Raw genomic sequence first — 249,937 nt, forward strand, 5'->3', positions numbered from 1 at the left:
TTCGTCGAACTGCACTTTTCTCTAAAGTCTTGAGAAAAGAATTTTCTCGAATCTTTTGAGAAAATATGTCCAATTTTTAATAATTTTTCTTAAATTATTCGTCGAACTTTTCTCGAGTATAAAAGGATTTTTGAAAGATCGATAGTGAGAAGAGAAAACGATTCGTAAAATTGAGTTTTAAATGGCGATGAAATAAATTTGGCGAACGACATTGGAAAACAGCGGAATTTGCATTTCTTTTTGCATTTATCCGGGCGCGAAAAGGCTCGCGGTTTCGATGTAACGGGAATTACAGCAGTGCCACGGTAATTATTTCCGGGCGATACGCTGCGTCGCATCGGTCTTGTTATCGCTAACGCAACGACAAACCAGCGGCCGCGACGTTAATTTATTTTCGCTTCGTCGATAATTAACGCTGCTCGCGACTCGATTGAACTTCGCGATTTTTGCGCTCGCACGTTTCCCTTTTACGCCATTCGCGATCCCGTTACCGGGAAATTGTGTTCAAACGTTCACCTTTTCGTTTGCGTTTGATTATGCAACGCATCGGCCGTCGAGATTCTTATTTTCGATTAACGGGAAATTTACTCGAAACGACGGGAGCTTCGATTTAACCTCCTCTTTTTCTTTGGGGTTGCAAAAAAAAACCATTCAAATTTACTTTGGAAACCTTATACGACCCCTGAAGTTGTCCAATTTTTACTCAAGTTTCTTTTTTAAGAAAAGAATTAATTCCCATTTTCGTTCTCCTTGTAAAATATTGCTTTCTCTTGCTAATGTGTACATATGTATTTCTTTAACAAACGAAAAACTGAGCAAAAATTTAGATACAGATTTATATTTATATATAAAAAATGGTTCACTTTGCCTCAATAATTCTCATAGAATTTGCTCCCGTTACCAACGATCGAAATGTTTATAAGACAGAATTACTCTCAAATATTCTATAATTAACAATGTTCTTTTTATATTTTATTTGTCTAGTTTCCGGATGGTATCTACGTCTGATCTTTGCTTTAATCCGGAGCCACCGTTTGGTTTTGAATTTCCAAGTATCCATTGCCTTGACAATGGACTTTCCAAGGGCTTGGAGATCGTCGAAGATCTTCGTGACGAACGATCCCTGGTGTTTGCACGGGAGGATCGTTGGCAGCCATCGTTTGAATAAATGTCTCCGCGGAGGGTGAAGTGGCTCCTACGGGTAGATTAGGTCGACGAATAATTCAGTTTGCTAACTTGGGTTCGTTTAACCCGCTGGCTTTTTAATGGACCTCATTTGAATACCTCTCCGCGGTCCTTTTCGCAGGGGGATGGGGGTACGAAGAATCCAACCGATGATTCTACGTTTTCATTTATTTTCCGGAGACGATTGAGACGGGCATTTGACTGTCTAATTCTCGAAAAGTGATAACACTTTGGCGAGATGATAGAAAATAATTCACGAATATTTCATCCCTTGCGTTCCTCTCTCCCTCGAATCTTGATAAATGTATTTCCAATTCGAATACTCTCTTGTTGTGAGATTGCAACAGAGTCGATACGTAAATTTTGAATTTGGAAGACCTCCACGATCGTAAGAGCAAACATTACACGAGAAAAAAAATTTGTTAGCGCGAGAAGAAATTTATTAGTTTTACACGTCGATTTTCCAACAGTCGAGGGGTCGAGTTTTAGTTTGGATTCTGGTCCTTTTTTTCGAGTAATTTATTGGAACGGCGGCGTTATCGATCCATCGCGAAACGGCGGTACGCGTTCGTCGATTTTAAAATTTCGCCGTCGGTTACTGCGGGAAGTACCAGCGAAAAGTTTCAGCGAACTGGTCGGTTCCTCGTCGTTGACCTTCGTCCCCTGGCCGAATTTGTCTGGCCGGAGATCGATCTGACCGCAGAACGGGAGTTTTTCCAAGAATGCGCCGAGATTTCAAGCAAAATGGAAACATTTTATCGCGAGAGGTCGCATTCAATATATTTCCCGATGCAAATGGCTTTCCGTCTGCGACTTTAGAAACTGCAGAATCGAAGAATTTTTTGTCGATTGCCCATAAAATATTCCTGTATCCATAGAAATTATTGGTACATCTTTGGCGGGAAATTTCAAATCGTAAACACGTTTCAAAGTATCGTATATTATTACTAATCGTTTACACGATATTTTACATGGTAAATATTTCAATAACTTTGTTCCGTTTATTACTAATCAAATATCCAAACCTCGACACTATAGAAATTATTGGTACGACTTCTTTGGCGGGAAATTTGAAACCGTAAACACATTTCAAAGTATTATATATTATTATTAAACGTTCATACGATATTTTACATAGTAAATAGTTCAATAACTTCAATCCGTTTATTACTAATCAAACACCCAGAGCTCTAATCTATAGAAACTATTGACAAGACTTCTTTGGCGGGAAATTTCAAACGTAACCACAATTATTAATCGTTCACACGGCATTACATAGTAAATAAATCAACTTTGCACCGTTTGTTATTTATTGAATACCCAGATTTAACATATCGAAGTAACAGCGGGAAAAGGTGAAAGTCGAAAAAATGGCGGATGAAAAATCGGGTATTTTTTAAAATTTCCCGTGAACACGATAGTTTTCGACGAAGGATCAGCGCCGGAATTGATTCGGAAATACAATAAAATGTCGGTGCGCGGCGATTCAGGCCGTTTTCGAAAAAAATCTCCTCGCAAATCCCGTGAGATACGATCGAAAGTATTTGTTGGGAATTAACGACGGCGTTTAACGAACAGCGGAAAAGGCAGCGCGACAACGGCCGATAGATTAATTGAAAAATCGCCGCCGGAGCCGGGCCGCGGTCCTACATTGTCCCTCTCGATTGTAAAATATATATTTTACAGGCAGAGTTGACGCGGCGATTTCGCAACGCGGCCGAGCGGCGCCATTGTTCTCGTTAATTTCTAGCGCGACTCCCATTTTTGCTTTCCAGTCCCGTGGATTCGTTTACGAACTAGATTATTTAGCTATTGGATATATTATTGGTCCATGGGAACCAAGTCACCATTTTGTTTACAACTTTCAACCACCAAATGATTTTTCAAAACATTCGAGATCGATCGAGTAGTAACAACTATTTCTTATTCTCCAATTCTTCGGTTGTATAATTATAATTGTTACTAATCTCGACACTTCAGAGTTTTTTTAACACTATACCTGTCACATCATTTATATATGGGTGACAGAATTTACCTTCACGACACTGGAAATATTAATTTTCAAGTAATTTTAGGTTATGTTAAACTTAAAATTTGAGTCTTGCAGAATATCATACATGTTAAACGAGTCTCTCAAAATAGCGTTTCGCAATGTCAAAGATCCCACGCGTTTAAAACTGAAATTAAATTTTATTCCCTCGTTTCGCGGTAGATTTCCTGTAATCGTATTACCAAGGTTGTGGAACATAATTATGTTCCGTAATTCGTTCTTTTAAACGCGTAGATAGGGTCATTTGGCGGTGTTGATATTACGTTTCCAACACGCGCGTTTTCTTCCATCCCTCTTCGTTATCGGGTTAAAGTTCCAGAAACCTTAAAAATAATTCCGCGTTGCAAACTGGGGAAACAGTTTTATCCTGCTAGTCAGCGAAACCGCCGGATCCAAGATAATGTAACACAACCGAAGAAAAAGGATGAGCTTCCTTGTTGGGGAATTTTCTCCGCCAGTATTCTCGACGAATATTTTAAAATTTATTTTGTGGCTTCATCCCCTCCCCCTCCGTGGAATATTTCTATCTTCTTCCTCTGGGTTCGCGCCCTGAAGACATCATCTTCTTATTCGTCTCGATGCGTTTCTTGCCTTCCATCAACTATTTCTACAGCGCAAAAGAATTACTAGAATCGGGTAAATCCTTCGAAAAAGGTTACGTTTCACTACCAAATCAAAAAATAGTAACTAAAAAATCACCACGATATTTGAAATTAATATTTGAATGCCAAATAGATATGTCAGGGTGAACGAATATTATTATTATCATTTTAAAGTGATCGTATTGAATCTATTTGCAAGGTTCCCGGTCCCCATCGTCGATCGAAGATGGCCTCTTATTTTCGAAGAATATTTTTACGCGTCCCACTTCCGGAAAATACTCGAAACTTTTTTACATTTTTCCGAAATCGTCTCTCTCGCTCTTAAGATACCTATTCAAATTCTGTGTACGTTCCCTCCCATAGAATATTTACGCTATTTCATCAGTCTTCTGGCTGGTCCCCAGATCAGTGGTTCTCCTTCACCTTCGAGCCGTGGCACGTTCTCAATTATGTAAATTTTTCTCTGAGAGGTCAAGTAATTGTTTCGACTTGAATCACACCTGATCCCAACCTAAACGAATTTAACTCCAACAAAATAAATATAAATAGATCGACAGAACAAAAATGTTACGAATCTCAAAAACTCTTTTCGTCTTGTGAAGCAATGGATGACTCGTATCAACGTAGCGTTTGAGAACCACTGTTCTAGATCAAGTCCAACTTCGTCCGCGCCCCCAACGGACTTTTTTCCACTCGTGAAAGATCGCTGCAAAATTGCCAAGCGGGAAAATAAGAAATCGTACCGAGGGTTTTATCGCCGAATTCTGACGATGCGGAATAAAATTCCTGGCGTCCGTTTCCTGGAGGAAACGCGACCGTGCGTGGCACGCTGCGTTCCCAATGGCCGGCGGTGCAGTCCCTGTGGAAACTTAATCCCTTCGAAGTCTCGTCCATCATCACGGGAACTCGACGCCTCGTTCGATTTTCGTTGAAATAGCATTGTCGGTGGCGGAAAAGGTACGCGAAAATTTCGCTGATTCTCGCGATCGCCATTTTGAGATTAAAGGTAATTGAATATTCCGGTGGATCGTCGCGGGATACAGGGGAATACAAAGAAATATTGCCAGGGGCCAACGCGTTTGCTCTTTTATCGAACGCAAATCTACTTTTGTATTTCTCGATCTACGAGAAAAATATTCCTTTATGCAAAAACAGATTTCAAGACTTCCTAATCGTGCGTAGATTATTGAAAAAAGTGTTTATTTTAGACGTGAATAACAGAAATCGTTGAAGTTGTCGACTGAGGCACGCGACACTAGTGCCGCCAGTGGAGAAACGGTCGTAGCTCGAGCGCGTGCGCAAGGTAGATGCGCGGAAGACTATTCGTTATATCGCGTGTGTATCGAACGATTAAGATTTCGAGTAGCAAATTAATCCGTTAAAGAAATCACAATAAATTGTAAATAACTTAGAAGAGCGTGGGCTATGAGCCTAGAAGATTCGAGTTTTTTCATGTACTGTCTCCGCGAATCTGCTGTGGACGATGTAGGAAACGTGGAAACCGTCAGAGGATCGTAAATCATCTTGACTCCAATCACTTTGCACCGAGGACACGTTCTCCTCGCACGAACCGAATCACGACATACAGCGTTTGCGATGCTCGTTAAGTCGAGCCACGGCAGACCGTTTTCACTCCTCGTTGGTCACGCAAAATGGAAAGTCGCGGTCTAACCTTGTTCGCCAGCATCGATTTCCCCCCGGCTCACCGTCGTCCAGGAGACGTTGCACGCTTATCCTTGACTCTGACGAACCACGCCGTCTTCCAGGAGGGTCAAGGACGCCCAGGTGCGGGGGGACTAATCGTCGTGGAAATTCGTGGCCTTCCGCGAAGGGTGTCGAAGGTCCTCTGGGCTATCGCGAAGGCTCAGATCGTGAGGCGAGATTTCGCGAAAGGATTTCTCGCGTCTTACCCGGCCAACGTTAATAGCTAGGTCTGAATCTCGTTATCCCCGGAGGTCCGCAACGGCGTGGGCGAAAGTTCAAGGAGTGCAACACGTGTGAAGAAACTGCTCCTTATTAACTATACGAGGCGTAATGCTCGAAAGGTGAAGATTCAAGATAAAACACGCTCGTTGCGAATACGAGTTTGCCAGTTTTCGTTCAATTTTCACCGAATTTCTTCTCCGAAGAGACAATTAAACGTGTGATATTGGAGTGTGATTCCACATGCACGGATAAATTTAAGGAATACAATTTTCAGGATCGTTGGAGCTGAAAAAAGTTTTGTTGCAAGTATCCCTAACGCTGATCGTTGCAAGAACCGAGGGACTACTGTACATCTTCTTACATATAAATTGAAAGCACACGATACAATTTTGAGGATCGTTGGAGATGAAGGAAGTGTTGTTGCAAGTATCCCTAACGCTGATCGTTGCAAGAACCGAGGGACTACTGTACATCTTCTTACATATAAATTGAAAGCACACAATACAATTTTGAGGATCGTTGGAGATGAAGGAAGTGTTGTTGCAAGTATCCCTAACGCTGATCGTTGCAAGAACCGAGGGACTACTGTACATCTTCTTACATATAAATTGAAAGCACACGATACAATTTTGAGGATCGTTGGAGATGAAGGAAGTGTTGCAAGTATCCCTAACGCTGATCGTTGCAAGAACCGAGGGACTACTGTACATCTTCTTACATATAAATTGAAAGCACACGATACAATTTTGAGGATCGTTGGAGATGAAGGAAGTGTTGTTGCAAGTATCCCTAACGCTGATCGTTGCAAGAACCGAGGGAATACCGTGTATCTCGGTACAAACGATGTAATGGGAGCATGGTTCCGGATGCTGTGAAATGTCGCCAGCTAGAAACTCATGGAAATCGATAAGCAGACACGACTCGAATCTCCATAAATCGTATCTACGGGTGGGGTTAAAGTTCCATTTACGTGACTGCGGTACATCGATTCGAACACCCGGCACCGGAGGGGGCCCAGGGAAAGAATGAAATCCCTATTTTCGTCTATCGTCTATCTTTATTATCATCTGTAATGCGATTGTCAGGAATTTTGCGGTTCAGACCGCGAAATCTTTATCGCATCGACGGTCCGTAGCCTAGCGGCGGAATGTTATTAGCATAACAATGCGCGGCCGTGCAGCAAATCAAGATTTTATGTCGGACGATATCGGAGCTTCTGTAAGGTCGACCATAGCGACTTCATTTTTTCGTCGTTTCCGCCTTTTGCCATATCCGGGGCGATATCGATCGTTTCCTTTGTCCGGTGAATCCGAGGAACGAATCAATCCCTTTCGAGCAAGTCCCTTCGAGGACAAAATTGAGTTTATGATTCGAGGATTTCATGAAAGATTTGTTAAGCCCTTTGTGCAATTAAAGGGGCTCCCTTACAAACGGTGACCCACTTGAGTCGAACACCTAAATTTTTGTCGCCCTCGAAAGTAAAAAACAAAAAATTACCGACTGAGATTATTTCATTTTTATTAACTACACAAACGCGTATAAAAATTTTATTTCAAAGGTTATCGCGTGTGCCATTCAGCGTAAAAGATTAATCTCGTTCGTGACTATGGTATGTTTATAAAAAATTCGTAAACACGCTCGTTTGTTTCGATCTTTACGCTCGGACCTCGTACCCCGGGAAATTTTGAAGCGACGCCATTCGATGGATACTCTGTCCACGAACAATTTTATAAAATACCAACGGAAATTCGTTTCGCGCGTGCACCGGCTGACAAAGGAATAATAAGAGACGGCGAAATCGCTTTTGCACGAATCCGATATATCTGACGCGCGAACGCGCTCTGAATCCGTAAAAACACCCTCGTGTAAATTTATTTTTAGTTATAGTTTTATTTACATCCGCCAGTTTTTGTTATCGAATTTTCCGTTTATTTTGCGGGCAATTTGTTTTTTTTAACAGTCGTATTATGTAAGCTTAACGATCAATTTTACAATAAGTTCGTTGGATTTACGCGGGAAAAACAAACGATTCGAACGTACACGTCGAAATGTATCGAAATATTCTGGTGGACCTATAAATTATACAGGGCTTGTTTTATATATTATTTTCGAGAATGTAAACTGTAATTTGATGTATAAAAATAATTTGACAGTTATTTTCTTCGTTGTATTGTAGAAGATTAAACAGGTTTTCGGAGTTAACGCGGGAAAAATGAACGATTTGAGTGTACAATACCCAATATCGATAATTTTATAGGGAACGTGGAAATATAAATATTTTGTTAGATCTGTATATTATTTGGGGCTCGTTTCGTATTATTTCCAAGGATGTAAACTATAGTTTGACGTATAAAAAATATTTCTCCAGTTTTTCTTTTTTCATCGTAGAGGTGGCATAAGTCCTCAGATGTTTCAAGGTTTTTGCGGTCTACGGCGTGGGTGGTTCGGTGGACCGTGTTTATTCCATCGTTGAGGCTGCCAGAGGGACGAGTTTACAAGGGTTTGCGGCGCCTGTGAAGGGGTGAGGGAGCACCAGGATCGGCAGAGGGTTGAATTTCGTGGCGAAACGTCGGGGAACAGCAGGAATCCCGATGGCGTGGAACTACATATGTGCAACGAGCACGGAAACGGAAAGGGGGCTGGGAAATGTACGAGAAAAAAAAGTGAAACGCGAAGAAAAGAGTCGCGACGGGGATAGAAACGTGTAGCCAAATAGACGGCGCGAAGCGGGAATGGAAATATTGAAGAGAGGATCCGATTAAATGGAGATAAAGGAGCGGAAGGACTAACTAGGCTGCTTCGTATCAGGCCGCCATTTAAAACCTCGTAAAAGGCTCTAAAATAGAAGTCTGTAATATATCCCGACTCTATCGAGTTGATCTAATTTATTTCGTTTAAACAGAGCACGTTTAATAATCGAAAAGAGTATTTTCACTTTGAGGAGTGTTAAAAAAGATCTTTGTATAAAAATTTAATGCGTCGACTTAATCTATGAACAAGAATCCGAGAAGAGAGAAATTTGCGATAACAAGATCGGAAATTAATCGAGAAAATGTGAGGTTGGGGGGGGGGGGGGGTAAAATCAACAGGTAAAAATAGATAAAAAGGCAGAACGGAATAATTGAGAGTTATTATCAGTAGCAGTGGAAAAGTAATTACCTCATTGTGCTCGAGCAATTATTTGCAGAGCTCGCCACACGGCGCCATATTTTTCTTGATATTTGCAATATTCATGCGCGATATAAATTACACATTATGGGTATTTTCGTACAGTAATAACTTAAAGTGACTTTGACAGTGAATTTCGAAAATCGGTTCTCGCAAAAATAATTTCCCGAAGGTCGACTTTCGAATTCTTGATGTTGCATCGATTTTCGACTGCAGAGAAGCAATAAAAAATGTCTTACAGAAGTTTAACGAAACGTTACACGACGGCGGTCTTAAAGAGAAGGTCGAAGCGGAAGATGGAGCGATCGTCGAGAGAATGAAGAAAGAAAGGTCGTGATTCTCCAGAAAATGGGCAACGCGTGTCGGGACGCTGAGAGAGCAGAGTCTTGCCAACGACGGAGGCGGACGTACGCGAATTTCGACGGAGAAAAATACACGGGGCAAAAGGAGAAATGGTCGTGCACGAGGGGGTAGCAAATACCGGAGAAACAAAGACAGAGTTCGGTCGGGAGGGGGCGGCGGCGGGGGGAGGGGAATGCTAAATCGCAGCGGGCGCGAAAGGACAGACGAAGCGGAGCCACGGAGGGAGACGGGAACGTTCGAACGGAAAGGAAGAAAAGGGACACCTGTACCTTACTGCAAGCAAGACGAAAAAGCAGAAACTCCGAAAGAAAACTTGGCGGTCGAGCTTTCGGGGAAACAAGAAAATATTTAAGATACGTCGATGCAGGACGATCCCAGAAACTGGGACAAGCTCGTGGAAATAATTGATACAAAATAAAATTAACTCTCGAACGCGGAGACTATAATTATTTTTCCGTCGGGGTAGAATCACTTGGACAAACTTCGGTTTAAATTGTGTACAAGTTAATTAAGATCAGCTCGACCAACACTGTGGCGGGTCACTGCATTTTTTGATCATTTTTATTATCGATTCGTTTGAAATTAAACAATAATTTAGCCAGACATTATGTGTAGTTCAAGAGATACACAAGTCAAGCTTGAGAAGAAAGGGATTGAATGTATATTTTTCATTCCGTTTCTGATCGATTTATAGTGCATAATCGCCCCCCTACAATCATCCCTTTCGTGGATTCGTCTCTAGTCTGGGGGTTAGACTTCAAGCTCGATTCCTCCTTGAATCTTATTAAACTTGTTGAGCTATACAATGTGTAATACCGTCATCGATGCTCCCACGAGCGAATAAATACAAATGGGCAGTTTTCGGTTGTTAACAAGGCGACGAACAACCTGTTTGACACGAGTTGTTCTCGAGGCGCCAAGGGAAACAAATGTGTTTTCATTAATCGTCCACCCTTCTCTGTGAACCTGGTTCGATCATGTGTAGTCACAATATACTGTTATTTGATGTTTGGTTTCCCAGAAAGATTCATTACTGTCATTCATCAACATTCTGTAATTTAATCAATATTGCACGTTTTAATTACACTGCAGGTATAAACAGGCTAATAATTCGGAAAGAAGAACAGTAGCTCGATTCTTAACAAAATAAAACACGTTGTTGTTGATAGTAATACATAACCTAAAAATAAATATCACATGTGTGCTCGTGTACCCACGTAATAATGATACTTTAATGGCTGTGCAATCGTAATGTACGACAGATTAAATTTATATATAAACACGTACCTCTGCTCGAATAATACAATTATTGCAATGTTAAATGCAACGATCTATAGTTACTATAGTAGAAAATGTTACAAGGAACTTTGTATCGAAACTCAAAGTTAATCGGATGAACAGTTTCGAAGACACGCCAGGTAAAAAGACAAGCTTCCAAGGAGGATGCGTTTGAAGAATTAACATTTCTCCAGAATAAAACGAAATTCTTTTAAATTCGTCTGCGAATTTCGGGGTATACAGGAAAGTTTCTGCCTTGAAAACTTATCGGCTGCTTGCTTTTTATCTGCTCTAAGTAGTTGTCGAGCCTCTTTGAAACTTTCGTGTGCCCGAATCTCCGCGTATCGACGAAAATTGTAGCCATTGCTTCCGAACTGTCGGATCCTGGAGTTGCAACATTAACAAAACGCTGTACCAATAAATCGTCTTCTTATCTGAAACTATCACTGAGGACGTTGCAGACAATTGTCCATCCTCGTTGCACGAATGGTATTTTGCAAAACTTCGAAAAGAGGAACGTGCACGAGTCCCAGGAATTCTAAAAGGATATTGCAGGAAATTTTTATCCATGGAAAATCTTGCACTGAAAAGTATACAGGGTGTTCGACCTGGGAAAAATTTTAATGGGAGATTCTAGAGACCAAAATAAGACGAAAATCAAAAATAGTAATTTGTTGATCGAAGCTTCGTTAAAAAGTTATTAACGTTTAAAGTTCTCAGCGTGAGGAACTGTACTTGCTGACGTATCGATAGCTTTACAGTTTTCTGAGTGAGAACCACTATCACGCGCACGCAGCTGTTCGCAGATCGCCGTTCTACAGGCGTAACTTTAAACGTTAATAACTTTTTAACGAAGCCTCAATTAACAAAATACTATTCTTGATTTTCGTCTTATTTTGGTCTCTAGAATCTCTCACTAAACTGTTTTGCTTGCACCATTGCTTGCTTTATCTTCCCTTTGCACAGTGAATATCCCTTAATTACAAGGCCTACACGTTATATACTGCTGTGTACATTTATAACAGTCAATTTCATCGACAATTTGAACTTGTTACGCTAGCAAACTCTTTTTTTCCAATTTTGATGGCGGACCTTGTTCCCTCGAAACAGGAATCAAGAGAACCCTACAACGGGGACACGGTAAAATGAAAACAAATGGTCGCGACAGAGAAGGAAGAGGCGTCGAGGAGGGAGCAGCGACACCAACGGAGTAGCCCGAAGAAAACAGGAGGGTTGCGTTCGAGGGGGGGGACGCGTGTTCGAAAACACGGACACCTATCCTGATCAAGAAAGAAGCATCGGGGATACAAGAGGGATGCAGCGTCCTGGAGGGACGGAGTCGAGAACTGCGTCGAGAGAGAGCACGAGGATGGAGGGAGAGGGGGGCGAGGATCCATCGAAAAGAGAAAGGAGATCGCGGAACGAGCGGGCGCGAGAGAGAGAGCCGGGCGGCGGGGGTGGCGGTCGGAGCGAGATTCGGACAGGAAGAGGGAGAAAGAGAAAGGCTCCCAGCGAGACGAAGCTGCGGGGCGGGGGAGAGCGAGAAGGAAGAAGGGCTGGAGTGGGGGGAGCAGCAGGAGACCGAGGCTGCGGCGTAGCCTCAGTGCCGGCGCAGTGGCCGGGCCATCGTGTCCTGTGCCTAGCTTTCCGTGTGCTCTCTTTTTCTCCGATCTCGCAGTTCGTCGACGATCCTCCAGAGAGATCGTCCTCCTTCTCGTGTGTTTCGCTCCCTCTCGAGCCTAGCTTCGCTCCCCTCGAGCCTATTTCTCTCTCTCTCTCTCTATCGCGCGGTTTACAAGTGGTGACGGTTCGCGGACGACGAACGACGAACGCCAGGATGCAATCGCGAGTCGTGACGCGTCGCGACGCTCGGTGAGGTCCTCCGACGCGAAGGACCTCCCGCTGGTGATAGCCTACCCGTACCCTGTGGACGTCGTACGCGATCGCGAGAAACGGTTTCTCGACCACGGTTGCGGACCCGCCGGGCAAACGGACAGGACGAACGCCAAGAAGGACACCCTGCCGGGCAGCAGCCGGGAGGATCACAGGGCGAAGAGGTGGGAGCCATGCCGCCCGGGCGAGCTTCCCTCGAGGTAGCCAGGATCGTCCGGCATCCCTGTTCTTCTGGTGCATCGCGATCCGGTCACCTCGTCTGAGGTAAGGGATTATTTTCCATCGTTACAGTGCTCCTGCGACGCGGAAAGCAGCTGGAGCAACCTGTGTTCGGACCGAAGCAAACACGGTTTTCGCTGGCTTTCGGCCCCATCGAGTGCGAGGTTCTTCGAGTGTTTGGAACGCGAAGGGACTCTACGAAAGTGCGTATCTCCTGGTCCTTCGAGATGGATTCTCACGATACTCGTGACACTGGTTGTCCAGCTTGTGCTCCGGGTGATCCAAACAAGTGTCGATATTCTGAACCGCGTTTTGCACATGGCGACTCGGCAACGTTAACCCTTGACTGGATTATTGGCCCTCCGCAAGTTTAAACTAATATTGTATGATATATGTGTTGATTTCCATTTATCAATTTGGCAAAAATCGACATTAACCCCTTAACGTACGATTTAATTTCAAATAATTCGTCAAACGTATACTATTTAATTTTATAGAAATTTGTTCGTACAATGGCCACGAAAAGGAATAGATTTACAAATATCTCGTGAATGTAAAGATGTGTTGATTCTAATATGTAAGACTCATGATTGTGAAACTTGACATCAAGAACTTGTAACGAGTCAGAGTCGTTATTGTACGTCAAGGGGTTAAGTAAAATAATTCAGTTGAGATTGAGAGTCCACTTAAGGGTTGAGCTATGTTCGAATGTTGTATCGATGTCGATCGAAGGATTTCTCGGTTACGAACGATTTTCGTCGACGAAGGGTCGACGTTCGGACGCAGGTGTCATCGGACCAGCGCTTCTGTTGACGTTGGCCAGCCTGTCGAGTCACAATAGCGAACGCCACAGGGCACCTGTTCCGTGAACAGAAAGCAGCCGCGTACGAGCCTCAATGAAGCCGCGTTGAACGCGGCGCGCTAACAAAAAGTCGCGTCTGCCTGTGTTTCTGTCGCATCGAACAGTCTTTCGATCGTGAAATTGTCGCCTGATGGCTCCGTCGCCCGTCCATTTCCTCGTGGCGGAGTCGCGGAAATTAGCATGCTAGAATACACGGGAGTCCTTGCAAAAGTATGTCGAAGGCGAATTTTAGGGGGAGCTTCGCGAGCTAGGTTCATTCCGAGACTCGGGGATCACCATGAATCACTGTTCGAACGGATTCAGAACTTGAATCCGTGGCTCGTGGAGGCTTCGAGTAACTTCGAAATCGGGATATCGTTGGACCATAGTCGTAACTTGAGTCTTAGGCCCGATTTAGATCGTAGACTATTGAACTTCTGCTATATGAAACGTAGCTAGTCTGAATGTCCAGAATAAGTGAAACTGAATTTTTAATTACAAAATCGGGATACGTTCGGTCAGGCAGAAATAAGCAAACGTAATGGAGGCGTTGAGTTCTAACCTCAAAAGTGAAAGATGAAAAGAGGAAAACTGCGAAGATAGAAAGCATATTAAATCGTATCTCAAGTACCTGAATGTCTAGAATAAGTGAAATTTTTAGCTGTAGAATCAGTATACATCTGGTTAGCCAGAAATCCTAACCTCAAAAGTGAATGATGGAAAAACTATGAAGATACAAATGACGTAAAATCATATTTCAAGTTGTTACCTCGAACAATTATAATAGTATAATACTAAAATTTGCGAGATTTAAGTAAAATTATAGTTTTGGATTTGAATATATCGGAACACGTGGTGCTTAAAACAAAAACAAACGATAAGAGAGGAAACGATTGGCGTGAAATATATAAATTCATAATTATATTGATGCATATACTATATATGTGCATTACTAAGCTTCTTAGTTTCTTGTTGAGAGTTCAAGGCGAGGTCACCCTTGTTTCAGACGCCAATCATCCAGGAAATTGATCCTCCATCGAAATTAGCCTCCTTCATCAAAATAGAAACATTCCCTCGATCTATTTTACGTTTATGGCTATTATAATAAAGTGCTATCGTAGGTCGTGCGTCAAGGAGTCCCCTTCAGTGGCCAAACCAGATCAATTATTTGAATTTTAATCTAATAGACAACAGAATCAGAAATTGGGAACGAAGACTATCTAGAAGACTAACGTGACGCATCTAAAACGCGATTCTAACGTTCCTGTACCGTTTATCACGATCAGAAATCGCGATTATTGATTTCTAACCTTATAATGGAGTCCTCGATACATTGGAAATTAGGTCATCAATGAACATTATCGTAGACTGAGGCTCTTAAAGCACCCATGTGCATTGCATTAGACTGTGCTCGACTTAGGACTCGCGATCCCTCGATTCATAAACCGACATCTAAAATTCCAAGACATTCTACAAAATGGCGAACAGTTTATTGCGACACTGAAATAGGTGGACAAACTTTGTTAGTGTACTATGCATTTTCCAAGGGCGAGGAAAGGCTGTAGAATCGTAAATCCTCATATTCTTTCTTACCACGTGCGACACAAATTTGGTCAACGTGTCCCTAGAATTCCTAAAACAAAAGAAAATTATTTTTACTGGTTTCTTTGAGTTTCAAATGTGTAATCCTAAAATACTCCATTTCTTCGTCCTTGGACTGTGTAAAACACAATCGCTATCGTAGTTTAGTAATAATTTTGGATGCATCTATTTTGTCGTTGAGAATTGTTCGTAAGAAGTCCACGTTGACGTCGAGGGTGCATTTGTATTTCCCAAGGGCGGTCGAACGTCAGAAACGAAAGCTATAAATCACACGCTTGTCAAACGGAACGAGTACAAAATATGTTTACAACGCGTCGACGCTGTTTCGATCAGCTATCGACGAGTATCGATCGGGAACCTTAACCTTAATTCTATAGGGACGTGATTTTGCGTTAAATTTGAGTAACTGTCGGGTCTTGGAGTATATTCGTATACTAATTATTCATAAATATTCTGCACGTTTATCGAGTTATAAAATGTCGTTACATCGAATCGAGACTATTGATTTCCGATCTTATAATAGAGTTGGGAAATTAACTCGTTAATGGACGTCATCATTCACATCCTAAATCATTGTGTATCGAATTAGGCTATAACTGACCCAGACCTATCAGTCCATCGACTGATACGAGGAATTCCAAAATAGTTCTGAGTATGTTAAAGACCTTTATGTATAGCACATAGCAGTTGTAATATATGTATGTGTCTTTTATCGAATCGTGATTCGTTTAGTTTCCCTGTCGTAGAAAATTGTTCGTAAGAAATCGAGGGCGCGTTTCTATTTCCTTAGGGTAATCAGAAATCAGAAAGGAAAGCTATAAATCACATATCGAGAGCACGCAACGTGTCCAAAACATGTTTATGACGCGTGTGTTTCGATCAGCCATCGTAAACCTAATTTAGGTTACGTATATAGTTTGTATCGACAATTCGTGTCATTTAACGCGACGATACACAAAGCGTCATTGTTATAGAAAATTCATTTTCACGAGAAGAATGTCTCTGAACAAGTTCTATCGTTTAAATTTCATATAATCGAAGTGGACTCTGAAAAGTCCAAAAATCACGGTTGGAAAATATATTTAATATACATCGAATTTTCTAAGATTCAATTTTTTTAATACCATATAAGTAAGCAATTATAGTAATTGCTGGACGTTGAAAACACGAACCAACCAAATGAGAAGTCATTAGTCGCGAGGACAGCACGCGACCGAATTCGCAACAATTCCTTGTCATGCAACAAATAACGACTGTTCTTTATATTTTCACCGAACTGCAGACAGCGTTGAATTTATTTTAATGATCCATGTTCCGGCTATTAATGTTCTCCAAAGAGTATACGAAAATTGAAGTCACAGAAAAGATCGAAGAAGCAACGAAGGTTTAAAAAATTTTTCATTTTGTTCATTTCGAAGTTTCTGAGGTCAATTTAAATCACTTGTTTGGTATCTGTTACCGGTTACGCGTTTCTACGAAGGTGCACGCGCAGCTTCCAAGTATAGTGAACAGCTTAATTAGCCAGCAAAGTTAGGTATCGTGCACAGAACGCTACTGTAACGTTACATCCGCGTTCTCTCCTGTTAGTTACGCGTCTCTGGAGTTATAACGCGTATTATTTCCAACACATATCCTCTGCTACGTTGCACCAAAGTAGCGATCGCGAAGAGCCAGAACAATTTTGGGGAACGGTAACCAGCTCGACCGGCACGTGCATCGATTTCGCGAGCGATTTAAAGCGAAAAAGGTTTCGAGGAAACGCTTCCTGTCGACCTACTCGAGGAACAATACCTCCGAAAATCGTCGGCCCGCGCAACAACCCTGTCCGCTGCATTTATTTTTAATGATCGTATTTATTTTCATCAGCCATCCTACAAAGACGCGTTCACACTTCACTGTCTTGCACAAATTTTTTAAAATTTATCTTTTAACTCGACCACTGAGCCAAAATTTTGAAAATTCTGTTCTCAGAAAAGTGGAATATAAAGTTTCGTAACAGGGGAATATTGGTAATTATTCTTTATTTAGTTACGATTTTGAGTGATGAGACAAACGAGAGTGAAATTCATCTATCATAGAGTTAGAGGTGATTCTAAATTTCGAATTTCAAAAAAATTTTCCAAATTTGAAAGCTCCAGAGGTGAGGTCAGTGGAGATACAGGCTTTAAAAACTCTTTGTACTGCAAACGATATTGATTGACGTTGAAAATTGAAGCCCTCGTGCAACTGAGGATGACTCGTGTCTGACCATTGCTCGATATTACTACTTGCTCCTGGCGTTTCCAAACGTCGATGGTGTATTTCGTTTCGATTTTAACTGGAAAACAGACAATATTCTATCGCGATCGATGTCTAGAAACGTAGTACAGTAATATTAAGTAGAAATATCGCGCAATGGTCAGGCCAGCCAAACGAATTTCAAATTCAATTATCTCGAAAGGGAAGCGTTCTACGGAAAAAATTTATTCCAGAGTTTCGACTTGGTTTTGCATGTAGAATTGCCCTGCGCAATTGTAGAAATCCCCACTGGGATATTACACGTACATGCGGAATTCAAACATTTAAAATAGGTCAGCCGAATAAGGTGTCTGCACTTTTGGGAATAGATGTTTAGTTTGGTTTGGTTTTAACGGAGAATTGTTGGACAATTTTGTTCTTTAAATAATTCTGTTTATCTACGACTAATTGTTAAAGGTCACTCAAGGTCGTCGAAGGTCAATTACAACGGGACATAATTCTCCGACTATTCTCCCACAGTTAATCGAGCATCTGTGTATATTTATCTTTTCTAGTTTTATATGCAACGATAGTAAGTTGAAAATAGAGACGAGGAGCCGGAAACACGACTAAAACGAAAGTTTAATTACGCTTCTTTGCACGGTCCTCGGATTTCACGAGCGTCGGATCTCGTTTTTCCATAAATTTTTGCTAAACGAGCGTTCAAAATTCGCACGGGGTAAAAATTTTTTTCCAACGAACGGAATGGAATTCGATATTAGGCAAACGAATGGGTACTCCGGGGGTAGAAGTTCCTCGCGTATCCACGGAGTTCTGGCGGCATAAATTTTCCCGGGGCCGGAAATTCCTGAAATTCCCTCGAACGCATGAAATCGAATTGGAAATTTCCCTCCCTACCGCGCCCGCCCCCTCCGTAAATCCGGAATATCGTTGCCCGTTTCTGACTGCGTCCCGTTTCGCGAGACCACTTAAAATTTATCTTTCTTCCCTGCACACGCTCGTAGCACAGTGATTCTTAACAGCAATCTATCGATCTTCTCCATCTTCGCTCTTTTAATTCTTCCAACCCTTTGCGGGACCCGACAATTCCAATCTCGACGATCTTTGTTTCGCAATACATTTTCGATATAGTATTTCATCGGATTTCCCACTTTTCGTTTGGTCAAACTTGCTTTCAGCCAGAGTGTACGTTCCATTTTTGAGGCACAGATATTGCAAAATAACGAGCATCGTTAAATGAGTTGGAAATGGAACATAATTTTTATTAGTCAATTCAATGGATTTAATATATCAATTTTGAAAGGCTTTCCAGTTTAGTGCACGGTGATGGGAATAAAAATTCATCCCGTTGCAACGTTATTTATTTCGAACGAACTAACACGTGACAATCTCAAATAATAATTTTTCTTTGCATCGATCCCATTCGAGTTAAATTGCTAATAAATAATATTTAAACGCCCTACAACTGTAAGCATGGACTCGAATCCGCGAACGTTATTTTCGCGACGGTCGTTGAATCGTTTGTCGGAAGGCGTAAGACATATCCACGGTTTACGGGTCTCGTGGCTGCCAAAATTTGCGTATCCGCGAGGAAGAGATACAAGCACGGGTTCGCTATTGCAAATTCGAGCGTGACTTATTGTCGTACACGCTCGCGAACACGCTCGCCAAGAATGTCGGCATCCCCGAAGAATTCCGTGAGGTCGGTGGTCTCTGTCGAAGAGAGAGACTTCCCCGGGGCTGTTTCAGAATTTATTAGACCGTAGCTTCTTAATGCCTTCGACGGAATTTCCGTGGAACCGGTTCCAGTGCCCTCTTTTCGACGACTTTCCAAAGAAATCGCTGGCTCCTCTAATTCCGGTCCACTTCTTACGGAGCGTCGTAAAATAATAGTTTCGCCAGAGTCTCGGAACTCCTGGTCGATTTGGTAATTCGGGGTCCCCCGTTATATACAGGGTGTTCCGCCACCCCTGGGAAAAATTTTAATGGGGGATTCCAGAGGCCAAAATAAGACGAAAATCAAGAATACCAATTTGTTGATGGAGGCTTCGTTAAAAAATTATTAACATTTAAAGTTCCGACCGTATTGAATTTTTTTCTCGAAAATGCGCAAGATTTCGGGGGTATGTCTATTCACCAAAAATGATTGTATTTGACCCCCCTAGCTAAATATAATTTTTTTAGAACGATTTCGAAAATTCTATTTTCGCCGAAAAAATTAGGCACCTTTTCGAATTTTTTTTACGAAAGTGGGTAGGATTTCGAGGGTACGTATAATGACCAAAGATGATTGTAAGTGACCCCCGGAATCGCGAATAATTTTTCCAGAACGATTTGAAATTTTTTTTTTCCGTCGAAAAATTTAGGCACCAAATTAAGGAATTTTTTTCTTGAAAGTTGAGGGAGAACTTTCCAATCCAATGAAAAATGGTGGTCCCAGTAGAGATTTCATTCGATTTTCGAATTTTACAATCTCTTCCCTTAAAATCAAACTACTCAATGCCATTGTCCCACATCTTCTCAATCGAAATATAACAGTCGACTATTATTCTACTAAAGATTCGTCGACCATCTTCATTTCACCAATATGGCGGGAAGGTTCAGTTTGAATAAATGTTAGACAATTTAAAACCAAGAGCCAATAATTAATTTGTAGATTCGATATATCAAAATGAAACAGTTCGAGTGTATTCAACAAAAGAGTAATAACTTATTGGGATCCCACTCGAACTTCAACCGCTTAAACTTCGTTCGATGAAAATTGTCTTCCCCCCCATTTTGTGTTTCTTTGTAATTACGAAGTAATGCTTCCATCGGTCTTGTTATGTTCTCCGGGACTTAATGGCTTTCGTAACGGAAAACATCGCGAGCAGTTAGAAAGTTTAATAGGATGAAATTTCGCGGACGAGTAATCTTCAACCACCATCGTAGCTCGCTTCTGGCGACTTTCGTGACAAATTCCGATCGTATAGATCCTTCTGTGATACAATTTCTTCTCCTTCCGTCCAAGGGAACGCCTTTATAATAAAAATTGTCCGACGACCTGGTTGTTGGACGAATCCCAGACCTCTGTCTTCCGAAAACACGAACAAAGCGTCAGATTCTCTCGTCAGAGCGAAACGGGTTAATTCGTAAAGCGGACGGGGATCAAAGCGCGCGACGCGTTTCCGGTTCTACGTCGACGCGAAAACTCATTTATGGCAGACTGTGCCCAAAGCCAGCATAACGTCGTCGTTCGGCGAATCAACGTACACCGGGTCAGCGTTCGTTCCGACGCGAGACAACGTAAAAAACGAATGAAAAAAAAGAAACGTTTCGCTTTGTACCGGTCCGGACGGGGACTCTATTTTTTTTCCCTCCAACAACCGACGAACTTTCCAGCGTTTCCGGTTTCTGTTTCGATCGCGGACTCCGGGCTTTCACGAGCAGATTACCGTCTCGCGGCCATTTACAGCATCCAGGGGGATCGATTTAATCGCGAGTGGAAAACTGCGAAGGTGCTTAGGACCGTCAAAGAGCTTTGCCCGGAACGAACCATTTTAAATTGATTTTTATCTAGAAGCGCTCTTTAAGCCCTTCGCCCCAACGCCTTGGGATGTACATTATTTTCTTCTTTTCCGTCGGATGGGTTTCACGAGCATAATCAAATTGCTGAGTGGAGGATTGGAAATCCAGAGTGACAACTAATCGGTTACTTTTTATTTAGAAACGTAGATGCAAAATTATTCTTCCTCGAGGAATGCAAATTACAAATTTGTATCTGTATATAGGGTTACAAATGCTTAATAAAAGAAACAAGTATAGCGCAGATAGCCTTGAATAACAATTTATAAATTCTGGGAAAACAAATTCGACACAGAGGCTTGCAAAATTATTTTATACTTCCTCGAAGAATCCAAATTATAAATTTGAATACGTATGTAGGGTTTCAGATGCTTAATGAAAGATAAGTATAGTGCAGATATAGTGCCTTAAATAACGATTTATGGATTTTAGGGAAGCAAACTCGACGCAAAGGCTTGCAAAATTATTTTATCTTCGAGGAATCCAAATTACAAACTTGAATCCATACGTAGGGTCTTAAGTGGTTAATAAAAAATAAGTGCCGCGCAGATAGCCTCGAATAACGATTTATTAATTCTGGTATAGTCGTGTATCAGTTATTGGATTTCAGTTTGTCTCGTTTAGAATTGCTAGTTGGACTTTCCTAGTGTCTCTGTATTATCTTATATAACGATGTTAGTTTCGTAGATTACGTAGGCGGATTAATCCTCGACGTTCGCGTCTCAAATTTGAAACCTCGTCAGGAGCTCGTAAATATTTATTCGTTTAAATAGGCGCTCCCGAAGAGGTCTGAAATTTTAGACGAAACGTCGAGAGCTTAATCCTTTCGTCTATGCAATACGAGAAACTGACGTTATTTCGTACGAGACTATACAGAGTCTCCAGAAAATCATAATCATTTTTCTCTCAATAATTCTTCCATTTGTTCGTAATAATTGATGGTTTAAAGTGTACGAAATTATACGTGCATCTACATATACGTATGTGTATAGCACTATGGAGAGAACTTTGTCATTATATTGTATATTTGCATTCTTAAGAAATTAATTTATTAGTTTTTATTATTATTATGTAGTTATTATTAATTTATTAGTGTTCCGTCGATGGAAATTGTTGGGGTAACACAGCCATGTATCTTCGCGTAACCTGAAATTTCGGTCGACACTTCCAGAGTGAAAGAATTAATTTTCAAAATCTCGATAAACGTATTTTAATGGAGAAATTGATAATTTCCAAGCAGCGAGATGCACGGTGTCGGGTCTCGTCGCGCTGCAATGCCATTCCAACGACTCAATTTGCACTGTTTAGCCGTACGTAGCTTGTCTAGCTAGCAAACAACGTTAAGTTCCGGACGCGGTTGTTGTTTCGTGTATCATGTTATCAGACATTTACACCGATTTGACGTCCCCCAACGTTTCGCTCGTTGCTCAGCCCAGTGATTCGCGCGATTTCCCCCTAATTTCGTCAATTATCTTCAAGTACGAAGGACGGGGGGACATTATCGGTCGTTAAACGGACGACGCGAGTCGTACCGAGAGGCATTTGCCGCGCCTCGACGCCTGTAACGCGTCGAATCGTAATTTTCAAATTCATGCGAGTTTCCGAGCTCGTCGAAACGTCGCATAGTTGTCGAAAGTTGATGAATGGGTTCGTCGCTTCGAAATATTAATCTGCACGAAGTTTGACCACTCTGTTTGGTTCGAGCTACTTGTATTTAATCGAGCGATCTAACTGTGCACACAATTAACAGATCTGGAAACGAACGTATAACATTTGCAGTGAACATATAATAAAATAATATTTTCACTGGCTTTGAAATTTATTCGAATATCGTGTGATTCTTAAACGTAGTTCTAACGTTTGAATTATATGTATAGAATGTTGTGTCTCGAAGTTTATTCGTTAGCTCTCTCCCTCTCTCCTTTATGTAGCATATCTTTTCTTAAAGCCTTTAATAAATCTGTACAAAAATATTTTATAATAGTAGTCCAAATGTGCATACTTAGTACTTCTATTTCATACGAAAAATTGACAAACTATGTTAAAATTTTTTATTTTTCATCGGATAAGAGATGGAACACTCTTGAGAACGAATTTTGTTTCCTAAGTAATCTAGTCTTATCGCACATCGGCTGTATAATTAATAGGAATTGCTGAAACTTCTTTGGGTGTGTAGCGTCAAAGTAAATGTGAAAATAAACATAGAAGACAGCATAAATTATAGTAGGTGATATGGTCATCGGATAGGGGATGAAATGCCCTTTAAAATGAGCGTTCGTACGAGTCGATAGCGTAACTAGTTCCGGAGATATGAGGATTTTAGTTTGAAATCGATGCGGTGGCTAGTTCCGGAGATATAACGTTTCGAAGCTTTGTTTACATTTCGATGCGCTCGCGCGAGTTCATTCATCTCGCGCGCGTAGATAGCAGACAGTGCGTAGTAAATTCTTAGAAATACTACGCTTCCTGGTCACGTGACTGTCTCGACTCACGCGCGACAAAGAGGTCCGGCGCGACGCGTCAGACGGAGACAGAGATAGTCAAATTAAGAAAAATACCCTTTTACATAAATTGCGATATCTCCGTAACGGAATGTCGGATCGTCAAAAACCAAAAGCCATTTTAAAGGGGAAGGTTCACCGCTTCCAACGATGGCTCATTTATAAAAAAAACATTAGTAGTTTCGGAACTACACGCGTCTAAAGTTTTAGTATTTTTAATACGCGGTAATAGCCGTTTCTAAGGCGGTCAGCGAGTGAAGAGTGGAATTTTAAAAATTACGCTTTTCTTTACACGACGATATCTCGAAAACGGATAGTCGGATCGTCAAAAACCAAAAACCACTTTAAAGGGGAAGGCTCACCGCTTCCAACGATGGCTCATTTATAAAAAAAACATTAGTAGTTTCGGAACTACACGCGTCTAAAGTTTTAGTATTTTTAAAGGCGGTCAGCGAGTGAACAGTGGAATTTTAAAAATTACGCTTTTCTTTACACGACGATATCTCGAAAACGGATAGTCGGATCGTCAGAAACCAAAAACCACTTTAAAGGGGAAGGTTTACCGCTTCCAACGATGGCTCATTTATAAATAAAACCCTAGTAGTTTCGGAACTGTACGCGTCTAAATTTTTATTATTTTTAATACGCGTTAAACTATTCCAAGACAGTAGAAACTGCAGATTCTCTCCTTTCACCTTTACTATACCTACGTTTCCTACTTATATAGTAAGTTAACTAGAATTTTGTACCAAATTTTGTCCGGTCTTCTACAAAAAAATACAAGATATCTTTTTCAGAAAACAAACTACAAGAATGAAAGTGAACATTGAAACAAATCTTTGCACATATATTATAAGAAAAATCGTGAAGTTAAATGGCGCTAAAATAGCATTGCATGTTAGAAATTCTACATGAAACTTTAAAAACGATTACTAGACGTGGTAGATTTGGTGTTAAATACAATTTACAGAAAATAAATATCAATTTTAGAAGACCAGTGGCTAACTGAGAATAGCATTCGAGAAGTTTGTCGCGTAACCGCCCCAACGTTGAGAAATTTTGTACCTGAAAAGCTCATTTCGCCCCAATAATCTAGGAAGATAGATAATCCGGAACTTTTAAACCGCTGTGTACGTAGCAAACATCCCATAAATCTCAATCAGTCTCGGAGGTTTGAAACTTTTCTGGACGGTAACTTCTTATTACTTCACACGCACTATTTATGGATTAACATTTTCGCATATTTGGATGATCCCGCGATTATTACTTCGACTATAAGACAGCCGTGCAACGCAAGATTAAATTTTCCAGAGAATCGCGAAGTTCATTAATCTGCACCCAGGGTGAATCAATTTGGAGGCGTTGTTATCTCAAACTTGGTAAAAAAACGAAGAAAAGCCACACAAAAAAAAATTTGAACGCTCCTCTAACCTCTGCTTCCCTACGAATTCATTTTTCTTAAACGCAATTGCATATTTCCAGCAGTAAGACTCGATCACTTATTTATCTCATTACTGGAGAAACCATATTTTCAACGACAGAATTCGATCGTATATTTATTCGAAAGCTAAATAAGAATTTTTAGCCGTGGACGATTTCGTTTCTGTTTGTGTTGCGAACAGGAAGTGACGTCACATCCTCCCGAATGTTCGTTATCATCGAAACCATACATTCGCCCGCAGGCCGTCAATTACAGCGCAGGGCGGTTATCTGTTCGAGGGAACGACGAAGTAATTATGTCAGATCCAGGCGTTAGACCTTCGCGAATCGTCTCGAAATGTACTGGTCGTTTTCCTAGGCTCGAAAGACGAGTCAGTTCGCTCGTAGGGAGACCAATTAAATTAGCAGCACGCGCATTGCGATAACGCGTTTATCGGACGTCGTCGCGTCTGCCTGCGTTGACGCGCGACCATTTTACGATTCCCTCCACTATGGCGCGTTTCTATCGTGCGAACCAGCGAATTGGAAACCCGTAGATACCAGCTGTTCGATTATTCGACGGTAATTCTTTCTTTCGAGCGGAATCAAGCTATCACGCGAACGGCGCGAATTTTCTTTCGTATTCGAAGTTAGACAGATGGCGCGAGTTGTAAAAACAAAGATGACGCCTTATCGTTCTCGGATCGGCGATAAATTTGCAAAGACGAAAACGTGAAATGTATTTTCTAGATATCGTTCGAACTCTTTTTAGACTGTAAAAAGTTTACCGTTGATACGAATTGTAGGTAGTATAACCATATATCTTCGTGTAACCTAAAATTTCAGGGACACTTTCAGAGTTTCGCTACATAAATTTCATATTCGGTGAAAATAGCGTTGCGCTAAGCAATGAATTATCACCTTCGTCCGCAATTATTTCAGTCTCCTGAATCGCGGTTAAATTGATCCTACAATTGCATCGATATATTTACGCGCATCGAAACTGGAATGGACAGTGGGAAATTTATCATTTCAAGAGACAGTAATAATGAATTATTAAATATTCTGATAAATTTTACACTACGAATACCAAAGACGTTTAGTTTAGAATCGAGGTGTGGAGGAATCCGTGGACAGGTGAACGTAAATTCCCCGTCGGACACGAAATGATCGTTTCCAGTTCTAAATCCCAACAAAACTATCGACCAACGGATGGCAAGTTGTCGCGTGTCGTCGACTTTCATAATGATCTGTCATCCCGAATTATCGACGTGCATAATTTTGTTCGCGAACCAAGCGAATTTCTGACGCGAATTAGGGCATCGACGATGAAGTTTCTCCCCGAAACGACGGACAAATTCGTATATGGATTCTCCAGGAGGCGTTCCAACGGAGTCGGGGCGAATTTTCGCGAATAAAACACGATAATTGTCGGACGTTCTCGAAACGGGGGTAAAACTCGTTCCCGGTTTTCGCGTCTCGAGTATTTTTTATTGCTCTCGTATTGGATCGTAACACCGGGCTGGAAGGAAGGGGGAGTTATCAATCAGGAATCAGGGGACTCGTTACTTCGAATCTCGTTAGAACCTGACGCGCGCGAGAGGATAGGAAATTATCCTGGAGCTGGGGGTAATCGATATACATGTATCTCGCTAATCGAATCAGGCTCCTGTTTGATTCAAACGAGGCGATGAGTGGAGAATTAGAAGGCAACTTCGTTATCTCTGTGCTAGCTTCGACCATTTTTCTCCTCCTCGCGCTATACTGAACGGGTGAAATGTGATTATGAGGTGTTTCTAAGAGAACGCGTATGCGTCGAGGGCTGGGAAATAATACCTTGAAAATTAATAACACGAAGTCGAGAAAATGTGAAAGTGGAGGTACGCGTGGATTCGAACCCGCGATCTTCGAATTGCGAGTCAGCCCTCCTACTGTTTCATGGCTATTTCTTCTAAGTGTGAAATGGTTTTAAACGATTATGATCGCTCACAACGATATTTGAAAGTGTCCAAAGCGTTTCTATTATACAGGGTGTTCGGCCACCCTTGGGAAAAATTTTAATGGGGGATTCTAGAGGTCAAAATAAGACGAAAATCAAGAATACCAATTTGTTGATGAAGGCTTCGTTAAACAGTTATTGACGTTTAAAGTTCCGATCGTACTGAATTTTTTTCTCGAAAATGCGCAAGATTTCGGGGGTATGCCTATTCACCAAAAATGATTGTAATTGACCCCTGCAACCGAAAATAATTTTTCCAAAACGATTTGAAATTTTTTTTTTCGCCGAAAAATTTCACACCTTCTCGAATTTTTTTCTAGAAAGTGGGTAGGATTTCGGGGGTATGTGTATTCACCAAAAATGATTGTAATTAACTCCCGCAACCGGAAATAATTTTTCCAGAACGATTTGAAATTTTTTTTTTTCGCCGAAAAATTTAGGCACCTATCCTTGTCGATTTTTCTTAAAAATTTTATTTGACGCCCTACAGAAAAATTGTCTAATACTTTTCTGTAGGTACCCATGAGCTCTGCTTCAGAAAAAGGTTTCATTGAAATATATTCAGAATTGTAAGAGTTATGGCTGATTGAAAATTGGGCCATTTTTATGGGATTTTTCTCATTTTGCGGGGTCAAGGACCAACTTTTCGAATATTTTTGCGATTTGTGCATATTCTCCACCAAAATACGCGTAGTTTGCTTTTTTAAACATTAAAATCGTCCAATCCGTTCAGAAGTTATGACGTTTTAAAGATTCGCATGAAAATTCGGGCAGACATTCCTGGCCAGAAATTAGATCTTCGGTAAGGATTTTTTTTCTCGAAACTGAGTAGGATTTCGGGGGTATGCCTATTGACAGAAAATGCTTGCAATTGACTCCTGCAACTAAAAATAATTTTTCCAAGACGATTCGAAAGTCTTTTTTTTCACCCAAAACTTTCAGCACTTACTCGAATTTTTTTCTCGAAAGTGGGTAGGATTTCGAGGGTATATCTATTCATCAAAAATGATTATAATCGACCCTTGCAGTTGAAAATAATTTTTCCAGAACGATTTGAAATTTTTGAATTTAATTGTTAATGACTTTTTAACGAAGCCTCGATCAACAAACTGGTATTCTTGATTTTCATCTTATTTTGGCCTCTAGAATCCTCTATTAAAATTTTTCTCAGGGATGGCCGAACACCCTGTATATTTGTGGGCAAGTTTCGCCAGGGAAGAGGATCCCAAATCGATTTGCTCCCGAAACGAACGAGCGGGAATCCTGGAAATTCGTCGCGCCATAGTAGAACGTAAATTTATTAATTTCGGTTGTGTATTTCTGCTCCAGTACGCTGAAACGTTAAATTTACTAGAATCGGCGCGCGAAAAGGAACAAGTAATTTCTGTCGCGCGGGAGGAGGGGTGGCGACTCTTGACAAAATGAAAAAAAAAAAGGAACGTCCACTTCGCCATCCGTTGAATTAAATTTCACGCTTCGTGAATTACGCTCGTTGTCACGGTTTCTCTTCATGAACGGTTCTGACTGTGTCCATTTCGGACCGAAAAAGTCGTCCTGTAAAAGAAATATTACGGCAATAACAGCATCCGTGGATGATTTTGAATGTCCACTGTTCCTGTAATCTCGGGATTTATGTAAAGAATAATACGAAGAAGGAAACCACCGGAGAGTTCGTTTCTGCGCAATTCTGGACGAATCGGATATCTGAAATGGCAATAGTGTCATATCTATTATGCAATTTCATTAAATTTCTTCTTCAAAAACATTTAAATGTATCTTGAAGTCCAACTCTTCATTTTGTAATTTGTGTTTCATTAATGACAGTAGTCCTTGTGAGAGTCATGTATTTATGCAGTTTTTTAATATGGCTAATTTCTCTTTCAACGCCATTTAAATGTATCTTGAAGTCCAACTCTTCATTTTGTAATTCATGTTTCATCAATGACAATAGTCCTTGTGAGAGTCATGCATTTATGCAGTTTTTTAATATAGCTAATTTCTCCTTCAACGCCATTTAAATGTATCTTGAAGTCCAACTCTTCATTTTGTAATTTATGTTTCATAAATGACAATAGTCCTTGTGAGAGTCATGTATTTATACAGTTTTTTAATATGGCTAATTTCTCTTTCAACGCCATTTAAATGTATCTTGAAGTCCAACTCTTCATTTTGTAATTCATGTTTCATCAATGACAATAGTCCTTGTGAGAGTCATGTATTTATGCAGTTTTTTAATATGGCTAATTTCTCTTTCAACGCCATTTAAATGTATCTTGAAGTCCAACTCTTCATTTTGTAATTCATGTTTCATCAATGACAGTAGTCCTTGTGAGAGTCATGTATTTATGCAGTGTTTTAATATAGCTAACTTCTCCTACAACGCCATTTAAATGTATCTTGAAGTCCAACTCTTCATTTTGTAATTCATGTTTCATCAATGACAGTAGTCCTTGTGAGAGTCATGCATTTATGCAGTTTTTTAATATATCTAATTTCTCGCCATTTAAGTGTATCTTGAAGTCCAAGAGTAACCTCCATTTTGTAATTTGTGTTTCGTCGCGCATTATACGCGTTAAAAGTTTACTAAAAAAATTGTCAAGCGAGTTTTTTGGGAGATAGATTTGAAGCTTCCATATTGGTTGTTTTACGAATTGTTAGTGTTAATGGTTTTTTATTAGCGAGCGTGTAAAATGGAAAATTTGCACGGTTCGCGAAACGGGCCAGTAATCTAGCGAGTTTAATTTTCGATTTCGTGAATTTTCCTTTCATTGTTAAACCAGCCCCCGACGATAGCCATCGGGTTGAAAATGGCGCTCGTGTCTGGCAAAAATTGGCGGTAATGATCGGAATCGCTTTTATATTGGCACGAAAACGAGCTCGACGCGTACTGCTGGCTGCCGAACAACGACGATCGCGATGCACTTTTATTGTCAGGCTCGAGAACATGCATTGTTGCGCTCGCGTGAAAAATGTAGAACAATAAGCCGGTCGCGATCCATACACGAAACTCGAAAATTTATCGTAATTTATATAGGGTTTCGCGGTCGTCGAAAATTAAAAGCCAAATACGAACGAAAACGTCGAATTGGGGGGAAAATTGGGCGAATTTAATCTCGTATAAAATTTGACTCGACGAAATGTTTTCTTTTCTAAGTTCTACACTGGAAAACCGCAAAAAATAATAAATTAAATTTGATAGAAAGTTTTTCGTCGAAGTAAATAGTGGCTTAAAAATTCCTATAAAAAATAAATACTACGAGGCATTACTTGTTTTAATAAATAAGTACAGCGCAAATAGTTTTCTATTTGAAGATACAATTTTTTTTTTAAGATTAGGTACATTTCTGAAGAAAATCAAAGCTTGATATTTTATTAAAAATCAGAAAACTTGGCTGAATAAGGAAAATTAAAAGCCAAATACGAACGAAAACGTCGAATTGGGGGAAAATTGGGCGAATTTAATCTCGTATAAAATTTGACTCTACGAAACGTTTTCTTCTCTAAATTCTAAACTGGAGAACCGTCGCAAAAATAACGTAAATCGGTCGAGAATACTGGAAAAGCTGGCTAGAATGCCAGTCCCGTTAATTCCAATTTGTTTCCATGCATTTTAATTAAGAAAAGCAAGACGATATTTGTATCGAATGACAGGAGATAAATTTCGAATACCCCGTTTCGATGAAACTTAATTAGACTATAATTGAACAAGTTTTGTCGCTTAAACAATGTCCGAATCTAGTCGTTTCGATACCAGCGAGCACTCGTGTTTGTGGGTACACGTGTTACTACGATTAATAAATTGACTGTGCGTGACATGTGGCAACCGTGGCGTAACAAATGGCGTGGCAATCGGTGGAATAATGAGTCGATTCGCGGTGTCGAGAACGGGTGAAGTAAAAAATTAATACGGAATAATGCGACGAGTATCTGACTCTGAACGTTAAAAAGATAATGGGGAAATCGACTGTACGATCCCCAACGACGATTTTATCGGATTTCGACGTTCGCAAGAACGTTTTTGGTCAGTTTTTTTTTTGACGCGTTTGGGTAAGCTGCTAATGAAATTTCGGGACTCGCGATTTCGCTTAATTCTTCGTTTCGTTGATAAAATTTCCCCGGGGGCGAAACGGGTTTCTGGACGATAGTTTAATTGCCGGTGCTTCTATAATTGACCGCAGCGTCGACTCGAAAATTTTTCGTTAAACTCCAAGTGGTGAATTACGCTCCCAGAGTGGGGAAATCTTCCAAAATTAAATCGTATCTATCGTTATCGACTATTTAAAATTCGAAACAGATTCAAAGGAAGAGCATTCATCGATCGGTAGTCTTCGTTCCTAAACGAAAATTTACACTACTAGGATTTTAAACAAAACTTAAATCGTATCTATCATTATGAACTGTTTCAAATTCGAAACAGATTCGAACGAAGGAGGAGCATTCCGTAATTGGTAGTCTTCGTTCCTAAACGAAAATTCAAATCCGTGAACCGTGAATGGCCAGATCCGTTGGCTTCATGAATCTATACTTGTGACGTAACCCTACAGAGAGACGTTCGGATGCATAATTTCGAGAAGCAGCACGATGTAAGGAAACCGCACCTCTAGTTACGTCTATACAAGCCTCGGTTGCCCGACTGAGACAAGACGGTGCGCCGAACAATAGGTTGACACTTTCCGCAGAATAAAGGGAAACTTTTAATGGAGACTCTCGTAGCAGAAGCTATCGTTTCTTAAATATAGTTCAGAACTTGTTCCAAAATACTGTATTTACGTCGCGTCGAAGTTCCTATATTATTGCAATAATAACAGTTTGAATTCGAGTGCAAAATGTCATGGCGGCCATTTGTCACGTGACTTGTAAAATGGCCGAACGAAACGTCTCGTTTCAGCCCCCGCCTCGTTCATGGAAATAGTCCTTTCTCTTTAAGTCCAGAGGCGTTTCCAGCGGAAACGACAGACGTTCGAGTTCAATTTCTGGAACAATGTTCGCTGATAATAAGATAACACCGGCCCTCTCGCGGGACGATTCGACGAAATCGAGGGAAAGATGGTTAACCCGCGAAACGAGAGAGGGACCCTACCGAATTCACCCCTCTCTGTGGAATTCGCGACGCGATAACGAACTGGTACGCCTTGGTTTTCCGCCTGCGACGTTCGTGGCTACGTTCTGAGGGGATCTCGTTACTCTTGGTAGCGTTGGTCAACTCTGAAGACGTTTCTTGTCCAGCGACTTTGAAACAGCTTTGTTTCGAGAGTACAGTAGTTGATCCCTGGGGAATCTAGGGATATTTGGATTCTATGGGATGTTGGGGGAGGGGCCACGCGCTAAATTATTTGGCTGGACGATGGGGGGATCATCCTTAACCTCTTGGTGTTTTGACTATTACTGATTACAGGCATGAAAATAATTATAAAATAACATGTTATTTGAAGTAATATTTCAAATAGTGTTATTTCAGAAGTGACTAGGTCTGCTAACAGGTGGACGGTGGAACACTTGCGAGAAAGTCAGTGGCCCTCTGGTGGCCAGCGTGACAAGTGCGCCACGATACGTTCGTTTAGCAACCGAGTGCCCCATTTAAATCCACGTAGTCCAATATCTTCGAATTCTAAACTATATAAGATTATAGACACGAGTCAGAATCAATTCTTAATAGTTGCTTCCAATTTCTTCGTTTGCACAAATTTTACAATTTATCGTTCAATTTCTGCAAATTGCAAGTTCTTTTCCAAGAAAATCTCTCCATCTTTCGATACCGTGATTTTCTTGTCGGTGCAAGGGTTGCAAACATGTCAAATAAATTTTCATAAATAAAAGATATGTATATAAACACGTTTCATCGAGTTGCCAGTATCCGGAGAACGGAAAGAAATTATAAATAATTTCGACGTACGCGTTTGCAGTATCGATCGAAACGGGACACCGCGTAGATTCGCGTAGGGGGGTTGGCTCGACCGTTTGCATAATCGGAAATAAAACGTTTTAAACCAGTTCCGGGGAGCTTGGATCGCCCCGGTTTGCGGCGTTAATTGTAAAACGGCGATGGCGATAGATTTTGTCGAACGTTGCATTGTTGCGTCGACGCGTCGATATTGCGGGGGTGTAATTTTAATTGCAAACGTCCCTGTAATTCATTCCGCGACGACTGTGGCCGCTGGACCGACTTTCAGGACGTATCGCGTCGCTGGAATGGCGTTGGTTCGAACGCAAGGCGGGTTGGAAGACGTTTATGTATCTCACGTCCGATCTTCGAGTACACTTTGTGCAACGATACGTCGTAACGGTACGATTACGAGGCCGATTTTACTCGTGTTCGCTTCCAGTTCCTCCAGTTTGTATACAGAGGCTGGAATTTTCATTATTCGAAACCGTCCCCAAACATCTGTCTTTGCAACTTTGAACGATCGATTTATGTTGCACAATGTTAGCGGTTGTAAAATTTTAACGATCGATGTATTAACCCCTTCGTGTTGTAGGAAAGGATAAAAAATTATAAATTTGTCGAAGAATATTCAAATAATTATGGTAGCAATTAAAAAAATGATACATTTTCATGGTACGGTGGTTGAGAACCACTGATCGAGGACTGGTTCGGTGAAAAAAACTCAGACGTCCCACTTTGACGGCTTTTAAATATCTGTGTCGGGCTTTAGGATGTTTCATGGCACGGAAAGGCAAATATAATAACAGGGGGGAGGGGGGAAAAATAAAATTCATCCTGAAAGTACTTGCTTTGCAATTTTAATGTACAGTGGTTGCCCCACTTTGAGTATTCGTAAATATCTCTGCCGCGTTTCAGGCTGTTTTACGACGCGATAAAACATAATAACCGAGAAGGAAAGTAATATTTTCTAAGTCCACTCTTTAACTACCAATGATTATAGTGTATTTATTTGCAGCAAAGAAATATTAATGGAAATAAGTATTTAATCATTTTGACCACTTTTGGTAGTTCTAATATTAACGTTTCCATGTATAACGAATAGTTTGGATGTTACTACAGAATTAAAAAAAAAATATAGCTACGTACTTCCCAATCTTCAATGTTATTTGACTGTCGGCTTAATATTTAATCACAATGACGTCCATTGCTATTCCCAATTAAAAAAATAACGAAATTTTCTTTCCAACCCCACGCAGAACGCGTTACCGCCCCTGCCAGAAATTATTTACCAAAGAAAATACCGTTCCACGAAGTAATAAATAAATAACTACCAAGCAATTGTCCGATCGAACCAGGTTCCGGAAGTTGGCACCGATCTAGACCACACCCAAAGGAATTGGACCGTCGTGGGTTACCAGATTCTCTGTCAGGGTCCCTGTCGACCTACAGGAAGGGTTGAAAGGCGTAGAACGCGGTATCTATCGCGATCGCGAGGGTGGAAAATCCTGTTCTGGAAAAACTCGAATGGCCATCGCGAACCGCGACCGAGGCAGACGCGTGCAGTTTTGTTGCTCGTGCCGGCTTATGACAGAACTATCGATCCCACCAGTGGTCCAACTCGAACTTTTCCTCTGCGTCTTTCCCACCCAGCATCCCCTACGTCTATCCCAAATTCCTCCCTCTCCGTTGTTCCGCCCTGATCCCGTGCGTGAAGCGCATTTCGAGAGGATTCGTTACGCGTCGGGGGCGAACGTTCGCGTTATTTCGATAATCTATCCCCCTCCCCCTGCGCCTCCCCTCTGAATCTTGCTCCAGGAACTTTGATCGAGTTTACAAATTAATTATGGCCCCGAAGTTCGAGGGTTAACTCGCGATTTTGGAACGTTTTGTCGAGTTTACTGGAACAAAAATGGCGGCTCCAGTGGCCACGCAAGTTCGCGTAGTTTCAAAAAAATTTTATACTCGTAAAAACGTTTAGGGGTTAGGAATATTGTTAAAGAAATGTGTCGTTAAATTGGGGGAGAAGATTTTGCAGAATGTACGAGTGAATTGATTAACTGTTAGTCGTATGTGGGATTTTCCATTATGGAACTAGAAAAATTAATCCACGAGTTGAGATGTTGAGAGATGTTAATTTGAAATAAAATTTGTGAAGTTTGACAAGGTTGCAACAATGAGAAACAAATTTTAGGTTACGACAGTGTACAATGGTCTGCTTGAACGTTTGACCAAATTAATTTTTTGAACGATGACGTGCAAGAATGATGGACGATCCTCCATTATTGGTTCTTAAGTTCCCACAATGGCGGTTTACCCTTGTTCAGAGACAAATGAAATATGGTTTTTTCCACTCCGGATAAAGAAAACTAATTAAATTATAAAGCGGGGAGGGAACAGAAACCGAATAACGAAAGATGTGAAATTGCACGAGACACTGTTTAGTAAAATATAAAATTATTTAATGGTGGCCTCTGTGATGCACTTTACGGGTTACATAAAGTCTAAATGGAATTCCCGTTTCGTGGAAGATGAAGATAAACGTGTACCAGGGAAAACGTCAGTCGTCTCATAAGTGCAAATTGCAATTTTTCTTGCGGTAGAATCGTACGCGTTTCGTTTAAATAAAATGATTCTGCTACTCGTTCTCCTTGCGCCGCGAGAGGAAGATATCCCAAAAATAGATACTTCGGATGGTATTCTCCATTCAAGAAGATATTCAAGCATTCCACGATCGCGTAACAAGCATTCCTCGAAACGTTCCCTTTATGCTTTTCGTTTCAAATGTTTCGTGAAGTACTTACGAACGTTTACTTTGGGTACGTTTATTGATACAATGAAGAGGAAAATCCTCTTCGAGGATATCCATATGGCATATAGAAACATTATAACTAGAGGTATCGACAGTTTAGTGTATTTGTACCAAAGAAATTAAAACGATAGATACGTGAAAGAATATATAATGAAATGGAAATAAGTGTTTATTCATTCTCTTTTAGAAAATTACAGTAAATTTTCAAAACTTTTAAATTTTTTACAAGTTCTATTAGAAATTACGAATGAGTCATTTTGACTGTTTTGGTAGTTCAACATACCCCCGAAATCCTAACCATTTTCGAGAAAAAAATTCCATACCGAAAATATAATTTCAGGCCAGAAATGAATCTTTAAAATATCATAACTTCTGAACGGATTGGACGATTTTAATGTTCAAAAAGCCAAACGCCGCGTATTTTAATGTAGAATATGTAGCAATTATAAAAATATTCGAAAAGTCGGTTCTTGACCCCGTAATGTTAGAAAATCTCCATAAAAATGGTCCAATTTTCAAAACAGCCATAACTCCTATAATAGTGAATATATTTCAATGAAACTTTTTTCTGAAGTAGAGCTCATGGGTACCTACAGAAAAGTATTAGCCAACTTTTCTGTGGGGCGTCAAATAAAATTATCAAAAATGAAAAACGAATTTTTAAGAAAAATCGATAGGGGGTAGGTACCTAAATTTTTCAACAAAATTAAAAAATTTTAAATCGTTCTGAAAAAATTATTTTTGATTGCAGGGACCAATTATAATCATTTTTGGTCAATAGACATACCCTCGAAATCCTAACCATTTTCGAGAAAAAAATTCCTTACCGAAAATATAATTTCTGGCCAGAAATGTCAGCCCTAATTTTCATGTGAATCTTTAAAACGTCATAACTTCTGAACGGATTGGACGATTTTAATGTTCAAAAAGCCAAACGTCGCGTATTTTAGTGTAGAATATGTAGAAATTATAAAAATATTCGAAAAGTCGGTCCTTCACCCCGTAATGTTAAAAAATCTCCATAAAAATGAATGTCGCCATCGAGGAAGCGTTGTTATCAAGTGGTATCCCTTTTTCAATCTTTCTCCAATTCTTTGCTTTTGCCTGAATCGTAATTCGAGACGTTAACGGCGCTAGAAAGCCTCGAAAGGAGGAAAAAAGAAAGAAAGCAGCACTCCCAGTTTAAGATCTTGTTCGCTTCTCATTTTCTTCTACGTTTACAGCAGCTCGTTACTGCGGTCTCCAGTTCGTCATGGTTCGACGTCGAAAGCACGAATCGTTCATTGTTAGGTGGGATATTAATTATATTTCAGTCCTTTCTTGGGACTAAAGATCTCGACTTTCTTGGAAGCGCTTCGTGAACTTAATTCCATTTTAAAGGCGATCCGAGCTGTTTGATCTGCAATTAAAAATCACTCTTCTATCCTTTCTACTTCGTTTGAAGTTTTATTGTCCCCGGGTTCGAGCAAAATATCGATTGGAGAAGTAATCGAGAGAGAAAAAAGGTGTGTTAATTAAGAGAAACGTCACTTTGTGTTTACATTACTTGGAAAAGTCAATATTTAAGTATTCTTTACAGAAATGTTGGGTGCAGGGCAATTCTTTAATACCAGTTTATCCAATTGTATAATGGTACTCTAGTTTTGTTGAATTTTATGAGAATGATTTTCGATAAATGTTTCGTCGAAATAAATAGTGGCTTGAATATTCGTGGAAGAAATAAATATTACGATGCATCACTCGTTTTAACAAACAAGTACAGTGAAAATAAGACTCTTTTTTTAAGATTCGTACATTCTCAAGATAGGTAAAAGCGTAGATATTTTATTAAAAATTAGAAAACTTGCCCGTAATGGCCGAATAAGTTTAATAAATAAAAATAAGAGTGTTTTTGCAAATGGAGAGTACAAGCAATTCTCAATTTCCTTTTTTAAGATTCGTACATTGTCAAGATAGGTCGAAGCGTGGATATTTTATTAAAAATCAGAAATATTGTTTAGTGAAACGTTTGGTGAATGAAACTAAGGGTGTTTTTAGAGGTGGTATCGAGCTCTGTTTCCGACGAGCGATAATTTCGAACAAAATTGCCGTTCGATGGGTTTTATCGGGGTAAAGAAACAAAAGACAAGGCCAGTGTGTAGATTACAGGGGTATGGTTTGCCAAAGTCAGCGGTAACAGGCGTCCACGGGCAGGTTTGTTAATTACCAGCGGCGCGATGCCGTTTAATTAGCGATGATTTACTGCAAATTGACACAGCGACGTCATGCATTCTTGCTGACAACGCTGAGTTCGCAGTTTTTGTCAGTTAATAACCACGCGAAACAACCATCGATTCGCGAACACGGCTTGCAAACAAAACTCGCAATTTTTGCTCGTTACCAAACAAAAGTTAAATCATTCTAAATATCGCTACGCAAACTGTAACTATTATAATCAACTCATAGTTAAATATTGAAGAATTATTGCATATTATTACACAAATTATGACGTCGAAAGTTGACTATAAATAACGTACAATTAAATTTTCCAACGGTATTGAATGTTCGTTTAATCGAATATAAATGATGAGGTGCTCCGAGAAATTTTTAGACGAAACTGTAAACATTCCGGCGAACCGCGGAAATGGTTCTGGTAAAAATGAGCCCAGGAACTGTTTACATAAATTTTCAGAGGATTAATTCGACCTGGGAATCGTTTAACCAACTGTAGGATTATTTTTCGAGGAAGCGGAGAAGAGAAATAAGGAATTCCTTCTTGAGCGTTGACAGGCGCGACGTTTTCGTATAATTAAAATTCACCAGCGAGGAAAACATTTAGCAGTATCCGCAGCCTTAATTTTAAAGCTTTTTTGCTTTAATGTTAAAACGGTTTTCGCCGCGTTTTTCTCTCGAATTTCAATTTTAATTTAGATTTCAGTGTCGATTCGCTGGAAATAAAATCGGTTGCCTGTTCGATTTACTGAAAATTTCATTTCGCTTTGTAGAGCTCGTATTCGAATAAACACGCGACTTCTGAACGTTTCAATTTTTATTAATCGAACGATAGCTCGATAATACTCTGTCTCGTAGATAGGATTTAACAATTGCATTTACAGCAAATTTTGTCTATAAGTCTCGGTAGAAAAAATGTTCTACCTCAGCCTTTCCAAACGTTTGGAAACTGCTGTTTTATGGAAACAAATCGTTCGCGAAAAGTTAGTGGAAAAATTATTAGGACCGTTCCGTTTCCATAAAAGTAAACTTTCTTGAAATACGACGCCAGGAAATTTCAACAGTCGGAATTCGAGCGTCGTCGAATGAAAATACAATCCGTAGCCGCGTGAGTCGAAAGTCAGGATCCTTGTTATGACCGTAATTAAGTTAAAAGATGGGGCAGTTTCGCGATGAAAAAATAAAGGCAGAAAATATCACGTTTCGGACTTTTTACTATTGCACTTTGGGAAGAATAACACGAAAGTTTTACGATCACGGTGGAACGTCCATTATCCCAACATTTACCTTTGAAATCAAAACTTTGGAAGCTTTTATACTTCGAACGTGAAGGGGGTTTTACTTAAATAATCGAAACAATGTACTATTGTACGCGTTTAGAACGCACTGTATCCGCGAAACGCTGTATTTTAACGAGTCTGAGACACCAATATACACAGTGTTCGCGTTATTTTTAACCGGAATATTTTTTGCAAGATTACGTACGAAAGTAAATGCATTTGAACGGTTGTCAGTGTTTCGCGCCAACAGATTTCAACATGGCGGACAAGCAGGGTTGACGTTTCCCACAAAATGTCGCCGTCAGGATCTTTTCGACGTCATTTCAACGTTCCACCGCGTTAGGTATTAATTGTATCGCGGTAACGTCTGACCAAAATTGCGGTCGTACCACTGACGGTCGTTTAATAGCGAGGAAACTTTAAAATTATTACACAATGTTCTACGAGATCGAGAAAATAATTTTTATGGATCGATCTTCGGGCAATTTTAAGTCACATGGAAATAAAAACACGTACGAATAATATTATAAGTCTGATCAATATAAAATACTTGTGAAAAAGCATATTTGTTTCGTTTAAAAGGAAAATCAGAGGGAAAAGAGGAAAATTAATGATGTAATTTTTAAAAAATGATTTCATTGTACTTTGGGAGGAAATTATTATTCACAAAAGCGCGCAGTTATGGCTAGAACTATAAAAGAATGGCGACCCTTGAAGCTTCGAATTTCTATTAAAAAAAAAAAAATAATAAAACTCAATATTTTTAAAAATCTCTAGTTCCAGCGATAAAGACGTGTCTGCTGAATATTCTCTCAAAATTTGAAGTCGATCAGTCTGCTAGATATTGAAATATCATGGAAGCCAGTTTAAATCCTCTTTTTTTCAAACAAGAAGCTATAACTCCCATAATTTTTAATATTTTTTCACGAAAAAAATAGTGGACATGCTTATGGGATGAATAAATATACCTGCAAAATCTCAGTGCAAAATAGTTTATTTACCATTAAAAAAAAAATCACAAAAATGACAGTCTAAACAGCAGTAACCCTTTAAATGGCGTGCATTGATCGATCGACGAGAACAGGGGATCGATATCCAGGACGCGAATCGACGCCAGGTTGATAATAGAATTCCAATTTAATCTTTCGTCCAGCGGACGAGTCACCACGCGTCGTCCAATAAACCCAGAAGCGTTCTAGGCTCGACCTCGTCGACTGCGGGACGATTTTAATCGGAGTCGGGCCAATATATCCCGAGGAACACCTCAAACGCTGAACCGCGGTTATTAAAATTGGCCGTTCGTGCGTGTGCCCGTCCTCGCGAGCCTCTGTCTGAACCATCCTTTAATCGACGCGGCATTAACCGACCCCCGAATGCCCGCTCCTTTATCGAGCCTGAAATTGGACAGGGCGTTTTATTAGCCCCGCGAACGGAGGTCTCGCTGCACGACCATAAAGGATCCACGTGGGTATAATTGACAGGGAACGTTGTGTTTGTTTGTACGGAAACGGATTTGCCTCCTGCATCCATCGAGTCGTCCGTAACGGAAACTATACTTGCGCCGAGAACTCGAAAATCGAGGCAGATGCAGTTTCCAACGATTCGACGCAAAATATACGCATCGAATGGCAAAATTACTGTAGGCAAAAATATGGGGAAACGTGGTTCAACTATGATTTCTTTTCTCATTTTGAATTCCAGTGTGTAGAATTATTCGAATTTTAAGTTTGCAATATAATGCTATAACATTCAAATTTATTAGTCACATTATCGTGTATTTTTCAAAATTACTATGCACTCTAATGTTACGGGTAACTGGTTCATCGAGTATTTTCATTTTATTTTGTTTCTGTGTATTTAAAAATTCCTTTTAGCTAGTACATTAAATAAATTGAGTCCATTTTTGCAGCTCATTAAAATTTTTACTGTTCGCGAACATGTTAATACAATTTGGTTCCAATGAAATTTTCTTCTCAACGTAGGTGGACCAGAATCTAGGATCGAAACGTTTAAAATTAATAAAACTGAACTGTGCCTCCCGAACTCGCCCGTAGAGGGCTACGCGCAACTAAACTCTCTCACAAGCGCTTCAGAGCGATTAACCATTAGGTGTCATGACGTCTCCCCTCTTCTTTCCTTTTTTTTCTTTCTCGCCACAGTAACCCACCATATCGTAAAATCATTAATTTCCTGCATCAAATCACTAAATTTTCTTTACAATGTGTCCTGTTCTCTCTTGCAATAATCTCGAGAGATTTCTGTTTTTATCGAACCGGTTTTCTTCTCTATCCCGAGCCAGTAATCGAAGACAATTCCACGAGAGTCTTTGCACTGGTAAACCATATACGGTGCAGCTGGGGGAAAATGATTAATGACGAGATTGGTAATTTTGCAAACGTCGAGTTCACGCGTAGTAGACGATCCGTCTCTGAACAGGATCGGCGTGTCCGTCGTTTCGTTCGTGGCTTCTATTATTCAACGCTCGAGGAGAAGCCTCGAAATTGAGGATCTCCGAAATTCGCGCGAAACGCATTACCCTATATCTTTCCGCGCAATTTGTAGCTCGTTCTGCGTATCAGAATGAAATACTGCGATACATCCACTCGTTTGTCGAGGGATTAAATTGTATCACGGAACGACCACTAGTTGCCCCGTTACAGCTGCTCTGCGAATAGTAATTTTAATTACCAGGGCAACGAAATTATAAAATTAATTCCCCTAGAACAGCTCGACGCGATGTATTTGTCTATTCGTCGCGGGGGAAAATCCCTATAACCATAGAAAGACACACGAAATCCTTTTAATTAATCATAATTAATCCTCACGATTGAAATTTAAATGTTACGAATCCAAAATCCAAAGAAAATTTTAAACATCTTTCAAAGAACTTCAACTCGGTACTATTAACAAAATTATTAACAATTTCATTACGAAGACGAATTAGTTTTACTTTGTAAAAGAGTGGTCAAAATCAGTATATAAAACTACATAGTTTAGAAACTCTATATTAATTTTCCGGAGCATTCTCAGCGCCATCTCGCGAGGCTCAAAGCAAAGACAACGCGCGCGCGATTCGAAAACTTAGAATCGTGTAAGAAATGTAACTGCGTTAAGCTTTATTTACTAATAATAATAATTTTTCAGAGTAAAACTCTATCAGCGAGCACAGTTTGTAATTTTTAGTTCGGTCTCGAGTCGCGTTTGCTCTTTTATGGATTCCATTTGCGATTTTGCAATTTTTGAGAGGCATCGGAACGATCGGGAAGAATTAATGTCGAACAACCACGAGCTGGTACGATTCGATGAATCGCGGGACGAAAGTGCATCGTTGGATGCTCGTATCTCTCTTCCCTCTCCAACGTTGGAGCGTTGCAATTTCTCTCCTATAAACATCGCGTTTCCTGGAACGAAGGGAAAAACACGCTGGCCACGCCGCCATTCAATAATGGACATGTTTTGCCGATTCGACGTCGATATCGGCGGAATACTCTTACGCTCGATTACACGGCCATTACTCTTTCGTCGAACGCGGCCCGACGAATGCCTCGCGTTCATCCCTAATATCGCTTTTTTGCTTTCTGCTCGATCGAAGTTAAATTTCCCATTCCAAAGTAATTTTAATATCGATGGAATCTTTCATAACGGTTCGATGATCACAATTCAAGCACGATTAATAACATTTTCTTAGTATTAAACTCGAAACGTTTGTGCAAATGCATATTTGTACAGCAAACATTCCCCCTTCTTTATTTTTTTATTATGTATTTTAACTACTTTGCCTCTCGTACCTAAGAATTCCTTAATGTAAATAAAAATCATTCATAACGAAAGTTACATAATGGAAAATGCGAGTAACAAGTAACGATGAATCTAGAATTTTTTGAAGACGTTCAAAACAATGATGAATTAATTGAAAATTTGACGCTTTTGAGTTTTGAAGTCTCACGTTTCAGTCGAATAGAAACGAGAACCCGATTATTTTTCCCGGCAGAGCGCGAAAATCGGATCGCGTTTTGCAAGAAAGACAATGCTCGCGTTCGGCGGGCGATTAAATAATGCCGCGTATTTATTAACTGAAATCATCGAAATCAAAGGGATGTCAGTCAACCGTGATAACAAACGAATTCACGGTCCAATTTGCGACTCTAATGGACCGTTATTAAGAGTTACAATCGTTTCGATGCGCGATCAAAGCGAATCGCCGCGGTGCGGCGGACCGAACGATCTAAACGACAACTGACGGCAAACAAATTTCGAAGAGGAATTAAATCGCGACGGAGATCTATTTATCGTTACTGACGTTTGCTACGCACGAATTATCGAACAGAGAGAAAAAAAGAAGGAAGCAAACTCTTGAAAATCGCGTGAACGTTGCTAAAAAAAATTAGAATTTAAACGAAATAATTCGTAAATGCAAGGGTTAATATCGTAGCAATTATTCAAACTTAAAATCTATAGATTTCATAGCTGAGAATATCAGTTCAAAATTCAAATTTCAGATTATTTTATTATGTTGAATTCTGCAGAAAGTAACCAGAGTTATCAGTGCAAGAGGTTGCTTCTTTTCACTAATAAAAACCAAAATAATTTGTGCATTCAAAGGTTAATATTTAAAATTAAAGTTTATAGATTTCATGGCCGGAATATTAGTTTGAATTTTTGATTATTTTAACTATATTAGATTCGGTACAAAGTAGCCAGAGTTACGGGTGTAAAAATTTGTCCCTTTCTGGTAAGAAAAATCGTCGTGTCGACGAGAATTCAGAGCGAACGCATTCCGAAAGAGTTGCAAGCGCGCCGTAGGGGAATTCCCCAGCGAAATACAGGCAATTTGCGAAACGATTGTCCGTCTGTATCGATTGGACGTAGATTCTATAACCGTTGGAAGCACTCCTGGTGCTGTCAAGACGTTGCTCGAAGCTTAGTCAACAGACGGGGCGAGCACTTGGCCAGTTTTCTCCAACTTCTCTTAAGTGCTACGAGTTCGCTCTCGAGTGGAATACACCGGTGCTGGGTCAGACATCCTTGATACAGGCATAAACAGAGCTCGTTAATGGAAAGCCTTACTGTTAACGCTAATACCCTGCCACTGTTTTCTGCGTACACGTTCGAGAATAACAGTAGTCTCGTAACAACTTGCTAAGACAGTTCCCTACTTGCAAGATTATAATTATTCATTTCTGGTCGTCGAATGTTTACTCGTTCGTTTACAATTAATTCTTATAGTACAGATGGTTCTCAGAATATTTATAACTGGGAAAATAACTTGTTATTTATTTTAAAAAGGGTTAAAATACATCTACATAGTCGTGTTAACTTGTTTTGTGGTTGCATTCAAGTTAGAACTCTTTTAGAATTAATTTTTGTTTTCGCAGTAGAGGAGTAGTACTCCTGGTCAGACAACATATAAGAAAGAAGTGGATCTAATTATACTGATACAAAATTAATTTAAAAAGGGTTGAAATATATGTACATAGTCGTGTTAATTCGTTTTTACATAGAAGTTTGTATCAAAAACAATGTTTAAGTAGTTGAATTCAAGTTAGAACTCTTTTAGAATTAATTTTTGTTTTCGCAGTAGAGAAGTTGTACTTCTGGTCAGACAATATATAAGAAAGAAGTGGATCTAATTATACTGATACAAAATTAATTTAAAAAGGGTTAAAATATAGGTACATAGTCGTGTTAATTCGTTTTTACATAGAAGTTTGTATCAAAAACAATGTTTAAGTAGTTGAATTCTAAGTTAAAACTCTCTTAGAATTAATTTTTGTTTTCGCAGTAGAAGAGCAGTGTTTTTGGTCAGACGTTGATCGCGTAGTACACGAGAAAGAAGTGTATTTAATTATATGGATAGAAAACTAATCTCCAGGCTTCGTGTTCATTACATTTATCATATTAACTAATTGGAATTCTTCTAAAGAAAAGGTACAACAGTGGTATTAACTCGAACTCGTTTAATAGCGACAAATTAGTTATTTTAAATATGTTAAAACAGAGGTGTTAGTAAAATTGCCAATGAATATTCATAATTATATAACTTAATTACACAGCGTGGCAGTATCGTCGCAGGGTTAATTAGTGCCATAATTTCGGTGTGAATTTTTAACACTTTTTTTAAAAATAAAATAGTTCCTCCATAAAGAAACTAAAAGTATAGGGAAGAATTGCTTCTGGCTATCGAATTTTACTATTTTTCAAACCTCGAGTCTAAAAATTAATCTCGTACAAATAATTGGAAACTCTTTGTTCGATGTCTGACCAGTGATGCACCTATTCTACTGCGAGATTTTTATTTCTCTGTAAAAAGCACCAGTTGAATAGTAGATTTAAATAATGTTTAACGTAAATTTTCAAATTACTACAGGTCGTTAAGAATACGGGGGTTGATTACGTCGAAAGAGAGATAGTTACTATCGCCAAAGTAATTAGGCATCTATGGCCTGGAGAAACGAAGGAACGTTGTTGCGGTTAAGACAGGCTCGATCCTGTCTCTGTGTGTTGGTCGATGTGTGGCCACAAGCTGACCAAAGGAACCACAAATCCCATTACGCGTATATGTTCTCCTTGGCTGTCCCGGCATTTTCGTCTTTGTCTCCTTATTCGCGATTTAATGTGTCCGACTCCGCACCACAATTCCACGAATACAAACTCTCTCGTTTCTTCCGAACGTTTCTGTTATTTCGAGACATTAGAAGGAACGAAAGAAATTCGAGAGCTCGGCTTAGATATTTCTTAATGAACGTTTTCGAATTTTAAAACACACTTTCATAAATATTTTTGGTCCCTTTATTACCGAATTTCTGCACTTTGAGCACGGTTTATTTCGTCGATGAGCGATAACAATGCCATTTTATTTCGAATGCAGTTTATTGGGAAATATTGTACGCAGGTTAATATTATTTTCCATTTTAATCGCGCATCGATGCAATTTCAGATGCAAGAACGAATCATTTGAAAACGCACTTTGAATTCTGTTATCGTTTTAACTTCGTTTCTATAAAATTGCGTTTTACGAACGAGATAATTCGTCTGTGATTTGATTACACGGATTTTATATTATTATTGTTTGATCTGTCGATTGCTCGTTGCACGAAACGTTGTTTCGAAAGAGAGGAATAATAATTGTTATTTACGAATTAAAAGATTCGTAAAGATCTAATTTTCTCCAGCAACAATTAATTCGCGTTTACGAAGCAAACCTTACTCTTTATTTTTCAAGAGATTTCCTCTCGAAGCTTGCAAAACTAATTCCCAATAATGATCCTAATTTAAATAATGCCCGAATTATCCGCACGAACGAAGACGATATTAGACATCCGAGGACGCTTGTTTCCCAGGGATTTCAACCCCCGTTTCTTCGAGACGTTGATTAAAAAACTGGAATCTTCAAGATTCGAAATTATCTTTGAAAATTTTCATTTGGAAAGTGTAAATTTCACTTCGAACTTCGATCTGCAGGAATCAGAAGTTTGCTCTGAAAACTGAGAATATTGGCTCTATTTTACAGTCGAATTCCCTCTCCAAATTTCCTAATAATTAAATGCAAAACTATATTAATATTTTGCACCCCCAAAACTTCCACCAAGATCTACAAAAATATCGTCCAGTTCGAATAATTATTTGTCTTGATTTATCCCGAGATAATGTCGATTCGAATCGTTTTGTGACAAAGGATTGAAGCCTCCAGGATTTAATAGGAAAAAATAACGCGCTCCGTCGTTGATAATTCACCGCTGACTCGATTATGCACAAGTGAGGTCAGTTATCGAGCGGCGTATCAGAATAGTTTCGGCAGATATTTAAATCTCGGGGATTTATTAACGTCTGACTCGTCTTGAGGATCACTGGCGGAAGAAAGTCAGGCAATTTTACGCGTTGCTGGTCCGCGAACTCGAAGAAATTAGGGGGTTGACGGTCGGTCGTGTTGAAACGATGGAGGGTTAGAATGGCGGAAGGACTTGAGGGCTTTAAATTAATTTCCCTGGCAGCTGCCTCGTCGATTCTCTCGAGTACCCGGAGTCCGAGCCACGGCAAAGACGGTCACGTTTTAATAACTTCGGGCTCCGGTAACGCGGAACGTATAGGAACGCGTGAACTCGTTCCGACAGTGTTCATAATCGAATTAATCCGTTTGATGTATTCAAGATTTACGGGCGAAACTTTGCTACGAGTAACGTTCTTATTCCGCTTGCAAAGATACAGCTGGTCGAAAACCGTTTAGTCTCTTTCGAGAGACCAACTTCCTTAAAGAATCCACTGGACATACGAACGTTCTTTATTCGCCATTTTCTTTATTCCACATTTGATATTTTGCTATTTGGTTTCAGTGAAATTTTGTACTTAACGTGGATTGGCGAAGCTTCCTGAACTCGCCAGCAGAGGGCTACTGTCGACTAACCTCTCTCACAAGTGAGCGATTACTTTCGAAAACTATTCTAATTAAAATAACATGAAAGGGAAAATAGTTCTACGATTTTTCGTGACTTGTAGAACAGTGTATAGCAATTTTGTACGTTTGCATTATTTTTCGAGAAAATGGGACCTTCAATTTTTTTAAATATTGCTTCCATGCACCTCCCACGGATATAAACAATTTGAGAACTAAAATTATTTATATTCCTTTGGAAAATTCAATGTGCACATAAACATTCTTTATTTACGTTCCACATTTGATATTTCGCGAGCAATAAAAAAGAAAAGAAATGCGTTTTTACTGCGAGATTCGATGACTCTTCTTGGAAATTAATTTTTGAAACTATAACCTACTCAGGAACAGCAGTGTGTTAAATATTAGGTCCTCCTGTAATATACTTTAAACAAAAGCATTTTTAAAACACATCCCTTCACACCTATGCAATATTTTCAATAGTTTAACGTCGAAATTTTAAATAACGAATTTCATCCCTCTTAGATTCGAGAAGGTCGAACGACACGAACCTATGGGAGTACCTAATAATAATAATTACGGTTCGAGGTAAAGAATGCTATATTTTGCAGAGGCAGGTTGCGGTAATGGAACTGAGGATTGTTAGAAACAGCCTCAGGGTTACTCTTTCGACACGTTTGTCGTTCTCATTAGGATTCTAGCATGCCAAGTTCAACGCTGCTTTCGTTCTCGGTCGACGGAGGCACACGCGGATGGCTAAAGATAAGGCACGTAGTCATTAATTTCGGGGCCAACACGTGCCTCGGGGTGTCGACACCGAGAAGACGCCCAGCCCTCGTCACCGTCTGTACTACCCTTGTACAGAATTCTACCGAACACTAATTCCGAGCCTGTAATTTACTTACACTCCAGTCAGCCCGAGGAACGCCCCGAATTTCCACAGGAATTACTGTCTACCGCCACGCTGTGACATCTTTCGGGCATATCCACCCCCTACTGGTTGGGTTGGATGGAAACGTTTAAACATGTCGCTGGAATCGGCCCAACTCCCCGGACAATTTTTCATTGGGGAATATTTATCGTTCTCCGTCGACGGGAAACTGATTTCCAGGGCTAAGAAGCTTCAAGTTCGAGAGATTCGAGCTTCCGACACCCTCGAAATTCAATTTTCTTTTCATGGGTTTCGTTGACTTATTGTGGGGGCAATATTAATTCAGTGAGAAATTACTTTCATTTCTAAATTCGAAATGAACGAATCTAAATCAGGTACTATTTATATTATCAAAATAATATATTTTAAGTGTCTCAAAATAACTGAAAGTTGGCAACGAATGAACCTGACAATATCGACCAGAGAGTCAAAGAAACTTTACCAAACCTGAATCAGGTACTATTTATATCATTAAAATATATATTTTAATTTCTAAGTGACTCAAAATTGGCAACGAATGAACCTGACAATATCGACCAGAGAGTCAAAGAAATTTTACCAAACCTGAATCAGGTACTATTTATATCATTAAAATATATATTTTAATTTCTAAGTGACTCAAAATTGGCAACGAATGAAACTGACAATATTGACTAGAGAGTCAAAGAAATTTTACCAAACCTTAATCAAGTACTATTTATATCATTAAAATATATATTTTAATTTCTAAGTGACTCAAAATTGGCAACGAATAAACCTGACAATATCAACCAGAGAGTCAAAGAAATTTTACCAAACCTGAATCAGGTACTATTTATATCATTAAAATATATATTTTAATTTCTAAGTAACTCAAAATTGGCAATGAATGAACCTGACAATATTGACTAGAGAGTTAAAGAAATTTTACCAAACCTGAATCAGGTACTATTTATATCATTAAAATATATATTTTAATTTCTAAGTGACTCTAACTAAATGAACCTGACAATATTGACTAGAGAGTCAAAGAAACTTTAACGAACCTAAATCAGATACTATTTATATTATTAAAATAATATCCAATGCGAACGATGCTCGAAACGTTGTCCATCACGCTGGGATTCAAGTAGGTAATCCAGTTAATGAGGGGGAGTCACTCGCGCAGAAGTGCTTCTGCAGGCGCATACGAGTATCACTGCAGCAGAGAATATCATAACTGCAGAAACACTCCAACGTGTGTCCCTCTTCTATAATTGCATTGGACAGCGTTTCAAACACTATTCAACGATTAGAAATTATTACAAATTCAGGGTCCCATATATTTCCGGATCGAGAAGCAAAATATCAAGTACTCTCTTAAAGTTAAAACCAATTTTCTCGTCTCGAGAAGATTTATTTGAATTATTTTCTTGTGCATCGAACAGTCATAAAATAATTTACTATAACCAAGTTAAGTGACTACCTCGATACTATTATAATTTTGTAATTACGAGGACGTGTCTACGTTCCTCCATCGTCAAAAATGGTGAAAGGTGTCTTAAGAAAATCGTTTTGCTCGATCAGAAATTTCCCGGGGAAAATTTACAAATCACCTGCAAGTTGGGCGTTAGTGTTTAATGGGTTACGAAATCGGTTATTACAGACTGTTATCGGGTTAGGTCTGGCTATACACGAACAGGCGTGAACGCTTCAATCGGTGTTTGAATTTCGTATGAGTTTAACGACCAGGACCGTCCATTGTGGTCCAAATTATCCTGATCCTATTCTCCGCGATTTAGACGGTAATGTCAAGCCAGTGTTCGCGAGTTATATCCGTTTCTCGTGTATCCCGCTATTCGCGTCCCCCTTCCCCTGCCCCCTCCTCGTATGAATACAGCAATTAATGGTGACAAATATACGCGCTCAGCCCAAGGAATACGGACGCGAGTGCATTAGACAATAGTCTGCGATGGTCCCCGTTATAATTGAGTTTGCTTCGATACCATTTGAAGCTAAATCTCGAGTCTGGATCTATTTTCGTTTCATTTAACTCCGCCAATCAATCCCCGAGTCTCCGGTTCGGATTTATTTTCTTCTTTCGATCCCGTTTCAGCCACTCGTTCTATCGCGTTACCCGATCCCTCTGATTTACCGATGCTCGATCATTTTGCAATTTATTCTGTTTAATCTGCCTCGCGGTTCTCCTTTTGATATATCATGCAGTTAAATTTTTGCGAAAGTGTTTTTTAATTCCTACCTTATCGTGAAATAATAGCAGACACTTTTGGATGTAACAAATGAGCGATTAATTGTACACGGTAACTGTCTTTATATTTCGAATCGTACGTTTTGATATTCGAAACAAACGTGATTCATAAATACCACATCCCATTGTGATTATCGCTAATGAAAACAAATTTTACGATCGGTCGTCGTTCGTTAAATATTTTATTTAGCGCGTCCATAAATTAATTTTTGTATTCGTTCGTGGGTTTCGAAGGTTTTTGCATTTGGTGCGAAGTGTATCGTATAGTGAGATATTTAAGAGCTTAAATTAAAGATAATAATTGTCAGCAGTTGAGGTACGTTGGATAGACTGGTCGTCGTCCGGTCACCGAAGTGCAGCATCATTTGGTCGTGTGCAGTTTGGGATGGGTTACCGCTCCGGAAGAAAAACAACACTCGTATTATTAGGGATTCTCTTTACTGTATAATATTATAATACATCTCCATCGGGTTTGTAATTGACCATTACTAGTTAATTAATATTAAAAAACATAAAAAAAATTACTTAGTAAATAAAAATAATTAATACAGTTGATGCAAAATAAATGGAAAGAATTCTCATATAAGGAAGTTTCTCTACAGTGGAGTAACTAGAGTTAATGAATGAAACTTTGTGTAGGATGCCAGTTAATATTAAAAAACGAAAAGAAATTGTAAAATAAAATAGAGGAATGCGTAATATACATTTGGTATAAGATAAATGGTCAGAATTCTGATATAAGAGGGTTTCTTTACAGTGAATCACCATATTATACTGTACGAATACGGAGTGGTGGGCGGCAACTGGTGTGTGTATGTTAATGAATGAAACTTTGATGCTTGAGATTTCCAGGGAAGATTCGTTGATCCGTAATTCGGGCGTATACTTCAATCAGAAAGTTTCCACCCATCCGGGCCACGTTAAACGTTCGGAACGCCCCTAGAAAATACATTTCTCCCCCCTTACGTGGTCTTCTGTGGCTCCTGAGAGCTTAGACAACGTTCCAGAGAACACACACACACGATAGGAATGCACATATATTTACCGGGGCGTTTCCCACCCGAGCCCCCCCGTTGTCTTTGCTTTCAACATTCGCTCATTAATTAAGCGTCCACCATTTTTCTTAGAGGAAACATACGAATTTATGATAAATCTAAACACTCACACGCAGCGCTGAAATGACGTTTAATACCCTTATACGGTCTTATTCTAATTTAATGCCTCTTCTTCGCGTGTAACGTACAACCTTGATACGCCGTCATTTGCACCGAGCGGTTTCGTACGAATCATGTGCTTGGTTCGCGTATCAAACGTTCAGAGTAAGCTAGCTTCTGCATCTACAGAGCCAAACTCGCGTTGGGGCCACGGTTGCCTGACGTTCGCTCAACTTCGTTGGCATAAATGCATCGGTGGTTTATTCTTACCAGCATCCAACACCCGGGGTTTCCATTAAATTCGATTCACTATTGTTGCAACCGCCGAGTTTTCTCCTTGCGTCTTCCATTATTGTATCGGGTATCAGTAAATGCGTTATCCAACCGCGACACAGGAAGTAACGCCTCGTACTTGGTTCCCTGCGTCTCGGTGTAGCGTTTCGTCTTGCATCTCTCGGTGATTCTTTACTATCGTTTCGCGGGACGACGATCTGTTAATCACGAATTCTGTCAGGTGCTCTCAGGGGTTTTTGATCTGATCGTTATTGGTGAAATTGTTTAAAATAATTTTAAATTAATTTTCGAGACGATGTTTGTGAATATTAATTTTCTACCAAGCAATAATACGTGTCGAGAAAAGTTCAGAAGCTCGATCGCTGGGACCAGGATCTACTAATTACGAATATTTTATGCCAGCGCGACGCTCAAAGCAGCTGTCGCGGATGACGCGAATTTCTTAGGTTACTTACGAGTCGCGAAAATTTTACTGTATAATGTAATTTTGCATAAAAATGGCTAGCGGGATACCAGCGGGGATCGACCTTTCCTTTTTACTGATTGCCCCCCCGTACAATTTGAGCTTTGTCCATTTTACAAACCTTTCACCCGCAGATTTTCATTGTAAACTTGAAAAAATTAAGATCCAGTATTCTGTTTCTACAGTATAATATATAGGGTGTTCCAAAATCCTACCCTCCTTCGAGAAAAAAAGTGGGGTAGGTGCCTAAATTTTTCGGCGAAATTGAAAAGTTTCAAATCGTCCTGGAAAAATTATTTTCGGTTGCAGGGGTCAATTACAATCATTTTCGGTGAATAGACATATCCCCGAAATCCTACCCAGTTTCGAGAAAAAAATTCGAGAATATGTGAAATTTTTCGGCGAGAGAAAAAAATTTCAAATCGTTCTGGAAAAATTATTTTCGATTGCGGGGGTCAATTACAATTATTTTCGGTGAATAGATATACCCTCGAAATCCTACTCACTTTCGAGAAAAAAATTCGAGAAGATGTGAAATTTTTCGGCGAAATTGAAAAGTTTCAAATCGTTCTGGAAAAATTATTTTCGGTTGCAGGGATCAATTACAATCATTTTCGGTGAATAGACATATCCCCGAAATCCCACCCACTTTCGAGAAAAAAATTCGAGGAGATGTGAAATTTTTCGGCGAAATTGAAAAGTTTCAAATCGTTCTGGAAAAATTCTTTTCGGTTGCAGGGGTCAATTACAATCATTTTCGGTGAATAGACATATCCCCGAAATCCTACCCACTTTCGAGAAAAAAATTCGAGAAGATGTGAAATTTTTCGGCGAGAGAAAAAAATTTCAAATCGTTTTGGAAAAATTATTTTCGGTTGCGGGGGTCAATTACAATTATTTTCGGTGAATAGATATACCCTCGAAATCCTACTCACTTTCGAGAAAAAAATTCGAGAAGATGTGAAATTTTTCGGCGAAATTGAAAAGTTTCAAATCGTTCTGGAAAAATTATTTTCGGTTGCAGGGATCAATTACAATCATTTTCGGTGAATAGACATATCCCCGAAATCCCACCCACTTTCGAGAAAAAAATTCGAGAAGATGTGAAATTTTTCGGCGAAATTGAAAAGTTTCAAATCGTCCTGGAAAAATTATTTTCGGTTGCAGGGATCAATTACAATCATTTTCGGTGAATAGACATATCCCCGAAATCCTGCCCAGTTTCGAAAAAAAAATTCGAGAAGATGTGAAATTTTTCGGCGAAATTGAAAAGTTTCAAATCGTTCTGGAAAAATTATTTTTGGTTGCAGGGGTCAATTACAATCATTTTCGGTGAATAGACATATCCCCGAAATCCTACCCAGTTTCGAGAAAAAAATTCGAGAATATGTGAAATTTTTCGGCGAAATTGAAAAGTTTCAAATCGTTTTGAAAAAATTATTTTCGGTTGCGGGGGTCAATTACAATCATTTTCGGTGAATAGACATATCCCCGAAATCCTACCCAGTTTCGAGAAAAAAATTCGAGAATATGTGAAATTTTTCGGCGAAATTGAAAAGTTTCAAATCGTTCTGGAAAAATTATTTTCACTTGCAGGGGTCAATTACAATCATTTTCGGTGAATAGACATATCCCCGAAATCCTACCCAGTTTCGAGAAAAAAATTCGAGAAGATGAGAAATTTTTCGGCGAAATTGAAAAGTTTCAAATCGTTCTGGAAAAATTATTTTCGATTGCAGGGGTCAATTACAATCATTTTGGGTGAATAGACATATCCCCGAAATCCTACCCAGTTTCGAGAAAAAAATTCGAGAATATGTGAAATTTTTCGGCGAGAGAAAAAAATTTCAAATCGTTCTGGAAAAATTATTTTCGATTGCAGGGATCAATTACAATCATTTTCGGTGAATAGACATATCCCCGAAATCCTACCCAGTTTCGAGAAAAAAATTCGAGAAGATGTGAAATTTTTCGGCGAAATTGAAAAGTTTCAAATCGTCCTGGAAAAATTATTTTCGCTTGCAGGGATCAATTACAATCATTTTCGGTGAATAGACATATCCCCGAAATCCTACCCAGTTTCGAGAAAAAAATTCGAGAATATGTGAAATTTTTCGGCGAGAGAAAAAAATTTCAAATCGTTCTGGAAAAATTATTTTCGATTGCAGGGATCAATTACAATCATTTTCGGTGAATAGACATATCACCGAAATCCTGCGCATTTTCGAGAAAAAAATTCAGTACGGGCGAAACTTTTAAACGTTAATTGACCTTATTTTGGCCTCTAGGATCTTCCATTAAAATTTTCCTAGGGGTGGCTGAACACCCTGTATATTATATTTACAATGTAATGGTTTTCCCCGTCGAATTGTCGATTCTTCTCGACGAATTTGAAACACAGCGGGGGCGCGAAAGCCCCGATATAATGGAAACACTTGCGTTTAAGAGCCCCGGTCGTGTGTTCGTCGACCGCGGTAACAAACTTGCTTCAAAACTCGGGCGAGGATTCAAACTAAATAACCAGAATGCTGGCGCGGGAAGTTTCCCCTCGGATTCAATTATTCGTGTCATGCCAATATATTCCAGCGTGATTGTATACCGCGCACAATGCAAATAGACGGCTCCAGGGAGGTCCTCGGGTAAACCGAACGGCGTCTTCAGGTTTGGATTAGCGCACGTGCAGTTCCTTATGAGATTGCATCGAGCTTGGTGTGTTGGGAACCCCTTGGAAGCCGTGAATGATTTTTAAAACGGAGAAAATAGCTGAAGTTTTTTTTTTTAAATATTCACAAATTTTTACGACGAGAAATAGTCAAAATTAGTGGCAGTACAGAGCCTCGAAAAAGTGTTCTAATGGCTTCCATGATTCCAACCGTTCCGTTTGTCTGAGTCAAAAAAATGAAAAAGATTCCTAATTAGGATACATTTTGACACAAAAGACAGAAAAAAACGGCAGCAGTTTGAAGTTGAAATATCGATTTTTGGGTTGTTTTTAACTTTAGAAGGCTAAAAAAAGAATAGAATGAATAATGATTCTGAAGGTACACGTCAGAAACGAAATCAGTCGAGTAAATCTTGAGATATCATGGAAGCAAATTCAGAAAAGATTTGAGGAGTTCAGTGATATGCTTTTGCAGATATTCTTCAAGAAAATGCGAGATAAGGAATCGAATTTTTTGGTGGTTTACAGTAGAAGACTCCTTTGAACTGGTTCGAAACTATTTCAGAGTTTTGGTTTTCACTAATGCTGAGAGTCATAAACGAAGAATTTAGTGCGACATTTTTCATTCAATGGCTCGATCTTCACCTTGGAATTCTATTCATTCACGTTGGATCACGCGATATACTGATGGTTTCGCGTGCCGTGTAAATAACGTGATTTGTAAACATATTTCATTCGGTTCCGTGACAGAATTGCGTGTTGAATTTTATTTACTGCGTCAGATCCCCTGCCCCCTTCCGACAATTTCTTCAGTTTTCTTGAGGGGCACAGTGTGTTTGGTGGCACGAGAGGTTCGTTTCGATCGATGGGAACTTAAAGAATAATTGGGAGAGTATGTCTGTTATGGGACTTAAGAATGTAATGAAAAACGTGAGGAAACGAGTGATAAAATTCCGGAGTGATCAAACTTGGTTCACTTTAATATCTTAACATAAAATATTAAATATCCTGTAAAGTGTCGTGCTTTTAATCGTCCCCTAACACTTTTACGGACGAAGTGATGGGAAACACTGATTTGTGTAAAGGAATTATTAGTGTCTAAAATAGGCAAAGTCAAAGAACAAATATTGACTATCGTCTTCGAAAATAGTCCTCTTTACATCGTCAGAAAAATATCGATACTCGTATTAATTGAAATTGTTAAGTGTTTCTTGATTGTATCAGCCATTAGGACTACTTGAAAGTTCTGGGATGCAATATTGGAAGGCAAGCCGCAAGTTTGCTAAATACAGATTATTGCAAATACCGCAATCGATAGCAACAACACGTAGTTGCAAGTTACGGTAATTTGGCGAGTTAAGCCAAAGTCTGGTTTCGACGATTCGATGGGCGAGCGATTCTTCAAACACGATCGATCGATTAGCCCGAATTCGAAGCAACGAAATAATCGAGTTCTCGTTAAACCCTTTTTCGGGCGAGCATTGTTCGTCCGAGTGCAGAATCGCGTGTCTCAGGGCACTTCGTATCAGCTCGAATACGAGAGAAACTGAAACCCAGAAATCCTTTCGTGTTCGAAACTCGCTGAAAATCTAACGTTTCTGCGTTTAATCGTTTGGATCGTTGCTTGGTGGAAAATTAATCTTCACAGTGGTGATTTCAAGCATATTCTAGTTTTTAAATATTAAATATACAGTTCTGAAACTCAGAAAGTGCTCTTTAATTTGATAGTTAATAATAATTTTAAAGTCATAGTTCAATTTTTTTTTATTATAGATCCATTACTTGGGAGGAATGTAAGTTCTTAATTCGTGTAGGTATTTCTTTAATAATGAGAATAATTTTCCCTCAGTTCTTAGGCAGAAATGTCAAAGAAAATATATTTGCACTAGGATAAATTTTAATTCATGTAGTTTTATTTTAATTTTGTTTATTATAGATGCATTACTTATAAAAAAATTCTTGAATCATACAGCTATTTCTTTAACAACGAAAATAGTTTTCCCTCAATTCCCAAGCAGAAATGTTAAAGAAAATAGATTTCAATATTAGAAAATAACCACTAAGTGAAAATTTAATTGTTATAATTCTGCGATCGTCTAAAATCAAAGTTTAGGTCCCGTAAGATACTTTGCATCGTTAATTTGACAATCAACACGTTAATAGGAAAGGTTGACAGTGCTTTAGGGGTAGAATCTAGACTTTGCAACTATCGAATTATGTCAGTCACGGTCTCGTTAGACCCGACTGTACATAAAGGCAACTGCACACGTGTGTATCGGCCCTTTGGCGAACTTTCCGTGGACGTTTCTTTTTCCCGCGCCAGGCGGAAGAATTAATTACAAGGGGGCAGCTTAATTTCGAGCCCTCTCGTTTGAATGCGAACGCCCGGCGGTCGTTGAATATTTTTTCACCGGAGGAATTCCGGGTTTTCTCGCCCGGGCGAAGTTGGTCCCGTCGTTCGAGGAACGCGCGTCGTCTCGAAGTCGAGTGTCGCGTCGAGTGAAAAAGGTTAATTAGAGAGGAAGAGTGTTTATTCTGACGTTTCTCGTCCAAGCTCGCTAACGACGCCCGCGAATTTCTTCGCTCGCCATCCATGACACGGACATGTTCGCGTAATGACGTCGGGGAGGCTGGATTATTTTTTTATTTTTATATCCCGTTATAATTATTTTCACCGACGGTGGACGAAGCCACTCTAAGGTACATCGTTTTTCGATCCAATCTCGCCATTTTTTACAGCCCCCCCGTTCGCGCGTTTATCGTCGAGGATGCTGTAAACTGCGACGCTGTCGGCCATATATGACAGGACTTTTCACCGGGGAGACGTTAAAAAGAAAAAGCCTAAGAGGCCTAGAACGTCGACTAGGAGAAATTTTTGATGATCGAACATAAAATGTTCACTTCATTGATAAAGAAGTCCATAAGGCTTTTCACCATAGAAATGGAACAATTAATTATCGAGTTGGAATGTTAAATGAATTTTAAATAAGATTCTTAATTTTAAGTTGAGTCTACGATTGCCTGAAATCCAAGCTTTGGTCTCGTAAACATTTTGAACAGCGAACGTGCTAATAGTGCAGATCACATTTAGGGGTAGGGTTTCAGGTGACTAGAGGATCGTAAAGGGGGTTGAATACGGCCAGAAAGGTGAATAGGGTCGTATGTGACCAGCCTAGTCGAGGAGGACTGTCGAGACTAGAAGAAAGAGACTATAATGTGGCAATTCCAGTAGTAAAGGTCTACGTGTGGCCAGACTAACAATGACTGCATGCGATCAGACACGTAAAATGAGATTCTCCTACCACTATTCGAGCGAAATGGGCTCGTGTGTAATCAGATTAATGAGATACATCCTGTTGAACCGGATAAGTAGATGGAGGTTATATGGAAACTAGTGGTACAGGTCCACGTGCGATCAGCCTAGTAGAATGTCGCCGTACACGGTCAGATTCGTCGACTAATAATTTATACGACTCGACGAGTGGATTAGGGTCGTATGTATATGACCAGACTGTTAGGAACGGGTTATGAATAACCGGGTAATTATTTTAGAGGCTTCCGCGACCACGCAAGAGACTGGAAATTGAATTTCCACGTTAACATCGCGAAATTGACGCTCCAGAAAATTTTGAAAAATTGTGTACGAGTAGGGTAACTCATTTATAATAGAAAAGAATTCCTGCTGGATAGAGTGAAACCACCCCCTACAAGAAAACGCTTCCTCTTAAATATCTTCGAAACAAAAGTTGAACCCTCCCTTTATATCCACACGTATACATACAAGTAACAAACAAACAAAATAAAATAAGTAAAAATTCATTGCAGAATTAATTCACGAATCGATTATTACAGATTCAGTTCTTAATTTTCTAGCGTGGTCTTCTCTTCGCCAGGGTTTTCTGTTGTTCGTTATAATTTTAAATACACCAGCCCCAGTTATCTGGTTCGAGCTAGCGTATCAAATAACCGGGAACGACTGCCGTCTTAATTAGAGAGGGCAGCTCATTTCAACGGTGTCCCTCGATTAAAGACCCCTGCCGAACTCGGCGGACTTTAAGTTTCCACCCTTTCAGTCGCTTCCCTCCCCCCTGTTTCTCCCTACTCGTTTCACGTTGGAGTCAACAGCCCTGGTGACACTAACGCGTGGACCACAGCGCGATACAAACGGTGTCGAGGCTCTCTCCGGAAACTTCGGCGGCGAAAACACGCCCCCGGCGATACTCGGGCCCGTGCTAACAGGAAGAGGCGATTACGGTAGCGTCTCGCGTCCAGCAGCCATTAACCTCCTTCATCCGGTGATGAACGACTGTGGCCTGCATCTGGGTAAGAACCTGGAGCAGTTTGTAGACACGTACGATCGTTGCGGTTACCACCCACGTCGAAACGATCTTGCGACCTTTTCGATTCCACGCCATGTTTATTCAGTCACGGATTTATCCATCGCCATTACAAAACCTTCCCTATAATCCGCGTCTTTTTCGTTGGCTGCAGATTCGGTTGCCTGGGGGAATTAATTCACTCGTGGAGTAGGGCTGCTCTTATTTATAGGATGAAATTATTGATCGAGGCCATTTTTCTCTTTGATTTTAAATCTGTAACTTTGGAAGCGTTTTACGAAATTTTTATCTTGAGAATTTGTGGTTTAATAGTTCTCTTGAGTACCAGAAAGAAGGAACTCTAATCTCGCGTGTTTGAATATTGTTATTATTATTCATTTATTTGCGGGGGGGGGGGGGAATTCTTTGATGCAAAAATAAGTAATATCTGAAGAAAAAGAGAATAAAAATGATACAAGAGAAAATATCGTTCATAAAATAATCCTATCCTGCAAGGGTGGTTTTATTCTTCTCGAGGGTTGTTCGATTATATCTATTTTTTATTTGCGTACAGTTGGCACGAATATCTTGAAAATTTTCCGGGAATATTCGACAAAATCTATTGGCCACGGCGCGCAACAGTTACGGTAATGCACTCCAATATTATTAAGCCCCATTTAATTGGTCTGATTAAGTACAGATTAATTCCACTAATCTAACCAGATACGAATCGACTGCGATTGTCCAGTCGGATGCAACGAGCTTCTGCAATGCTTGAAATAGATCTGAATTTTACTAATTTAAAAATGCACAGAGTAGTTTTTAATACGTTAACCTTTCAGAGTTTAAAGAACCCTGAGTCCCTAAATTATGTATCACGCTTCGTGTCAGAACCCCCCATAATCTAATTCTATCGATCCAATCACAGACCGACTAAGTTTCCTTGTCCATTCGCTATTAATCTACCTGTCGAAATAGTAATGACCCCTATTCTAGTAAGCAGGCTTATACTGTCTCTCCAGGTCCGACCATATACGTCACTATTCTACTTGCCTGGTCAAAACGCGATCGAACCACGAACTGTTATACAAACGCTTGACAAATTACAGGGGCTTTCAATTAGAAAACTAGTAATTAGTTTCGCCTAGACGTCCCATTAGTAACGATTTTACACTACAGGAACGATTAATCCTGCCCGACCACGCGTGACACTATTCTACTTGTCCGTTCGTACACAGTCCAATCATAAACTGTCTCATAAACGCGCGATAGATTAAAGAGCTTTTAATTCGAAGTCTATCAATCAAATTGCTCCGCTCTAGCAGACTAATCGTCTCTACACGGCTGACCATACGCGGTCTCGTTCTACTAGTTCGCGGAGTCTAATTCCGAACCGCTAGCAAAACTCGTGCTAAAGCGATGGGATTTAAATTGGAGGCGTAGGAATCAATTTCGGCGGAAAATTCTGGTCGACAACAGCTGTACGTGATTAATCCTTTCTACCCAGCCGGGTCCGCCGTTTGGCCTTATTCTACTTGTCCGTTCGTGCACGGTCCAGTTCCAAAACCGTTACGTAAGCGCGCCCCCGTAAAGCGGGATTTAGCAAAAACGAAAAAATAAAAAATCAGTTTCGGCGATTCCGTTCGCCGCGTGATCGAGCAAAAGCCTCGTTGCCCACGGACCTATCGACCAGGTCAATGATTCAGTACGCGCAATTGACACTCGAGCGGAAATTGAATTTTCCGACCGAACGCTTCGCGCGGCTTTCGATCCCCCGCTCGCGATACGCCGAAAAGACTTGATCGTATCAAAAATCGACGTCCTTGCGACAATGTTTTCTCCTAATATGGTAATGATTCTTTAAACGAACTCCAGACGTGATTCGTAAGTTGAACGTTTCTATCCCTCCCAAACTGGAGGATCTGCTGGCGTCGAAATCCGCCCCCCACTGTATGAGAAACAAACGTGCCAGTCCTGGATGTTCATTTTACGAATCATCACAGTATGAACATTCGCGGCTGTCGAAATTCGCCTCCTCTGTACGAGAAACGAACCTGACAATATCAGAGAGATGTTCAGTTGAAGATACATTTGCTATTATTCTTAAAATGAACTCCAGATTCGTAAGTTGAACATTTCTATTCCTCCCATTTTTCATCTGGGGATCCTCAGGTGTGGAAATCGCATTCTGTACGAGAAATGAACGTTCCGACCTCGAATGATCATTTTACGAATCATTACTGTAGTTTCCAACGACCGTCTCCGATTAACGGGGCGAAACGAGCAATATTCATGGCTTACGAAGAACAATGACCAGATTTGCCGAAGCTTATTACTTTTTTCGTGGTTTAATCCGAATTACTCGGACCGTCCGGGTGTACTTCTGCCACTTCCTCCCGCGAAACGCCAGCTTTGCGCGGCGAAATTTCCCTTTGACGATTCCGCATACCGGCCACGGGGAGTCACGGGTGCTTTGAAACGCCGGGGTAATTCGCTGGCAACCGCGATGCGTCGTAATACGTTTTCGGAGGGGGAGGGGGAACGTTTAATTCTGTAGAGAGAGAAATTTACTTGCCCGGATTAGAACTACCGGGCATCTTTTTTGCGGGACGTACGACTAATTGCTCCGCTGAAAATCTATCCGCGTTCTGGCCGGTCCTCGAAAACGAAAATTGCATGAAACGATTTATTTCTCTAAACACGCAGTTCTGGTCACTGTATCGTTTAGATAGATAATCATTTCCCAGTCGAGACTACGTGAAACTATAACTTTCCAATATAAGTTTAAAAATAACCAATATCAATTCTACTTTGTTCTACGTGTATCTCTATATTATATACTATAGAGGGTGTTCAACCACTCCTGGGAAAAATTTTAATGGAGGATTCTAGAGGCCAAAATAAGACGAAAACCAAGAATACCAATTTGTCGATGGAGGCTTCGTTAAAAAGTTATTAACAATTAAATTAAAAAATTTCAAATCGTCCTGGAAAAATTATTTTCAGTTGCGGGGGTTAATTGCAATCATTTTTGGTCATTAGACATATCCCCGAAATCCTACACACTTTCGAGAAAAAAATTCGAGTAAGTGCCTAAATTTTTCGACGAAAACAAAAAATATCAAATCGTTCTGAAAAAATTATTTTCGGTTGCGGGGGTCAATTACGATCATTTTTGGTCATTAGACATACCCTCGAAATCCTATCCACCTTCGAGAAAAGAATTCAGTAAAGGCGGAACTTTAAACGTTGATAACTTTTTGACGAAGCCTCCATTAACAAATTGGTATTCTTGATTTTCGACTTATTTTAGACTCTAGAATCCTCCATTAAAATTTTTCCCAGGCACACCCTGTATACTGTTTATCTATGAGTACTGATCTCTCAACTGCAAAAATATCATTATATTTCCTCTCGCATACTAATGGACTTTTACTCGAATAACAAATAAATATTTTTTATTACATTTAGAACACGTGTAAATTTTGTTCGTGCACCTCAGACGATATCAAACGATCTTCTACTCGAATGTCGACAATTCCAACGATTTAAATTTTCACCGATGAATTTTCCATTTCGAGAGATCGACTCCGTTTCCTGGAACTTCCAAAAATGCATACGGGATGAGATACACGTAAAATCCACGTCATTATTTCGTCCAGAACATGTTTCGTTTCTCCGTTCCCAATAACGAGACGTCAAAGTTCGTCCTCCCGCGGAGAAATCCGTTCCACGGGTATACATTATGGGTTGAAACATCCAACAACCGACGGAGACAGATGGAAAACGACAGGATGGTACGCCTGGTTCGCGTTTACTCAACGTTACTCCGATTAAACTTAACCTCGCCGAGCAAACAGCGTTGTTCCTCGTAGATTTCGGGCTGCGATAACACAGGTGTTTAGTTCGTAGTGAAAGATGGCGATCCAATGGCGAAGAGTGAAATGGAACGGTTGGGAATATCGGATAATAACGGTGGATCGCGGCGTCCCTGAACAGTAGATCGAAAGGAGAATGTGGCCATATTGGGTCGGACACGCGATCAGCCAATGAGAATGGAACAATACACGGTCCGACTGGGGGATTGGACAAGTAGAACAGGACGATGTTTGGTCAGACCAGCTCTGTGTTTGCGTTGCAACGCGTGTGGTCGGGCGAGTTGATTAAGGGAAGGGTTCTTAAACGTATTTTCCAGCGACTAAAATTTCAGAAATGTACACGGTGATTCTGGAAATTGAGAGAAATTCTGGCCCTCCCTCCAGGACAAAAACAGTGAATTCCGCAATGGATAACCTTCCTTGGGGCTCGCTATTTTAAACGAAACCACACACATTTTAACGTAAACAAATTCTTTTCGTCGTTACGTTAATGTACCATATCCACTCCAGCTCCCGTTGGAATAAAATAACATTTTTAAATGTGAAACACCTCCAGAACTGCTGCATTTTTAAGGATCGTAATAGTTTTGTACGCAGAATGGAGGGAAAGAAACTTCTTTCAAATTCTTCCTCGGTCGTAGGATTCTCGTTTAATTTACCGTCTAAAAAATAACATATCAAGTCGTCGCGCACGCTTCGATCCAGAAAAATAGATTCTCCTCCTCGCAGAATAAATACTCTGGAAATTCGTCGCGATTGGAGGATCGTCGCGAACCGTCCTGGAACCAGCGACGCAACGATCGATCTTCGCTAAAAATTCTATTACATTATCGAATTGGGTAAAGACCATAACGGATAGATCGAGGAACTGGTGGATGACACTAGCTCCGTGGAAGAGATGTAACGATATTCAAACACAATTATTCAAACCTCTGTATGTACCAATAGCAACAGTGTTACTATTTCGCGGAGGTATTTAACCCTCTAAGTGAACTTTCAATCTCAATTATTCTACTTAACGTTGATTCTTACTAAACTGGTAAATGGAAATCAAAAGCATTTAAAAAATAACGAACTAATGGAGGATTACATAAGTTATCAAACAATTACACTTAAGGGTGAAAAGGGACATTTCCCTCGATATGCTAGTAAAAGATGAGAGCAAAATTCGCGTCGAAAGTTCCGCCATCGCGTATCAAATTTGCCCTGAATGTAATTTTTAGCGAAACGAGCGCGAGACGATCGACTAGAATAGGATATTCGCGATCATGGCAGTGGCTGAGAAAAAGGAGAAGCTCGTTCGACACGCGAGCTAGGGTGGAATATGTCTGCCAGGGAATACAGAACGGTGGCTCTCGAGCAAACAGGACGGAAGTAACGCACGCACACGCGTTGTAACGACGAGTAGCGACACGGAAGACGCACGAACCAGGACCCGGAATTGGTACAGTAAATTCCCTTGGGTCGACACGACTCGTCTTGGCTGGTGCTCGTTGCCGCATTAGCCGCGGGGGCGGAGCGAGAACGTACGCTGGAAATGCGGCAACGTTTCTGCATTAACGCACACACACGAGCCCACTCGCAACCTGCTAAGAATACAGACATTACTCTTCTCCCTTTTTCGCGCGACTACGATTGGACTAGCAGCTCTCTAGAATCCATTACGTTTCGTATTCTGTGTTCATTTCTCGTAATCAAACGGTGATCACACACTCTACGATTCCGTGAACATTGTTGCGCTGGAAAATCAATTATATATTGAAGTTGATATTGAAGTTGACGTAGTTGAGGTATTGACGTACCTCCGAATATGAAGAAGTCTGTGGATAATCTATGTAGAATTGTTTTGGTTTTGGATTTTCTAGCTTCACGTTCGAGTTGAATGTAGACATTTTTTGATGTATGAAGCTTTACAATTTTTTAGGATTTTTCAAGTTTATCTTTGTCAGAGTCGTTTATTCTAAATTTTGGGAGAAGTCTGGGAGTCGATATTGGAGTTAAGTTCAATATACCTCCAAATAGGAAGAAGTGTATTGATAATCTATATGGAATTGTTGTGAATTTTATAGTCTCACTGTTGAGTTGAATCTAGAAATTTTGCACAATTTTTTAGGGTTTTTTCATATTTATTTCCGAGTCTTGTGTCTTGAAAATCAATTAGATTTCTTTGAGTTTGCGAGATTTCCATCGATGATAGTTTACCAGCGGGAGGAGGGATGTTGGTTAACTCGAACGATCAAGGATTCCAATCGGCTGTGGATTTAACGCGGACATGAAGCAGGAAATGAGGCCTGTCGGTGAATCGGCCGAGGATTGTTTGCCGAAAGCTCGTGCGAGCCTCAGAGGCTACCGCATCCGCCCTCTAAATATGTTGGGTAATATCGGATGCCATGGATTCATATGATTTGTCGATCCTCGCGCGAAACCGCTTGCACCTCGTTAATAAACGATCGATTTTCGCGGCTTCCGTACCGTCGAGTACCATAATGCTCGTGCCTTTTTACGCTACATTAACCACGTACACGATAACACTAACCGTATAAATCAACAAATGGAAATCCATCGTTCTACAATTACAATTTTTGTTAACCTCTAACACAGACTCAAGTGTAGACTCACGTATATCAAGTTCTATGTCGAGTATTATAGTTAGGATTTATATTTATTTTTTCATGCTATGATTTAACTAATTTTATTTTCCATCAGTGTCTTTTATATAATACAATTGAGGGCTGCTTGTCACAACATCCTCAACGTATGGAAGATTGATTATAATTATTCCACACACTCGTAAGAATATACTTAAACTCGTATTCCGGTACACTATAATTACTTTTTTATTAACAAAGTAGTTCCTTTTCATTTTTTAAATATTAACTGTCTAATAATGGGCAATTACAAACCTTATAGAGAGCTATAAATGATATAAACAGTTGAAAAATCAACAATACACACGAGTTTTTCCCCCAAGCGGTCACCCATCCTTCACTGCACGCGACCAAATGATGCTGCACTTCGTTGACCGGACGATGACCAACATGTCCAACGTAGCACGACCGCTCACAAATATTCTTTCCAATTGAAACCCTTAAGTATCACAACGTATGAACAAATTTTATAAAACACATCTTATAAATCGGATTTTGCAACAAATCGAAATACCTTTAAACTTTTTTTCCGAGGGAACTTTTAATCCCGTCGAAATATCCGATATTTCTGTCGAACCGGGCGCGCTTTTGTAACATTCGATACGCCTGCGAACATTTATACGGTTCCAGAGCGTGGCCTGTTGTTTATCAAGTGACTCACTCGTATTTCCCCGGAATTTTCGCGAATTCATTTCCGCCCGGGCGAAAATATTCCCAAGCTTCTGGAGCACCGTGTACAGGAAACTTTACACACCGAAAGGGATCTCTGTCCTTCGTCTCCGCGTCGCATCTCGTCAATTTGTCCCTTGACTTTGCTACAAAGACGCCCTTGAACGTCGCCTAGGGCCAAGCTGGAGAACCGAGATAGGAAAACGACTTTCGCGCGTTACGATCTTCATCGCCATTACGCGAGGGTTGCGCCACTTCCCCCATCCACGAACGATTATCGTTCGATTGAAATTTCTTAATACAGGTTGCTCCGTCAAACGCTAACCATCAACCATGATTACTTTAAAACGGAGTATCGTGGATGGAAAATATAATTTGCAATTTTTTTTAAACTCCGTAATTATTTTTCTCTATTCTAACATTCCGATTAAACGAAAAAAGAATCGTCACGATAACTTGGATCATATATTTCTTAAAACTAGGTCTACGTCAATTTGACGTATTCAGATTGTAAACGTAGTTCGTCATAGAACTTACAAATATTATTTGTTAGTAATTTATGTTGAATTTAATTTAATGTAACTGTCAACACCAAAGTTTTGAAAGTTTCGTTCGTTGGGTCGGTCCCATCGCTATTTCTGTCTGCCATTTTCGACGAGACTCGTGAATCAACGTTACATCGAATGAATCGACGTTTCCTGCGAGCGACCGTTTGAATTGACCAGCGAAAAACGCAGCAAAATCGAAGCGGTGGACCGTGGTGGGGGAGGTGGACAGAGTGGACTCGTGACGAGAATTGAAAAGCATACAGGATGAATGGCCAGAGAAACCGGGCACCGTCAAAGGGAACACGTTGCTCGTAATTACGAGGAATGCTTGAAACCGGAAGGGGACACGGGGCCAATTTCAGAACGGGTCCTCTCATCTCCCCGAACGATAATGCTTCTTTTTCCGCGCCTGGGTTTGATATTCTTTCGCTTCGAACGGATATGTCCTGATAGAGACGGTGATGAAGTCGATTCGAAACGGTTTCGTGCAACGTCGCCTCTCATCGAACTCGATGGTCCACCGATGGCCCCGTGAGAACGACGGAAATTTTTAATTGGATCCCTCGGTGTAATCTGGGAAACGTAATAAGCGAAACAACGGGGCTTGGGAGATCGTTTCGTTTTTATATCGCCAATTAAATAATTTGGAGTCTCTTTGAAACGTTCAATTATTCTTGTGGCCCTTGGAAAACTGGAAATTGTAATCAAGGACGTTGAAAAATGAATTTTATAATGGGCAGAGTCGAGAAATAAAAATTATTTCGCAACAGCAAAACAGTATCTACTATTCTGAAGTGATAAAAAAATATATATGAACTCTTTTACTATTCTGAAATAATTTTTATTTCTCAATTCTATTAGAAAATTTTTAGGCGAGAAAAAAAATTTTCAAATCGTTCTGGAAAAATTATTTTCAGTTGTGGGGGTCAATTACAATCATTTTTGGTGAGTAGACATACCCCCGAATTCCTATGCGTTTTCGAGGAAAAAATTCGCGTAGGTGGACAAATTTTATTAAGCATTTTTAACAATAATTTTGTTAATAACTTTTCAACGAAGCCTCAACCAACAAATTGGTATTCCTGATTTTCGTCTTGTTTTGGCCTCTAGAATCTCTCATTAAAATTTTTCTCTGGGGTGGTTAAACACCCTGTATACATATATCTTGTGGTTGTTGAGAAATGAATTTTATAATGGGCAAAGTCGAGAAATAAAAATTATTTCAGAATAGTAAGAGAGTATATATATATATATATATATATATATATTGTTTTCTACTTTTTTCAGCCAGTAATATTTTTACATTTTAAGCTCGATTCTGCCTCGCGACAGCCACAATTCTGGCAACTTTTCGCTTTGCGTTTCCTCGCGTCCCCAAATATATTCCACGCACTCTGCATTCGCCCGGCTCAACTAGAATTAGAGTTGGTAACAAATTACTCTTCCCGAACAGTGGTGTAAAGCGGAATTTACGCGTTCGTGCGGCCACGTAATCGATCCACGTTTCCGCCCAGGATTTTCGTTTCCGCGTAATAGTCTTTTCGCGAATCCTTTTGCATTTTACGAACCTTGCACACCATAAGATTACGTCTCTCCATCGTCGAATAAATAATATCAGCTAACGAAAATAATGGATCATTGGAGAGGATTCACAGCGCGGAAATTTCGCCCAGATTTTTCTAATTTCGCATTTGTGTTGCGCGAAGCAAGTAATCGAGGACCCTCGTTGACCCTCGCCGCTTTTGAAATTGGTTTATTGCCTGCTAATTACCTGAAGCAGGCTGATTGCCAAGATTTACTTCAAAACTGAAATTCGACCCAGAGAAACTATGATTTCTCCTCGCCATTGTCCTTTGAGAAGCATTATCAAAGTTTGGATTTCGTAATTACCCGACTTCCCGAAATCCTAAAACCTTAAAAATGGTATATGAAATTCCATTTTGTAAAAGTTGCTCGTTCCAACGCGAGCAGAAATTTTTATTGCAATATTAATCGACCAAAAATTTGCCACTATAGTTCGTTGGGAAATTACCGTCTCCATTTTCTGCATATTATTTTCCGTGCACTAATATCAAAGGGTGTTTACGCGTATGATATTAACAGCGATGATATTATAATGGCGGCCGCGATAAACTAATTATCGAGTTCAAAAGATGCGAACGTAACCGCCGCGCGAAGTAATTAACCCCTTCCGTGCCCCTTCCACGAACGCTTCCGTGGGTTTCTACCCCTGCTGGCGCAAAAACAGCCACCACAGTCGAACCGAATTAGACTTTCAGAACGCTGGCCGCGTTTTACTCGTCGCCTACACGTTTCCTCGCATTATCTTTTCACTCGTTCGCCGGTTCCACGCCCCCGCACGCCTCCCGAATTCGTTGAAGGACTTAGGTATGCGCGCGTAAATCGGCAAACAAAGCCCCGTGGAATGCTTTCTCAGGAAATCCTGGGATAACGCTCGGTCCGGCGACACACCAGCGTTTTTTATTGCTCGCGACGGAGCATGGGTGGCGAGAATTCGCTCCGAGACCGTCGTTCGTGACGCGTGCCACCTCAAGGAATTGTTTCTTTGGTAACAGAAGCCACGCGGGAAATGAAACGACGATCGTATCGATACAAATCTCATACGCGATGTTCGAATAAACTCCACTGTATATGCCAGTTTTAAAGAAGAAATGATTCTAGAGGGATTAATAGCTGGATACAATAGGGATATATATTACGAATAATATAAAATTGATAACAGCTATAAAAGTTACATAATGGAAGAAGAACGAGCACTTGCGAGAGAGGAAGGTCGAGCGTGGCCCTCTAGCGGCGAGTACGTGAACTGTAGCCACGTATCTTTTCCATCGTCTTCCACCCTTGTCTCAGAATTGTGTTTATAATCGTATGCAAATGTCGAAAGATAAATCACCGATTCGAATGACTAAAATTGATACGCTGTGAGAGTTACATAATGGGAGAATATATATTTTGAGTAGTACGAATGTTTATAAAATTGATACGATTTTTATAAATAAGAAACATCCTTGGGCGGTGAATTTCGTTACATTTATACATGGAATTGTCACTATACAAAATTTCATCAAACATTTTCGAATTTTCTATTTTCCAATCGATCGGTTTTCGCGATGGGATCCGCTAACGCGCTGCCACCGAAATGCCAGTAGCTTTAAAACCCCCGTCGTCCATTTCCGGTTGAAAGTTTAAGAGGCGACGGCTCAAATATAAGACTATCGGGGGGAAAATAATGCTCAATATCCGTTCGGGTGCGAAATATGAACGACCGCGGGAAACCATAAATCCGACCGGCGAAACGTGTCGCCAACGGTTGAACCGATGCTTCGCGAAACGACTGTCTGATGGTCGGTCTTTCGAGAATTTTCCCACGTATCCTTCACGCGACGGAAAATCCTTCGACGTTTCCGTCCACCATGATTCCTCCGCGGAAGAATTGCGAGCAATTTTTTTCACCGAAATCGCCAGGTTCCTCGAATTCCCCGCATTGTCGTCGGACAAATGTCGACAGGAAAGCGGACGATTTTTTAGAACCTTACGGAAATATTTTCCTGCAACTATAACCTTGCAATTTATTTACGGTTGTTCCCACACTCGTACACTATAATAGTGATTCATATAAATGAAAAAGAACTTCTTTCTTATCCCACGTTGTGGCACGTTGGATATACTGGTTCGAGTCTGGTCATCGAAGTGCAGCATCATTGGGTCGCGTGCAGCGCAGGATGGGTTGCTGCTCGGAGAAAAAAAATACGTTTGTTTACTGTGTTAATATTAATTAATCCCTCTTTATCTGGTTTGTAATTAAGTGCTATAGTTTGTTTAATATTTAAAAAACACCACTTTGTAAATATAAGTAACACAGTGTAATAAACAATGTTTGGTAAAAATAAATGGAAAAGATCGCCATTGTAGTGTACGAGTAGGAGTGGAGAAGTAATAATAAAACTATACAGGAAAATGAATGTTCTTCGAAATTATCTATAAAATTAATTTCACCATTGCTCCATCGCTAATCCCCAATAGATAATTTCTGTCGTTTATAAACGACCATTTTAACCTATTTCTGATCTTTGACCGGAAACAAGACTCCCAGCGACGGCGTTTTCGGTATACTATTTCGTCGCGTAATAATTTTCGGGTCTTGCGTTTCCTGGCAACGATGCTCGTACGCGTTCGCCAAGGATTCTTCTACATCTTTAAAATCCCGTAGGGTGGAGAAATATAGCCAGCTACGTGCATACATACGTAAAGAACGATCGCTACAAAATTCGTGGAAACGGACGAGTTTCCAATAGGCAGGGGACCGAGACCACGCGAACCATTTTCCACGACGTGACGGGAGTCCATGATTTCTGAGAGCCAAAGGGAGGGGGGAGGGTTGATGAATATCGGGGAACACGGAGTGAATGCGCCTTTTCCGGTGTTGTTGCGAGCTTTCAGGGATTTCAGCCTGTTTCTGAGAGAGAAATCTCCGCCTTTCTTATTTCTTTCTCTATCTGCGGATCGTACAGTGAGCCCTCGTTAACGTTCGCCGAGGTACGCGACGCGAACGCTATCGAGGGAGGTATCTGTCCCAGAAATTGTCGACTCTTACTTCTGTTAGGCTCTGAGGGCAAAATAAAAAGAAATGTTCAACATTTGTTCACTCTACGAATTTCCAAATCGTTCAAGAATTAGCTCAACTTCAAAATAGCGAAGGCTGAAACGATAAATCATACATATTTCATATATTAGATGTTCGAAACGAGTACCATAAATTTACTGGCTATGAAGTCGTAACTGTGACGATCGTGATTTCAATTTTGCGCGAAATGACGCGTGTTGAAGTGGTGGGGATGATCCTTTGGCGGCCTTGAACGGTCAATTTACTCCGACCAGTTCGTATTTCGCTCGTTGTACACGTGGTCCAATATGTTTTCGGGCGCCGAGTGTACCGATATTACATTCCTGTGCAGTTTTCGCGGCGGTGACGGTGTAGCTGGGGCGATTGAACGCCACGGGCGATACTCGAACCGAAGAATTTCTCATCAGTCCATGTTTCACAACGTCTGTTGTAACAACAAATACAGTTACGATTCCGGGGTGGTACGTCGTCAATTCGAATAATATTTTAACGTTCGCGTGGAAACGAAACGGGCGCAAAATAAGAGGACCGTCGTTTCAATGTAAACACAAGATATATTAGAACACGATAAATTCCAATTTTCGACATACAGTTATACTCACTCGTATTTGTACAGTATAATGGTGATTTATATAAATAAAAAGAAGCTTGTTTCTTATCCCACGATCCTGGCACGTTGAATACATTCGTTCGCGTCCGGTCACCGAAGTGCAGCTGCATTGGGCCGTGTATAGAACACGGATGGGTGACCGCTCGGGCGGGAAAAAAACACGTATTGGTATTTCTTTACTGTTTATATTATTAGTCCTTTATTTGGTTTGTAATTAAGTATTACTGTTAATATTAATAAATAAAATACAAAACTCGTAAACAAGAAAGTAACACAATATAATGTAATAAACATTTGGTAAAACTAAATTTACAGTGACCAAATATAGTGTACGAATACGAGTGTTAGTAACTATTGTATAGTAATCCTAGTTTCAGAAAAACTATAGTATAGTGAATTGTAGTGTAGGAATACGAGTTGGAGTAACCGTACATTTTCAGTGGAATATGACTCGTCGAATATTCTTGATCAGACGCCTGGTAGGAAGGGTACAAGAGAAAATCAGAACTATTTACTGCTTTCCTCGATAGTTTTCGCCATTCTTCCTCGTAGATCTTTCCGACTTAGCAAGCAGCGTACACAGGGGGGGATTGGAGAGCGCCATACCGACGGAAATCTCGATATGCTGATTAGGAGGATCGAATACAGAGAGCCAAGAGAACTCCGGGGGTGGAAACCTGAGTGCAGACTCGATTCCTGCATCCTCTCCCATCCATCGCTGTGGAATATTCAATTGCTTGGCCCCTCTTGGCCAAACATGAACGGCCACGTTCCATTTTCAATCCCCCCTTCAGCTTGCACTCTTTCTCTCTCTCTAACCGGGCTAAAAGCCACTCTTTCTTTCGCGGTTCTTCGTGGCTCGTTTCGAATGCCGAGAGGCCTTCCTCCCTCTAATTCCAACCTCTGACGGGCGCACAGAACCAACCGAATCGGAGTCGAAATCCCGTGAGATGGGATTCGGTCCGGTGTCCATGTTAATTTATGGATATTACGTCGCGCGGTTTATTAATAGACTGTCCGTGGGCGGCCAGTGAAATTTCATTTACAGGTACCGAGTCTTCGTAGAGAATTGTAAAATGGCGTTCAAAAATTACGCCCTAGACAATTTCCTGTAAAATTCTATAAATAGTAAAATTATTTTTTGTTTGATGGAATTATATTATACTTGACCAAGCACTTAAATTGTAACGCAAGAAATTTTTAATTAAAAATCAAGGGTACACTCTGAGAGTTACATAATCCCATTCAGAAATTTCTGAATACCCTAAACAATATTTCAGGGGTACTCGAACTTCTGTAAATCATAAAAATTATTTTTTTTTTTAATTTTAACGCAGTGGACTATTCGATGTTAATAAATTGATAATTAAAAAACAAGGGGACACTCTGAGAGTTACATAATCCCATTCAGAAATTTCTGAATACCCTAAACAATATTTCAGGGGTACTCGAACTTCTATAAATCATAAAAATTATTTGTTTTTTTAATTTTAACGCAGTGGACTATTCCATGTTAACAAATTGATAATTAAAAAAGCAAAGATACACTCTATGAGTTATATAATTCCATTTGTTAGTGAACAGAGACCCCTGACATTGCATCGTTCTTGTTAGATGAAATGATCCAGTTTTTGACGATTTTATTCGAGGGTCGCGAAGAATAGGCGCATTAAAACTTAATTTAAAAACACGGTCGGGTAATAATGCACGTAGAACGTCCCCTCTCCGAATATTCAAAAGTTATTCGACCGGTCGGTTTGAAAATTATGCAAACGATGTAACTTGGAATGTTTCAAAGGGCCCTAGCTAGAATTAAAAGCGGGTCTTCTTAGTGGCTCGCTTTTTCGACCTCGTCGCGCCGAGATTCATAACGCCGGCTACCAGAAACTTGGCATTTCTACTCGCGAATTTTTATCGTCGCGCCTGCTGATTTACATACATTCCGCATTCAGGTGCAAGCTTTCTCATTTCGCATTCTCTCTCGCCTTTCAGTCGCAACTACGGCCAATTCATCTTCCGCCATTACCATCTTCGCGGCCACTATTCTTCTTGTCGTTAACGTTGCCCTCCATCCAAACTTTTGGCGTCCACGCTAATTTTTGAACGTTGTATCGCGTGTTCCACGCTCGTTCTTCAAACCGATCGCGTACACAGCTCGTAGGTTTCCGTTCGCCGGGACGTAGCAATTTACGTCGTCCTCCTAACCCTTTGACGTATGATGTAATCGCAAATAATCTTTCAAACGTACGCTGCTTAATTTTGTTTAAGTTTGTACAAGGAATGTCTATGAATATATTCGTTTTACGAGTGCTTCGTGAACGCGAAAATGTGTTGATTTTCATACGCAGGGTGATTTTACGTGAAAAACCAAATCGAAGATGAAGAATAAAATTTTTTCATTCGAGGCTTTGTTTTTGAGAGAATGGACCTTGAGAACTCGATGGCGCGTGGGCGCTTGAGCGCCACTGCAAGCGGAAATTCAATTATCTTGACAACAAAGCCTCGAACGAAGAAATTTTATTCTTCATTTTCGATTTGTTTTTTGATGTAGAATCACCGCCTCCTCGACAGTCTTCTTGAACATTTAAGTTCGAAGCTTCTAGTGTTTAGAATTCTACAAAAATTGTGCTCTTTGGTTTTTTAAATGGTAAAAAAATAAATAAATATAATTTTTGTGATTTTTTCAAATCCGTTCCTTTAATATAGCATTTAATACGCGTTGGAGTTAGGTTTGATGAGGTCGTACGATCAGATTGGCGCAGTGAAAACATTTTCCCAGCGTGCGTGGTTCGCTGTCAGCACATTCACGGTTTCGTTCGTCGTTTCACCGAAACGATCGCCGAGAACCACGCGAAAGTATTGCGGATCCACGGTGATCTTAGCGAGACGAACAGCGAATTCAGCAGGTTTCGCTGCTCGGTGGCGCGATGGAAAGGGACAGGGAAGTCGAAACGAAGGAGGATTTCGCACACAGACGATATTACCAGCTTAATGACCGCGCGGATTACTGGTCGTATTACGGAACGACTTTTCTCTTGCCTTCTTGAACCCTTGACTCACCACGTGGCGAATTACGCAACCGAACGAACCGGTCATTATTGTCCACGGCGTCACTACCGCCATTTCGATACGCCATTCTAAATTTCGAGTGCCACTGCAGACATAAAAATACCGAAAACGATCGAATCGTTTGAATAATCGGGATTGGAACAGTCGAAAATTTGTATTAGGTAATCCCTTAAATAAACATTCTTTAACTATGTCATTGCTCTAGTACGCCACTCATTCAGTTATAACGGGGATTTACTTTCTAAATGCATTAGGATGCACCTAATTTAATAGAAGCGACAGCATTTCATGTTTAATTGAGTTTTATTATGTTTCTCTGTAAAACAGCTGTGTTCTTGCTTGCTTATAAGCATCTAAATGTTATTATTGGTGTATTTCTAAGTACTTTTACCTTGAATAATGGCTATGAATAGAGAGCTCGTTTCCTGTTGTCCTCTATTTAAGCCCAACATATTATACAAAATTGGTTGAATAATTAGGACCAAAAGTAACATTTAAAAATGTGTAATATTCCCCCTTTTCACCAAAATAAATTAAAAATAACAAATTCGACGACAAGGAGAGGGGAGAGGGGGTTGAAAAGGACACGAACGAAACGACATCGAGTCTGATGTTACGAAGCATGAGACGCATTGCGCTAAATGGATGCGCTATAGGTCATAAAAGGAAGGATGTTACCGGCCAAATTAATCCTCCGGCGTTGGATGGCGTAAGCATAGTAAAACTCCATCCTTTGTACGTTAAGATAAGCTTCCATTGTTGGAGTTTGACGTTACCGCGGCGAAATTTATGCTTTGGACCGCGAGACGAGGACCGCGTGCGCGATTGCTACGATTCCCCAGCTATAAAAAGTAAAATAAAAAAGAAATCCCACCTAAAACTTTGATATCAAACAATTGCAAACTACGTGAATCAAAATTTGTCCTAGTATTTATTTTAGTAACTAGAATTCACGTTTAGTAAAATTCATTTCCCTCGACGTATCAGCTTGAGAATCGTTTTGGTCCCTAACGACGTGTGAATTGTCGCTCGTATGTAAATACGAGACAAAGTATTAAGCGATCTAAGCCAGTAGGAAGTAATTGGAAAAATTTATTTGAAATATCGAGAATTCAGCGGCCATTATCGTTCCCATACGAGTAGAACGAAAATTCCCACAAGCGTATTGTGCATTCCCTGTAACGCAAAATTGTCGAAGGCCCATTAGGGTGATGAATCGGCCATCGTGAATGAGAATTCTGCCCCGGAGGCTGGTTCGTAATTGGGGGCGACTTTCAGCTTGCCGGTGAGCGAGCTATCTAACGGTTAATTCAACTTAATGCTCCTCTTAACGCTGTTTATTAGGGGAATTCTCGATGGGACTCGTTAGAGAGCGGGATGAGAGGTTCTTGAAAATGTCAACGGCGCTTTCGGTGGCTGGTGGCGAAAACACGTGGGGAATAGAGAAATAAATAAACGGTCTCCCAAAGATGGGTCCATTATGGAAATTGAGGTTTGCGATTACTTCCCCCGACCGAATAAATTGAATAAACGTATTTTCGACGTCCTCTGGACATCCACTGATAATTTTTACTTTCCATTCTAATGTAATTTAAATTGGTTCGAAAGATCAATTTATTTGAAATTGCGATAAACTTCGTAACAATTCGAAGCTTGGAGCTATCTGGAAGCCTGATAGATATCTTGCCACGTACATGTACGTACAATTATCTAGCGATAACGATGAACGAAAGAAGTTTAATTGAAAAGTCTGTCGAGCGCGAAATAGAAACGAATCGACGAAAGCATAGATGCTCGGAGGATAGGAGCGAAGAGAATTTAAAGAATGTTGTGCAATCGAGGAAGGCTCGCGAACAATTCAAGAGTCGACTCCTCGACGATCGATTGGCTCGAAGGGGCTGCCAATTACGGGGCGCGAAATATGCAAAATTGTGTTTTATTTCACACTCGAGGGCTCTTCGGGTCCTCGATTGGCACTTAACCGCTGATTTAATGTCTCTGTTGCGCAGTAGGAGAGCGTAAATGTCGAACGATCGAGACGAAACCGGGAAATCAAATTCTCATCTCCTGAACAATAAAGCAGAATATATTTATGCATTATACTTTTCTTTGAGACCCTTATTTTTCATCTAGATTTTAAGCACATTGTACCAGGAGATTGAACCACAATTTATTGTTAAAATAGATTTCTGTCTGCTTTGAATCATAATTAAACTAGCATGAAATTTAATGTAATTGACATCTACGAGAGAACAAATTTTACAGAAAGGGTTTTACTTTTCGAAGTTTCTCCCAACTTTTTATAATATTCATTTTTGCAAGCAGACAAAGACCTAGAAGATCCTCGATGCTCTAGAAGCGGTTTTATTACCTGCTAATTAGCCGTGGCTGGCTGATTGCCAAGAATCGCAGAGAAATTCAAGGTAAACGAGGATCGAGCGGTACAACTATATACGAGACGATTCTTCTCGTAAGAATCATGAAATTTTCCCCGGCCCGGAACGTAATAATCTTTCTCAATTTATTGTTTATTCAATTTTTTCGCTGCAAACGGAAAAGCAGGGAATTCCACTTCGTCCAAGTAGCAGACTCGCGCGAAGAGAAATTACATTACTAATTAAAGTCCCCTGGGGAGATCGCAGAATATTGCGAGGAATTTCTTAAGGTTACGAACGATATCAGCCTGTAGACGTTTGAAGACTTTGCTCGTACTGGGAACCGATCTAAGGGAAGTTTCACGACCCATATTCAATGATTCAACAGATAAAACTGTAAAGTTTCGTCGAACCCAAAGAGCATAATTAAAGAAACCGAATCTGGGCAGGGAAAATTTTTATTTTACAATTTAAATATTAATCTTAGTTTTCGATTGTCTACGGAAACGAATAGTCTAGTCTTTAACCCCTTAACGCTCATATTGTTCGGGTTAACCAAGAACGATCAGTTTTCTTTATTGGATTCGTTTCTAAAAATGCAGTTTTTGTTAATTACAATGTTGTATCTAACGTACAATTTGAAGGAAAACAAATATTATCATCCCTTAAACAGTCAGACTCGGGCATGAACGTTAAGGGGTTAACGCGTCGAATAAAGTATGTTTCGCGAATCGATCGAGTCTCCAGGCGGAAGTTTCCGGTCATCGATTGTCGTTCGAGACGAGGGTTCGGTTTTACGACGTTCCTTCCGAAAGATCGAACTTTGATGCCCGCCCAAGACGAGTATTGCGCCCGCAGAAAGGTCCAGCCGGAATTCGACGAGATTCCAGATATCGTGCCGCTGCGAAAGGGCCTCGTAGAGATAAAAGGGGGGATGAGAACGATGCCAAGAGGACGTTTGTACGCCGCGATACGAATCTCCTAACTAGACTGAAATTACTGCTTATCTGCAGCAGGGCGAACGCAGAAATATCGTTCTGATATCATACAAAGCGGCTCTTTATCGTGATTGAGTTCCCCTGTTCCCTCTGAAAGGGAACCTTACGTCCGTCTGTTTAATTTCAGCAATTAGAAACCGATCCGTTCTGAGCTTCCGTAGCAACGCGTTCAACGCGATAAAATTCGCAAATTATTTAGAATTTAGGAAATATTACAATTTCATTAACTTCAATTTGGCCCGAAGACAATTTCACGATAATATTTCTTTAGAGGGGGAATATTTTCTAGCCAATGAAACTCGTCTAAGGATTGTAGCAAAGTCGGAAAGCTCGAAGTGTCGAAAGATGCGGGTGGTCTACGGGGTCAGGCCAGAGGAAATGTAGATACGAGGGTGGAGAGATGAAAGTGCGACGAGAGAAACATCTGTTTCGCAATCTCGTGAAACTGTGTCATCGAAAGAACCCCGGAACGATCGAACGAGACGGTTCAATCTTCCGAGAACCGATGTGCGAAATTAATTTCGCAGCAGTTTGCCCCCAGGCACTGTCTTCGCGAGCGTACACTCCGTGTAGCGAAGTTCCTCCCGGTATAATCGTCGAGAAACGGAGAAGAAGAAAGTGGAACACGCGTGGAACCAGAGGATCCTCCCCCGGAAGTCACATGGAACCTGAGTTGCAAAGACAGGCGGGATCAAGGGCGCTGCGTCAAAATCACTGGAGGGTCTCAGAAACCTTCCATTTTGCCCTTACGGTCGAAAAATAGCGTTTATTTCCCACTCTGGGTGTGTATTTTCTATTTATCCTGAAATTCAACTACCCTATACTCATTCGTGGAGCTTTAGGGGGTAAATATTTTCTGGAAACAGTGTGTAGAACCCTGTAGAATGAGTGAGGGAGGATTGGAAGAGCCGTAAATAAGGTGGATGGTCGAACACTTGTGAGAAAGTTAAGAGTGTGGCCCTCTGGCGGCGAGCGCGTGAACTGTCGCCACGTATCTTTCCCGCCTTTGTCTCAGCATAGCGAGAAACTAATTTGTTGAAGTCACAATTCTTTCTGTCGTATATTTTACTAAATTGTCAATAAGTGGCGTTGAAATTAAAACGAATCGTTAGACGAAATTTTCGATTGTTTTCTCGGTATACTTTTAATTCTTCGAGGAGATTATTTTTCAGTACGTCACGACGGAAATCCCTTTAAGCCGTCGTTTCCGGGCGCGTAATCGCATTGTCCTCGTTCTAACAAGGTCCGCGCCACTTTTGAACACTTTAATGGCTTTAAAACAGCCACTATAACGAGCACGATTAGACAATTATCGCGCGACGTTAATGTGCCGGACAGCGAGGACGTTCGATTTTTCATTATCGCTTAAAACGATCCAAGCCGCAACGGATATTCGTCCCCGGACTTTCGACGCGTTAATATGCTAATTAGCGTCTCGTTAAGGACGCAGAACGGTCGCGGTCGTCCAAGTTACCTAATTAGCGAACTCGCTCAATTTTTCGAACCGATCCCTCAGGTAATTGAATATTTATCCCGATGATTTATTGATGTTTGGACACGCGACGAAATTAACTTTTCCGTACGTTTCAAATAAATATTCGATTCCCGAGGAGGACATTTAACTTTCAATTTCCGTCCAATTATTATTTATGGATTTAGGTAGCAAGTGGCTGGCAAACTTCGACGCTAACGGGACGGTTAATTAGCGGGCCCCATTGTTGCGACTCGCGTTTAAATAATTCATGCCAACTGCAACGGCGGAAGAGCGTCTCCGTCAACCAAGGAAATATTAATGAATTAACGGTAAGTCAGTCGCGATTCTTTTATTTCGACTATTCGGTCTTCCCGAGCGCGCCTCCAGGAAGCTACGCCAATGAAATTCCACCCTGTTCATTCATCTGCTTTCGCTCTCTAATTTATTCATACTCGTATTCAAATTATTCCGGAAGATACGCGAACATCGAGCGCCCCTTAATTTATCTCCACGGCGATATCGAAGTTTTCCGTTTCGTACGCAAACTCTATTTCGTGCTCGACATTAGACGATAGAAACCATTCGATCCATTAATTATTTTAATACATCGTGCCCCCCAAGTCGCTGCTTGAAAGTACAAAATTTCGTATTGCAATAACTGCACAGGTAAATTCACGATTAATCTGATATTATTTTAATATATCATACTGCAACTCACTCTTTGAAACTAAAAAATTTCGTGTTGCAATAAGTGGACTAAATTCACGATTTCAGGATTTATACGCAAGGATATAGAAACACAGTTCAGCATTACAGATTATAAATCACTGTTGCAAATATTCGTCTCGCTCGTTCGATCGTAATAATGAAAATTTTTATTTATTCGAAATTTTGACCTAGATAGGAATTTTATCCATGTATCGTTTCATTGCTGGCAGACAAAGGCGAACGAAGCACTAAACAACGACAAATGGTCAGGGATTGAAACTTAAAATACAAACGTGCGTTTAAGCGGAGTAATTCTCCAACCTGCGGAAGTTTAATAGCACCGTTGGTTTCGGTTCATTAAATCTCTATTATTGATGAATATTTCAACAATCGAGAACGTATAGCCGGTACGAATTAATGGAACGATTCGACGCGGAACAGCCCGTATTATTTACAACAATTTTGATCGGGGTTTTTAACGAGCGCTCGAAACATTCGCGTTATACGATATTGAAACAGACTATCAATAACAACGGAAATGTTTCATCTGTTGCTTGATATCGTAACGTAAATTTAACGGACACTTGGTAGATAAACGACCTCCCTTATCTGTTTCACCGCTGGCTGAAAAGTTATTGGAAAGCTTCAGACGCAAGCTGACACTCGAAACGACGTACTTGATGTTCGTACGTTAAATCTGGATGTCCATTTTGTTCCACAAAATAAACAATTTGGAGACTGCAAGTATTTGTTCAGAAGATTTTACAAAGAATGTCTGGGTGTCCATTTTGTTCCACGTAGACCTTATCTATTTGCAGGAAAAATTAAAATAAACAATATGGAGACTGCAAGTATTTGTTCAGAAGATTTTACAAAGAATGTCTGGGTGTCCATTTTGTTCCACGTAGACTTTATCTACTTGCAGGAAAAGTTAAAATAAACAATATGGAGACTGCAAGTATTTGTTCAGAAGATTTTACAAAGAATGTCTGAGTGTCCATTTCGTTCCACGTAGACCTTATCTACTTGCAGGAAAAATTAAAATAAACAATATGGAGACTGCAAGTATTTGTTCAGAAGATTTTACAAAGAATGTCTAGGTGTCCATTTTGTTACACGTAGACCTTATCTACTTGCAGGAAAAATTAAAATAAACGATATGGAGACTGCAAGTATTTGTTCAGAAGATTTTACAAAGAATGTCTAGGTGTCCATTTTGTTCCACATAGATTTTATCTACTTGCAGGAAAAGTTAAAATAAACAATATGGAGACTGCAAGTATTTATTTAGAAGATTTTACAAAGAATGTCTGAGTGTCCATTTCGTTCCACGTAGACCTTATCTACTTGCAGGAAAAATTAAAATAAACAATATGGAGACTGCAAGTATTTGTTCAGAAGATTTTACAAAGAATGTCTAGGTGTCCATTTTGTTACACGTAGACCTTATCTACTTGCAGGAAAAATTAAAATAAACGATATGGAGACTGCAAGTATTTGTTCAGAAGATTTTACAAAGAATGTCTAGGTGTCCATTTTGTTCCACATAGATTTTATCTACTTGCAGGAAAAGTTAAAATAAACAATATGGAGACTGCAAGTATTTATTTAGAAGATTTTACAAAGAATGTCTGGGTGTCCATTTTGTTCCACGTAGACCTTATCTACTTGCAGGAAAAATTAAAATAAACAATTTGGAGACTGCAAGTATTTGTTCAGAAGATTTTACAAAGAATGTCTGGGTGTCCATTTTGTTCCACGTAAACCTCATTTACTTGCAGCAAAAATTAAAATAAACAATATGGAGACTGCAAGTATTTGTTCAGAAGATTTTACAAAGAATGTCTGGGTGTCCATTTTGTTCCACGTAGACCTTATCTACTTGCAGGAAAAATTAAAATAAACGATATGGAGACTGCAAGTATTTATTCAAAAGATTGTACAAAGGATATTTTATTATATTTTATTTTATCGTTGGATGATCTCAAAATATTCAAAAACCCCAACATTTTCATTTTCTCGCGTAAACACAGAGTCTACAGCCATTACAGCTTCATTTGCAAGTGTTTTTCTTTCCCGTTAGCATTCAAGAGCGTCGTTTCCTCCGCACCTGTTGTCGTCAGATCCTCCGGAGATCTCCGCAAACACCGTTATTATTAAACAAATAACCGCGTTGCAACATTAAGGATTACAGTACGCAAGAGTCACTGAATAAACACCACTTTCCGCGATACGTATATAACCGTGTCCCTCTCGTGCGGAAGCGTCTAAAATAAACAGATGCTCGGTTTATTTTCGTCGTCGCTCGATCGGGAAGTCCTGAATGGCCGACACGCACCATTCAATCGCGACTGGAGCCGGGGTCAAAGATCGATGTTCCTGTTTCTGGGGGGTGATGCGACACACCGCGAAATCGTCCTCCAGGTGAGGGTTCCCCGGGTTCCCATGGCAACCAGACTTGGCCCGGTTCTCTCGTAGGTCAGGGCCACCGTCAGCTCGTTCCTGCGTCGTTTCCACTCTTCTCCTGTGCCTCGTGGATCTCGTTGTCGCATAACAGGTGTGTGTTTACCCTCTCCGGTGCAGCTGCGTCGTCGTCTTGTCCGAGTTCGCGATGCTTGACTGTTTCCAAACGGAATTTATTTACCTCACCACTCGCCCAATGCGTTGAGACGTCAGGTGCAATCAATGTTCAACACGCAATCAACCGCGAACGCCTACCCTGATACCCCAAATGTCACCAAATCCCGATTTATGGCTCCAAGTAATAGGTCGTCAATTCTTGGCCAGTTCACGTAGAAGGGATATATTGTACACCAGGTAGTTAATTTCAATTGGAGGAATAAATGTCATAGGGATCTACTTCAAATAAACTCGAGAACATGCAAATAATTATGTCAGTACTGGTATTTAATAGGAGAAATATACATTGGTTGAGTCACAACGCGTGTATAGTTCGGACCACGATATAGCGAGCTCGTAAAGTCCAGTAAGCGTCGAAGTAAAGAATTGACAGAAATACGAACAGACAAGGACCTTAGACCATGGTCAGGGCCGTGTGAAGAAATGTTTTATCCAGTGTCGTCATTTTTAGAAAGCCATTTTTAGAGGTACCATTAGAGTCTTTAATATTATCAAACAGGTAGAAAATGAAGAAGGGTAGTGCAGTTACGGATACAGAAAGACATTCAGAAAGGCACCCTCAAACAAGACTCTCAAGAATTTAGTTTACGACCTTGCTATATCGTGGCCCTGACTATACACTCCACGTGGTTTGAGCACAGTATGATTAGAAAAGACAGACAATTTTGTTGACATTGTTGCCATATGGAAATTCGAATATGGGGCTAATCGCGACATCTGTTATCACACAATAGACATTGTATTAAAGCCATCTAGGCTTTATAAAAATGCACGTTGTCGATCTCTCTGTTCAGTCTTGTATCCACAGTCAAACACGTCTTTCTTTGTACATAAAGTGTTGTGAACATGCAATCGTGATCTTGTCAATCATTTCGTCAACCAACAGTTGTCGCAGACCTGTAGAATGCGTCAGAATTTTCTTTTGTCGAAGAATTTCTCCGATTGTCGAGGTTGAGTCTTTGCTTGCAGTAGACGCGGGAAAGTCGAGGGCGTTCAGAATCGCGGAATACCCGTTTTGAGTGGATGCTGGGAGCCCGAAACGCTGAGCCATCGCGACAAACAGCGCCGGAGGGGTATCTATTTCGGCGGTGTCGCGTGCCGCGGATGCCACGAACCGAAACAGACCTCTCTCGCGCCGTTGACACGATCTCTCTCGTGCTCCGCGAATCTAAGGATCATCGTCGCGTGAATCCGAGAGCCGAGCATCCGCGAAGGAATTCCGTAATCGGATCGGTCCGACGTCGGGGGCGCATCTGTTCGGCGCTACGTCGCTTTTCCCGATACGGGAGGCTCTCAAAAGCTCTTGTGGCCTCGCAGTCGACGTCGCTGGGACGCGTCATTCGCGGAAATCATATTCAGAAAGGCGTCTCTTCTCCCTCTGGGCTTGATCGTTCCCACGAGGATTCGATCTGAATTAATTTTAAACGGGGGGAGATGAATCATTTTGTTAGTAATCTCTAGATTGAAACAGTGCAAGGGCAAGGGCACTCTTATCAGCTCTTTCTAGCAAGTGTCTTTTAGTTCTATTATTTATATGGTTAACCCCTTGACGTTTAAATTTGTTCGTACAAGGAATGAGTAGATTTGTTTTACGAATAACTCGTGCATGTAAATACGTGTTAATGTTGATATGATTGATGAAACTTGACATCAAGAACTTATTAATATTCTGAGCTCACCGGTGGCTACGCCAATGTCGTTCGATATATGGTTCTATCTCTACTCTGTGTGTCTTGATTTCATTGGTGATCTCCATCACGCGATGGAATTGTAGCTATGATCGACTCTCGTCCAATAATCAGAAATGCGCGTTGTGCGAGGGACAGGCGTCATTATCAAACGGTACGGGGCCAATCAGCGCGTGTCTCCTAGCTCATCACCATCCACAGTCATCTAGTCGTCTCTGGTGCTAGGAAGATAGCAGGAGAAAGAGGGAGGGAAAGGAGAGGGGAGAACGGACTGTCAGTCGAGCACTCGCGAGAAAGGCGTTGAGCGTAGCCCCCTGGTGGCGAGCGCGCTAATTGCAAGTGTTGCTACAGATCTCCATTACGTGTCTCTAATATTCCAATTTAGGAGAACCCGTATGGAAACTCGACGCGAGATTTTCAAACTCATGTTTTCGGGAATAAAGAATTCTCGATTATTAAACGCTTCTTTCCTTCCTAATGGGTCGTAACGTGGATTTATCCTTTAATATTTTCAGTCGTCACGGCGCGGTCCCGGGCTGATTATCCGTCGACGGTGTTGTTCGAATTAACTCGGAAGCGACCGTTAAATGGTTAAAAGGGATTGTTTTTGAAAAGCATTTTATTGCCGGTGACGCGACTCTGCGTTTCCCGTAGTAGCTCCGGGGAGCGCAATCACGACCTCGATAAATTACGAAATTCGTTCCGGGGAAGGGAGAGGGTTGGAACTTGGAAAATAAAAAGTGTTACAAAAGTTAATTGGCGTTTCATCCAGGTTTTCCTAGCGGACTCGTTAGCGAGGCTGACCCAGCGAAACTTGCCTTAGATGCAAGTGGGATACTTTTTTAATCCTTTGGCGAGCCAATTCAATATTTTAACGCTCCCGGCCTTTGGATCTTGTTTTAAATTAATCGTAGGGCGACCCCATCGTCCTGTTTTTTATCACGGTCTCTGCAATATTTTATTTTTATAGCGGGTAAAATAAATGGAACTAATGCCATTTCAGACGTATTAGTTTAATTACAATTATACAAAATCGTTGCCAAGTGAATTCCTATAAATTTTCCTTCAACGCAATTTGTTAAAACGAAAAGTAACGACCAACGTGCAAAAAATTAATCGAGCTTCCGTTTTCATTACTTTCAGAGGATTACGATTTACTCGAACAAAGATAAAAACTTGCGCGTAATCCTCTTAGCTTTCGAAAAATTATCAATCAACGTTTAATGGGACCAAGTATATGAATTTTTATTTTTATCCCAGCGGAATTTGAATCAGGCTTGAAAGGTTCCATCATAATTTGAAAGGTTTGCAATATATCCGACGCAAATATAACCCTGTACGTTTACTCGTTCGATATTATTCCTTTTGCTAGGAAATTAAGGATCAGATTCAACGCTACACGATATAAATTTAAATGCAACGGGTCTTTCAAAGGAAAAGTAACTCGGTATAAAAGTAATATTTTTTAACGAGACTTATTCAATTACGATTTAATTTTTCAAACGTTCCACTTTACTATAATATTACCTTTTATACAATTTCTTATTTATCATACAATTTTAACCTTTGACACAATTTTGTCTAGCTTCTACTGCGGACTACGATAAAATATTTATGTATATTACAAAATTCTACCCCGTTTCGGTCAAAATAATATCGTTGTATCGTCTAATAACGAATAATTGCCATTTAATTTTCGCTGTGGACATAATTCGAGCGACTTGCAACGCGAAATAAATTAATTCCACGATACTGTTCTCCTTTTATGCGCGTTCCTCGTTCCAGGCGATCTGGTTATTGTTTTTGCCGGACCCAACGAACGATAAAAGTCACCGAACACGAGTTCCCCTGGTATCGTTACGTCGACGGTTGCCAAACGGCGAAGCCGGACGCGAGAAATTTCGTCGAGACTCATAATCCAACCGACATTTCGCTACGCTGAACCAAACGTTCGTCTCTGCTCGGGTTATTTACCGACGGGGAAAAAACCAAGTATTACTTACGGTTACCCGTTCCCCAACAATACCGCCATAAACTAACTTTCTCGGACTTCTATTACCGCGTCGGTCCCCGCTATTCGTCGACCCGCATTTTACAAACTTCCGCGCGCGGGTTCCCTGCCCCCTGTTCAAGTTTTTATTGTCTCGAACACCACTCCGGATCCGAACTTTCGACGATATTTCAAGACCAACCCGAAAACAATTCGACGTCAGTCGGTTAACGATCCGATCGTGCAAAACAACGATCCTCGAACTATCTATTTACTTAACGAGCCGCTCTCGAAACGATCGAAAATTGAAAACGTCGACGAACCATCGCGCCAAAGAAGCTGTTTCCACGAGACCCAGTTCCGGGGCTCCAATTTTAGCATGCGAGAGTGACCGTAGCTGTGAAAAATCCTCGCGAGCAGATAGGCGAAACGTTACGACAAACAACGGCCATTTGTCACCGTTCGGGATTGATAGATCGACTGCAGTCTACGGCGCGGTGCGTTGAAAATTGAGACGCATTCGATCGAAACACACACACACACACGCCGGAGCAAACATCAGCGCCAACGACGGCTTCGTATTATAAATTTATCGCGCCCTCTTCTCGACAGTCACCTATCGAAGCGTATCAGGTGCAGATAACTTGTATTTCTCATCTGTACTTTGCCATTAATTAATCAGACGGCGTCCATCTTGAGAGTTCTCGTTGTGACCCCGAAGTTCCTTAAATTTAGGTATAAAATTCCTTTACGCGTTAACGAGTCTCCGTTTTGGGCTCGTGCTTTTGATTTATGGTTTCACTTTCGAGTCGCCTCGACGGGGGAAATGAAATGACAGCGGCAATTAATAGACGTCCGAGGTTCTACGAATAAGCGTCCGCCGTAATTTCTTCTGGTTCCCTCTTGCGCCGCTTCTGTCCGCGATAGACGGGCCGAAACTACTGGCAGCTAGTCGGGAAACAGAGAGAAACGGGAAAGAGACGAGGATCGAGGAAGAATGAGACACTGGACGAGTGTTTATTCAGTCGCGAGCGCGAAACCGTTCGAAGAAGACCGAACGAGTCGAACCGGTAATCCCAAAACCACGAAATTGTTTCTCCCCCCCCGAAAAAACGTGAGTTTCGATCCCAGTGCAGTTCGATCCCTTTTATTGGCCAGTTTCTCCGCGTCGTGGCATTTTTCTGTGTCATTTCTTTCTTGGTTCCACCTTTTCCTCCATTTCCTTTCCCCCTTCTCGGATAAATAAACGTGGCTAGCGCATTTTAACTGCTTCGTTGGATCCGATACTCTTTCGATAATTTGTTTACCCTCCACTCGATTGTTTGCACTTATTTTCGCGAGGAACAGAAACAAAAAGAGTGATTCTTTTTTACCGAAGGAACAGTGGTCATATTTTTAAAAGTATTCTTGGGACTGGTACCGAAACTACAGATTTTAAAATAGTCGAGTGTTGAAAAAATATTGTACGTGTTGTAGTTCACCTTGTCTAAAGATCTTGATAGCAGTGTGATTTCACTAAACACGCGTTTCGAAGAAACCTTCAGCGTACCATAAATCAGTTGCATAATAACGTTTGTGATTATCGTCACGCGTCTCGAGAACACCCTTTATTCTCAGCAGTTTCGAATCCGCTTCGGTTTCGTGGTATTTTTATTGTAATAGAAATCTTTTAATAGATTAAAACAGAGGATTTCTTGTTTTGTTCTTTCGTTAGGTAATAAAAGTCTACGCGGTGTAAAATTAGACGGTATTGAAGATAAGTTTTATACCGACGCTTTCAATATTAACCCACGTGACACGAAAGTTAGATTAAAAGTATTATACATTATATAAAAGTTGATGACAGTTTTAATAATTTTATGTTCGCGCTAAATATTTTTGATTCATATTTTCCGACTCTGCTTCTGTCCCCCGTTGTCTAGCCTTGACAATCGGACACAATTTAACGTGGAGTTCGTGTCTGGACGGTTTCCAGGTCGTGGGTAGTACATTTACATCCTTATCGAAAAACTTCGTTACTTAAAACTTATACTTAGAACTTTAAATGCGGATTGTGAATGTGAAAATTATCGTTGCGAGACCGTTTTTGCCACAGTATATTAGACACACGAGAATCTAGGTGCAAGGCCTTTCGACTATACTCGTGCAATAAATAACTGTCTTTAACCCAATCTATATTCAGCTTACGAAGTTTCAGCGTTTCGTTCAATTTTAATAAACGAACACTCTGTTTTATCGGTAAATTACTTGGTACAGTTGTCTTAGTTACGTCCCTATTGTTATTAACGCAAACTGGAAGGAAAATTTTAACGAGTGTAAATAATATAGCAACGAAAATTACCCATGGATTTTAAACAAAGTTCGAAGTTCTTCACTTTTCAGTTTTACATTTCCACGAATCCCATTTCCCCCTGAATTTTGCCTCTATTTACAAGCGATTGGAAAACCCGGTGAAAACAGTGACAGTGAAAAGTGTGGCCGAAAAACGAGTGTTTCGGTTTTTCGTCGCAGGGATCGAGATGCCCATGGAAACGCATTTCGTTTCGCGGTTGCTCTGGAAATAGCGAAAGCTTAGAGCGGAAACGAACACGGTCGTTGGACGCCATCTTTTTCTCGAGATCGCTGTTTTCGCTGACCGAGCACATCCGGCGAGGCTTGAACTTTTGCAGATTTTTTACTCGAAACGTACAAGTATTTCAATATTCATATTCGAAACGATAAATTAGGTACGAAGTGTACACGAAATATCTCTCGATATTTTCCACCCCTGAAATTTACACAGAAACGCGAGCAGCTAATAATTTCCGCGACTATATATAATCACATTTGATGTATCGATAGGATTGAATACAGGGCCATTATTGGCTTAGTTTCATCGATCGTGCTCTGCCTTAATAGTAACAAAATGTTGTCGTTAATATTTTCGCGGATTATCTGCAGCCGCTTACGAGGCGAATTTAACTTTATAATTTCGGGGAGCGTTTCATTTCCACTACAAATTGGCGCTCGTATTAATCCAAATCGTCGCACTGACAACAGAATTCTATATAAACTAGAACATTGTCGCTATTTTACCCGAACTGTCAATTTCAACAAATCTTTAATTCAACATTTTTTCATAATAAAATGAATCCCAACGAGAAGCATATTTTCCAAAAGCAATTTTTGAATATTTATTTGTTAAATAAATACAACAGTTTCGATCTAAGATATACAGGGTGTTCTAGATTCTAGAGGCCAAAATAAGATGAAAATCAAGAATACCAATTCGTTGATGGAGGTTTCGTTAAAAAGTTATTAACAATTAAATTAAAAAATTTCAAATCATTCTAAAAAAATTATTTTTGATTGCAGCGATCAATTATAATCATTTTTGGTCAATAGACATACTCCCGAATTCCTAACCATTTTCGAGAAAAAAATTCCTTACCGAAAATATAATTTCAGACCAAAAATGCTTCCCGTAAATTTCATGTGAATCTTTAAAACACCATAACTTCTGAACGGATTGGACGATTTTAATGTTCAAAAAGCCAAACGCCGCGTATTTTAGTGTAGAATATGTAGCATTTATAAAAATATTCGAAAAGTTGGTCCTTGACCCCGCAAAATGAGAAAAACCCCATAAAAATGGTCAAATTTTCAAACAGCCATAACTCCTACAATAGTGAATATATTTCAATGAAACTTTTTTCTGAAGCAGAGCTCATGGGTACCTACAAAAAAGTATTAGACAACTTTTCTGTAGGACGTCAAACAAAAATACTAAAAACGAAAAAGTAGTTTTTAAGAAAAATCGACAGGGTGCCTAAATTTTTCGACGAAAAAAAAAATTTCAAATCGTTCTGAAAAAATTATTTTCAGTTGCGGGGGTCAATTATAATCATTTTTGGTGAATAGACATACCTCCGAAATCCTACCCTTTTTCGAGAAAAAAATTCAGTACTGACGGAACTTTAAATGTTAATAACTTTTCAACGAAGCCTCCATCAACAAATTGGTATTCTTGATTTTCGTCTTATTTTGGTCTCCAGAATCCCTCATTAAAATATTTTCCAGGGGTGGCCGAACACCCTGTATTTAATTAAGATGTAATAATTTTACAAGATGGAAATACTGTTCACAATTTAACAGTTTTCTGCTAACTGAGCTTGAGGCTCGGAAAAAAGCAAAGACCTTCGCAAGAGAGGGCACCGCACCGCTGGATACAAATTTCCATTAAAAATATGCCTATTCTCAACAGCAATATTCACAGAATATTAAATTTCAGTGGACAAAATAATCTAGCGAAGTCTAGTCTCCGTAAAATTTTATTTTTCTAAAGATACACGAAAAGTCTGGGTTTTGGTTGGCTGGATGGGCTCTGACAATCTCGAAAAACGGAAAGGAAATTCTATTGCCTGTAGGGGGTTCACGGACAATGCATTTGCAGGGCCCGGAAGTCTCTTCCTTAACTTCCCGCGAGGCGCGCTTAACGCTAATCACCGAAAGCCACTCAAAAACTTCGAAGAAGTAGTTTTAGTCGTTCGATGGAAATTTAGATCGTTGGATTTTCTCGGAGAAAGCTCGACGCGGGTTACCTTCGGGGCGGACTTCGACGCGGGAAAAGTGTACAGAACGAACGGAACTCGAGCGAGAGAGTGAGAGACTCGATTGTGCAGCAGAGTCCCACAACTTTCGCCGGAAGTTCCGTGGGATGGTGCTCCGTGATCGAGCGGAGTTCCACCGAATGCGAGGAATTTCAATGCGTTTCGATCCTCAGGTGCGACGGTCTATTTACTCTCGAACTACTGGAACCTCGAAACACTGTATCGAAACGGCGAACAGTTTTACCGTTCCCTTCGGAATTATGCAAAAGGAAGTCAATTAGCCGGCCTCAATCTATTCTGTAACGCTCCCTCTCCGCGTTGGAACGTGCGTCGAATTATGTGTTACGCTCTAGGTACGAAGTTAAACATTCTTAAATTTTACTTGACTCGATTTAATAACGCGCAACGTTTAAAACATGAAGTTAAAAATTTGTTTAATTTATTTAGGAGTTGGTAGTTAGCAGGAAATAAAAATTTAGTCTTTCTATCTAATTATTTCCCCCAGAATATCGAATTATATATTTTAAAAATTAACGTTTGTTCGTCGAAGTGGCGGCAAAGCCAATTACACCGACGCGCACGTTGATCGAATTAGAATGCGATCGATTTGAAAACAATTTCTAAACGCTTTAAGCATCCGAAGTAGGTTCGATCGAAAATTCATGCAGATTCCTGGGGTCGTTTTATTCGAGCGTATTCCCGATACTGAATCGATTATTGGATGGCAGAGGGCGAACGAAAGAGGGGCGCGATTCAATTTCGACGAGAATTTTATATTCCTCGAACGATCCTCGATAATCAATGAAACGCCCCGGGATTCGGGGATTAAAATGCCGTCTTTGTAATCAGCTGGATCGATCGGAACCGGAAACCGCGATGGACCACGGAGGATTGATAGACGAAAGCGGCGGGGTTCGAGCTCGGGGTCTCTCGCGAGGTGTTTGCGTAACTTCCGCGGTCCATCGAGTTGGAGATTGTCCAAACGATGCTTGCGTTTCATTCCACGATGCAAGCTTATTTTGCATTCGTCGAAGGGCCACGTACAGGGTGTTCGATCGCGAGCTTTCTCGTTTCCACCATCGAAAAATGATTCGAAACTTTCGCTGCCTTAAGTACTAATAAACTGTTGAGAAACGAATTTGTAATTCGCGCCAGACTAATGGTATACAGAGTCATCTAGTGGATGGCTACACTGCTCTTTTGTCGTTCGTTGCGATATGAAGATATAGCGCGATGTGACTTTCTGCCCCTAAAGAACACGTTTTTGAAAATTCACGATGAGAAAATAGTTACGTATTTTATATTACTAACACTTAATTCCATTTGTTGCAGGTAAGGCTGTGATTAACATTCTACTCTCTACACCGATAAATATTCAAGGGCCAACGCTACCAAGTCCATTCTATGAGTGAGTAAACGCGACAATAATAATTTACAAACTAAATGCGATACTGTGCGTCCGCGAGAAGCCGAACAGTGAAAGGAACGCGAGTCCGACTGGTGGTTGGATCCCCACTCTAGCTTAGAGTTTGACGTCATTGGACGACGCGACGTGGGAGAAGAGTGGGGATGGGTGGAGCCAAGCGAGGTACTCCCCTGCTAGCCAACTTCTCGCGAACGCACAGTACACCACTAAAACTTTCGAATTTATATTCCCCCCAAACGAAGCCTCCACTGCAAATTTTTCACTCTTGACTTTCGTCTCGTTTCCAGTCACAGAATATTATGATGAAAATAAAAATCGATTTTCTAAATACGGTGAGGACAGAACGAGCCCTCGAACATCGAGCGTTTTCTCCTCGTATTCGCGAACGGTTTCTTGGGTCTTAGCCGTCTCACCTGAGGTCAGACTGCACCGTGTATCGTTTGGGTCGTTCGCGGGGAACTAGAATAAACCGGGCAGACGCGACGAAAATATTGATAGCCCCCGGTTGCCAAGAATGTCACGGCTAAGCGTCGAGCACGCGGAACAAAATGCTCGGTGTGTTCGAGCGCGCGGCCAGGAGATTTTCCTCGGTTTCTTTTCTGAATGGGGTGGGCGAATTTCGCGTTTGTTCCGAGAACACACGTGCCTCTATGTATAGCCAAAGAGATCCGCGGATAGTTCGCGCAACGGCGCGCTCTGACAGAGATAGATCTCGCCCGCGTATATTTAGCGAAACGCCCGGTTTTTCGGCGGCGAACTGGAAAGGGACGCCCGGCGTCGCGTCGAAACGCGCCTCGCGACCGCTCTGACAAATGCCAGATCGACGCCGGCAGCTGCGTTCCAACGTTCAAGATGCAAATATTTTCAAAGCCGTGGCTGCGAAACGCGCGCTGGGGATTTGTTTAGGTCAGGGTTTCTTAACCTGAGGCAAACGAACTGATGCACAAGCACTCGATTGAAATTAAACAATCTTAATTATTTCTACGAAGTCGTAATTCTCGAGATATTTGGCTAAAGTAAATTTTTTGTGTCATGAATGACAACGATGGTTAGCTTAAATTCGAGCTCACCTGTGATAAAACAAAAAGAGCATACGATAAAGGTAATATTTTTAATGACACAGCTTTAACACCCAGCATTATTGAAATATTTTGAAGAATGTGTAAAATATATTCTCATTGATTTTGCTTCTTGGACTTAGTTTTACAAAGTAATAATTCTCAAGATATTTCATGATCTAAAGTAAATTTTTTGTGTCGTACATATCAACGGAATGACAACGATGTTTAGCTTGAATTCGAGCTCACCTGCGATAAAACAAAAAGGGCATACGATAAAGGTAATATTTTTAAAGACACAGCTTCCACACCCAGCATTATTGAAATATTTTGAAGAATGTGTAAAATATATTCTCATTGATTTTGCTTCTTGGACTTAGTTTTACAAAGTAATAATTCTCAAGATATTTCATGATCTAAAGTAAATTTTTTGTGTCGTACGTATCACGGAATGACAACGATGGTTAGCTTGAATTCGAACTCACCTGCGATAAAACAAAAAGAGCATACGATAAAGGTAATATTTTTAATGACACAGCTTCCACACCCAGCATTATTGAAATATTTTGAAGAATGTGTAAAATATATTCTCATTGATTTTGCTTCTTGGACTTAGTTTTACAAAGTAATAATTCTCAAGATATTTCATGATCTAAAGTAAATTTTTTGTGTCGTACATATCAACGGAATGACAACGATGTTTATCTTGAATTCGAGCTCACCTGCGATAAAACAAAAAGAGCATACGATAAAGGTAATATTTTTAATGACACAGCTTCCACACTCAGTATTATTGAAATATTTTGAAGAATGTGTAAAATATATTCTCATTGATTTTGCTTCTTGGACTTAGTTTTACAAAGTAATAATTCTCAAGATATTTCATGATCCAAAGTAAATTTTTTGTGTCGTACGATGTTCAGCTTGAATTCGAGCTCACCTGCGATAAAACAAAAAGAGCATCGACAAATTTAAAGACACAGCTTTAACACCCAGCATTATTGAAATATTTTGAAGAACGTGTAAGAGATAACCTCATTGATTTTGCTTCCTGAACGTCTGAAGAGTGTAGCAACGCGTATGACACGTTAATAGTCTTCAATGTACGTTTAACATCGTTCAATTTCTCGTTAGCTGAGCGAAGATGAAAGTTTCAAGCTGTTACGCGCTTACAGGAAGCAGGATGACTAACGTTCCACTAAACATAATCTCTTTAATGCCTATTAACGTCAAATGTTTAAGTTCCACCAATCAAGATACAATCCGGAAACTTAGGACATCGACAACTTCGTTCTCTTCAAAATTGTATTCATACAGCGCGCGAAACTAGCACCGTAAATTTGTACTTCATGCGGTTGATGGTATTATTCCGGAAACTTGGAGCTCCCATTCAGGATTTCAAAGACTATACGGTATTATTAGATCTAGGAATAGACTTATCTAGATTGTGATGTACGAAATTAATTTTTTCCGCGACATAATCCTCAGCTTGCTCGGTCTGCCAAGCAGAAGTAACGCGTACAATATTAATTGTACGTCCGTAAAATAAATTCGAATGTCGAGAATAATTTGGGTTACTAGGGAGCTAGGATGAGTTTATTGCCCAGTTTACTCTCGCATGCAGGAACTGTATCTTCCGAAAGCAATTCAATTTATTGCCTCTGGAGATAAATGCATAATCCCAGTTCGTGTTTCGCTATGTGCAATGGCGTTCTCTTACCTACGTGTCGTCTCGACTCTAAAAACAATGTCTATTATAAAAATGTCAAGTATGCAAAACTCATACACGACTCGACGATTTTAAGTTTCAGTAGACTTGTACTTCTCAAAATAATATTTATTTCTCTAGTCGCGTATGTGTCTAATTGCAAATAGGTGAACAGTGGGTCTAGTCGATGGTAATGATTATTATATATAAATGTGCAAAGCCCCAGTTGCATGGACGTCCAAGAAACAGAGAACCCTTAAGTCCAAGATACCGATTCGCTGCCATTCGCAACCTCGTTTCCAACGAAGGATTTCTCAGCGACTCCGAGGATCTCATCGATTCTCAGGGGTGGACTTTTTCCCGCATCGACGTCACGAAGCAGCCAAGAGAGATATCGTCAGACATCTTTATCCCGGTCGGGAAGAGCGGCGTTCCCGCCGCGGCCGACTTTTCAGGCTCTCGTTTTTCCCGGGTAGCGCGGGTCGTAAATCGCAGCCGCCAACCGGATTTAATATGCCGCGCGAAACGATACGTACCCCGGAGAAAACCGGCCATAATAGCCTTTATCGGGCTACCGCCTGCTGGCAGCCGAAGATAGAACGCGACACGGTCAGCGGTGATTTGCATAAATACGCGACGGAGTTCCCTTCCTTCCGACGCGGACTGAAACTCGCCAATTATCGCGGGCTCCGTGCTTGGCGGCCATTAGTCGACCCACCAAAGTAACGGGTGAACATCCCTGAGCCCCTCCAATATTCCCCGATAAATAACACAGTGAAAGAAACACGTTAAAGTGTTGGAAACACGCGAAATATACCCGATTTTCCAACGGGAGTGGATCAGAAACTTTTGACTCGTCATAGCCGCCATTTTTGTTATCCAACTCTGTCTAATCACGGGAGAAATTGTTTCTGAATACCATAAGAATGGTGTAAATTTTGAATAGTGATTGTATCTCATTGAAATTTATTTGTGAAGTAGAGTGTACTTACAAAAAAGTAGCGAAAAAAAAAATTTCAAATCGTTTTGGAAAAATTATTTTCAGTTGCAGGGGTCAATTACAATCATTTTTGGTGGATACACATACCCACGAAATCCTACACACTTTCGAGAAAAAAATTCTTTACCGGAAATACAATGACCAGAGACATGAATGATTCCCCTGAAAAAAAAATTTCAAATCGTTCTGGAAAAATTATTTTCAGTTGCAGGAGTCAATTGCAATCGTTTTTGGTGGATACATGTACCCACGAAATCCTACACACTTTCGAGAAAAAAATTCTTTACCGAAAATACAATGACCAGAGACATGAATGATTCCCCTGAAATTTCATGCGTAAAAAAAAAATTTCAAATCGTTCTGGAAAAATTATTTTCAGTTGCAGGAGTAAATTGCAATCGTTTTTGGTGAATAGGTATATCCCCGAAATCCTACCCACATTCTAGAAAAAAATTCGAGAAGGTGTGAAATTTTTCGACGGGAAAAAAAATTTCAAATCGTTTTGGAAAAATTATTTTCAGTTGCAGGGGTCAATTACAATCATTTTTGGTGGATACACATACCCACGAAATCCTACACACTTTCGAGAAAAAAATTCTTTACCGAAAATACAATGACCAGAGACATGAATGATTCCCCTGAAAAAAAAAATTTCAAATCGTTCTGGAAAAATTCTTTTCAGTTGCAAGAGTCAATTGCAATCGTTTTTGGTGAATAGGTATATCCCCGAAATCCTACCCACATTCTAGAAAAAAATTCGAGAAGGTGTGAAATTTTTCGACGGAAAAAAAAATTTTCAAATCATTCTAAAAAAATTATATTTTATTACAGGGGTCAATTACAATAATTTTTGGTGAATGCACATACCCACGAAATCCTACACACTTTCGAGAAAAAAATCCTTTACCGGAAATACAATGTGCTTTGATACAACATTCGATAAAACAAGCATCTATATTTACATTTCGTTTGATTCTGTAAATCCAATGATCCACTAGCCTTTGTACTTTTGCTTATTTATGCAATTGCAGAATGCATTTTCTATTCTTTAAGGTCTTCTTATAAATCCTCCTGCAATGTAACTCTGTGTTTCTTTTTATTAGGATTTCAGCGTACACGGTGGTAAGATTTCCACAGATCCGTTAAATCGTAATGGAAAGGCACAACGAGGAAACTAATTCCCGTCGACGGAAGGAAAATTTACAGCTCCTGTATCGGCGGAGTGGGCGAATTTTTTTGGGAACGTTTCTAACCATCGGCTTATTCGTCCTACGTTCGCTGTCGAGAAGAAAAAATGCAAACACGGTGGACGTAGCCACCGGCTGAAATAGAATTTCCAGGCCAGCGACGAACTCTGTATCGTAGTTTCGAACGCGAATTCTGTTCAGGACTGTTTGGAATTTGACTTTCGAACGCGGAAGGTTGGGATTTTTCGGAAAGTCCCCGGCCAACGGAAATCGCCGCGCCAGTGCGGACAATGAAACTTTTCCCCCGAAATTTGGGGATACCAGCCTCTATCGAAACCCCAACTTTGATTCTGAACAGCGCGGTCACCGTTTTATTTCGCTTCGTTTAAAATTCCTTCATATTTGTCGCGTGCAATTACAAATTATTGGATATTTAAAGCCAAAGACTTTCGAAATTTTCGAAAGTTTCCATCGACAGAAACCGTAACTCCAGAGTCGAAACTTCGGGAATCCCCTTTGAAGCGAAACAAGATTAAATGCCACGAAAGTCCGATTCCCGATTAAATTTTGCACCAGACATTTTCGAGTAATTCGAGGAACTCGGTGTATCGAAATGTCCCGTTCCACGATGCGGGATTTTAGGCGATTATAAGAAAATTTTTAGATATTTCTCCGAGGTTCAAGCAGGCTGTTATGGCGTGGAATATTTTGCGGGTGGCGCGTGATGATTATTACGACACCGGACATTAATATCCGCCGGTTAAATCCATTTAGCCGCTTTCAGCGAAGGTAAACAACGCTAGAAACGCATCCGCATGCATAATTAATATTTAATCGACTGATAGGGCAGAATAATGCATGAGCTACTTTGCCGTTTGAGGTATTATGCAACGTTGTTGCGTCGGAGGGATCGAACGCTTCCTCGTTGATCAGAAACCTGAACAGTTTCGAAAGCTCTCCCGAAGATTCCTTTAATTTCGCCGGGTCTACAGAACGAATACTTGGAATTTACAACCGACGGTTTCGTTACGTAAATTCTGGTTTATCGTCGGGCAGGAAGCGAGTATCGAAAGGGCAGGAAGTTTTCACCGCGATCCAGAGACGTATCATGGACGGATCGTCTGCACTTTGCAACATTGGAAGATCGACGGTAAACCCATCCGATTCGAGATCCAAGAGTGCACGAAAAAGGAGCATTTACAAAGAAAGTGTAACGCGAATGGGGGAAATCTCTGCAGAATATTTACCCTTGGAAGCTAACGTTCGATAAAGTTCGACTTTTTACGATTATTTTCGATCTTAAAATATAATAAATCTCGGGACTATCGCGAAACGCTTTCAAATTACGTCGTCGTCGTAATATTCTCGAGGTTCAAATTTCCATTATTGGAACGCTTGAATTAACAATAGCGCGTGTCGTAAAGCACAAAATTCATACTGATTCGATTACGATGATTACTGGCGTTCGCATTGAACACTGCGTTGAATATCAACCTCGTTCGTTGCTATTCAGAATTGTTTTACGAGATTATAATATCAAATGGCATTTACGGTATATAAAAGCAAGGGAGAAATTAATTTGAAAATATAGTCTAACGATGTTATTATACTTTATGAAAAAGTGGGAAACTAGTACTTTAATTGTATTATAGAAATACCGAATTTCTTGACCGTATCGTTGTGAATTATTTCGACTCACCGGGTGACTCTTCGAAAAGGTGCGAATCATCGAACAGAGAACAGAGAACTTTAATCACGCGGCCCCAACAGCGAGAAATGAGAATCTTCCGCGACGGTGGGTTCTCTTTTTCATCGCTGGGCAACGAAGTTTCTTGTCGTAGACATTATAAACCGGATCAGGTGTCCCGGCTTTGTCAACTAGAACTTCTTCCCCCGCGTCGCGACAACGAAACATGTAAATCTCCGTGCAACTTCCTTGTCGCGGCGCGTCTCTGTCGTGATTGGAAAACTCAACGGAGCGTGCCGTTTCGTATAATGAAGTGCCATATCACTGACGGGAAACGAACGCCGCCGGAAGATCGATGCTTCACGCCCTAGACCATGAATCTGCACGCGTATTGGCCGCTGCCACCATTGGACGCCCCGTGAAATTTATTTTATAAACATACAAATCATTTTTATTCGATATTTAACTTTATCGATATTATTAGAAAATAATTAAGACTCGTTACAGAGAGGTTAGGAAAGAATACATTTTTTTTTTACCTAACCACTGTGAAACGAACAATATAGACTACTGTTACGACTATTGTATAAGGTATATATCAAGAATTCGATAAAGTTTCATTTTTCATTTGTTCCGCTGATAACTTCGACGATATTCTGTCAGAGATCGCTTAATGATGTTATTATAAGCTAGTGAAAGAACAGATGGTGATATTCTCGAAAAAATTCATTAGAAATCTCGACCACGATCGGTAAAGTTCAAGCTTAGTGAAACGTGGAGTTAATCTCTTATAACGCTGACTTAGATGGCGCTGTGGTACACGAAACTTGCACATCATTTACATACGCACGTACAGTAATTACAGACGCGGAGATAACGCGGATATCGAGTAATAGAGGTCGAAGAACAGCTCCCCGAGGAATACCGCGTGTGACAGGTCGTAATGAAGACATTTGTGGGCCGTGAACGTTGAGCAAACCCCGTTGGGAGCAATGTGCGAGACACCAGCGGCGTCCATGACGGTTGAGATTACGACAGTTCTTGCAGTCATCGCCAGAGGGCTACGCTCTTGTCTCTCTCACAAGCACACGACGTTGCAACTTCGAAATAATGGAAATAAGTGGATTTGAAAACGAAAGTCGAGTAATATTGTGACTTAAAAGTTTTCTACGAAACCATCCCTCTTCGACCAGTGTCGAGGTGAAGTGTATAGGCAAAAGGGGGCATTTTAATCTGCAGAATCGCCGGGAGAATGTTAATTGGACGTCGGAACAATCGAAGTTTCGAGAGCCTCAGTGACACCAAGGGACGCTGGTGTGTCGTATCGATGACAAAAGGGGTATCTGGCGCGAGGATTCGAGGACGGTCGAGCACGTGATTAATTGCTCGATTCCCTCGAAACGCTGACTAAAGGGCGAAAACGTTAGCCCAACGCGACGCCCCGTCCGCAATATTAATAACGAGACCGCGTGAAAAGGAGGCCTTCGAGCTTCCGGCCTTTCAACCCGGGGGCCTCTGTCATCCGTCGGGGAACCCCGGAGTCAGCGATTCCCCTGGAGAGCCAACAAAAGCCAGCGCCACTTTTCTTCCAGCCGGAGGCGAAGATTTCTGACCCGTTGAAACGTCGACGACGGGGGAACTCGAAACGTAACCGGGGCCAACCATTTTGATCTACGAACGCCGTCTCCAGAGACTTATTCCACTGGTAGAAAAATCCTGAGGAAACCCGGCGACTTCTCTAAGATTAAATCGTATATTTTTAATTGCAGTACAACTTTCAGAGAGAGAGACAATAGCGTTAGGGTAAAGGAACTCTGTACGAACGAGGCTAACATCTTTTTCAATATTTAGGAAATATTTCATAGGCAATTTGAGTGGAATGAAAGTATCGATGCAACGCAGAAAAATTTTGAGGGGACTGGAATTTGACTAAGATTAAATCGTATACCTTTAATTGTAAAAGAAGACTAATATTTTATAGGCAAATTGAGTGGAATAGAGGTAGCGAAAGACTATTTTTTATCCACGTTTTTTTACGACTAATCCGATGATGGCAGCTGTCAAAAATCGTGCAATTAGGCGGATGTTTATAATCCGAGGTTAACGAGGTCTCTAAAATGTTTCACGAATTTTTAAAAGAAATTGTCAGAAGCGAAATATTTTTATAGTCGAATGTTTAATATTGGAAGTAGCGTTTTGTTTAGCTCACTCGAGATTTAATAATGGAATTTCACGGTATTGTTCGGGGGCGTTAAAGCATGTGTGTTCTTTGGAAAGGCTGTTCTCTCGTGTTCTCGTATTGCAGCCGAATTCATCTGAATTCTAATGTACTGATACAGTATCACTTTGTCTCTGAAAGCCACTACAGACAATGTAAATTCAACTGGCCACTCAAGGCCATTCGAAGGGTTAACTCCGCCATATCGTTTAGTTACTCTGCCACTCTGTCGAGCAAACTAGCTGGGCGAATGCTTTTTGGCTCTAATAGATGGATGGACATGTATTTATTAGCCTGGATATCCACGTACAGTAAAGGCACAGAAAATAATACCACCCTTAATATTTTGAAATTAATGAAAGAGGAATGTTTTCGGAATCACAGCATATTTTATAGAAGAGAAACCTGGCATTTTCCATCGACTCTTCTCGGATCGAATGCTCAGTAGTTATGAGAGCTGTATCTTTGCTAGTTCAATTCCAAGAAATTTTAGAATTTACTACATTGAAAAATAAAAATTTGATTTCCCAAAGCTCTTGTACTATTTCAAACGATACAAGTTAGTTTCTTAGATCACACAGAAGGATCGACGTTTCGTTCGAAATTTGTACACACACGTTAACTAAATATTTAACAAAATTGTTGGAGTATCAATGTTATATTATTCCGATCCTGTGTTATTCTAATTATCACAGTATAGCAAAGTATATAGAACAATGGTATTGTACATTGTAAAATGGAGACAAGATTTTAGTTCGTACTGAATTCGCAATTTTTTAAAAACAAATGTTATATAGGTCGCATAAGTTTGTATCAGGAGGTACAAATACTTTTTGTCCCGAGAAATAGGCCGATCGAGTCTCGCCTCGATTCCATTCTCTGGTTCGTATTAATAAACTCGATAAATAACATTCAGAGTTACAACGTTAAATATTCAATAATATTTAAAATTTAGAGTCGTAGTAAAATATCGAATCAATAAGTTCATTTACTTTGGAATCTCGTTTTGACAATTTTTGTTATCCTTTTGCGTGATTTTTCCATTCCCCGGATAGGCGGCGCGTAGGTCAATAGGTTAAGAAAGGGGTGGCCTTGAAAAGGTTAAATTTCAGTAGGTTCTGGTCGTATGCATTCGCTCGGAGGGACGCTAAAAAGGGGAATTGTCCAGGAGAGCAGCCATAGAAGCCGCTTATGCCGCACGAGCGGCACGCAGAGAATCGACTTCGCCCGCGGAGGGATGAAAAAGAGCCTCGGAAGAGACGGAGAAAGGGACAAGGGGATGGAAGTCAAGTGGAACACATGCTTTCACGTGCAGTCTGTTCTTGTCCTGTTCGTTGCTCGTAGAATGCCACGCTGGATGAGAAAAGACGAGCGATACAACGCAGCCAGGAAGGGAGGAACGCGGTCCCAGCGGTTTCCGTTCGCCGCCCCCGCGCAACGCGATATTTTCCACGAATTTGCCTCGCGACTCGTCCAAATTCACCAACATTTGCTTTAAAATTACCTTCTTCCAAAGAAAACTATATAAAACACGCTTTAAAAAGGCTTGCAATTATTATTAGAAGAGGAAACATTTATTATCAAAATACGACTGACACGATATATAAAAAAAATATTAAATATGGTCCCTTCACAGTCACTTCCTTTGAAATAAAAAAAGATATATAACACACTTCAAAGGCTTGCAAGTATTTTTCAAAGAAGAAATGTTTTGTATAGAACGACTCTTCGAAATCACTTCCTTTGAAATAAAAAAATATAAAGCACTCTTTAAAGACTTGACAATCTTTTTAAAATCACTTCTTTTCAAATAAAAAACTATAAAGCTCGCTTCAAAGGCTTGCAGGTATTTTCCAAAGAGGAAATACGATATATAATAAAATACTAAATACAGCTTTTGAAAGATGAACCTATATAGGGTAGAGAGTAGTTTTCTCCCAGTAATTATTCTAAAAAATACATTTCCTGGGTTTCAGATTTCATAGAAAACTGTTTGCTCTGAAATTTTCCGTCGTCATCGACTCGCTCGTGCAACCATAATGGATGTTCTCGGTTCGTTTCTTCCCTATTCGCGAAAGTATTTGTTTCTGTTGCCCGGACCGCGCCCGACGACACGGAAAATCGTTGCCAACCAGGGAAAATCGTTTTTACTTGGTCCCGCGTCGCTCGAGGCGTCCGTCTTCTCCGCGACCAATGACTTGGCAACGGTCGCTGTTGCTTAAAAATTTTGGAGGACGCGGAAGGGGGCAGGAAAAATTAACGGGGAACACAGTCGCGTTACTCCCGACCGGGTCGAAAGTTTCCCTATTATGTACGAAACCGCTGCTCACCCTTCTTCCGGTTCTGACTTGTTCCGGGTCGCCTGTCACCTAGTTTCGCGCCGTTCAGAAATTGATGGGGAAAATGGGTCGCGAAATAAGTTAAGCCCGGTGACGCATATTTACGTCGATTCAGCTTTACAACCACAGCTTTACAACCACAGCTTTACAACCACAGCTTTACAACCCCCACTTTACATTCCCTGCATTAGTGACGAAAATTCTTTTGAATAATTATTCGTATTACAGACTTCCTCGTCAATTTCAGTATATCTAATATAAGCTAAGTGTTTTAATAGTTTCTTAACAAATCAACGAAGATATCACAATTTTTTTGTTTGGTTAAATGATCCAGTGATGGAAACAATTCTGAATAATTATTCTTATTAGACACTTCCTCGTCAATTTCAATACGTCTGATAGAAGCTGAGTGTTTTGACAGTTTCTTAAAAAATCAGCAAAGACATCACAGTTTTCTTTGTTGGGTTAAATGATTCACTGACGAAAATAATTCTGAATAATTATTCGTATTACAGAGTTCCTCGTCAATTTCAATATATCTAATATAAGCTAAGTGTTTTAATAGTTTCTTAACAAATCAACGAAGATATCACAATTTTTTTTTTTGGTTAAATGGTCCAGTGATGGAAACAATTCTGAATAATTATTCTTATTAGACACTTCCTCGTCAATTTCAATACGTCTGATAGAAGCTGAGTGTTTTGACAGTTTCTTAAAAAATCAACAAAGACATCACAGTTTTCTTTGTTGGGTTAAATGATTCACTGACGAAAGTAATTCTGAATAATTATTCGTATTACAGACTTCCTCGTCGATTTCAATATGTCTAATATAAGCTAAGTGTTTTGACAGTTTCTTCAAAAACCAACAAAGACATCACAATGTTTATTTTTAGTTAAATGATCCAGTGATGGAAACAATTCTGAATAATTATTCTTATTAGACACTTCCTCGTCAATTTCAATACGTCTGATAGAAGCTGAGTGTTTTGACAGTTTCTTAAAAAATCAGCAAAGACATCACAGTTTTCTTTGTTGGGTTAAATGATTCACTGACGAAAATAATTCTGAATAATTATTCGTATTACAGACTTCCTCGTCGATTTCAATATGTCTAATATAAGCTAAGTGTTTTGACAGTTTCTTCAAAAACCAACAAAGACATCACAATGTTTATTTTTAGTTAAATGATCCAGGAGGGTTAATCTGTTCCTGTGCAAAAAATGTTTAAAGGGGCTATTATTTTGCGATGTGGACCAGGGATAGCAAATATAAAATGTTTGTAGTATACCCACGTTTTATCTATCGTACACAGAGATTGTTTGCTCTCTAATGAACAGCTCAATTTTATCGGCTTTGTTTAAACCGATAACCGCGCGAAACCGCCGGAAAAAGCGCGTGACTATCGGTTTAACTATTATTAAAATTTATCGAAAACACGACTTTGCTTTCAGAGTGGAAATTCCGGAATAGTGTTACCAGTGAATAATGAATAATTGCTTGAAATACCATATTTAACGTATTACCAGTCAAAGAAATTGTATTTTTCTAATGTATCACAACTTCTGTCCTTAAATTTTCCGTTTGTTTTCAACGAGAAATGGTTGTAACACCAATTCTCGTCGTCCGTTTCAGGGGAAAATAGCATCAACGCGAATACTCGGGTCGTGTTACTATACGCCTAGGGTGAAATTCCCGTAGGATTTTAAGCGAGGTCGCTCATCGACGAATTTCATTGATAATGGTTGCCCTTACTAGCCATCATTGCCAAGCCATTATCTCGCGCGAACAGGTTAGTCGTTAGAATCGATTAGAACGGACCATTCTCCCCTATTTATCTGTCACGATCTTCCTAGATTTATTCCTGTACCCCAAAACGTATATTCTTGCAATTTTCTTTTGATCCCTTACAATTTTAATACACACGCGGGATTATTCGAGTTTACACAATATTTTCGTTCGATCATACCCGCGAAAACACTGGGAAAATTTCGCTGTTAATTCCCCGTCGCTTCGATCCCCGTTAAAACTCGACGCACGAACCCGTAGTTACACGGAAGCTAATTAAATCCGGAAATGCACGGGATAAAGGAACGTTGCGCCCAACTTCCCCCACGATTGTCCTACTTCTCATAATTAAATGGCCGTGTCGTTTATTTCGTGGCTTTTTCCACACGCTTGTGCAATATCGTCCATCTTTGAATTACTTCGCGATTATTACTCACGCTTAAAAGTATTAATCGTTTAATATTCCGAGTGTCTCCACTCGTGTTTAAAATTTTCAATGAATTCTTTTCAACTTTCTCAAATATCTTCCAACAATCGTTATTAGAAACTAGTTCTTTAATTATATTATAGAAATATTAAATTTCTTGACTGTATCGTTGTGAATTACACGTGTGATATCGTCCATCTTTGAATTACTCTACGATTATTATTAAAACTTGAAAGTATTAATCGTTTAACATGTCGAGTACTTTTACTCGTGTTTAAAATTTTCAGTGAATTATTTTGAGAAAGACCACGTCGAAGAATCTATAAATTTTGCAAACTATCCCCAGACAGTGTTGAACGAGTTCCTCCGTTCGAGGTTTCATAAACACGAGGAAGAGGAGCCCCCCGAGCTCGGTTAATTAAATATTAATTTTGCACAAAGGAATCGTCCGCCGGATGGAAAAGTTGCTGGATAAAAAAAAAGAAGTTTCGCTCCTCCCCTAGGAATGGAGAGGATTTATTTTTCAATCTTCCAGAACGAATTCCGCGAAACTGTTTGTTATCGGTGTCGAACGTATTGGCTATCGAGCATCGAATCTTTTATTCGCCGCGACCAATTCGATAAATCGAGTGGCCCGTTGGTTCCCCGTTCCCCGTTCGAACCGTAAGTCGGAATATCGTAATCTCGAGGCGATATTCGACGATACGGGGAAGAAATGTCTCGAACATTTGCCGCGACATAGCTCGATCCTCCGCATCGAGAAAGGGTAGAGATCGAAATTCGAAATGTGGGGTAGGATTACTGGCTTCCGCTGCGACGCTATGCTTCCGTTTATCCCTCTTCTCTCCTTCTCTCGCTCATTTTTCCCCCCGTGCTCTCGCCTCCTTTCACGGTCCACCAGGGTTACGTTCGCATGAATGTGTTCTGTCAAAAGGAAGCTGGAAACTCTTCCCATTAAATCTGCTTTGAGAAAGTTCTCTACGAACGGGGCCCCTTGGAATCATTTCGTTTTAATCGAGTGCGTTTGTGGGGATACGATACGGTGATATTGCCCGGAAGGGGGGGGGGGGGGCGAGGGGGCCTTTAAGCGAAATAGAGAATCTGGGTTATAGAAATCGAACATTTCTCGGGAGATGCAATACCTCGTAGGGAGGGGGAAGTAAACAGTATGGTTGTCGACTCCATTTTTAAAGACAAAGTGTTTCGTATTCAATCTCGCTGTTCGAGCCTCGTCTCTGACTAGATTCGAGACAATATAATGGCGATTCGCTGTAAATAAAGAAGTTAGTTACTTATGACACTGGTATGAGTTCAGTTTTTTATACATCGAGATATTTAAAGGTGTAAAATGGAAATAAAACTTGTCAAGGGACGTGACACGTTGGATACGCTGGATTCGAGTCTGGTCACCGAAGTGCAGCTGCATTGGGCCGCGTGCAGAAAAGGATGGGTGACCGCTCGAGGAAAAAACACGTATCCATTGGATTTTCTACACTGTTGATATTATTAATCCTTCTTTATCTGGTTTGTAATTGAATGTTACTTAATAAAAAAGAAATTACTATTGTAAATAGAGAAGTAACACAGTGTAGTTAAATAATACTCGAGGTGAAAATAGATAGAAAGAAGTCATAAGAAACAAGTTTCTCTCCATTTATAGTGAATCACTATAATGATGTCTTTGGATGTCTGATTGACTGTTACTGTTGCAAATGGAAGATAACTAGTTAAACAACATTCCTAAGATATTCATTATCACGATTCTCGACTGGTGTCCCTCCAACCTCAATCAACTTTAACTATTACAAATTTATGGTCATCGACGTCGTGTCCTACAATATTAGCGATTCGCGGATATGAAATTTCACGACTTTGGGGGTCGTCGATATCCGTCCTCACAGCTTGAGGGGCTGTCTATAGCCAACTTCGCGGCTTAGAGGACGTCGATATCCAATTTTACGACTTGGGTGTTTCAATAGCTAACCTTTCCCCTTTAGCGAAAGGGTGTCATCAGTATCCATTTTCATGAGTCGAGGGTCCTAGAACGTCGAAGAACATTGGTATGCACTTTCATGACTCCCGGGGACGCTGACAAGTTTTCATGACTCCAGTGGCTATCGGTCTTGGAGTTTTGTACCCTCGAAGGTACTTTCGAGGGTGAATAATTTCGAACAAACCAGAAACTCCAAATTGATATTGGTCTACGATGTCTATTAATCTATCAAATTTAAATATATATTAATTGCAATTTTAATAGATTCAAATTAGAGTATTCCCCATAAAAAAATAAAACGTTTATAATAACTGGTCTAACTTTGTCAATTTTTCTAGAAGCTCGTTGTGGAAAATTGAGCAAACCGCTCCAAAAATTTGTAAGGTAAATTTCCTATTCTCTACTGACAAAATATAACGTTACGTGTAAAAAATTTCATTATTTCGCTGCTTGGTCCGTAGACGGATGAGCACATTTGGCGACACTCAAGAGAACGCGTTCTTCAGAATGAAACGACTACGTTCCTGAAGACTCTTCAAATTCGACAGTGCCCTTATGCCAGTCGACGAGCAGTGAGGACCCTAAAGCCTACCTTGCTTTTCTTCAAATACTTCTCCATCCGTTTTCGTGACTTCACGCTTCTCTTGCACACTTCTGTTTCACTAAATAGCTCGTTTCCGACCAACCACACCCAAATCACTAAAAAATATTTCGACGTCAAAGTTCGGCGCGGAATCTCGCCTCGAAAATAGAAATCAATTTTTCGTGACCGGAATATCGAGTTTCGCGAGCCGGAAGTCATCGTCGCGGACCTCTCTCGATTTTCCGCGACCCAGAAATTTGTCCCCGACAATTAAGCGATCCTCTTCCGCCGCGCGAATTTAACCCAAAAAAAAGGGGCGAAAAGGGAGAGAAAACCGCCGACAGCGAGGGATGAAAACCGACGGAGGCAAGCCAAACGTTTCCAAGCCGCGCAATAATTATCCCCGTTTTGTTCTCGCTGGAGAAAGAGAGAGAGAGAGAGAGAGAGAGAGAGACAAAATTCCGACGGAAGTGAATTGTCCCCGCGTCTAACGGACGGGAAAAATAAGATACGCGAAAATAAAGAGCGGCGAGCGACGAAAGTGGAGCGGAGCTCGCGCGAGAAGTTTCGCTCGTTGAAAGTTGGAGCGCGACGAACCGGGTCCTCGCGGGTCTACGCCGGCGATTATTCGAAAAAGGACGGATTCTCCGCACGAAATACCACGATCTATGGGGCGTGGTGATTTCCGGACGAAAGTTCGTACCGTGGAGACGAGTACGGTCGTTTATAATAAATTCCTAACAAACTTGGTTTACTTCTTTGGGCTTTCGAACGCCGCAAACTTTTGCATTTCCGGATATCCGTCAGCTTTGTTCGCCTCAACGTCGTTCGTCTATCGAAAATTTGCGCGTGAAAAAGAATTTTGAATTTAATTTGTGAATTTTTTTGTTCAGAACGCAAGTGTAACCTCGACAATCATCGTCAGGAATTTTGTTTCTGTATATTCTGTTTATATAGTTAAATTATTATGAAATGGTTTCACGTTCGTAAAACAAATTACTGAATTTATTTTCGGTTGAGTATCGTGGTTGAAAATGGTGTACAGTTTGACTATACGTTTCGAATTTCGCGGCGAATGCTTCGGCCATTTTGTTCCCTACTGCGCTTGCGCGAGAGGGCTACGTCACCGTCTGATGGCCAATGCGTGCGTTAGTGGGGACCTAGAGTGGGGTTAGAAATACACCGTAGCCTTCTTTTCGCCTGTTCGCAATACATGGCAGAGTCTTCTGAGTCTGAATACCAATTATCTGAGTATCCTACTGTTCGATAGTTCCTGTTATCCAGATCTGCGCCACTCTGCTCGGATAACAGAACTTTCGAGTAGTAGGATATTCGGATAATTGATGCTCAGATTGGACTCTGCTATAATTGTTGAGTTCGATGATAAGTAGCTTATACTCCTCCCCGCTATACAGGGTGTTTCACTCACTTGGTATATCATTAAAACGATTAGAGTACACCTAGTTATGAGTCAGTTACAATCATCCACTGTTAAAGCCCAGTAATATTGAAAGCAAACATCAGAGCAACCTCCACTCACGATTCGAGGTCTGAGAATGCTGGATAAGAAAGCGTAGAAAAATTAAACAATAATCGTATGGTTTGAAGTTTGAAGTACGACTTTGTTCTTCGAACTTTGTCGATCGTCGATGCATATATGCCGCAGGGGGCGAAGAAAATACAAAACGAGGCTAGTCGACGGCAAAGTTCTGGACCAGACAAGCTCAGCAGAGGATGAACCGTGAGACTGGTCGAAAGATCTATGGGGCGATTGAGAGTTCGCGAGGAACTCGGTACAATCGAGACAACGACGTCGGTGTTTGCTGGGGACTCGAGCTGTTTGCAATGTCGCTCGACGTTTCCGACTTTTCCGCGTCGAACGTATCGATCCGCGCGTCGAAAGACAACGTCCCGCGAAACGGAAAACTTTCCGAACTTCGCGGGCCACTGTTTACGAAACAATTTCGAAGAGGGGCGACGAACAGAACGAGGGACGCGCTGGCGCGTACCACGCTGTCGCTTGACTTCGATTTGGAAATGAATTTGGGGAAAAGAAAAGATTGTTGCGCGAAACTATACACGAGGTACTCGCAATCGCGTGTGAAACGTCTGGGATAAATTCGAACGTCATTTTTAAATGTCTGACTAGGCGTTGACTCGAACTACTGAATAGTTAGAAATGGGTTTAGGTTAAATTTTGCTAACCATCTTTGTTTCATTAATTTACTATTCCATAGATCGTTCAATGTTTCTTTCAATTGAGGAAGCAATTTATCGATGTCTGACTAAGCGTTTACTCGAACTACTGAACACTGCAAAATGGGTTTATTCTGCCAAACGCTCTTATTTCACTGATTTACTATTCTATATATCGTTGAACTCTTCTTCAACTGGATGGAGAAATGTATCGATGTCTGACTAGGCGTTAACTAGCACTACTGAATAATTAGAAATGTGTTTCAGTGAGGTGTTTTACTTCGTAGGCAAATTAAAGCATGTATCAGCATTTAACACGTATCTACTTAACTTTCAACTATTTCTACCTCACTATTTTAGTATTCTACTAAAGAATAAAGAATGGTTTTGTATTTTACTTTGAAGACGAACGCTTCGAATTTTATTCGAAGGATGATTAAATTTTTAAGTGACTGTTGTTTAAAAATTGATTAACCTTCGCGATTAGTTTGAAATATCGAATCCGGGAAGCAAGGGCTAAGGAGAAAGGGTGGAAAAAGAATAATTCGACGGTGGAAAATGGAGGGTACGTCGCGGTAATGGGGTTAGCGAAGCAGACGGTCGATCGAAAGGAAATTAACGACCGAAGAACAACAATCGAGCAAAGTTTCCTCGTTTCTCCGTGCCAGGTCCTCGCGACGCTTTCCGTCTCGCTGTCCCGTCGACGTCGAACAGCCGAAAAGACAGAAAGAGGAGGGGCGTCGGAGTTGCCAGAGAGTATGGATCCCGGATGGCTCCTCTTGGCAGAGGGCCATTTCATCCTCGAAAATCGAAGTAACGCCGTCTAGAACGCATCCGTCCTCCTCTCGCGTCTAAGCAAACGCAAACATCGTAAATACACAGACCTCCCCCTACCGGATGAATGCACATTCCTAACCGGAGGGGAAGGTGGACCAATCGCTGCAAGAAACTTTAATATCTCTATTAGTCTTTGCAAGCAGCACCCCTCAAGAATCATTTATTATTCATTTTACAGTATATCCTGCCAACCACTTCCATTTCACTGATTTACTATTCTATATATCGTTCAATTCTTCTTTCAATGGTAGAACAACTTCTCGATGTCTGATGAGTCGTTGACATGAACTACTGAATAATTAAAAATGCGTTTATAGTAAATTCTGTCAATCATTTTTATTTCACTGATTTACTATTCTATATATCGTTCAATTCTTCTTTCAATGGTAGAACAACTTCTCGATGTCTGATGAGTCGTTGACATGAACTACTGAATAATTAAAAATGCGTTTATAGTAAATTCTGTTAATCATTTTTATTTCGCTAATTTACTGTTTTACAGATCATTCAATTCTTCTTTAAATGGAAGAAGAAATTTATCGATGTCTGACTAGTCGTTGACATGAACTACTGAATACATAAAAATGTGTTTCAGTGAGGTGTGTGTATCAACATTTAACGCGTGTCTATGTAAATTTTAATTATTTCAGTCCTAGTTAGTCCTTTCAATGGAACAAGTTCGATGCTTGACTAGTTATTGATTTTAACTACTGAATACTTAAAGTCGAAGTGTCCGCCACCGTTTAGCCCCGATTTACGAAGTTTGTGAATTCATGGGGACACGAATACCGCAATTTATACGTTCTTGAATGAATCATAAACTGCGTTGATTTGTGGTTAGAACGAGAATTTTCTTACTGCGTGTAAATTATAGAATTATATAATATTCCTTTATCTTTATAGTTAGCAATAATGTAAAATTCAACGTGAAATGGTAACATTCAAAACGATTACTGCCACTAAAGAATCTATGGAACCATCTCCAGGAAAATGTAGATATTATACAACTTATCAATAATTAATTAACTCGATAAAAATTCCAACGAACAAGTCACGTAATTTTTTTCCACCGTGAAATATTTCTGTACGAATCCATTTGAAAACTTTCCCCTCGTCGACTCAGATAAATTCTGTCATCAACGTTAATCTCGAAGACAAATGGCAATGTCGAGGCCGCGAAATTGATAGATTTCGTTCGCAAACGACGAGACGTTTTTCGCTCTGCTTTGCAAATTCAGGCCAATTTACAAGTGGGACAGGTAAAATGAAGTTTTACGCCTCGATAAAGCGAGATGTTTTCCTGCAATATCAAGGAGCCGGGAGTCTAATAAAGACACAGGGTCTCGAGAAGGAAGAATAATGTTAACACCGAACGCATATTAAACAGCCATACTTCCGTCTAATTGCCACGCGGCCGGGTCGAGTCCGAAAGCGTGCTGGAAAATTTTATTTTCACCCGTGCGCGGCGTTGTTCCGTTCGGTCCTCGCCGATAATCGAATTCCATCGCGTTTATTTTATTAACCGGCACGTTGGAACGCTCGCGGGCGAAATACTTTAAAAACCCTGCGCCGCATTCCGTTCGCTGTGAACGTACCACCCGGTATACGGACAGAATGAAGTTTGTGCGATCATCCTACGAATTACTATGCCCTTTTTGTTACGTTAACCCCTTGGAATTTGGTTCGTCGATGCGTGCGACCAAACCGTCCGCAATAATTCGAAACGATAATTCGTTAATAATTTTACGATACGAACGATATAAATTTCAAATTCATTCGTATTAACGGTTCTCAAGACGAATCTGAAAATAAAATTCATCTCTGACTGCAAGGGAACTGTATAGAAGGGATTAAAAGAGAAATACAGCGGTAATTGGAAGGAAGGTTTGAAATATTCGTATAGGTTTTCGAAGCATTTTCCTTTTCGCAGAAAAATTAATTAGCGCCTTTGGCGAGCGCGCGAAGCTGAATAAAACGCGAAAAAATCGTATTTTCTGATTCCCTTTCGGAAAATGATCGCGATCGACGATGGCTGAATGGAACGGAGATTTGCGGATCGTCGATAATCGATCGGCCTATTATATCGACGGAAACGATCGGGTTTCCCGTCGCCGCTGGCGATCGTAATTGTCGCCGTGTCGGTAATTAATTCCGCCGTGCCACGGTCTCTAAAACCGATCGATGCAGCCCAAGCTTTGGTATTTTATCGTTTCGAAAATATTTCACGGGCGCGCCGTCGACCACTCTTCCGGAACGTTGAAAATCCCGGAGCCATTAATGGGGACGAAACAGCCCGAGGCACGCGCATTTCTTTCCTCCGCTAGTGTGATTTTTTTTTCCCCCCCCACTCCTTCCTTTCACAAATTCGTTCGCTCGTCCATTCCGTATTTCGGTCGAGGCGGGCCAGTAATTTGTTTATTTAAAGTGCTCACCCCTTGCAGCCTCGAGAAATCGACCATTTCAGACTCCTCACTTTCTTTTTATCATTACAGCGACCACAATTCCTAATAGCTTCCTGATAGCTTAAGAATCATTCATTATTCAGTTTACATTATATTCTACCAACCACTTCTTTTTTAATGATTTATTATTCTATAGATTGTTCATATCTTCGTTAAATGGAAGAACAAATTTTTCGATGTCAGACTAGTCGTTGACTCGAACTACTGAATAATTAAAAATGTGTTTATAGTAAGTTCTGTCAATCATTATTATTTCACTAATTTACTGTTTCACAGATCATTCAGTTTTTCTTTAAATGCAAGAAGAAATCTATCGATGTCTGACTAGTCATTGATACGGACTACTGAATAATGAAAAATGAGCTTTTAGTCAATTCTGCCAACCATTTCTATTTCACTGATTTACTATTCTATATATCTTGTAATTCTTCTTTAAATGGAAGAAGAAATTTTTCGATGTCTGACTAGTCGTTGACACGAACTACTGAATACTGAAAAATGTGTTTATATTAAATTGTGCCAATCATTTCTATTTCAGTAATTTACTATTCTACAAATCGTCCAATCAAGGCCTGTAATTTGTTTGCTTGAAGAGTTCCCCTTTGCAGCCTCGAGAAATCGACCATTTCAGACTCCTCATTTTCTTTTTATCATTACAGCGACTACAATTCCTAATAGTTTCGAGGAAATAAATTGGTCCATAATTTGTATAAAAGTTAACAGTTGGGAGGAGTTGGAAAAAGTTCGTGGAATTTGTTTAATCGTATTTTTAATTGCGAAGAAGCTTCTCGTCCCTGGTGGATAGACGAAGTCGAATTTTACTTTTACAGGAAATTAGTCGCGTTGAAATTCGCCTTTACGGAGTTCGAAATTTTTAATCGAAAGATATATATACATTCCCATTTTTCCTCGATGGCGCGTTTCGATGTAATAATCGCGAAATTGCGTGGCGGGTTAAACGAACTCCAGAGATTACAACTACTTTCGTTTTCATCGTTTGATTATCGATTATCCGTTTATCATGCTCGTAACTTTCCTCGTTGTTATTATTATGTAATAACTTTCGCGTTGTTTCGTGTAACTCGAGCAATTTCCTTGGCTCACAGCTGGTACACACCGTGCAGTAATTAGACTATAGTTTACCATCGACAGTCACTGGATATATTGGTAAATAAAGGGGTATGAAAGACGTAATCGCAACAATGCACAAAATATAATTGATTGCAAATCATCGCTGATGGAACAGATGGGAATATCTCATAAAAAACGATGGACGATACGTCTATAACGAGAAATAAATTCTATAAAAGTTAATTTCGAAATCTTTCCCGCCATAAATTCGTCGATTAATAGACGCGATAGAGTCGAAACTTGCATCCACGCTTCTGCAGATAATCACCGTTCCACCGTGGCCCGATAAAATTCCACTACCGGGCCACATCCATCCGCCCAGACACGAAGCTCCGGGAACAATGCTAGGCGAGATCCGATCGACATCCGCTTCGGGCAACAAACCAACCCCGAAACTACCCCGAATTCGTCAAGTCACTCGTACCCGACTTCTCTATTCAAACTGTTTTCCGGGTAACAAATTAATCCCTCCGAGACGGATGGGCGGCCGATGGCGGATCAAAGAATGCGCTCATCAATTGTTGTCGCGCGAAATTGGAACCACCCCCGGAACAATCCGAAGGCACGACACGTACAGAAGTGTTTCGTAGGCGTTTCCGCGGTCTGAGTGTCCCGATCGTTGAGCAAGCAGGGCGAGTGACTTCAACAACGACTCGCGGCGTCGTCTCCGCAAATGGAATGGACCGTCACGAGCTTGGGTGTGATTGCAAATTAATATCCTCGTCAAGGGAACGAGTGATTCTATTCATTTACATTAAAAAATAGCCACCCTTCTATCTAAAATACTTCCAGTTTGGTAATTTTATATAATATCAGTAGTTTATCGAGCATTTCTTGCTTTATATTTCCATTAAACATTATCGTTAACAGACATTTCGTGACAAATTTCATTTGACTGATTTACCATTTTGAATTTTAATAGAATTTAAATATTGTTAGTGGTCTGGAAGGATTTTAACATATTTAGAAAATTGTATGGCTACATTGTTCGATAGAAGTACTAAACGATACACAATCGAAGGGTAGTAAGTTGTAGAGTGGTCGTGGTGCGTTGGAGACACTAGTAGTCGACCGATCACCGATGTGCAGCACCATTGGGCCGCGTGCAGTTCAGGATGGGTGACCGCTCGAGAAAAAAAACACGTGTTTATATTAATTATACTTCTATATCAGGTTTGTAATTGACCATTACTAGCTCGATAATATTAAGAAAAATTAAAACAAAGCAAAAAAATAAACCTGCAAATACTTAAGACGCTTAAAAGATGCTAAAGGCAAAGAATTACTGAACGAGAATGACGAAATAGGGTTAGAAAAATAATTATCGATAATATAACATGGAACTATAATATAATAACTAACCCACTGATCATCTGACTTCCGTTGAACCTAACCTCAAAGATCCACGCAACGAGAAAAAGGATGTGAAGGACTGAGAAAAGTTACCGAGACATTATGATGAATAGAAGACCCAGTGGTTCATATTCAAGATAGGGCCGGAAGGGAAGAATATTTCTGGAGAAAAGAATTGTAATGCTGAGAAGATATATTACAGGAGAGAATGAAGCCTTGGGTAATTCAACTGTAGTGGATGATAAGGATAAGAGCCGTGGAACGGACACACAAAAAGAAGACATCTGAACAACGGCTAAATATCCTACCGTTTTCTAAATTAAGCAATATATTATTCCCGGTTCGTTGAAGTTACGACCACAGGCAACGATTCTCGCGCGAAATTCGAATCCAGAAAGGGACGAGAGTTTCCCGAAGGTCGACGAGGGAAACATTTCCTCGGGGAAACCCCGTTGTCGGGCCGAGGTTCCTTTAATTTACGACCGCCCGGTAAGCATGCGACGAAATTATTATCCGCGTCACGAGAGCCAAGCTTCTTCGAAGACACTGAAACGAAAGCGGATGTTACGCGCTACGCGAAAATAAAGCCGAACAACGTGCTGGCTCGTAACCAAGATGATTAATCTCCCGCGGGATCGATACGGCCAGAAAGGATAGAACTCCATGGTAAATCTCGTTATTTGCTCCTCGATCAATCCTCGAGCCTGGCACGTTCTTTCTCCCACCTTCTTCTACTTGGACGAGGAGAATTGCAAACTTTCGTGAAAGCGTATGCGCGCCATAAAGACCAAATCAAAGTGTTGTTACTGCGTCTCGTTTGGGATAGCGCATTACGAGGGAAGCTTTTATCGATTTCAATGAAATTTAAGACGATGACGGATCTGCATCTGCGATAAAGTGTCGGCTAATTTGGAGAAAAATTGTGTATAGAAAATCGTTCCAATTTATATTGACCTCGCGTGATCTAGAAAGCTTGGAAAAGCGCACGACGAACTATCGAATCCATATATGCGGTGATTCCAGCGATATCGCGTCGACCATCTCGAGAAATATGATTTGAAGAAACACGCGTTTTAGGAGCACTTTCATGCGACACAAAAGCACTGCTCGCTAGAAAGTATTACAGCTCCGGATGTTTGCATATAACGCTGTATAATTTAACGATACATAGAATGTTTATTTTGTCTTGGAATGATTTTTAATGGAGTAGTAAAGTTATCTATACGAGTCTATATCTTCCAGAAAATCGAATAGCGAAAGTTCTCGAAGCACGCGTGCGATAGAACGCGTCTGGCCATTACTCATTATTTCTACTTGCGATGGTGTTCATCAATATCGACGGTGGTACCGGTGTTATCTGTTTTCCATCTATCTCACTGTCTTCTTACTAGTTAAAACAAATTAAGACGGATGGTGCCGTACCAGTTAATGTTTAGAAACACCGGTGCAAGTAGAAATAGTGAGAAATGGTCAGACACGTTTACCAAGTTTTCAAAGACAATTTTCTCGATAACGAACTCCTTCGAAATATTCCTTCCACTTCGACGACATTAAAAAAATATCCCTTCTCTATTAATTATTTAAAATTCCCTACTATTTATATTTCTCTTCTCTTAAAATTCTTTTGAATAATTTAAAAGATGACATATCGTAGAAAAACTACAAATTTAATAATACACGCTGTGAATGTAATGCAAATAAGGGAATTTCTAAAACTAGACCAGTTTCGAATCAGACAATTTCCACGAACATTCAATTTTAAATAAACTTTTCATTTTAAAAAATTTGCGTTCGTTTGGCGCCCGGTAGAAATATTTCGCCTGCTCTTTGCGTTTCGTTTAATGGAATTGTTGGATCTTGGAGCGCCGGGGAACGTTTTTCTGCGCATCTCTCCGACACTCACCTTTTTACGAATGAAAGGAAGGAGGTGCATTTTATGGACGCTCTTTTTCACCGTATAGTGGACTCGAGGGAAATTTTTTTGTTCGGGCGATTCTTTCCAGATTTTGGTCGGAAAAACCCGCGCCAGAATTTTCCAGCAACTTTTTCCCTGCCCCCTCCAACGAGAAACTGTCGATCGAAGAAGCTCATTGTTCGTGACCCACGACGCGAACGTTAGGCCTCGACACATCGAGAATGGAAAGAAATTTCTTCGTTGGGCTCGCGCGAAACGTGTAATCCAGCAGTTTGCAAGCCGTCCTATTTTTTCCACCAGAGCTTTCAGGCTCCCTCGGGTCGGAAAACGGAGCTTCTCGACGAGAACGATGCTCAATCCTGGTCGCTTCGTCGTGTTCCCGTAATTATGGCTTCTTAACCGGGCGAAATTTAATCCGGGGAACGTGGGACGCGCGAAAGAGCACCGGATTCGTTCCCAGAGGAACGGAGACGCGGACGAGAATTCCGACATTCGGAGAACGGCTTATACGGGGGCGTAAAATACAACGAATTTCATCGAATTTTCCAGCAAACGAACGTCCCTTCCTTGACGTTGACGAAAACGCTCCGGAATTAAGAATATTCCCCAAGACGTTGGGAAAAATACTGGCTCTGGTCAGCGATTATAAAAGCTCGGATAGTTGGTCAGCAATTATGAAAGCTCTGATAGTTAGTCAGCAATTATTAAAGCTCTGGTACTTGGTTAACAATTATAGAAACTCTGGTACTCAGCAATTATAAAAGCCTTGGTAGTTGGTCAGCAATTGTAGAAGCTCTAGAAATTGGTCAGCAATTATAAAAGCCTTGGTAGTTGGTCAACAACTATAAAAGTTCAGGTTGATCAGCTCTGGTAATTGGTCAACAAGTATAGAAGCTTTCATAGTTGGTTAGAAGTTATAGAAGATCTTGTAGTTGGTCTGGAAGTATAGAAGCTCTAGTAATTGGTCAGCAATTATAAAATGCCTGATAGTTGTTAAGCAATTACAAAAGTTTTGGTAGTTGGTCAGCAATTATAAAAGCCTTGGTAGTTGGTCAACAACTATAAAAGTTCAGGTTGATCAGCTCTGGTAATTGGTCAACAAGTATAGAAGCTTTGATAGTTGGTTAGAAGTTATAGAAGATCTTGTAATTGGTCTGGAATTATAGAAGCTCTAGTAGTTGGTCAGCAATTATAAAAAGCCTGATAGTTGTTGAACAATTATAAAAGTTTTGGTAGTTGGTCAGCAATTATAAAAGCTCAGGTATTTGGTCAACGAATATAGAAGCTCTAATAGTTGGTCAGCAATATAAAAGCTCAGGTAGTTGGTCAGCAATTATAAAAGCTCAGGTATTTGGTCAACGAATATAGAAGCTCTAATAGTTGGTCAGCAATATAAAAGCTCAGGTAGTTGGTCAGCAATTATAAAAGCTCAGATTGTTGGCTAGCAATTATAAAAGGGATCAAGTTATTTAACAATACAGCTATATCCCAAAGCGAAATAACCAAGCTTGAAATATGAATGCAGAATGTTCAGGAGGATTAAAACTTCGTAATTATATGGGGAACTAATAGACGGACTCTCGGTTAGGAGAAACCAATTTACGAAAGAGGAAAGTAATATTCGAACGTCGGTCTGAGATAGAGGAGTCTCGCGATGCAGCAAAGCTCTCACGACGCGTAAAAAGGATTTCGAACGGCTTTAAAGAACAAAGATGAACCTCTTCTGCCAACAGAGACTGTTCCGCGGATATCAGATTATATCTCTTTTCTGTTGCCTCGCGTTTGCGGAAGGAGAAGTACAAACAATTGTATTCTTGCTCGTTTACGTGGGAGTACCGGTGCGTTTTCATCGTTTCTGTAACTTCTGCGGAGAACACCTGAGGAAATTGGAGGCTTCGTTTGGCGTGCCTCGAGATCTCCGATGTTTTCCAAGGATCTTCGTTGAAACTGCTCCTTCGAGCTCGCGATTCGCGGAATTTGATCCTTTTTGTTCTGATCTCGCCGGGCGCCTTTGATATCTTCCGCGAATCTTGCGCGCGGTTTACGCGGATCTGGCTACTAACAATCGAATATGGCTCGGTATAATAACGACGAAACCAATATGGCTGCTGCAGTGACGGGGAGAAAAATGATACACAGAGGGGAGGACAATTTTGGAGGTAATTTTACGTGTAAAGATTGATATTCTATTCCAATTATTATCAATTAATATCGAAAAAACGAAGGCTACTTTGAATTAAAAAATTCACGGAACATTCGTACTTTCGTTTTTTGAGTTTTCGTTTTGTATCGATGTTATTCAAATCGTTTCTCTGTATCCTCTCGAAGCAAACGGAGATATCTGGTCGTTCTCTTGCCTCCGTTTATGGAAACTTGACGAGAAACGTTACGTTAGCTCGGCCATTCTCCTCCAGGTTGCCTCTTTGTTGGTACAGGCCACGCAATTTATGGGGGTGATTTAATTAACCCTGCAAGCCGGGTGCGAAAGCTTCTATACAACGGGAAAAAGGCGGTCGCTTATTAAAATTCTCGCGACAGGTCAACCAGGAGCTTTTACGAGGCGGGATTTCGCGACGATGGCGCGAAGAACCGAATAAATTCTCGCGCGGCTTGAAACGACGCAATAGGCGCGTGTCGCTGGCTTTTCGGGGGAATATGGCCGAAAGTTCACGTTAAAAGAAACATAATATATCCATCTTCCACGTGCTCTACAGAATTTATAAAGAAACGAGTCGATACAAATTTTCCAACCGACTGTATTTTGAAATTGCATCGACGGATATTTACAGATTTGTAACATATATTTTGAAGAATGAGAAGCGTCAGAAGGAAAAAAAAACTCTGACAATAGGTTAGTCTCGCCTGTTACGTGTGCTAATCCGATTGATACGGCTCTGAATCGTCGCTGGAACAACAGGTAGCTTTGCGAATTAATAAACCGATTAGACGGTGCAAACTCACGGCTGTCCAGGATCCCCAGGAATTAATTCGACGATAACCCACCGTAACACCAGATGGAACTCAGATTTTCTCGATCGAGAGATTTGAGTAGAAAACAGTAAATTCGAAACGATTTTTTGACAACCAGCAGCGAGCTTTTATAAACTCGAGAAAATTTGAAGAATCAATCTCAAGGTAACATGATAATTATTAGCTAAATAAATCAAGTAAATACATAGATTGCACTAGTAATCTTCGAGATAATTGAGTTTGAAAATTTATCGATCGAATTCGATTTTTCTGGCATGTCTGACCATTGCTTTACTCTTTCTACTTGCGTCGATGACCAAGTGCTCTGCTACGCGCGTGCTCGATGAATATTCAAAATCAATTGTCTCGTCAACAAAGCTCCCTATGGAATAACATTATTCCACAATTTATTTTTTCATCGTTGCACAATTTTACGAGTTTTGTGTCATCGAACAAAAAGCACAGGCTCTACCACAGCGTGGCTAACTAAACTATTCCGCTTTCTTTTATCTTCTTTTATTCTATAATTCAACGTTTCGTTCAAAATAGTTTTATTTAAAATTTCACAGAGATTAGGGTTCTCGTAAACAATATTGCAACGCGTTACGAGTTCAAAGTGCCGGTCACCGGTGACCACCGGTGGCACCAACGTGTTAAACACCAAACACCAAATTTAAATTCTGTGACTGTAATTTTATCAATGTTCACGTTTCGAAGAGCCCAACTGTAATTAATTTTTTACGACTAACAAGACCCACTAGGACGGGGGATGAAACGTTGAATAAATTCCTCGATTTTGTCTCGTTGTACATTTCCACGAGACTCTCTCTGTTTTCTAATCGCTCCTCTGTTTTCATTTATTGTTTCCCGTCACGCAGAGTCGGGGCAACAAATGTATAATTGGAAAGCGCCGCGTAATTCGTAATTGAACCCGAACGCCAGCAAACGCTGTTAAGCCAAACTTACGACGGTAATGAAAATACAAGCTTTATAGATTAATTAAGTGCCACGGTGCAGCGCAGCGTCTTTCCCCCGGTAACGAAATCCGCCATTGTCGTTTCTCCCTGGGAGAAGCCGGGAAACCGAGTGTCGCGTTTCTCACGGAAGACGATTTCGGATAATTCAAACGCAATCGTTGCATTCGATGAACTCGCGAAGCTCGTTAATTTACCACCCACGATATTACGGAAGCTTCAAAAGTACCATTTTTGGGGAAAGAAAATCGTTTCTGAAACCTGTATCGTCTGTCCAAAGCAACGAAGAAAAAATATTTGATCGACGTGTATTGGGAAAATTGTAATAAACTCGTCTGAAGTTATAAAAATAGAATTAAATTTATTCCAGACTTCTCTTCGAATATACACTATTTTATTTAAAGTCAAATGAGATATTAACGAAGTCAGTGTACGTCGAAATTAATAGGGAAAAATGTTCAGACGAAAATGTTATGAAAGAATTCTAATAAACTCGTCTAAATTAATTCTAGTCTTCTTCTAGGATATACAGAGTTTTATTTCATTTTAATTTCAATAGTCCACTATGAATAAAACTGAAATAAAATATTCTAGTAAACTCGTCTAAATTAATTGTAGTGTTCAGAATATTGTTTAGTGTTTGGAATATATACAATTTTATTTAATTTTAATTTCAATACTCCACTATGAATGAGAGTGAAATGAGATATTGACGAAGCCAATGTATGTCGAAATTAATAGAAAAATATATGTTCAGAGAGAAGTACGTATTTAAAAGTTAAAAGTGTAAAAGCATAAGGCAAATGAGAAACCGACGATGATCGGTGAGTATTAGAAAATTATTCGTCGTTATCCTTTTTATACGATATCCTTCGACGTAGGAACAACCGTTTGGATTCGCGATTTTGGCGACAGTTCGCGAAACAGTGTAACTTCCGGCTACGACCCTTAAAACTTTTTGATAGCACCGGTTCTTACGACGAGACATAAACTCGTGCCGTGTTACGATCGTCCCTCCCGTCGCTGATGGACTTTCTCGATGACACGGAGTTACTCGAACACTAATACTTTCTTGACAAGGAACTCGCGTAAGAAACGCATTTAAGGAAATGAATTCCCTCTCGACGTTCAAAGGTAATTTTCTTTGGGGAGGGAAATCAATTTTTATTTACTCGAAAGTATTAATATATTCGACCATTTTGAGCGAATCCTTAATAAAGAATACCTCTTTGAAAAATGAGAAATCAAAACTTAAACTAGACACTTACAACTAATGTTATATTAAATTTTATTTTATCTAACCTGTTTTGATAATATCGTTCTATGTTTTATCGAGTCTAATCGAGCCCCCTTAAAGCTGCAGGAAACTAAACTCACGTTTGTGGAGAGGACATTTAAGATCCAATCACGCACGTCTATGTCCCGGATCACCTATAATCGGATCAAACTCAATTGGCCCTTCAATTTCCCCGACTACTTTCACGCCTTGCCAGCTGGCACTTCCGTTCAAAAGATGCGCACCTGTGGCTCCGGGGAAACTGTCCCACCGTTTGCTGTATGATTCCCCCCCCCCTTGTCTCGAGCGTGGATTAAATTTAAACAGACACGGCGAGTCCCCGAAGAAATCTACACAGGAACAAACAGTCTTTGCATACGAAAGCACTCTGAAAACTAGCTCATTATCGCCACCGCGAAATGGATCTTTCGAACTCTTGAATCTCGCGTAGATTTTCGTAAATTATTACGTGGTTCGGGCATAGTTTCGACGATATAATTTATACGGTTTCTAAGGGTCGCGTGAAACATAGATCCCGGCGGCGAACAAATTCGTTCGGGTCGACGCGTCCCGCCAGCACCGAACTCATACTTTATGGCATAAAACTCGTGCAACTCTCGTTGTCCATTCGCGCATCCGTGGACGCCATCGACCGTGGAGCAGTAAACTTTTCCAATCATCCTCCCTCTCTCCCACTCCGCGTCGCGGTGGTCGTCGATACAAGGAGGATACAAACGAATATTTTTCCAATCGCAGCCCGCGTCGTCCATGCGTACGAGTCAAACGACCGTGCGTTCAGGTGGTCGAAGCTGCCGTTTCCGCAATAATCGCGCTCCATCGTGCGTATCGAACAACCGTCGCTCGTTTCCCTGATTATATTACGCCCCTATGATCTACGAGCTTTGCAACTAAATTATTAAACGAAACATAGTTGCGCCCAGGAATGTCGAAACGGTGACTAATGATATCGGGTCGTGAGTCTGGTACGAAAAAACTTGTGGTGAGCTTCGCGCAGTCGCCGCTAGAGAGCTACGCTCTTGTCTCTCTCGCAAGCGGTCGAGTAACCATCCGTTTGGGTGTTCGACCACCCCTGGATTGGTGCAGGACCTTTTCAGCGATATTGAAAAATTATTTTTAGTTGCAGGGATCTACTACTATTGAGAAAAAAATTCCTTATCGAAAATACAATGTCTGAATTCAAAACATCATAACTTCTGAACGGATCGGAGGATTTTAATGTTTCAAAATGCAAACAACGCATATTTCGATGAAGAATATGCAGAGATTCTAAGAATATTCGAAATATTATCCCTTAACCCCGTAAAATGAGAAAAACCTAAAATGCGAATCTACCGAGTGACATGAAAGACACTACATTGTTCCCACAATTCCCCTTTGCGAAATATGGAAATATATAATCCTAAAAGCATCGAAACAAAGCGTCCCAGTCGTTTCACTCGAATGGTGGACAGATTGCGGTCATTTCCGGCACAACAGATCGTTTAATGCAGCTCCAGAAGAACAATGGCGGGCGATTCGATTCTGTTTGATCCGTAAAACTGTGATTGCTGACGCTGAATCCGCCCTGGTGGACGGGGAAAAACGGGAGGGGGGTGGGGGTTCGAATTCGCGAGGATCGTGCAAGCTGGCTGAAGCAGCGACGCATCCGTCATCGTTTTTTACGGGACGCCTCCTTTCTGCCGTCGGACAAACGAGTTTGTTTGATTAGAGGAAGAAGAGGGATCGTGAAAGGTGGGGAAAATTAACTTCGTTCCCCGTGGACAGGTATTTATGGTCCTCACCGACCGACCCGGGGGCCAATGGATCCCCGATTTGCCGAACGTGCTGTCCCGGACGAGACAAGTTTTTCGTAATTTCGCGCGGAAAGTTTGCGACGAAGGTGTCGGGGCGTGCGAGATTGCCGATGTTTCCGGCGCTCCTCTTAATTGGGACGCTTCGAGGATGTGGGCCAACTCGAACAGACTCGATTATTTCCTAACTCGATGTCAGGGTCGCCATTGTTAACAACGAGTCTGCTAAAAATTAAGAGCCGCGTTTAAACCGCGTTAAAGATGTCCCGAACGTTTCGTTCAAATTCTAGCGTGAAAAATAGAAATAATCGATAATTTCGAATTTTACTAATATTAGAATTCTTCAAAGTGGCAATTCACGTTTCTTGAAGCTATAATATGAGTCCTCGAACACTCTGCAGAGGCCCAAGAGAGTTCGATGGCCCTCTTGCGGTGTTCCACGTGCAATCGAACGAACGGTTGAGGATCGAGGAGCACTGTCATTGGTCACTTCCTGCTGGATGCGATTAATTACGTATGGACGCGACCACAGAGTGGAGATTGACGAGTCAAAGGCTCGCAGTTCGGCAATCCGCAGGTCATCAAGCTCGTCGAAAGCTTTGGAGAAGTCAGACAGCGTCACAAACGTGAGACATCTTGTGTGAATGTCTAATGGCGTCGAGAATATTCAAGGGATTGCAATGTTGGTATCGTGAGAGCTTCGTAATTAAACGTGGTACATATGTCTTAAAAAATTGATAATTATTCCATAGAAAAAGTTAAATTCTTTGGGGTATGCAAAATTAATAACGATTTAATTGTAAACCTTGTTTATAAACGTAAGTTCTCGGAATTAAGAACTCGATTGATGGCAAAAGGGGTGAAACGGTTGAATTTGGCGAATAATGCTCGTTTTACCGATTGAAAAGCACACCGGCGCATAAGAGGAAACAATTGTTTGCGTTGCACCGTTGTTCGAGTTCGAGTTCCCTTCCGTTCGCGGCGAACAAGCGGCGCGTAAACGGCGAAACGAGCCCGCTCGTGAAAACTTCCGGCAACTGAAACGACACCGTTTAGATCTACGCAGGCCAGGCGGACCCGCGACCCCGTACAGGCTGAGTTACTGAAAGCTGTAATCGGCTTTTGTGCCCTGATAAAGTGCTTCTAACGTTCGCGAAACGACTAGACTGCTGCCCTCGAAATTACGAGAGCTCGTTTAAGGGTGACGTTTGTATATTATGACGCGATTCACGACGATACTTGTAAATTTCAACGTCCCGATGCTGACTTTTACCGCGTACGATCTGCAGCAGGCAGCAAACAATAATACTGCGAGGAAAAATGTGGCAAAAAGACGACGTCGTCGAGAATATTGCAGTGGAAAAGTGTCTCGCGATTAATTATTATTGGCAATGATATCTTACGAAAGGAACAAGCGATAATATCGCGAGGAAAAATGGTGAAAGAATATCTTAAGATTAATTATTATTCGTATGTTTTATGTGTTACCGATGTGAGGGGGGTTAAGTAACGTTGAGTAATATTCAGAGAGTCTGGGATTTATTGGCTGTTAGTTCCGAGTTGTTCGTAAAAATCGTCGGATTGAAAATGTATAGAGTGTTCGGTATATTCGCGGCTATGAATGTTTCATGTGCATTTATCGAGTTTCATAAGCAACATTACGACAGGTCTTACCGCATACCCTCCGTACATAGTCGAATCAGCCGCAGATGCGAACGCCTTAATATCCGCAACGCTAACCCCGCTTCCGGTTTCCGATATAACTCCTCGATATCGCGAAACGAAAACGTATTCGGCGAGCGCAATCGTGGAAACGGAGGATATCAAGGTATGCACGGTATAAACAATGTCACCTACTCTTTGGAATACTGATACGTTACGTGAAATATCCAAGAATTATCGTAAAAATGAGATACGACTCCGCGGAGCGTCCGAAAGGATGAAAATAAACGCGCAGAAGATTCTGCGACCAGCGTTAATATTCGTCGAGCATCTTTTTTCTAGTAAATTTTTTAACTTATAATATTACGTTATTACTATATTTTCTTTGTACTCGAATATACAGGGTGTTCGGTCATCGCTGTGAAAAATTTTAATGGGGGATTCTAGAGGCCAAAATAAGACTGAAATCAAGAATACCATGTTGATGGAGGCTTCATTAAAAGGTTATTAAAAAATTAAATTAAAAAATTTCAAATTGTTATGGAAAAATTATTTTCGGTTGTAGGGGTCATTTATAATCATTTTTTATGAATAGATCTACCCCTGAAATCCTACTCAGTTACGAGAAAAAAATTCAAGAAGGTGGAATTTTTCGACAAAATTAAAAAATTTCAAATCATCCTAAAAAAATTATTTTTGATTGCAGGGATCAATTATAATCATTTTTAGTCAATAGACATACCCTCGAAATCCTAACCATTTTCGAGAAAAAAATTCCTTACCGAAAATATAATGTCTGACCATACCATTTATATGTTTCACTGGAATTTCATGCAAATCTTTAAAACGTCATAACTTCTGCACGGATTGGACGATTTTAATGTTCAAAAAGCCAAACGCCGCGTATTTTAGTGTAGAATATGTACAAATCGCAAAAATATTCGAAAAGTTGGTCCTTGACCCCGCAAAATGAGAAAAACCTCATAAAAATGGTCCAATTTTCAAACAGCCATAACTCCTACAATTGTGAATATATTTCAATGAAACTTTTTTCTGAAGTAGAGCCCGTAGGTACCTACGTATATCGCCAAACAAAATTACTAAAAATGAAAATCGAATTTTTAAGAAAAATCGACAGGGGGTAGGTGCCTAAATTTTTCAACGAAAAAAAAAATTTCAAATCGTTCTGGAAAAATTATTTTCGGTTGCAGGGGTCATTTAAAATCATTTTTTATGAATAGATATACCCCCGAAATCCTACTCAATTTCGAGAAAAAAATTCGAGAAGGTGTGAAATTTTTCGACGAAATTGAAAAGTATCAAATCATTCTGGAAAAATTATTTTCGGTTGCGGGGGTCAATTACAATCATTTTTGGTGAATAGACATACCCCCGAAATCCTACCCACTTTCGAGAAAAAAATTCCTTACCGAAAATATAATGTCTGACCATACCATTTATATGTTTCACTGAAATTTCATGCAAATCTTTAAAACGTCATAACTTCTGAACGGATTGGACGATTTTAATGTTCAAAAAGCCAAACGCCGCGTATTTTAGTGTAGAATATGTACAAATCGCAAAAATATTCGAAAAGTTGGTCCTTGACCCCGCAAAATGAGAAAAACCTCATAAAAATGGTCCAATTTTCAAACAGCCATAACTCTTACAATTGTGAATATATTTCAATGAAACTTTTTTCTGAAGTAGAGCCCGTAGGTACCTACCAAAAAGTATTAGACAACTTTTCTGTAGGACGTCAAGCGAATTTTTAAGGAAAATCCACACGGGGTAGGTGTCTAAATTTAAAAAACAGCCATAACTCCTACAATTGTGAATATATTTCAATGAAACTTTTTTCTGAAGTAGAGCTCATGGGCACCTACAAAAAAGTATTAGATAACTTTTCTGTAGGGCGTCAAACAAAAAAAATTGATATCTTGAAGTTTCTCCTGCATTCAGAATTGTCTAAAATTGTTTCCTCGAGAGAATCATAAAAATACTGATATGAGTAAGCAGAAATGGAGAATTTTTTGCAATATACCAGCTAAGAGGGTTTGAAAAATTAATATAATATAAAGTTGAAGTTTATCTTGCATTTAGAATCATTTAAAACTTTTTCCCTGAGAGAATCGTATAAATACTGATGATCTTTTGATCAAAGTCTCGATGCATCACCAGAAATTCTATTTAAACATAAAAGTATAGTCTAAAATTGGGAAATTTCGAGATATTTACAAAATTAAGTGATCGTCACGTGGAAATTTGTCGATGTAAAGATCGTTGGAGAATTGATCTCGTGAAAAAAATGTCGTTGCTTGGAGCGTATTCGCGTGAGCGCGTGCAGGGTTGAAAAGGAGGGCCGGACGGCGAGTCGCGATGTGGCTGGAAGTCACGGAATAGCAGTAATACGTATTCGAGGGTGCACGAGGGGTAAATATATCGGCCGAAACGTGCCAGAAACGGAATTACCGCGAATATACAGCGAACTCTGGCAAGCATGCACGCGATATTCTTCGCGCCTGGCATAGATCATGCGCGTCGAAAACGCGAACTATCGTTGGAAAGTATCGAGGTTTGCGGAATGCTGTTGCAGCAGCCTGGTGTAATCTTCCAGCGTCGTGAAACCCGCCATAATCGTTTGCATTATCTGTCCCTTTTGTTAGAAAATTTGAATCGAACCTGTTTTACGAGTTAAATCGCTATATGCACGGTTGTTTGGTTTATCGATTGCAACGCTCCTATTCAATTTACCTATCAAAATTCTATTGTGTTTCTGGGCCCTTTTGTTCCCTGAACGGTGCACGGTTGCAATGATTTTTTCGGAGCATTTTTGAAATTTATATTCTATCGAATTATTGTATATTTTGATATGGAAAACCATTGAATTTTAGTCGCGTGGTTCCCTGCGATTCTCTAAATTCTCCGACGCACATTTTTATTACAAAATTATAGCTGGTTGAGTTTGTTAAAATGCAGAAAGTGAATCCTGAAACGATCTGAAATACCTCGCAGTTCCAAGTAATCGACACCCACGCGTTTGGAACATTGTCTGGGAGTTTTATCTGAAATCCTCTCAGATACAATAGCATCTTCCTCCGTGTTCAAAACAGGTTCAAGCGAGAGCGTAGAGGTTCTTCAATAGGAAAGACAGCTGTCAGAGAAACTTTCACGTAAAAGGAATAAAATGTTTTCTGGTACACTGGCAGAGGTACTGAAAGCGACGAACGAAGGGTTAAGGTCTTGAAACTCGAAAGTGATATTCGATATACGTTATACTCCTAAGCTACTCTTCTAAATATTGCATTTTTAATATCTTTAGAAACTCGTGAATCATCTACGAAAGAGTGCATTAAAAATCGAAGTAATTAATAACAATGCTAGATGTTCTGATAGCTTCTGAAACTTTTCTGCCCTGCTATAAATAACAAACGAAAGAGACGATTATTAAATGAAAAATGGAGGTCGAAACTGACGCGGAATGGACAGATATTAATAACGACGAGCGCATATGCGCATTATGTTCGTCGAGCTGACGCGTTTCACGTTTACACGAGGCGTCGTAACTCCAATATTTCTACAAAACGCGAGCACCCAGAAGCTCGCATTTTTACGACGTGTCGCCGCTTCTATCTTTTGTGCAAATTTTACACCGTACGAAAGCCGGGGGCCTTTCGTTCCCATTCGTGCGTAACACGCCGCTAAAATGTTGCAAATTTAAAAAAATTGTTGCTGTTCCCCTTCGAAAGAGCCCAGTAAAATTCTCGAGTTAAATTCATTCCCATCGAAAGAATTTCCAGCAATTTTCCGGAGGGGTTTCCCGTGCATACGAAATTACAGTTCGGTTTCGCCTTGGAATAACAATCCGAAATCTCGCGGAGAATAAATCATGTATTCATCGAAGGATCCGTCTGACCATATCGCGATTCATTCTACTTGGCTCGAACAATCTACCGTGTTCTAGCATTTAAAAATGCGCAGCCTTTTTATTTCGACGATGGAAGTATCAGTTTGACGCGTACATTTTATCAAGAGGATTTTAGAAAATTTAGAAAAACTTTAATCGCCAACGTTTACCTTATAAATTTGGTAGAACGATAAAAGGAGCGAAAAGGAGGATAATATTTCGCTTCCTGGCAGAGAAACGCGTTTGATATCTTGCCCAATTATCGAGTAGAAAACATTCGATCGGTGGGGGCGGCGGACAAAGAGGAATCGCGCTGGATGCATCGCGAGGGAAGCTTAACGAGCCAATTTGGCGCTGGATCGCTGGCGAGTGAAAGAAAATGGACAGGATACATGCAAGAACTCGTAGCCGAGGGATCTATTCGCGAGGCTGCGTGAAAATTCGATTACCGTGAGGAGCTTTTGTTTTTGCCGGGGGCCCGTGTAAACGTTTTTGCCGGCGGCGTTTAACGAAATCGCAACGCAAAAACCTCGAAGACCTAGGGTACAACAGATTCTACGCCTCGACCCCAACATTATACCGACGACAAAACAGGAGAAACTTCGAAGGTAAAACGATTCGATAAATACTCTCTGGTAATCTGATATAATCCTCACTTTCTGGTCAGAATAATGACTCCTTCGTCGAATCTTATTGAAATCAACAGATTTTCACGTTCACGAGGTATTCGCAGAACGAATCTATTCTTTTTCAAAACTGAATATTACATGTCTGAAGAATAATTTGGAATTAGATCGTGCGTCAATGGGTTAGCCGCCATCTTGCTTTTCTAAAGACCGTGAAATAACAATTGTACCATGCAGAATCGATTAAAAATTTGCACCGGGATAGAAAAGTTCCTTTTTTCCGGAACGATATCAAACTTGAAAGTTTAATCTAGCCGTGAAATTCCCTTGGAAATTCGAGGTTGATTCTTCGAGGCGGTGGAAAGCCAGATCGTGAGTTTTACGCGCGCGCGTATTGTCCGCCGTCTCGCGCATCGATCCGCAGATTCCGATTTCGGTTTTGTCGCTGAGACAGGCCTGACAACTGCGGAGGATTAATCCAGTTAGCTCCAGCTACCGTGGACTGTGACTGATGAATGAAATCCGGGGTGGCCGACCTTATTTCGTGTCAGCCCTTGCCCCGCCGTACGGACCGCCTGCATCCCCTTTGCAGCCACCGTTAACCACCCCCACCCTCACCCCCGGAGTCCACACAGTCTGCCGCACTACTGACGTAACACACCCACTTCTGACGTCACGAGTCCGGAGGGAGGTAACGTGGTAACCCTTTCACGAGGACAACGTCCTCTTTCCACTCCCCCGCCCTCGTGGCCCGTTCCGTTCGCAACCGATTTCGTCTCCTATCCCTCAACTCGTTCACCGTGCAACGTTACTCAACATTCGCCAACCAGAAAGAAAAATATTCACCGATACACTTCCCTCGACAAGCGTGGACGTTTTTATTCGTTTATATCAAAATCTTCTCGTAGAGTTTCCTTTTGAACTATATTCCTCGCGTAGTTAGACAAATACATCGCGATTTGCTTAAAACTTATCGTGGGGCATTCGAAATTCACCGTGGGTCACTCCAAACTTGGTCGTGGGCCATTCGAAACTTATCAGTGGGTCACTCGAAACTCGCAGGGATTCAGCCGAGACTTAAGATGAATTGCAATTTAATTTCTTATCCCGTGTCGTTTGAAGCTTATCGCGAGCCAGTTCCAACGTATCGCGACAGATTTATGTAATTTTTTAACGCGAATAGAGGTACCTGCAGTGTCGGCACAGCATTCAAAGGCGCGATCTAGAATCAAGAAGAGGAACTATTTTCCCCTACAGAGTTAGGCGTTTTACCACCAACAGCGCTGACCATAGGGAAATCGCTCACAAACAAACCTACAAGCATCTTTGTTATAAATAATAAATCCTACGTCGGAATCTGTCCTCGTAAATAATATTCAGAGTAGATTTATTGCTCATTCGAATCATAAATATGACATGAAACCTGAAGGTGTCTTCTTCCTTTTTAATGAGCCAATTTTCAAAATTTTAAACACTAGTCTTCTTTAATTTAACAGTGCCTCCATAGGGGGACGAACACTGATCGAATTGAGAATGAAATAAATTAGCAAAATGGTGGCGTTCTAAAGAAAAACTCGACACTTTTGGAGAAGAATTCACTTCCTAGTCGTACAAGAACGCATAAAGACAAAAGTATCATCCCGGTTCTGACTATTGATACACTGTACAGAAAAGTTTCCTCGATAGGCGAAGTCAATCGGACTATTAACGTCCAAGTTATCTCTACCACCGTTCCGAAAAACGTAGTTTCGAAGAAAACACGTTTAAAGTTCGATTGACATCTATTTGAACCGTCCTAGAGAATACTCGCTCTCTTTATGCATCGTGCTCTTTAAACTTTCATAACTTTCAGTCTTTCGAGAAGCAAATAACACGACAGTATGTAGATTTTAAATTATCGATGTATCTGATTTCTCCTCGGGGATAAAACATTATTTATACGATATCTGTATATTTCGTGCAATGTTTTCGACCGAATTTCGAGTTTTCACACGACAAGTAAAAGCAAACCTAACCGAGTTCCACCAACAATAAATATCCCATAGGCAACAGGCTGCTTGACAACGAGGAAAAACTCATTTTGGCGTGTACCCAACTTTCGATTTTTTAACTTCTACAAGGTTCAAGGTGTTTCAACGAAACAAGGAATAATGCTTCGTACTTGCTCGAGGATCGCATTGTAAATTTTAATGGATCAAAATTGAAGCAACGGAGCTCGTTTTCGAACGTTGAAAATGGTATTTTACGATGCACGGATACCGCGACGCCAACTGGTATTTAAAGCAAAGTTGAGAGAAAAAAAAGGTCGGAACTTTAATTAAGGTTAATCTGCCTTGAAGAGGGTAGGGGTGGCGGGATCTTGTTCTTCTCGAACGCTGAAAAGCTTCAAAGTGTCCCATGCCAATCCCCCGTCCACCTTTATCGACTTCCTCGACGAACGAAAAGAAGCTCGGGCGATGTAATTAAATGATTTCTTCGGGCAATAGCCTTTCGGCCATCTACCGGATGTCTCATTATCCAACTTTTCCGCCCTCCTTTCGCGAGAGAGCACGCTGGAGGGACGACGAATTCAGTTTCGAAAACGAGAAGACTCGAAAACGATTTAATAGACGAAACCCTCGACGAACCGATAGTGAAATTGGGGATAATGCTGTTAGAAGTTAGGCGAACTTGGGCTCGAGCCGCTCGTCGATTTCAGCGGTCGACCCGGGGGGAAGTTATCGAAGAATTTTTCGAGACAATCGAACGTTCGACTCCTGGGAATTTGGTCGATTGATACCGCGATCGAATCGACCGGGTGAACAAGATTTAACTAACTTTCGATCACGTAGATTGGAATTTCGTTCGTTCGACTATTATAATAAAATTAAAATTAATATTTACCGCATAGAGGGGGGTGTAAATATACTTAAGGAGCGTCCCGAATCAACAAGAATGTGGCACTTTGGCGAACGGAATATAGACAGTATCGATTAATCTTTACTTAGTCTCGAGCTTTACAAAGGCTGACTGAACCGTCTGACCCAATATGATTCGTCGTTCGTTCCCAGGATTGATTTTCCTTTATCCATGCAATACATTCACCGTGGAATCTAAATGTCCATTTAAAAAATTAAGACGTAAATACGACTTTTCTCTTCTGTGAACTTTTTAAAGATTTTCTCAACTATGAACTGTAGTTAAAAGAGTTACAACCATGGGCGTGACAAATAACCAGTACCGTCCATGGTGTTAAACATTGAATTCGTATAGTAATTTCGCGTTGTCGCCATAAAATGCTAGCCAATTGAAAACCATGGGGTGTACCAGGGTTTTTACGGCGTCGAATCACGTCGAACGGAGCGCGAAGCTGAAATGATGCACGCGGTCGTACGTGAACTGTATCCTCGTGCAATTTCTCTTTACGATCCATCGATGGAAAATGGCGATAGAAAAGCGTTGGTGGGATTATAAGGTTTCCATTGGCCGGGACTCGCATACAAGACGCCCTTCGTTTATCGTCGTGCAATAAACAATGAATGTAGAACGTTCGATTATGTAAAACGCGGCGGCTGACGCTTTGTTACTGAAACGTGACTTCCGCGCGTCCTGTTAAAATTCCCGGTCACCTGGTTCCTGGATGTAAAACTCGAAACGACGTGAAACCTATTCTTGTACAGGTAAACTGGAGAAACTGGTCATAATTAGTATTAACTTGACTTTGATTTATTTGACTGCTATTGGTGGTTACTGGTGACCGGCGCTTCGATCCAACAACGTGTTTTTAAAACTTAACTTTTAATAATATCGAACTATTGTAATTTGAAAAGATATCGAAAATATCCCTGGACAGAGAAAACTGATGGCAATGTGTTAATATTAGAGCAATAATGATATTCTCAAATAAGATATTCCTGACGATATCGAAAGAAATTTGGTTCAGAAAGTTCAGAAAGTTGCAACAGGTGCGTTGGAAACAAAATATAGTTGAGGATCATTGGTACGTATTGCTAGAAATCATTATTGCTTCGTTTATATTTGTACTGTGCCACCAGAGGGCCACCAATTTGACTTTCTCACGAGCGATCGAGTGACCACCTTTTCCTATACAGGGTGTTCGGCCACCCCTGGGAAAAATTTTAATGGGGGATTCTAGGGGCCAAAATAAAACGAAAATCAAGAATACCAATTTGTTGATGGTGGCTTCGTTAAGAAGTTATTAACGTTTAAAGTTCCGCCAGAACTGAATTTTTTTCTCGAAAGTGGGTAGGATTTCGAGGGTATGTCTAATGACTAAAAATTATTGTAATTGACCCCTGCAACCGAAAATAATTTTTTCAGAACGATTTGAAATTTTTTTTTTTCGTCGAAAAATTTCACACCTTCTTGAATTTTTTTCTCGAAATTGGGTAGGATTTCGGGGGTATATCTATTCATAAAAAATGATTATAAATAACCCCTGCAACTGAAAATAATTTTTCCAGAACGATTTGAAATTTTTTTTTTCGTTGAAAAATTTAGGCACCTACCCCCTGTCGATTTTTCTTAAAAATTCGATTTTCATTTTTAGTAATTTTGTTTGGCGATATACGTAGGTACCTACGGGCTCTACTTCAGAAAAAAGTTTCATTGGAATATATTCACAATTGTAGGAGTTATGGCTGTTTGAAAATTGGACCATTTTTATGAGGTTTTTCTCATTTTGCGGGGTCAAGGACCAACTTTTCGAATATTTTTGCGATTTGTACATATTCTACACTAAAATACGCGGTGTTTGGCTTTTTGAACATTAAAATCGTCCAATCCGTTCAGAAGCTATGACGTTTTAAAGATTTGCATGAAATTTCAGTGAAACATATAAATGGTATGGTCAGACATTATATTTTCGGTAAAGAATTTTTTTCTCGAAAATGGTTAGGATTTCGGGGTTATGTCTATTGACCAAAAATGATTATAATTGATCCCTGCAATCAAAAATAATTTTTCCAGAACGATTTGAAATTTTTTAATTTAATTGGTATTCTTGATTTTCGTTTCATTTTGGCCCCTAGAATTTCCCTTTAAAATTTTTCCCACGGGTGGCCGAACACCCTGTATAGTACAAATATTTTAACATTTTGACTGTCACGCTACCCACGTAGGTGACAGGATCCTGTATAATGCAGAAAATAAATTCAGATAAAATTTATAAATCTTTAGCAAGATTAAAAAAGTATGAAACAAATTTCAAATTCAGTCTCACAGATTATCGTACGGTTCTCAATCCACGAAATTTAACCGGATGTCCATTAAGAAAAATGTTTATCGAATAATGAATAATGCAATGAATCATAGGGGCATATTTATATCAGGTACAAAACTTCTAGCCTCTCTGACGCGAAGGAAATGGAAACTCGTCGACGCCAGAGTTTTCGATACGCCATTTACTGCAAAGAAGCGCACAAAGGAAAGCTCGGAATCGCGGGGAGTAGCAGCAGTTAAATCGGCCTTGCGCGACGCAGTTTTCTAAATGCAATTCGCGGGAATTTAAATTCCCGACGCCCGGTGGCGAAAAATCGCAAAAGAGAAAAGGCAACGGTACAAACGGCCCTCTTTGTGCTCGCTCGTGTTTCCCCTTTGCATACTATTCGCGTTCCCGTAAATTCCCCGGCAGCTCGGATCGGCACTTCGTTATCGCGATCTCTGCTTCCGTTTTACTTTTAATAGCGAACCGGCGCGTCGCTGTATAAATATTTGCTACCAACAACCCGGCGACTTAACGATCTACCATCTGTATCGTCGGTTTCCGGGAGAAACGAACTCCTCCCGTATTAAATCTCAAGATGGCGATGGCCCCTTTGACGAAACAGGAAATTAAAAGCGCCGAGCGCGAACCTAAGACTGTTTTCTGAATTTGGCAATCAGACTCTCGCGATTCGTGGATCGTCGAGATAAGAATTTTCCCAAATATGGAAAGTTTCTCGAGCCCTGAAAATTTCCAAGACTTCTCGCGCGACTTGGGCTGCGTAGTGTCGTATTAAACGCAACGTATGCAACGTTTCTGCCCGAAGGAATTCTGAAATTTGAGTTTCCAGATTCAAGACTCAGTGAAAATTCTATACGAGTACCATTGCCGCGAAGAACACATTGTGATTCGCTTAAATTCATTTGGAATTTACGGTGGGTCACTCGGAACTCGCCGTGGGGCACTAAACACCCATCGTGGGGCATTAGAAACGCATCGTGGGACACTAAACACCCATTGTGGGGCATTAGAAACACATCGTGGGGCACTCGAAACTTTGACCGTGGGTCACTCGAATCCCACTGTGGGTCACTCGAAACTCATCATGGGTCGTTCGAAATTTGACCGTGGATCGCTCGAAGGAACTCTAAAATTAGAGTTTCCAGTCCGTATAATCGGACGGTTAAGATATACGCGTGGAATTCACGCGAATTGTTCGCGACTGTCGTAGAAACGTCGCCTGAATTGTTCCAGAAATCGATCGTGCCGTTAATTGTCCCGTAATTCGTCTCTTACCTCGATCCCACGAACGATGCGCCGCTTCGTATGCATTTTCGATTTGCATGTCCGCGCGAGGCCTCTGCGGCCGTGATTTGAAATTTAAATCTAAAATAAACTAATGGCTCGGTGTATGCGTTACCGACGGAGAATTTCGGCTTTAATTAAATTATTCATTCGAGTAGACGGACAACCTGAGCGAATGTAATCCCTTATTCAGGTTTAATTCCGCGGGGAATTCGTAATTACTCTACCTCCGTGTATTTCGAAACGGTGCTGATTTACGCGATCCGTTCGCGTTTCTCGCGAAAAACTCAGCGTCTTCGACATCTCGCGAGATGCAATGCAGTTTTTGCTCGAATATTTAAACCTTGTTAAATTCTTTATTATTTCAAGAGCTACGATTTATCTTAATTGTTGTTCTCGTTTGTGTTCTAAGATGTAATGAAATGTATATATTGAAATTTTGACGAGTTATTAATTTTAATAACGATGGATTGGATTATTTCAGCCACGGAAATTCTTTACTAAATAATCGATATACTATTGCAACAAATAAATAAATAATAAAATAATGAAAAAATCAATTTGAATTTCCTATGTTCCACGTATCTTGTGAGGAAATAGTTAAGAAATGAGAGTAATTCAAGAGCATCGTGTCTTCCAATAGTGCTAAAATTATATCGATATTTTCACTTTCGCGTTCAGCGAGACACGACTGGAGAAACTCGATCGAGCATTAATGCAAATTGCCATGACATTTCGTGGGAATCGTCCTTAACCTTTCTTCGCGCCGATGAGGCTTTAATCAGAAATCAATATCAATCGTTCCAGAAGCGAACCGCTCGATCGGTTCACCTGAAACACGGACAATAAGGTTTGTTCCCGGCTTCGATTCGCCATTACTGTGTTTAACTTATCGGTTGGGGAAAGTCGGATTGAGTTTTCACGGTTTCCTGTTATTCTTCGTCCCTCGATCGCCTCTCGCACAGAGATGCCAGAAAGGCACGGAAGGTGCTCTCTCACACTATGTCAGATCACGCGTACGTGAGCTCGTGGAGTTTCGGAAACCCCACAAAGACAAAATGACATATACCCTCTTTCTCGATTCACCGAAGCTGCCCAAAGTAAGTTCGGACCATCTCGTGGGAGTCGAGAGAGAAAGGCTCACACTTCCCTTCTCGCTCTTGAACAACTAATATCCGACATCCCGTCAACAGGTCTCCACTGGCCTATGCTGACCGCTGCTGACCACTCCAGGAATTTCTGACAACGTATAAAGATTACGACTGGCTACTGTTAGTCTCTCCCAGCTGTGGTCAGCAGAGGCTAGCAGTGGCAAGCAGTGGCAAGCAGAGGCCAGCGGAGGTTGGCAGAAGTCAGGAGTAGACGTTATATGCTGTCAGAAGCATCAGAGGTGGTCAGTAGCGGTCAGCAGAGACGAGCAGAGGCATGCAGTGGCAAGCAGAGATCAGCAGGGGCGAAGAGTAGCATGTAGAAATTGTTATACGATGTCAGAAGCATCAGGGGTGGTCAGCAGTGTTCAGCAGAGGCCAGCAAAGGCATGCACAGGCAAGCAGAAAGCTGCAAAGGCAAGTAGAGACTTGTAGGGGCATGCAGTAGTAAGTATTAATCGTTATACATTATCAGAAATACTTGCAGTGGTCAGTAGCGTTCGGCAGAGACAAGCACACGCTGACAGAGATCAGCAAAGACCAACAGAGGTTAGCAGATGTCAGTAGTAATCGTTATAGGTTGTCAGAAATATAAGCGATGGTCAGCAGAGTCTAGCAGAGGCAAGCAGTAATCAGGAGCAGTCAGTAACAGCCGCTGTATGGTGTCAAAAGTTGTCGGGAGTTCTGTACTTTTGTCAGCGCTGGTCATCAGAGGTCATCAGAGGCAAATAGAAACCAGGAGTAATTTGCAGAGTTCAGTAATGAACTCTAGGAAAAGCAAGTAAAAATACCTGGACAGTCGAGATTCCGAATCGTATGCCGTTGACGTGAGGTCGGATTTCAGTTGTTCAAGAGCGAGAAGGCAAATGTGAGCCTTTCTCTTTCGACTCCCACGAGGCGGCCCGAAATTACTTCGGGCAGCTTCGGAATAATCGAGAAAGGGGGCATGCGTCAGTTTGTCTTTGTCGACTTTCCGAAACTCTACGAGCTCGCGTACGCGTGATCTGGTATGTGGGAGTAGTGCACCGGGTGCTGAATCTGGCATCTCTGCTCTCGCTTTCCCTTCGAACGTTTCGACCCGAACTGTTCTCTCATTTTTCATCGATTACTCGCCAATTAACGAAACTCCCCTTTTGTTTCGTTTATTTAAGCACCAACGAAACGGAGAACTCGTTTCATCGCGTGGAAAAGATTTCTTTGATTCTGTACCCAGAAATTAAACCAGAGTACATCGGTTAGTAACGCGATCCAAATTCAGATCGTTTTGAACACTCGAACGAAACACGATTAAGGTAATCAGTTGTTATAAACGAACCGCGGAAGCAACAAGATTTCCACTGTTTAGTTGGAAATTAGTAGTTAGGAATTACCAGGCGCACTCGAGCCCCTAGTTAGCTGTTTGCAGCCAGGCTAGCTACTCATAGAAGCACTCTGGGTTTGATACAGCCTGTCTTCAAAGCACTCGGTCTTCGTGTAGTTAAAGCAGCAATCAAGCTTCATCAATCACCGCAACTCCCAATGAAATTAGTGACCGACTAGGTTCAATTAACAGAGTTGTTTACGTCGAACCGTCGTTATCGTCCTTTGTTACTTATTGATGCTACGATAAGCATTACCAAAATCAATGCAGATTTAATCCACCCGAACGAGGAGTTCACACTTTCGTGTGAATTAATTAAAAGAGAAGCTTCCCACTCGAATTGATAAGAAACGATAAAATAAAAACAATATGCGTTAGAAAGTTTTAAAAGTTCATCCCTCATTTTACACATTTTTGACGCGCACAGAACTTTTTTGTACTGAAAATAAAGCTTCTTCGAAAGCACTCCTTCGAGTAGAGGATTACGAAGATTATACTGTGCGTTCGCGAGAAGATGGCAAGTGGGAGTTCGTTCGTCTCCGGCCATCCCCACTCTCGTCGTACGACGCACTGAACTAGAGTGGGGAACCAATCAGGCCCGCGTTCCTTTCACTTTCCAACTTCCAACGAACAGTAGCACACGTTCAGTAGCTGACACTTGGGTTGATATTTCGTGGCAATGGATGAAGACACTAGTTTGTTATCGATTTCGTATTATCGAAAGGTCTTTTAATAATGAATAATGTGAAGTGATCGTGTGGTTGGTGGTTTGTTTCAGGTGAGGAACTGTGGATTGCTGGTGTTGGACCTCGGCCCCAGGAGTGGCCCGGGGGTTACCCTGGGGACCTCGGGGAAGTGCTCGCGCAAGGACGAAGCTGTTAAGAACGACGAAGGACACGGGAGGCGGAGGAGGAGGCCGCTATGAACGCCAGCGTCAACATCGAGAGGAACTCCTGGCGGCTGCCTCCCGACGAGACCGTCCAGGTCGCCGATCCCCGTTCAAAGTCAGCTCAGGTAAAAGAGGTAAATCGCTCCAGCGGTCCAACGTGCGATCCCCCCTTGTCCGTCGAGAGATTAGTCGTTTACCGGGACACGTGGCGAGTCTTGTCAGGTTTCGAAGCATGGAGTCTGTTGTGTAACCCTTTACTTCGACTGTCACCGATCCGTAGCCTGAGTGTTTGGTGGTCTGTCACGGTAGCATAGTGCACAAGGTGTAACGTGTGTTGGTGTATTACAGGGATGTCCTGGGGCAAGAACGAATTTTCGAAAGTCGGATACGATACTTTACAGGTTGTTTTTATGGTAATCTGGTCAATTTTGAAAAGTTGAGTTATTTTCATTTTTCTTTTCTCGAATTTTATTGTATTCTTTAATTTTGATTTTGAACATAGTAATTAGTTATTTGTCGTTTCGATCGATGATCGAACGTTCCGTTTTAGTCCCAGAAATTCCCGAAACATGTATACCATGCACCATAAGTGGTTCCCTTAAATGTTCTTTCACACGAATGCAATATCGACAGCGACAATTCGATGTTCGACGATAAGAATACTATACAGAAACAGAAATAAGTGTGTAACGCATGTTAGTGGGAAAACGAAAAAAGAGATTGCATTTGATACTGAATGGAATTAATAGTATGGATTAGTTTGTTGATTGGCATAGAATTTAGTGACGTAGCGTGCAGCATTGCGACAAACATCCACACGTATCGTGGACACGTCGAGTAAATAATATACTTATTACAGTCAAAGGAATACATCAACACAGTTTCAAAGCAAATACAGGACAGCAGCGACCACGCACAGAATTAGAGCTCTCAAATTGACTGAATCGTTGCCGCAACCCAATTCCTAACAATCATTAACACAAATACTGATTGACGTTGGATATTTTAAAGTTGGATGCCGACGAAAGCTCGGAAACACGGAAATCCGTAATTATATAACAATCTGATAGTTTGGGAATTATGAATTTAGAAAATTCGAAAGACTTAGAGTCCGAAAATCTGAAAATTCGTTTATGAATTGTAAGAGTTAAAATTTGTAAATTTTAAAGTTGGAACGTTATTTAAAAAGTTGAAACATTTAATGTTCGTGGTTAAGTAAGTTTGAAAATGGCAAGATTAAAATTTTTTCTGGGGAACCTAGCCAATTTCCATTCCTCGTACGAGGAACAGATTTAGCGCGAACGTTCGCGTCTGCGAAGAGAAAAATGCACACGTCTTTTTCCGAGTTTCATTAGCTGCTCTTTGTTCCAAGGATCTGGCTCCGGGTTTACGAGCGTTTTCTCGTCCGAAAGGAGGGCTGTTATACCGTTTCTGGAACATCAGAGTGGATTCTTTGAGCAGCCGTGCCTGAATTAACGAAACAATTAATGTAAACGACCGTGAATGAACGACTTCGTAAAGTCGTCGTTTTCTTTGCGCGCTGCCACCAGATTTTCCACCAAGACGATAGAGTCAAGTTTCGGTACTAATTACACGATTCGGTAGAAACCGGTAAAACTTCGAAACACGAGAAGAAGTGAAAGCACCCTTCCGCTACGTTCGCCGACCAGAGAACTATGATCGTACGATTACCATAAACTTGCATACTTCCTGAGGTCGGGAACAAAAAGGGGGAATTAAATCCGGTCTAATAATATTATTTTACCGCGTACTAACAGTAATTGCTAACAGCAACATGAAGAAAAACGTCTTGGAGGAGAGTTCATCTCCGTGTAATAAATTTTAACTGTGTCCTCTTTCCAGAGTACGGGTAATGATTCTTTAAATGAACATGTGATTCGTAAATTGAACATTTCTATCTTTCCTAACCGGGGTGATCTCCCATCGTAGCCAATGAAGCACAAAAGACGGCATTTAAAAGACAATTACAGAAATGATTCTTAAAACAAACACGTGATTCGTAAATTGAACATTTCTATCCCTCCCAAACTGGGGTGCTCCCCTATAGAACCAGTGAAACCATACCAGTAAAACCGTAAAAACGAATCGTATCCTAAATTGCTATTTCTTCATATTTGCTTTTCTATTAAAAAAATTATATTCCAATGCATCCCGATCGCAATTTTATTTTCAGATTAATAATATCAAACTTATGTAACTTTATCCTTAACGTCCCGGTTTTGCCCTCCCCCACACGTAACATTGAATTTAAAAATCGTCACACGTCCACGAATAAAATTCGATGCGTGAAAATCTTTCGGACAATTTCAGAGCCCCCATCGTAGATCCGAGGGCGAGGCAATTACGCGCGAGTAGGGCAAGCAAATCGCGAGGAGTCGTCGAGAGGATTCATTACGCCAGCTCCTCGGGTTTCGTGGCGTTTGTTTTCACTGCTCTCGTCGCCTGGCCACGCGAGAATTGACTGTCGAGGGTCAACGTTGGCCGATATATCGCGTCTTGGAAACCGTTTCGACGGCTGAAGAGCGTCTCGAACGCGCCCTCGTGAAAGTTAATTATGCAAAGGCTCGCGAAACCGTCCCGGCCGCGCCATCTCGAGATGGAAAACCGATGCGTTTAAAGGCGAGGACGTCGTGCGAGCGGTTGATAACCGAGAGACGATCTACCCTTCTCCCCCCGGGTTATAATTCACCCCCAACCCCACTGGGTAAACCGAATACTGTCTACCTTTACCCCCGGATTCTTCGCGGATTCTTGCGACGGAGTTTTCGCCCCGTTGATTGCGTCTTCGTGGCGATTGAAATTCCTGGGGAATAAGAAGTTGCTAGAAAGAGGGCGGATGAAGATAGCAGAACCAGAGCCTGGACCGGGAATTGGCAAATAATTATCAGCTCCTGGAAGCCCGATATTAAAGTCTCGGGGCTTTCACGGCTACGAATGGCGCCGTTAACGTGGATCTCACGAATACAGTGTTCAGTTTCTATCGATTCCAACGTTTCGGGCACGATAGTGTCCTAGAAACCATCCAGCAAATCAATTTTTTCTATCCGGAGCGGAAGAAGCTTTCGAATTGTTATCGAACGAATCCGTATCGAGGCATTCCAAGCTAAGACTCTCAAAGAACAAAGTACGGTCACCAATGATAAATTGCAAAAATTGTTCAAAAATAATTAGGACAGGAATTCGATAGAACTGTCTTTTGACGTAAATGTTTTATGGTAATTGAAAATATTCTATCGAACAATGGCGTCTGTTCTTCTATCTAATTTCTGTCGTCAAATTTCGAGTGTGGATCACTCATGGTACCACAACGATCAACAGTGGGGCACAAGCGCTAGAGAATCTCGTCCGATCAACAAAGTTAAGCCGAACATAGACAGTGTTTAGACGAGCGACTATCTGGGGATTTCTGTGTGCTGTTGGCATCAGTGATTCGAATTCCAACCCCGAAACCTATAAGCCCCCCGGCTAATGGTCAACAGCAGTCGGTATTGGTTAACAGAAAGAAACAGACGCATTCGCGGAGAACCGAATCCCGGAGTGTTTGATTTCTCAAGGCTGACTCCGATCGACTTATACTACTTGATTGATCAGAATCCCTTCGTGTGTACCCTGCACTCGTACCACGGATAGACGAGTGCCAATCAGCATTTATTACTTCCCCGTTCGCTTGCAGGAATACTGCATACTTGATCGATTAAAAAACGCTGATTGGTGCTTTTCTTAACGCTCGAACCGCCCACGCCTATGGTGTGGTAAGTTAAAATTATAGATGCAATGGTAATGAAAATTCGTTCTCTTATGAGGAAACTACGGTCAATTTAAAAAAATTCAGTCGTGAAATTTTGTACGCTGTTTATTAATTTTCATCGATTTGACCACTTTGGTAGCTTTAGCGTTAAACGCAAAGTGTATATACTATGTGAAAACTGTACAAAATTTATTCGTTTGAATTTTTGAAAATTGACCGTAGTTTTCTCGTAAGAGAACGAATATACATATACATAGCATTCTTGAGGATTTGTTTATTAATTATATAGTTAATCTTAAATAAAAGGAATAAAATTCTACCCATACCTTTCGAACCAAATAATGTTTTCACGTTTTTTCTCGACCGAATCAAAAGCATTTTGTTAATTTGGATAAAATAATTGGATTCAAAAATGTCGTTCAATTTGAGGAACACGATATCACATTTTAATTATGTACATTCCCATTATGTAGAACGAGAAACAGGTGATTTACGAAACCCTTTCAGGTGTGCGAAACGAGTTCACAAACAACCTTATTAATGAACTAGCTCGGGGGTTTCAATCTCTGGAAAAGATCGTACGTCAGCGAAATTTTCGATGCGATGTATAATGATGCATAAACAGCAATTTGCTCGAACCTCGCCCTTTCGCCTTGTTTCGCCTAAAATGCACCGTGTCTGCGCGAAGTGGAATTCTTAAGACGACGTTTAAAAGACGATTACAGTGATGTTTCTTAAAACGAACACGTGATTCGTAAATTGAACATTTCTATCCCTTACAAACTGTGGGATCCCCTTTTAGAACCAGTAAAGCATGAAATACGATATTTAAGATACAATTACAGTGATGGTTCTTAAAATGAACACGTGATTCGTAAGTTGAACATTTCTATCCGTTCTAAACTGGGGTGCTTCCCTGTAGAACCAATGAAACGTGAAAGACAACATTTAGAGCTATGTTCAATTTACGAATCATCGCTATAATACAATGTTGGTACCAATTTTCAGGTCTCCCTTAGAAAACTAATTATTTCGTAGATTTACGAATATTTCGAGAATTTCCGTAGCGATGTATAATGATGCATAAACAGCAATTTCCTTCAACCTCGCCCTTTCGCCTTGCTTCGCGAAAAACGCGTCGTGTCTGCGCGAAGTGGAATTCATATGTTGCTTCACCGTCGCGAATAAAAAACATATTCATGGCAAAGCGCATAAAATTCCGAGGATGCAGCCACAGAATTTGGAGATATTGTGAGCAAGATTACTATGAAAGTACGAATATTTGAATACGCGACCGCGATATAAAATATCTTATAAAGTATTCTTCTTCCAACCCATTCGTTTCTACGATTTTCCGGCTCTCTTATACTCCGTCATATTTTTCTAAATTCCCAACTGGAATAAAATTAATATTTCCGATAATGTATCGCCACGATTCGTGATCCAACCTTGAAAAAATTCTTTCGAAACTGACGATAAAAAGTTCGAATCCGCTGGCTCGTTCAATGGCATAGTTCAGCTCGCGTCTTCCCCCTCAGGAAACTACGAGAATGTCATGGCGGATGCAACAAAGTGACATTCCCAGCGTCGCCTCAAAAGGAGAGAAGTTTGGAAATAGTTTCCGCGGCGCCGTAGAATGTCACGGAACGCTAAAACTGCACGCGTAGTCCGCGACCGATATTATTTATAACTTAAACACTCTCCCATAGACGACGCGCGCGCGTGTAATTCCCATAGACACGGATGGGGTATTCTGATCGATAAAACTGAGGCAGCGTTCGCGGGGCGGGAAAGTCTAAATTTACACCTGCCGCCGGAATACGACTGTTTGGATAATATTTACACGGATACCGGGGACGATATTGTTGCAACACCGGGGCCTGTAAATTTTCCAGCGCCCTGGCATGCAGATTTATTCATGAAAGCCCGTCACTGCCGAGTCTCCGGGACGTAACCGCAGTTTGTACCCGGCAAACTGTAGTCATAAGCGCCCCGTAACTCGACGGGGTCAGATAACTCACATCGGCCTCAAATTGTTTTACGTATCTGGAAAGTTTAGAGTGCATGGATAAGAGAAACATCCTTACGCGTTTACAATTTTTAATAGACTCAACGATGAAACACTACTATTATATTAATATTATATTTGGTGTATTTCAATTACATGGGTACGGGATATTGGGAGATTTTGGTGGAAGTAGAGTAAAAAGAAATTTAAATCACTTCTTGGAAAGGAAAGGAGAGATGGTGAATATGTACTAATGGGTGGACGGTTGAATGCTTGCGAGAGAGACAAGAGCACCCCTCTGGTGGCGAGTGCAAGAACTGTCGCTACATTCGAATAACTGTTTCATTACTCTGAGAGGGTGGTATTTCTGCTAAACTCATGGAGAATAAATTCGAGGTTTACATTCTATGCGTTCCTCCACAGTTGACAAGAAAACAAAACAACGCTTTGTGCAAGAAGCTGAACGTACAAATAAATTTTATACAAATATTTTAGATATACGGTGTCAACGAAACCGGTGCGCGAGTTTTAGAAAAATACCATCCCCTCTGTTGTATTTGATAATACCCAAAGAATTAAAAATGGAACAAGTGATTATAAATTTCAATATTCTGTGCGTTCCTTCGCGATTAACAAAGAAACAAGGACACTTTGCACGAGAAGCTGAACGTACAAATAAATTTTATACAAATATTTTAGATATACGGTGTCAACGAAACCGGTGCGCGAGTTTTAGAAAAATACCATCCCCTCTGTTGTATTTGATAATACCCAAAGAATTAAAAATGGAACAAGTGATCATAAATTTCAATATTCTGTGCGTTCCTCCACAGTTGACAAGAAAACAAAACAACGCTTTGTGCAAGAAGCTGAACGTACAAATAAATTTTATACAAATATTTTAGATATACGGTGTCAACGAGACCGGTGCACGAGTTTTAGAAAAATACCATCCCCTCTGTTGTATTTGATAATATCCAAAGAATTAAAAATGGAACAAGTGATTATAAATTTCAATATTCTGTGCGTTCCTTCGCGATTAACAAAGAAACAAGGACACTTTGCACGAGAAGCTGAACGTACAAATAAATTTTATACAAATATTTTAGATATACGGTGTCAACGAAACCGGTGCACGAGTTTTAGAAAAATACCATCCCCTCTGTTGTATTTGATAATACCCAAAGAATTAAAAATGGAACAAGTGATTATAAATTTCAATATTCTGTGCGTTCCTTCGCGATTAACAAAGAAACAAGGACACTTTGCACGAGAAGCTGAACGTACAAATAAATTTTATACAAATATTTTAGATATACGGTGTCAACGAAACCGGTGCACGAGTTTTAGAAAAATACCATCCCCTCTGTTGTATTTGATAATACCCAAAGAATTAAAAATGGAACAAGTGATTATAAATTTCAATATTCTGTGCGTTCCTTCGCGATTAACAAAGAAACAAGGACACTTTGCACGAGAAGCTGAACGTACAAATGAATTTTATGGAAATATTTGTCGTGCACGGTGTCAACGAGACCGGTAGAGTTTTGAGGAAATACCGTGGAGCGAAAATCGTCTGGAGGAGTCGAATATCTCGAAGGAGCTCTGCAGTCCCTGTTCTCCAGCAGCGCGCAATTTAGCGGAGCATCGAGCCGAACAGAAGGATCGACAGGAAAATCCTTTCTACAAAAGTCGTGGCGCGAAAACACGCCCGCCTCCCTGATTGGTTGCGGCTGACAGCTGGATGCTTTTCAGTCCCTGGACGGGCACTGGAGGGAAGCGTTGGCGATTCACGGAGCTACAACGACGCCTTTAACGACTGGGCGTCCCTGTTATCGCGTCGGGGCGATCCATTAACGACGCTGCCGATGCAATCTCGCGAAACGGCGTTCGCGCGTCCTTTGTCGACTGCAGGTTCGGTTCTCACCGGCGCTGATCAGCGAGTTCTCTTTTGGTCCTGCCTTGTCCTTCGCGTTAATGAGAATTCCTGGCCCTGCAAAGGTCTGGCGATACACAACGGTTCCATAGAACCGGGAGCAACGTTCGTACCGATCCGCGATGGAACAGTATCTCCAAATGACGATTACAATTCAAATTTCTGGTCAAATCCTCCAAATTTCCGAGTCCATTTGAGTAGATCAATTTAATTTGTAATTTAGGAATTATTTCTAACAATTTTATGACATTATTTTATTAGAAAAATTGCTAAATTTATGTCGCCAATTTCATTTTACTATTTCCAGTTGTTAAATATCTGTTTAATCGCGAGCAGACCTTGATCGTGCAATTTTTTATTCATATTTATTTCGTAGACCGATTAATGCACGTATAAATACGCGATATTAATTATACAAGGTGCATGTACTTTCACAGTAATTGCCCGAAATAAATCATGATGTATGATATTGCAATATCAATCAGACATGGCACGCGTTAATATCACTGTAATAATACTCGATTACAAAAATAGGTACCTGGACGCGTACGCTTGTGTTACAATTACGAACGAAGCGTAAAATTGGAAATATATATTTTTGAAAAATACACGTATAAAAATAAATGTTAGAATCGTTTGTTGTTTGTTTAAAAAGGAAACGGTTTTCTACGGCGACGTTCGGGATTCGTGTCAATGGCTGAATCGTTTCGAATGGCACCAGAGATTGTTGACTATCGTCTTGATACTGGCGGAGGATCTAGGACAAAGGATCAATCGATTTCGGTGAATGTTCAGCCGTTGAGCAAATTGCAAGCACCTTCTCGCGTGTTTGCAAATTGTTGTACCGTTCGCGTGTTTGCGAACTGTTCGGACAATTCTCATTAACCTATACAAACCTTGAGAAACTGAGCACGTGGACCTCCTACGCGGCGAGCTCGAAAAAATAATGGCGCAACTGCAGATCTAAATTCAGCACGTGAAAATAATAAACACTCGTTTCTACTATCCCGACAATTTTTATTCTCACGAAAATTACTCCGTCGTTTGATTCAGACTACGAGAGATACCTAAAACTCGACTGATATTAACTTCTTTGACAATATGAATTATAAGAGAAGTAAATCTTGCCCTCTTTGCAGAATTCAATAATAATTCTTAATAAGAACACGTGATTCGCAAATTGAACATTTCTATTCCAATTGGGGAGCCCCTGAAGCCAGTGAAACGCGAAAGACAATATTTAAAAGACGATTACAGTAACGATTCTTAAAATGAATACGCGATTCGTAAGTTGAATGTCTCAAAGACTACAGGAGACCCTTAAAACTCGACTGATATTAACTTCTTTGACTGTCTTCGTCCAACATAATAGACAATATGAATTATAAGAGAAGTAAATCTTGCCCTCTTTGCAGAATTCAATAATAATTCTTAATAAGAACACGTAATTCGCAAATTGAACATTTCTATTCCAATTGGAGAGCCCCTGAAGCCAGTGAAACGCGAAAGACAATATTTAAAAGACGATTACAGTAACGATTCTTAAAATGAATACGCGATTCGTAAGTTGAACGTCTCAAAGATTACGAGATCCTTAAAACTCGACTGATATTAACTTCTTTGACTGTCTTCGTCCAAAATAATGGACAATGTGAATTACAGGAGAAATATATGTAAAAATATGTTTCTTTGTGTACTGAACATTTTGTAGAGTGATATCTCACGTAACATCGTACGACGAGAGTATTTCCATTTCAGATGCAGACGTCTCCTTAAATACCAGGTCTAACGCATAACTAATTCACCCCTATTATTTTCGTTCCTAGTGGATCGATCAATATTTTTTTCCGACGATTGACACGATGATCAGGAACGCGTTTTAAGATAATAAATAGGTGTATCTCTTCCCTGCGATAGCAAACATTTTTTTAAATATTTTTCTGCCTGCTCCATTTCATTAAAATCGATAAGTTACGGTCGAACGATTCTCCCTAACGAGTTCCCCAAATATTCCCACCACAAAATCCACAGAGCACCTGGGTAACATCTTGCAAAAATTCTTCAATCTCTGGAATAACATGGAAAACGTTTACGATGGGGCTCGAAGTCGTTCCGCGCCGGAAGTCCAGGCAGATTATCTGTCTCATCGTCGTGAAATCTGGTAAAAAGTCGAGAAAATTCGCAGGAGAATGGTCCACCGGTGCCCACGAAAATGCAGTTTTGCATGCGAGCACGGAATAACTCGATCATCCACGGACTACAGAGGGTGAGGAGGCCATAGAAGGGTTGCGGAGGAACGTACTCAAAGGCATAATACAGCGTTCAACGGGGGAAACGAGCGATTATAAATAGACGATTATTCACTTTTGAGCGTTAACAATTTATACAACCGAAACTATTATTCTGAATAAAGGAGTGTTTTGACAAAATTGGAGTTATAATCTTAAGAACTGGAATAACGTACGAAATTTCTATGGGGCACACTGCTATTTTGAATAAAAAATCGTTTTGACAAAGTGGGAGTAACAGTAAAAATTTTATAAAACTCTAGCGCTATTATCGTCACCATCTTACGAACTCGTCAAGTAATGCATTTTCTATTGTAGCTTTTCAAAATGTTTCTAAAGTGATAACTTACGGTTCGTCTTGGCCTCCCCGGGTTACGTGTACGAGAGTAACTGTATTTGTTTCAGTTAGTGTACATGCACGTGGCCCCTTTGAGACTGGCGAGAAACCCGTCACACGCTGGGTCAACTATAACCGCAGAAGCAACGACGGTTTCGGCCAACCGTTACCTTGTTGCGTGTTATCTGCGGGTCCTGATGTCGAGGAGTCTCTATGGACGCTCAGAGTCCAACTAGAACACCGTTCTCCCCGTCTTCGTCGACCCAAAACCACCCTTAGGCCATCCTACACACCGACGTGCCGTATTCAGTTTTCAAGGGAGAGCATCGAGATTCGGAATGTCGAAAATATTCGCGACAGCTTCGAATTTCGACTTCGTATAAAAATGATACGTTCACGATGTGTCGACTTCGAGAAGACGAATTTGAACTTTTGTTTATGGAACGATTCACCCTCCCATTTGAATTCCTATTCGATCAAAGCATACTTTCGAAACCCTGAGCTTTGGGTGAAAACAAAAGGAAGAAATCAATCTTTTTCAGCCGTGACGCGAGGAAATTCCCTTAACAAATTGACTGCCAATCACTCGGAATCGAGTGACACGTATAGCCCACAGGGAGCCGCGTCGCTCGTGTTCCGAACGGCGCCCATATTTACTCAGTAACGAACGATATCTATTAATAGGCGTTTCTGTCAGAACCGTGACGAGGCTAATAAAACAACGATGATTATGAAAACAATCACGGGAAACGATAAATTCGACTCATCGAAAACATTTTGATACATTCCCTGTCGATCGTTTACGGGATATTTAACAAATTGTTTGGAGAATACGTAAAGATACTTACGAGAATCGACGTGTCTCTTTTCTAAACAAAAATATACTTGACAAAGAAATAATTCCAGCGGTAATAAAATAATACTATACATTTTTCTATATAGTTCGAAGACCAGAATGAGGGTTAAGGTTCATCAATGACCCCTCTCTTGAAGTAACAGCCCACCATCATGAACTTTGTGTCCCTTCTCTAAGCGAAAATACAACCTTCTATACAGAGTTAAATTTTATTAACTGCAGGAAAAGAATTCTCACCATATTTGGTGAGCAGCGATAAAATAATATTGTAATTCGAAGACCAGAATGAGGTTTATCAATGACTCCCTCTTCAAAGTAACAAACCGCCATCACGAACTTTGTGCTCGCTCCAAAGTTGAGGAAACGCTGCAACTCGTAGGTCAGAGTACCGTGACGGACGAGAACGGGACAATTAGAACTCTGAGTCAGTGAAACGGAAGCCAGAAGCTTCGAATTGGTAACGAAACGAGTGTCGATACGTTCCTTCTGTGACAAAACGCTTTGACCAGGGGACCGGTGGTGCCCTCTGTTTGGTCGATACGTCTTCGTCTAGATTCCTGCGCGTCTTTCTGTGATTCTTACTGATAAGATCAATCCTATCGATGCTACGTGGCCTGTCGCCGGCGATACGGATGAATTTAGAAGCGCTTCAGAGTTTAAATTATCCGATATCGGACGAAGACACCGACGGGAACGGGTCATCAAATGCTCGATGAAAATTCCATGAATCTATTTTCCACGTTTCTCGGGATAAAACCCGAGTCTGCGGCCAGGGTCCGGCGAACGGATGTGTTTTACGCGCAACCCGCCGACGGCACGTCCTCCGTTCGATTATCGACCCTTCTGACCCCCGTGGGATCGTTGGCGCGAGGGGCGAATCGGCATATGTTACCCCTTTGAACTTTCTGCGGGGCAAAAAGAGTCCCTTTTCCCTCGGCGAGAAACCATGTGTCAGTTCGACATTGTCTTTCGGTGCGGACGGTGCTTATCGAAACCACGAAGAGTCAGCTTTTCCGCGAAATGAAATCTTCCGCGCGGTTCCGTAGACAATTGGTGAGCCATTTCTCGATTCGTTCGCCCGAAATTCTCTCGCGCTTCGCCTCGACGGTATTTCTCCGCTTTGGGGCAAACAAACTCGAAATTCACCCTCTAAACGCGTGTTTTCTTACTCTATATTCTTTAAAAAGCTCCTTTTCGAGTAAACGAACACGTATTCCGATTCAACGCGAAAAACTGAACAAACAACGTGGAATAAAATTTGTTCGCGCGAGGCTCGGTTGCGGAGAAAATCGATCTCGAAGTTACTCGGGGCGCGAGGGAGTCGCGATGAAGCGCGTGCGGCGCTCGAGCACATTCGGAGTCGATTTTCTCAGGAACGAAGCCTCGCACGGGAAAATCGTATCCCGCGTTTTCGGTTCGTTTTTGCGCGTAGAATCCGCCTACGATTCGACGGAATTGCTCGTTTACGGGGGTATCGTGCACGCAGGTCTTGGATCTTCTCGACAAACCGAGTAACGGCGCCGCGCGATCGTATTTATAAAACTCGTGGAACGTTGTGTGTGTGTCGAACGGAACGCGTCGTGGTAGACTGGAGGCGAATTTATGCACTTGCCCCTGCGCATTCATCAGCCGCATCACAGAGTAGATGGCACTGTAAACGATTTACAATACACGTCCGGCGTCGTGTGTGTATATAATTTATAACACGTCAAGAGAGGAACGGGCGAGGGACAAAGAGTACACTGAGGTGTGGAGGGCAATGAGCCAGAAAGTCTGGCTGAAAGATTCCTCTCAGTCGAGCCTCGTTCCTCGGTGACGAAGGATTGCCCGTTCTCGTTCGACATCCACGGAACAGGTGAAAATAACGCTGAAACTGTGTCGAAACAAGTGTCTGCACCAGTGAGAATGCAGTGTTTCGCGCAAGTCGCGATCCTCGTCGGCGAAATGTTGCGTTGATCGTGCTATTTCTGGAACCCAGCCGCCAAAGAGGAGCTACGATGGCCAATACGCCGGTCAATTTGTCGGAAGATAAGCAAACAACTTGGAATAAAATCCCCCATTTCGTGGTTTTTACGCTAGCAACGACTTTTCCAGCTCCCGTCATTGTCCGTCGCTGTCTCGTCCCGTCCATCGCCATGTTTGCGATCTGGTCGCGCCTTTATTCGCGTTTCGTGCGATAGAGGATTTTTCTCAATAGATTCAACGTATACGTGCATCGTTTCTCGTTCGAATACGTTTCGTCGCGCACCTGCGAACTCGCGAAACGCGCTCTGGCACGGACCTACCGGAGATTCTCGTACTATTGCTCAATTTTCTCGGTCGCGCGAACATTTGGCAATAACTGTACCTCCTGTCCCATTCACACCACCCACGTCTGCTCGATATTGCCGGAGGTTCAAGCAACTCGCAATAACAAGACGCGACGCGAGCTGGGAACATCGACGTTCGTCCTTGAATCTCCATTTTAAAATTCCACCCACGTATCGACACTGGAACTAGCAATTATAGTGTATTTATTTGTAGCAAATAAATTAGATCGATAGTTGAATAGATGTTATGGAAAGCTATGGTAAATTACTATTTTTATTGGAAATTATCAACGGGTCATTTTGGTAATTCTAGTGTTAACGAGCCCCTTGGTTTTATGGAAGCTGACAAACTTAACGACAGAATTGTTTGAAAAAAATGCCCCAAATAGTTTATCGCACGATTTCCTTACAGTTTTCGTCACTTTTCTAAGCACCGTAGTAGTTAACTCGATTAATTTTAATATTTACGTCATCGATTGCAACAAAGTGTGCACACTTTGTCCCTTACCAAGCACCACAAAAGAAAGAATCGACCTAGCTAGATGTAAAAGTGTGCTAGTAGTGGTTGTATTCCATCAACATTCTGTCCATTTTTATTGTACGAAGATATCAATTTTTTCCGTGCAGAGGAACGCACAGTTCGGTTTAAAAAAACAAGAAATTGCATCAAACCAAAAATTTACGTCATCGAAACACGGTGGGGGATTTTTTCTCTATCGATTTTTTGTATCTTCGGTTGGGAAAGAACGAAAGCTCACGGCTCGTCCCAGTTTTTATGCGTACAGGAACAAAAATACACGAGTCGAACTATCAAACAAAACAAGTCACTATTTTTGCGCTAGACTCTGTTCGTGCAATTTTGGATTTACGTCAGTTGATTGGGCAACAGTAATTATAAGAAAACTCTAAGAGTCTTTTAACATTTGCTTTCCGCGGTATTATAACGTGGATCCAGTTTTTCTAGAACCTTTTTTCGCAACTTTTACAAATACCGGAGTAATTACGAAACAAAGTTTGCAAGGGATGGAACGTTCCATCGCAACAAAGTTGAGAAAGAAAATGAAATAAAAATATATACAAACGGCGGTCTGATATTCCTGCATCCCATATTCCAATTTTTACTACGATTAATTTGTTTCTAATACGAATTATTAACGACTCGACTAGGAAGCTTTCCACCAGGGAGATTTCTAAACTTCGAAAGACTCGTTGTACTCGAGTGGCAAAGAATAGATAATCTGCCCGAGAGTTTCAAATTAAGTTCCGCGAAAAGGTGTGAAACGAAAGTTAAACATCCAACGGGTAATTGCACGAAGACTGACACCTCGTAACTTAAAATTGCAAACGCAGCTCCGTGGCAGCATAAGTGAATCGAATGTCCGTCCGAAAGAGTCGCGCAGAATTTTAAGCGTCCTCGCGATGCCTAAGATTTTGATGAAACCAGCACGCTGCCCGAGAAACTTTCGCAGTCTTCAAATACTTCATTAATTTCTACGGATACTTCCAACTGACTTTCATAGTTATATACTTAACACTGCAATTTCGTAAAGTTTATTTATAATTCAACCCAATACTCTCGGCTTTGCACCAATTTAACCGCATAAGTTTCTAGGAAGACCATGTTTTCGAACCACCACATGCAATAATATCGAGACACTAGGTGCTTGAAGCTTCTAGAAATGTTCTTTTAGTAGACAAGTGCGTATATAAAGCTCCCATTGACACAAAGTTTATCTTATTTTACTAAATCTAAAACTAGCAAGTGTTTTCTCAAGTGTTCCTCGTGCATTTCCGGGGAGTCTTCTACTTACGACAAGTCTTGTTCACAGTTTCTCCGTTGCCAATAACAACAAGTACTTCCCAACCATTCGCAGAGAAGTTTATTTCGACAGACGCAAATATCTCTAAGAAATTCATCACTATTGTACTCTTTGTTTATTCTAAAACAGGTTCTTTTCTATGACGTTTCGATATGTCAGTTTGGGTCATCTATGATGAATTTTTATTCAAACAACTAACACAGTTTATTACACTCCCACTCGTAACTTCCTTATGAATTCTCACCAATTTTTACCAAATGTTGTTTATTACATTATGCTACTACTTCCCTACTTACAACGTAGTTTTTTTATTGTTTTTTATTGTTAACAGACAAATAAGAGAAGTATTAACAATTTAAACAGTACATAAAAATCACTATTACATGTTTTTTTCTCCCTCGAGCGGTCACCCATCCTGCCACTGCACGCGACCCAATGATGCTGCACTTTGGTGATCGGACAAGGATCGTTGCTTCCAACATCCGACAAACTCAATCCATAAAACATAAGTTTGTTCCCCCATTTATAGTGCACGAATACAAGTGGTAGTAATTATACACGCATGCCATTAGATAATTTGAAATATACGAATTTGTTATTGCATAATTTCGAGAAGAAATGCTCCCAAAGGAGAAGTCAATAATTTACAATAATTATTCGCCCAGTGTCTTCACGCAGTTTTATACGAAAATAACGTGGTCGATATCGCGATAAAAAAAAAGAGTTTCCTTGGGCCAAAGGCCGAAGAAATTTATGTACGCCTATAATTCTGCAACGTCCTGGAATCCGATAAAGCTTACCGGATTCCCTGGCTCGTGCCACGACCCGATATTCTCACTCCTGCGAATCGTTTCGCGAGCCAATAAACGTTACGTTATCTCGCGAAAATTTTCCGTGCCTCCTCCCCACCCCCTCCACGGAACCGTCGATGAAATCCAGCAGAAAGAAACATCACCCCGGCTTGGCTCGCGCTTATCGGCTCTCGTTACCACCCTTTCCGAGCTGTCCGTGCTTGTCTGTATCAGTTTCAAGCGGAGACGTTCCGCCCCGATGACCCCGAGCCCTTATTTCCATCCCCAAACGAGATTCGTGGAACCCGCGTCACCGACCAATCTGATTTCGTTCGTCGTTCGAACAAATTTTTTCGAATTATTGCGAGGGGGAGTACTTTCGAACGAGTTCGAAAAACAGAACTTTACGCTCGTAGCTGTTTCGATGAAAAGTTTATGAAATTTTAATTTCCTCTTTTGGAAGCCCTTCGAGTTTAGAACGAGGATTGGAATAATATACACGACGCCTCGAAATACGTCAATATTGAATAGTAAACAATTATTGTCGCCCGTTGTTATTTGAGTTCTATCGAGCACTCGAATTCAGAAGGTAAATATTAAAACAACGGTAGAAACAAAATTCCGATAGCTGTTGCACGAATGTCCAAAAGTGATTAATACACCTCCCTATTCGACCGACCTAAATGTCGTATGACGCATTTGGAACGAATTGATCGTTAGAATCTGATAGCATCGAACATAGAAACGATTTTAAAAAAGTTTTGATAGAGAAATGGCACGAATAGGCTACGAGAAGAGGTTATATCATCAAATTATATTTGTCAAAATATACAATATTAAAAGAGACAACGTTGTGAATCTGTGGGACTTGAAAATAGAGAAACTACTAAAAATTTGCTACGTTAAAAATCGCTCTGTGACTAAATTTATTTTCTAACTTGTATCCAACTAACCGTATAATTAGCCTAGTTTGAATTTAAACGATATCTAAATTTAAACGGAATGCCGTAACGAAAGAATACGAGAGATACTGTTCGCGAACAAAGTTTAACATTTCCCGCCACACACAATCGTGTACGAATAATCGATACATCGGGTGACCACATCAAACATGCAAATGGCCGTTGTTCGATCGAGCGAGTGTCGCGTCACGCACGGCTAGAAGACTGCACCGATGGATTTCTTTCATTCGTAACAGTTTCGTTATTTCTGTGGCCCGCGGATCCTCGTAAGCTTTTCACCGTCACTTTTAACGTTGCAAAGTTTTAACAAATCTACGCTCCTCCTGCCAACTTGTGTCTCGCTTTCAGTACTTTGTCTACGCGACTCTGGATGCGTCGTATTACTCCACGCGTCCGCATAACCTGCACGATGATAAGTTTGTGTTAACCCACACATATGTTGGAAGACAAGGTAAGATCCCATTTTTTATCCACTAACGTAAAAAATCTGGGGAAACATATTCGTGCACCGTATCGCTTTCGACAGAAGTAACTTCGTTCGACAATGAAATTCTCACAGTCACTGAATTATATAAATTTTAGTAAGGTTGAAGTATTTCGTAACGAAGTATGAAATAATAATAGTCGACAGCCACCGAATGCACCAAAATGGCGTCGACTAAAGTCGCTACTCGCCATAGCATATACAGGGTGTTCGGTCACCCATGGGAAAAATTTTAATGGGGGATTTTACATGGCAAAATAAGACGAAAATCAAGAATACCAATTTGTTGATGGAAGCTTCGTTAAAAAGTTATTAACGTTTAAATTTCCGCCAGGACTGAATTTTTTTCTCGAAAGTGGGTAGGATTTCGGGGGTATGTCTATTCACTAAAAATGATTGTTATTGACCCCCGCAACCGAAAATAATTTTTTCAGAACGATTTGAAATTTTTTTTTTTCGTCGAAAAATTTAGACACCTACCCCCTGTCGATTTTTCTTAAAAACTCCTTTTTCATTTTTAATAAATTTGTTTGACGCCCTACAGAAAAGTTGTCTAATACTTTTTTGTAGGTACCTACAGGCTCTACTTCAGAAAAAAGTTTCATTGAAATATATTCATTATTGTAGGAGTTATGGCTGTTTGAAAATTGGACCATTTTTATGAGGTTTTTCTCATTTTACGGGGTCAAGGACCAACTTTTCGAATATTTTTGCGATTTGTGCATATTCTACACTAAAATACGCGGCGTTTGGCTTTTTGAACATTAAAGTCGTCCAATCCGTTCAGAAGTTATGACGTTTTAAAGATTTGCATGATATTTCAGTGAAACATATAAATGGTATGGTCAGACATTATATTTTCGGTAAAGAATTTTTTTCTCGAAAATGGTTAGGATTTCGGGGGTATGTCTATTGACCAAAAATGATTATAATTGATCCCTGCAATCAAAAATAATTTTTCCAGAACGATTTGAAATTTTTTAATTTAATTGTTAATAACTTTTTAACGAAGCCTCTATCAACAAATTGGTATTCTTGATTTTCGTCTTATTTGGACCTCTAGAATCCCATATTAAAATTTTTCCAAGAGGTGGCCGAATACCCTGTATATCTACGATCGTCTTTAGTCGACTCTTCATCGACAATTTTTGTTTCTTAAAATCATTATATTTTGAATTTTTAATCATCGACATCTAGTAAAATAATTATTATTACGTTTGACTCTAGGTCCTCCTAACCTCTTCTTGTAGCACACTTGCTTTCCTAGAAACATAGACGTTTATTCGGTAGTGAACGAAATATAACTTTTCAACTTGCATTATACATCACCACTAAATAAAAACAACCTACTAAACACTTATTTCTATGTTATAATTCGAAGAGCACAGTGACAAACAAACGTGTCAAACCAGTCTAACGAAATTAGACGATACGAAGTTAGCTCGTTCCGGATGTGTAGTATAAGTTTGTTCTGTCTCGACGAAATGAATTTACCTTCCAACGGAGTTTGGATTCCCCCTCCTCAAATTTTCCAGAAAATTTACACCTCTAGGTGGGGGGCTAGAAACTTGTCTACGACTAAGTTCACTCTGTTTTCCTAATTTCTGCAACGTCTACGAGCCTGATGCGTTCGCAGTTGCATCAAGAGTTCCCTAGGTTTCGAAGATACTGGCCCAAAAGAACATGTCTCAACTTGCGATACGATTACTCGATGTCATCGCGAAATCCTTTCCTCAGTTTCCCGCGTAGTATATTTTATTTCAAAGACTCTGGACAAAATTGACATCTTCCAAAATGTTAGATTTACGCGAACATCTCCTGTGTTATAAATGCAGTACACGGTGAGCAACGTTCGGAGATGCGGTATGCTTACAAAAATTGACGCGAGACTTGCGATAATTAAATCGAGACCTGCAATTCCGCGCAGCTGTCGTCACGGAATATTGGAAAAGCGCGAAGGAGTTTTCCCGCTGTCGAAAAGTTCGATGGCGCTCGAGACCGGCCTGGAAATATATGTTATTTCCATCGGGAACGCGGCAACTGTTGTAAACATGCAAATACAGCAGTTAGGACGAGCGCTGGTCGCGGAACCATTTCGCGCAAATAACAGTGCACCGTGGCGCGGCGAACTCGTCCTTTTTTTTTCGGCTGCATTAACGTTTCGCATTATTTACGAGCGCCGTGAGATACAATGTCTGCAAATAATGTAACCGCGGTGGCGAAGCGAACACCTGGCAGTCCGGTCTGGGGAAAAGTTGCCGGACTCGTCGCGAAATTAGCCGTTACTCTTCGCCAAATCAAATTTTCAGTAAAGAGAGTGGACGAAGGCCGGCAATTTTGCTATCTTTTTGAACCATTTTGATTTTATTAATCGTCGGGATACTCGGAAGCCTCTGTCGAAGTTATATTGATACGGCTCTTTTCTAAAGTGAAATTTATCGAGGACAATGTTGAATGGAACTCTACTTGAAAGATGATATTATAGTAGGCGTATTTCAGATGTTGCAATTCTTTTTAAGAAATCCCAAGAGCTTCTCAAAGTGTTTAAATGCTACTTAAACTTCGTGTCAAGACCACCTTTTATGACCGACTCTGTTGTAGGAAGAACAAACAGACTGTCGAGCGCTTGCGAGAAAGACAAGAGCGTGGCCCTCTGGCGGCGACCGCAGGAACTGTCGCCACGGGCGTACATTGAGTCCCAATCGTCAGAATATCGTGTTCTAATAACCGTAGCACAACCAAGAAGAATATAAATTTTATCACAATTCTCTGTGCACAGTGTAAACATTTTATTTTGTGAACGTCGGAAAGGAGCATTTTTCGAACTATCTAAATAAAGATTAGTTCTTTTTTTTACTGGTCGAAGAAGAGAATTGGGTCGGTTCATTATCGAAGAACTCGCGACGGGCTGTAATTGCAGGAAAATTATTCCCGTGTTTCATTACCGTACCGATAGCCCGAACGTCAAAGACCCATTGCGGCCATTATCTCCACGATCGATTAATTCCTCCCCCGATACATCAATCGAAACGCATCGACGCGGGCTCGCTTTCCGTGTTCTCTTTTCGTCATTGCATTTGCAAAGCGGCACAATAGGGTAATCCCGACGCGACAGTGGCGGATATTCCGCTACCCGACTTCCAATTTCCATTCGTAGCCAGCGTATAGGCGGGGCCATATTGTAGCCCCCGGAATATAAACCAGAAACGACGCGACGGGGTAGGGAGGGGGGAGAGAAGCACTTGATATAGAAAATACTAAATCCCTCGGAAGACTGCGCTCGTTCCGCGACCGGCTATCGGGAATCGATGGACAACGAAAACAAAAATATAAAATATATATATTGAGAGAATTGGTATTTTAAGACGACGGAGAGGATCAATTAATCAGTTCACGCGTAATTAACGATCGCCTCCATGGCTGTAATCTCGACGCTGGAGTTGTCGACCAATTTTACAACCGGCGGGGAAAAGTTTATTCCGTTTCGGAAACGTTTGCTTATTATTAAGCACACTCGTCGAAAGTTTACCGACGTTTTATTTATAAACGTTATTAATTGAGAACGTTGTTTGTGCGGCGAGAGAAAAAAAAATCGTTTCGGTGTTACTTTCGCCTCGGGAACGTTTGTTTATTTCAAATATATTTATCAAAACTTGACGTTTTATTTATAAACGCTGTTAATTGAGAATGAAACTTTGGGATTTATAAATTTCATTAATTGAGAAAGTTATTTCTAAAACGAGGACAATAATTTCGTTTCGGAGTTATTTTCGCCTTTCACGAGGAAACAATGCTGCTCGATAAGAACAGAGTCTTCTTTCGAATTCCAATGTATTCAAAATAAATGGAAAATACAGAAAAAAATTTATTTCACGTGAACCTTCGTTTTTGGGAAAATCTATTATAAAAATTCATTTGGTGTAGTGCTATTGATTATGACTTTGTCACCGCGTCTGACCATTATTGGATATTACTACTTAGAAAATTTCTATTCGAGTACTTTTAAAAATGTAAAAAAATCAGAAAATTACAGCTTTTATTTTACAATGATTCCTTTAAGAACAGCACTTAATTAATAATAGTATTAAATTTATCAATACCACTTGACAAGTTTTAAATTTTGAAAATGTAAAAATATCAGTTATAAAATTTTACCCTCTGTCTTACAATGACTATAAAGTGAAATAAAATTTCGTCAAATTTATTAAAAGAGAGAAAATGGATACTAGAACGGTAGTTATTCGACAACTTCGTCAGATTTTTATACGAAACCATGAATTTCACATCTCTGAGGTGCACGTTTCATCGGTGCTATAACTTAGCGTATGGAAGACGCCCCCGCAAAGGAACGCCTAAAACTTGGGAACAGTCTCGTCGCGTGGCAAACTTGACAGATATTTTCTCCCTGCCGTCACGCCACCGTCGTACAGGGAATATTATATTTTCGCGATGTTCTTGCATCCTCGAAATTCACAGTGTTTCGTATCGCGCTAATGCTACCTTAGCGGCTCTGTAACGCGTATATTTTACTATTCCGCGAAATATGGGGGAATTTCTGAACACGTACACCGCGATCCGTGTCGCTCACCCTCGAAACTTGCGCGATTCGTCGCGAACCTCCAACGATCGTTTCTCTTCCAACGACTGGAATCGAAATATTCTTATTCGAGTAGAATTTCCAGGCGAAAGAAGTTGACCAAAAGATCCGAATTATCGCAAACGAGCTCAGAAATACTATATCAGAGCAGTGTGTTGCGTTAAAGTGTAACACTAATGATACAAAATTCTAGTTTGTACTTCTGTCCACTAATTCAGTTTACGATCGTGTTAACATATTCTAGTCTATTCTACAGTATTGTACGCTAGTCCATTCTACGTACAGTTGGAAACTATCCAACTTGCTGACTATAGCGGCCGTACAGTATTGTACGTTTTAATTGAATTTGGTTGAACGCGAGAACGTAAAATAGCACGCTGCAACCAGTTTCGAATTTTTTCCCCTTCTTTGGGCAGTATGTAGTTTTTACAAAAAAATTGACTTTGAATATTCATGAGAAACCCGTGCAATGGAGCACGAGTCGGGCACGAACACAAGTAGTAATAACGAGTAATGGACAGACGCGCCGTACTCAAACGCGCATCCAGCAAATTCTCGAAATCAATTTGATCGAAATCAAAACATTCTGTGAAATGTTTCATCCTGCATTATCGATTCGCTTTTTCGCGCGGATTAACTGCATTGCTACCAGTAGCTACCAGACCAGGCTCTACATTTTAAATATTTCGTATTAGAAAATTCTTTATCGTTTATCATTTGAGCTCGTAGGATGTAAGTCGGAAAAATTCATTTTAAACTTCGTCGTCTCGGGAATATATTACATCTCGACTCTTTTATGGATAGATTGAATCTTTTTTTAATTTATGGTGTCAAAGGGATTCATGAACTGGCAAGAGAAGCGAGGAAATGGTCCATGCAAATGCATGTTTGAGTACTTCCTTAAAATGTAATATCTCTCCGTCTTCTAAGGGCGATATTCCCTCAGGATTTTTTGAAAATCTCTGTAATATAGTTTATGAGTTATCGTGAACCCATTAACAATACCAGTTTTTCTTTTTCTCTTTTACGAGGGAACGTACTTTTAATTTTTGCATTATATGTATACAAAGTTGTGTTTTGATGTTTATTAATATATAAGGTAAAACGCCCTTGAAAACGAGTTTTGTTCCAAGTCGATACCATAGTTAGTTCTAGAGAAAACAATTATTTACGAAAAAATGGCATAGTAATTATGCAAACACCCTGTGTAAAAATTTACATTCATTTTCAATTAAATAAACAATTTATGATCCAGTTTTATGGCACACTAGTCCTATGATCAATAGGAAGTGCTGAAATTATTTTGAGTATGTAGCGTCAAAGTAAATTTCAAAATAAACATAGAAGATAGCAAAAATTATAGTAGGTGATATGATCATTAGGTAGAGGATGAAATGCCCTTTAAAATGAGCGTTCAAACAAGTCGATAGCTTTATTAGTTCCGGAGATATAGCGATTTCAGTTTCACGTCGATGCGGTGGCTAGTTTCGGAGATATAAGGGTCCGAAGCGTTTGTTTACTTTCTTACTAAGGTCGTTGACCGCACGCGCTCGTAGTAAATAGTAAACGTGACGTCACTCGGTCACTCGGTCAGTAGGTCAACGTGCGATAAGGAGGTCCGACGCGACGCGTTAGACCAAGACAGCGATAGTCGAATTGAGAAAAATTACCTTTTATATAAATTACGATATCTCGAAAACGGAAAGTTCGATCGACAAAAACCAAAAACCATTTTAAAGAGGAAGGGTCACCGCTTCCAACTATGGCTTAGTTATGCAGAAAGCATGAGTGGTTTCGAAACTGCACGCTTCTAAAGTTTAACTATTTTAATACGCATTGTAAGACTGTTCTAAGACAGTGGAAACTGAAAATTCTCCCCTTTCGTCTTTGCTATGCATATATTTAGTTAGGTCTGGGTTAGGTGTAGTAAAAGATGGACTAAAAAAATATTTTCGTATAGTTTAAGAGTCCCTCCCAGAAAATAAAAATGAAAAAAGAATAAATAAATGAAACGTTTAGAATTTCTTGGAGTAGATAGAATTTCACGTTTGGCGAGATATATAATTCGCTCGTTCTCGTAGACGATCTATCAGCGTTACGTTCGATCGGAACAAAATAACGTTCGGTAGACGAGTGCAGCCCCGTAAACAGCGTAGGCGGGCACTTTGCATCCCGATGCGGCCTCCGGATACTGCGTATGCAGTCTTCGCGTATCGAAAACATTATATCCTGCACCGGCGGCGCACGTGCACGGTTGCACGCCTGGAATTCAAAGGCGACGAATCGATCGGCTCGGGGAATAAAGCATTAAAGTGGGAAACCGGCAGGCGGGGGAATAAACGGAACAGATAGAACGAGGAGCAGAAGGAAAACCAGAAGCCAAAAATACGATAAAAAAGAGTCTGAAGAGGGGGGAGGGGGGATCAGCGATTATTCGTCGTGGTAAACAAGTCGTCTGAAAGCGATTACTCCGGCCTGATGTTGGCCAATCGTATATCAATCTACGCGGAGCGACGTTATCGTCGACTGTAAGACTGCGAGAGGAACCATACGTTAATCTTTAAACGCGCTACGACATCGAACTCGAGTGAAAATTTCGGTCGTATACTTTTAGCACCGACGCGATCTGGGCGATACGATGACGATACGAGGAGAGTCTGAGCCTTATATGAATTTCATGGGTGGCTGAAATCGCGAATGATGATCCACGACCACCTGAATGGCTCGATCGAGTCACAGGACCCTCCTGGGATATAGGAATGTAATATCTAGGATGAACAGTGGTTATTTAAAGTTTCATTTGAGATCCAAGTGTCCTAGGTTTTACAGTGGTCTGAGCAAAACCATACGTAACTTGTATGGTCTAGTTAGAGAGCAGGATAATTGACCAACTACGCACGGTCCCTTCAGAAGTTCGATTAGAGATTCACGACCACTGTAATCAGCTCGAATATCATAGTGGTTAGAGCGAAGATTTGATCTCCAGGTGGTCAGGTAGCTTAAACTGGAGATTCGAACAGGGTCTAGAGGTCCAACTAATGAATACTTAACCGGGTATCCCAAACCTTTCAGTAGACTGGGGGCAACTTCTAGGAGCTCAGCTGGGGAACTCATATGGCCACCAAACTCTCTAATTAGGTATCCTAAACGCGCGGGAGTCAAGCGTAGCTTAGATTACTTACAATTAGCGATACTAACAAGAATGCAGTGTTACTTAACCTTTTAATATCCCGACCTGGAAAGCGTAGTAGTTGTATTTTTAAAGCAAACGACTACATTTTATCATACAAGTTGAATTAAGACAAGTGGAATATAAATTAATCATCGAGTAAGTTTTCTAACAATCTCTTCGAATCTTCTGGTGACCCTAGAAGAAACACGGCTCTTAAAATTTTGGTTATTCGGTTAGACTCACTCGATCCATGAGCATCTACTGAAATTGTCGAAACTTTTCCTAGATTCGATTCCTAAGTTCCAAGCAGATGAAATTCCACCCTCGTGGTTAGTAAATCTATTTCAATAGGATGGCACGCTCCAAAACTATCCGTTCCAAGCACGTGCCTCGGACAAGCCGCCAAGAAAGTTTAGGACATTACAGTATTGTTATATACTCGGCGGATCAGACCTCACGTTCCCTCAAATAGAGAGCCCACAAGCTGCTTCATCTACTATAGTTGCAGAGACGGGCAACGGAGACCACATTCTGTATACATTTAAATATTGTTTCGCGCCAGACTCGAGCTAATTTCATTCGAGAATAAACAAAAGTTTCAAATTCGTTCCGCGAATTAGAATTTATTCGATCAGAAAATTCGTATAAGAATTAATTCACTGATTCTCCCCACTTTGGCTAGTTAGTTATGGAAAACGTAATAAAAACTAAATTCTTCTAATCACACGTCAAAAGTAATACAATATAATACGATTAATAAATAAAATTCTACGGTGTTGTAGGACTTGAACTTGAGATAAAACATTACTAATTTTCTACGCTACGTTTTATTATTAAAATATATTCAACTGAGCGATGTTTTCTTTACACTTATTTTTTTATAAGCAACTGTGCATCTACGGTTACGATTGTTATGCACGTGAATCTACATTTTAACATCCTTCTTGCGAGTAAAATTTCGTTTCGATGGTCTGCATTTCAATCACAGTCTTTTTTTTAAATTTTTAAATATAATGATTACAATATCAGGAGTATTCTAGGAACCTTACAACCTGGTGCACCACTATAAGGGGAGGTTTGGCCTAGGAATGACTATACCTCTCATCGTTATCCATGTCATAACGGAGTACGAGAGATCCACCAGACTCTAATTGGCATAAGCAAGCTGCCTCTCGCGACCCTGTACTATCAGGACTTAATACAACCTCCCCGGAGATGAGACATTTGCAACGATCGAAACCTGTCCAATGGGAAACACTATCATTGAAAACTCTAGACAGCAGACTATACGAAATATTTTTACTTATTTCATGACGAGTTAGAAACCGTGGAAAACGTCATAGTCGACTCATCCATTCTCTTACTCTTCAAACTTCACTCCAACGTCATTCTTGCAACCGGAATTAAATACAACATCCCTGGATGAAGTAACGACCCTTTTCCAAATGACGCAACAGTGAAATTCGTGTGTAACGTAAGACTAATTGCTGTGATAGCAAACTCCAGGGACGCGTTGGCCGGATACGAGTCACTACAGCCAACGCAGGGGTTGACGGGCCACTCGAAATTAAGCGATCGCCGTTAACGATAGTCCTGAATGAACAAACAGCGAACGGATTAACCGCGTTTACGCGTCGAATCGATATCCACCGTTGGAAGTCTAGGTGCTCTTAGCGTTTCAATGGCAATTGCACAACCCGCCCCCTCCCCCCATCGTGTGTGCACGGGTCGCGTGGCGATTCTAACAGGTCCCCGAAAATCCAGTCGCGCTGGGTACGTATTACACGGCCGGTACGTGTTATCCGGCTTAGTCCTGCAAACAGGACGGGGGTGCACGTTGCAAACATAACCCGAATGCAATATGCATGCTGCGGCCGTGACGCGTACCCGCAGGACAGAACACGTTTCCGATATTCCTGACATCCCCTCGTGGTCGAGTCGAGCCTACCAATTGTTTTTATCCGTTGTGAAAATAAAGTTGGGGTAAGGAAATCGATGGATTTTGAGGCGACACTTGTGCGTCGATACGAAGAACGCTGGGAGACGAGAAAGTGAAAGGGAAGAAGCGTGAGGGAGCGATCACTTGCGAGAGAGTTAAGAGCGTGGCCCTCTAGTGGCGGGCGCGGGTACTGTCGCCACAACGTGAAAAGAAAAAACGCGATTGTAATGGGGGGAATTAATTTGATTATGAGATGTGCTTGAAAGAGTGTTTCAGAAATTATTAACTTGGTAAATTTTTAATATTATCGATAAATCGTGTTCTGAAGGAATTTGACTAAATCTACGAAGGTTGGATGAAACTGACCGAGAAATTTCCGCGAAGGATGCTGGATACTGACGCGTAAAGCGAAGCACTCGACTTCTAGAAGCAACTCCGAGCGATTTAATTGGCCGAAACTTTAGCAATCTTTCGCGGGAGAACGATTCATTTGCAAGGATGCGGATCCTTCTCGACTTTTCCGTTCCATCGAAGTATGGAATACGTGGAAATAATAAAAAATTTAATCTCGAACTTTGAGGTCAGAATAAATTGTGTAGTAGAGACTCTTAATAAATTTCCGACGATCCAGGTGCGTATAAAAGCTGTTAATAATTTAGTTTCCCTTGTAAATGTTAAAAAATTTCACTTAATACTTGTTAAAAAACAAATGATTTTCCCAGTAAACGGATAGGAGCAATTAGATGGTCTGCTCTTTCCCCAAACTTAGATACCTGGATTTTCAATTGTTTATAAAATACCCATTTCTAGCGCTAAAATACTTGAACGCTCTATGCAAGGCGGTCGAAAAAGCTGAAAAATACGTGGACCGTTTGAAAGAGTTAAAAACTCTCTGATATGCCAACTACAGGGCTCGCATTCGGCACGAAAGTGGCCATTTCAAGCACTTCCGGTAAAAGTACACACGTCGCTCAAGTACAAAAATGCCTGTAACTTGAAAACAGGGTCAAGCAGGCCACGTGTTTATATGAACTTTTTTCATTGCTTTTGTGTTCACAATCGACCGCTGAAATACCTTCCACGTGTTACCATAACTCTATACATAGACATTTGGTATCAATAAACCAATTGAGAACCACTGGCCGTAGCTAGAATTAAGAACTCCAAAAACTATTAGAACTTCAAGAACCGTGAATTATTTAGACTCTTAGTGAATTACCAATCTTAGAACTGTTCTAGTTTATTGGTGTTTACATGTGTGTTTATCGTTGTTGTCAGTAAATTGTTTGCAATCGAGTATATCCACGAAGTAAGAAGACTTATTTAAACAACAATTGACTCCTTAAAACCTACACCACTTACCGTTTGTCTCGGGACTCTTCGCGACTAGCATCTCTCATCGCTTCTCAACATACACTGATCCACTCAAACCTCAACAAACTCCTTCGAACACCTAGGACCGCACAGGATGCAAACACACGGCTACTAGCGAAAAATCCCCCACCTTGTCGATCCCAAGAACCTGAAATATCCCAAGAGCCCCAAGAATCTGACCGCTGGTAGTCCTAGCGGCGTCTGCCGATTAAATCAGAGCTAAAATCGGCTAATAACCAATTTCCACCCCAGCATGAACCGTGTTTTAACTAGTGTGAACCCCGGTTTGTTCCCGTCGATGTATCCCCGAGGAATTCGTGAACCTGCATGTCGACAGCAAGCTTCTGCATCGTAGACTCGAGAGAGCCCTCGGCGGGATCGATCGACCGTTTAATCGAAGGGATTTCTGCTCTATTCACAGGATCTAACGTACGCGGAGGGAGGCCACAACTGGCGGAGCATAATCTTCTCGCTGCTGGTCATCGGCTTCGTTATCGCCGGGATCGTCACGGCCATTTACCTCCTCGGGTGAGTGGTGTGTGTGTGTTCTCTCCCCCCAACCGCTTTTCCTCGATCCTTTTCCTCCGCCGTGTTATCGACCAACGATCTTTCAACGACTTCCAGCCGCGAGATAGTTTTTCTGGCCGCTCATTCCGGAAACGGGGAGGAAAGGATGCAGTTAAGGAGTCTTGGGGGGGGGGGGGCGTCCCATCCCGGTGTAGACCGCTTTCGCGAAATTAATCCGCCCCCTTATCGACGGAAATCTCCTTGATCCCTTTATCGTCGGCTCGTGACCCGTCTCCTGGAACCATAACGCGAAACGGATCGGGGATTCATCGATCCGGGGAAATCTCGAGACCCTGTCGCGAGTGAAGAATGGGGATATCTGTCCGTTGATCTGCTGGGGAATTGCACCGGGGGGTTTTGGGGTCCATCGAAATTGGAACACTGTGTCCTTTGCTCGCGTTGAATCGGGGGAATGTGGCTTCTTGCTGCTCGTACGAGGAAGTAAGCGAGGAAAGAAGAGGGAAAGGAGACAGTGAACGGTTTAATGGATGGACGGTCGAGCACTTGCGAGAGAGACGAGAGCGTAGCCCTCTGCTGGCGAACGCCGGTGTCGCCACAAGAACGACACCTCTTTAAGTTACACTTTCTTCGAGACATTCGAGGCGCTATTCGTACGTTATTTATTTCGTATGGCCAAAATAATTATCGTTAACTTCGATATGATACAGAATATCATGAGTAAATACGTTGTGCGAGATTTTGGGTAGCTAGTAACTTCGATGCCCGTGTGAACCTCTATATCGTAAACTGACGCCTACGTATAGACGCTGTTATTAATTAATGTAACAGAGTCGCGTTGAAAACTAATGCCCGTTCACACGGAATAATAGGTTGCATGGTCTATTACAAAGTGTATTAAACAATGCATGCACGAGGTAGGGCTAAAGTGGAACAGTTATTAGCAAAGTGCATTACATACAAGCTGATGGAATTACTCGTAATAAAATAAGAAAATTGTTTCCCTTCTTCTGTTAATTTCGATAAAACAATATTTTTTTCTACCATTGCAAGGGAAAATATTTAGGTGGCTACATCCCATTCGAACCCAAACTTCTTCCAACTCGACTCGAAATCCTTGAGTAACTCGAACATTTATTACCAGCTTGTTCTTTTAAGGAACATCGAATATATTCTGCAGTGGATCGACGTTTGAACAAACATGAACTTCCAGGTACGTCGACGAGCTGCTGTATTGGAGCGGCAGGCGCCTCACGTTAGACGAGTGCCTTCGTGATGACCTGACGCCACATAGGCTACCACCAACCTGGATTTCCCACGACAAGTTTATCTATCAAGCCGACGACGGTTCTCTCACTCTCCTGGACACCAGCAACAATTCCGTGTACCTTCTGGTCTCTAATCACACGCTCGTACGTATCATTTTGCTTCGTTACTAAAACTAGTCTCGCGTTCCCCGTCTAAAACCATACCAACTTCTGTGCAGAGTAAAGGATTCTTTGCAAGATCATCGTAATGTGTTCAGAGTCGATTCCCAACCTTTTACTTTCTTATTATTCCAAACGAGAAATTACGTCGTCTAAATTTCGACGCCCCAAACATCGACCAACCGGAATTAAAACGGTTTTCAAATCGACCGGGAGAGAAGATCGTTTTGAGCCAAGGAAACAACGTTTAAAATTATTTCGAAACTGCGACCGATTCGCAATTCGAGCAAAAGTGTACCAAACGTTCTTTTTTTTTGGAAGTCGCGCGGGGAATCGTCGAAAATTGGTTTGACGATCGGATAAAAGCCGCAACGAGCAGTCGTCGGAACTGCGCGCGGAGAGGCGTGAAAATGAATTCGAAAATCCGATAGAAAAAAATAGCAGAAAGTTTTGTAGAAAAAGCTCGTCAACCTTGTAACGTCGCTCGTGGCCCAAAAATGTTCGCGATACGTTGCCTTTAACCGTGTGTCTCTCTGCCAAGTCGATGAACAATGGCCCCCTAATTTTCAACGTTTCCGTGAGCAAAGCTCGAGACGATTATTCCGCGTCAATCTGCATAGTGGCTCTGGTCGCTTGCATTTTAATCTCTCTATGCATCTTTATGAACCGTCCGGTATTTGCACGGTACAACGACGGGGCGATAAAAATTCAAACAAGCAATGCCACGGACAAACGTTAAGTGCTGGAACCGAATATTAATATAGGAAAATGTATTTGCGCCTCTGACAGAGTGCTTGAAAAATTACAACGATTATAAGATTCGTTCTCTTTGTGGCAAAAAATCGTTAGCTCGAGGGATACTCCGCGCGATGCTACGTCGAATGTCTAGAAAATGTTTTCAAAATGGTTAAGAAAAATTCGCCAAAAATATGGATCGTCGTCGCGAGTTTGTTGTTCTTCTTTCCCGAAAACAAATGTTGGCGGTTTCAGGATCTGAATAATTGTCGCTCAGTGACGCGGCCACACAGATTATATCGATTTGTTAGCATCATTAACGAGCCGTCCAATAGACTAATTGCAATATGCATCATAATGCTCGACGTAACGCGACCAGCCGCGAACTAATTGGCCGAGAAATACGTTTCGAAATTGCGTAACGATCTGCGATCTGCTCGTAAGTTGCATGACGTGATCGATTCGCGCGCAATTCATCGAAACGCGTCTCGTTGCTTCGAGAAGTCCCTAGATTTCAAACATTCGTCGATACAAAATTAGACTTCGATGGTTTTAATGTATCCGAGGGGTGCTCGGAGAGGGAAGATCTCAAGCAGAAGCGCACGTTGCACTTTCACCGTTGCGCCAGTCAAGAAAATTACGTCATCGAGTGGCGAATAACGGGTGGACTAAAAATATTCGAGGACCATTCGTGACGTGCATCGACGTCGAGAACGAAACAAAGTCCAAATTCCTAGACATCGTAAACCCCCAGGTTTTAACGGATTATAAATATAGCGCTGTACGACGAAATTAATTAAACGCGCGGGAACGGGTCACGCCGGGATCCAACGGCTCGAGATTAATCGTAATTAAACGAGAGACGGTTCTAAACTTTAGCGGCTGAACGAAACGATTGCGCTGGTCAAATAACCTCAGGCTGGACCTTAACACTTTCGGTGGAAGGGGCGTGTACGGTGTAACGCGGAAACGGACGAAGGTTTATTCGGATAACAGACAACGAGCGAGACCATCGTGTAATAATTCAGTCAATTTTCGTTGTCGTTGTTTAATTTCGTAATTGAAATTTGTATTGATATTAGTGAGTTTACGTTGGAATCGCTGATATTGTTTTAGAATATTCTGCAAGAACCTAGGGTAAGTTACGGTGTATCAAACAGTATCAAATTTGTAGGTACTGTTCAGTTCATCGTGTTAGATATGCAAAGACAGCTATTTAAAATCTGTTTAAAGTCGCTAATATGATTGTAGAATATCGTATAAGAGCCTGGTAAGTTATGGTGTAGTATCAAACACATAGGTATTGTGCTAGATATGCAGAAGCAGCAATTCAGAATCTGTTTAAAGTCGCTAATATGATTGTAGATTATCGTATAAGATCCTGGTAAGTTATGGTGTAGTATCAAACAGTATCAAACACATAGGTATTGTGCCAGATATGCAGAAGCAGCAAATCAGAATCTGTTTAAAGTCGCTAATATGATTGTAGAATATTGTGCAAAAGCCTGATAAGCAATAGTGTAACGTCAAACAGTATCAAACACATAGGTATTATGCCAGGTATGCAAAGACAGCAATGTAGTATCTGTTTTAGCTTCACTATTCAAGCATAAAGACATTATCGAAATCGTTTTAGGACTGTTCACTCGCTAAAAGGAATAAAATAAAATTAAATAAAAGGAATTTTCTAATCAACCGGTTGACAGCCTCTCCAAGTAGTACATACAGCAGCAATTTGTATGACCAAAACAGATACGAATAAAGCCTTCCCGGAGGATCGTATCTGTTAGTTTTCGCCTTGTGAACACATTACGTGCAAGTTGGCAGATCGCGCGTAAACAAGGAAGATCTCCGCAAGCCAAAACTGATATCAAACATTTATACAAACACGTGGGCGTGCAAATATATAAGCATCGAACAATTCGAGTGTACAAACGCGAGCGTACCAAACGTTTCCATCGATCTTGGAGCGTTCGTTGCGAAGGAACAGGTATCGAAAGATGACGTCACGCGAGACTCACCTTTCGACGCTTCCTATTAAAAACTTTGCCGTCGAATTGCTTTTGTATCGCCGATACCTAATCGTATTAGTGCCGTCGGTGGTCTCCGCGCGAAAAATCGATCGGCATTATCTCTGAAAGATTGGCTAGCGACGACGGCTGGCCCTAATTCGAACATACGCTGGTGACCTTGAACGGCTAAATGATTTCGCGACGACTTAGCAAACCGGTGAAACGACGCGAATTATCGAGGGACGGATCTCCCCCACCCCCTCGGGAACGGTTCTCGCGATGCAAATGAAAAATCCAGCTGGTGGGAAATATACGAGGGGTGGGGGAAACAATAAACAGCCTTAACATCGGTATCAAACGACCGTCCCCCGGAGCCTTATCTATCAAGGAGGCGAGTTTAGCCCGCGGCGCAGCCATAAAACAAAGAGAGCCGCCCGTATATAAGGCAAAGTTCGAGGTATTCCCCGGTTTATTCAAGGGAAAGGGGGTCATTCCTCTGCCTCCGCTCCGGTGGTATTGCATTTTCTGCTCGATGGAACGATCCGTGCCCCGGAGCAGCCCAAAAACGATAGACCGCTGGAAACAGCGGAATCGCCGCTGATGGTTTCACCCGTGGAATTGCACGCTGGCCTGATAGACGCAGAATACCTTTAAAGTCGACTGGTGTCCCCGTCGAGGACACTACGCGTTTATTTCCAGCGGTCAGATACGAATTAACGACCCAGCTTGTCAACCAGAATCGCTCGAATATAAATTAACATCCTTCAAAGTTAACGAGGAATCATTCTTACTGACACCTTTTAGCTACAACAAAGTTGATCGTTAAATCTAAATGTTTGATGTAAGAGCTCTAAAGCGAGACTTTCCAGACTTCGTACAATGGGGTTTTACCAGTTTGACGAAATGAAAAATAAACAGCGTTCCGTCGCAATGTAAACAGCGATAAATAACGATAAAATATGAAATACAAGCACATCTGCACGTAATAAATCTTCTTTACGTCCGGGCTGCAGCGTCCCGGTTAACGAGTTTCGGTTAATTTTAGAATGGCACCGTTTCCGAATGTTTGATCAAACAACGTTAGCTCGAGATATTCAATTAAATGAATAAAATTAAACGAATGTAAACCCGCGATCTCGTCGCGAAGCTCGAACGAGGATCAACGTCTGTTTGGCGAAAGTGAACATTGTAACCGATGTTTGGAGCGGTATGTTGATAGCGTTCGAAGTACTTTCGAAAGCAAAACGGTGGAGATTGAAGTGGACCGAGTCCGAAATACCGAATTTCCTTTTCCTCCTGGACCGCCAGACAGGGCACAGACGAACGAACACACTGCATTGATCCGATCTGGCGACCACCAGGACACGCCGCGCCCGTCTCCCCGTCCTTTCAGAAACAAATATCGACTACTGGCCCTCTCTGTTCCGTGCTGTATCCTCTGCTCGCGGTAATATCAAGCTCGAAAGTGGCCGATCGAACGTTTTACTGCTCCCGCGACCGATGTAATTAAAATCCCCACGAAATTCGTTGTTTCTCTCAATTAGAACTACAACGAAACGAGCAACCCTCGAGCGTACACTTGGTTCGCTCAAACGAGAAAAATCCAATAACTTTCGGTAGAACAGGCTCTACTTCTAAATTTGGTTTTTCTTGAAAATGTACCACTGATAAAATTTAAATTAAATATCGCACGCTACTCGAAAGTATTTTGTTCGTTTTATAGGCAAGCGTACGCTCAATTTTGCGATTAACCGTAGGTCGAGACGAAGCTCTCTGAGCTCCCATGCCATAATTTGAACACGTCCCGGTAATTTGTATACCTTGTCACACTTCGGAGACTAGTAGTGCGTTGTATCTTGTATAATATCCGCGGCAATCCATCACGATCGACGCAAGAGCGAGGTTTTTGTTTTAGGAAGCACGTCGGTGCGACGAGGATCAAGTTCCTAACACCTACGATACAAGTAGCAACGTTGACGCGCACGATGCACTTAGAATAGACACTATTAGAGGTTTAGGTAGTAGATACTCTTCGTAAAAGCGTTACAACGCTTCTTAGTCGTACGTCAAGCGTAGATCCGCCATTTTTAGAATGCTACTAAAAGAATTCCAAAAATATTTCTATCAGGAGAACGAGCTCGAATGATTTTTTTCCAGTATCGAAACTCTGTTTTTAGTTATTATCGTATTTGTCGATTCCCTAGTATAGCGTTTGACAAGATTATTAAAACGAAGCGCCGATTTGCGATCGAAATTGCTAATAATCCAACGTTTCGGCCTTAATTTGGTTGCTCATCAGGGAATCGTACAATCGGATTGTTATTAATGTTACTAATTACCATAAAGGCATAAATTGTCCGTGAGAATCCAGTAGGAAATTGACAATTCGGATTGTGTTTTCATGAGACACGTATACTTGCAATGTTTCCTACATGAATACAGAGATGTCGCGGGAACAAAGATGGAAGCTAATTTCAATTGGAGCCCGATGGGCCAGCAATGGGCCACCATCGAAATTCTGTCGAATTTAATGCATGGGTAATGAACTACTGAATACGCGCTGCTGATAATCGTCATCTGTTCGTGCGTATAGTTTAATAATGTAATACATAATGGCCATGATCGCCGGGGAACAATTAAAGGACGTGATCGATGTCGTTCGAGGGAGTCGTTTGTACTCGTTTGTATCATCGAGACAATATGGCGTCGTTGACGCTTCGCGATCGCTGGTTTAAGCAAGTTATCGTGAATTTTCTCCGGTAATTCATGAAGAATTAATATAATTTTCTGACCCCGTATCGAAAACATATATTTGGCAAATTAGTTTGTACGAGTCATAGTTTTTAATGTTCACGATTTCTAGCTCTTGAACAGTCACAGGAAAGACGAGAACCGGACGTTTTCGACGCGTCGGAGCACCGAATTTTCTCGAATATATGTATAAACGAGACAGTTAACAGTCATAAAATCCTCGCACGCCGCAAAGTGAGAAAATAAACACACGTAACCATAAATCTCTCTTGACTTTGTTTTCAGAGACAGCTGAACGTTCAAGGCTACCAGTGCAGCTCCGACCTACGTTACGTATTGTTCAAGCACAATGTCAAACCGGTGAGTAATTGAAACGCGAAAACATCGATCTCGAATTCACAAATCTTGCATACCCCGAGAAAACTTTACGGTTTTCTATAATTGGATCGTTAATTTTGGAATGGCACAATTTGTCCCAGTTTAAAAAATCACTGGGAATTCGATTCTTCCAGGTGTTCAAGCACACCTCCACCGCTTACTATACAGTCTACGACGTCACCAACGAGTAAGTAACAACTACACTGTCGACAATTTGACTGTCACATCACTCATATATGGCTATTCATTGCAAAATTAAAAAAGTCGAGACGTTGAAAGAAATAAATAACAAAATTTAAGTTACCTAGTTTACAATTGAAATCAAACTTTCGATCCTGCAAATGATTATTAGCAACCAAAATGTGGCCAAAGATTCTGTGGTAAAAAAGATCTAGCTTTGACGTTTCTTTCGGTCAGTTTGATGGCTCTGTGTCGTTTTCAGTCATCACACACCTCTTCGTCTGTACGCGTCGCGAAGGATGCAGCAAACGCGATTGCAACACGCCACCTGGTTGGGCAACACGTCGGGCCTCTTGATGATATCCGAGAACGATATTTACGTTAGACTGGCGCCTTCCGCGCCAGAAGACGCGCGACTGACCGATACTGGCGTCGCTGGCGTGATCTACAACGGCGTTCCGGATTGGCTGTACCAGGAGGAAGTAATGCCACGGCCAGAAGCCACCTGGCCTAGCCCCGATGGCACTCACCTACTCTACGCCACGTTTAACGACACTAAGGTCACTGCCTTAGAGTTCCCCTGGTTTGGTACCCAGCCAGGCCACGACGGAGCCAGTTCCAGTCCCCTAACCACACCCAGGAGAGGCTCTTTTCCACCTTCCAAGTCTGTCAGATACCCTACTCCAGGATCGTCCAATCCGGAAGTCGACCTACTGGTCATGGAACTCACCAACGTGACCAGTTCAGCCAACGTCAACGGAACCATCAACGGCACCAGAACCTTGAACTCCACTACGGTTTTTAGAACGAAGCTTAAACCACCGCCTGTACTCGACGGACAGTAAGTGCCTCAAACTGGAGTTTCACAGTTGGATGAAACACTGCTGGCTTCACTAGTTCTCGTGAAACCTCATTTTCAATGCACATATAACCCAGACCTAATTTTCAGTACACATCGGTCAATATAATCTACTTCCCCAGACCTAACCCAGATCTAATTTCGAGATTTTTACAAGTCTTGCTAGGCGAGATTCGACCTGACCTCTTCATCAAGAAGCCCCTCATAAGTCGGGCTTGTAAACTCAAATCTCAGCGACCTCAAAATGCCTGATACCAATGAGCGTTACAATAAGTTTTTTGCTACCCACAGAGAGTACTATTTAATATCCGCCGGTTGGGTGGGCGAAGACTCCACCCAAATCGCCGTGGTGTGGATGACGAGATCGCAGAATCTGACGCTGGTATCCGCCTGTCATGCACCCACGTGGGAGTGCGAGGAGACCCACTCGGAAAGAGCGCCGGAGGGACAGTGGCTCGATGCGCAGCCCCATCCTGTGTTCGCCCCCGACGGCGACAGCTTCTTGCTGTTAGCAGCCGTGCAAGAAGGCGACAAGGAACACTTCACTCACATCAAACACGTGACCCTGACTCAGCAGAGGATAGCGGTTCTGTCTCATGGTTGTTACGAGGTGAACAAACCAGGAGATGCTCATTGCTGATTACTGGTAATCGATTCGGAACGGATCCTGTACAGCTGTCTTTCTCGTCGTCAGGTGAACGAGATCTTAGCGTGGGACACCAAAGCACACCTAGTTTACTACCTAGGCACCAGGGAGAGGAGGCCTGGACAGAGACACCTTTACGTTGTTCGCGATCCTACTGCTGACGATCCTCGGCGCCTAGAGCCGCTATGTGTCACGTGTGACCTTGGAGAGGTTCTTTGGAGCAGCAGGTGAGCCACTTGATGGCCAAGGTACATTCCAATTGTTCCCATCAGGAAACCCACAGCAGTCACCCTACATAGGAATAGGATACATTTTCGTTCTACTCGTGGCTACGCCAATGTTATTCACAATGGTTCCATCCTACCCTTCATCTCTCTACAGCAGATGCTATCTATCAGTATCGATGTTTCTCCACATGCTGTGTTTTCTGCAGGTTTTATTACACCAATTGTACGCACTTCGGAGCGTCGGTTAGTCCAGCGATCGACAGCACGTCCCAGGGTTACTACGTCCTCTATTGCGAAGGTCCAGGCCTTCCTCTGGCAGGCATACACTCAACGACGTCCCACAAGATGATGCGCGTGCTCTACGATACGAGAATCCAACGGGGGGACAAGCTATCTCAACTGGCGCTGCCGACTCGAAGAAGCTTCGAGGTATCCATCCTTCGAGGACTGTTTCCCAAGTCGATTCTAAGCTTGTGCTCGTTTAGGTGCCACTGCCTCAGGGCTGGAAAGCTCAGGTGCAACTGTTGCTGCCACCCTCATGGCGAGAGGAGCTCAGAGACGCGGCGTTTCCGGTCCTGGTCGAGGTGAACGGTCGTCCAGGCAGCGAGGCGGTCACCGATCGGTTCAAGATCGACTGGGGGACCTACATGTCGAGCCACAACGACGTGGTCTACGTCAGGCTGGACGTACGAGGTGCCAGGGGTCAAGGGAAGAGAGATCTGTTCAGGAAGATCGGTGGCGTCGAGGTGCAGGATCAGCTCACCGTGCTGAAGCATCTCCTGAAGACTTTGAAGTACCTTGACGTCACGAGGGTCGGAGTTTGGGGGTGGGGGTACGGTGGATACGTGACCGCCATGGTATTGGGAAACCAGGAGAACCTGTTTAAGTGCGGCGTTGCTGTGAATCCCATCGCAGATTGGCTCTACTACAGTGAGTGAACCGATTGTCCTCTTTTCTTCCAAGTTGAAGACGTGTCTCTGAAACGACGTTCGACGTTTGCAGATTCCGCGTTCACGGAGCGAGTCCTTGGCGCTCCGGCCGAAAATTACAAGGGTTACGTGGAGGCTGACCTGACTCAACGAGCTAGACTCGTGCCGAGCCACAGCCTCTATCTTCTTCATGGTCTAGCTGACCTCACAGCGCCTTACACGCACGGCGTCGCCTTCGCCAAGGCACTGTCCGAAGCGGGAATCATCTTCAGGTATCAGGTAAGTAGCCTTCAAGAGCTATCGTCATTTTTCAACTCGTGTCATCGTTTTCTCGAGTCTTTAGTGGCTTCCCCGTTCACGCAAACATAATCGAACGTTTCGACAGAGTTACGCGAACGAAGACCACGCCTTAGCAGGCGTGTTGGAGCACGCTTATCGTTCCATGGAGGACTACCTCGCCGAGTGCCTCTCCCTGGACGCGTCCTAGTGCCTCAAGCCGAATACTCTCTCGTTGTCTCTAGCTCGCCTACTTCTGATACATCCCGGACGGGCGTGGATGCTCGTCGAGAAGGTTCACTGTTCAGGATTAGACTAGTTCGAGAAGATTTTTCGAAAGCATCCGGTGATCGCCAATACGCAGCGTCAAGAGGAAGAGGTTTGGGATTAGTTAGAAGAGTCATGGTAGAAATGAACGAACGAAACGCGACGCTGATCCTTCTTGGCAGCTAGGATGCTTAGATCCGTAAAGTAGGATGTGGAAGAGAAGTTAGAAAGAAAGTGGTGATGCGAGGGACGAAGTAAAACTTAGCGTTTGTATAAGTAATATCGTTAATAACGTTGTATATCAGCCGCCTGCATCAGCCTGCGGATTCCTCTTTGCTACGAAAAACTCGTTCACTTTGCTCTCTGGGCGCGCAAACCCCGGACAGATTCTAGCGATCCACCCCTAAACATCCAGAGGCGTATCCAGCCTGCGTTCAGTAAGCTCGATCGGTACGGAAGGAAACTAGGGAAAAAAACAAAGAAGAAATTTCGATTCGCGTTATCCTGCTTCTCGCGAGCTTGCAAATTCGCCACATTTTGTATACCAAACCTCCATTATCTGACGGTGACACGACACTCGACGGAATATAAAGATGATTGAGCGCATCGAGCTTAGCGCGAACTTGCAAGCTCGCGGCTCAGATTTTTTATAACAAGCCTACGGGATTCAGTGCTCTGAGAACTGTGGACCGCGCGGTCCGCGTTTTGATTGAAAGTATCGAGCTTACCGAAAGCTTGCAAGCTCTCCTCGCTATTTCTACGATCACTTCCGCGGAAGCACGAGAATCGCGCGGCTTGATCGCGTCTGACTCATTCCCCAATGGCGGCGTCGACGGAAGAATCGGCTGGTGGACAAAATTTTAGGAACGACTGCCTTGCAGACCTCACCCCTACCGTCCCGGATGCTCGAAGTGAAGCATTCCGAAACATTTCACGATTTCAGGGTCGTCGATTGTCTTATCTAATATAAATAGTACTATATTATTATTATTCTGTCGTCATCGTTACATTTATAAATCTGCACGATAATATATAGTCGAAACGAAGACTAGCAAATAATATATAATAATTTATTTCGATTCACGTTAACGAATTCAGTACCTAAAGTTCGTTTCGCGTCCGCCATTCTATCAGTCGTCGCTGTCGGTAAAGCAGTACCAGTGGCGCAGGACGTCTCGAGTCGATTCTTTCGTGGCCACGCTACCGGTGCCTCCCTGACTTCGGGGGAAAAAAGCTGGCTACGCCTATGCGATGACTCGTCCAGGGGTATCGACACACCACTCACCGTTAGAAACGAACGCTTAGTCCTAAGTTTTGTGTTGTACAGCTTGGCGCCTAGTCTATGTACCATAACGTTACACGCGCGAACAGAAAGGTGAAACCAATTTTCCCCTCCCAACCCGCCCAACTCCCCCTCACTCCCCTAACGTTTGAACCTTGAATATTTGTATATATCTATACACGTCTTACGGAAGATGTCCCTCGGTGTAGGCCGCGTTCCCTCGACGAGGTTCGCGCGTGTTCCCCGTTTGTCGTTGATCGTTTGTTGTACTATATCGCTAAGGTGTACTATAAAAATCAGTTTCCAGAATAATTAATTAAGTAAGTAAGCGACGCGAGGCTTTAGGGTAACGTTCCGATTCACCGTATACTTTAGCTCGTTTCAGAACGCACCTCGTCGCGGGCAACGAACCTTATCGTATACCTTTTCTCGATCAACACCGACCGCTTTCACGGTCCTGACGAATTACGCGACACCCGGTGTCGCGAGATTAGGCCGATCAATGTTCGTTCGGATGCAGTTGATGTTGGATGTTATCGTTCGAGATCGATCGGACTCACGAGACCCATTTCGACGAGGCTGGTCGACCCTTTTCTCTTAGCTAAATATCGTATTAAAACAATTTAGTATCGGAGAGAGAACATTTGCTAAGTTCACAGATTTCCAACTAGAATTTAAAAATCCTTTTGTAATGCGGCTAGGAACGGTTCGATCCCCAGAGTCACCAATTCTCGAAAGCGTCGACCAGCTCGGTTATTTTTTAGAACTAGCATGCTTCTTGGTTTTCGACGAAATGGACGAAACAGAAAAAATAGTTCACGGTTGATCGTAGAAGGGTCGCGCTCGAACGAGGAGAGTCGCACGTCGCCATAAACGCTGCCTGCCCAGCAGCCCTTAAATGCCGACAATCAAGGCTAGTGCAACTAATCAAACGATAATAAATAGAACGGAGAGGATGAAGAAATTACCTAATAATATTAATGTATCTTAGATGAATGATGGACGCGGTTCGTCCATGGCAGACTGCATCCCTGGGCCTCGACGAGGACGGACGGGATAATAAAATTACGAGATCTCGGGGGAGGGAGAGAATTATAACGTAGAGGGGGGGAATCCTCGTCGGGGAGATTGTTCATGGACGAAAGTATAGACGTGACGGATCGGTAGATCAGGATTACGTGCTTGATGTCGATTGTAGAGAGTACAAAGATTCGACGCGCGGCCAAGGAATTACGTCCCATTCTATCAGAGTGTTTTAAACTTATACTTGGTTCGAATCGAGGTATTTCTAATTTTCTATACGCGTATTATGAAACTCAAAATTAAAGAATTTCAATGTAACGATAGAGGAAAAGAATATTATATAAACAAACTGTGTTTTAATACGAGGGTTGAGTCATCGATTTGATTTGATTACTCGATTCGAAAAAATAATAATCTCTCCTCGAACGATCGATGTAAATACCGTTTGGAGAATAATTTCCTCGCGATTTGAATATTTTAGCGTGACTTTGAGCTTCGATCGGAGAAAAGGGGCAAGTATAATTCCTTGGCCAGGCGTAAGGAACCGACACGTCGTTGTTTCCTCGTAAAAGTTCACTTCGCGATATCGGTCGTTCGAATTTCCCGCGCGAATTCGAGAGAACTCGGGGCTTCACCGAGCGATAGTCACGTGACCGTGCGAAGCTAACGAAAGAGACAAAGAATGCAAGAGTGAAATGACGCGCGAGCGATCGAGAGAGAGAGAGAGAGAGAGAGATACATCACGAACGAATGAGTGCGAGTGTGAGTGTGCAATCGCAATCAATTATTAACTATAATAACGGCAGAAAGTGCGGCGAAATAAACGTAGATATATAGGGTATGGGTCTGAAGAACGGCAGGCACGCAAAAGACAGGAACAACAAAAAAAAAAAAAAACCACCGACAACTAGAGAAAACGAAGCATGCGAATTACGTGAAATTAATCGCAGATGAAACCTTGGTAGCAGCGCATAAGGGTATCTATAAGCTTTTGGTAACGTATTATCGCCGCTAGGCTAAAAGAGAATTAATAAGACAAAAAAAATATATATATATATATATACATAAATTATACATAAAACGAAGGAAAGCGGTACACACGGAGAAAGGGAAGGAGACAAGACACGACACGCAGGACATCCGGACTTAAAACGATTAATTAATGGAAATTAATTCACGCGGAACTCGAGAAGCATCGGGCCCGTGCGAACGGAAAACTCGGACAAGTTCGCGTCGTACGTTATTCATTTGTTTATCCGATTCTTTGGTTTTCTTTCTTTTCGTACGTACAACGTCGTGCAATCTCGACGATTTCGAAACGGAGGGGTGAAGAAAATGTTGCACGTTAAACGGGGGAGAAAAAAAATAAGGAATAATAATAATAATGATAACGCGTCTATTTGAAATTATTTGGATAATCTGTGATACTCAGATTGACGATTATTATCGGTTATTTGTCGGATTTATCCCGGGAAGATTTGGTGTCCGCGACACCACCGGTGACTCGCGCGTTTTTAACCGGATGCATACCGAATATCGAGGTATTAATAGATAAGATATCGATAAAGAAATTGTTCGGGTAACGCATGCTCGAAACCGAGTCCAACTGCGTCGAGAATACAACGCGACTATCGCGTGGAACCTCGCATTTTAGATATTTAATCACCTTTCGGCGATACATTCCAGTAACTAATTTCGAACGATGGTAAAAAAGTGGTTACGCGTGGATTGAAAATTTAATTTCAACTTTAATTTCGTAATATTCTGTAAAGCTCTGCAAGGGGGAAAACAAACTATATATACTGAACAACAAAGTTTCTTTCAAAAAACTGATAACAGAAAACCATCTGAAACTCTCTACATCGATTTATTCGAGCTTCCAACGTGGAAAAATAATTTGATTACAAAAGTAAATTATTCAAAAGCTACTCTCCGAAGAAAATAAATGCGTAACGGGGTGTCAAAGTTAGAAAATTAATAATATTCATTAAACGGGGGAAATGACCTTTCGGTGTACAAATAATATTTTTAGTAATCGGTAGACAGCATGCAAGAATCAGATTGACGATTGAAACGACGAACGACGGAGGGGTTGATCGGGAGAACCGGGGGTCACGCGGCCATTTTTAACGCTTGGACTCGGTTTCGTAAGCGGCCTGCTCGTCTCGACGTATCAGAATCCTCGAGGCGATCGCATCGTCCCCGAGCCGACTCGAAACGACGTCTGAACGATCAGAGATTCGGTAATCAGAGTAACGGGGGACACTGGATCGTTTGGAACGGAAGCGTCGGGTCGAATATTGCCCTTAGCGAGCCGTCGATTCGACCGTGGCCCTCCGCGAGTGTGGCCGACGCGCTCGGACAATTGTTTTTTATATAATATTCGCTCGGATCATCCAGCGAGCGCACGCGATCGCCGCGGATTATCGTTCGGGAGAGACGTTCTCGATAGTTTCTCGTGGGAAAGCTGGAGCACGCGGATCGTTTCCACTCGGTTTTTTACGATATTCGCACGGACCTGGAGAATCATCCACGAAATCGGCTCGGAGCCACCAAATTCATCGAACACTGTGATCAAACACCGAACACGGTCAACACACATTTCGCATTATCACCAACTACGAAGATTTCGATCCGCGGAAACGAAAAAAAAAAGCAACGATCGCAAATAGAAATTTTATTGCACGGACGCGTGTTTCGTACGTCGATTCGACGTCTTCCAATTTGCAACGAATTCCAAGGGAATTTTAGAGAATGTAAAGAATACGGTTTTTCAGTTTTCCATCGTCGATCTTACTTTTTTTCACTGAGAACTAGTTAAGGAGAATATCATTTTACCCGAAATCTGGAAGACTGCAATTTTTCTCTCTGGTTTTCCCTCTAGGAATTTATCTCTGCAAAATGGGGCACGTTGCGATCGACGATAAAATTTCTGCTTGTAATTAGCGCGGTTGAAAGATCTCCGGGGTTAGGAATTATTAAAAATTGAAATTTAATTTCCCGATTATTGTTGTAAACTAAATCCTATCGTTTGATTCTATCTTAAGCGACTGCTCGAATCGTTTCGGAGGCGCCGATTTCGCGGATGTCGTTCAAGTTGTATTCCACGTAACACCCACGAGATAATCATGTTACTAAGACTCTGCGTTTTTTAATATCAGCGAGGCTCGGCCCGGACAACGGGCGGACAAAAGTGTTTTCAATAAACTGTTACATTACCTGAACCGTCGTTGTTTTTTTTACCACCGTGTACGTAGACCAGAAACCTGAAAATGCATCCTTTCCGACAAACGATCGCGCGTCAAAGTCGTCAAACTCGTTTTAATAACGCCATCGCGAGTCGTACGTTGGAAACGGATAAATTTTCAGGGAGTATTTCGACCTTACTTTCTCTAATCTACGACTTTTCTTTCGAACGTTATGCCTGTGCCACGAAAACACAAGAGGAAACGTCGGTCAGGATCATCGAATTTCCGGCAGACTAGCAAGCAGAAATCTGCTCCGTCGTTGACGGAGAATCGGCAGAAATTAGGGTACTTTTACACTTCGATCCTCCCCTAACCACAACTATTATCACATTAAAATTTGTTCGAAAAATCATTAGATATTGACTATCTTAAATATTATTTGGATAGCATATTAAAAAAGAAACGAAACTTTTAATTATTTAGTGATATAAATACAACTGAGAAGTTTTATGACATAAAAGATTCGCGAATCGCTTAAATGCCAAAAATAGTTTTTCACGAGAACCTTTTCGCGAGAAATATTTAACAGCTTCGTTAAATTAAGGTTATGCGACCATTTCTACGCCACAAGATCGAAAAGCCTTCGAAGCATTGCTTCTCAGACCATCAAGAGCCAACCCGCGATCCTTTCTAGAAGATCCTCCGACAGCAGCATCATTTATTTAGGATCGTTCCGCAAAATCCCTGAATTAATTAATCTGGAAGACAGCTGCGACGGTCACGAAGAAATATGGGTGAAACAGTTGGACGTAAAAATTTCTAAATCGGAAAAAGTTCCCTAAAACACCCTGTACGCAATAAATTATTACGCTTGCTTTATTCGTACAACAGTGAAACAATAATTAAATCCCTTTACAGGTGAAGGCCACGAAAATAAAAAACCACATAAAATAATTAATTTCTTGTCAACAATTTTCATCCAATAGTTAATGATAGAACGTGAGTTAAGATTGTTAGTATTTTAACGAATAAATCTAAGGTATAAAACGACCAGCTAAAAGCTTAAAATGTACAAGCTTTGTTCTCCGACCACAAAAAGTTAAAGATAGCTCGAAGCTTGGATGATTTATGCTCGAATTTTTTCCTCGTTTTATGCTCCAGATTTATCTTCCTATTTTCGTACAAAGAAGAACCACGGAGATTATTTCACGCGTCGTTAAATGTAATCGTCTCCTTTGATTTTGCAATGCAAATAGGTGGCGGTCAGAAATTTTCTCGAGAACGAAGACACGCTCTCTATCTCCGCTTTCCCGGTTCGCATTATTTCGAGTTCCTTGAGAAAAGCCGGGGTCATGTACGGTCGACTCTCGATGGACGACAATTTTGACAAATCGAATCCAGTTAGGGGAACGGTGCTCGCTCCTAACGCGATCAATTCCGACGGATGAATTCCGAGCCAGCGTACTTTTGGACACGCCAAGCTCTCCTTCTCTTTGGACAATATGGCAGAACCGAAACTGTGTTCGAAAGAAATTTACAAACATTTCACTTTGTTCCCCGTCTTTAGGAATAAACTTTTGTAAACGAATTGTATCGTTTGGAACTTCGCAACCTTTTCAAACCTATATTTTCTTAGACCTCTTCTATTATTTGTTAATATTAGGTTGTTCCATATGAAACTGTCAATTTCATAAATTTTTTTCGAGTACCGGTAAAAGATTTGGTAATTAATAAGAGATTTTTAAATTCAATTTACCGGTAGACACACATAATGTCCACGCCAAAAGGGTCCGCGTCCACGATTACGTAAACCGGAAGTTCCATTTTCTCCGACAACAGTTTCACCAGCATCCTCGTGGCCACGTCCGGGTACCCTTTCCCGGTGACCAGAATGCAATTTAAAAAAGAGGGACAATCGTCTTCCAACAATTTTTGAAAAACAGCGTCTTTTTCGACGACCAGCACCATTTTCGCTCTCGTTCGAACGGAAACTACATTCGACGCCATTAGCGGAATAAGAGCTCCGCCTGGGACTTTGCAATCGACGACTCGATTGTCGGTTAAAGTGAGTGTCAGTTCACCCGCTGCTAATCCTTTCAACGTAGGTACAAGATCTGAATAATTATAATAATATCCGCGGAATTAAAACTGTGTTGAACGAGTGATTTTTCTGTAACGAGTCCTAATAAATGCGTAAACTAATATATCAATAAATGATCAAAATTGCAATACCACTACTCCTGACTTGTTCTAAAAATTGCATAAAACTAAACCTACATTGAACTGCTTTGTAATTTTATACAGTTAAAAAAATTATTTTGGATTTTAAGTTTAAAACCTGCTAGCTTTCGCAGCCTCGATATTTCCTTTCAAAATAATGGACCTCAGTTTGGAATGTTGTTTGCAACAACGAAATTAGTTTAGCACAAGAATAAACAGATATGCCAACTGCGCATAATCAGAGGTAATCGCGAAATAAAATACGATAGCAAATAATGAATTATAAAGATTGTTTGTTCGAGAAAGACTCACTGAGCTCCCATGGCGCGCAATTCAGCAAATTGGCGACGTGATTCACTGCTTGATCCACGCATCTCTGTTCCGGCGCCAAATTCAAAGTATTCTCGTTCTTCAGATCGTAATAAAGGGATCGTCTCGTGACGGTGGTGTTCGTAATTAACAAACGATGTGCCGCGGCCATTACCGTCATCATCAAAGCAAACTTGTCCTTGCCTTTCCTCCTAGCAAAATTGCTGACTCTCTTTTTGCCACTTTGCACGCCATTTTGCGTGCTTTCTTCCTCGACTTGCGTAGCCTCTTCGAGAAGATACGAATTAACGTTCAAGGCACAGTCAGAAAAATAATTTTCTTCGACAATTTCGGTCTCCATCGAAGTGTAATTGCGTACCAACGAATATGAAATTTGGGGTAATCGATCGGAACATATTTGTTGGATTATGGTCGAAGTTACCTCTTCGATACGAGATATCAACTGTGCTCTAAAAGTGATAAAAAATTTCTTCGTTATGCTTTTGTTCTTTCAATGAAAGTATCTCTTCCATTCTAAAATATTATCACAGACGAGGAATACCAGCAGACCTTACATTACAGAGACACACATTATAATTTCAGTAAAGAATTTTTTTCTCGAAACTGAGTAGGATTTCGGGGGTATGTGTAATGACCAAAAATTATTGTAATTGACTCCTGCAACCAAAAATAATTTTTTTTTCGTTGAAAAATTCCTATACCACATGTATTTACGCACACATTACAGCTATCTCCCCATCCATACTAATTCAGTGAATAGTTTCTCAACTGACCGCCATACATGAGAAGAGGACGCTAAAATCACCTCCGAATTTTCAAGTCGATATGGTAGTTAAATTTGGCCACGAAAGTCCACATGCAAGGTTTACTCGTATACCTCGTTTGTTATAAAAGTATTTCTTCCATTCTATAATATTACTTTCCAGTTTACCTGAATTCTGTGTTATCTACAACAGGTATATCGATCATTTTTTCTTCATCGCATCCTGTTTGACTGTCGGTAAGTGTGAAACTCGTGTCTCCATTGAACGTTGCCATTTTGTCTGAAACAAAGTATTTAATCCATAAAGGAAAAGTAATTTTCTGTGTAGACTATATTTTATTTACACGATAGATCTCGAGAAAACTCCTAAATTAATTAACATGTTAATATACTCGACAGGTAAGGGTATTGAAATTCTTCAAATTTTTCACAAGCAATTTTCCAAATTATTAACAATTATATATTTAATATTGTTTAATGTACAATCATGGACAGGGATCAAAGGTACACGAAAGCCTTCACCATTTCTGGTGTCACTTCCAACGTTATCGCACAGACGAGGTATCGTCTGTGGTTATCGGTTCATGCTGGAATTCCAGTTTAGCACTCTCGGTGTTTGGAATTAAGACTAAACATCGGGAGAATTTAATTGCTTGTCAGAAATTAGATCTCAGGTATATTAAAACATCGATATCAAGTACCACGGGTAGCTTCCCGTTAAACGTCAAAACCATTAGCCACGAGAAGAAGAAAAGTCGAGAGGTCGTAGAGGATCCCCGTGGCCGCTTTTCAGGCAGCCACGGCCAGATAAAAATCTATCACCTATCCGAACGTAACATTCTCACAGCAATAAACATATTAAGTTCTCCCGCGACGGTAGAAGTATTGATCATCGCCGGGTCGGTCCTGCTGACGGACGATCGACAACAATTCCCCTGTCCAGGGAACGACGTTCGTATCGAGTAGCGAATCTCAAGAGAGTTGGACACCCCGCTGCGCATTTGTGAACGGCGACCATTGAACGCCGCGCTACCGAGTGCACTAAAGACACTCGAGGACCTCATTGTGCCCCACGAACACAGACTGTTGCAAAACGCGACGAAATCCGTTCCTGGGCCACCGAACCTGACCATGTTCGCGATAACCAAAATTTCACGGGTTCAAAAACAATGCAAAAATGTAAATTTCAACCCCCTGGTACTGACGGGATGATAAATTCTACGCGAGAAGGTCGAAGAAGGTGGAATTTGTAACTCTTAAGGACTTAGAATTTTAGTCGCCATTTTGTAAATCCCCAGTATACTCTTAACTATGGAGAAAGGAATCTTATTTTGTATGCTCCCCATGAATTTATTTTATATTACTGTGCAAAAGAATCACCTATTAATTCCATAACAATGCTATTTTTTTGAATTTCAGAATATTTTTAAGACTTAAAACTGAAGGAAGTAGCAAAAGGAACAAAATTGAATTTTTATTTCTAAGTTAACCCCCCTAATATTTTACACGAGTCTATATAATTTGTGCACTGTATAATTATGGTATATTCGCAGTTAGTTAATTTTCAATGCATCATAATATATTAATCCTTAATTAGAAGAAACGTTTTCAGTTCTATTCTCCATCGGACAGTTGCAGTCGACGTTTCGTTCGGCGGAACTTTGGTCATGGACATTTCGCGTCCGCAGATGCGACATAAATTTCCTTTGATCACAGATATGTTGTGGATTTCGTGAACGTTTTCGAAATCGACCACTCCAACGGACAATGAATACTAACGAGCGACGACGGACGCTCGCGACGCGTGCCAAAACATTTTAGGGTCACCGGGACCACCCCTCCGTAGTCGTCTCTCTTCCTCACGAATGCAAAATTTATGGTTCGCGGTGGTATCGCAAAAAATGATATTCATTACTTCCACGAGTTGCCATACATCGTGCCATATTACGGAATACATTATAATATACAAATCAGAAGGGTGGAATAAAGTAACTTCAACGGTAGAACTATCGGAAGTGGTCAAAATGATTTGTAATTTCTACTAAAAATTGTGAAAGAATTAACTCGACTGGATTCTTTCAAATTTACATTATATTCTTTATAATTGTCGGTAGTTTTGGTATTAAAAATCGTTTTAAACACTGCGAGGGATATTAATTTAAAATTCTGTGAACGAAAGTTTGAGAAAAGTGTTAATTATCAACGACAGCCACGATATTCGCGATATTCGCGTTCGTTTCGATGATTGCACACATTGCGGTTGTTCGACGAGTTGGTTTCCGTCCCAGCAAACGAACAGAGGCCGTGGAACGTCGTCTTGAAAGCCCCGGGGTCTCTTTAGGCGAGCATAAAAGGATTATTCACGACAAAATAATACAAGAACTCCGCTCGGTTTCGCATTAAAGACACTCCAAGATTGCTCCTCTATAAAGGGGGATAGTGTTACATTGTGCAACGAGTGCGTTCGAGAAACACCCCTGAGAATGCGCTCTCGAGGCCCTCAAATGGCCCGTATACGACCGCGTCCTCCTCAAAATATCGGTTAGAGGCCCCCGAAGATCGCGAGAAACTCTCTCGATCGGCCTAATCTCCGCGTGTTCACACGCGCGTGAATTTGAATTCGTCAAAAAATTTGTCCGCCGTTCGTCGATAATCCCCTTCATCGACGGATTTGCCTTGCACGAATTCAAAACGGATATTTTTCGTTTATTCGAAACGCTTTCAGGACTCTCTGCTCGTCGGTGAATTTATTCCGTTTCCGGCGCGGGGGTGTAACTCGATCTATTTTCCCTAACGAGAATAATCGCGCGTTCCGCGAACCCTGCGACCGAGGTAATCCCCTGGACCGATTTCCACCAACCAGAATCGAACATTTCGCCTTGTCCCGTATTCAAACCGCTCGCATGATCGAGTACGGAGAATGGCGAGGTACCTGTTCGATCCAGAGCCGACGATTAGACTTTGGTCTAATCCTGGCCAGAGTTCGAGTGCACGTGTGCTGCCCAGGCTGGTGAATAGGGGAAATGTATTTCAACCTCGAAGATGCAAGAATGGGGACAGAAACTCTGTTCGGTCGAAATATTTTAATTTTTATACGCTGGAGAAACGTCTATTTTATTTTATTTTTTCGTATATTTTTATCTTGCGTAGCACGTTTCGACAATCACGTCTGACCTTCGACTCTCATATTTCTTACTATATCGTTACTAAACTGTCTCGAAAACTGAATCATCGTGGATTTATTTCGTGCACTAATTCGAGGTCACTGGACTCGAATCGACGTTTCGACGATCGGAGGCGTTGAAAAACGGGCGAAACACCGCAGAAAACCATCGATAAACCTACGGTCGATCTATTGTGAGAGGCTGTGTAACAGTCGACGTCACGGAGAGCGTTCAGATCGAATCTGCGTCACCTCGCTTGGACGCAGCTCCTGCTCTTAAGGCGAAACAGATAGCATCGAATTTGTCCAAAACAGTGGGGGTTGCTGTCGAAGGAGCCAGGGGTTAGGTTAACGTACGGACTCTCGGGGCGAAGAAATGCAGATGGGTGGTTCCTAATCGGGAAAATACCTTTTGTCGAAGGACGATGTTCGCTGACGCGAGGAAATCGTGAATTTGTAACAGAAACGATTTTTTCCCCACCCCAACTGGGAATTTTTGCTTTGTTCCTTTTCGATTGAGGGAGTGTTCGTTAAACGCGTATTTTTTTGGCAATTACCTATACAGCTTCCTATTTAGGAAATATTAAATTACTGATGGTATTAATAATAATAATTTTCTACTGCTTTGCGCAGTAATGGGACAATAGTGACGAATGATGACAGTAATAAATTATAGCAGGGATACCAATAATGATGTTAGTGTTTAAAATACAAATGAGGATGATAATAATTACGATAATAATAGTGGTATTGATGGCTGTAATAAAGATGATATTGAGAATATTGATGTCTGTAATAAAAATGATATTGATATAGGTAATAACATTTTCTGTTTTGGATCATTGAGGACGAAAATTTTTTTTCGAGGTGCTAAAAATTAACATTTCTCAATGAAGAAATTTGCACGAGTTCCTCGAATATAAACCGATGCAAACACTTAAAAAATATTACCAACCATCGTACCATGTAAAAAAAATACTTGAAAATCCCTCATTCGTCAGCCTTCTGTACGTAGTTTTTTTCACCGTAATTTTCGTTCCTCGAGTTGTATATAAAATATTTCTCCATACCATTATACGACCGTAAAACCAAAACGGTGGAATCGTTTGGCTCATTCTCATTGCCAGTCCGAAATTAAACGCTATATCGAAGGACGCGGAGGGGCACGGAAATTTCGCGCGAAACAATCGTATAAAGAAAACCATCGCTCTGGGAAGCCACCCTCGATCGATCCAGCATTCCTCATCGCGATTCTGGAGCGCAAAAACCGCGATTCCGCCGCAATCATCCGGCGAATGGCGTTTGCGCGTGGCGTGTCGCGAAATCCGACGCGCCGCGTCAAAGATACCGCGCTCGATCATTGAGATCTCTATCGTTGCACGATTGGCGCGGCCACAAAAACTGCTGTCGAGGAGCAACGTCGACCTTCCTCGATGATCAGAAGCGTGTCGGGAAATAACAGGTTGCCGGTTTCCATTTAATTGGTAGCCGATCGGGACCAGTTCGTCTGGAATAACTGACCTACGCTCGAGAAAACCGGGCACGCCTTTGGTCGAATCCCCTCCGCGATCCACGGATCGGAACGTCGTCCGAAAGTGGCGATCAAGGTGACAGTTCTCATGGACTTTATTACGAACAGCCACCGAATCTGCCTGCCGGCGCAAAGTCGACGAACTCGTGCATGATCTTTCCATCTTCCTTTTTTTCTGCACTTTTTCCCCGATCGTTGGATCGATGCGTTTTTTTTTATCGGATCGTTCCTTCCAGCCTTTTTCGCCTCTTACGTCGAGCGGAGATCCTTGAAGAAATATTTGACGCGCAACGAGACTCGCTTATAGCTCGTAGAAGAATGCCACAAAGTTGCTCTTAATTGATGAATCGAGTTGTCGCGGATTCCTGGATTAATTCGTCGCGATTTGTCGGGTGCAAACGAGCGGAATGGGACTTTTTCTCGCGGAGATATCGTTGAACGATCGTTGTCCGCGAATATGTGTCTCTCGGTTCGTTTAATCATTATTAAATTCAAAAATGAAATCGATGTAAATAGCTCTGACGAAACTGTGGTGATTTAAGAACGAATTAAATTTAATTTTACTGTAAAGAGTCGATGAAAAAATAAATTAAGCGGGTGTTATTCTTGACTTTCGTCTTTGTGCCATAAATTAGGTTGCAAACTAAAGTACCAGTGTCCTGGAAGACATTGGAAACAGTAAAATAAATTCGAGGGAACGTATGCATGCCCAATTCGACTTTATTTTCGAGTTTGGGTAGAAAGTTTCGCGTTTTGACGATTCGCGTCTGCTTACCTTGACGAGAGACGTTCGAAACAATCACCTGGCATCGTCGTCGCAAGACTGTAAACATCTTATCAACGATCTTCCATTTGCGATGCACTCAAGTTCAAGTTTTTGGGGGGAATTTCAATATTGTCAATAGAAACTCTGAATTTCAGATGATTCTTAAGGAAAATTTCACGGATTCAAGTATGCGGATAATGTTTATGGAACGGACCGAGAAGTAACCAAATTTGTATGTAAACAGTCGAACGCGAAATCTGTTGTACTTTGTACTAGGTTAGTGTGTCTGCGAGGGTTCATTAAAAATTAAAATCCTTGCACGTTCGATATTTCTATCGTGCAATGTTTCCGATGGATTTGCTCTGAGAAATCAATTCAAGAGTCCGTAATGGCGATAGAAATTGGACGTTTAAACAGACTTTCCCAAGCTCACGATTCCCTGTCAAGTGCCCTTTCGCAACACCCTCTTCTCACTGTGCGAACATAGTTGTTACAGTAACCCTCCCCGAAAAAAAAACCGAGCTCGAGTGCCCAGCGAGAAGTGCACTCGACGATTTCATCGATTTTCCGTGGGTCAAAGAATTCTGGAAATCCGTAAGTCAAAAAGTCGTTGACTTCGTCGATCGTCTCTGCAATTTTATTAATTATTCCACAATTTTCAATATTAAAAACTTCGTAAAAAGAACTGGACCGTTTACTATTTTATTTCAACTGTAACCATTAAACTTTTTTTATTTTATTCTTCTTGAGGTTATTTTGCGTTGCAGGATGTTACGAAGCCACAATGTTTCAGATGGAAGATTCGACTCGATAAGTTGGATTTTAGAATTCGCATCGAATATTTTATTTGTTATTGAAAATTGCGTGGCTAGATGAGAATTTCGATCGTCGCTGAAGGGTTGCCGAAGGTTTACCGAATCGGCTCGCGCCTTAAATGCGTTTCACGGTCGTTTGTTTATGTAGAATGCTTTCAAACTGTCCGATTCCGACGACGATCATCGCGATAAAGTGGCGCGCTTATAAGATGAAGTCTTGAATTATTTACCAACCGGCCGCGACGGTGTCACTGATTGTGAGTTGATCGAACGTCATAGTCTCTGGTGCTGCACGAGCGTACCGAAGTTCTGTTACTCTGTGCAAACTTTGCTTAATTGTGTGACGCTGCTTACAATTGAAACCAGATTTTTCGTGTACTTCATATATTTCATACGTCTGAGGCGCAACCGCTTCAAAAAAATCATTTGGTACGCTTTGAATTCGATCGAATCGACTGAAAATTGATTTACTCGTTTTTATTAAGTTACTACACTCGTACTGCCTACATTCTCGCAAACGTTGCATATTTTTGTAAAAAAAAATTCAAGCAACTTGGTAAGACACTATTGAATAAATATGCAAAGCGTCGAACCGATATCGTGAGTGGTTCTTTTTACATAAAATTCCAAAGATGACCCGTTTTGTCTGCTTCCAAACTACCCTCTGCGGTGGCAAGAAATTCGAAAGATCGAGTCAAAACGCGCGGTTGAGGAGATTAAAGAAAAATTTTGAAGCGGACCAGGAGGATCAGGATGAGATCGTATGATCGAGTGTCCTTGGGCTAGGTGTAATATCCTGTTAGTAACGAAGTGGCTCCGTGATTGTTCGGCGCGTGTCGCGTGGCGGGGCGGGTTGCAGCTGCCGGGATTTTTTCCGTGGATTTTTCGCGATTCCGAGGCGAGCAGATGTGTCCTCCTCGATTCCTCTCGCGTATCTTTTCTTCTCTCCTGTCCAAACCGATTATACCGCTATTTTTCGATCGCTCGATACCTTGCCCACTTTGACTTTTCCAGTCTTATGGCTAACATATTACGGTGTACCCTTCTGGATCATCCAAGCTCTCCTTAATCCTCGACAACATTCCGATACAAATACCGGAAAGAACTCTTCTCGATTATGAATGTTCTATATTAAGCCGCACCTGCACGTAAATCTGTCGATCTTATCGAATCTGAACAGATCTTGATATCGACTTTGGATCGATGCATAGCATCTGTTGCGTGCGATACTTTAAATTGATTACTCTGAAACAGCAACTAGACACTGAAACTAGCTTTGGAACCATTTGTCAAGTAACTTAACGAGAGTTCCTAATTTGGAGATCAAATCATACACCAGCTAAGAGTAAAACGATGCGTCGAAAAGCTCCCATAAGACCTTTTACGAATCTACCAACACCGTGGAATAAATATTACGAGGAATCGTAACGCGAAAGCTTAGCCTTTTACATTCTAGTAATACATCCTACTGCGGTTGAATAAAATATACAGGTTTGTACTGTTTTTACCGATTTCAAGCGGATTGTCGACAAGGTGGACCACTCAATTTTGCTCTCGAAAGTCGCCGCCATAGGTAGCTCGGGGAATGCGCTCTTTTGATTAATGAGCTACTTATCTGATAAAAGTCCAGTCGTTAGGGCCAAGAATTCTTATTCAAATCCAATTAATGTCACTTCTGATGTCCCTTCATTATTTACCATTAATAATTGCTTTTACCCGCAGCATCGCTCGCGTGGATCGCTATTATCTTAACTGCTCTCCGTAGCAAATTTTCGACATTGTATATTTAGTTTATTTATGCTCTGTTCTCCGACTTGGAAAAACGTCTACGACCGTGAAAAATTTTATCGATATACGATGAAAAATTGTTTAATTCCAATACTATTTAAATTTCCCAGTTTGATGGGGATCCCGATCGCGAATAACTTTGGTAAAAACACACACAGGTGCTCCATCGCTAATTCAAGGAAAGATAGCGCATCCGATCTCCGCCCAAATCGATTACACCTCTCACTTTCGATCGTCGATAATCTCCACGTCGACGTGGCCTTTGACTTCGTGAAAGAGTTCGCGCGGCACTATAATTATTACGCCTTCGAGTTCTCCCCTTGGCCCTTGAATCGACGATTTTCGCGATGCAAGTAACTACCGATGGATAAATCGAATTCGATGATTGATTATACCAAGGATCGCGTGCTTCGAAACGTTAAAGTTCGCGAAACGAAATTCTGGCTTTGGGATTTTTGCTATCTCAAATTAAACACGTAGTGACTAAAAAGTCTCGTTTTCTATTATTTATATGGTAAGATAAATCGTTAATTGACTCCGAAAATAGGAAGCTGTGGTTCGAGAACTCGGTGTCTGTTTACTATGTAACGTTGAAGGGACGATCAGGTATTGAGCTAGCGGTAGAGAATTTGGGGTTGCAATAATTAACCGGTGAGGAGAGAATCCACGAATCCTTGATCCTTAAGGGCGGTCTTTATCGTGGCTTAAGAGGGGATTAGCCGCGAGGAAGGGAAAGCCATTGGCTGACCCTGAGGATCACCGGTGTCTCGATAAGAGGTGAACGGTCTCTGATAAGCCGAGACATTCGTGTTGATCGCCCTTTGCGACATTACGATAATGAAGCTTCACGATTCTGGCACTCTTCTTGGAAACAGTGGCCATAAGGAGGAAATAAAACTCGTATCCAACGATCTACCGCACGCGTCGACGTTACATCACACACACGTGTTCGTAAAAATATTGAAAAACCATGTTTATTCAGCCCTTCAAAAATTCATGATCCTCGCGATACGAAGAAAATTGATTTCTATTCATTTTCAAACGAATTATCTCTAGTTTCGAATAAAAATTCCACCGCTTCGGTTTGGAATCAATGTTTCAGTCTGGTAAAAAATTTTATTTGATCTGGCAATCGGCGAAGTGGCTCGTAAAGCTATTTTCTCCTACCTCGTGCGAAGTTAAATAACGAATTTAACTTTTTAAATTTAAATTTAAATAACAAATTTAACTTCGTACGAACCTGCGTGCACGGTTTGAAATGCTAAATGAAAGAAGTTACGATCTCGTCTCGATCGAGAGTGAACCGAATCGCAAGGACGAAGTATAAATCAATCCTGGACGAGAGTCTGTCGAGTCGCGGAGGCGCGATCCTTTATGTTTGTTGGTTTTTCGAGAGCGTGCCGTTGCACGGGGCTCATTGTTCGTAAACATATGTTCCCTGTAGGCGTGGGTACGAGAGAGAAAGAGAGGAGAGGACGAAGGAAAACGGATGGACGAGCAGCAGACAGCCAGTCTGGCATCACCTGGACGAGGAGCACGCGCCTTTCGTCCCTGCAACAGGGAAGGGAAAAGGACACGTCCGTATAGATATCGATGCAACATGCGCATTGTGCCCGTGGTTGCACCGTCGTTGCCATAATGCGATCGTATAACGTCGCGGGGCCACGTAACGACGCTGAGGTCTGGCCACAATGGGCCACAATGGCCGCGACCTGCGAGAAACCCCTTTCGCGAGCAATGAAAATCCCTTTAGGCGCAACCTCGATGCTCCACGGAGTCACCGACAGCCTTTCCCTGACAAAAGGCCGCTTTTCGAGCGTTCAGCCATGTCCGATCGCAATTAAGATCCGAGGAGACGCGTCGAGTTCTGCTAAATCGTGATCCGAACCTGGGGGAGGGGCACAGGGATGTTTTGGCGAGGATCGAACGCAGTTGGCAACTGCTACCGTGTAGATCGGATGAATTGGATGTTAAAATTCTCGAGAACTGGACGAAATTCGCGACTCGAGTCGAGTAACGTTGTTAAAAAGGCTCTGAAAGATCTGAATGTAATGGCGAAAGATTGTAGCTTTTTTTAATTGGACGTTTTGTAACCTTTGGTTAAGAATGGACCAGCTACAGATAGTGTTTATCACTCTGATTTTGAAGCGAGATATTAACATATTTCTATTGAAACGTTGGTATTTTATTTTCATTGAACGCTATGATAGTAATTAAATTCAAGTTGCTAGCAAATAATATATGGAGCCCGAAGCCTGTCAAAATGGCGACTTCCGTGAATCTAGTATTAAGATAATCAGAAAAGAGTTCCCCAATCGTTGATCCAGATTGTCACAATACCTAAATAAAGCACGATATCAGAGCACAGAATCTTGGATCGAAGGTTGGAGAATATGACTTTGATATAAATGAGACTCCTGACAAGGCTTCGAAGACATCGTAAAAAGAGCAACGAAACCTGTCGGCTGCGGGTTACCAGGTTCGAACGACGAGGATACTTTCTATCAAAACGATCCCAGTCGTCTTCATGTATCGTTCTCGATCGTCCAAGCTCGCGATTCCCGTCTCATCTTCGACATATGCGCTTCTGCCCTCGAAAAACGATAAGATGTCGGTTCACGGTAGAATTCCGTAAGAAGGACCAGTTAATAAATTACGAATCGAAGGTCCTGGACGCGTCCTTGGTGCTTTGGAAGGTGTTCCCTCGCATGAGACGCAGCTCGTAAAGATAATCATGCGTTATGCCTCACGCGAGGCAATCTTCTCCACCAATTTGTTGTTTCACCGACTCGTCTGTTGGTCCTGTCCGTGTAATCGATCAGCATAAATCAATTGCGGTTAAATACGAGAGACGAAAAGTCAGCCATAGCAAAATGTTCTACTAGGATACCTAGCTTTTCAATTCTTTCGTATTGATCAACTTGGAGACCAAATTGCAAATATGAAAGAAGGAAGCTTGAAATTTGCACGAATCTAGCAGATCATTCTTAGGGGGCGTTGATCTAATTTTAAACCAGGTACTAAGCTAGAAAAATCCTACTTTTCCGATTAGATTTTAGATCTCTGCGAGATCGTCCATATCGAGACGAACGATCGAGTATCGTCCCAAAGCTGTTCGATGAACATTTACAAACTTCCACCGCTCGTCTCTTAAGGACCATCTTGGTATCGTCGAAGTTGTATTATCGAAGAAGATACGTTAAGAAGATTCCGCCCGAGTAGAAGCCGAAAGTAGAAGCCGAGTAGAAGTCGGGAATGGCGGAATAAAAGCAAAAGGATCGCGTTAAACGCGCGCCGGTTAGCCTTCGCCAACTACACGTGGCTTTTATGACATCCTTGACTATTTTTAACGCGCGAAACATAATTAAAACATTTGCGAAGAGCGTGCAGAAGCAAAATGAGGATAAACGATAATAGGATGCAGAAAAAATTTAATTAATTTCGAATAAAATCGGGATCCGCGGCCGCGAGCCGGTCCGGACGCGGCGAATGTAACATTACGCCCAATCCACTTACTTCCAATTGCGCGGGCACAAGCAACAAGCTGGAAAATATGTAGTCGGCGATACGAATGTCGAACCATTAATGGTCCGCGTCGAATGTTCGGTATTTGCGATCGAGGGAACGATGTGGCTTTGATTGCAATCATTGCGTTGCTTTTAGACGTGTCACATTTACGTATTTCTTCTTTAGTGTTTCGCTACGCTGGTCAAACACGCTATTTACCACACTAAAGCAACGTCATTGCTCGGCTGCTGCTTAATTAGATGTTGTGTGTTACAAACTCTTATGTTTAATGAAGTTTGTTTAGTCGACAAATGGCAGATGAAAACCTTGAGTATATGATTATAAATAGTACCTTGACACACTGTCGGACTATTTGACAATGTTTTATGACGTTTGTCTAGTCAATGAATGGCAGATACGAACCTCGAGCATGTGATTATTATTATAAATAATACCTTAACAGTCAGGATATTGAAGTACATCGTGCTTGACAACGTTTGATGAAGTTTGTCTAGTCAACGAATGGCTTGCTATTATAAATAATATCCCGACAAACAGAGAGCGTATTTATACGAACTTTTGGTCATTCTTTCCTCGCGTAGAATCTCCGAAGAGGGGATACCCAGTGTGTACACGTAGACCACGAGAGACAAATGAGTTTCTGTGCTCGATCAGCCCCCCAAACGTCTGGGCCCGGGAAGAAACTGGGCCAATCGAGTACAGTAGCACTTGTCGCGAAAGTCGTCCCCGGAATCGCACCTTGCGACCATCCCAAGGAGAAGAAGACAGGATGACAACCGAGAGAGAGAGAAGGAGACGAGGAAGAACTGGTCCCGAAAAAAGGTCAAGGTGCGTGAAAACAGAATTAGAACTCGGGAAACGAAGAAGAAGAAGAGAAGGAGGAGAACCTGGCACCGGAGGGCCCCCTCGAACCACGTAAATAAAACGTTTTGTAGCCGGTTTCGGGAGTGCGGTCGAGCGGGCCCACCTACCAGAAAAAGGGCTACCTGCCTTCCTTTTGCTCCCCACCCGGTCTACCCCCGAAACTTTGAGGTCTTCATTCAAAGCCTGGATTCCTTCCCGAGGCCCGGGTTCCTCGAGACCATTGACTTCTCCCGATCAAGGGGATGGAAGGAGGGGGGGGGGACCTTTCTCGATAAAGGAGAAGGGAACAGGGACTTCTACCGATATAGGGTAAGGCCCCAACAATGGGGACGTCGTTCGTGCCAGCGGCTAACTCTTCGTACAGATGTAATCGCCTGGGAATCCGCGAGCCACCGACTGTTGGACAACTTATTCTTTGACTTTTTATTTCGTTGAGGGGGATGAACATTGGAAAGTCGCGCTCTATGCGTAGAAAAGACGGTGTACAATGCCGAGCATCCACCCCCGTGCGTGGCAGGACCCATATTAGCGATCCATCATGCGACTGAGCGCAACGGGGCCCTCTAACTTTTTCGTCGAGCCGAATCCCACATTAATCTGACTCGAAAACGCGACATCGGACAAGTGCATCGCACCTCTCCGTGAAATAGACTCCAGGAATTATGTTCCTCATCTGATCGTCGAAGCTGGAAGTGTATTTATGATTATGATTATTCTGTACTACTGGCTTGCATGCTTCTGTATATTTGATACGAGTGTTTTACATTGTTTGTCGCTGCTGTAGTATATAAGTTGAAGTAGTATATAATGTTCGTATGTAATACGTGAACAAACTCAGACAACCCAACAGTGTATCAGTGTTAAAATAGGGGGTTAATAAATTTTGCTGGGACGTTCAATCCTCGGGATGCAAACCGATTACAATGACTCGATCCTACTGATTAACGAGCGGCCGTTACGTTGCGAAACTATCCTCATAAGCGACTCGAAGATCGATGCGTGCGTTGTTTAATTCGTCCCGTTTCCATCTTGCGGGCTGAGCGTTTACACGCGCGTCGGACGTCGCACATTTTTATTATCCTCTCTCCCCGCAAAAGCTTTCGCAGCTGCGACATTTTTCTAGTTCGGAGATGTTCACGGGGAGAGTGTACATGCGGTTTCTCGAAGCATGCGTGCGCGGCCAGGCAGACTGCGAGGATTTTTTCATCCTATCGGAGGTTCACCTGGCGACGGTAATTGCACTGAAAACCGTAAAATTATCAGCCGTCTTAGCGTGTGGCTCAGGTGCGCCTCTTTCTACCAGTCGTTGTTACAAAAATCTTGTTTATCGATGATAGACGAGTATGATAATTATGGGGGACGTAAACTCCAGAACATGTCGAGACCTTCTCGCATATTTTACAAATTTTAGATGTCTCTTTGCACATTTTAAGATACACGTTGCGTTTTCAGCACTTTTGGTATTTTGGAACAACAGCGTCTTCTTTGAAAAGAGAATATTTGTTGAGAATAAGCATTAAGGACACTCGTTTATTGCACCCTCTGAGTGTCTCGTTTCTTTCTCCGAGCCTCAAGCTCAGTTACCAGAAAATCGTCAACAGCATTTTCGTTTTGTACAACTACATTAAATAAATACATACTCAGGTCGAAACTCTGTTGTATTTATTTAACAAATAAATATTCAACAATATTACACTTTAACAAGCGATGCACACTAAAGATAGAAGCGTATCGAGTCCCTGACCACGAAGAATGGTGGGATCGAAGATTAAAGGACTCTCTAACGAGCATCTCATGAGAAAGACGTCTCGTCGAGGAGTCAGGACATCCCTAAGAGCGCAGTTTGGATGCGTTGCACCTGTACTCGCTTCCCAAAAAGGGCAGAAAAACCTGCCGCCATAGGAAAAGGAAGGACAGGGGTCTCCGGAGTCTGGGATAGAATTTTTCAGATACTCGCAAACTGTCCGAATGGGCGGACAAATTATCATCCGTAGTCACAACAGAGCGTGCCCTTTTTTCTCGCAGCTTTCTCCGTTGCCCTGCGCCCTATTCTTCCTCGCGCCATGAGACGGTTCCACCTTGCGCGTCTGATTTATCGCAATCTCAACGTGTCGGTCCCTCTCGATGTCTCCGCGGGACTCCCACGTGGGGCCAGGTCGCGCGATCTCTGCGACTGGGCCCCGGGGCCCTTTCTACGCTCCACCTTTCTCCCTCCGACTTCTCTACGACTTCGGTCCGAATTCTTTGGTGGTCGTGCGTACAAAACGGTCCTGTCCGAGATCGATTATTCCTGGATCTCTCGAAGCAGCGGTCGAAGACCCTTTGGAATCACGCTTGAAATTAAACGGAGCCATTTCTGTGCGAGTTTGCGTCAATGGCTCCATTAGGGCCCGAAGAATCGTCACGAAACGCTTTTCTCGAATGATCGACGACGCGTTGGATGCTTGACAATCGTCTTAGCCAAAAACCTGGGTGTCTGAGAATGTCGAGATTTCATTGTTAACTGGAGAACCCTTTCATACTCAATTTACGAAGTAGAATAAATAAAGAAAATATAGCGAGGGATATATTATGGGGTACATTATTCTAATTCGTAATAAATGTTAAATATTAAACTTGATCGAGCTTCTCAGCGACTATTTCAGCGAAACTTTTACGGCTACCACAATGGCGGTCGCAGCTGCGGTCGCTCAAAGGCGCTGAAGATGAAGTACTGTGTCAGAGTAGCCAGGGACAGCGAACGTAGCAAGAACGTATGTTTATTTTGTGACTTCACAGAATATATTGGTTAGGGAGAACGAAGCGTTTATTGAATCGAGCCAACGAAGATATAAAAAACACCAATAACGGGTTCGACTTCACGACGATCCTTCTGGCGAGTTCTTCAAACGATCGGGCAGATGTTGAAGATCTGACAGCACGTCCACAGATGGAACCAACGATTAAGTATTATTTATTTTTTAAGGGGTTGCGATCTGGTGCTGCCCCCCTGCAGGCTCACCTGATCAGATAGTCAAACTCCCACCTTTTGCCCTCGACTACGCGGAAGACCGTAGCAAATATACATTACAATGGCGGCTTGATCCACATTGTCAAAAAGTTTAGTCCTTCCGATCCATCATAGCACCGTTGAAGGCGAACTTTGTCAAGCGTCTGGCGTTCTGTCGATTACTAAATTTTTTTACATAAGTTATTTTGTTTTGCAATGTATCAGAATGTACCAAAACTTTGGAGCAAATTAATTCTATGGTTCCATATCAATTTTGAGAGTAGAAAATGCATCGAATTTTATTTTAATTCGCACGATAGAGACGTTGTTATAATAATAATAATAATAATTTAACCAGGAAAGAGGAGTTTCAGGTGGCTTCCAACGTATCTGTTCAAGAATACGATATTATTCACATAAATTTATACTATAAAAGAAATCGAGCAGGCCTTCCGTTATTTATGGGAAAGTTTCTATCAAAGGGACACGTGTAGTAAGAGGAAAAATCTAGAAGTCATCTACAATGACGCTTCAGAATTCACTTTCCCCCGATCGGATAAGAACTTTCGCAATACTTCGCTGAATTTATTTCGATTCTGTCAAAGAGAACACGATAGCTATTTTTAGCACAACGTAGCGTTCGTTTGCTACAAAATGTCAACTTGGATATTCCTTTCATAGTCGCGTTATAAATAAAGATACGCCGGGTACGAATAACGCTTAAAAGTGAAACAGAAGGAAGACAAGGAATGAACTTGGTATATTACAGAGGTTATGTCTGAATCGAATATTTTGATCAGTTGTGCGTCATCGGTATACATAAGTTGCATAATCTCTATCGATGCAAAGTTCTCCGACGTATACGCGAAACGTTATAAAACCTTGCTAGTCGCTACGGTGGACAGAGCTGTTTCTCACAAAGTGACAGAAACAGATTTATTATCATAACACGTGACTAGCGAGCGCGAAACCAGTTTAAAGCAGTGCCCGTGCGTATACGAATTAACGAGCTTGGTCAGCAATAAATTACGATTTAACTTACAAATATTTAACAGCAAAATACCTGTGAGCGTTTATCTGATCGAGATCATAATTAAAATTTTCTGTCATTACTTATTTAATTTTAAGATCTCGACCTCGTTCAAGAACCTCCTCATCGAAAAATACTGTTTCAATGCATTTTAGAATCTTTCCCCGTGGAAAGTATCGAAGTTGAGAATAAATGGTATAATTATCATGATTTTCGATGGACGATGGACACTCTGTAATTTTCTTCAGAGCTTCAGAGCTCGCAAGAAAGACAGATTTACGAATGCGATGTGGACTTTGATGGAGGGATTAAGGTAATTAAAAAAGTCGCGTACGCGTGTAAATGGCAGTGTACTCGAGTTAATCCGGACCCGACCTTATCGGGAGGCATTTTTAAAAGCGTGGAAGCATCGGTTCGCTCCGGAGTCGGCGATGACCAGCGCGAAAGAGGGGGTTCCTGGCACGCGACAGTCTCGACCAGTGGCCGTGCGGACGCATGCGTCGGGACGCACGCACGCGGCCTCACGACGAGCTTGCAAAACGAGCCGCGACGATGCACTGCCAGGAAAGGGACGGGGAGAGGGTAGAAAACATGCTCGACGAGACAGAACGGCTAAAGAGAGGAAAAGGAGCACCGAGAACGGGAGATCGAGAGGAACGAGTCACGGCGACCTTGGGATCCCTAACCCACATCTAATTCGCGGCGAGCCTGTTTTCTGCCGAGGTCGCGCGTATTCCCGGAGAACCGAACCCCGGAGTACCCTCGCCATCCATCACCAGGAGGCCCAGAACCTGAAACGTCAAACCTTTCAACTCTGGACCGATTTTTTTCAGGGGGAAAACAACAATTTTTGAGGGATCTCAAGCCCTTAGTAAAACCTGCTTTGGGCGAGCTTATAAGAGAGAGCAGATACTTTTCAGTATTCAACCCTCGTGATGCGTGGCAATGAGGAGTATCAAATTTTTATTTCTCAAGTCATTTTCCATATTTTTGATGGAGCAATTTCGAGCCATTAGTAAAATCTGTTTTGGACGAGCTTATAAGAGAGAGTAGATATTTTCCATTTCATCAACCCTAGCGAAACGTAGTGACGAGAAGTACCAAACTCTTACTTCTCCAACCCTTTTCTCAAAATATGAATCTCCGTCGAATATACTGGGTATCGAATAAAAAGAAATTATTTTTTAGCCCCCTCGAGACATTCGATTTTTATTCCTCATCCAGGGATGAAACTGGTTCCCCCGTTTGTTTAACTACTCGGTAATTTCTCTTTAACGGCCTGAACGTAACCACTTTATTCCGTAAATATCTTACTCGAGACGCGAGATAACTCGTCCTTCGGGCATAAAAAAGAAGACAACCGCCGCTAAACGGTCACGGCGAATGAATTCATGAGCGGAACGAAAAAGGCGAAGTTTATTAGCCCTAGGTGAGCGTAACACGGCAAATTACCCAATGACGCGGTAAACGAAGCTGAGCCCCCGGGCGAGGATACATTTAGTCGTGAAATATCGTGATATTCCGAGGACTGGATAATCGTTTCTGCCCGAGAAACCTCACCGCGTTCCACCGCCCCTTTCGTGATCGCGCCTTCCTCCGGATTTTCACGGCCGACATTCTGGCGATCTTATAAATTCTGACGCTCAATTATCGACGTTCTTTTCTCATACGTCTTCGATTTATCTGGCGAGGCCACAGGCCGTAACAAAGGATTCGATTTTAATACCAACTCCTATATTCTACGAGATATCAATTCTACTTTGTTCTATATTATACTTATCTATGAGCATTGTACTGTATCTCATCTGCAAAAATATTATTCTATTCATTTCATTTATTTTATTTATTTTATTTACTGAATAAGATAATCGAAAGCAAAGGTAATTTCAATGCGAATTGGTTAAACAACGTGAGGAGAAACTGTTAAAAGAGTTTAAATACACAGTTTTCGAGCAACAGTGCTGGTAAAGAAAATCCAAGCTAGTACAATAAGAGTTTCAGTGGATCTATCGACATTAGGAGCATAAAAATTAACTCCAACGATTGATGGCAGTGAACATCAATTCCCCCAGATTCAAGTGTCAATAAATAGAATCTAGTTAAAACTAACATCGTGACCAATTACATTTTCTCTCGTACAATAAATAAATAATTTCCCAAAGGAGTATTCATTTCTACCAAAGAAATTAAAACGTACAATACGATGGAAATAAGCGTTTATTCGTTCTCTCCTCGAAAATTACGATAAATTTTCAAAAATTCAGTCCAGTAAACTTTTTACAAGTTTTATTAGAAATTGCAAATGGGTGATTTTGACTGCTTTGACAGTTCTCGTGATATGTAAACAGTGCGATGTACGTAAATTAGGGTGGTTATCTACGAACGAGGTATTAATTTTCGGATTTTAGGCTCGATAGGCAAGATGGCGGTGTGTAGGGAACCAGGGGCGGCGGTATTCAGGTCGCGACAGTAACTCTCCGAACTGTTAGAAACGATTCCGTAGACGGTCACGGTGGCGATAGGTTGTCGGGCGATCGCGCTTGCGCTCGCACGCTTTGGCTCGTGCCAGTAATGAGCCCGCATCGCCTCTACCCCGCCCGACGTGTTTCAAATACACAAACGGGCACACGAGCGGTTCGCGTACGTACAGAGAGACGGTCACGTAAGCGTGGACTTACAAACGGTCGCGGCAGACAACGCAAATAGACTACCACACGGGGCCCAGCACCTGCCCACCTTGTCGGGGCCACTGCCGCGAGCCGATAAAAATATCGAGTCGGTAAAATTAAAACGGACAAGAGAAGGATGGATTTATCGAAGTTGGCTTTCTTCGGATGGAGCCTCGCCACTAAGTGACGCAAACGAGAAACCAAAGTTATCCCGCGAACAACACCTCCGTACTTCCCGCCATTTTCGATCGAATTTCGCGTCGCCAGATCTTGCTAATCTTAAAGTTTAACGATGATTTAGAATCTTCACTATTTTGGTACAGCTTTTTCAATGAAATAAATAACCTTTTAACCCTTTACATTCCGAAGACTTTTCTCCGATCCACCACTGACTGAAATGCACTGTCTTACGAAATAGCGTAAGTTAACGTCTGTGATGTATATGTATGCTTGAGAATGTTGAATTGACTCAATAGAAAACGTCGTTTCGGTAGTATTAATTATAAATACTCGACATTCTCTAGGATTAACATTAGTTTGTTTAGTTAGAGAATGGCTCGTGCTACGGTACGAATATACAGAAGAGAATGGACGGTAGAATGGACAATATAGTAACTCACTGCCATGAAACATGAAATCAAACGAGTCGCCGCGCGTCGTCGTAATTCTATCAAGCAAGTATCAGGCTCTTCATCGTCGTCGAGCGGTTATTTCCGATCGGGGCATGTGAGTTACAGCTACCAACATTCTCGATAAATGCGCGTGCTAAAATCGACAAAAAGACAAGAAGGAAATTCGCTTCTTTTCATTGCCTAGATACGGCAGATGCTACGTGTGACGAGTACCTCTACTCGTGTCCTCTGCACCTGCCTCGTGGCGTAACTACGCGTGCATACGTGGATCGAGAGGGAGCCTACGGAGTTTTCGTGTTTCTCGAACCTTCTGAAAGGGGTCCACGACGCTAAACTCTAAGAAAATTACTCTCGATCCCAGGCAAAGAAGATAGAATTTCAAACTTAACGTAGCTTGGTATCGACTTTTATATTTTATTTATTCGATAAACGAGAAGTCCCATTAGTGTACAAAGTAATAGATGATGACCAAATTACAAAGGTAAGTTTAATTTTAATTAGGCAAAGTGAGGACAAAATGTTAAAAACGTTTAGATACGCTGTTTTTGAACGATGCAATTTTTGAAAAATCCAAGTTCGTGATCAGACTTTGAGTATGAAATAATGAGTGAAGCTCACGTTAAAGAATTAATATTGCAGCGAGTATTTGGGAAAAAATTTACGAGAAGGTTTTTAGCGATTTGTACTAGGGAGGCTCATTGAAGCCGGTGCTGGCGTGTGGGAAACAGATTAGAATAATCGATTTTCAATTGCGCCATCGGTCGACCTTATTTTCGACAAACAGCGTATCTCGATCGAGCATTCACGAGGCGACGCTCCGTTCGGGAAGGAAACCGTGAATCCGTTTAAATAAAGGTAAATTGTTTCTCAGCATCCTGCTGTCTCCGCTCGGTCGAGCAGGAAACCACACCAGATATTTCCATATCGCTTAATCTTTTATTTAACGATTTTCACCGTTCGCAGACGTGTTATTACCTTCGCCGCGGCCGTTTCTGCGGCGACACAAGTTTTTCAGCGTCCCGCACGCGAACCACGGCCTCAAAAGCCATTGAAAATGAAAATGAAGAACTAGAATCTTTTTCCACGTTCTCTCTATACATCGAACCTCTATTTTTGCGACCACCGCCCGTCCTTGTTCGTAACAAACCTAGAAATAAGCGTTTCAAGAACGCACGAGCTCGTAAAACGTTCGTACTAAGCAACGACTGTGTACTACAGAAAAATGGCAATTCAAATTTTCCCTGTGCATTGCATTTACTTAAATTTTAAATAATACACACTCTACACCACTAAATGGAACACACGTTTATATAAATTGTCTGTATCGAATTTACCAGTGAAGATCAAAGAAAGACCGTACATTGACCAACGACTATTACAGAAAAGTTTCGATCGAAGTTTTCTCTGTGTCTAAATTTTGAATAACACACATTCTGCATCACTAAATGGAATACACCATTACACAAACTTTCTGTTAGAATAATAACTTAGGTAACTGTAATTCCCTTAACAATGTAAATCAACGTCACCATCGTCTGATTATGTAACTGATATATCCGTATAGCAAGTCACTGTTTCAATTTTGTGCATTAATAAAGTTATCAGTAAAAATAACAGTGTTCTGTCAATGATCCTTAACACTTTCCTGGTTAATTTTCTGCGTCGAATTCATCCTTAACTTAAATTTACCTAAAGAAAAACAGTGGAGATCGAAAAAGGTAGTTTGCATGTTTTGTGAGATCCACAATTGCCCAAAAATGAATCTCTTCTATCCCGTTTCGATCGATTTCATATAGAACTATCGTCCTCCGCGAAGAGCGAAAAAAAAACACATCGACCAGTGTTTTCATTGAAAGATCATCGAGAGAGCAGGGGGAGGGGTACAAGGGTCGTTCGTAGAATCGCGTGCAGACGAAACGGAGTATGCAGGCTCGTCCCTTTTAGCGCGTATTTAGCGCTGGTATTCAGTTTCGCACAATAAAGCGCTTTGTGGGGTATCCGCTTACCCGGGGCGCGTCGTGCGCGTGCCAAAATGAAAAAACCGCAAAAAGCACACCCCCTCGCCCCCTTTAACGTACCCCTGTCCACGCTTCTTGCTCGCTCCGATTCGTACGGAGTTACATCGATGCATTTCGTATTCCGAACCGATTGTTCGCGAGGACACGACCCGAGAAAAACGTGCCACGGAGTTTTTCTAACTTTCTCTCTCTCTCTCTCTCTCTCTCTCTCTCTCTCTCTCTGATTATTCTCGATCAACTTTGTCGATTCCACCACCTGTACCCAAACGGTTCGACGCCCGAGGAAGAGTGACAAGACGCTGGCCCTGAACCCGCCTCTCCCGTTGAACTTTCATCCGTAAAGTGCACGAAGATTAATTTCCATGACGCTCGAGAGTGCATTCGATACGTACGTTCCTGAACAAAACGGTAAGACACCCCCAAATTTGTCACGTTCCCTAAAACTGGGTAAAGAAAAGTTTCTTTCTTCAATCCTCAAAAATATTTCCGCGCGAAGAATTATTCCACAGTTCAGGCGATTGTAGTAAACGCAATGGAGGGTAAGATTTACGATCGAAGGAAGAAACAAGGAGTAATAAAAAGCGAGGATGGATTCGTCCGGAGAGTTCGTTTCACGGCATAGAGAACCGATGTCCGATAAAATGGACGTTTCGGTTGCATTTAAATTTCCGGTGGTTGGCGTGTAACGCTAAGCAGCTGTCCCATTCGTGGAAAATTATTTAACCGGAGGCACGAGATGATGGCCAAAGGGGTTGGGAAACTTGAAACTGTAAGATCGTCGATAACGCCACCGCGTGGAAGCTCTGTTCTTCGAGCATTTTTCGATTTTGCCTTCGAAATTTTATTCTGACGTTCCTGGACGCTTTGGACGATGGTGGACGACTCAATGTCGCCGAGCAAAACTCCGTTTATACGAATGAAATTATAGCGACCGATTAATATTTGCATGATCTATTTTTAGTTGTAAACTAAATTGTTTGAAAAATACCAATTATTAAAATACTTATAGAATTCGTGAACCAATCGACCACATTTTTAATAGTCAATCATTAATCATATCAAAGTACTTATAGGGCGTGAAATAATTAAATTTACCGATTCGTGGACCAATTGACCGCATCTTTGGTTCTCAAAACGCGTTCGTCATCCTCAATTAATGGCTCGTGACTCTCTATAATTCGAACGACGTGGACTTTATGACGTTTCAGGGTTCACCCTAACAAAACTCGATCGATTCACCAACTCCGATGCAAGAGGCAACTATATCGAATCGTTTCAATGACATCAGGTTAATTCTGTCGCAGATGGCCGCCCCTGGACCGAAAGTCGAGCCACCAGCGAGCCAGGAATGATTTTGCAGAAGCAGAGCGAATCGAATTCGCGTTTCGAAGCATATTGAGGCGCAGGTACGCGGGCGAGGCGACGCACCGACGCCGGGCGTCGGTCCACTAACGAAACAGAGGGTTGCTGCGTCGAACCAGAAAGGCACTCGCCAGGTTTACGATTGTAAATGATGCTTTGATGACGCTGGCGGCGTACCAGACGGAGTTAATAGGCCCCAGTCGTTACTCATCCGACTAATTGTTTGTTCCCGTTATTTGGTAAATAGTAGTCTTATATAACACCTCGATATTCAATCTTTGTGTTAAAATTTATTTTTCTTATAACTAACGGACTCATCGAACAATTAAAAACCACTTGCGAATTATGTAGGATGTTATACTGAATATTAAAATTAAAAGTTGAATTTCTTATGGACGTTATTTTAAAAATTTTTGTTTCCAGAAAATCGCGTTTAATTGAGGAGACAATTTGTAACAAGAATTCAATTTTTTAGACTATCGATTCTGGAGCACAAAAAATAGTGAGATGTGTTAAAAACTATTTTTTAACACACATGATCACGAAGATCTAGGGTCAATTTCGACCCATCATGTCCCACATTTCCAACTGGAGTTTCGTAAAAAACACGAACCCCGTTCGTATCTTTCTCTAATTGGCTAAAATTTTCCGTGTTTCGAAGAAACGTCGATCGAATTCGTCCTCGAACGGAGTCACTTAATGGGTTAAATGCGACGCTAAAATTGCAATCACGTTTTCGCCACACGCTCCTGCCACCCCCGCCCCTCCATTATCGTTCAATGGCAGAATTCGACGACGCCCGGCGTCGATATATCGCGCGAGTCACAGGAAACGCGACCGGTAAAAGCCAATGTGGAAAGTCCGGAGAGGAGATAATCAGCCCGTATGTTATAATCATCGCGTATTTGTTTCAACCATTATCTATCCGGCTGCTTCACCTGCTCGCGCAAAGTAGAAACGCGTGCGCGCTCCCGTTCGTCGTTCCAACGAGCGACATCATTGGCCGGATAAGGGACCTCGTGGTTCCGGAATAATGAATTTACCAGGACCATAAATCATTTGGAAAAACGCGTACGCTCACGATTTTTCCCTGTTCGTCGTTGCAACTCGCGACTATTTTTAGATCGATGATGATGGATGCTGAAGACTTTCAAATGAATTTATTTTCCTCATCTTTTTTTAATTAATTCCTAGTTGGACTCTCAATCTCGATTGAATTATTTTACTTAATGTTGATTTTTAAACAACTATTATATTATACAACTATTAGTTTAAACTTGCGGCCCCAATAATCCACTTAAGGGTTAAGTGAAACGAATTCTAAAAGAATACACTTAATATAAAAACAGAATATTTACTAAGTCTCTCTAGAAAGATATGAATTGTATTGTATTGTATATGATAAATATATAGTAATTTTAAGTTACCTCTTGCTTAACTATTGCTCATAAATCACTTTTTTTAATAGGTTTCCACTACAACGATGCACCCTCATGCTTTATTATTCGATTATAAAGTGATATCGCCCCCCTCGGAATTGTAACCGAGTAAATTAATTAATTCTCGAGATATTAGCAAAATCGACTCATTAATAGTAATTTTAAATTTAAATCACTTTTTTAAACAGGTTTTCACTGCCCTCACGTTTTATTGTTCGATTTAAAGTGATATCGCACTCCTTGGAGTCCGAAAAGTGAAAATTGTACGATCAAGAGCGAATTAAAATGACAGTTACGAGAGTCTTCGAGGTCAGGGATGGGGGAGGGTGGAATGGAATCCACGGCTGCTTTCCACGGCGATTTTTTCGAGGACGGAACAGAGGCGAGGCACGCCGTGAAAGCTATGAATCGCGTATTTGCCTATGAAAGGGATCGAAGACACCTGAGGCGCCACACACGGCGACGGTAACCCAAAACCCCCAACCCCGGCTCGTAGCATCGGGACAGACATGTCTTGGCACAAAGGATCTCTCCAAGAGAGAGAGAAGGCCCCTTTTCAGACCGCGCTCGAGATCATCTTTCTATTGATGTACCGTCGTTCAGTGCCGCGCGTAAAACTGCGACGATAATGAAACGCGCGACGCGAAAATCCGCCCCGTTCCCCGCGATTTCGATCGCCATTATCCGCACCCTCGAACTCCTGTGATTCTCGCGATTGGAAAACGTTTGTACGTGAAATAAGACATTGACTGTCACGTATGGATGACAATTTTTCACAGAGGAGCTAGAAAAATTCAAGGTTGGATGTTAAAGAAAATAAATACAGACAGTATGATAAATTGTATGTTTCCAATTGTCTGAAATCGAAGTGGACTATTTGAGAGGTTTGATATTGCAGTCAATGTGTGCTATAATTCTTAAAATTAAATATTAAGAGAAATAAATCTAGAGAGAACTATTGAATTTTGACTGTAAAAATAAATTCAATAATAGTGTCCAATTGTGTGGCAACAAAGTGGACAATTTAGGGGGTTTGATACGATATATGGAGAATTTTCCAAACTTCTGGCATTGTTGAATTAAATAATATTTAACATAGACATTTATGGCTGTTACAAGTTAGGAGTAGAAAAGATATATTCGAAATGCACCGTTTAACTGCGAAAAGCGAAAGTTCACGTGGGTCTAGCAGGAGAGAGGGAGGGGCGATATGTTCCGACATTGCGTTTAGAGCCTGATGAGGGCACTCTTCAAAGTTGATTCTTCATTCAACTGGATTAGATAATAGGAATACATCACGGTGCTTTCCGACACAGGAAGAAAATAATCACGCTAAAGAATATTTTCATAAATGTAATAATCAAATTCTGGTTTAAAATTTTCATCTCAGACAATTTTAAACTATATAAATTAAAATTTGTCTCTCAACCCTATTCAAATTTATTTCCTTTAACATTTCAGATTAAAAATTAATTCTTTTAGTTCCAAAGTGAATAGTCTTGTCACCCATGTATGGATGACATGGCAGTCAAAGTGTTAAACCTTTAAAATTTGTACATATAATAAATATACAAATTTCTCTTTATTAATAAAAAAAATAACACTAAAACACTGCAATACTGTGTCATTGTACATGGATCAACTTTGCTGAAAACCTAATAGTCTTCAAATATTTCTAAAAACAATGTCCCTCGAACTACGATCCCCTATGGTTCTCAGTTACGACCATAGTGATCCAACAAATCTCTTATGGTACACGGTTATGGTCGTCGAAGCCACTCACCGTCGAATCGTGGCCAGTGATGCGAAACACGGGGACGTCGTCGAAAATAGTCGGATGAATCAGGAATTTCCATACGTAATTGCAGCGATTATGGCATCGTGCAACTGGTGTCGTAGCGCTTCCGCAGCCTGGGTCGATGGTGGGTTCACCCTTAACGCATCGCTGTCAGAAAACTGCGACTACACATGCCGAATTTATTTTTTTCTCCCGCGCCGGTGAATGGGGTGTCGAGCAGTTTAAAACGGCATATATTAGAGAGGTATTTCGCGACAGATGCGGGGGCGGCGCGTGTCGGGGCAATATGGTCATCAAATTTCGCCTCGCGCGTCAGATCAGATCGCCAAGCACTGTCGATACTCCCCCATCCCGGACACTTTCGATTCCAGCACGCAACTTTCGCGCAACCCTTGCCATTTCAGAACTTTATACAACCCCTGAAAAACATTCTGCAGACTGTACGTTTGTACATTGGTTCAAATTGGTTCGTCCACTCTTGTCTATCTAATAAAATTGAAGTACAAACTAGGTCTCAATGATTTAATAATTCCATTAGGTACTCAAGTAGGTACTGTGGTTTTTAGTACTTTGAGGGAAGATAGTTTTCCAATATCTATAATTCGAAATTGACGGACAATTGTTTCCATAATAAATTCTCTACTGTTTCAATAATTTCATTTCGAGGGAAGATACTCCTATTATACTTTTATCCGTAATTTAAATATCGACACACTTGAGGGAAGATAAATAGATTTTCAATATCTGCAATTCGAAATTGACGGACAATTGTTTCCATAATAAATTCTCGACTGTTTCAATAATTTCATTTCGAGGGAAGATACTTCTATTATACTATTATCTGTAATTTAAATATCGACACACTTGAGAGAAGGTAAATAGATTTCCAATATCTGTAATTCGAAATTGACGGACAATTGTTTCCATAATAAATTCTCTACTGTTTCAATAATTTCATTTCGAGGGAAGATACTTCTATTATACTATTATCTGTAATTTAAAATCGACACGCAATTGTTTACATAATAAATTCTAGGACATTCTTTATAGCTACATGTTACAGTCCACTTATATCCGAATCGATACAACGATACACGCCCGAAGGAAAACAGTGTTGCGTCACCAGGACACTCCATTAATTCTCATCTTCAACCCCTCCAATAAACATACCCGAACGAGGCACAAAAGCCACCGACGCTTCTGCGTAGCGGTGCCACACGAGACGTCGGCCATGGGCCGTAATTGAATTCCCGAAAACGAAACACGCAGACGGGTAGCTGATCCCGTGGCGTCGGTGGCGTGAAAACGTTTCACGCGAGGTAAAAAAGGTTACAATTATACAGTCGTTAGATCCACAAATTACGCGTCGCGGCGAACCTATCGCGTCGGATCTACCGTTCGTGGTGCCCCCGCCGCCCATTGATCGTGCTCTGCAATTATTAGAGGATCCCCCGCTTCCCTTTAACCTATGATTCACCTCTTAATGCGGCTCCTTCTGCTCGATTATTACCCGCCACGAATTAAATGAATATGTACACGAAACTCCGGCTAACTCGATTTACTCTCCCAGACGACACGCGGGAGGAAGATTCGTCGACGTAGAAGGTGATTCGAGGCCATCGTTGTATGGAATGATGATTCACCGAGGAATTCCTTTGAACTCTAAGATTCAATTCTTTTGACGACGGTACAAGCAGATGGGTAAAGTTTCGAACGCAATATGGATGCTATAGGGTTGATGGTAAAATTAAATATTATAACTTAAATTCTGTCGCGTTGCAGTGTTATGGACGCCATATTGGATGGATTTTCAAAGTCGTTCTCTTTCAAAATTTTATCATACGTTATTCTGACTTGGAAGATCATCCCCTAGAATTTTTATTACCGCGTCGTTTCTTTTTTAGTAATGGTACTATTGCATCCATTAAATTCGCATTATATACAAATTTGTCTCCCCTCTCAGGTGCGTGAACAGCCCCACTCGATGATCGACGAAGGAAACAGAGTAAGATTACGTTCTTCGCGACTCTCGAGTGCACTCGTCGCACTCGAGACAACGGCGTTGGCAAAGGGCAAGACAAAGGCGCGGTACGCGTGCATTCACCGACGTTGTTTGCGGTGCTGGCACGATCCTGAAGGCAGGAAGTGGTATTCGGGCCTAATAATGGCCGAGAGTAGACGATTTCGGGGCATCGAGGAGACTCGAAACCGCGCGTGGTCCCGACGGTTGGACGAATTAGCAACGATAGAGCATAAATTCTTCACGGTGCACGAGGGCTGATCCAGTTCACGGGGGGTAGATTCGCCGACATATGGCGGCCCGGAATTCCAAAGCTGTCGTCCTTTTTTGCGCCGGTGCAACGGGATCTTCGACATTCCTGTGTCTTGACGAAACGCGGCTCGAATCGCGACGTTAAACGGGTACAAATGACACGGGGGCATGCTAAGTATATGTGAGTCACCTTTTCTTTTTTTTTTGCGAGCCTTTAATTAAAACATGGGTCGTCTTCCTTATCGGCAGAGCGATACACGAAACACAAGTTTTAAGGTTTTCAATTATTTCTGCGTTATAGCTAACATAAAATCGTGCGTTTCACCTTGCTCCATTTTGCAGCGAACGCGTGTGGAAGGAACAAAAAAATCAACGACCTAACCCAGACGAGTCGACGAACGAGCGAGAAAAGGATTCCGATCCCCGCGTCGGCGTTCATAACGAGAGTAATAAACGAATTAAAGGAGGGTGTCCGCCGCGCCACTTTACGGGCTTCGGATAGGGTAGGTCCTTTTAACTGGTTCAATTAGCCGGCCAGTCCATCCCTAGGTGGGGATCTTAGGTGGACCCGGGCATCAGGGACCACGGAACGTTTCACGAACGTACAGAGACGTCGCTTTGTCCTATACGCCGCAAGATAAACATCTCGGAACCTCGAGAAGCGACCGACTTCGTGCAATTTCGGCGCTGCAACGGTGTCCGTGCACGTGCATGCGATTCTCGTGCACCAATACCAGCCTGGTCTCGCTTTGTGGCTTTGCGTAGGAGCGTTCGAGACAATGGCTAGCAAGGAGAACAACGACCGTTCGTCGGGGGCGTGTTTATGACACCCGTTAGATAAACGCGCGCCGATGCAACCCCTCGATTATTTTACCCCCCAATGAATCCTTAATGCCTCCTATTGGTATTCCCCGAGGAGTGATCGATGCACCGTTTTTTCTCGATGCTTCTAATACTCGTGTTTTTGCGTTATTAATTATTTTTTATTATCAATTGTTTTCCTTCTGTGATACTGATACAATGATGAATGAATTTTTATTCATTTCTATGATGCTATTTCTATGTTAGTGCTCAAACTTTCATTTCCGTTATTAGAACACAACTGGACCGAAAATTTAACCCTTAACGGTCCAATAGCACCATATATGCGACAATTTTAGTTATTACGTCGAATGTTTATTTTATTTTAATGGGCAATGTCCTTTTTCACAAACTCATACAGTTGAAATAATAGAAAAATATAGTAATAGATATATAAATACAAAAATACCGACAATACTATATCTCCGCCACTCGTAAGACTCGAATTTTCTTTTTGAGGGTGGCTTGCAGAAATGCAATTCACGGGGTCATACTGTATTTTAATTTGTACATAGAAACGTGGAAACTAGCTCTATTTCTCAAATGACTAAATGACCTGTATAAAATACATCAATGAACTAAAGAATAACTATCTTTCATCATTTTTCTCTGTATAATAGCTTGGACCCAGCCGGAAGTAAACTTGAAATGGACCGTTAAGGGTTAACGTCAGAGACAAATGTCACACTATAATCAGATTTCTCCTCTGTATTTTTGAAACGAAAATCGCACCGAGAGCAGAGAAGCATTTGGTAGAATTTTCTTCGGGTAAATCGGTGGGTGTCGCGGCAAGAAATTCCCTAGCAAGAGCAGTCAGTGACAGAGCTTAACTGCCGGTGAATCTTCCCACACCAATCAAAGAGCACCCCTCGAACGCTTCCTCTTTCGGCGTTTCTCCTCTCATCCCCTCGTAATTCTCCCGGGAGTTATCTACCCCCAGTGTGCGCTGGCAGACTCTGTCCGTGTGTATACGCTTCTAAAAGCCCCTTAATTCCGTTCATTTGTACCACTGGCATCCGTATCGAAGGTCGCCGAACAGAGGGTTTGAATTGTCGTACTACCAGTCGATGATGTTTCCTCCAGTACCAAACCAATCGATCGCCAGAATCCTTCCTCCGCCATCTTGCATCGTTATTTACTCTAAATTTTTTTATTCGAAATAATTTTCATCGAAGCAAGAATCTTTTCGATAATCTGAGAGTCTTTCAAGTTCGTACGACCACCACATTTTTCTTTACATAAAATGGAGACTCGATCGAGACTCAAAGAATTTCGAATAAAGTTTCTCTTTCTTTGTACATTGTAATTACGATTCTCCCTGTAAATGATTATGATAATGATAATAAAAGGGTTCGTGGAGGATCCTTTTCCAAAAATTTACTTCTCCAAGTACACTTGGCCAAGCCCAATCAGCGTAAATCGTCGGTGCCAATCAACAGGAAGAAACAGTAAGCGTCCCGGATCGCTCGGGGCCTGGCGGAACGTTGGATTACAATTTCAATGAACCACGGGTTCGAGCGCGATCTTGGACGGTTGTTAACAGTCTGCTAAAGCAGTAACGATTCGATTCGCGAGACACTCGAGAATCGTATTCACACGAGCACACTCGACGTCCGAGTAACGCGAACACGGGATGTTTATGGGGCCGTATTCGGACTGGTAGCGTATTGCTTTGCCCAGCATGGGGCATGTACGAGGCGCACCCGTACCCCCATGCTGTCAGTGAAGTGCCCCCTCGTCCTACGAATCGCTTATGTATATCCATGGGAAAAATATTGGTTTATTTGGACGCTACAAGACGCATTCGTGTAGAATATTAGACGTTTTGCGGTGAATCGATCCTACGATCCCAATTACGCACCGTGACTTACGAAATTGGTCGTCGCGAGCTTTCCTGGAACGCCTGACAACTCCAGCGAGCCAACTTCCTTCGCTTTTACAATCTTTGTTTATGATTTCTGGACTGGATTTTTTCTAGTAATTTCTCCGACAAAACGAGACAAAAGTTCTAATATTATCCACATATAACTCCTGACAATTTCAATAAAATATATTAATTACAAAAATACTTATCACATTTTTAATTCTATATCATTAAAATCACCCATCGTATAGGAAAGTTTTAGTAAGAATGCACCGTCGTTAATGCGTTAACGTGCAAAAATATAAGTAATAGTTAAAGTAAGATAGGAATTATTATATTTAAGGGTTGAGACAACCCTCTGCAAAGCTCCCATTTCTATTAATAAAAATATGTTAGAGGGTCGTTGCTGCAGATCTTCAGATACTCGAGACCATCAGAGTTTTCATAGATTCCCAACGTTTCTATCGATCATTCGAAGACACTGAAGACTCGAGAGGGGGTGGTTTCGGGACGTAAGTATGCGAAAGTGACGAGTAGCACTTTCCTAGAGAATGTGCCATGGTGGACACGTGACCACCAGGTTCGACGCGTGGTTTCGAACGCCAGGTGGTCCTCCTAGCGTCACGCACCACATCGTTAAACGGCGATACCGTGATAAGAGGCCACGCGGGGGTTGATGCACCCCGCGAAGAGTCGTTTTTCCGCAACCGTCTTATCACGGCCATCTATGGACCCTCCCGACCTGCTCGGGAACCTTTTGACAAATGAAAAGCGTGCCATTGTGTGAAAAACTGACATTTTTTCCCTCCCAGCGACACGAGTGCCCCGCTCGTGGCTCGAAACTGTACGCAATTACGTAGAAAACACGGGAATATAGGGGTACGTAATATTCATAGTGTCTCAAACACCTTTCCTAAATGTGATTTAATTGCAATTTATTAAAATATCGAATTAAAGTTAAGTTAATGAAATTTCTACCCTTAACAAGATTCAAATAAATTTGAAATTCCCTCGGTTTACTATTAAAAAAAAAATTCCGTTTACGACGAAATAATTTGTGAAATTTGTATTCCTGGAAATTATTAGTATTTCGTGACAAAGGAAGCCAATTTTCGGAATAAATCGTGGGAGGCACGGAAGCGTCTACTGCTCACGGAAATGAATGCCTTAATTCTCGATGTGGGCGATCTGACGAGCCAATAAGGCATGACATGACCGATCAGTTTACCTCGAAACATTATTTCCCGGGCGTCGAGATTTTCGCTATCTTCCTATCTTTTCCACAGAGTTCACACGAGTCACGGAGCAGCATCGGGAAGGGGGATGACGTTACATAATAGGGGATGATTGCCGTTTGACAAGCCCCTTTCATCCTTAATTCAGGAACGATAGGGTTCCGTGGTAGCTTCTTGCAGTAACGATTAACACAAACCTTTATACAACTATTAAAAAACTCGAGCTCTCTAAATCTCGTTAATATGTAAACCTGATTAATTATCCGCACAATTATTGTGACTACTATAACTTGGAATGTCTCGGAACAATATCAAAGTCTAGTTGTACTAAAAGGCCACTGCGACAAAAATTCCTTTTTCCTCAACGTCAATAAATCTAGCGACATTGGTACGCTATAAATAGACCGATCATTATGCAAATTTTGTATTAATAGAATTAATGAAATGGGAGCTTTGCAGAGGGATATATTCCTGCATGTTAAGTGCAGTCTGCAGTTGAGAATTATTATTATAATTCGCATAAAAGTCTGCAGATATTGCAATTCTTCCTGGTGTTAAAAAATTCCAATCCAAAGATGTTCGAGTAAAAGAATCTTCGAAATTGGTTCGAGCGTAGAAAGCTCATTTTCACGAATTTCCCTGGTAACGGAAAATCACAATACCCATGGCGTAGTCCCTTTATAGACTTATTAGGATGTCTAACCGTCGCATATGCTCCAGAACCCGTACCAGATTCCCGTATAGAATTACCAGGCATCCAACGACCATCTCCCTCTCACGGGCGTAGAACTTCCCTGGGCTGTCGGCGCGGACGGATAATCATTTTACTTTAATAGACTGTGATCGGCCATTCAGGAGGAGGAACGGACTGTTTGCGTGGTCGAGCGCGTGCCGAGAATTGAAAGGAAGCTCCCCGGAGAGCGCGTTTCCCGTGACTTCGCGAAAATCCAGGACCGGTTCGACGCGTTTTTCCATCCGCCCCTGGATGATGTACGAGCCCGATTCTCCAAACGCCAGGGCCTCTTGACGATTTTCACGCCAAGTTTTCCGTTTTCGAGCGATCGACGTCGAAATGGCGCGCGGGCGGAACGCGACGCTTCCTGGATCGATCTTGGCTCGCGTCAAGAGACGAATTCCGATCTGCACACCGGTTTTCGTGAAAGAGACGATCCATCACTGGAGGGCTAGTTAGGGGACCATTGTCAATCACGATGATCCTTTGCTCTATTTTTACTCGTTTCCTTTAAAAGGACGCAACTTTCCTATTTATATTTATATTCTCGTAGAGTAACAGAAATGGCTTGCAAACTTATTTTTTAGGAGGTTGTTCTTCCCGAAGAAAATAATTTCCTGCTGGAAAAGCGTGTCGCGTGAATTAAGAAGTCATTTTCGAATCGATTCTCAACGGTCATAAGCGCATCAGAAGGATCCCCCGTGCTGAAAGGATTACAGGGTTGATTATTGACACAGGGGGTAGGTCTTAGGGACCCTCTCGCGTCTGGTGACACCCTATATGTTTGAACACATTTGTTGATAACCCCTTTACCCGGTGTATCGAGTTACGGGGATTCATGGAGCACAAACAGAAGATGCGTCGAAACGTTTAGGACTTAACATTGATTCCCATACCGCGAGTTCGGGCAATTTTCAGGGGAAAAAATCATAGACCACCCCTTCGAAAGAAGATCCGTGCTCGAAGGGATCTACTGGCAGAAATTGAAATTTTACAAATGAATTTTTATACTCCTGGAGACTTCCAAATGTTCATTGGGGCAAACAAGTTTTAATCAATCTTCGTAATCGAAGATTTCACACATAACTGATTTGAAACGTTTTAATTTAAAAAGATAGAGAGCTGAGAGAGGGGAGATCGATAACGTTGTCGAAATAAAGAGTAACCATCATTTTCACTCAAGATTTACTTATTTATTTATTAATAACCGTAACGATACGTCCGAAATAAAATTAATGGATCAAAGTACGATCTATTTATTAAATTCTACCGCCGTACGTGCTCGAGTCTGAACGATGCACGCGAATGGCTCCGTTTGGACAGTTCCAGGACGTTGGGGGTGAGTTTTTAAAAATTGCAAAATTTATATCGTCCACGCGTGCCAAGCGTAAACGTCGGAGGATCTTCTCGGCGGGACGTCGGCCATTTCGAACGAAATGTGCAGCCGCGTACGCGTTTTAATTTATGCAGGAACCGTCCTAAACGGCCAGCAACCCCTTTGCACGGCCAAAAAAGTGGTCGCGTGTGCGCGAACAATCAACGGAAGCAAGGAGACTTTAACGAAGAGAAATATAAATGGCACATAAATAACGACAGTGTTATTCTATTTTTATTTTAAAAATGAAACTTAAATTAAAATTTGAATATTTTGATATGCAGTTGCTTGGAAGCTAGTTCAAAAATTCTAAATATTCTTCGTCTCGATAAATGGCCCATTAACTGAAAGTTCTACGTTAGAGAATCGGAAGAATTTGAGAAGCGGTCGGTGGATGCAGCAAAGGGACTAATCAAGACGTCGTAAATTTTTGTTAATCTCGAAACGGGCGCAACGAAATTAATTTAAAAATACGATATAAAGATATTTTAAATTTTGTCTATCCCTATCCCACCCAAATTGAAACAAATTGATTTCGTGTCACGGGTAACGTGGCGATCAGGATAGAAAACCTCGAGCATCAGCTTCCAGGAATTCGTTCGAAGAATACAAATTCCTCCAGCTCCTCGACAATCATTTCCTCCATGGTGTGGCTAATAAGTCAACAAGAAACCGTTCGATCACGTGGCAACGACGTCAAACTGTCCCCCGAAATCGCCGGCGGGCACGAAACGTGGAAAAAAGCGGGAATAAAGGTGGATGTATAAGAAAAAACGTATGAAAAGGATTCGACTGGAAATGTGGTCGATCTGGGGACGCGATAAGTCGTAAATGGACGTATAGGTGCAACAACTTGTGCACGCCTATGTTGTGAATTCGCTGCTTAGAGCATACGGGTGCCCTAATGGGGTACCACCGAAATTCATCGAAAAAATTTATAATGGTGACCCAGGAGGATGAAAACGAAGTCAGGTAAGGAGCGTATAAATGCTCCCGTATCGTGGAAAGATTCCAAACGGCGATAGGAGAAACACTTTTTTCCTTCTGGCTTCCGTCTCCCTCTTTTTTCTTCGACCGAGTCCGCGACCGGGGCAATTTAAATCAATTTAACCGCCACCCCCCTGCTTAAACGAGCCTCAATTGGCGCACAATGAGAGTTTCGGGGGCTCCCGAGGGGGACCAAGGAGGACGTGGAGCTGTTAAATCTTGCGGCGACGCGCAAGGATCGTTTTTAAGGGACCCTCCAGAGCTAGGATATCGGTTTGGATTTTTACATTGGTCTCTCAGGTTGATTCGTGACGATATTAGAAAATTATTAGCAACCCCCTTTGGAGTAGAATCGATTGTAATTTACGGAAAAATATGTTCTAAAATTCTCGAAGTTCACTCACGATAAATAAAATAAATTCCTACGTCACAAGTTTCACAATCGTGAAGGTATTCGACGTCGAGTCATTTGTTTGTGGCCATTTCTCTTATGAAAAAAATTAAAAAAAAAATGATTGCAACGAATATTTTCATAATTAAATATTTACCATTTGAACGAGTATTGTATTCGGATCTGGATGGAATCCCTCGTGAAAATGATTCGACACGCGATCAAGGGAGGCGATGTTAATCGACCGTCATCGATTGCTCCCCCGTTTCCTTGATGGGATGCAAGAGTCATGTTGCTATCGATAAGAGATAAGATCCTTGCGATTTAATGAATGTGAGAGAATAGGGAAGAATCGCAGGTACAAACCGTGTGAACCAAGAGAAATCGTAATTACTTGATTGAAACGTGCAATCGACAGTCTGGTCAATTTCGATAGGAAAAGTGTATTTCAGAGAGGCTCGTGTAACGATAAATTACGTTCTACAAGCGACCAGAATTTTCTCGAATTTGTAAATACTTAATCTCTTAAAACAGGACTAGGTTACTATTAAAATCACGAATCAGAATTCCCCCCTCTCACAAAAATAATATATATTTAAAATAACTCGTACCCAAAGTGGTTAAAATACTGAAATCCAACTATCGAAACAATGAAAATACGACTGTAAATATGAATGAAAGTATATTCAGTATTCGGTGTCTCAAATTTTTTTCAAAGGGGTTACTTTCTCCATCGTACGATAACATAATCGTTCCCTCGATTCTTTCGTTATACACGACCAGTCGCGATGAAAGGCGGTGGCTCTCCACTCAGAAAATCCCATCGTTATAAGCTGCGCCGAAGCATATGTCACAACACCCCAGGGACGCGTCTCGAAGGGTGGTTTTTTTCTGCGAACAAACCCTTGATTTAGAGGGCGTGTTTTCCGGGGTAAATTCGGTTAAACGCAAAGCACAATGGCCCCCGAGTCGCACGAAAACAACCTGACCCGATACAAACGCAAAAAGAATTACGAAACGATTAGCCCGAAAAATCAAAAATATATTTCGATCTGTTGTTTTTATCGGTGCGTCTGAACGCGGCGTTGCACGAAGTTTGCGATGCGCTATTTTTTTGGAAACGGTTTTCGAATTCTGGAGATGGTAGCATCGATAGGAAACAGTAATCCTTTGTACGCGATAATCTGTAAAGACGACGCGACTCTCGCTGAGTGAATTACAAAGTTCACATCAGATCGGATCTCTGGGGGCTCAGAAGGCAAGCTCCTCTTTGAAAAACCGGAAGCAGCCGGCACGAGCCGAGAGATGCGAGTGGGTTACCAATGGTAGGAGCTCTTTTGCCTCATCTGCCTTCTGTCCAGGTAAGGGTCCTCGAAACAGAATACACTGCATTCACGTAACAAACATCGTTCGCCAGGTCTAAGCTCTATAGCACTCTGTACTGTGCTCGGAGGCTTTTGGAACTCTTCGTTCCACGAGAATTTCATGTTAATTAGTGGCCAAACCCAGTTGTTCGCGCACAGTTACCTTGTGGCTATCAATATCTTTGAATGGGAATTATTATCTCTGTATATAAAAATTTACTTTTCAGTTTTTGTAAACGCTACTTTCCAAGACCCTAATGGCCTCAAAGAAATCTGTCAACTATGAAGTATTAACTGTTTGTGCTGGAACAACGTGCTAGGCACGTGATGGTTTCTACGTGTCAAATCTGGAAACAACGTGCCCTGCACACAGGGTCCACCATTTTGGGTTCGTTAACATATTCGGAGCAATTTTCTACTGGGTTTGGGTCACCTATTTATTTCCATTGCAACCATATAACTGTACAATTGTAAAATGTTATTGGTATCTATATTTTTTGATCTTTTAATATCTTTTCATTTCAGTTTCCCATAAATGGCGATCGTATAGATTTCTACACATATTTAACAATTTCACGAAATAATTACCATTTGCAATTTAGATGTAGCTACGAAGTGTTTCTGTAAATGTAAATTTAGAAAACTGTAACATCCATGAAATAATCTGAATCTTGTAATATACAATGGGCCTAAAGAGTCGTTGAAATCGAGTGCATCGTAGGATAATGCGTTTATCGTGGTAGAACTATGAAACGGCAGCCACGAGGATCGGAAAGATCATTATTCAGAGCTGAATGAACACTTGGAGCAGGACGTCTTCGTCGGTTTCGAGGAAGCTCCGCACGTGGGTGACAGGTGATGGAATATTTAAGTGTCATGAACCACCTCCTACGTGCGACTGTTAAAGGCACGCGACGTGCATTCTATGCAAATGGCGGGCAGATGCACGGATAACGCCCGAAAATTTCTTCCCGAACGATACACTTTTCCGATTAGCGAAAAATTCCGAGGAAACCGTGTTACCTGTTCCGTACAAGTAAATTTTGCGAATATATGATACCAGTTAAATTTGTACATTAAAAAAACATAAAGAGGACTCACGATAATGTAAAAACTACGAAGTCGAAAAATAAAGAATTTCAAGAAAGTAATGAAACGTTCAAATAATTTTCCACCCCTAATAACATCGAACAAATATCGAGGCAGTTTTCTTCTTAAGAAGATATGAGGACTCACGATAATGCAAAAACTACGAAGTCGAAAAATAAAGAATTACAAGAAAGTAATGAAACGTTCAAATAATTTTCCACCCCTAATAACATCGCACAAATATCGAGGCAGTTTTCTTCTTAAGAAGATATGAGGACTCACGATAATGCAAAAACTACGAAGTCGAAAAATAAAGAATTACAAGAAAGTAATGAAACGTTCAAATAATTTTCCACCCCTAATAACATCGAACAAATATCGAGGCAGTTTTCTTCTTAAGAAGATATGAGGACTCACGATAATATAAAAACTACGAAGTCGAAAAATAAAGAATTACAAGAAAGTAATGAAACGTTCAAATAATTTTCCACCTCCTAATAACATCGAACAAATATCGAGGCAGTTTTCTTCTTGAGAAGATATGAGGACTCACGATAATGCAAAAACTACGAAGTCGAAAAATAAAGAATTACAAGAAAGTAATGAAACGTTCAAATAATTTTCCACCCCTAATAACATCGAACAAATATCGAGGCAGTTTTCTTCTTGAGAAGATATGAGGACTCACGATAATGCAAAAACTACGAAGTCGAAAAATAAAGAATTACAAGAAAGTAATGAAACGTTCAAATAATTTTCCACCCCTAATAACATCGAACAAATATCGAGGCAGTTTTCTTCTTGAGAAGATATGAGGACTCACGATAATGCAAAAACTACGAAGTCGAAAAATAAAGAATTACAAGAAAGTAATGAAACGTTCAAATAATTTTCCACCCCTAATAACATCGAACAAATATCGAGGCAGTTTTCTTCTTAAGAAGATATGAGGACTCACGATAATATAAAAACTACGAAGTCGAAAAATAAAGAATTACAAGAAAGTAATGAAACGTTCAAATAATTTTCCACCCCTAATAACATCGAACAAATATCGAGGCAGTTTTCTTCTTAAGAAGATATGAGGACTCACGATAATGCAAAAACTACGAAGTCGAAAAATAAAGAATTACAAGAAAGTAATGAAACGTTCAAATAATTTTCCACCCCTAATAACATCGAACAAATATCGAGGAAGTTTTCTTCTTAAGAAGATATGAGGACTCACGATAATGCAAAAACTACGAAGTCGAAAAATAAAGAATTACAAGAAAGTAATGAAACGTTCAAATAATTTTCCACCCCTAATAACATCGAACAAATATCGAGGCAGTTTTCTTGGAAAACAGATCGACCCCTTCTATGGAGCCAGTGGAACAGAGATAAGTCCCCGTGTCAATTAATCGAACGCGTGGTGTAAAAACCAGCATGGCGTTCCACACCGTGGAATCTGGAAAAAATCGCAATCGGGGACCGTTCGCCCGGAAATCATAAAAATCCATCGACGACAAAGTATCCGCGTCGAGGACAATAAAGAGCAGAAAAAAAACAAGCAAAGAGAGGGTTGAAAATATGGCGGAACCGTGGATATCGCGATTTTTTCGCGCAGAGCTCCGCAATAATTGTCGTTTTCCGCGGTATCGAGGGCCGCCCCTCGGAAACGGAATGGCGACTGGCAAAGAGATAGTGTCACGGACAGAAGCGTTAGTTCCAGCAATGTCCTCGGTACCTGTGTGCAAGTACCAAGCCTGTACCGACATGGAGACAAGTACAATAGGCCAGTTTCGGGGACAATAGCCGCGGCCAACAATCAAATCAGAGCGCTATCAGCCGGCCACCCACCCCATCCGCGTTTATCCTTTGATCCGCTCGCTCGCTCGCTCGCTCGTGGCCCAGCAAACACTCCTGATTGCACACCCTCTGTGTTTAAACAGACCCCGAACTCTGCCTTCTCCACCCCTTCGAGCGTCCCTCCTTCTCTGGCTCCTGCTGTCTCTCTACGTTCTCCTTCAGCTTCTCTTTTTGTCGCTTCCGTACCCTTGCTCCGACTGTTTCTCGTTTTTCTTCTTGCTGTTTTCCAGGCGACGGCCATTTTCCGACGCCAAATTAGCTCGAATTTCGGATAGAATCGATACCCGTTCCGCGAATATTCTATTTCGTCCTTCGGTTATTTAGATCGTCGAGTTCGAACGGTTTCAACACTCCCAAACGTACGTGGAAAATTATTAAGACCACCGTGTCGGTTCTTCGCGTTTAAGACTCGTTGCTCATATTTTCACTATAATGTGTCTCTTTTAATTAGGGTATATATTCGTACCGTTTTGCTAACAAATAATATTTATGAGTTCTGTAACGTTAGGTTTAGAATCTGAATGCACCAATTGATACCGATAAAATATCTGCATCGAAATATTATTTAAGCAAACAACTTGGCCGAACGTTTGAAAGTTTCGACTCCACAATAAAACGTTCGAACAAGTTACACATGGCAGAAGAAAAAATATATAGTAATAAACGTTTAAATTCTGTCTGCATCGAATTTTCTGATCTCCGTCGATTGAACGTAACTCTCATCGCAGGGGAGTCTCATTGCCTGTTTCCAAGCGCGCGACCCCTCTCCGGTTCAACCCCTTGACGCCATCGACGCCTCCCCTGCGGCGGAATTTAAAGGACTCCGCGAGAAGAGTAGGGGTGAGAGAGACATCAGCCGGCGTGTCTGATCTTTGAGGAGTATTTCCTCCGGTTTTTCCTTTCCCCAACACAATTTCCCGGTTCGAGTCCATCGATTTCCAGCTCGAGGAAGTCGCTCCAAGAACGTCTAATGCCTAATTAAGGGGTTGTCGCACACCTGCGAACACGTGGTAGGAAGTGACGGTAGAGTTATCGGTCGCACACGTGCCGGCCACGGAAAATCGCACGTGCGGTTAACCTGCGGAAACGCGTCGTTGCGTGGAGGCGTCGCTGCGATAAGAATGCGCCCCGAATCGAGGAACAAGCTCCTCCGTAGATCTTATCGCCACCAACGGACTCGTCGAACTCGAAATTTCTACTTAAATATGACGTTCGGGTAAACTTGTCCTGAAGAGGGTACGCTACGTTGATGGGTTTCAAAAAAAATTCTCTGTATTTTATCAATGTTTCTAGGTTTACCAAATGGAGTTTGCTAAAACCTCTAACATCAGCTGCAGCCCTATTAGAACGCACTGGATTATAATCATGAAACTATCAACATACGTATCTATTGTCCAGTGTGATCTGTTACTCAGGCCACGAATCGTGCCCTATTCTAACTAGAATCGTGAAGCAAAGTTGTTCGCGTCCTCCTCAATTTAGGTAGAAATCAGAGGAGCTCCTCAATTTCGAAGGGCACACTCACCTCGGCAGATATGTTTGCGACGTGGGTTCAGGTTCGATCGAAGCGTAACGGGCCGTTGTCTTGGATGCGGGTACCTGGGATCGCCGGCAAAGGGATGGAGAACGTAGCAAGTAGGAGGATCCTACGAGGGACACCCCCTTACAGCGGTACCAGCTGATTGCGAGTTCAGACCATCGTACGATACTCCGCAATCCTCTTTCTCGGATTGATAACTCCCGTTCTCTCCCTTTCTCCTCCATCGAAAAGGAAACTGTCGCGTTAAGGACCCATAACCAACCTCTGTCTGGGGCATTCCAGAGTCTTTGGACTTGCATTTCGAGGAATAAACACCCCCCGATTCGATCGAAATCAACACACCTAATTATGGAGCAACTCAAAATCGCGATACTCCATGCCTTAAATTAATTTCTAAGAGGACTCAACAATTTCATCTACCTTGTCCACACCTATTGCTATTTCCACAAGAAACCTGAACTGTGTACGCATTTACAATGGCTGCCAAAGTCTAGAGCCCTCGATAAAACACGTTCACCGTTTCCTTCGCTTCGATAGAGCCCAAACCAGCGACAGCAACGTACACCCGTTTCATCCCTTTAGCGATCACGTAAAGGTCCGGCAGCCGTCCACGCAACGTCGACTCCGTTGGAAGGACATCAATAACCGGAAATCGAGAACCAATAAGGCTCCAATTCCGTAACGTCGAGCAACAAACCCCCGTTGTCGCGTAGGAGTGGTGGAGGCCCGGTGATCGATCCTTCGGTAGGTCGAGAGGGGTTGCTGCCGACAATTAGGCACCCTCCGGCCTCACGGAGTCGCGGGACCCGATTGGTTGGGAATGGCCACTCCTCTAGGCGTGCCCTGACGCAGCCCAGGACTAACCACGACGGCCACACAATCCGGCAGCCGCAACGTGCTGGCTCCAGCTAGTACGCGTCAGAGTGGAGGCGCCTCAGTTCACGCAGCGACTCCGTGTCGCACGCATCGACACACAGTATATCACGGGGACCTCAAAAAACGAACGACACTGCGTGCACGACTTCTGCGAACGCGATCTTCATCACGGCCGCGAGGTGTGGCCGAGGGGCCACAGTGAACGAATTCGACCGCGAAGTGCACGAGATTCCAACGATGAAGGGACGAAGTTAAGTTACGGAAATATCGGTTCGGGGGTACTTCTGGTTGACCGGTCAGTGAAGTGTCGATCTTTCGAGCTACCCGAGTGTTTGGGTGATCCGTTGGCTGCTGTGACGTTCAAGAAGCTGCGACTATGGTGGTACTGTAAGTATCTCGCGCGGTTCTTGTTTACCAAACATTTGCGTTTCGCGGAGTTACGTTCGTCGACTCGTTATTTTTAACGCCGGAATTTTGCGCCGTATATTTGAATTTCTCGTCGAACTCGATGGCGCCAACGTTCTCGGGGGCGGCGACGAGCCTCGAATTAAAATTCGAAAACTCCGGAGCAGGTGGCGACCATTTCAGCATCGATTTCTCTTCCTGAACGCGCGGCGAGATTTCCCTAGTTCTAATCAGTGGGCGTTCTGCGGGTTTCTTATTGGTGTGTGGGCGTTATCACGAGGCCCGATTGGTCGATGGATATTCTAGTGCTCTGTTGCGCACACATGCGCGCCACGGATCGCTGTAAACGGGTCCCTGAGTACGTGAGAATCTAACGGTCGCGACTCGCGAATTTTACGACCGACTCTGTCGCGCGGTTTCGATATTCTCCGATCGTTTACTCGGAAGAGACTTCGATGGAACGATTGCAAGCAAAATACATACGTGGATCTTAGATAGACAAATTGACTTGGATACTTTGTTTCGATGTTTGTAACACTCGTTTGCGTGTAATACAAATATAAAACGTTTTTCTCTCTTCTAAGTTGGAGACGAGGGTAAAGGGTGATTATTATTTTCTGCACAATCTATTCTCCAGTTAATATATAAATGTTAAATTTACCAAATTTCAAGAGCAACGAAACGATCTTACAGAGTCAGATTCTTGATATAAGAAACTTACTCCGAATTCAGTCGAGTTCTAAGCTGGAGACGAGGGTAAAGGGTGTTTATTATTTTCTGCAGAATCTATTCTCCGGTTAAGGGAAGTAGATTATCGCCTTTTTAAACTAATTACCCGAGCACGATGGTTTTTAAGCCTAAACTCACATTTTATCGCTTTTTGCGTACGATGGATCGTTAAGGGTGGTTCGATCGCGATCGCGAAGGTCGCGCGTCGCAATTTTCTTTTGGCGCCCGAGAGAAAAATGAACGTTTCGAGGACGAGGAATGGGAACGGATGCATCAATCGTCCCCCGAAACCCTCTGGTCCGTGCCCGTAAAGGATAATCGAGCGGCCAGACGCCGAAAAGATCGTCGTCGCCTATTCGTGAAAACCCGATTACGGATGTACCCGTGCCTCGCCATTGATCACGACCCAACACCTCGAAGACAGATTAAACGAATGTCCGCGGGTAAAACGATCTCCCTTTATCTCGAATCTCGAGAACGTTCTCTCCCTGTCCGCGGCGGTGAGGAACTCTTTGAACCCGGTCCTCTCTGGTCTCCTCTCGACTCTGCCAGGATCCTTTTATACAGGGGCGAACGAATGGAAGCTGACAGTTTACCGGGTATTAATAATGTCCGGGATTAGAGGGCGACACTCTTCTTTTCGCGGTCCTCCGAGTCCCTGTGGGGCTCGCTTCACCGTTGGTTCGTGTTTGTTTAGGCTTTATAAACGGTGTTCGAAGTTAGGTAACTTTAGCCTCTATCTGAAGACTCGATTATTAAATTGAGAGACTTAAAACTACTCTGAAAGAACTTCGTATTTACGGAAGATTCACTTAAATCTGTCCTCCTTCTTTTGGAGGACAGATTTCGCTGATTGTATTTATATATACACTGTATTTTTTTAGAGAAAGGGATTAATTCGATTTAATTTATTACTAATTTCTACGGGATGAGCTTTGCATTTCTTCGCATTGACTATCCCTTTTTCTGGTTCGTAGACTCTTGATTTATAAATTTAGCTACAGTCAACAACGCGTGAAATTTCGCGAAATATGAAAATCCGCTACGATTCGTTTTCCCTCGTTTCCCCCAATTTTTCGTCGACACCGATCGACGAGGCGCGCAAAGAATGAAATAGCTGTCGACAATGAGAGATAAAAAAAACCGTTCGATAAAACGCGATGAACCTCAATGAAACGCGATAGAATCAAACAAAACCGGTCCAGCTGGATTTTTGTAAATCAGGTTTTTCGCCGATTCCCCGCGTCCTCTTCGGGAGTAAATCGAGAGGCAGAAGATGAAATAAGAGAGGAACGAATGGACGGAGACGGATGAGGACGGAAGAGGAGGGAAAATCCGAAAGGTGTCGTTTAAACGCTCCAAATTTAGAGAGAGCACGTGGGTTCGATTTTACGACCGAGAAAATTTACACGTCGGCGTTTATCGTCGTATAATTAATCCTTTCCTATTGATTGACGAGCTCGTCGACTCGGAAATTCCTTCGAGACGTTCCATAATATTCGCATTCTATTCAAATCCTGAATTATACGCAATTATACGGGACTCTGCACAGATAAAATATAATTAGCACGCGAGTGTGTGAGCGGAGTGGTCCAGATGAAAATACCGTTACGAAACCTAACCTCGATGTAGTAGTATCGCGTTCTTGTTCCAATATTATTCTTCTCCTCCGATTAGAGTCATGTAATAAACAACTGGAAATACCAATCGGTTTTCTTAATATACCAAAGGTGTCATATCTATCGGAGGAACAGTTATCACCGACTAGAAAACACAGTACGCGTCCCGCGTCGCAATTTGCTGGATTAAATAAACTATCGTTCGCCGACGATTTGCAAGGACGTGAAATTTATGAAAATATTAATGTCAGATACGTTACGAGATTACGAAAATAAAAATGTTCCCGTTACCGGGGTATAACGGAATACTTCTTACGCGCGTAATAATCCAAGAAAATATTCCGCGCTCCACCCACGCGACGTCTTCATGAGCGTAATCACAGGGTATGACCAAAGATTGAGGATCTTTATGTAGCTGGGTCAACATTTATCGTAGAAACTAAATAAGGAATCGTCAATGAATCGCGTGAAGAGAGATATAGGTTTCTAGTTTTAGAAAACCTTGTCTACCTAGCGTAAATATTCGCGATTTAGCGACGAGTAGACTGGGGATGTTTATGCGTTCATGGGAAATTTTAATTCTCAGAAGACTATAGAACGCACTTAATACGCACAAATATAAGAAATATTTCAAGTAAGATTATTTAGGGGTTGAGACAACCCTCAACTGGGGCGTTGGCGACGATTTGTACGAAAGACAATGCTCTTTTTCCTCGTTCACTCTCATTCATAGTTCTTTTCATCGTCGACTGCCGCCGTCGGCAAAAGATAAAGGCGACTACGAGCCTCAACGATATCGCTGTGCATTATTATTATCATTGAATAATACAATTTAACAATGTTCTTTTTTACAAACTTGTACAGCAAGAACAGACACGTAAATAAGAAATCAATCGATGTACGTTATTCTTTCACCACTCGTAAGACTTGTTGCAGACCCCTTCCGAGGGTGGCTGGCGGTATATTAAAAAGATCTATTTCATCCAAATGTATTGTGCAATAAAGAAATACAATTTACAGGCTCATATAATTTCGATTTGTATGTGGAAAGTCTACTTTTTAACTTTCTGGATTTACAGATACGAATAATGGTGAACAATCTGTGCGATATCAAGAATCGTTATTCGATTTTTAACTTCTCCAGCAAGGGTGCACAATTGTGATCATTGTATCGTCGGTATAAATATCTACCAGCATCGAATTTCGTCTCTGCTCCAGGAAAGATGAACACGCCAACCCCGATTGACGTTCATTTCATCCCCTCGACGTACGATTTAATTCCAAATAATTTTTCAAACGTATGCTATTTAATTTTGTTTAAGTTCGTACCGAAAAAGAATAGATTCGTTTCACGAATACCTCGTTGATTTTAATATTACATAGGTCATCCCATAAGTTCATATCATTCGATATTGTAAAATTGACAAGGATAAAATTTGTAATTTAATAGAAGACAAACAAAAGACAATTCAGGAGAATTTCGAAATTTTAAACAGACTAACACCAACAATTCATCGTAGTGTCAAAGTTCATTGCACGAATATTTTTGTTAGCGTATAATAAAACTGAGCCTTATAAGAAATAAAACACAACAATCTCCAGACTCATTAGTAAGTAATCAATTTGAAAATGTCAACGTTAGACTACATTTTAATAAAAAAAGTTTTTTATCGACGATATAATAGCTTTGCCAAAGAAAAAGGAGTTGTCGAACGAAAAGAGGTTTACTATTTCTCATAAAATTCCATTACGCGTTTAAAATATTGCTTCGAGTTGTAGTATAAAACTCGACGCGACCATACGGGACAACCTAATATACAGGGTGAAAAAATTTTAATGGGAGATTTTAGAGGGCAAAATAAGACGAAAATCAAGAATACCAATTTGTTGATCGAGGCTTCGTTAAAAAGTTATTAACGTTTAAAGTTAAAGTGTGCGCACTATCGCGCGTACGCAGCTGTTCGCAGATTGCCGTTCTACAGGCGCAACTTAAAACATTAATAACTTTCCAACGAAGCCTCGATCGACAAATTGCTATTGTTGATTTTCGTCTTATTTTGGCCTCTAGAATCTCCCATTAAAATTTTTCCCCGAGGTGGTCAAATACTCTGCATAAGACTCGATGACAAGTAGCCCTACGATAATGAAACTCGTGACTCGTGATTGTACAGCAAGGGGTTAATAATCGGTACTCCGGAGTCCCTCGATCGGTCGAGAGGGTCGTCAGTCAGCGAGGTACTCGAGCGAGGGAAACTCGAATCGAAGGCCAGCCGCGAGAATTAACTCGTTTAGACTTAATCTCGATGGAGGATCCTGAGCGGGGGCCGCGCGCCTAGGCGCGGGCCATCGAGTCGTCGCGAGGGGGGACACGGGGCTCGAAGGGGGTTAAAGTCGAGAAATCCTCGGCGGGTCTCGTGATATTTTAGTGAGCTCGCGGTATCAGCCTTAATATCTGAAATTCTGAAGGCACCCATACCGACCGGAACGAGGATATAGTCCCTCTCTACCGTTTTTTCTTCCCTGACCGTTGGCGAGCCGGGGCCCACACGCTGGTGTGCGGAGTCCGTTCGCTTGGCGTCTGCCTCGAACCGCGTGGACAATCTCCGCGCAGCATCGTCCGCCGATGTATCATCTTACGCCGGTGCTAAAGGCGATGACTTTATCACCGATCCGGGCAATCATTCACCTAGGCCGACTCTTTTTCTCTCCCTCGCGGCTCTCGCCTCCCTTTTCCCTTCTCGCTTTCTACCCGCCGCGGATCGGCGCGTTCCCTACCGAGGTGTCGACGTAACAACGTATAAGCAAACGCTTTGCGTGCCAGCCTCTCTCCTGGTGGACCTCTCTTTTCTCTTTTCCCTTCAGCATAACGGATCGGACCGATGCCAGCCTTGGAATTATCGCCTCGAACTCACGGCCGACCGGGACCAGCCAGAGGTAGCCGCGGAATCCCTCGCGGATATCGAACGTCCCTGCTCCCCAACAGATTCTTTGCGACCGCCTCGATCGCTGATCGATACGTGACTTCACGGTTCGACGCGTGTCCCCACCGACCTACGTGACGCTCGCGACGAACCTCGGGAAAAGTTTTTGTTTCACGACGATTGGACGACTTTGTTGCCATCGAGAGGGGGTGAAAAACAGGCAACGGTTGCCTCTACGCGACGTGCAACAGCATCTCCTGACGGAAGAGAATCTTGCAACGCGTTTGGCGGGGTCTGATGAATGTTAGCTATTAAGAAGTTCCTGAGATCGACACTGTAGCCGTTTGAAACGAGTTGTTGCAACTCGATTCGTTCTATCTTAACGGGAAGAGGATCTTGCAACGCGTTTAACAGGGTTTGATGGATGTTAGTTATTAGGAAGTTGCTGAGATCGACACTGTAGCCGTTCGAAACGAGTTGTTGCAGTCTGATTCGTTCTACCTCATCCGAAAGAGTATGTTGGTACCCGTTTGATGGGGTCTGAAGGGTGTTAATTATTACAAAGTTGCTGCAATTGACACTGTAGCTGTTTGAAACAAGTTGTTGCAGTTCCATTCGTTCTACCTCGCCCAGAAGAGAATATTACCACCCGTTTCACGAGGTTTGAAGAATGTTAATTACTACGGAGTTGCTGCAATCACCATGCAACACTCAAAATCGACACTTTGAAACAAGTTCTTGCAGCTTCATTGGGACGTCCTACTTCATCCCCGATAGTACTGTATCAAGTTTGAAAAACTCTCATTACTCGTTTCCTTCGGCCGTTTATACAAAGATAATTTACCACAACCGGTACACTTAAATCAATCGCATAATTTGACGACGATCGACCACGAGCTTTTCTCAAACGGCTCGCATAAACTCGACTAGACTAGGCTCTGTACAGGTACAAGTTAATTACTCGTCCCAAATGCTGACGATCGATGTTTCCAAGTGCCAATTAACCCTCCCAGGCTCGAGCTACTTCACTCTCAAAATCTTCTGTAACCGTATTACCAATCTCTGGATGTTAAATTTTAGGATTCTGATTGTTTTAAATAATTGCGTACGACGTGTTAATTCGGGACGTCGAGTTACCAGGGAGAGGATAAAATCGACGATTCCTGACGACCGCAACACGACCAACTACGCGCAACCGTTTGAAAGTGTATCTGACCGCGGCGCTGTATCTTTACTGCCATCTAAAATCGACGCCCGATCGAAATCCATCGAGCTTTCACGACGCGGCGCGTTGAAGTCGAGACCTACGCGAGACGATGAGGTTTGCTCGAGTAGGTGTTCGAGGATCGTAAACGTCCGCGGTCGGCTCGATAAAACCCACGGAAACGACGTGTGCACGCACCTAACGCGTAACCTGTACAAACACTCTTGGAAGGTGTGCGAGAACCTCTTCGAGAGGCTTCTTGTACTCGATTACACTTTCAGATTCGAAGCACCGCTCGAACGAACGGATCCACCGAGTCCTGGAGGACATTTTCGTTGGTCGCGCGACTGATTCGCGAGTGGGTAATTGCTGGTAATTAACATCGATGGTAGTTTATTGTATCGACACGATAGAGTACGGGGAAACACATTTATAAGAATTGCAAATAGTTTATAATTTGGTTGGTGAGTCTTTTCCGGAAAGAAAATGGCTGGGAAGAATTCTGGTTATTGGTTATTGGAATTTGCATTCAGCTATTCGATAATATACGAGTAGCTAAACAAAATATTAGTTAAGCATCTTAGAATATTAGGCGCGCTCTGATCGATTTGAAGCTAATTTATAAATAAAAAACAGTGGTTGATACTGTAATAATTGTAGAAATAACTGTAGTTCCTAACTGTTTGTTTGGTTTTCGAGATTTTGTCCACGTTAGAGCACAAAGTGTTATAACAGTTTCGAATCGTCGAATATCGCCAATAAAGCTCTGAGATCATTTCTAGATTTCGAATTTGTCGATTTTCCATCCCAGTAAACTAGAATCTAGCCTCGAGCGTTTCATCGGGTCTCGATAGAGCATTCTATATTCTTCATCCACGGTTCCATTTGTAACTTTAGATAGCAGGTTGACTCAAAGGGACGTAGGCGAGCCGAACCGTCTTCCACGATTCTCTTCATGGTCAATGACACCTGGTCGCTGTTATTTATAACGTTCTTCTACGACCGACGCTTATTTTGCATCAAATCCAAACTTAGATAATTTACATTCGAGCGTTTTCAAATAAACTGATCGCGTCCAACGAACATTACCTATGCAACCTTGCATCATCGACACCGTACAATTGAAACAATGAAGGACGTTGTTACTTCCTCCAAAGAACCGATAAAAAAAATTCTCGAATATTTATCAAATTTCTTATCACCATCGTCACATTTATATTCAGGATGTTCGTGTTTGAATAATTCTAAAAGGCATATTGTTTCTAAAACCGTTTCACTGTGTGACTTTAATTGGCACTGGAACTATCGACAATTATGGTGCATTTATTTGTATCGAAGAAATCAAACAAGTACTCGAAGAATTTAAAAATGAATTTTAAAAAATCCCAGTCGGGCAAATTGTTTACAATTTTTACTAGAAATTATAAAATTTTGACCACCTCTAGTGTTAATTTCCTTCTCTCTTATGTCGATAAATTTTTCTTCAACTTTATATAAGGACTCTTGGACGCAATGTGTATTAGCTCGAATAGTTTGAGCTTGTTTTAAAAACTGTGTTTTATTTCGAAGAAAAATCGGTTCTGCTCGGAAACTGAATACGCTGATCGTTTTCAGGGCGCAGCCACAGATCATAACCGCGGATTTTAATGTCGACGAGAGAAAGGCAGAAGCTTCTACATGACCTGACACGAGCAGACACTTACTTTGGAATTTATGTGAAATCGTTAACCGCGAAATCTCAAAACTAGCGACCATTGGAAAAATCCTATTGGATCGGAGGTTGCTGGTTCTAAATCTCCTTTGAAAAGTGATTCCATACTTGGCTAACTGAGAAGTGTCTTGATTTTAAATTCTACCAATATCTGTTACTCGAAAACAGATATTCGAAACGATCGAAGACAGTATATATAATAATTAACTATTACGCGTGGAGAAAGTGTGTTGAAATTTTCTGCTATGAATTTCTTGTGATTTTCACCAATGTTTTCCCGAGACTAAGATAAATAATAACAATAGAACGGTAGGTATTGTAACTCAAACCTATTTTTAAAGTTACTTTACTTGTTTAAAAAATGACACGTGTTTTTCTGCCACACAGATGAACAAAATGGGTCACCGGAATAGTCGAAGGAAACTGAATGGCCCAAGAGACTACATTCGACGTAGACAATGTCGAAATCGAGCCTACAACTTGGGAAGACAACGAGATATCTCAGGAACACAAGTTTTAGATCTCTGTATTAGAAATAAGAACGAAAATAAAAAGAATAAATATTCACGTTGAACACTCTGACCACAGCCTACTTAATTTTCCCTATATTATATAAATGGAACCTCTCTATAAATATTTTACAGAACGATCTTCCTCGTTAAAAGGTAGTCAAGCAGAAATTATTTCTACGGAAATTAGGAAAATGTTTAGTTTGAATTCGTTTCTGTAAAATGTAATGTTAAGTTCGCGTCTAAATAGACCCACTACTTCTAAATATTACAACAACGTTATAAGATCGGCGCGTCGATCGCCAAAAATCGATGAACGGCCCGGAAACATAGCGAATGACGAATTTCATCGTCTCCGATCAGCGAGCATCGATCTTTTTCGCCGCGATCGGGAATCGTTCGCGGCGAATATAAGGATTCCGGAAAGTCGCTGAACGTGCCCCTTGTCAGGCCACCCACGGGCTCCCATAAGTATGGCGCGAGGTACGGCCAGGTACGCACCATAAATCGGGATTTTATCTCGAAGCTGCCGGCCCCTTGGCACGCCGGCGATTGCATAATCCTAAATTGGTCCCCGGTTTCGATGCAGCGAGATTCGGATTTCAGGACCCCAAGGTCGAAGATACACAACTCAAAACTACCACAGAACGTCGATTGTTCCAACTAATAGAGACAAACACATTCCATGATCGTCGACTTTAAAGTTATTCACAGAAAGGAACAACGTAAAACGATGTATCCAGAAAATAAAAAGAAACCAAGACCCTCAAGTTAAAGGAAAACATCATATGATAGGCAAAATAATTAATTGTTCCAACTAATAGAAACAAATACAGGATGTTCGGCCACCCTTAGGAAAAATTTTAATGGGAGATTCTAGAGGCCAAAATAAGACAAAAATCTAGAATACTAATTTGTTGAGGGAGGCTTCGTTAAAAAGTTATTGACGTTTAAAGTTCTGACTGTACTGAATTTTTTTCTCGAAAGTGCGTAGGATTTCGGGGGTATGTCTATTCACCAAAAATGCTTGTAATTAACCCCTGTAACTAAATATAATTTTTTTAGTGTGATTTGAAATTTTTTAATTTCGTCTAAAAATTTCAGTACCTTCTCGATTTTTTTTCTCGAAAGTGGATAGGATTTCAGGGGTATGTTTATTCACCAAAAATGATTGTAACTGAGCCCCACAACCAAAAATAATTTTTCCAGAACGATTTAAAATTTTTGAATTTAATTGTTAATAACTTTTTAACGAAGCCTTGATCAACAAATTGGTATTCTTGATTTTTTTCTTATTTTGGCCTCTAGAATCCCCCATTAAAATTTTTTCCAGGGGTGGCATTCCATGCTCGTCGACTTTAAAGTTATTCACAGAAAGAAACAACGTGAAATGATGCAACCAAAAAATAAAAAAAAATCAAGACACTCGAGTTAAAGGAGAAGATTATATGATAGAACTAATTTTCTGAACTTGTCATCAAAGTTTTCTAAAGTGAAAACCGACAAATATTTGTATATTTCTATTTCTGTACAATCGTTTCTACTCGATCGATAAAATAGGGTAGTTCATTTTGTTATTTCGATAATTTTTTAAATTCCGCCATTGTTTTCTATTTCAGGAGTCGCGTTGGGTCGCCGACGATGTCAGCGACTGTTGCCGGTAACCAGCAACAGCAGCACCCTCATCAAGAATGGGACATCAACGACTCGAACGTTCCAAGGGTAATTATTCCGTGCTCGATAGCACCTTTCCGTCGTTTCACGAATGCAATTAAGCAGGACTAGGGGACAGTATTGTTCGCCACGGTATTCCCACCGTTAGGGAATATCCAGGCCCTTGGAAATTACCAGCTCCAACCGCTCTTGATTTTCCCTAATTTCATTACGAACGCGCGGCCAGGTACATACGTCGTAAAGAACGCGACGTGGTCGAAACGATTTGATAAAAAAAATACGAATACCACGGTATTTCAATTATTTGAGCAAGAGAGTACTTTCATAAAAGTATCAATTAAAATACTTGGTATAGAAAATTTTTAAAAAATTACGACCGAATAATGGATAGTGAGTTAAGGGTAAATTAAGTGCTATTTTCATTTTTTTTTTTTAATGCATGGATTGCTATCGTTTTTTCAAAATGTGAAATCAGTAGGTGTTGGAACGCATGGTTTTCCATGAAAAATAATTTTATCGTCTGATATTAATGTTAATGCATTGGAAAATACATTAACGACAATTCGCGGAGGAACGAAGAAAGCGTCACGTTGATGTTATTTTCTAGCTACGTTCTGTTGCATTTAAAAAATCATTCCTTATTATGATATCAAAATTAGAGGGTTGTTTGGTTTCAGGTAGTGGAGTATGATCCCTGGTGCGAATGGGCGGATGGCCATGTAAGAAGGGTCTACGGACCAGATTGCGAAGAGGCAAGGAGGCACGCCTCAGGTTGGGCGATGAGGAACACGAACAACCATAACGTGAGCATCCTGAAGAAGTCATGCCTCGGTGTTCTAGTCTGCTCTCAAGAATGCGTGCTACCTGGAGGCGGAAGGGTTCATCTTCGACCGGCGATTTGCGACAAGGTAAACGCACCGAAAGAATATACCACGTGGAAAAATGGACTTGTACCAGTTTCGAAAATAATTCACGAGAAACAAACTTTTTTTTCCATTTATAGTTACCATTATAGTCTACGAGTACAAGTGGTTTGATTTTCGTCTTATTTTGGCCTCTAGAATCTCTCATTCAAATTTTCCCCAGACTTATTCAAAATGTTGATCGTGAGAAAATATTTTACAGTCGCTCGAATCCAATAATTACCATCTCGTCTAACAAGGATCACAAAAGTAGTGTTCGAAGCATTCAAAACGAAACTTCAAAATAGTAAACACGGCATTCGGAAATACTAATGTTCCAAAAGAATTGGTTTAAAATGTTGGCCCTGAGAAAATACTTTAAAGTCGTGAAAGTCCGCCATTCCCAATAGTTACCATTGTCTCGTCTAACAAGAATCACAAAAATAGTGTTCGAAACGTTTCAAATAAATTTCAAACTAATATTCCAAAAGAATTGGTTCAAAACGTTGACCTTGAGAAAATATTTTTAAGCCGTGAAAATCTGCCATTTCCAACAATTAAAGCATTTAAAGTTTCCAAAATAACGAACCATCGAATCGTTGAAATGGTATGGTTGGTTTTCAGGCGAGAAAGAAGCAACAAGGAAAACCGTGCCCGAACAGACAGTGCACGGGTCGTCTGGAAATACTTTCGTGCCGCGGCCATTGCGGTTACCCCGTGACGCATTTCTGGCGGCACACAGAGCACGCGATATTCTTCCAAGCGAAAGGGCAACACGATCATCCGCGACCGGAAGCGAAGTCCACGTCCGAGGCGAGGAGGAGCGTGGGCGCCGGCAGAAGGGTACGCGGATTGGCGGTTCTTTTGGCCAGCGAGGCCGCTCTGGGATCGAAAGTACGTTTTTCCATCAAATATCGCCAAAGAAATTTATCTATTCGCGTACAGGGTCTTGAAATAACAATTAAGTACGAGCAACGCCTGCGTATTGGAATATTTTCACTAATAATAACTAAAAAACGTTTATTCTATCACGCTCTATTATTTATACCCGATGCTGATATATTAGAGTGGATCGATGACTCGTACCGTATGTCAGAACCTTTAGAAAAGTCTGACTTTTTCCGTGTCAAACTTTTACGTTTCAAGAACGTACGACATCTTGTACGCAATTACGTTCTACGTCTGAATGTCCGTATCTGCGTCCGTTTCGAGAGTATTCAAATTGCTTCGAAATATCGAAGCGTACTCGGAATGCGCATATTTATCGATATACACGACGCTGTATACGATTAGAGCTTTTCCACAACTTTCCACGGAATTTAATCCCTTATCGTATCTCTTACGGAAGAAAAAGAATATTCCCCTCTCGAAAACGACGAATGCTTCGAAACAGATGCGAGACACAGTCTGCTCGAAATATATTCGAACGTACGAAATTCGTACAATTCGCAATTTACGTTGTTAAATATGGCGACTCACCGGTGACGCGCCACCTCGATGCAGAGCACGATCGATGATTTCGGTCGATGCGGACGATGATCCTTCTCGTTCGAAGGTTTCGACCCGTTTGACGAATTGTTTGTATGTTTACAGTTAATGTCACTGCGAGGAACGAAACGACCGAGTTCTGAGACAATCGAGCAACCACCGCGGACAACACAACCACCACCACTGATTTCCGACAAAGGTTAATATGCTTCTTACTTTATCCGCACACGTTTCGCGGCACGCACTAACGAGTACACAGATGCGATTAGAGACAAATGACAGCACGTTTTCAGAGAAAATCTGCTTTTTATCCGGATTTTCTTGCACCGTGTCGAACGCTTGCCGCGACAGCTTACCCGCTGATGATACTTTTCTCGGCCGCTTGGCGGCGCCACCTCCCGCGACTGTTGGCGCGCAGCCACGCGACGCGCGAATTTCAACGGAACTCTGCAGACGTCGATGCAGAATCTTTTAAATTAAAAAAGACCCATCGATCTTTTCGCGAAGCTGAAACGTCGTACTTTGTCGAAGATAATACGAGGACTGTAAACTTAACCTTCCGTTGGCATAACGGGTTGTTTTAAGTCCTGGTGAAAATTTCTACGTTTATTTTCTTTGAAACGAGTCCGTCTCTTTACTTCCTGTATATAAAAAATTCAAGTATGATTTGTACATCGGAATAGAAACTCTAATAAGTGTCTTAGAATTTTTGCAGATTTTTGTAATGCCTAAAACGATGAAAAAACAGACCTGGACTTAAAGAACCCGTTATGTCGCCTGCGCTAATGAAAATAATTATACCGACAGAGGGTTAATTAATCGACTCTAATAAGAAACTAAAATATATGTTTAAAGATTGTTTACTAACTGAAAATGATCGATGCAATGGAAACCGCCGCGGTAGGTGGCGCCGCCCAACGGCCGAGAAAAGTAACACCAATACGAAAAAAGTCGCGGCAAGTAGGTGTTTGAAAATTGATTCGACTTCATTCCTTCCTCGATTATGCGTACAAAAATTACTAATTCTACACCGTTGCTTGCAATCTATTTTAAACACGACCTATTTACAATTCTAAATCCCCGATTAATATATTATTAAATTTGTACTTTTTCATATACTAGCATGCATCCATTATTTATAATTTCTTCGTTTACCTCCAGAAATACTTTCGATTAAAATTCTACTTTTTCCAATTCCAGGATATTCATGCTCCTGCCCACCGTTCGAGTGCATGTGTGGTCTGCAAACCAACGTTCCGCCGTACCAGCAGTCCCACCACCACCAAACCCCAATGTACCCCCAACAAACGCCTTCGAACGACACATCCTATTGGCTACAAGACACCGTGCAACCTCAAGAGAACACCCTGGGCTACAGCCTACCGAATCAAGTTCCCCAGGAAGCCTCGTATCCGGACTTCCCTCCGTTCACCGGTGAACTGTTCCAACCGGAAGAGATCTTCCAGTTGGATCAACCCCTGCGACCGGACTTCCCTATGAACTCCCAGGACGTGGCCAGGTCGCCCCCGACGTTGCTCGACCTGGGCAGCGGCACCATCAAGTACGAAATGAAGCAACACCAAGATCAGGCCTACTGGAACCAATTCCTCAGCGAAGACTCCAGCAGCAGCCATCTGAGCATGTCCCAGGACGAGAGGCTTCAGTTCCCCGGTTTCGAGACGGACAAAGACTCGAACGGATTCTGCTCGAAAAGACCCGTGAACCATTTCGTTCCCGACAAGGAAGCCAATCAGACTCATCCCCTGAACAACGCGCTCAACTTCCAGGACTACCAACGGAACCCCAACCACAAGAACTTTGTTGACGGAACGATGAAGAACGATCAACAGTCCAACTACTGGGCCCAGAATCACCAGGACGACCGTTTGAACTTCCCCGGTTTCGATCCTCAGAAGGATGACCTGTTGGCTTCCAGAAGGGACGTGAACTGCTTTCCCAAAGAGAACTGTCAGCCGGGTCTGATGGAGTCGGGGAACTACAACGTCTACCCGAAGAAGGAAAACGGAATGCACGAACCGGTCCGTTCTAGTCGCAGTCCCGTGCAGAACAAATACGCTTACGACGGCTACAGCCCGATGTTCGACCATTCGGACTCCAAGAGCCACATGGTCAATCGATCGCACCAGAACTCCAACCGAATGGTCCTGGACGAGAGACTCCAGAACAATTACGGGAACCACGAGGCTCCCGACACCACCGAGAGGCTGTTTCCCGAATCGAACGGCATGGACGCGTCCATTCAGTCGCAGAACAGCCCGGAACCTTTCTTCTACCCCAGCAACGACCGCTGCCATTACACCTGCGAGGTGCTGGACACTCGACTGCCTCAAATGATGAACCCTGGAACCGGCCAGACAGGGATCAGCAACTACGGAGACGTCAGCGAACTCGATCTGCCACCTTTCGTCGATTACACCCTCGTAGGGATGCTGTGCAGCTCCGCGGAAGAGGACACGTCGCATCTGTTACCTGGTTGCCCTCAGAACGCGCAGACCTACGTTCCTCATCATTAGACTACCATTTTGTATTATAAACGTTGAATACACGACGGGACGCGTCGTGGAGATTCGTTTCATCCTTGGGGTCCTGTGGGTATCGTGTAGTAGAGGAAAGAATCGACTTGGGAGACAGAGGGTAGTTACCCCTATGAATTTTGTTTCGTTCAATAGTTCGACAAAGAGACAATTATCTGTCAACAGAGTCTCCCAAATCGATTTTCTCTTCGAATTAACGTGGTTGCTGTTTGGCCACAAGAGAGACTGAAACAAACAGCTTCAAAGAAGTATTATAATTTTGTGAGTGAAACGAACGATCTCCGTTTCGACTTAC

The 249,937-nt window shown here is 41.4% G+C and overlaps 3 protein-coding genes across 9 annotated transcripts; 2 read left to right on the forward strand and 1 right to left on the reverse strand.

The window, feature by feature from the left end:
• Nucleotides 1–12,189: 12,189 nt before the first annotated feature.
• LOC143348272 (A-type potassium channel modulatory protein DPP6) lies at nucleotides 12,190–187,818 on the forward strand. 7 transcript variants are annotated; one of them, XM_076778304.1, is made up of 14 exons: nucleotides 12,190–12,729; nucleotides 93,330–93,405; nucleotides 142,325–142,569; nucleotides 171,499–171,605; nucleotides 172,816–173,014; nucleotides 178,813–178,887; nucleotides 179,040–179,092; nucleotides 179,348–179,926; nucleotides 180,236–180,554; nucleotides 180,639–180,817; nucleotides 181,024–181,246; nucleotides 181,303–181,747; nucleotides 181,820–182,025; nucleotides 182,132–187,818. In XM_076778304.1, exons 3-14 carry the CDS (start codon nucleotides 142,468–142,470, stop codon nucleotides 182,231–182,233), a joined length of 2,589 nt encoding a protein of 862 aa, XP_076634419.1. In that variant the 5' UTR covers nucleotides 12,190–12,729; nucleotides 93,330–93,405; nucleotides 142,325–142,467; the 3' UTR covers nucleotides 182,234–187,818. The 7 variants fall into 7 exon arrangements, with proteins under 7 accessions (XP_076634419.1, XP_076634420.1, XP_076634418.1 ...); XM_076778303.1 differs by lacking the exon at nucleotides 12,190–12,729 and adding an exon at nucleotides 88,410–88,522; XM_076778306.1 differs by lacking the exon at nucleotides 12,190–12,729 and adding an exon at nucleotides 88,410–88,522 and having other exon boundaries at nucleotides 142,325–142,560.
• A 1,180-nt stretch (nucleotides 187,819–188,998) lies between these two features.
• On the reverse strand, nucleotides 188,999–191,336 carry Mei-w68 (meiotic W68). Its single transcript, XM_076778619.1, has 4 exons — nucleotides 191,264–191,336; nucleotides 190,315–190,781; nucleotides 189,539–189,896; nucleotides 188,999–189,299 (listed from the first exon to the last, which is right to left on the reverse strand). Exons 1-4 carry the CDS (start codon nucleotides 191,299–191,301, stop codon nucleotides 188,999–189,001), a joined length of 1,164 nt encoding a protein of 387 aa, XP_076634734.1. The 5' UTR covers nucleotides 191,302–191,336.
• A 246-nt stretch (nucleotides 191,337–191,582) lies between these two features.
• LOC143348433 (uncharacterized) lies at nucleotides 191,583–249,621 on the forward strand. The gene is made up of 6 exons (XM_076778620.1): nucleotides 191,583–191,656; nucleotides 244,643–244,745; nucleotides 245,375–245,605; nucleotides 246,224–246,493; nucleotides 247,193–247,286; nucleotides 248,288–249,621. The coding sequence occupies exons 1-6, from the start codon at nucleotides 191,583–191,585 to the stop codon at nucleotides 249,619–249,621; spliced, it is 2,106 nt and encodes a 701-aa protein (XP_076634735.1).
• The last annotated feature ends 316 nt before the right edge of the window (nucleotides 249,622–249,937 follow it).

The sequence above is a fragment of the Colletes latitarsis genome, chromosome 11 (genome assembly GCF_051014445.1).
Source record: "Colletes latitarsis isolate SP2378_abdomen chromosome 11, iyColLati1, whole genome shotgun sequence".
NCBI classification, from domain to species: Eukaryota; Metazoa; Arthropoda; class Insecta; order Hymenoptera; family Colletidae; genus Colletes; species Colletes latitarsis.

What these genes read in the sequence shown, in the direction of transcription:
- LOC143348433 (XM_076778620.1), top strand. Translation starts at nt 191,583, where the DNA reads ATGGACAGGGATCAAAGGTACACGAAAGCCTTCACCATTTCTGGTGTC. An exon ending in ACGACTCGAACGTTCCAAGG is followed by an intron (nt 244,746 to 245,374) that starts GTAATTATTCCG and finishes GTTTGGTTTCAG; the next exon opens with GTAGTGGAGTATGATCCCTG. An exon ending in ACCACTGATTTCCGACAAAG is followed by an intron (nt 247,287 to 248,287) that starts GTTAATATGCTT and finishes TTCCAATTCCAG; the next exon opens with GATATTCATGCTCCTGCCCA.
- Mei-w68 (XM_076778619.1), bottom strand. Translation starts at nt 191,301, where the DNA reads ATGATCGATATACCTGTTGTAGATAACACAGAATTCAG. An exon ending in TTGCGCGCCATGGGAGCTCA is followed by an intron (nt 189,897 to 190,314) that starts GTGAGTCTTTCT and finishes ATAATTATTCAG; the next exon opens with ATCTTGTACCTACGTTGAAA. An exon ending in GACATTATGTGTGTCTACCG is followed by an intron (nt 189,300 to 189,538) that starts GTAAATTGAATT and finishes TTTCGAACACAG; the next exon opens with TTTCGGTTCTGCCATATTGT.
- LOC143348272 (XM_076778304.1), top strand. Translation starts at nt 142,468, where the DNA reads ATGAACGCCAGCGTCAACATCGAGAGGAACTCCTGGCGGCTGCCTCCC. An exon ending in CCGCCTGTACTCGACGGACA is followed by an intron (nt 179,927 to 180,235) that starts GTAAGTGCCTCA and finishes TGCTACCCACAG; the next exon opens with AGAGTACTATTTAATATCCG. An exon ending in GAATCATCTTCAGGTATCAG is followed by an intron (nt 182,026 to 182,131) that starts GTAAGTAGCCTT and finishes ACGTTTCGACAG; the next exon opens with AGTTACGCGAACGAAGACCA.